This window comes from Manis pentadactyla, chromosome 4 (genome assembly GCF_030020395.1).
Source record: "Manis pentadactyla isolate mManPen7 chromosome 4, mManPen7.hap1, whole genome shotgun sequence".
Taxonomy (NCBI): Eukaryota; Metazoa; Chordata; class Mammalia; order Pholidota; family Manidae; genus Manis; species Manis pentadactyla.
Window position 1 is genome coordinate 13,567,248 of NC_080022.1, and position 243,793 is coordinate 13,811,040.

At 45.6% G+C, this 243,793-nt stretch overlaps 3 protein-coding genes across 12 annotated transcripts; 1 reads left to right on the forward strand and 2 right to left on the reverse strand.

The window, feature by feature from the left end:
* Positions 1–69,885: 69,885 nt before the first annotated feature.
* On the reverse strand, positions 69,886–197,281 carry UBR4 (ubiquitin protein ligase E3 component n-recognin 4). Of its 7 annotated transcripts, none has more exons than XM_036914457.2 (108): positions 197,050–197,281; positions 188,908–189,005; positions 187,597–187,700; positions 186,696–186,825; positions 186,460–186,581; positions 185,848–185,950; positions 185,589–185,730; positions 185,303–185,427; positions 182,644–182,768; positions 181,978–182,037; positions 181,681–181,871; positions 178,412–178,511; positions 178,140–178,277; positions 177,583–177,700; positions 176,592–176,779; positions 175,497–175,656; positions 175,293–175,378; positions 169,194–169,363; positions 167,685–167,967; positions 166,920–167,055; positions 165,867–165,946; positions 165,239–165,367; positions 164,343–164,525; positions 164,073–164,195; positions 163,754–163,983; positions 162,200–162,321; positions 161,115–161,212; positions 160,059–160,216; positions 159,096–159,305; positions 158,126–158,227; positions 157,679–157,779; positions 157,236–157,434; positions 156,674–156,862; positions 156,183–156,246; positions 154,497–154,688; positions 153,888–153,958; positions 153,650–153,797; positions 152,986–153,213; positions 152,154–152,324; positions 150,870–151,052; positions 149,840–149,998; positions 149,360–149,512; positions 148,688–148,915; positions 148,215–148,372; positions 147,095–147,266; positions 146,624–146,825; positions 145,617–145,780; positions 144,979–145,195; positions 143,906–144,122; positions 143,131–143,163; positions 141,909–141,972; positions 141,341–141,475; positions 140,172–140,346; positions 139,413–139,496; positions 139,186–139,326; positions 138,178–138,299; positions 137,413–137,524; positions 135,511–135,641; positions 135,213–135,390; positions 134,652–134,756; positions 132,962–133,099; positions 131,958–132,132; positions 123,169–123,265; positions 122,423–122,530; positions 121,860–121,976; positions 120,721–120,930; positions 116,747–116,896; positions 115,321–115,548; positions 114,483–114,561; positions 113,751–113,996; positions 112,726–112,894; positions 112,113–112,257; positions 111,457–111,542; positions 110,656–110,743; positions 110,205–110,398; positions 108,397–108,636; positions 107,880–108,018; positions 106,999–107,124; positions 106,767–106,895; positions 105,631–105,974; positions 103,978–104,068; positions 103,559–103,643; positions 103,269–103,396; positions 100,540–100,669; positions 100,254–100,411; positions 99,412–99,521; positions 98,595–98,736; positions 98,121–98,202; positions 97,617–97,790; positions 95,618–95,739; positions 94,163–94,360; positions 93,362–93,442; positions 91,323–91,410; positions 90,735–90,862; positions 89,738–89,845; positions 89,100–89,219; positions 88,193–88,383; positions 87,589–87,762; positions 87,114–87,213; positions 83,339–83,557; positions 82,285–82,398; positions 81,174–81,316; positions 80,629–80,754; positions 79,346–79,540; positions 76,391–76,615; positions 73,501–73,591; positions 72,654–72,816; positions 69,886–70,278 (listed from the first exon to the last, which is right to left on the reverse strand). In XM_036914457.2, exons 1-108 carry the CDS (start codon positions 197,223–197,225, stop codon positions 70,214–70,216), a joined length of 15,645 nt encoding a protein of 5,214 aa, XP_036770352.2. In that variant the 5' UTR covers positions 197,226–197,281; the 3' UTR covers positions 69,886–70,213. The 7 variants fall into 7 exon arrangements, with proteins under 7 accessions (XP_036770352.2, XP_036770351.2, XP_036770350.2 ...); XM_036914456.2 differs by having other exon boundaries at positions 132,962–133,093; positions 186,442–186,581; XM_036914455.2 differs by having other exon boundaries at positions 186,442–186,581.
* Positions 197,282–205,636: 8,355 nt separating this feature from the next.
* Positions 205,637–229,987, reverse strand: EMC1 (ER membrane protein complex subunit 1). Of its 4 annotated transcripts, none has more exons than XM_036914466.2 (23): positions 229,871–229,987; positions 226,926–227,050; positions 226,221–226,286; positions 225,908–226,001; positions 224,920–225,048; positions 223,905–224,031; positions 223,200–223,349; positions 222,732–222,899; positions 222,152–222,223; positions 221,723–221,782; positions 220,998–221,120; positions 220,153–220,249; positions 219,686–219,808; positions 217,886–218,085; positions 217,574–217,723; positions 216,773–216,934; positions 216,327–216,446; positions 212,550–212,687; positions 209,891–210,064; positions 209,092–209,302; positions 208,081–208,165; positions 206,864–206,993; positions 205,637–206,708 (listed from the first exon to the last, which is right to left on the reverse strand). In XM_036914466.2, the coding sequence occupies exons 1-23, from the start codon at positions 229,960–229,962 to the stop codon at positions 206,529–206,531; spliced, it is 2,976 nt and encodes a 991-aa protein (XP_036770361.2). In that variant the 5' UTR covers positions 229,963–229,987; the 3' UTR covers positions 205,637–206,528. The 4 variants fall into 4 exon arrangements, with proteins under 4 accessions (XP_036770361.2, XP_036770362.2, XP_036770360.2 ...); XM_036914467.2 differs by having other exon boundaries at positions 219,686–219,805; positions 221,723–221,785; XM_036914465.2 differs by having other exon boundaries at positions 221,723–221,785.
* Positions 229,988–230,059: 72 nt separating this feature from the next.
* On the forward strand, positions 230,060–235,597 carry MRTO4 (MRT4 homolog, ribosome maturation factor). The gene is made up of 8 exons (XM_036914470.2): positions 230,060–230,308; positions 232,100–232,158; positions 233,065–233,168; positions 233,898–233,979; positions 234,255–234,322; positions 234,568–234,719; positions 235,091–235,167; positions 235,272–235,597. Exons 1-8 carry the CDS (start codon positions 230,281–230,283, stop codon positions 235,419–235,421), a joined length of 720 nt encoding a protein of 239 aa, XP_036770365.2. The 5' UTR covers positions 230,060–230,280; the 3' UTR covers positions 235,422–235,597.
* The last annotated feature ends 8,196 nt before the right edge of the window (positions 235,598–243,793 follow it).

Sequence of the window (243,793 nt, forward strand, 5' to 3'; positions counted from 1 at the left end):
TGTGTGTGTGTGTGTGTGTGTGTGAGAGAGAGAGAGAGAGAGAGAGAGAGAGAGCGAAGTAGAAGGAAGGATGCATTCATGGTGCAGGTTCATCAATGAAGCAATGGTAACTAATGGCAAAGACACCATGGCCAACACCCATCCAACGGTCCTGAGCCAACCTGACACCTACAAGCCGAGACTTCACCCAACAATAGCCCCTCTCAGTTTCAAACGTCAACAACCAAGACAACCCCTCCTAGCCTTTGGGCTGTTACCCAAACACCCCCACGCCCATAGACCAAGGCCCAACACCCAGCAGCGCCAGGTGTGGGCTCCCTACAGATTTTCCCAAGGACCCAACCAGCCCTCGAGGCTGTTTGCTGGATTTTCATCCATGAGACACTTGATACTTGCGCCCACAAGCATTTGTCCCACACCATCCTGTGCACACCCTAAATGATGTGCTCACCACCCTGTCCACCCTAGGCCAGATGGTGAGCCTCTTGAGGGCAGGAGCCAGGCCAGCCTCATCTCCACGTTCCTGTGGCTGGGTGTGGGGCTTAAAACATGGTAGGTGCTCAATAAATGCATGCCAAGGTCATTTATGCCCTCGTTCCAAACACATTTATCATCCAGTGGTGGAGATGGCCACAGATGAGATTAACATGAAATAAAGGAACACTAAGAAGTTTACAGTCTAAGCAACAATTTGAGCCTCAGCAAGATTTGGACTCCCTAAAATATAATATTGTGTATCGACTACACTTCAACAAAAAATATATTTTTAAAAAATCACAACGTGGTACACCTGAAACCAGTATAATAACATCTATCAACTATACTCCAATTAAAAAAATAGTAAAAATAAAACAAGATTTGGACCCCCACCACCTTAGGCTTGTGGCCTCCCTGGTCAGTGGTCAACGACCTGCTCAGAATAGGGCAGGTGATGGGCAGAGTGGAAGGGACCTGACAGCCAGGAGAACGTGGCTCTTCTCCTGCCAGGCTCAATGTCCTTGGGTCCATTCCCTCTCTGGACCTCACTCCCCCTCATTCCCAGGAATATATTGGATTAGGGCTGTCCTCTGTGTTATGGTAACCACTTGCTGAAAATGTGGCTATGGAGGCTGAGGAAATGAATTTGGAATTTTATTTATTGTTAATTAATTTGAATTAAAGTACTGATACACAAGTTAGTCATTGGAGAATTTTTAAGTGCATTTGGAATAACTTGGGTATGGAAATCTAGTTTTACCCATTGTAGATTTGATAAAATGTAAATACAGATCAAGTACTTATGAGGAAAATTTAGATTTTGGACTAGATGTTCTGTAAGCATCTGTTTTTTGAAAATACAGATTTCAAAGACAATATAAAGAAAGGAATGTAAAATATCTCAATACTTTTTCTACTGATTACATATTGAAATGATAAGATTTTGAGCTTAACGGGTTAAAGAAAATACATTATTAAAATTGTTTTCCTTTTTCGTTTTCAATGTGGGTACTAGAAAATTTTCAAGTCACTTTTGCGGCTCACATTCAGCTTCTACTGGACAGCCCTGGACTAGGTAATCTCTTAAGGAATTCCCTAAGGAATCTCTTCCTTTTTAAAAAGTATTCCGGTATTCTACAAATCTATATCCTTCTAATGCTGGGTAATCATCGAATTCTGCGGGTTAGCCTGTCAGGCATTAAACCCTTCCTCATTTCATTCTTGGTGTGCACATTTTGATTTTTCCAAAGAAAAATTGCCTTAGATCCATTTTCACCTAGCTAGAGGGATGGGCATATGATCCGGGTCTGGCCAATCAGAGACGAGCAGCCTTCCCTTGACCTCAGGGATTGGGTCAGGAATGACACACAACCACAAAGCAGAGCCAATGAGACTCTCTGATTGAAAGATTGATGGGTGATGCGTCCAGCTCTCCTTCTGTGGTTGTTGAGGGAGCAGGGTGGAAGCCTGGACCTGCAGGCAGGCATCTTGCCCCTGTGAGAGAATATCCTGCCTGACAAGAAAGCCAACCCAGAGGAAAGGAGAACCAAGAGTGTGGACAGAGTCTAAGTCTTGTATCTGAAGCCAGGATCTATCCCGAGACTTTTCAGTTATGTGAGGGGGGAAAAATTTCTTTTCGCTGAAGCCACTTTGAATTGGAATTCTGTCCCCCGACTCTTGAATAACACACGGACACTCGGTTATTATTGCCTGAACCCCAACTCAGGGGATCATGTTCAAAAACTGCTGGGCTGCCCCCAACCCTTTCCTAATTTCGGTGGAACTGGCCCTTCCCCTCCCACTCCCGGCTGCCATACTCCCCAGCCTCTTCACCCGCGACCACTCTCTGAGCCTCCCATCCACTGGAATGATCTGCAGGGCCACGTACCAGCTCCACCTGCCTTCTGGCGTTGGCATAGGCCGTTCCCACTACTTGGAAAAATCCCCTTCCTCCCACCCCCACCCTGCCCCCCGACCTGGGAAACTCCTCATTTCAAGCCTCCACTACTATTGTCAAGGTCATCAATAACATTTATGTTGCCAAATCCAGTGGTCATTTTTCTATCCAGCTCCTGTGAAACTTGACAACATTGAACCCAACTGACCATTCTCACCTTCTTGAAACCTTCCTTTTCGCTTCCATGATAACTTACCCTCCAACCCCTACCTCACTGACCACTTCTCAGTGTCTTCATTCATTCATTTATTTTTCCATGTGTTCCTTCAACAAATATTTACTAAGAGCCTACTTCTCGCTGAGCCCTGTGCTAGGCACTAGGCCATCAACAGGACAAAGCCTTGCTTCATGGAGCTTACATTCTAAGGCAAGTCATCTTTATTGCTTCTCCAGCTCTGCTCAACCTCTAAATGTTGGTGCGTGCTGAGGCTCATCTGGGCACCCCTTGGTCTTTACCAGCTTATGTGTCTCATGGCTTTAAATTCCATCCATGTGCTGCTGACTCCAAAATGCCTACCCCAAGCCTCGGCTGTTTCCCCAGAGCTCCAGTCTCATAAATCCAACTACCTACTTGATTTAACTGCTTGAGTATCTACAAAGCCTTCTCAAGCTTAACATGTTGAAAACATAAATATTGATTCCCCCCACTCTCAGCCTCAACCTGTTTCTCTACCTGCCATTCTCCATCTCAGTTAATGGCACCACCCACATCCAGTCGCTCAGGCCAAAAATCTAGGAGTCATTCTGATTCCTATCTTTTCTTTTTGACCCACATCTAATCTATCAGCAAGTTCTGTCAGCTCTGCCTCCAAAATGTACTCTGGAACTGTCCACTTTTCTCCATTTCCTCTCCCAGCACCCTAATCCAGAGTGCCTGGACCACTATAATGACCTCCTAAGTGGTTTCCCCACTTCCACTCAGGGCCACCATCACCATCCAGGCTTCCCATCATAGAGTGATCTTTAAAAATGTAAATCAGATCCTGTCACTCCTCTCCTTAAAACCCTCCGGTAAACAGTGTGGGAGAAGATACTTGCAACATCTCTAAAAGACAATGGATTAGCAACTCAAATATATAATCAACTTCCAACAATCAATTAGAAAAAGACAGCTTGATAGAAAAATGGGCAAGGGATGTGAGCAAATAATTCACAAGAGAAGAAACTCCAAGAGCCAATAAATACAAAATTACATGTTGAATCTCACTAGTAATCGTGGAAACGCAAATTAAAGTGAGTTACTACCATTTTATACCCAAAACATTGTCAAAATTTTAAGAGGCTGACAATATCAACTGTTGGCAAGGATATAAAGAAACGGGAACTTTCAGACGCTGCTGGTGGGAATATAATTTAGTAGGCAAACTTCAAAAAGCCAACTGGCAGCTTTTTATGTTGAATAGTGCACACCCTTCAACCCTTTAATCCCCTATTTCAGAATCAGTTGTGAACGTAGAACAGGATGCAGCCTAAATGTCTATCAATATAAGAATGGATAAATTTGATATGATGCATATGTGCCGTACAATTCTACATAGCAGCTGAAAACAAATTAAGTTAATTCAACATCTATGAAGCACTGTTGGATGGAAAGTGGCAGCCGTGGGTACATGCTGCAAATTCTAAACTTAAAAATGAAAAATGGCTTGCCATTATCCTGAGGTAAAATCCTAATCCCCAACCTGGCCCTGAAGGCCTGTGTGATCTGGCCCTTGCCCAGCCCCCTAATTCCATCTCCTACCACTCATTGAACTCCAGCCACTCTGGCTTCTTGCAAATATTCCTCAAACACCACATTTTCATGCCCACCTTAGAGCCTTTCTCTTAACTGTTCCCTGTTCCCGGCCCTTTCCCTAGAGCAGGCTCTAGACATTTCCTGTGTTTGTTGACTTAATTACTTGTTTGTTTCTTTGTCTCTCCCCACTAATGACTATAAGCTCCCAGAGAGTAAGACCTCTGGCCTTTCTTGTTCAGTGGTATATCACCAGTGGGTAGCAGTTCACAAGTGCTCAGTAATTCCTTGTTGAATGGATGAATTTGACCTTCTCCAGGAAGTCTCCCCTGAATTCTTAGACTAAGAAGCATTCCTTAACTCTGTACTTCTACAACCTCCTGGCTTGGACTCTCTCAGCAATTTTTCCTCAGTGACCCAGGAACTCTTGACCTGGGGTTCTTGAATGGATGTCTGGGGAGTCCATAAACATCCTAAAATTGTAGGCAAAGTTTCACGTGCATGTGTTTATTGCATTTTCTGAGAAGTTTCTTCATTTCATCAAATTTTTAAGGAGGTCTATTCCATAAAGACATAAAAGAATTTTCCAAAAATTGCTGTTTCATTGGGATTATAATTTGATCAAGTCCTCCAGACTATAGGCTGCTTGACAGCAAGTTCACCCCAAATGCTAGTGCAGGGCCTGGCCCGTAACAGGTGAATCTGAATGAAATCTTGAATGCATGAATAAGTGAGTGAGTGCATGCTTTTGGAGCCTGGGTACTGGGCCCATATTCACTCTCAGACACCTTGGGAGCCTGAGACATTGGGGACTGGAACAGACTACAACAGACTGGAACAGACTGAAACGGACAGCTGGCCTCAGAGCCAGTAAGGCAAAGCGCCCACACAGGCGAGCCCTGGACGGACCTCTCCTCTTGCTCATCCCAGTCCAGCAATGCTGACCTGTTACAAGTTTTCCTCTTCAGCCCAGTGCCAGCTGCTCTGTCCTCTTCCCTTCTCCTTGCCCAGGAAGGTGAGCTGGCTCTGGTAGCAGGGGTGTTGCCGCTGAGGCCAATGCAACACCAAGCTCAGGCAGCCCCATGGAAACCCCACAACATGGCAACGCAACAGACCTAGCCCTTCCTGGGAAACTCAAGGGATGAAGAGGGGTGTCTCCTCCACCGGTAACTTAGGAATCTAGAAATTCTGGCAGGGCCAACTGGGTGACAGGTGCGGGACACTCGGCCTCATTCCATATAAAGAAATCCCAAGCTCCAGGATAAATCCTTGTTTCCCACGTGACCAGTGTCTGTCCTCAGGGCTATCCAGAGGCATGCACTTCCCTGAGAAGTTTGTGAATGAACTGCAAGCGGGCTGGGCCCTCGGGTATCATGGGGAATGTTTAATAATATTACTGGTTACCACTGGTTGAGGTCTACCATGTGCCAGGACTTGTGCTACATGATCTACCTTCTTAAAAAGTTAATCTTCACAATATGCCTATAAGCCCTCATTTGACAGAAGAGGAAACTGAGGCAGGAAAGGCCAAGTGTCTTGCCCACAAATGGCAAGCTGAGATTTCAGCTGGTCACTTGATTCCTGTGACCTTACCCTCCACCCTAAAGCCACCATTTGTGGGGCCAATGCTTGGTCATTCAGGGCTCACTTGGTATATTCAGGCCTCACAGCAACCCGGGCACGGGAATCACCGTTACTTTCCCCATTTCATTGATAAGAAACAGAGACCCCAAGGCTAAGTAATCTGCCCAAGATCACACAGCAAGGCAAGTAATGGCAGAGACCCACACATGCCTGACTCCAACATGCTCTCTTTTAACCCCTGCCTGGGACTGTCTCCCTGAGAGCTGGGCTGATGTGGTCGCTCCCGCTTCCCGCCCCCACCTCCACTCCCACCCCTCCGCAAGTCCAGAGGGTAGGGAGGTCATTCTCTAGGCTGAATTTCCAAGACACAGCCAGCAACAAAAACAATGGCTGGCAAAGGGTCTGAGCTTGATGAGCAAACGTATGAGTGAATAAAGGGATCAGTGGATTTCTCCTACCTTCTCTCCTCTCAGAAAGAGAGGGCCTGCGATCCCCGCTGCAAGAGGCAGCTCCAGGGCCCCCGCCACGCTCTCCCAGAGCTGGAGAAGTCCCCGGTGGGGTGCAGTAGGAGGAGGGCTTACACGTGCTCCTGAAGAGCAAACAAGAATGCCTAGCGTGCTCTTGGTCCCCAGAGCACGTCTGTGCACATGGTCTCGTGGATTTCTCTCCGCAGCCATCTGGCGTCCGGCTTCCCCAGTGATGATACTGCGTCCCACCAGGAGGGCTGAGCAGGAGGGCGGGTGGGGCCACTGCTGCTTCTGCTGTCCAGGTTCCTGGTGCTACCTCTGGGACACAGGTGCCACTGTCCCAGTTTACAGGTCGAAGAGCCTGCAGCACAGAGAGAGGATGTGAGCCGTCATGCAGGAGCAAATGGCAGAGTGGGGGTCACTTCAGGTCCCTTGTCCCTTCTCCTCTGGCCTGCCCCTGTGGGTTGGGATCTGACCTTAAGCAGCCATAGGTCAGGGACAGGATTATGGGATTTCCAGGGGTTTATCCCAAGTCTACAGGCCCACAGGTTAGGGAGCAGCATCTGGGTCCTCATTTAGAGGAAAATGAAATGGAAACAAAGACATTCCAGAGGTTTCAGTCAGACAGCACGACCAGGCCCGGCAGATTTCAGAGAACTACGTAGCGGGCCCCTAGGTAGGGTCAGTCCATAAACCAGGCAAAACAGGGGTGCTACCCCAGGGTTGGCAAAACAGACACAAGCCCAGCCAGAGGCAGCCCTAGGAGCCCAGAATCCACAGTGGGCACCACCTGCCTACCCTTCCTGGTGGGTGCGTCACCGTTTCATCATTCAGGAAATCAGATGCCAGGTAATGGGCTGGACCTCCCTCTAATATGGGCGCAGTGAAGTTTTGCCCAGCCCCCGCTGCCAGCCCAGCACAGCCCAGCCCAGCCCAGCCAGGCCCTCACAGACAGCCAAGCACAATGGCTCTCTCAGGCAGGCAGGTAATTCAGCCCTTTCAGGCCAAAGGCAGCTGGGCTGGCATTCTCTACACCTCTGTTTCTCTCTGGCTCCTATACGTGAATAACTCGAAATCAATGGCCCTGAGAACAGTGAATGAGGAGCAGGTTTGAGTTCTTCTTGGGCAGACAGACAGCTAGGTCCTAGGCACACCAGTGTCACTGCTGCTGATGGAGATCAATGCAGTGGCTACTTCAGGGTCACAGAGCCACGCAACAGAGTGTGTCACTGACTGAATTGTCAGTGACTGGAGCCATCAGAATCATAAAAGGTTAGGTTCACAGCATCAGATTGCTCTAATCACAGAGCCACAAGAAACCAATGTCCCAGAACCACCAATTATAAGCCTAGAATCACCAGCTCAGGCAACTACAGACTTCTAGGTATTCCAAAATACGTCAACCCATCCATTGCTAGAACCCAGCTCTTTAGAGATCATCCTTTCTGAGGTGTCATTTTGCCATTTTGTGGGGAAACTGAGTCAGCTGTTCAAAGTCACAGAGCTAAGGCTGGGACCCAAAGCTTGCCACTCCCATCCTCACTCCACTTCCAGGCAAGGTGGGCAAGAACAGCAACAACCTGAGCTCCTGGACACTCTGGGACCTGCCTGTTGGGTACTGGTCTGGCCTCACTCTGGGGGATCATCTGATACTATCAGGGCACCTGTGGTCAAGCCCTGCCCCGGTGTCAAGATCTGAGGCTTTGTGAGTTCTGAAGTCAGGATGATGTCTTTGGCAAGTCTGGACAGGCTTGGATTCTTTTAACCAATCCCTCAGTCTCCTGACTAATAAGGGAGAATTGTGCACCTTCGTGATTCTAGCTGGGAGGATGCCCACTGATGATCACACAGGGGAGAGAGCCGGTCCTCCTGGGTTTTAGCCTGGGATGCCCATTGTCTCACCAGGGTCACTTCAGTTCACTGTCACACAAGGAAACCCAGCCTCACTTCCCAAGGGCCTATCACATGCCAGGCTCAGAGAACTTACTTAGAAAGATTGTATGCCCACTTCGAGGCCCCTAACATCTGCTAAGAGAGTCACACATGTATGTGTTTATGAGTCAAGGCAAAGTGTGATGGCAGTGAGCACAAAAGAGGCAGAAATTAAGAAAGGCTTTGTGAGAGGAGTAGCATTTAAACTGATCCATTAGAGAGCTTTTCTTTATATCAGTTCTGACCGCCTCTGACTGTGACAGAGTAACAAGGACTAGACTTACCTTCCTACTCTAAGCAACTAGAAAACTGAACAAAATATATGAAACAACTATTTTCAAACAATGAAAATCAGGCATAAAGGATGTGATCCCGAAGAGAAGGGAAACACACGAGGGGGCCCCTGGCCATCCCGGTTTTCTGCCTGGCATCATATTGCAGAACATGGTTCAGGGAGAATGATCCAAACAGGAGAGAGTAATTTTGCTGAATGAAGGATTTGGGGTTGGAATTCAGGGATGTAACTAGAAGTTATAGGACAAAATTCCAGAAAGGAGGAAGTTGTGTAGAAAAAGAGCTCCAGAAATCTGCATATTACCTTCTGGAGCTGTTGATTGCTAGGGTGAAGTTCCATGAGACTGGGTGAAGAGCAATGGGAAAGTTGCAAGCTGAACAATTCCCAGAGCTCACCAAGGATACGAGACATTTGAGTGGTGACCAGCAGAGTGGGATGAAGTCATTGAAAACCTGGAATATTGAGTGGAGACTTTGTAGAAGTCATGTCTTAGCCCTAAGCTGAGCTATCCCTAGAGTGAGGGCAAGTCCAGATCAGTCATAGGAAAGCTTAGAAACAGGCTTCAAGGGGACCAAGCTGATTTGCAAGTGACCTAGCTGCCTGTTGCAACAGAGTCCAACGCTCCTTAAAGGAAAACAATTGAGACACTCAACTACATAATATCCATAATGTCCAGCATCCAGTCAGAAATTACTAGATATGCCAAGAAGCAGGAAAATGTGACTCATAATCAGAAGGAAAATCAATCAATAGAAATGGATTCAGAAATGACAAAGATGGTGGAACTAGCATACAAAGATGGTAAAATAGTTATAACTACATTGAAGTAGTTAAAGAAAAATATAAGCAAATATGAAGAGAAGTGGAAGATATAAAAAAAAGTCAAGTAGAATTTCCAGAGATGAAAACTATAATATCCAAAATGAAAAACTCATTGGATGAGATTCACAACAGATTAAACACTACAGAAGAAAAGATCATTGACCCTAAAGATATAGCAATATATTCTATTTAAACTGAAGCACAGGGAGAAAAAAAGACTAAAAAAATATGGACAGAACTTAGTGATCTGTGTTATGACATCAAGTGGTCTAAAATGTGTAATTGAAGTCCAAGAAGGAGATGAACAAGAGAGAAAGAAAGAAACAGAATATATATTTGAAGAAAGAGTGACTGGAAATTTTCTAAACTTGATAAAAACTATAAACCCACAGGTCCAAGAATCTCAATACAAAGCTGAATAAACATAAAACCACCACTCCAAAGTACATCCTAATCAAATTCAAATCAAATCAAAAGTCAGCTGAAAACCCAGTGATAACAAGAAAATCTTTAAAATAAACAGGAAAAAAATGTTACTTACAGAGGAACAATAATAAAAGCACTGAAGAAAAATCAGTCAACCTAAAATTCTAGGTTCCAGCAACAATGCCATTTAATCAATGAAGGGGGAATAAAACTTTAAGAAAAACAAAACCTGAGAGAATTTGTCACTAGCAGACCTGCACTACAAGAAATTGTAAAGGAAGTTCTTCAGATGAAAGGAAAATTATACTGACGGACACTTGAATCTACATAAAGGAACCAACATGAATAAATATAAAAGTCTTTTTTTCCCATTTGTCAGTTTATTTAAAAAATAAGCAAAAATAATAACAATCTATGCTGGGGTTTATAATTTATGTAAAAGCATAATATATGACAACACTAACACAAAAAGGACAGAATGGGGAATGGAAATACAGTGCTGTGATACATCTCTTACGTTACCTGTTGTAGGTTTGTACTGTCGACTCAGCTAAGCTGGAACTACATTTCCCAGGATTCCTCTCGCTGTATAGTGGATCGCAAGAGACATTTTGTGCAACATCTGGAAGGCAGAGTAAAGCAGTAGCCGCTTGCTTTTTTGGTCACTCAGAAAGTTGGCGCAGGGACACCAGGTGCAGCTCACACACACTGTCATTTAATTACTGGGTCACCTTGTTGTCATGATGTAATAGATTGGCCCACAGCTTCTCCAGTGCCTGCTGGATTGCCTTTCAATTTCTCTGATCCCTGGCCCAGGTGTGTGTTTGGCTCATGATGAAAATTCCCAGTTTCTCCTATAGATCATTCACATCATGGAAGCTGGCATCTTAGAGAAGGTGAGAGATGGCATACTGAGTGCCGGTTTGTTCTTGCTCTTCCCCACTACCTCCCTACTTTAAACCCATCTCTCCTTCCTAATTTCTTTCTCTTCACAGTCAGTAGCATACCATCACCAGACACAAGGAAAATAACTTTTATAGATAGTTTAGCCAGCTCCATATAATTATATAAGGTCAAATTCCTACAATAAATCCTTTGTTATATATCATTCCCAGTGTTTCTGTTTCTCTGATCAAACCCTGACTAATATATATTTAAAGTGGCATAATATTATGTAAATGTTATGTGTTAAAGATGCTTATAATTAACCCTAAAGCAACCATTAAAAAGTAAAACAAGTGAAAACAAAACGGAATCATAAAATATAATTAATCCAAAATAATCAAAGCAAAGGAAAATTAAGAAACAAAGAAGAGACTGGATAAATAGCAAACAGCAAGATAGTAGATTTAAACCCAACCATATCAATAATTATGTTAAATTGATGAACCTAATTAAATGTAGATGCCTAAACAGTTCAATTAAAGGCAGAGATTGTCAGACTGGATTTAAAAAGTGACACCCAATTATTATATGCTGCCTACAAGAAACCCATTTTAAAGAAACAGATAAACTAAAAATAAACAGATGATAAAATATATAGTAGGAAACCACTTATCGTAAGAAAGCTGGACTGGCCATATCAGACAAAAGAGACTTCAGAACAAAGGATATTACCAGAGATTAAGAAGGATATTTATTAATGAGAAAGGGATCAATTAATCAAGAGGCTATAACACTCATAAATATGTATGTACCTAATAACAGAGCTTCAAAATACATGAACCAAAAACTGACACACCTGAGAGGATAAATAAATAAGTCCACAACTAGAGCTAGAAATTTCAACACTACCATAAATGAAAGAACAAGAAAACAGAAAGTCAGCAAGGATATAGAAAATGAACAACATTGTCAACTAACTTGGCCTAATTGACGTTTATAGAACACTCCACCCAAAATAACTATTATTTTCAAGGACACACCAAATGCTGGGCAATAAAACAAGTCTCAATACAAATAAAAGGATTGAAATCACTACACTAATTCTGGAGGGAAAAAAATGATAAGGAGACACACACGTTGTTATTTTTAGCTAAAAGAAGATAAACTTTCTATATAATGAAAATGAGTCATCATTTGCTGCTTATAAGTGATAGCACTGGATTACTGCAGTGCATCTTAAAACTTAACTCCTTTCAAGCCAGGCCGTGAGTCAGAAGGGACTTCCAGGCCAGTAGAGCATATCACTGAAGGATGACTTTTCAAAGGGAGGGTGCTGACAATAGTGGCTTGAGTCCAGAAACAGACCTGTATATAGCTAGTTCCCTGAGCTCCTGTGATATTCCGCTCCTACACTTCCTCCTGGGTGTCCCACAGGCATGTCAATGTGTCCAAAGCTAATCCAACAGCATGTTCCCAGCTTCCCAGAGCTCCCACCTTTATCCCTCCTTTTCAAAACTGCTGTTTCTCCCCAATTATCCATCTTAGTTAACAGCACCGCTCAGAAACTTGCAGGTACGGTCTCCCCTTATCTGCAATTTCACTTTCCACAGTTTCAGTTACGCCCGGTCAACTGCAGTCCAGAAGCAGATGATCCTCTTTCCGGTGTATGGTCACAAGTTCAATAGTAGCCTTAACCATGCATTACAGGGCCTATGTCATTCATTTCACTTCATCTTGTCACATAGGCATTTATCCTCTCACATCATCGCAAGAAGTAGAAGGGCAAATACAGTACGATAAGATATTTTCAGAGGGAGACCACATTCATATAACTCATAAATATATGATTATAGTTGCTCTATTTTATTATTAATCATTGGTGTTGACCTCTTACTGTGCCTAATTTATAAATTAAATTATCACAGGTATGTGTGTATAGAAAAAACATAGTATAGAGAGGGTTTGGTACTACCTGTGTTTTTGGGATCCACTGGGCATCTTGGAATATATCTCCCATGGATAAAGTGGGGCTACAAGAGTCTCAACTCCTGTCTCTTCTTGAGACCCCACAGGTATCCAGTCGCCAAGTCCTACTAAGTCTTTCTCTCTCAATGATCTCTCATACCTATCTTTTCTCCCTATCCCCACCCCCACTGACAAGCCCAAGCCCCCTTCTCATTTCTCACCTTATTCTCCAACTATCTCTAACTTGCCCAAGACCTTCCGCATTATTCTGCCTCCCATTTGGGCTATGCCCTGCCTGCTAATGGAGTCTCAACTTTTTTCTTGCCACATTTTAAAAATCACACAATAATACATATTTCTCATGAGAAAATATTCAATACAGGCAAGTGAAACTCAAAATACATTACTTAATAAACAGAACTAAAAGCACCACCACTCCGTGATAACTACTGTTATTATTTTGGATAAACAGCCTTCCCAATCTTTTCTAAACATTCATTTATATTCTTTACAAAATAGGTTGTTCCAGACCTATTGCTGGGGTGACCCAGTTCACCCGGGACAATTGCAGTGTTAGCGCAGAAGGTCCTGCATTCTGGGAAAGCACCCAGTCCTGCTCAGTCCTGGGCAAAGTCACCCTACACCTCTTTTGCTTAATTTATTAGCACCTTTCAATGTTAATCATTTACAACTGTACCTTCATTTTAATGACTGCAGGGATACCAGTGGGTATAAATATCAAAACTGTCTTCTAAAGGCAAAAATCCACTCTCTTCCACTTGGCATCATTTGATGCACCCCAAAATCCTGAGTGGTGAGCTCCAAAGTATATGTGGAGGAGTGTTCCAGAGATGCAGGAGAAGAGCATGGGTGCCAAGGAGAAAAGGTTCCAGAATTTCTGCTTATATGTATTCTTTATCTCATGTTTTAATTTTGTGTTGTTGGGAATCCTGGAAGCCACATGCAAAAGAATGAAACTGTGTACCACTATCTGGCACCATACTCAAAGATGAACTCAAAGCAGATTAAACTCTTGCATGTCAGGCTTGACGCCACAAAACTCCTAAAAGAAAACATAGCTCTTGATATTGGTCTTGGTGATTTGACACCAAAAACAAAGGCAACAAAAGCAAAAATAAACAAGTGGGACTACATCAAATTAAAATGCTTTTGCAGAGCAAAAGGAACCATCAATGAAATGAAAAGGCAACCTATCAAATGGAAGAAATACTTGCAGGTGGTATATCTAATAAGGATATAATATCCAAAACATACTAAGAACTTACACAATTCAGTAGTCAGAAAAAGCAAGCAATCCAATGAAATGATTTGATTTTTGCCTGTCTTATAATATACATATTTGTGCAGTAGTACATGTGTATCATTTATTCATAAATAAATCTCCTTTTTTAATGGACAGTTTTTGGGTTGTTTCAAGCATGATCCTAAAAGTTGGAGATATTGGTCTAGCTGGTAAAATAATAACTCTTCAGCAGTCCTAGACTATCCAGCATAGTTAAGGTGTTGCTTCCCCGTCCGGCTTCACCTACCCCCAGCCCCACCCCCCAGCACGGCACGCCAAACCAGGCCTGTTCCCTGAACATCCACACGCTCCCATCCACGCCTTTCCACATTCCCTCTGCCCTAGGAAGACACCCCACCCGCTTCACTTCCTGACTAATATGAACCTGTGCCTTGAGACCCAGATCGAGTGACATCTCTGCCAGGAAGCCTTGCTGGACACACACCCCATCCTGAGCCCATCCCAGCCAGGCTGGGTGCCTCTCCTGTTTGTTCCCATAGCGCCCTGTGCTTACCTGCACAACACTGACCGCCCATCTTGCAACTGCCCGGTTATCCCTTTGTGACTTCCTCGAGGTTGGGGGTTGCCCTTCAGACCGGGATCCCTGTGGCTGCCCAGCCCAGTGCCTGCCACATGGTTGTCTCTTGGTAAACAGTGAAAGAAAAAACAAACAATAATAGCAAACACGTACATGGCACGTTGTAAATGCCTGGAACTAGTTTAAGAATTTACACACATTAGCATGTGAAACACAACAACCACCCCATGGGGCAGATGGTCTCCTCTGCTGTCTCCGTTTTGCAGATGAGCAAACAGAGGCACAGAGAAGTAATTTTAACTAATCACGTAACTAATAATTGGCAGAGCCGGGATTTGAACCCACGTGATTAGGCTTCAAAATCCATGCTTTCAATCACTACGTGAATCACTCAGTGAAAGACTGGATGAGCACATCAAGGGCGGGAGGGCAGGAGGAACACATGAATGGGCAGTTAGGCAAAGGAATGAGGAAATTGATGTCCAGCGGCCTGGCATCATGAGCTTGTACCCACACTGCCTTGCAGACATCCACCAACTCTCTATCTATAAGATGCCGTCTTCATTTTCCATCTTATGTCGTTTTCCAAATTTTAGTTGGGGCCTAAGCTGGTGCCCAAGGCTGGGCTCTTTCCTCCTCACCCTTTTCTTGGCCCCACTCAGTCCATCCCATCCTCAGTACTTCCTCCGTAGCAGCGTGCAGGGTATGAGCATCTGTACAGTAGGATCGCTGAGCACGGAGCTAGAAGGTGCACCTAGAGACCGAGTCCAGCTCTCCCTTTTGCAGATGGGAAAACTGAGGCCCAGAGAGGCACAGCCACTTGCCCAATGTCACCCTGCAAGTTAGTGGCGGAGTTGAGAGTGGGCCCAGCTCCTGGTTTCCAGCCTGTCTCTCTTTATGAACCCGCCTCTGTTCACTGCATTAGCCTTATCAATCGAAAGGCATCTTAGGCAAAAGCTAACAGGCAGGTTTAATGATTTCTCAAATGCTGACATTGAATCTGCTTCTGTGTCAATTTCAAAACGTCTGGGAAAGAGGGAGGTGAGACATTCAAGGTCAAAGACCTGGGATTTCCTCCTGGCAGAGAAGTAAATAACTGAACCCAGTGATGATTCACCAGGTGCTAGATGCCTCCTTGCATTATGCCACTTAATCCTCCCAACAGACAATAATCATCCCCACTTTGCAGATGAGCACATCGAGGCTCAGAGAGGTATACTGAGTGACCAATGTGTCCTAATTTTCCAGGCACAGTCTCTGTTTTACAGCTGAAAGTTCCCCATGGCAGGAACCCTCCAGTCCCAGGAAAATTGGGGTGGTTGGCCATTCCGGAGGTAACAACCTACCCAGAGGATTAGACCTCAGGTCCAGATCTGATGCCAATTCCCATGCCCTTTTCTACCACCTTCTGCTGCCCCTCTGGTAGATAGGTAACCTTGAGATGGAGAAATAAACATAAAGGAGCAAGTCGGTGGGGTGGGCAGGGGGCTGCAGGAGGACAGACACAAAGGGGCAGTTCTGAAGCCAGGTCAGCCCAGGCCACTGCAGCCCAGCCTACTGGGTGTCATGCCAAGGAGGACAAACAGAGGCTGTTCTAGTCTCTTTATCCCGGGAGGAGTCTGTTTACCGTGATAATGGCCCCCTTATCTCAGCCAGATCTCTGGTTTCTCACCCAGCAGTGAAGTTTTGAGGTCTGACCGAACCAGTCTCTCTGGGACCCTCGCAGTGCTCCCCATCCTCCTGAAAGCCTGGATGGGTTGGGGAAGGCATGTCGAGTGCTCCAAGGCAGAGGCCCTCCTGCCTGTAGGGGCCCCTGGGAGACCGGGACCCCATACTCAGATTTGCATGTTGCCAGGGGAAGGATGTCACAGTGGCTGACCAGCTGCTGGGAGCCAGACACTGCATGGTGCTGCTTTTACCTCCCCCTCCCTGAAGCACTGGAGATAGGAAGCATCACCTCCACCTCACAGAAGAGGAAGCTGAGGCCCAGAGAGGGGATATCCCTTGGTGAGGTCACACAGCATGTCAGTGATAGAGCTATGGCCTCAACTCTGCGCCCTGAGCCTGGGCGCTTCCCTCTGCACGAGGCTATAAAACAATGACACAGAGATGGACTCTGTCTTTGGTGCATGTCTGCCTGACTCTTAGTCCCACACCGCCCTGCCCGGACACTCCCCCGGCCGCCTCCTCCCGCTGATCCCTCCTCATCCTGGGACACCAGCTTGAGGGCCCTCACCTGCAGTCAGCCTGCCTGACCCTTAGGCTGGCCCAGGGCCTGTCCTGGAGCCCATGGAAGCCTGGGCTTGGGCAATCACGTTTCCTACAGTTTGGGTTGTAACAGGCACTTGTCGGTCTCCCCCTGCACTAGGGCTCCAAGGGACAGGATCTGATCCCCCAACCCCAGCACGGATGTTTGTTGATTGAATAAATAGCTTAATTACTTGCCAGATAATCTTTAGTTCTGGTCTCAGTCAGGTGGCATCCTGAAGGAAAAAGCCCACTTAAAAGCCTTCAGCAGGTGCCTCTGCTGCGTCCACTCCCCCTACAATCCCACTGACCTTCCTCTGTCACCTCACTACTCAAAGTGTGATGTCTGGATGAGCCGCATCGGTGTCACCTAGGGCTCGCTGGAGATGCAGGGACTCAGGTCCCACTCCAGACCCCAGGCACTTAGCTAAGAGCTTGATAACATCAGACATCATTACACATAATACAATATTTGAAACTTGCTGTGAACCCTACCGTGTAGCTGTCCTTCCCAGTACTGAAGATGAGGCTGGGGTTCAGGGAGGGGAAATCACCTTCTCCAGGCTGAACAACCAGGAAATGACACAGGTGAGATTCAAATCTAGGGTCTGTATACCTCCAAGCTGACGGTAATTAGCACTGATCTTCCATGTGGTGGAAGGAAGTGGAAAACCTACACTGACTGAGCGCCCACTGCAAGCAAAACCCTTCACCTGCTTTCTCTCATGCAGTCTTCCCAGGGGTTTTACATTCACATTTAACAGAGGAAACTACAGGGCTCAGGGAGGGGAGGGGATCTGCACACAGTCCACAGCTAGGAAATGGCAGAAATGGGGTGGAACCCAGCTCTGTTTGCCTGACATCCACATCACTGTGTGTCCCTGGCCCAGCTAAAGCACAGTGGCGACACTGGCTGGGGGCCTTCGCTGGCCCCCTGCTCTAGCCTGCCTAGGTTACTGCTCTGCACCACCTGAGAGAGCTTGTGGCCTTGGGTCATAAATCTACCCTCCTTCCCCTTCCTAACTCTCAGCCTTTGGCTTAATTATTATCCACTTTTACTGAACAGAAAGACCTGCCGATCGTGGCAGTGGGTCACCTATGCGTGTTGTCAACTCCCAAATAGTTCGATCAGTGACAGGTGCCAAGAATTTCTGAGATCATCTTCCTGCATTCCTGGGCCACAGGTCCCTCTCTGCCTGATCTCAGATGTGAACCTCCGCTTCAGCTGGGGTCAGTGGGAGTGTATTGTACCCTGTTGATGGACACAAGTGAGTGGGGCCAGAGGCCTGATCCCATGCCGTCCCTCCTAGCTCATATCTCGGCAGATTTCACACCTCTCTGAGCCTCCCTCACGTGGTTGTGAGAAGTATGAGGGGTGCATAGAAGCAGCTGAGGGTCTCCACAGTTTCAGGAATCAAAACAGCCTGGGGCTGGCTGACGGGTGGGCCGGTGAGGGTGGGCAGTGCCTGGGGACTGATTTCTATGACGGGCTCACAGGGGGAAGGAAGAAGGACAGCGAGGAGGGACGACGGGGCCGGGGCAGTGGCACAGGTTTGTGTGCCCAGGAGGAGGTGCCTAGGCAGGGGCGGGCAGTGCTGTCCACGGGGACCGAGGCATGAACGCGGTGAGAGCCAGCTTTGCCCTCCTTCTGCTGTGAACTCGGCTCCGTGGGCCCAGCGATGGGAAGCTGTGGAAAACAGCTCTTGGTGTGAATCCCCAGATTCCTACAGACAGACTGGCCACCGTGGCCAGGCCCTCTCGGTGATGGCAAGGTCAAAGGACAAAGAGGGAGAGAGTGGCAAAAAAGAAAGGCTGAATAGAGGGGGGCTGCTGGTGAGCGTAGCGGGTTTCGTGAGCACTTGGGACTCAGGAGGTACACTGAGTCCCGGACCCGACAGGGTAAGCCTTCACAGGGGCCAGACGTCCGGAGGAGCAGCTGGCAGCCAGCCCCACTGAAATTCGGTGGCTGCTATTAACACAAACGCGTTTATATGCAAGACTGGAGAGACAGGTTCCAGACAGAGGAAGAAGCGCATCTGAGGAGGGCAGGGACCCACAGGACACGCAGCTGGCAGAGCCGGGGCTTCCAGCTGTGAGCCCTACAACCCGCCTCACTTACCCCCTCCCAGGCCTGGACACAGGGCAAAAGGCACACCCAGGGGGGGGCCCCAATAAAGTCCTTATAAAGTGAAAACTTGCTCGTGAGTCAGTCCGAGCCTACCGGCCCAGCGCATTCATCGCAAAGGTATTTTCTTTTCAGCTCTTTTCTGCAAAGTCTTTCACTGTCACAGAGGTGAGGTCATCGCTGGTAAACACGCTGCCTTGCGGTAAATTCCCTCTGAACTTTTTGCTTCTGTTTAACTGGCCAAACCTCGAGGGCAGCTGGCAGCCTCGAGCAGTGCAAAGGGCACTGGGCTGAGTGGGAGGCTTGGATTCAAATCCCAGCTCTGCCCCTTTCTAGCTGTGGGACCTTGGCCAACGTAAGCCACATCTCCGGACCGCAGCTTCTCTGTTTGTAAAATGAGGTCACTGCTACTGAAAGGATTCTAAAGAAATGCACAGCACTACACAGTCATTCAGGCAACAGAGATCTGTCAAGGGCTTACTAGATGCCAAGCACTATGCTGGGCAAAGTGGAAATTAGGGTAAGGAAACACACACACATACATTGCACACCCTGCCCTTGAAAGACTTACATCCTGGTGGGGAAGACAGACGTGAATCAAACGATTCCATAAATGAATATTAACCAACAGCCGTGATTAGTGCTAAGCTCTGTGGTGCTAGGAGAGCCTGGGGTGGGAGGGGCAGGGCAGGACAGGGGAGACCTCCTGAGGAGCAACTGAGAGGGGGCGCGGCACGTGCCGAGCATCACCCGGGCAGAGAGGCTGTGAGCGGGGCCGAGGGGCGGAGCCACGGCCCGTCCCAGGCATGGGCGAAGGTCAGTGTGCCTGCAGGAGGAGGTGAGGGGGCGGCAGGTACAGGAAAGGCGGGAATTAGGATAGCACCTGCAGTGCCCAGGGGCAGCGTCCAGCTCTGATAGTCCAGGCTAGCAACTCCCCGATGTGTTCAAGTGGCTCTGCAGAGAACACGGTGAAATATCAATGGATCAAACTTAATATGGGGCTAAATTACTCAGTTTATACTATTTAGCATAATACCATCATATACTCATTTATGGTGTGGACAGAAGGTAGTAGGTGTGGAAAAACTTATAAAGGAAACCATTCTATTAGTTTTATTTTTCTGTGATTTGGAAAAACACTAAGACAATTGGATTTTAGTGACAGAAATCTTCAGCCCCGTGCGCAGAATGGGAGGCCAGTCTGAGCCCAGCTGACCTCAGCACCTGCCTTCCACGGGACACGGCATGCCCGGGGCCACCAGGCGGGAGATGAGGAAGGGCAGTGGGATTCTTGGGTGGCAGCCAAAAGTCAATCACGCAGCGGTGATGGTTCCCACCATTTCATTCTGAAAGCAGAAGAAAATTCAAGTCCGAGATCCCAGCAATGTATGTCTTATAAAGAGTATGTTGTCTAAAAGAAGACATAGGCATTGAGCTCTTTGACATGGGTCTTGACAGTGATTATTTTGGATTTGACACCAAAAGTAAAAGCAACGGCAGCAAAAATGAACAAGTGGGACTAAATCAAACTCAAAGGCTTCTGCACAGCAAAGGATGCCGACCGGATGAAAAGGCAACGTATGGAATGAGAGGAAATATTTGAAAATCATATATTTGATAAGGAGTTAATATCTAAAATAGAAAAAGGACTCACGCAGCTGACTAACAACAGCACAACAACAACAAAAACAATTAAAAAATGGCCAGAGGCACCAAATAGACATTTTTCCAAGGAGGACATACAGATGGCCAACAGGTACATTAAAAGGTGTGCAACATCACTAATGATCAGGGAAATGCCAATCAAAGCCACAATGACGTGTCACCTCACACCTGTTAGAATGTCTGTTATCAAAGAGACAAGAGATAATAAGTATTGGTCAGGATATGGAGAAAAGGGATCCTTGTGCACTGTTGGTAAGAATGTAAAATGGTGCAGCCACTATGGAAAATGGTGTAGAGGTTCCTCAAGACTCTAAAAATACCGCTGCCGTATGACCCAGCAATTCCACTACTGGTATATATCCAATGAGAACAGGATGTTGAAGAGATATCTGTACGGCCATGCTCACTGCAGTATTATTCACAGTAGCCAAGACATGGAAAAAACCCAAGGGTCCATCAACAGACGAATGGGTCAACAATGGAACATTTTTCAGCTATGAGAGAAAAGGAAACCCCACCATTTGCAACAGCATGGATGGATCTTGACAGTATTGTGTTAAGTGAAGTAAGCTGGACAGAGAAAGACACATACCGCATGGTATCACTTATATGTGGACTGTAAAAAAAAAAAAAAGAATTTCAGGCTCATAGAAACAGAGAGAGGAAATGTAGTTGTCAGGGGCTGGAGCAGGGGTAGAGGGTGAGGGAAATAGGAGGAGGGTGGTTGGTAAAAGGGTAAAAACTTTCAGCTCTAAGATGAATAAGGTCTGAGGATCTAATGTAAACATAGCGACTGCAGTTGATACCACTGTACTGAATAACTGAAATTTGTTAAGAGAATAGAGCTTGAATGTTCTCACTAATATCTATAGATATCTCACAGTGATGGGGGTGTTCATTAACTAGATGGGAGGAATCTTTTCACAATGTGTACATATATCAAATCAGCATGGAATATACTTTCAGTATCTTACAATTTCATTTGCCAATTATGCTTCAATAAAGCTGAGAAAAACCATATGCTGAAAACTGACCTCCTAAGGGGCAGTCCTTGGCTGTTAGCACCTGTCACCCTGACCCAGTGAGGATTGCCAAGGAAGTCCAGGCCACCTACGTCACCACTGTGTCCCCATACTTCTAAGGACTGGAGTATAGCACTTAGCACAGGGAGGCTGCCCAGTAAATATGAGAGGGGAGAGAAAAGAGGAGTCACACAGAATTCCTGGAGTATCCTGCTGGAGCTAGAACTTTCACGAATATTAGTTGTTGAACCATCTATAATTTGTATTGCTTTTTAAAGATTGGAGTGGGTTTAGGAGAAAGGTGATTTAGATAAGTCAGGTCTCTCTCTAAAAAAAAGTTGAGCTACAAGGGAAGAAGTGAGAACGGGCCCTGTCAATATATTTTCTTGAAACAAGTACAGCATGTGACACCATTCTCTCTGGGACAGAGGGACGGAGGAAGGAAGGAAAGGGAAAGAAAAGGAGTTCGCAAGCATCTCATTACCCAGAGAAGAGGGAGTCAGGCATCCGAGTTATGAGATAACAATAATAAAACAAGACAGACGCATGGACAAGGGCTCCGAATGTGATGTAAGCAATCAGCAGTGGGGAAAGACTCCAGGAGGCACATGGTCCACAGACAACCCTGGGGACTGACATGGGGCAGCCAGTCTGGCCTCTGGACACAGGTGACCTGACTTTCAACCCTGGTTCTCCTGCCTTCTCATTTGGGCATATTCTCGCTCTGTTCCAAGCTTCTCTCTTCCTCTTCTGGTGGCTGTGAAATGGGTCCCCAGTAGGTGTGAGTATCGAGAGAGATGAGGTGTGCAAAGAACTCAATCCCCGGTGCAGCCCTCAGGGTGGAGAGACAAACGTGGGCTGGGGTTTTGGGGGAGTTTTCTCCCGCGGGGTTGGCTCCAGTCCTTAGAAGTATGGGCAGGACTGAACAGGTGGCACCGAGTGCCCACAGCAGATGCTCTATACACGGGTAAGGCCGACTGTCGTTGGTGATGATGGTAGAGGTGGCTAGTCCCTTTGCAGAGTGATTCTTTTAAATGAGGGTGACCACAGACATAGCCATTTCCTGCTCTCAGTTTATTCAAACTTCAGCCAAGCCTTGGGTTAAGTAAAGGTACCAGGAAATGACTTCCCTCTCATCAGCTTCATACTTGCCTGAAAAATGCGTACGGCCATCACAGACCGTGAGGGATGGGTAATTGAAGCTGGCATCAGGCCCTCACAGCACTGCGCACACCGGCCCAGGACTGCCCTCTAACCAAGGAAGAAAGGGGTGGCCAGAGGCTGGGAGAATCCGGGCCACTGTGATCACTTAGTCACGGCATGAAGCAGAGGAGGACAAAGGTTGAGTGTGAACATATGCTGAATCTTTGCCAGACCCCTGGAGTCTCTGCCCAGTGCTTAGAATCATGGAAATCTGCTAAAAGGAGCACAGATGTTGTTATCTGGAAGCTTTTCCCAGCAACCCTTTTGTTTCAAGGTGGAAAGAAATTTGACAACAGCTATCAAAAGACTTGTAAAATTTCATGCCCTTTGACCCAATCATTTCCCCATTTTAGGCGTCTAGGAAGTCATCTGTGGTTCTGACATTTAGTGTAGATACAAAGATCTTCACAGAAGGGTTATTTATATTAGTAACAATTGGAAGAAATTAAGGGTCCAACAATAGCATGGTTAAACAGAAGCCAGCATAGTCGTGATCTGGTATTTCTAGTTTGGAAGATTTTTCTAATCATGACATGGTGAAATGTCCATAATAAAAATATTCAGTGGGAGAAAGTATGCAAAATCACACATTTATGATATGAACCTGAATTTGTGTTGTCAACTGCTGTGCAAGGAGCTTATTTCATTCTGTTGTGTGTGTCATAATTAACCGGTTTTCTATCTGCCTCCTAGACTATAAGCTCCCAGAGGATCACGAGAGTGAACTTGTCACTGCATTAGAAGAAAGTGATGTGCGGGTGGATTATTTGAGAAACTGAACAACTCATTTAAAAAAAGAACAGTAAAGGCTTACATTTATTGAGCACTTACTATATGCCAAATACCTAAGTTCTTCACACACTTGTCACTTAATCCTTACATTATGTGTAGATGACATGGTGAGGTCATTGCTGCCCAGGACATAAGCAGCATTAGTATCACCTAGGAGTTTGCTAGTAATGCAACTTCTAGGGTTCCCACCCAGACCCCCTGAAGCAGAAAACTTGGGAGGGCAGGGGCGGGCAATCTGTGCTTTACCAAGCTCTCCCAGTGATTCTGATGTGCACCGAAGTTCAAGAAGTCCTGATCCAGGGGTGACGTGGAGCCCAGGTTTCTCAAGGGCCACCTTGAATTTGAGGCTTAAAAATTGTGTCCCAGCCCAATCAAGCTGAGACCAAGAACAAGCCTTAGCCTGGCAAAGCCAGATTTACCAAACCATTGCAGTAAGGGACCAAAGGAACCAAATGAAAGAAAAGATTGAGTTACTCTAGAGCTTTAGAGAAAGGTGGACTTCAGGTGGAATTTAAATGAAGCTCAGAGCAAAGTGGGGTTGTGTTGAAAGGAATCATCATTGCGTCTGGACTGAACTGGCCCCAGAGTCCTGTTATTTGTAAACTGAAAAGTTAAGATAGATGCGGAATGTTGCATTCAAAAATCCCTTATCTGAAACCCTGTACTTGGGTTGGAAATGGAGGCTGCTTCTCTGTGTCAAAGTGCCTTAAACCCTCAGGGCAGGAGTGAGAGGTTTCATTCTTACATTCCCTCCTTCTCCAAAATTGCTCCTGTTAAGCTTTCAAAGCAGCAAAGTTCCAGGTAGCCTATGAATTTAGAGAGCAGTTTCTCAGTGAGTAAGAAAGCAGTTGTCACTTAAAGATGTGAGTTGTGTCATTTTACAGCAATAGTATGTCCCACTGCAGGAGAATATTGTTTCCTGGTTTCTTTGCAGCTTTCTTTACCCACGGCTGTCATTTCAGACTGACAAATAGCCGGTTAGATCTGTACTCTCTCAATTCAAGCTTGTTTTCATTTTCTCAGCAACAAGGAATTAATGAGTTAATGTTCTTAAAGTACTTAGAACGGTGCCTGGCAAATAATTAATCTAAAGTATAATTTTAGATTACATAAAATATAAATTAATATAAATAAAATATAATATATATAATTAATCCAGATATTAATTAGTTAATTAAGGTAATAAGGGTTGTGGTTAGATAGAGGAAGGGTTTTTCCCTTCCCTTCAAGCAAAACTGTGGAATTAGAAAATGTCTTAGGCTTTTGACTGCAGAAATAGAAAGACTAGGTTAAGCGAGGCCCTGGATTCTAATTCCAGGTATGCTAAGAAGGAAAGGGAGAAGTATTTATTTATGGAGTGCCTATTTTGTCCTGGACTCAGAGCTGCCTCATTTGTCCAAATAAGTTGAGTATTGTTATTCCCACGAAGGGAGGTTGAGGCAGTTGCTCAGACTCTGACTCATTAGTGGTGGAGATAGATTTCCAAACTAGCCACGGGTAGATGCACGACCATTCACAAATCACTTATGCGTCGGGAGCCTTTGGTTTTCCATTTGTAAAATGGAGGAGGTACAACAAAATTGTTCTTAAAGTTCTTTCTCATGCTCGTGTTCTCTATATAATTAAAATTCAGTAATGACTCCCCCACCAAAGAAAGGGCCAGATGTGAATGAACAATGGTACAGGGCTAGTCATCATGTATTTTTTGTAATATCAAAAATGGGAAATAACCAAAATACTAAACAATAGGGTATGATTAAAGAAATCATGCTATATCCATACAGTGGAATACTATGCAGCTATTACAAATGATAATATTGTATGTTATGAACATAAAAGATATTTATGGTTTATTGTTCATATATTCATAATATTTTGTGGAAAAGTAGCTTAGAAATAATGTATATCATTTACAGATTCAATGTAATCCCTATCATGATCTCAACATTCTTACGGAAATAGAGAAATCCATCCTATATATTGTATATTTGAAAGTTGCTAAGAGAGTAACTTAAAAGTCCTCATCACAAGAAAGAAATTTTATAACGATGTGTGGTGAAGGATGTCAGTAGACTTACTGTGGTGATCACTTTGCAGTGTATGCAAATATCAAATCATTATGTTATACAACTGAGACTAATGTTATATGTTAATTAGACCCCAATTTTTTAACAAAGGAAAAGAAAAATCCATCCTAAAATTCATATGACATTGTAAGGGGCCCTGAATAACCAAAACAATTTTGAAAAAGAAGTACAAAATTGGAGGGCTCACACTTCCTTATTTCAAATCTTACTACAAAGTTATGGTAATCAAATAGTATGATAGTGGCATAAAGACAGATGTAGACTAGTGGAACAGAATAGAGAGCCTAGAAATAAACCCTCACATATATGGTAAAATAATTTTCAACAAGACTGCCAAGACCATTCAATTGGGAAAATACAGTCTTTTCAGCAAATGGTACTGGGAAAATTGTATATTCACATGTAATAAATAAATAAGTAAATAAAGTTGGACCCTTACCTACCTAACACCATATATAAAAATTAACTGAAAAATGGATCAAAGACCTAAACATAAGAGTTAAAACTACAAGACTCTAGGGAGAAAACTTCATGACATTGGATTTGGCAATAATTTCTTGGCTATGACACTAAAAACACAAGCAACAACAACAAAAGAAATAGACAACATGGACTTCTCAAAATTAAAAACTTTTGTACATCAAAGATGCTGTCAACATAGCAAAAAGGCAGCCCATGGAATGGGAGAAAATATTTGCAAATCACATATTTGATAAGGGATTCATATCCATAAAATGCAAAGAACTCCTATAACTCAATAACAAAAAAAACCAAACAACCTAACTTTAAAATGGGCAAAAGACTTGAAAAGACATTTCCCCAAAGGAGATATAAAAATCTTCTATAAGCACTTAAAAAGGTGCTCAACAACCCTAATCATTAGGTAAATGCAAGTCAAAACCTTAATAAGATGTCATTGTGCACCATCAGGATTGCTATTATCAAAAAACAAAAAATAACATGTTAGGGAGGATGTAGAGAAATCAAAACCATTGTGCATTTCTGGTGCAACTGTTGTGGAAAACACTGTGTTGATTCTTTTAAAAATTCAGAATTACCATGTAAGCCAGCAATTCCACTTTGGAGTATATATGCTCAAAATAATTGAAACAGATAAATGTAGACCCATGTTCACAGCAGCATTATTCACAATAGCCAAAAGGTAGAAAAAATCCCAATGTGAAAATTCCTAGATGAATGGATAAGCAAATTATGATATAGACATACAATGGAATAGTATTCAGACCTAAACAGGAAGAAAATTCCCACACAAGGATAACAAGCATGAACCTCGCACACACTATACTAAGTGAAATCAGCCAGTCACAAAAGTAAAAAATTGTGTGATTCCACTTACATGAGATATCTAGAGTGGTCAAATTCATTGAGTCAATAAGTAGAATGGCAGAGGCTGGGAGAGAATAACATAGTTTAATGGGCACACAGTTTCAGCTGGAGAAGATGATTAAGTTCTGGAGATGGGGGTGGTGATCGTTGCATAGCAATTTGAATGTACTTAATGCCACAGAACTGTGTACTTAAAAACGGTTAAAATGGCAACTTCCATGTTATATATATTTTACCACAGTAAGTATATCAAATTGAGACAGGGACCGTGGGTATAGTCAGAGTAGGGTGAGGGCCTCTGGAAAAAACAAGGCAGGATATTTACAGTCAAAGCAACGTAACAATGTAAAGTCCCTATCAAAACTCTGTGTTCAGCATTATGCAAAGTCAAGGTCACACTAATCTCTAGGGTAAAGATACCAGACTAGGAATATAGACGTCTTCAGTGAGATCAGTTAAAGGTCAAACAGCCAGGAGCAACTTGGCCTGGAATGTTTGAGTGTTCCGCAGATAGAGAAGGGTATCTCAGCATAACCCGTGACTTCATTGTAAACAGCCCTAGCAAACAGACAACAACCCAGCCCACCTTAGGGCCAGGGCAGGTGGTCAAGTCCACACCATGAGCCCTCAGTTCCTAAAAATCCTCAACTGCCTATAAATCCCCTTGACAACATACCACCCCGGGCTCTCTTGTCCCCTTCTGGTGTGAGCCAGGAGCTCTGTCCTCTCACTTTATCTCTAAATAAAAGCCTCTCCCTGGCTTAAGTTCATTCTTCGACTCTGCAAACAAGAACCCCGGCATCAAAATTATCCTATTTTGAATGCATATACTTAAAAAGACATGAAAGGATATATCTACTACAATGTTAACAGTAATTATCTCTAGGTAATTGATTATGAGTGATCTGAGAAAGTGATCTTATTTTCTAAATGTTTATGATGAACTTGTGTTAGTTGTATAATAAAATCCTAAAAAATTACAAAGAGCAAGACTTTCAGTAATGTCAGCAGGAGGTTATTAATCAATCCTCCTCTACAGAAAGCAAGTATAAAACTGGACAAAATTATTTTGCTAAGACAGCGCTGGAAATGACCAAAGACAGGTAACAACGTGACAAGTCTTAACTCAGGAGGTAGGAAGAGTGACTCTGTGGCCTTTATGCCTGTGGTGTTCAGGTTTCTCCCAGCAAGGGCAGCAAAACCCCAGTTTCACTGACCAAAGGTGGTGGACGTGGTTCAAAGGTGGCCTGTTTAACAGGAGATACTGAAAATGAGGGAGCCATATGCAAGGGTTAATTTATGCGTTGACTTAATTCTCTAAGGAATGCCCAGATAGCTAGTAAAACATTATATCTGGGTGTGTCTACGAAGGTGTTTTCAAATGAGATTAGCATGGAATCTTCTTTACTGAGTAAAGAAGATCACCCTCAGCAACGCAGGGCGACACCATCTAATCAATTAAATAAAACAAAAAGGCAGAGGAAAGGTGAATTTGTTCTGTTTGCCTGACTTGGAAGAGCCATTTTCTCCTGCCCTCCGACATCAGCACTCCTAGTTCCTGGGCCTTTGGACTCAAACCAGAACTCACAGCAGCGGCCCCCTGATTCTCAGGCCTTTGGACTTAGACTTATACCATCAGCTCCCCTGGTTCGCAGGCCTTCACCTAAAACTAGAACCTTTGAATGAGTTCTTCAACCCATCCAGGGCTCAGATTACAAAGGGTTAAATCTTTATTGGCTTAAGATGTCTGAGTGTGACCTTTGCCCCAACATTGGTTCATCCAGAACTATTCAAACACAGGCAGGATCCCTACCAAAAATGCAAAAAATGAAAATAAGAAGAAACATCAGCAGCTTCTCCCTTTGGGAGAGACAGTCTGCAGTCCAAGTCCAGGCAAGTGAATTACCTAATAAAACCAAAAAATCAGTAACTTCAGAAAAGCAAAACAATCTAGAGTTACCACAGAGTATGATCTACAGTGTCCAGTTTTCAGCCAAAAATTACTACACATGCAAAGGACCTGGAAAGTGTAGCCCATATCAGGAAGAAAAAAAAAAGTCCATCAATAGGAACTGAGTGAATTCAGATGTTAAATATAGATGGGAAAAAACTCAGAAAAAAGCACCTTTATAAATATGTTCAAAGAATTAAAGGAATATATAGTCAAAGAGTTAAGGGAAAATATACTAGAAGGGAGCAAATAAATAGAAACTCTCAACAGAGAAATTAAAACTACTTAAAAATCAAATCAAAATTCTAGAGCTAGAAAGCACAGTCACTGAAAAAAAATTTTTTTAATCCACTAGATGGGCTCAATAGTAGATGTAAGATAACAGAAGTAAGAAACAGTTCATCTGAAGGTAAATCAGTAGAAATTCTCCAGACTGAAAGCCACAGAGAAAAAGATTGTGGACAAATCAATAGAGGCTCAGATCTCCAGGACAATACCAAGCGTTCCAACATGTGTTTAATTGTAGCCCCAGAAGAGAAAAGAGGGAATGGGGCAGAAACATATTTGAAATATAGTGGCCAAAATCTTCCCCAGTTTGGTGAAAAGCATTGGCTAACAGATCCGAGAGACTCAGTAAGAAAGCTGAACATAAAGAGAATCACACCTGCATACATGGCAGTCAAACTGCTGAAAGAGAAAGACAAAATCCTCAAAGCAGCAGTAGAAAAATGGCATGTCACGTATAGAGGAACAATGATGCGAGGAGCAGCTAAGCTCTCGCCAGAAATAATGGAGGCCAGATTCAAAGTTCTGAAAGGAAAAAAAAAAACCTTGTCAAAAAAAGAATTTTCTATACGGTAAAATTATCCTTCAAAGTAAGGGTGAAATAGACATTTACAGATAAATAAGAACTGAGCAAAACTGTTACTGGAAGGTCTGCATTATAATAAAAGCTAAAGGAAAGCTAAATAAAAACTTCCCTATGAAAGGGAAACGATACCTGATCCAGATCCACATGTTGGAATGAAGAGCATTGAAATTGATAATTATGTGGTATATTTTTTCTTTTGTGTTCTTAATTTATTTAAAAGATACATGACTGTTTAAAGCAAAGATTATAACAATGTAATACTGGGCTTATAACATATATAATTATAATATATATGACAACAGTAGCACAAAGGAAGGTGACTAATTGAACTATGCTGGTGTAAAGTTGGTGGAAGTTTATAATTCTTAATTTAAATTGGATTGTAATAAGTTACAGATGCATACTGCAATGTCTACATCACTGAAAACCCACAAAGATATCAAAAAAGAGAATCAGAATAATATATTTTTAAAGAGTTGTTTACACAAAAGAAGTAAATATAGAAGAAACAGAGGAACAACAAAAAGGTGAGACAAGTAGAAAACAAACAGCAAAACTGCAGACCAAGTCCATACTGCAGACCAGGTGAATAATACATTAAATATGAATGTATTAAACCTCCCAGCAAAAGGCAGAGACACTTTAGGAGGGATTAAAAAGCAAGATCCAACTACATGCTGAGTACAAGAAAGTAAAATGATGTCGCAGGGGGGCCATCAGGTGAGAAATTGGGGATCAACAGAGGTGAGGCTTAGAACCTCACCGCCCCCTGTTCTGAGAAAAATCTTCTGCATCCGTGGATGTTTTGTTGACCTTGTCTAGCTTGGATTAATACTTAGTCTATAGGCACAGACCTGATCATCTACATTTGCCCTCTTATAGCACTAAACTATGTTTTCTACCTTTATCTTGCATCTACCTACCACTTCAGCATTTTATTAAAATAATAATAATAATAATAATAACAAGGGAGAAATGTGGGATTCACATATAAATCAAGTATAAAACTCAAACGAATAATCATATCTGACTTGATTGTTTATAGTTCATGATGCGTGATCAAAACCGAAAGTTTCTGTGATGACTGCCCTTGCACTGTTCACCATGTAAGAACTTGTTCACCATGTAAGAACTTGTTTGTTATGCTTCAGAAGATTGGAGACTGTTGAGAATTAGGCTTGGGGTTGATTAATGATTGTGCATTGAGTCCCCTATACAGAATTTTATTGTTGTTAACAACCATTTGATCAATAAATATGAGAGATGCCCTCTCAAAAAAAAGAAAGTAAAATGATATAAAAGTATATGCCATACAAACAGAAGCATCAGAAAGCTGACTGGCCATATTAATAACAAACAAAATAGGCTTACGATAGGAATTGTTACTATAGACAAAGAGGAACATTTCAAAATGATGCAAAAATCAATATGGCATAAAGATATAAGTGTATATGCATGCATATGATAACAATGCCCCCAAAATACATGAAGATTTCAATACTCTTCTATTAGTAATTGATAGAAAAGGTATCAAATAGGAAGGATCGAGAAGATGTGAACAACACTATCAAGAAACTCTCTGATTGACATATATAAAACTCCATCCAACAAAAGCAGAATATATATTCTTAAAATGTCTATGGAACCTTCACCAGGATAAACCAAATAATGGGTCAAAAATAAGTCTCAGTGTATTTGAAAGGAACAGAATATGTTCCTTAAACACAAAAGAATTAAATTAGAAAGTAAGAACAGAAAGACATACAGAAAAACCTCCCAAATATGTGAACATTTAACAAAACAACATATTTCTTAATAACTCATGGTCAAAAGAAGAAATAACAAGGGAAATTAGAAAAATACCTTGACCTGAATGAAAATAAAAGCATAACATCCCCAAAGTTACAGGGTGTAGTTAAAGCAGCGCTTAGAGGGAACTTTATGTCTTTAAATGCTTATACTAGAAAATTTAAAAATTTAAAAATAATTACCCAAGTTTCCACCTTAAGAATCTAGGAAAAGGAGAGCAAATAAACCAGAAGTACAAGATAGGAAGTAATAAAGAGAAGAGTGGAAATGACTGCAACAGAAAACATAAGAAAAAATCAACAAAACTAAAAATTCATTCTTTGCAAAGATCAATGAAATCAATAAATCTCTGACTAGACTGATTGAAAAAGAAGTCAAAAATACCAATATCAGGAATGTAATGGTACATCACCACAGATCCTGTAACACTAAAAAGATAATCAGAGTGACTTCTACTTCTGGTCAAAATGAAGTAACAAGAGACCAGATTTATTGTCCTACTTGAAACAACTAAGAATCCAGACAAAAGATATGAAAAAGCAGTTTTCAAGACATTGGATATCAGGTAACAAAAGATCATGATTCCTGGAAGACAGGAAACAAGGCCAGTGATCTGCCTTGAATAAGTTTCCAGGCTGCAGCACAAGTAAGCAGAATCCAGGTGGAGCCCAGCAGATTCACTGCATTGAGGAAACAGAGCTGAGAGTCCAAGAAAACCAAGTGGGCTGGGGTTTCAGGGCAAAGTACTGCAAAGGAGAAGAGCTGCCAGAGAGAGAATCCCAGAGTTCTGCAGAGGATCAATACTGAGTATTGTCAGTGCATGAATGCGAGAAACTACCCAAGATCATGAAACAACCACCCTAATGAATTAGAGGGAACAGTAACCAGAAATCACCTAGGCCTGGAAAGAGCACTTGTTTCCATCAGCCAGACTGGAAAATTTCATAATTCATAGACATTGGGTGGAGTATTCATAAGGGCCTTGACTTGGTGGTGACACTGCTCTGGTCTCATCTTAACAAGCCTTAATAGTAAGACCCAAAATGATTTAATTGTTTCCAAGTAGCTTAATGGGTCCCAGAAAAAAGTTCAAGAATATTTGGAGGAATACAAAATATTTAGCATCCCACAGGGTAAAATTCACAAGTCAGTCATTCAATCAAAAATTACTAGGCATGCAAAGAAGCAGGGGGAAAAAATCATGCATAATGAGGAGGAAAATCAGTCAGTGGAAACTGACCTAGAATTGACACAGGTGCTAGAATTAGCAGATAATGACATTAAGACATATGTTATAACTGTATTCCATATGTTTCAAAATCTATAGGAAAGATTAAACTATTAAGTAGAAAGTAGAAATCTGAAAAGACCCAAACCAAATTTTAAGAGACGGAAACTGTAATGGAATATACAAAGGGACGCAGGGAAACCTTTGGGATAATGAATTTTTTTCATTGTTTTGTCGTGATGTTTTCACAGGTATATATATTCATAAACATATATGTCAAAATTTATAAAATTGTACCCCTTAATGTGTGTAGTTTATTGTCTGTTAATTATACCTTGATAAAGCTATTATGAAAGAAATATAAACAGGAGAAGAATAAGGACAACAGAATATTAAGAATAACTGTTTCTCAAAAGACAAAAAAATTACCAAAACTGACTCAAGAAGAAATAGAAGATCTAAATACATACTGTATCAGGTAAAGAAATTGAATTGGTAATTTAAAATCTCACAAAGAAAAGACCAGACCCCCGGGACTTCACTGGGGAATCCTATCAAATATTTAAGGAAGAGATACTACCAGTTTCTACAGATGCTTAGAAAATACAGGAGCAAGAAGCATTTTTCAGTTCATTTTATGAGCTCAGATTATCCTGATAGTAAAGCCAGAAAAATCACAAGATGAAGGAAAACTCTACAGATCAATATTCCTCATGAATGTGAATACAAAGATCTTTAACAAGTATTAACAAATCAAAGCCAGCAACACATCTAAAGGATAATACATCACAGCCAAGTGAAGTTCATCCCAGCAATACAAGGTTAGTATAAAAATCAATTACTGTATTATTACACCATATTATCAGATAAAGGGAATAAATCAAATTATCGTCTCTATAGGTGCAGGAAAAGCATTTGACAAAATTCAACATTTACTCACAATAAAATCTCTCAGCAAACCAGAAATAGAAGGGAATTTTCTCAACCTAATAAAGAGTATCTGGGAAAAAAAAACCACAGCTCGCATCGTATTTAATGGTGAAAGGTTGAATGCTTACTACCTAAAACACGAACAAGGCAGGGATGTCTGCTCTCACCGCGTCTATTCAACACGGTACTGCCACACACCCATTAAAAATTAAAACCACCACACAACTCCTGACTGTCTGTACCCAGGGGTGGTGAGGATGTGGAGAAGCTGGCGTCGCAGGCACTGCTGACGGGAATGCAAAACGGTACAGCCACTTTTAAGAAACAGCTTGACAGCTTTCCTAAAAAGCACGTTATGATCTAGGAATTCTAGTTCTAAATATCTAGCTGGGCCAACTGAAACCATCCATGTCCACACAAATACTTTTATGCCAGTGATCAGAGCAGCACTATTCGTGACATCCAAACAAATTCATCCAACCTGAAGGTCCTTCAACAGGAGAATGGTGAACAAAATCTCATGCATCCAGACAATGGAATACTATTCAGTCATAAAAAGGAACAAATGGCGGATACATGCTACCAGGTGTGTGAACCTCAAAAACATTACAGGAAGCACATCAAACATTACCTACTGTCTGATTGCATTTACATGAACTTCTAGGAGAGGCGAAGCCACAGTGACAGAAATCCCATCAGTGGCTATCGGACCCTGGAAGTAGAGTGCGAAGGGAGAGGAGGGGATGTGGGGGTGCTGGGAGGATGCACACCTCGACTGTGAGTGGGGATGTTACAACAGTGTATATTCAAAATTCATTGAGCCGTATGTTTAAGAAGAGTGAATTTTGTGGAATGTGAATTATACGTCAGGAAATCTGTAAAGAAATTTGTGGAACAAGCAAGTCGTAGAGGAGTAAAGCACTATGGGAACAAGGAACGATGCTCTGACATCTGTGTGCCACAAACTGCCAGATCGCCCCCGGGGGGCAGCGGGGGGTGGTTAGCTGCCATGCAGGCAGCATCCTGTCCAACGGAGCTGAAAGGCATGTGACCCAGTCCCTGGAAAGCAGAGTGCTGGGGCTTCTCCAGAGTTCCAAGTTCTGTGGGCGCCCCCCGAGGGAGAGGCCCCTTCCGGGACGGGCAAGCCTCCCTGCAGCCAAGGCGGTGGGACACCAGGCAGCTGGCTCCATTTCTGGACTCTCTCCCTCCTCTTTCCATCTACCTGAGCGTCAGGTGGCAGTTGTTTCTCTTTTAATTAAAGCGAATTAAATTTAATCTTGCCTAGAATTTCCTGATACCTCCTGGAATAATTAGTCTCTCCAGGGTGTTGCAAAACTGGGCTGGGCCTCTCTAGTCTAAGCTGAGGGTGGCTTTTGTGACCACCCTCCAGGACACCCATCTGATCTCAGCAGGGTGGGGGCAAGAAGGAGCGGTTGGGGGTGGTGAGAACCAGCCGTGCCAAGGCCCTGCAGTGGGGCCTGGTGCAGTCACAGGCCATCGAGATGTCCTGTGTGACCAGAGCACAGCCAGAAAGGGCCTAAGGGCGCCATGGAGGTTTGGGGTGTAAACTGCCATGCCAAGGGCAGGGCCGAGACTTGTGATGATATTCAGCTCCATTAGTGGGTCTAATTGTCTAAGGGCGTTGGTCTGGCCCAGCTGCAGGGGCAACCCTTCAAGGGCAGAGCCTGGGCTTCACACTGTTTCCTCATATGCCCTCAAAGAGGGAAGGCATGTTTGCTGCAAGCCTCCTGTGTCCTCTACGGGGATTCAGCCCTTATATGGTAGGTCATTCCATTGTTTCAGGATAAGGAAACTAAGGTCCAGAGAGGTGAAGGGACTTGCGCAAAGTCACACAGAGGCAGAGTTGGGATCTGATCCATGGTGTTTGGAAATCCCGGTGGAATGAGGGCATGGCTTGGCCTGGCCTGCTTGTTCGGCTCCTTCCCTAAATCCCAGTACCCAGGAGAGGGGGCAACAGGTAGGCAGCCTGAGGGCAGAGCCTCCCTGCGCGCCTGGCTTCCCGCCTGGGCTCCTGGGTGCTAAGGAAAGGCATAACCATTTTGGGCATGACTAAGGTTTGAAAGATGAACTGAAAGTCAGATCCCGGTGACTCAGAGGAAGGAAGGGGTGTCCTTCGGCCTACCCACCCCTGCCCCATACAGTCTTTCCCAATTCCTTCTACTGGTTTGACAGACTTGATGGGAGAGGGGTGGGAGGGAGGTGCGGGCCTGCAGGACTCACTGCAGGAAGCTGGCCAGGCAGGAGCGGGTCAGGACTGCAACAACCTCCCAGCCTCCCAGCCTCCCACCCTGCCCTACGCCGTCCGGCCCCGCGAGGATGCCCCAGCATCCACCATCGCACCTCGGACCCCCTGGGCCTCCCCATCACCCCAGGACAGGCCCGGCTCCCCGGCTTGGTATGTGCAGCATGCTCTCCAGGTTCACCCCCACAAATCCCCACTTCACCAATTCTGCTCCCCAGAAAGGCTTTTCCAGGCCCCAGTGCTTGCAGCCTTTGGCCATGCCAGACCCCTGCCACCTCAACATTCCACTCCTGTCTTCCATGTGTTGATGTTCAAATCTTTCTTTAATAGAGTTGCTATATAATATTATATTAGTTTCAGGTACAGAACAGGATTCATCAATTATATATGTTACTAAATGCTCACCATGGTAAGTGTAGTTACCCTCTATCACCATACAAAGATAACGCAGTATTACTGGCTGTATTCCCTATGCTAGGCTCCCATCCCCGTGTCTCATTTATTTTGATGTTCGCCTCTTAAAATCCTCAAGCAAACCCCTTCCTGGTGGCCAGCCATCCGGGTCTGAGTGACTTTGCTGGGGGCTTGTTCCAGCTCTGGGTGGCAGTGGTGGACCCCAAGCGAAGCCCCCCCCGGGGCACATTCACACTCCCAGGCAAAGCCAGTACTCCTGCCCCATGACCTCTTGTTTTAAAGGACCCACAGGTGCACTGGGCACTCAGGCCAAAGGGTCACATTGACTTGTTCTTGGGACTGCCTCCCCGTAGGACTGTGAGCCTCTGGCACATGGGAGCACTTGGGAAGGAGGTGGGGGCTGGGAGGGGAGGAAGCAGGGGAAGGAGGAAGGAAAGGAGGCCAGGAGGGATGACCTAGCAGAGCACCCGAGCACAAAGATATTCTAGATGCCTCTGTTTGCTAAGAGAACATTCACTACCCTCCGAAGAGAAAAACCTTTGCATTTTTAATTATTATTATAGCACTAATACATGCTAATTTTTTTCTAGACCAAAAGTTGGCAAACTCTGTCTATGAAAGGCCTAAATAATTAAGGTTTTGTGGATCACATATGCTCCCTACAGCACATCCTTCTGTTATTTGTTTTCACAATGCTTTAAAAATGTAGAAGTCACTCTCAGTTTATGGGCTGTACAAAAACATGGGCGGCACAGGATGCATGTGGCTGGCAGGCCAGTGTGCTGACCGTAGTCTAGACGATGCACAAAGATGTAGATAAGAAAACGAATATCACCTGTAAGCCCTTCATTCAGAAATAGCTACTGTCAACATTTTGGTGTGTTTCTCCCTGGACTCTGGGCACATATATTGCGTTTATTTTGCCAAAATAGGATTATATTCTTCCTACTATTTAGTATAGTAATTTCCTTTTTTTATTTAACAAAATAATACCGAACTAGCTCCATGCCTCTGAATAGGGATCTAGGGCATCATTTCTGTGGCTGTGTCATACTGTAGGGATAAGCCTGATTTGTTCTTTGGCATATTTATTGAGGTGGATAAGTTGCGGCCTCCAAGTCCTCACTCACCATATTAAGAGAGCCGAACAACTAAAGGGATGGAGCTTATTGGCAGGGGGTACCAGGCCCCCATCCTACAGTAGAAATGAAGAATATTTCTTGCTGATGGTTTTATTGTGTATTGCTTTTCACCCACTTCTTTCCAGCAAGGGCTGGGAGTAGTGGACGGTGCTGAAGGAGCAGAGAAACAGAAGCCCACGTGGGCAACCTACCTGCTTTGACAAGGCCGGGCCCCAGGGCAGACGCAGTGAGACTGCACAGGGAGCCATCTGACGGGAGCCTGGGGCAGGGCACCCAGCAGCTTTGAGCCAAAAGCACTTCGATGGGCCTTTCAGGCCAGGTGTCACTGATTCAGCCTGTCACCAGACATCTGTCCTGAAACGGGCGGCCATTATTCAGAAACTCCCTGAAACACAGTCCCTCCCTCGGCAGGTAGGCGTCAGCTGCCCTGGCAGACATGGCCTTGGATGGCAGAGACAGGAATTCCACACATCCCAGGTACTGTACTATTTGGAGGCAGGCAGGAGAATGTGCCACCTCATTTAAGGCTCACAGCTGCCCAAGGAAAAGATCCCCCTCTGCTGATGAAGGACCTAAAGCACAGAGCAGTCAAGTTACTTGCCCAAGGCCACACAGCTAGGGGCTGAGAAACCAGGACCTGCACCTGTATTTCCTGACTCAGAAGCCAGTGCAAACTGAAGGCAGCCATGGTTGGGTGCTGTGGTGAAGCGGGAGAGCCGGGGCTGGGGTGTGGGCGCCTGCCCTGGAGCCCAGCCGCCTTGTAGAAGCAGGAGAGCTTGGGGAGCCTTGCAGCCTCTGCTCGCCTGCTCCCCATCTGTCAGGGGGTGCCTCAGACTGCCCTCAAGCCACCAAGAGGCTGGTGGCAGACGCAGGAGGATGGACCTGAGCGCACTTCGGGTCCTGTGACACACGGTGACATGCTGGCTGGCCAGCCTGTGGGAGACATGGTGGAGAAGGGGCACTGAGGCCAGAAACAAGGACCGCGCGCCATCCGCTGAGAGGTCACCCGCCGCGCCTGGACTGGCTGATCTGTCCCTGCCTGTCTGCCCCTGCCCCCTGGTCCAGAACCTCTCCCTGCCTTCCCTGGACTATTGTAACAGCCTCCAGCTGGGCTTCCTGCCACCTGTCCCCACCCTCTGTCCATCTCCCAACTCTGCTGCCAGCGTCCCTGCACTAAAAACTGAACCCGGTCATGTCACTCCCCACCATCCTGGTCAGAGCTCCTCTGTGTAGACCTCTTCCCTGCCCAACCCCTGCCTCCTCCTCCCTCATCTCCTCCTGGGGTCATCATGAAAACCACTCTTGCTCCCCTAGATGCATCTCTAGGCCATTGCACATGCTGTTCCCTCTCATTAATGCCGTTCCCTCTTTTTCATATGCCCCCTCGCTCTTTCAAGACTCATTTCCAGCATCACCATCCCTGACCCCCGGGGCGGTCAGGTGCTCTCCTCTCAGTGCACAGACATGGCTTTGCTCAAGGAGTCCCATGTGTGGAGGTCTCTGTGGGCACATTTCCCCTGGCCCCACAGGCCCTGGGTCTCCCTCGTCTTCAGACCCCAACCAGAACCTGGCCCCGAGTCAACCTTCAGCCAAGAGTGGTTGAGTTAGAGACCCACTGAAAGTCAGGAGAAGCAGAAGGCCCAGGACTGCTCTGCTCACTGACCCCCTGCCCGGGGTCCCGGCCCACGCGACAGCCAGGGTGGAGCTGGGGTGCCAGTGGGAACTCGGCAGACCAGGCAAGAAGGCACTTGTGTGAGAACCGAGCCGAGGGCTGACCTCACTGCTGACTCAGCCTCGCAGACACGCAGGTGGGGGCCGCCCTCCTGGGCGGAGTGCTGCTGGGACAGTTTTAACAGGCAAGGTGCATGCTTGGGGGCCAGAAAGCGAGGCGGGTGAGTCAGGGCAGGGGAGACGCCTTGCCCTAAAAAGGGGAACAACTGCCCTCTCACAGGTCCCTACTGAGCACATCACACTCATTAAAAGAAAAAGAAAAGAAATAGGAGGGAAAAGGTCCAAATCCCATAGTTGGCACCTTTGCTCAGAGGTAATTAATGATCCTTTGGAAAGAATGGATGACACTATCCCTGGTTTGAGAGAAAAAAAACAAGAGCCCGAGGTGTGTGCCTGGAGGAGGGCCTGAACCCAACCCATACGTCCTGTGCCAAGGACACTGTCCCACCCTAAGGGTTCACCCCTGGCCCCCATCCGGCCATGCCCCAAACATATCTGTCCCCTCATCCCTAGGTGGGGGCAGGGGTCATTTGTGAGGCATCCGACGCCTCTAGGGTGGATTTGGGCTTTTCCACCCAGATACCTGAAAATAGGACCAGTTGCTGCCTCTTACCGAGTCCCTGCTGTGTTCTGGGCTCTGCTAGGTGTTTCTCAGATACATGATTTCTAGTGCTCACAGCAGAACCAAGAAGCAGGTCCTGGTGACCTGATTTCACAGGTGAAGAAACAGAGATGGGGGCAGAGGAGGGGGCTTCAGGTTAGTCTCCAATGAGTGGCTGCGAGGACACTGAGGCCATCTCTTTTGGCTGCAAAATACAGCCTGCTCGGTAACATCCTTTTAGAAAAGGGACCCCATCAGTTATTGTCCCGAGGCAACAGCTGTTCCCTGGTCCTCTTACAGGACCTGCAGGGGGATCATGGAGCCGGGCTGGGCACTGTAGCCATAGAGCTGCTGGCCATCATGTGACAGCTGGCTCATGACACAACTGGAGGCAGTCAGGGTCCGTGTCCCCAACGGAGTCACATGGGGCAACCAAGCCCTCTAAGGCAGGGCAGAGTGTTCAGGCCACAGGTCCTGAGAGCCACTCTGCCTCCTGCCCGAGGGCTCCATGGGGACAGGACGTTTCTGCAGGGCAGCTTCACCCACCCCTGGAGGGAGCCAGGTGCAGACGAGGAAGGGCCTGGTAGTGTCCACCAGCTGACCGGGGCCAAAGGGGTGCCCCTTCTCCACGATGTCTCCCACAGGCTGGCCAGCCAGCGTGTCACCGTGTATCACAGGACCCGAAGTGCACTCAGGTCCACCCTCCTGCGTCTGCCACCAGCCTCTTGGTGGCTTGAGGGCAGTCTGAGGAACCCCCTGACAGATAGGGAGCAGGCGAGCAGAGGCTGTGAGGCTCCCCAAGCTCTCCTGCTTCTACAAGGCGGCTGGGCTCCAGAGCAGTCCCCAGGGTCTGCAGGGTCAGGGGCTGAACTGGTTCCCCCAGAAGGTATGTTGGAGTCCAGGCCCCCGGGATCTCAGAATACGACCCTCTCTTTAGAGAGGTAATCAAGCAAAACGAGGTCATTAAGACAGGCCCCGATCCAACGTGACCGGTGTCCTTCGACACAGAGGAAATTCGGACACAGAGGCAGACATGCTCAGAGGAAAGACAGTGCGAGGACACAGGGAGAAGACGACCGTGTGCAGGCAGAGGGCAGGGGCCGCGGCCGGGCCATGGAGCGCCGAGGACTGCCAGCAGACCACCGGGACGTCCTCCCCGGCGCCTCAGAAGGAGCCGCGTGCAGACACCTCCAGCCTCCAGAACGGAGACAATCCATTTCTGTCACTTCCACCCTCCTGGATTGCTCCGGCAGCCCTGGCAGGCGGCACCAGCGGCCTCGCGGGCCTGGGGCTGGGCGTGGGTCCCGAGCGTGGGGTGACGTCCGCCTTCCCCATCCTGGAGTCCTTAAGTTTGGAACAAGAGTCCCTCATTTTCATTTCGTACTGGGCCCCGCTAAATATGTAGCTGGTCATGCTTTCAGACCTCCCTGAAGGCCCAGCCACAGGCCCAGATATCAACCTGGCAGCACAGCGCGAGGCTATGAGCTGAATGGGACTCGGGCCAGGCATGGTGGGGGTCCTGGGGTAGGGGCCTTCTGACCTCACTCCCCAAGCACCTGCTTGGGATGGAATACCCCTATATGGCCCTTAAATCAGGACTCCTGGATTCCCTTGCCACCCCAAATCCTCCCAAAAGCAAGCTAAACATTAGATTTTGCCAAGCAGGTGGTCACTAGGAGCCAAGAGACTTGGCCACGCATCCTAGCTCCCTCCCTGAAGCACTGGACCTCTCTCTGCTTTATGCTAACTCAGGTCACATGAGCCAGCGTTCCTGGACCCCTCCCCAGAGTTCAGCTCCACAGATCAGATTCGGCACAGAATATTTAATCCCTCCGGGAGCTCAGAGCTCGCTGGGGGGTTGTAAGAATCAGTTTCTATTTATTTCTTGTTTTAAAAACAAACAAACGCTCCTGGGAGGCTGGTCACCTCATGGTGGAGGAATTTTATCAGAGCCTCTGCAGAGAGCTGTGCCTTTGGTCCCTCACACCCAGGGTGGGGTGGGCTGGCCCCACCCCCTGAACCCGGTGGCCAGGGGAACCCCGAGCTGGCAGGACAGGGACATCGAGAAGGGAAAGGGGGGTGTTTCTCTGCAATGCTAAGGTCCTGCCCAGAGCAGTATCATGGAAATGATGTTAACTTCTGCAACAAAGCCAGGAAGAGACAGAGAGATAAAATAAGGCCGGGGTAATCGTGGCTCACAGATGATCCCCCAGATCTGACTGCAGCTCTGAGTCTCACAGTGTAGCGATCTTTCCCCCGCACTGGCCAGTGAGAATCCCCCTTCTCATCTTGCCCACTCCTGGTGACCTAGTACAGTGGTTCCAGGAGGTGAGGGGCAGGATGAAGGCGGAAGGGAGAATGACCCCAAGAACCAGCCCGGCAGCCCTGAAGCCCCTGGCCCACCCTCCCTCAGTCAACTCCTCCTGGGCACCCTTGAAGATTCAGGCAGCATTGCCTCCCGCCCTGACACGGCCACTGCCCACCGTGCCCTGTGTGCTCTCCTGTTTCATTCCTCCACTTAACACCTTTTCTCTGGGTTACCCCTTTAACCCATCTTCCTGACGAGATGACGCGTTACTCCAAAACCAGAGCCTCTTTGATTTGTTGTCTGGCCTCTGTGCCTTACACGGGACCGAGCCCAGAGGAGGGGATGTGCACGGAATCTTCCTGGGAGAGAACAGTCTAAGGAGGCAAGAGAGAAAACCAGGGAGGAGGGCCAGACAAGGAAGTGTGGTCAGACACTGAATGTATGAGTGAGCAAAGGCATGAAAGGGTCGAGGAAGTAGAGAAAGTTCTTGAGGCCCTGTAGGGACACAAGCCCCCACCCATTTTCATGGTGCTAAGAGAGTGTGCATGGGTGGAGAACAGGAAGGTGACGCTTGCTCTCTTCCTTGCACCGGGACCTCAGCACACTGGAAAGGAGGTAGCCCCCCTTGATGGCAGCAGTCACATTTATCGAGACAGTGACATTTATTGGGTAACTCCTGCGGCTCTTCTGGGCCAGTTCCTGGCATGGACCCTGTGCCAACAGCCAGGGAAGGGAACAGACCCCACCAAAGCCCTGGAAGAGCTCAGACCAATCAGGGAACAAGGCAGGTATTGGGCAGCTTGCTGGCAGTGCCTAGGTCTTCATCCGAGAGGATGAAGAGCCGTGTAGACAACCGGGGGAGACTTTGCACAGGAATATGAAATCGTGCAGGTTTGCCTAGTTAGCAAGGCTGTGCCTGGGAATTTTGGAAACTACAGAAAAATAGTTATGTATCTCCTACCCTTGCCCCTTCCAAGACAATTGCTGTTTTATTTGGGTGCATATCCTTCTGGCTCTTTCTAGATGTGCTTTTCTGCACAAGGGAGAAGAGAGGCAAGGGGCCTCCCCAGTGAAGGGCGAGGCCACCCCTGCATCCCTCCTCCTGCTCTTGGGCCCCACATGATTCTTGCTGAGAAGTACACGGCGTCCCTTTTGGCAGAGCTGTGTGACCCTTGCCCTATGAGCCTCAGGGCTCCACCAGGTCCCTGGCATGTTTTACAAGGCTGATGAACAGTCCACCTGCACAGGTATGTGCAATCCTCTTCCAGAACACAGGGACGGACTCCAAGGAAGGGAACAGGAGGGCTTCCAGGTTGTCCAGGGCACAGTTGCAGGGAGCACTGCCTCTGTGAGGGTCTGACTGCAATCCCCAGTTCCCCATTCATTCATTCATTCATTGGCTGGGTCCATCAGTCAATCAGCAAACCTTCTGGGGATCCAGAGAAAACTAATAAGAGTCCCTGCCCCTTAGGAGCTCTTGTCTTAGAGAAGGAAACAAACAACCAAAGTCATTATTACAGCTGGGCGTGCTACAGGTGCCACAGCGCTGCCGACTCCCACAGTAGCCTGGAGGGTTCCCAGGGAACAGGACTCGGCCTCCCTGTCCCCTGCCCAGACACCAGAGGGTGGGACCCTGGAAGACATCAGACCTAGGCCTCCCTAAGGACACTCAGTAACTGTGTCTCTTCCATCTAACCAGGAATACTGGGAAGAGGGGTTCTACAGCGTCCCAAGGGTGCAAGCACTGCCTGCTCCAGTTATTTCCCTGGGAGCCGGGACCGTGTCTTGTCCTCATTAGACCCATCACTTAAGGAGGATGGTGGACACAAACACTTCAAAAACTGGAAAACTCTGGAAGAAGCCAGAGCAGAGATGGTCATCCCCAGACCAGGAGCCTCCTGAGGGCAAGGGCTGGGCCTCTCCCATCAGACTGGAGGTTCCTGTTTTAATTCTGTAGTCCCAGAAGATTCTGCATCCAGAATGTGCTCAGTGACGCTTCTTGGCCCATTTGCGTTGCCGGCGGCCCGTTCACCTTCGGCATGAAGGCTGTAGCGAGCTCTTCTGAACACTTTCTGCTTCTTATACAGAAAAGCCAGCTGTATTCTGACAGCTGAGATCTACTTTTTTAGCCACTTATCAAACTGCTTACTAGACATATTATCATATAATGTTTGAGTTAACTTTGACTACATTATACTAAAGTGTGAGTGGTTTTATAACATGTACTTATAATCTTGGAGTTAGAAAGAAACTGCATTCCAGTTCTCGAACATGGCCACACTTCACACCAATCATGTCAAAATCCACGGGGCTGAGATCAGACATCCATACTTTTAAAATTCCCCAGGGATTCTGATGTGTAGCCAAATTTCAGCAGTGTTCTAGAACAACCTCCTTCCCAGTACCAGGAATCCCTATTGTTTATTTATTTACAGACATATATAAAGCATCTACTCAGTGCCTGGGTTGTCTCCATCTCTTCTACAACGACTCTGTTGCTTCTCCACCTTTCTATATATACATATACTTCTAGTAATGGAAACTCTGCTTCGTGAGGCAGATCTTTCCCAAGGGCTGGCTTTGGGTAGTATGCAGGCAGGGGAGATGGGCTGGAGGGGGAAACTATGATACATGGAGTCCTCCTGTGTGTCAGCAACATTGTGGGACACTTCACAGGAACATTTCTTGGAAACTTTGCAAGCCCACCCATTGAGGCAGCAAGTAGAACCACAGTATCACGGAGGAGGAAAGCAAAGCTCAGAGAAGTGAGGGGACTTATCCAAGTTCATTCAGCTTGCATGTGGTGAAGCCAGATCCACACCCCAGAGGGTCACTTCATTGGGAAGTTGGAGGGGGGAGCGGTCAGGGCGGTTTGGGGCCAAGGGATTATGTCCAGGTGTCCAGAACAAGCTTCCAGGTCTCCCATCAACTTCTTATCCCCACAATCCAGACATATTCTTCCCCCCCCGTTTCCTTCCCTCTTATCTCTCAAGGCTGGGAGCGTCTCACCAACTCATTTGTCCAGAGTACTGGGGACTCAAGTCACCCCTCCACTGAGGTACACACACACATAAAGGAACCCAGTGGGTAGGGCAACGCTCAGTCTGAAGGACTGGCTGCCTCATGGCGATCCTTGCGGACCTGTGAGGGGAGGAACCTGTGCATTCTGGACATGCATCCTTGGCATCCACGAATCAGCCCAGAAGTGATGGCCACACTTCCTACCCTCCCACATGGGTCCATCTGCACAGCAGCCAGTTATCTGTTCTTGTGCACCTACTGTGTGCCGGGTGCTATAGGCCTTCATTCCCAGCCTTCACACAGCCCTGCCCATTCAGGGCCTCTGATGTTCCCTTTACAAACAGAAACAAGGCACAGACAAAATCTGTTGTGATAAAACATGTATTTCTCACTGCGAGCTGTGATCAAGATGTTCAAAAGCCAGTGCCCTACAGGTTGTCTACGTGGTGTTACTAGGAAGTGGCTTCCTGTCTTCCCGGGAAGGGGATGGGTGGCAGTGTGTTTTGGGCAGCTAGGAGTGGGGGCTCAGGGACCACGGGTGAGGTCGCCCCTATTTGATAACTCCTCCAGGATGCTTAGAGTGACCAGTGGGCCCTAACAGCCGCAGGAGGGAGATGAGCTGGCAGGGGCTCCATACATGCCCCACCCCCAGCCAGTTCTTGAGAAAAACCCTCAGGGGCAGCCTACGGAGAAGGATGGCACTGCAGCATGCAGGATGCAGGTTAGACACCAGGAAGGCTGACGAGGCAGTGCTGGAGTCTGGAATGAGCAAGGAAGAAGGATGATAGAGCCTCCATTCAGGAGGTCTTTGAAAGCAGAAACAGGCTGTCTAGAACAATTCAGCCAGTGTTTCCCTTGTGCTGACGGGGTTGATCCAGGACCTCTCAGAAATCACTTGGTGAGATGCCTCCTGTCGTCGTGGTCTGCGCAGAGGGCTGTGGTAGGCTGGGACTGTGGAGGTGTGGGCAGGAAGGGCAGTTGGTGAGGGACAGCACAGAGCCACACGGGCATGGAGAAGAGAGCTTCATGGCAAAGGGCTCCTTATCGTGGGGTCCAGCCCACCTTGTACCTCCAAAGCAATGGCCTCCCTACTTAGGAAGGGTCATGGAGGGGACTTTGGAGGTCCAGCTCGGCTGACAAAACCCGAAACTAAAGCAACTTACACCTCTGAGCCTCATTTCCCTCCTCTGTAAAATGGAATAATGACCTAGATCAGCACTTGTCCAATTGAAATAATGTGAGTCATGAATGTTCTTTCTAGTAGCCACAAAAAAAAAGAAAAAATGAACAGGTGAAATTAATTTTAACAATATATGTTATTAAACTCAATATATCCAACATATTATCAGTTCAACATGTAGTTGATATACGAAATTATTAAGGAGATTTTACATCCTTTGTTTACACCAAGCCTTTGAAATCCTGTATGTATTTTACACTCATGGCACATCTCAATTGAGATGAGCTACATACCCCAGGGCTCAGCAGCCCCGTGGTTAGTGGCTACTGCACTGGACGGTGCAGATATATAATCTCTAGGGTCTCCTCTAAAGTTATGTAAGCACATTCAAGGCCAGCCTAGACTCCTTATGCATTTGTCTCCTGTGGAATCCCAGGGACCTGGCTGGTCCCAGCTGCTGAAAACTGTTCAGGTGATACATTGACGGAGTTACTTCAAGTGGTAATAAAATGGGTCATTGATTCTAGAATGACACAGGCCCGGCTTACTCAGCTGTGTGCTCTGGGCAAGTTACTCATCCTCTCTGAGCCTCAGCATTGCCATCTGTAAAATGGAGTCATGGTGATAGCTGACATTATATAGCACCTACCAGGAGCCTGGCATTGCTGTTCTAGCCCTTGACATGTATTAACTCCTCATTCAAGATTCTGTCAGGCAGCATTCCAATTTTATAAGAGATGAGTTGAGGCACAGAGAGGTTAAGTAACTAGCCCAAGGCCACACAGCTAGTATGTGGCATTGCTAGGATTCAAATCCAGGCCACCTAGCTCCAGAGTCCCCATGCTGAGCCCTGGGTCCACACTGCTGGCCTCCTGGGGAGGCAGCAAAGATCAAGCAGAGGACTACCCTGAAAGTGTTTGGCACAGCGCCTGGCACGCAGTAGGCATGTAATAAATTATTGTTAAGGCTGCCCTCAGCAGGGGCAGAAAGGGTGTGCGAAACAACACCAAACACCCGGAGCACAGCTGGGTCATGACTGGCTGAGAGGCAGCCCCTTGCAAGCTCTCCCCGTGCTGCCCCCGGCCAGAGGCCAAGAGGGGGATTCGGCTGAGCAGGGGTCTTCCTCACAGTATGGGTGAGGAGGCCCTGTGAAGTGCCTGGGGATCGCGTCTCTGGGGATGGTGGGCGGGCCCAGGAAGGCAGCCCCACCAGTTCTGACAGCCGGGCCAGGAGCCTGGAGCAGGCCCCTGTGTGGGACTCTCCACCAGCATCTTCAGAGGGTGAGGCTCAGAGGTTAAAGGGCCAGGAGCCTGGAGCAGGCCCCTGTGTGGGACTCTCCACCAGCATCTTCAGAGGGTGAGGCTCAGAGGTCAAAGGGCCAGGAGCCTGGACATGCCCAGTGACCATGGCAGCCTCCCCCGCCTGGGAAGGGACCCCTGCGTCCGCAGAAAGATGCTTTCATCTGTGTAGCTGCGCTACAGATCCACTCAAACTGGCCCAGCAACGAAGAGACCCAAGTCAGGCAGCAGGTGAGGCTAGACCCAGCTACTCTAAAACTCAGGGGCCGGCGTCCTCCCATCCCAGCTGCCCCTCCCAAGTCCCCAATTCTGCTCCTACTCCTGCAGAGTTGGCTCCACTCAGGGCTGGGTCAGGCGTGACCCTGGGGGGTTCCTCCCCATCACCCCACTCAAGCCTTAGGATTCATGCCAAATGGTCCCGCTTTGGTGACATGTCCTGAGCCAATCCCTGTGGCCAGAGAAATGGAACACGCCGATTGGCTTAGTTTAGTCACATGCTCCAGGCGCCCGACCTGGACCAGGGAAGGGGTGAAGGATGTTTGGGGAGGCACTGAGCAAATCTCTACTCTGTTGGTTTGCTTCCATTCCTGCCGCTGCCTGGCTGTGTGACCTGGGCGACCCGTTCCCCTCTCTAGGCTCAGCAGACTGGAGCAAATGTTTTAGAATCCTGGTTTAGTTTTAAAAAACCTTTTTTCAAAATGTTATGTGGAACCCCAATATGTAAATCGGATCCAAGAGAGATGCTGTTGGTGACGCAGGCAAGGAGCCAGGACCCTCGCTCCCGGCCCCTCCCCAACCCGAGGGCTCCAGGAGCCCCACCATTCCTCCCAACTCTGGCGGCCCACGCCACCCGAGTCAGCATGAGCCCAGCGGCCCTGGTTGGCTGAACTGCTCAGGAAATGTTCAGGGAAATGAGGACAAGGTGAGGTGGCAACCCCAGTACAAAGGGTGGGTGTCTGTGAACCCCACTCAACCATTGTTGCAGCCCCTCAGTCCCTTTCAGAAAGCCCCTGCCACTGGCCACGACCTCACACTGACAAGGAAACGGTGGGCGGGGGGATGGCACAGTCAGAGCCTTGGCTCCTGCGGGGCCAGGCTGGGGAGGGCATGACAGCCATGGGCAAAGCCGCCTTTGCTCCACAGGACAGTGTCCTGCCAGTGTCCCCTGAAGACACCCTGAAGCTCTTCCCCACTCAGCCACTGCCGCTTCCCCAGGAGCGGGTTAGGCCAATGCGAGATCCTTCAGAGTTACAATAGAGGAGAGGTGGCAGGGCCCAGCCGGCGATTCGGTTTGTAAAGCTCTTCCCGCCCTTTCATGGGTGTTCATTCACAACAGCCACGCGAGGCGGCAGGACCAGGCCCTGCCTGCACCAGCCCCACCGGAGGAGCTGACACCGACTGGGCTCCTGCGCAGGGCTAAGCACCTTCCCCACACTCACGCCTGTCACCCTCCCGCCAGCAGTAGGCGGTGGGCACCACTGTCACCCCATCCTCGAGGAGAACGCTGAGCCGGAGCAGTGAGTGCAAGTCCCTCTCTGGGCCGTGGCACAGCCCCAGCTTGAAACCACGAGCAACTCAAAACCACGTGGGAAGCGTTTGATGCAACCAGAGCAGCTGATTCTACAGAAGAGACTGTGGGGTCCCCATCACACCCCCTGGGAGGAGAGACTAGGAGAGAAGGACCTTGTGGGAATCCCGAAGACAGAACAAGGTGTCCCACAGGAATGCCGAAGGGAAGCCGACTTCCTCTCGGCCCGAGGAAGGATGTGTGACACTCAGAGCTGAGGGACAGAGGACAGGGCAGCCTGGTGAGGTACGTGAGTCCCACCCCATGCCTGAGTCCTCCAGCAGGCTGCCATCTGTGCCAGTTGCCAGTGTGGGTAGCAAACTGCCCACAACTTAGTACATAAAACCACCACCTCATTATGCTCCAAGTCTGAGTCCAGGCCTGATCAGGCGTATCGGGGTGGCTTGACTGCTCCACGATGTTTGGGCCTCCGTTGGGAAGGCTGGAAGGTGTGGGTGATCGGCAGGTGGGGCATCAGGAAGGCTTTGCTTACATGTCTGGCCGGTCCTCGGCAGGGCTGTGGGCCAGAACACCCACACGGGGTCCCTGCAGGCAGACTAGCGGGGGCTTCCCCACAGCATGATGGCCAGGCGCAGAGTGACCATCCCATGGGGGCTCGATGGAAAGGCATTGTGATGACCTAACCTTGGAAGTCACTGTGTCGCATACAAAAGGAAGGCAACACAGACGCGGTACTGAATGGGAGGGATGTCAAGGTCACGTTGGAAGAAGAGCAAGCACGATGGGAAATAGCGTGTCAGCCACCTTTGGAAAAACAGAATCTGCTACACGTCACTCTTCAGATGGGGTCCAGCCCTCGGCACAGCTGACGAGGCCCCGTCTACGGCTCCAGCCGCACTGGTCTTTGCCCAGAAGTTCCTCCTGACCAGAAAATGCATCCACCCAGTGCGCCACCACCCCCTTCTCCTGGCCCAGCTCACTTGCCCTTCAGGGCTCACTGGAGATGTCATCTCTTCCCAGGGAGCCTGCTGACCCCGTCCCACCCCAGCTGAACTGGGGCCCCTCTGCACCACATCTGCCTCTCCGAGTGCTGCGGTTACTTGGTCTCCAACAGACCCCGAGCCCCACGAAGGCGTGGATGGGGCCTACCCTGTTTCCCATCATGTCCCCAACACCAAGTCAAATTCTAGTCCCTTTCTCGGTCCTGCCACTGGACAGCCAGCAGCCACTTCCCCCAAGAAGCCTTCCCAGATTGTCCCTGACTGTTTGAGGTGCCTTTCCTGCTCTACCACAGCCCCCTTGAGCAGGTGCTTGGGATGAAAGGAGAGCTCTCCGCCGGCTGTTCCCAAGCCAGAGCTTGTTACTGCAGTGAAGAAGCAGCAAATTACCAGGCGGGCTGGGAGCTGTAATGATTAAAACAAGGTATTGTTCTTGGGGCTGCTAATTGCATACCTGAAGAGTGAGGCCCGCTCGGCCCACGGCGTGTTGACACAGACCTCTGCCACAGTGCCCGGCCCAGCCTGGCAGGGAGTCAGTCTCAGGGGGACAGGGCCAGAAGGGGGTGTCCCAGGAGCTGTATGTCTCCAAAGGGAGGGCTGCTTCCCCTTCACCTGGGAGCCTAATGGAAATACAGATTCCCAGACCCCGCCCTAGACCCACAAAGTCTATACTGGGGGGTGGGGAGGGGAGGGCTGAGGGCCCAGGAACATGTATTCTTGGCAAGCTCCCAAGGTGACTCTGAAGGCCAGTCTGAGCCTGGGGTTTCTAACCTGCCCCACCCCAAAGCCAGAAAAGCCCCACCCTTACCTGGCCCAGCTCACCTTGAGAATGAGGCAAGATTCAGAAAGTGACCTAGGGGACCAGGCAAGGTGAGGAGGTTTCCTGGGAACTCAGGTCAAATCTTCCTCATGAGCTGAGGGACCCAGGACATGTCAGCACACCTCTCTGAGCACAGGCAGATTTGCCATGAGGCCGAGGGTGCGTAAGCTTCAAGCTCCCCCACCAAGGGCCAGGAGGGGCCCCAGCAATGGGCTCGCTTGCTCATGTGTTTTGTACAATTTGCAAAAGACAAGACACTTTTGTTTTCTTTTCTTAGAGTCCTCTCCCAAATTGCATAATAATTGTGTGTATTTCAGGCCCCCTAAACAATGAAAATCATGACCCGGACCTCACACAGTTGCCGTGAGGATGAAAGGAGTGAATGTAAGTAAAGCTCGCGGCCTGACAACTCTCCTGCTCAGCCCCTCCGCACCTCTGTTTCCCCATCTGTAAAATGGACCTATAACCGTGGCTGCCGCATCCCGTTGTGCCAGCATGCACCCAGCTCAGCACCTGGCCCAGAGCAAGTGGTCCAAAAGTGCTGACCCAGGATGGCAGCTCCAGGCAATGAGGAACTGCGTGAACCAGTGAGTGGGCAAGCGAGGGAGCATGTGTCTGCCTTTGAAACCTTGCTCCCTGGAAATGTTGAGAGAAGATAAGGCTCCCTTTTGCCAACCAGTTTAAGAATGTCCCTGACAAGAGGCAGGGAAATGGACTCAATGCACCAGATTCGCTGACTCTGGGACAAGAGTGACAGGAACAGCCCTAACCTTGGAGCAGTGATTTCTGGGAAGATGCCTGCTCTGAGAAAAGGGACAGACACCCAATCAGAGGCTACTGGAAGGCTAGGCAGGAGGAGAGCGTGTGGACAGGTTTTCATTTATTCCAACCCCCACTCTATGTCTTGTGTTACCAGCAATCATGAATTAACACAAAGCTGGGCTGGGGCCCGGGAGAGACCAGGTGACCACAGTCACTGATACATTTTCATGGATGACTTTCTTGAGGCAACTTCTGAGCAGGGAGGGAAGTGACAGGGATGGGCAGAAAGAGCAGACAAGGAAGTCGACGGTCACAGGTGTGATGACAGACATTAGGTGAGCACATACCATGTCAGCATTTGCCTAAGTGCCTCAGACGTCTCTGAATTTTTGGAATTCTTTTGGTTGCTGTTGTCTATTTATTTGCTTGTATACTAATAGCTTTTAAAGCTGTGAGACATTTGCAAGCTTGGAGAAAATTTGTACATATAAACATTGTACATATAAGAACGTTTTTTTCTGGAACCACTGGAGGGTCATTTGCTGACCTGATGCCCCATCATCCCAAATTCTTTAACATTTACTTTCTACAAACGAACCACAGCAAAACCACCAGATTAGGAAGTCAGCATTGACACTTGACTACCTTCTGCTCCACAGGGCGGCCTCCTGCAAGTTTTGATGACTGTCTCAGCAATGCCTTTATAGCCAAAGCACCCCGTTCTGAGCCCTGAGTTGTGGGCCTTCCTACTCTGGACCAGTCACTGGTACTTCCTTTCATGGCCTTGACGCTTTTGAAGATTCAGGTCAGTTATTTTGTAGAATTTGGGTTTGGCTGATGTTTCTTCATGCTTCGATTCATTTGTGATGAGGCTATCCCAGGTGGCACCTACTTGGTTTTGAATTTGCTCCATTACTGGTGATGTCAAACTGGGTCACTTGATTAAGGTGGTGTCTGCCATGTATCTCCCCTGTCAACTTACTCTTCCTCCCTCTGTAATTATTAAGTATTTTGTGAGGAGATACTTTGAGACCATGTAAATATCCCATTCCTCATCAAACTTTCCATTTATTCACTTATTTATTTATAGCAGTATGGACGGAACAGCTTATAATACATTACCATGATTGCTTATGTTAGTACATAACAGTCCCTGGTGACAGTGGGGCAAATGAGGGCTAACCCACACAACACACAGACTACCCCTTAGTTTGCCGGTCCCAACGGTTGGCTAGTGGTTGCCCCTAAAGGTGGTTCCTGGGCATCTGGTCTGTCACCATCACCCCTTGAGCCTTTCCTTAGTTATTGGCACAAGAAGATGCCCCCGCTTCATTTTGTACTTCTCTACTTCAGCCTAGAATCAGCCATGTCTCCAAGGAACCCTAGTCCCTGTTGTGAAGAATGGTATATAGAAGCCAAAATCTGGGTGCTAAGTGTGCTCATTGCTGCTGGGGAGCTGCTGCCCCCAGGCCCTCTTAGTAGATAAACCAGGGAGTGGGGAGGAAATACACACACACACACACAGATACATATACATATACACAAATACATGCACATTATACATATGTGTGTCACTATGGGAAACACAGTACACACAATTACTTCTATATTTTTTTCTCTCTCTCTCTTATATCAAAAACCATGCATATACGCTGACACCTCAAATTCGAATCCTACACCACAGGATCTCATTCTCTCTCTTTCCATATCTGTAACAACTCCCTTCTCTGATGTGAAAATCTGGACTTCTTTTATCTTTAACACATTTAACAGTGTAGTCAGTCTCCTTATATGTAACCAATCTCCCACTGCTGCCACCCACCCATGCACAGGGATATCCTCCTCACGCATCTTGGGCAGAGACACCCTTCTACCTTCTCACCCTCCTGACACTCCCTGTAGACCACTACCCCCACGAAGACAAACTCCTTGTCAACTCTGGGCTCTGACACCCATGCCAGGCCACCCCTCCATGGGGTGGCCTTCTCCTCTTGCTTGGGCTCTCACTGTCCTCCTGGCCACTGTTACCCTCATGCACACTCTCCCTACCAGTGCTAGTAAGTGGCAAAGCCCAGATTCAAACCGAGGTCCGTCTGATGCAGCCCCTAAGCTCTTGGTCACAATCTCCTTGAGAAAGTCCTGGAAGGTGCTCCCTGCTAGAGCATCCAGGTAATCAAGGAAGTTTGCAGCCTCAGAAAGGACCCATTCCTCTAGCATCCCCACTCTAGCCCTTCTGCAGGGCTATACACCAACCCCCTGCTGCTGCTGACTTCAGCACGATCCCCAGGCCCCCAGGGGGTGGACTCAGGAATCAGGAGTGATCTGCCTGCTTATAGCAGACAATAAAAATGGCTCATCATATTTTCAGCACCTTACAGTTTACAAAGCCCTTAGTAAACTTGCCGAGTCTTCACCACAGCCCTACAAGGTAAGTCAGGATCAGTAAACCCATTTTATAGTCAATGACACTGGTTCAGACTAGGGAAGAAACTTGACCAAAGTCTGTATCAGACAGTCAACAGGTGTTAGAGCCAGGACTCACTCAGGACTGCTGATGCAAGCCCGACCCTTTGCACCTACCCCTCAGACACCCCCCACCACTCTACTTCCTTCTCTGGGGAATGGCTTGATTCAGCTCACATACCCTGGAGCCCCTCTTGAGGACTCCCCAAGTGTATGGCTCTGGCACACCTGGCGGGGCTGGGTGGTCCTGTCCCTGCCCTTCAGAGCTCACAGTCAGGGGCAGATAACACGCGCGGCTGAGGCCAATGACGGTGGCAGGTTGTACCCACACCTTCTCTTCCTAGAAGCCCAGCCACCACTCCCTTTAACTGGGACTGGCAAACCAAGGGGTAGTCTGTGTGTTGTGTGGGTTAGCCCTCATTTGCCCCACCGTTGCCAGTGAATCCCATGGGCACCGAGGACAGGCATTCCCCTCAAGGGAGGGCCCAGCCCTAGCACAGGCCCAAATCCCCAAGTCAGCAGGCCCACAGCCAAGGCCTGCCTGTGAGTGAAGGCGCCTTCCCAGCCCAGCACTCGTGGCTCTGCTCAGGCCTTGTTGCAGGTGGGGCAGCCAGGCAGACGAGAAGCACGTGTACAGAGCCCTGAGCCACCAGGCTGCCTCGTGGAGCCCCAGGGGGCCAGGCTCCTGCAGCCGGGGCGACTCCACCGGTCCTCTGAGAGACACACCTGTGTGAGTCAGCCCCAAGCTGAGCTCAGCACAGAACTTCTTACCAGGCCTGCCAGGGTCACCACTCCCCACAGTGGGAACAGCCTTTGTTCCCCTTAATTCCACAGAAGGGAAACTGAGTCTTGGCGTGGCCCTGGCTATGTGAAACCTGCTAAGATAATCAGGTAAATGCCCACCAGGGGGTATGGCCAAATGTTACCAAGGCCTCCACCCACTGCAAAAGCGGACACCCTTGCCCTCCCCAGTGCATTCTGGGGTTGGGTGGGAGAGGGGGTCATGGCCAGCCATGACCGTGTCCAGGCCTTCAGAGGCAGGAGCCTTGGCCCTGAGCATCCTCTATGCTCTGGTAAAGGCGGGGCCACACACTGATGCCTCCCACTAGTAGGCAGGGGCAGACACATTAGCCGAGGTATGGCCAGGCTACATGGACATGGAAAGGGCCTTAAGGAAATGTCCTTAGGTGGCATTGGCCAGCTTGGTCCCCAGCTCACAGTGCTGCCTTGGGCCCGCCCTCCCCTGTCAGGCCTCAGCTTCCCCATCTTTCTGATCAGTGGTCTCTGTTCAGTTCTCCACAGAGCCATGGCCCATGTGAGGGGAGGGGAAGACAACGTCCCCAAGAGCTGGACCTCCAGCTTCTCTTCACAAATGGCGTGGGGTGGTGGTGGCTGGGAGGGGCTTCTGATTAGGGCTTGGCTGGAAAATAATAAGGTGTGCAAACCACTGGCGCAGGGAGACCTGGCAGCCCTTTAGCACAGACACGCCCGGCTCCCTTCACTCTCCCTTCCTATTAAGCATACCCAGCACCAGGGCAGATAGACCCACTGGCCAGGCCCGGGGGTGCATTCAGGCACAACAAACACCTGAGCCCTGCCTGCAGGAGTCGGGAAGGTACCTGTGAGCAGGTAGGGGTAAGCCCAGGTCCAGCACATGGGGCTGGGGACAGAAATGAATTGAAAGCTGCTTCAGTTTCCCTAAGGTGCTTGTCCTCGGATGGGCAAATTAACCGTGAGGCGGTTGGTAAAAAAACCTCCAATTTCCCAAGTTCAATGCCAGGCATAGGGAGCACAGGATTGCATTCCTGCCCCTGTGGATCTCAGGGCACTGGGGTCTATTTGATGCTTAAAGAGATCATTACACCCAAGCCAGAGAGTGTTGTGACCAAGAGACAGTCAAGGGGCCAACTGTCAACACATGTCCATATAGCAACTCCAGGATGGGACAGGTGCCAGAAGACAGTGGGATGGAGTGATGGGGAATGATACTGGGTGGGTGCCCAGCAAAGTCTCCTTGGGGATGACTTGTGAACTGAGACCAAAGTGCTGTGAGAATCTGAGGAATGAGCCTTCCTCAAGAGCGAAGGTCCTGGGGTTGGAAAGGGTCTGGCCTATGGGAAAAACAGAAATGCCAGGATGGGTGCTGCTGCTTCCTCACAGGCAGCCCCATTGCCTTTTGGGGGCACTTGCCTAATCCCCCAGCCTCACCCTGGCATTTAGGAACATGTACACAGTGAACTCTCTGCTTCCTCCATCTCCTAAAGCTCACCTGCACTTAAGTCTAAACTTTGGATGTGGATGGGAATTCCAGAATTCCTGCCTCACGGAGATCAGGCCCTGGATCACCGGGGGAGGATCAAAGCCCACCCAGGGAAGGCTGGAAGGGGGCCCCAGAATCCTGCTTTGTGGCTGCCTCCCTGTCCCCCTGCCAGCCTGGGCTCAGGTGCCCAGACACGTGCCAGCCTCCCTGGTGGGGGCCCCACCCTGACAGACAGAACTTGCCCAAGAGATGATGTCACAGCCTTCTGGCCAGGGGACCAGCTCTGTCAAGAGTGATGGGGCAGCCAGTCCTGGAGGTGGGGCAGGGAAAGCAGGCTGCCCCGACTCATGGCACAGCTCCCAGCCCTCCTGCCCTTCCAGCCCTGCCTGTGGACTGAGGGGCCATTTCAGGGCCGAAGTCTGCGTCTGCTGGAAAGCCAGGAGCACAGAAACGCTCAGGTTTTGCCAGCAAGGTAGAGAAGGGGCTGAGCTGGCGGGGGCGAAGGAGGAGGCAGCTTTACGATGGCTGGGTTGGCAGGCGCCTGGATAGAGACGTCGAAGTGGAGACAGGCTGGAGGGTGGAGGGAGGCGGCCGGAGGTGCTATGCCTGGCTGCTCAGCTCAGCAAGCCTCACACCCGCCTTGGGCAGGGGTGGCTGGGTGTGTCCAGCAGACACCAAGGTCTTGGGGCACCTGGCCACTGGCTCTTGGCCACACTCCCATTCTGAGGGGCAAATCTGACACCCACTTTTACATCTGCAGTACCCCCATAATTCCCTGCTGCCTCTGACTCTCACACCTTCACCCCCACTGTCCTGCCAGACTGGAATGTCCTTCCCCTGCTGCCCCAGGCCCTTGGCCTAGTCCCACTGGTTGTTTAGAACTCAGCCCAGGTGTCCCCTCCCCAACCCCACCCTCTATCCCGTGGTTCAACTCCCTCTTCCACCGGCTCACGTCCCTCCGATGCACATACATAGCTCCTGCCCCATCCTCAGCTCGGGCTGACTGGGTTCCTTCAGGGCAGACAGCAAGAGGAACGTGCCGAATTCAAGGCCACATCCCCCGTGCCCAGCACCGAGAAGACACCAGGCAAACGAGGGAATGAAGCACTGGAGCCTTCGGGCAGTCTGGGGGTCTCCTCCTTAACCAAGTGCTCAAACAGCATCACCTGTAGTGGACCCTTGGCCATGGGCTGGCAGACAAAGTTCCCAGGCTCACCTGTGCTTACCCGGAAGTTTAATGAGGTCCTAATCAAACCATTAGAACTGACTTTCAGGTTACAGAACATATGCAGGTAGGGGACCCAGCTAAATGACACTTCAATAAAGCAATCAGACAAACCCAGACAGGGGGAACATTCTACAAGACTCCTAACCTCTACAAAGGCCATTGCTGTGGGGAAGGTGGGGGTGAAGATCTAGGAGAAAAGAGAATAAAAAGATGACTAAATGCTATGTGGGAAAAAGAGAAAAAGGCATCACTCTCTGGAAACCACTTGCTGGGCTTTGACCTGCAGGGTCCCTCTATCACCCCCAACCTGGGCCCCAGTTTGCCCATCTGTAAAATGGGGGAATAACACTACCCAAGGCCGTGGTGGAGCAGGTAGAGTGGGTGGAGAGACAGCAGGTTCTGGAAGGAGGGAGCTGGAGCTGGAGTGTGCAGGCGCAGGGTGGTTCAGGAGGGAGAAAGGGCAAGGGAGTGGCTGTGCCACAGTGGGGTCCAGAGGGCAGACTCCCGTAGAGCGGAATGTGCCCCTGCCCATGCCCTGAAGGCAGGTGACATGCTGGTTGGCCAGTGCCCTGCGGGGACGGAGTCCTGGTGGGCACCCAGGAAGGGCTTTGTGGCACATCAGGATGACAGCAGATCACCAAACTCATCCCCACAACAGGGCCCCCAGCAGAAGCACACGAGTCAGGACTTCACCCCAAGGCAGCTGTCAGTTTACGGCCCTCCCATCTCTGGCGACTCACAGCTCCCAGGGTGGACATGTGCCTGAGCCTGTCCCACCTCACATAAGGTGACTTGTGTGTACTTGTTTGAGCAGATTAGGATTTGGGGTTCAGGAGGTTTTAATATGAGGGCCCATCTCCCCCATCACATCAGGAGTTCCCCAGTGGGGCTCATTTGGAACATGATGGCCACTGAGCAAAGTCTGTTCATGTTTCTATGCCGCTGATATTTGTCAAAGCCTACACCCAGGCTCCAGGCCAACTCAGCTGTCAGCTGGGGACCTCCACGATCCGCAGGGTAGTGGCCCCCAAACACTGATCCCAGGGTGAGTTCTTGGCTTGATGAGCCCCACCCACTCCTGCCAGGTCCCAGGGATATGCCTATCCTGGGCAGAGCCCTCCAGGACAGGGTCTGATCTGCACGGACTCACTGCTGCACTGGGAGGCGTGGATGCCCCCGAGTCTCTGGGGGAATGACAGGGCCGGCAGAGAGGCGGGGGTCTCTGGGCCTCTGCAGGACAGGGGTCAGCAACTCAGAGCCAGGGCTCCTGGGCACTGCCCATGTTCTGGAATGAGGAGCAGGCCACTCAAACTAGGGCCTTTGCCATCATCATCAGGAAAGCAAGGCAGAGCCCCCTGGGGAGGAAACCCACTGGTTGCCTGGGCTGGTCCCACCCAGCAGCCATCAGGGGACTTGGCTCCCGTCCAGCCTTGTCTGGGCAGGGGTGGGGCCTTGTCCACCTTTGAATCCCCGTAAGTGCTCAGATGGATTGATTTAATCTGAAATATTAACAGAAAGGGGCCATCTTGCTAGTGCAATGGGACAGTACTCACACCCACATCCTGCACGTGCAGGGGCAGGGCAGGAAGACCCAGGAATCTGCATCCTCATCCAGCACCCCGGATGGTCTCTGCAGGAGGGGGAAGCCTCTGGGGGCTTCCAGGGACACTGGAGAAAGGCTGGTCTCATCCAAACCCCCTCAAGCTAGAGATGGACCAGCAGGGCCCTCCTCAGCCTCCATCATTCTGCTGCCCCTCCTCGCTGCCCTGCACCTCCCCCTGCCTCCCAGCCCCTGCAGACCTTTCCCGCTCCCGCCAGCCGCATACCCTGCAGCAGGCCTTCCCAGGGCAGTGCCTACACTGGCTGCAAGACGCCCGGGCCGCAGGGGCTGCCTCCTCCGGACACCTTCCCCTGCAGCTGTCCCTGGCCCGCCTCGAGATCCTCTGCTCCCTCCACCTAGGAACCCATCTCAAACATCACCTCCTCCAAAAAGTCCTCTCCTGATGCCTGCACACCACCCCCCAACCTGATGTGGTTTCTCCCTCCCGTAAGACCCTGGCTGTTTTTACCTCAGTCTCCCGGACTCAATCCTGTTCCCTTGTCCCTTAGGGGTTCCTGTGGCCTCCCCTGGATGACAGTCCTGAGTCCTGTGACCAGAGGACTCAGGGGATATCTGCTGACTCTGCCCTGTGCCTGTCACCAGGGTGCTCTGACAACAGTCATGGGGTGATCAGTGACGGCCTATGCTGGGTGCTTAATTCTGCTGTAGGGACTGTCATGTCCTTTCTATGGATGAGGAAACTGAGGCCCAGAGCAGTTTAGCAATTTGCCCAAAGTGGTGGTGGGTGGCAGAGCTGGGACAAGAACCCATGGTGACTGATGCCAAAGCTTCCCTGTAATACGCACTCTCCAGCCTTTGAGGTTGCAGCCTGGGGTAAGTCAGGTGTCTGTCTCATGTGGAGTTCTCATTTTCTGCCCTCCAACCAGCCAGCACCTGAACCATCTGGTGAGTCTTGGGGCCCTGCCTCACTGCCCCCAAAAGCTGTCCAGGCCCTTTTTCCCAGCCTCCGTGCAGCCAGTTGATGCACCTGCCCAGACTTTGAAGCCAAAGCTAGGGATGCAAAGAAGTAGGCTCAAGGGGAATCTAGCTGGAGTCCAGCGGGGGTGGCAGTGGCCATGGGGCACAGGCGTGCCCAGTGTCTGGGTGTGGTGGCCCATGTTGATCAAGCACGAAGGGAGTGAGGGAGTCTGGGAGCCTGGGACGGACTGGGTGGGCACTGTCCCTACCCACCCAGACAGCATCCTGCCTCCCCCTTGCTCAGAGAGCCCCACAGCATTCAGGGGCCTGGCCTGCTCAGGTTCGGAGAGGAGCCCATTTTTGTGATGCAAGCTGGGCCACACTGTGTCTTCTGAGGGACCCATGAGACATGAGGGGGAACGCTCTGGAAGAGGACACAGGAATCCACACACCTGTCTTCCTCTGGTCAGGCCAGACGTGATCCCGGGACCCCTGAGGGCAGCAGCCGTGTGGGACTTGGAGGACAGACCAGGCCAGCAGATGCCCTCAGTCAGAGACCCTGGTCCCTGACGGCCTGGCTGAGTCACTCCCGGGTCTTGGCTCTGGACGTGCTGATGGATGAGACAGTGAGTTCCCTTAACTGTCGGGCCAGCTTACCTTGGCCTTCTAAGCCCCTCAGCCGCTCTCTCCCGGTGACACCGACACCCCATCTCTGGCCACTGTGTCCGTTTCCCCTCGGCCCTGGGCCGGAACCTGGAACCTGTCTCAGTGAGTAGAACTGGACATGCTCGGGAGTCAGCCTGCGGGTGTTTCCCAGTAAAGCCACACTCTGTGTGTGTGAGCTCGGGCGCAGGATGGCTGGGAGGGCCTTAGGGACTTAGAGTGGCTGATGGGGGATGGCTCCCAGACTGTGTCGCTTCTGTAACCCACTGCGGACCCCTCACCTGAACCAGGGCTTGGCAAACACTTTCTGCAAAGAGCTGGATGGTAGTATTTTAGGCTTTGAGGCCACATACGGTCTCTGCTGCATATTCTTTGTTTTTCTCCCGACCGTTTGGAATGTACAAACCATTCTCCCTCACAGGCCACACTAGGCCGGCCGGATTCGCCTCAGGCCTGGAAACCCCCCTGAACTGAGTTGCTCTTTCAGCCAGTCCAGCCTCTGGGACAGTAAGAACTTCGTGTTAAGAACACCTCTCCCCGCCCCCAGTCCTGGCCACTCAAGTCCAGATGTTTCCAAGACAGCATCCAGCTGGGATGGGGTCAGAGAGGGCAGCTGGGGAACGTGGTCTTAGGTGAACGTGGGCTCAAATCCCCGCTCCACTAGTTCTGCCAGGGTGGCCTCAGTTCCCTCACTTGTAAATGGGGGTGATAATAGTGCCAGCCTCATTGGGTGGCCATGAGGATTAATGCCCCTTGAGCACTTACCATGGAGCAAGGCACCCGCTGGCGGGGTACTATGATGTGGGGAAGTGCCTGGCCGCCCCACCCTGGTCTGAACAGCACCTCTGCCAGCTTCTTGATGAGGCCACATGCCCCAGAATGCCTGGTACCCATGAGCCTGTGTAAGTCCCTGCCCCTCTCAGGCCTCAGTTTCTAAAACAGATTGCTAATTGACAGCTCTCTGGAGTTAACCCCCAGGAGTTAATACAATACCAATATCTGTGTGCATGTGTGTGCGTCCCGTCCTGACAGCTCTCCTGGCTGGCTGCAAGCAACCCAGGGAAGCACAATGCAGCACTTGGGGGGATGCAGCCCAGCCTCAGGCCACGGCCAACCTACCCGTGAGGTTCACAGCGGCCTCAGCATCCTTGGCAGGCAGGAAAACGTGGAGCCCGGCCTCTGGGCCCTGCAAACCACTGCTGGAGGTGTTGGGGGGGGGGGCTCTCTCCTCCATCTGCTGCCTGCCCCCAGCTTCCCTTCACGCTCTGATAAACCTGTTGGCCACCCTCACCATAGCCCAGCCCTACCTGCTGGGGGACGGCAGAGTAACCAGGGAGGGGATGGGCAGCTCCCAGCAGCTTCTCACATCAGGAAGATGCTTCTTAGAATCCACATATTTGTGGGGTCCCCAAATATCTAAACCCTTCTTTGGCGGCACCTCTGGGCCAGACTTGTTAAACATGGTCACATTTAACCTTGGTGGTGGCACTGCAAACTGCCTTCACGGGGGCATACCTGAGGGCTGCAGGGTGAGCAGCTTACTAAGGTCACATAGCAGAGAGGAGTCCAAATTAGAACACAGGATTATCTGACTCCAAAGCCCCTGGCCTTCCCACCTGCTGCCCATCCTTAGAGCTGGAAATGAGCCTCCACATCATCATCCCCCATGTGGCATGTCTGATGCATGGCTGGTAGACATGCCTCTGCCTGGATGCCTCCCATGATGGGAGACCCACCAACTACTGTCACTGCAGGAGCCCTGCTGCCAGCTGCATTTTCCTTGGATGGAATGCCAGCCGCGTCTGGGAAAGCCCTTCCAGGGGGTAAGTCACCCATAACCTCAAAAGCTCATGTTGCCAGAACCTCCTCTGTGCCAGGTGCCATGGGAGCACTCTCTTGGCTAACCCAATGAAGCATGTTCACCTTACACATGAAGAAACTGAGGCCCAGAGAGGTGAAAGGCTTGGTCCGAGGTGCACAGCCAGCTCTGAACCCAAATCTGACCCCAAAAACTTTGCAACCCAACCCTGGCTCTCAGGACCCCACCCAAAGCTGAACAACATTGGAGGGCCAGAGAGAGATTGTGCTGGAGGGGCCTGGGGGATGTCCACAGGGTCTAAGGCTTCTGGAACCTGCCTTCCCTGCTCACCACACTTCAGGCAACTCCTGGCCCTCAGGTCGAGCCTCTTCATCAGCTCCCAGACTCCCTCCCCTAACTCCAGGCCTCGGGGTTCCCCAAGCACAATGGGCTCTCCCCAGCTTCCAGGCCAGGGCACTTGCTGCTCCCACAGGCCCCTCTGTGGGGATGTGCATCTGGGTCTCGTTTCTCCCACAGAGTGGTGGGGGCTTCCTCAAAGCCAGGACCTAAGTTTGCTTCAATCTGTGTGCTCAACGACCACTTGGGTTAGGGTCACCAAACTGAGCAAATAAAAATGCAGGCTCTGCAGCTTAATTTGAATTTCAGATAAATGATGAGCACTCTTTTTAGTGTAAGTATGTCCAACTATTACATGGGATATACTTAGTCTAAAAAATTGTCCTAGCAATAGCTGGGAAACATTTATACTAAAAAGTTTTCTTTTCTCTGAAATTCAAACTTGGCTCAGTACCCAGAAATTCATCTGCCAACTTTACCTGGAGCACTTGCTCTGAGTGAAGCACTCCCATCCTTGAATGTCAGTTCATTTTAACACAACTAATAGTGAGTCCATTAATGAGTTGTGAGCATAAGAGAAGTGACTGTCAGGCACTGAAGAGAGGCTGCCCAGGCCGTGAAAGCAGGGAATGAAAAGGGAAGGCTCGTGGAACTACTACCTGCAGCCTGGGACCCCTGTGAATCCACGCCTGAGGTGGCCAGAGCCCTATTTGCCACCAGGAGCAGGAGAGGAGGGGACAGTTGGAATCCCATGCCATCCAAAGAACTCGCTCACGGGCCACCACTTCCAGAACCCGGAGAGGAAAGACAGAGGCATCGTAATGCCATGTACAGGCACACTCCCAGGGCTGTGATCTCATCCCACGAAGGAGCAGATTCCTGCACATGAGGAGGCCAGGGCTGAGGGCAGCCATGTGACCTGAGCAAGTGCCACCAGCTGCTCGCAGCCCCAGGCCCAGCACTCGGGCCCCACCCAAACAAAAGCCACCTCCTACTTGCCCTGTGTGCCCTGGCATTAGGGCCCATGGGGCCATGTATCTGCTCTGTCGTCCCAGCTGGTAGCTGGTTCCCAGGGCACAGCTGGCAAACCTTTGGCTGGGTCTGCCCCGCCTAGATCCCAAAGCTAAGCCCTCCTGCCAGGAGCTGGGCTAATTGAATCAAACCCATACCCGGGCTGGATGGGGAGCAGGACCAGGTTGAATGAGCAGGGCTTGGCTGGCTGGACGACAGCAGCATCTTGCAGACAGGCTGTGCAGGCTTGGATAAGTGAATTTGCCTTTCTGAGCCTCGGGTTTCTCATCTGTGAAACAGGAAGAACAGTAGTGACTGAGGATTGGAGATCATGCCTGGCAAGGTACTTGGCCCTGAACGGGTGCTCAGCAAATATGAATTCTGTGGGGTCCCCAAATATCTAAGTCATGAACAGCTTGACAGGGGTCCAGCAGGGACCCCTGTAGAGACTGAGCAGGGGGGTGGTCAGTTAGGACAGATGGGGTGACAGGTCATTTGGCAGAGACCTGTGGGACAGTCCAAAGAGCAACCAGTGAGACCCTACCGTTCTGCCCACACCCAGATTACTAGCCCCAAGGATGGCACTTCCCCTGGGGTAGTTCTCAGCCCACGTGCCAGTTTATGAACTCTCACCTGGGCTTAATTTTAGCCCCACCCAGCCCCCCACTGTGGTCACCTCCCCAACAGCTGTGTTCCTGCCCCAGGATGTCCCAGGAACTCCTCTCTCCTGCTCCCCAGAAGCCTGGCCTAGCCTGTATCAGGGGAAAGCACATGGCCTGCTGCAGACACTCAAGTTCATTGGCACGTGTGGGCAGGGCCCAGAGACCTGCACTGGGTATGAGAGCCAGCGTGGATGAGGCCAGCTGGGGGGACGCCTGGCATCTCTGTGCTCCACCCTCCACCTGCCACCTTCTCTCCCAGAGAGCGCCCCTCCTCCAAGCCCATCTCTCTACCCTCTTTCCTCTCATGGACATCAGCTGTGACATGGAAATCCTTCACACACTTGGAATGACAGGCCTGGAGTACTCTCAGGGCCTTGGTGCTCCAGATCCTGTTGGCCTGGGATGTGGGAAAGGGTAATGGCTGAAGGTGGGAGGCCTCAGGCAAATGCTCCCAACTCTCTGTGCCCCACCATCCAGGCCTAGAGCAAAGGAGTTGGAGAGCATCTTCAAAGCTCTGAAGTCAGCAAAGGGCACAGGAGGGAGGCAGGGGAATGCTGGCCCTGGCCCATGTTGGCCAGGCACAGCCCGGAGTCTTCGGGTTAGACCACAGTGGGCACTGCCCCTCCCAGGCAGAGCTGCAGTGCCCTAGAGAACGGGATCCCATGCAGCCCAGCTGCAGGGAGGGGGCTCTGCACTGGGACTCACTGTGCCCAGCCGCTCCAAGCTGCAGGGAGGCCAAAGCTCACCCCAGGCCCAGCCAGACTCTGAGATTGGGCAGCAGGCAAGGATAGGCAGGGAAGGAAGTAGCCCCAAGGTCAGGGACTGCAGAGCAGCAGAGATAGAAATAACCTGGGAAGCAAACAGGAATCATCACCAAAGCATGCACTCGTGTGTGGAAGGTGTGTGCATGTGCACACGTGTGTATGCACTTCAGGTGAACTTCTTGGAGGAGGTGGCATTTAAGACAGCAGTTCCTAGGTGGAGGGAGCAGAATATTAAAGGAGCCAGGGACAGCTGTGATGGCGGGAGGCGGTCCCTGAGAGCCTAGGCAAGCCTTGCAACCAGTGAAGACTGGTCCTCATCTCTTTTCTCCTCAGAGGTTGCCCTGCTCCCTCCTCTGCATCTGAGCCCAGTCCCAAGGCAGAGTTGAGGTGGTCTAGAGAAGCTGGAGGAGTCCCTCCTGTCCTTGCTCCAGGGTAACTGTCCCCTGCAGGCTCCAGGGGGCTCTGCTGGGTGACTTACTCTGTCCTGTCTGCTGAGTCCCCGGTGCTGCAGTGAACAGTTCAGCTCAAAAAGGCTTGCCGTGGCCTGGGAGACAGAGCTTGGTCCAGGCAGAGAAGCGGTCCTGCCCCTGGAGTTGTCGGTGACAGAAGGAAAGGGATGTGGCGCAGTGCAGAAGCCTCAGAGGGAAGCTCAGGTGCTCCCACCTGAATCTGAGCGTGGCCTGGCCTCCAGCAGGTTCTGGAATCTCCCCCGTCTGCCACAGGAACAGCACGGCAGGGGATGGTGAGGCAAGACCCTTACAGGCCTACCCACCAGATCAGATTCTATTTACCACCCATCACCCCAGAATTTCACATAGGGTTATAGGCACAGCTGATCCTGACTGTCCCCTAAGGAGGTCCTGGTACGAAGCTATGGTCCATTCCACAAATGTTTACTGAATGTAAATGTTCTGGAACTGGAGATACACACAAATTAGTGAAATCACCAACAGTATGGAGCTTGCAGAGGTAAATGATCACCAAGTATGTGCACGAGCTGCTAACTGCAGCCTATTAAATGGAGCAAGCAGGCCAAGAGGGACTCAGGTGGTGCCTCTCAGCTCAGCAGCCAGGGACCATCTCTGAGACGAGGCCCTTGGAAGAGAGGCCTGAATGGAGGGAGGGGATACAAAATCTGGGGTTAGAGGGGCAGCAAGTGTGATGCTCTGGGGAGTGAGGGGCCAGCAGGGAGGCGAGTGCATGCAGTAGGGGAGAGTGGGGAGATGAGGCCAAGGCTAGGTGAGGAGGACGTGTAGGGTCTGGAGGCCGTGAAAGGGAGTTTACACTCCATTCTAAAGGTCACTGTGTGAACTGAAAGCTTGGGCGAGGTAGCCATGGTCTGAATGGCATTTCTAAGTGACTGTGCAGGGTACTAGGAGAGTGGACTGCCGGGGGCCAGGGGAAGCAGGGAGAATGGGCACAGAGGTGGTGAGAAGTGGCCAGAGCCAGGCTATCCTTTGAAGCCAGACAGCAGAGTGAATCTCCCTTTCTGCCTGGCCCCCCACGTCCCCATAAAGGGCCCGCCTGGCCACAGCAGCAACTGACTCAGAGCCCAATACACTAGAGTTTGCTGACTGACCACCAGGATGCCCTTCATGAATGGGCTGAGAATATGGCATGGGCAGGTTAGAGGTGAAGGGGTGTGGATCCCATTGCTTGATTAGAAAACCATGTGGCAGCCACAGCCCCTATGGCCCATGTCCCCATGTCCTTCAATAGTCGACCACATTTCCTACAATGGTGCCACATGAACCAGAAACACCATTTTCACTCCTACCCCAGCTTCACTCCTTCACTGCCTCACAGGAATCTCAGTTGCACAGGGACAGGCTGTTGATGCACTGTTCTACCCTCAGCATCCAACACGGTGCCTGGAGCCACGTGGACATTAAAGACGCAAGTGAACAAGTGAGAGGTGATCAGAGTCCACATCTGGCAGCTCCTGACTCCTCAGCAAGCGCCATCACTCCCTCTGGGGGCTGCTTCCTCATCTCTAAGAGGGTAACACCACCTAACTTGTAGGAAAGACTCAAGGACTAAATGCAAGGAACCTAGCCCTTCAAAAGGCCGCTGGTCTCCCATTTAGCCCTTAACAGAGACCTGAGTTCAGAAAGCTGAGCCAGGAGACACAAACCAACTGAGAAACACCAGGGCTTCAGCAATTCTAGAAGGAGGGTGCTGACATCCCTTCTCTAGCTTTGTTGCTGAACGCAGACTTCAGGGGCTTAGAAATTGCAGCCATCATAGGTATAGCCAGTCTGGAAATCTCTGAACTCCCCAGCTGGGGTTGCCTGTTGAGAAAGACAGGGACCTAAGAAGCATTTAGCCCAGAAAAATGGCTCAGGATGGGAAGAGACTTTTTACCTGGTGCCCCTTTGATGCTACTGTCACAAGACGTGGGCTCAGGGAGAGAGTTCTCCTCCTACACCAGTTTCCACTCCTGCCCAAGTTCTGCCAAGGCACCGCTCTGGGACCGGCCACAGACCTGTCTGTCACCTGCCAGCAATCTGTCTGGACTGTAGCTGTTACTGAGAAACAAGCACCCTGAACAGCCAGGAAAAGCTGTGGCCGTGAAAGCAAGAGGCCTGATGCGTCTGGGATGGACCCCCATTCTCTGAGAACTTTTCAAGAAATACCAAAGTGAAGGGCAGAGGAAAGTAAGTGAACGGTTTGTAATGAGCTTTGACTCTGGCTCTTCGGGCAGTAGGAACTGAGCTATGGTTAAAACTGGCTTCCGAAGGTGCCAAGTCTTGTGCCAGAGGTATCACCATGAGCACAGCTCAGCCTACAGTGGCACCTCACGAAACGTAAGCCTGACACCTGGTCTCTGTTCCCACTGGCCCTTCCCCCAGTCTCCCTTCTGGCTTTGCTGTCCCAGATGAAGCTGTTCCTATTTATTCCCTGCTAGGCTGTCAGGTAACAGCAGTCCCACATGCTAACGGCTACCTGGAATGGTCCCTCGGAAGATACGAGAGAGCACAAGGTGACAGATGCGCAAGAGGGGATGGACTTGCTGTGTTCAGTGTAAGGAACTGTGTCCCCAAGACCAAGGTCCCTTCATCCTCTGTCACTAGACACACGTGGATCTCACCTAAAACTGGGGGCTTTGTTAAAGAAACAGCAAGATCTTGTAGACTAAAAATGAATCCATTAACAGGAAGAGCAGCCCTTTCCTTATTACATGGCAGGCAAATAATCTGAAGTAAACTCTCCGTCACAATACTCTCATGTAAACAACCGCCCCAGCCCACAGGTACCGACATTCCCATCTTACAGGTGAGGAGACACAGAGACACAAACAGCAGTGGAGCTGGGATCTGAAGGAAGGATTGGGATCTGGTGCAGCTTATGCCGCCTCCCCCTTCTGCAGTCAGAAACGCCCACTGACCCAACCCCAACAGTGATGGGCACTCGTGCGCATGGGCACACGAGCTCTCCTCTGCCAGGGCCTCCAGCTGGGCCCTTGCAACAAATCACCTTTGTCTCTCCGGCTAGGCCCCAAGCACATTCATGTGTGCCTGTGGCTGCCCAGTCAGGGACTCTGGGGAAGGGACACAACATCCTGGCCGTGGGAAGTCTTCTAAAGGGCCTCACAGGCACCTTCTGTCCCAAATGGTCTGGCCTGAGGAGCAAGCCACATGAACTGCACATCAAAAGAGGGGAGGCTGTCACTGGGAGCAGCAGTTGGCAGAGCGGCCCTCAGAGAACAAAAGAAGACAGTTACCAGCAAGCTCTTCCTCCCAAGGTCACATTGGGATCAGCCTTGCCCTTAAACCTGGGGAGAGGCTCTTAGGAGAGGGAAGCAGGCCTCAAGGCCCCCAGAGGCAGCGCCACAGTGGTTCAGGACTCAGCTTTGCAGGCAGAAACCTGCAGCTCTCACAGCCACTGGCTGGGTGGCCTTGGGCAATTGATGCTGGTTCTCAGGCCCCTTCTTGCAGGTCTGTCCGAAAGGCCAGAAACAACCGCACACAGCCCAGGGTGGGGCAGGGAGAAGGTGCTTGGTAAAGAGCAGCTACTCATCATTCTAAGTCTGCTCCAGGCCCACTCCCAACACAGCAGCCCTGGGGGTAAGTTGCCAAAGGGTTTCCAATTCACAGCTAGCAGGAGAATGCCAGAGGCCTTTGTTGTAGAAAGACCAGAACCCTACCGAGGGCTAGAGAATCACTGGATTCATGTGTCTTTGGGTTCCAACTCTTAAGGCCAAACACTTGAGAGATGCTGAGGGGTTTATTTTAGGATAGATCATATTCATCGAATGCGATGCCCCACCTTGATGGCTGAGAACAGATAAGTTCCATTTGGTACTGACAAGAGGCCCAAAGACAGTGATTCTGAGACATCAGTCTTCCTGTGCTCATGCCAGAAAGGGCTGTGCAGTCAAGGAACAGTATCTGGCCAGTGTCACTAAGGACAGGTTTAAGCAGCAGCCGGCACCTTCTTTTTCAATGAGTATTAAGTCATTCATTTATTTCTCAAGGTGTGCACACTCAAGTATTAGGTTGACCAGGACGACTCGTGACTCCTAGGTATGTACAGGTCCTTCAATGGCTGGGTTACAGACAACTTCATAGCTAGTGCACCACACACACAAGATAAAACAGGAAGCCTAAAACCCCCAAGCCACTCCAAGAACAAATGAGGGGGAGGAGGAGGAGCAATGCTGCAGCATCCCATTGCGGGGAATCAATGCACAGGAGGGAAGAACACAGGGATGGAAGGCAAGCTCGCGTCGATCTCTGTCAACTGCAGTTTCCGTGTAATAGTCAGGGGATTGAGTTCAACAGATCCTTCAGGAAGCTCTCTGGATCGGTGATTTCTGATAACAGACCTGGAAAACAGAGGCACATTGGTTAGGAGCAGGCACAGCTCCCAACCCTACTGAGTCATGGCTGCCGCATCCATGCAGGGAACACGGTGTGCTCCGACAAGCTCCAACACGGCTGCTCACGGGAAGACTGGCAATGACTTGGGAGGCAGTCACCGAGCAGACACCCGATCAGTAAGAGGAGCTGTGCTCCAGAGCCAGGCACGGCTGTCTGTTTAAAGGTGTTTTAAGAGGCTGACCCACGATCTCCCTACAGCAGACGTTCTAAAGCAGGTCCATGGGCCACTGCGAGGGGCCTGCCAGTCCACTAGAACTGATCACAAAATGGACGGGGGTCTTCTGGAGGGAGGGAGTCCACAGTCTTCAGCGTATTCTTAAAGGGATCTGGGGCCAAAGAAAGGTTAACACCAGGTCCCCAAGGGCTGGGAGGAAGAGTCAGGTAGCAGGGCCCTAGGCTCAGCCATGCATTGATCCAAATGCTAGCACCGCCTTGAGCTGCCAGAGCGTAAGGGCTCTGTCTTCTTGATTACCAAGCCCGGTGCTGTCACTGCTGGGATTGAATGAGGCCCTGCATGTGAAACTGAGCAGAAGGGACTCGATCAGCATCTAACTCTGTAGCCTCCTCACCAAGCAGGGTGCTCACATTTAACCAACATGGAGTTGTTAACCCCAAGGCCAGGCAACATTCAAGGGAAAGTCATCTCCCCGGCACACGTGCTAAGTTGCACCCATCATCACTTGTGGTTTCTGGAAGGTGTTTTTGTCCTTGGATTTGAATAGGATGTGTCGGATATTACGAAATTTTCTACTAGTTATAACAAAGTAATAAAGTCATGCTGTAAAAACCTACCTCAGGGGCGGCCACAGAGGCTTCCTGCCTGACTGTCTCCAGGCCAGAGGTGCTGCCACCAGCTCCAGGTAAACGCAAGCCCCTGAGCTGAGGTGCACACCTTCCTTCCCTGGCCCACCTCCTCCTCCTCTTACTTGGACTTTTACACTTACATGGACAGTCTCTGATCAGACATTCAGCAGACCCCAGGGTGCCCCCACGGAGGACACAGATACACAGGTTACCTGTTCTCAGTCAGGGACCCCTTCCTGGAAGACAGCAGGACGTGCGCTAAGGTAAAAGCTCTAGGCTGAAAGGACGCAGGTGGGAGCATCTAACAAAGTTAACAAAGAAACTGAGGTGAGCAGTGCTAACCCATGACCGCAGGTAACGGGAGGCACCGGGGGGGGGGGGGGGGGCAAAGGCCCATCAGAGTGCATGGCTTCCACTGAGGCAACCGCAGGGAGGGCCCAGCTGGAAACCCCATGGCTTCGGGAGAAAGGGGAATTCACACTGAGCACTGCTCCAGACCCTGGAAGGTTAGTTCCCAGGGGATAAAGACAGAAGAAATGCTAGTGGAGGCTTTCTCTGGATAATGGGACCTCAGAAGAATTTTTTCCTGGCTTCTTTACACTTCACAAGAGTCCCACAGTGAGCATCAGGGAAAAGTGAGACCAGCTAGCAAACGAGTAGGGCAGCTGTGGTTACCCCTGCTCCAGCGCTGGGAGGTGGACCGTAGAAAGAGTGGCAGCGACCGGGGCCATACCACACAGACCCGGCCGGGGGCACCGAGAGCTTCATCCCAGGTGGGCTTTTCCAAGCACTGGCGCCTCCCCCTGCCATCACCTGCTGCTTGGTTATGAGATGAAAACAATTTTTAATGTGTTCGCAATTAGGACAACAAATTTGTTGTAAAAAAACCTGTATACAAGGGAGAACAATGAACTTAATTTTTACGAGCTGTGGGATGAGGAACCACCTAGGATGTCTCACGTGACTGCACACTGTTGCCCTATTCTTACAGAGATGCTCTTTGCTCTGCTTTGGTATTTACCATTTACTTTATGAATCAGAGAAGAAGTCCTCCATGACTCCCCAGGGGCAGCTCTGACAGAAGAGGTCTCAGTACCCAAGAGGCAGGAGAAAGATGGGTAAGCTCCATGTTTATTTCTGAGCTGCCATAAAAAGCCAGGAACCAAAAAGGGACTCTACCAGTTTTCTAGCTGTGTCCCATTGGAAACATTTATTCTTCAAAGCCTCCAGTACCCATCTGTGAGATGGGGATACCCTAGCTCCCACCTCACAGGGCTGCTTTGGGGATTGGGGATGTGCATGCACAATGAGCAGCACGGTACCCAGCATGGCATAGCTGTTGTTCTTATGACACTGGCATGCTATTCACATCTCTCTCCCAGAACTTCCGGTGGTGGATGACAGGTGGGTTCCTGCCTGCACTGCTAGTGTGTGAAGATGAAAATTATGGCCAGCCCCACTCAGACACGGGTTTTGCTGCAGAACATCTCTGAAAGACAAAAACCTTGACACTAACCAGCCACATCGAGGAACTCCGAGAAGGTTTCCACTGGCATGAACTCCTCCTGGAAGGCCCTCAGGGCTTTGTCAGCAGCCTCGTAGATGGGCATGTCGTTGTGGCGGATGTGTTCCGCGAGAGAGCAGGACCAGCCTCCCTCCGTGTTGCTGGTAGGCACCTTCTACAAGAGCCAACAGAAGACAAGCCCGGAGGCCGGGTTACCTGATGCTTCAACTCAGTAAGGCCATTTCAACCCCGAGGGAAAGAGCGCCCTCCTGTACATGTCAGAGCTTCCCCTGGAGGGCATGCTGTGCGCCCAGGAACATCAGTGCCTCGCTTCATTCTGCTGACAGCCCCTTTAGTGAGCACTGTGTCACCAGAACCTACAAGCTACAACGAGGTGGTTGTGTTTGTCTGCACACTTCACATCTGCATCCCTCAAAGCAAAGGGAGTCGTCATACACTTTGGTTGAGCCACTTCATTCAGATTTTAAAAGGAACCATCCCCAAACCCTCTGATTCTCTCAAGGCAGAAAGGAGTGTCCCTATAATAAGCTGGGCTGGAATAAGTCACACTCATCCAGGCCAATGGAGTTTATCTAAACGGGACGAGAGCAAACAAAGGATAAGTCAGGAGGCCAGAGCTGCCAGTAGACGTGGCTCTGCAGAAGGCCTGTGAGCAGGCCACAGAAGTGTTCGTGGCTGCTGGCGTGTCACAAATGTAAGGCCCAAGCTAGAGTATACATCCCCTCCCTGGTTGGGGCAGTCTGCTTCTCAGGACCTGGCCGCTGAGGCAAGGCAGAGCCAGAGCACAGATGCTCGCCACCCTGGCGGAAGCCAGCCCAGCTTCTGATGACAGCCTTACCTTAAACATGTTGTAGATGAGGTCAACAAGGGCCCAAAAGAGAAGGGAAGAGCGATAAGCAGAGTAGTCCTTCACTGCCTTGTCTGTCAGCCTAGGAAGGAAAAGCAAATGCCATGTCTGTGCAGACCCTGGAAGGACAGTCACAGGATGGACCAGCGCATTCTGGGAGCAAGGGAAGGGGCACAGTGACATCTGCATCCCTCTGTTCCAGCCACCTGCCTATCTTGGAAAAGCTGCTCTGGGCAAGGACTTTGGAAGTCCTGGGACTCAAGTGTTTTATTTATGACAAGTTCCATGAAATATTCACCTTCAGAACTGACTCTTTTCCAAATCAGGGTAAATTGGAATGGGGGGAGATGTAAGTTGCAACATGGCAACCAACAACCAAAAGGCTGCTGCCTTGAAGAGATGCCCATGAGCCCCAGGTGTCCCTGCGATGAGCCCCTACACAGCTCTTGGACTCGACGGGACCTAGCAAGTAGGAAACAAGGTTCTACTTCAGTCCTTAGATTCCTGCTAGAACAATTTTATAGTCAGCAGAACTAAGTCAGCCAAACACAGTAATCTGTCAACTACGTGCTATGTTAAGAAATAGCAAGCTGGTGGAAAACCAGTGTTGAGCAATAGCAATGTCCAGGATGGAACATGCAACCATCCCAACACCTCCTAAATCCCAGGATAATCCCAGAGCTGCTCACCACACCCCTTAGTTTCTAACCAGTACCATCCCTACTTAATCCAATGACTCAGTTCAGGATTGAAGACCAGCAGCCCCTTGGAGTACTGGGGGCAGTCTGTGACAGCTGCCCTCTCAGCAGCCACTCTTCGTTTGAGGAATGATTACACCAAGCAGAGCCACTTCTGAAATACAGAAAGACCAGATACCCCTCTGCACAGACAGTGAAATATCGGTGCTAGGATTCAGTTTCTACTACCCAAGATCTACAAGGGATTTTGTTTGCAAACTGCCCTCACGTGTGTCATAAGGCTAGATGAACCCTTGTGATGGAGATTCCACACCTTGGAACAGAGGCCATAATAAAAGAAACCCGCCTCCGCATCCCTGCATCCCTGCATCTCTGCATGCTGGTGGATCAGGCTATGACAGGAGCCTAAGAAAGCCCCAGGCTTAAATACTTGCAAATTCTTGGCAGAGGACCCTTTCTTCCTGAATGTAAAACATGAAGAAGCAGTCTACTTCCCTTGTGCAAATTCCTAGATTTTTGTCTGCTACTGCCTTCCATTCCATCACGGACTCCAGGCAAAACCTACTGCCAGGGACACTGCTCCATCCACCAGGATGACATCCTTCGAATGGCGCCCAGCCGTGCTCTCTCCTGGGAGGGCACCCCGATGCCAGGCTAGCGCCTGGGCCTCCTGAGACCTGTGCGGGAGCACCTGCTCATGCCCCCACACCTCACCAGGTCTGGTTCTCCTCGTGGCTGTCTGCTGTGCTAAGCTTCAATCCTTAGTGACCCTGCCCGACTTAATTATTTAAGGCTAATTAGCAGAGGTGACTAAACTGCTACAGAGAGGATGGCAACTCAGGAGTGCAGCTCACAGTGGATTTCCTAATTAAGCTGTGACCAAATCTTTTCCTTAACTGCCTGGGACAGTAATAAAGTCTAGTCTCCTACCTGAAAGCAGAAGAGCTCCCGTGGGTTCAGATTTCATACCCGCCACTGAGAGCCTGTGCCAAGTAAAGAGCCATTACGTGCTATGGATACCACTGAGCCTGGCTTTAGACAACTTGGTACCACTCTGATTTAACTTGTGATTCTAGCAGCTAGCTAAGGATGAATGCTTTGGACTCTAGGGAAACATGGGAAAGTGAGATGTCTGGAGTGGAGGCAGGGGTGAGGACGACTCCTACAGGACTCGGCACCCCCGCCTACTGCACACAAAGGAGCTGGTAGTTGGCCGAATCCACAGCAGAACTCCAACCTGGTCTCTGAGGCCATGAGGTGCCCCTGACTAGCAACACCTGATAAACCAGAGCTGAAAGACAGCACGTGTGCCAACTTGGGCACAGCGCTGTTTCCACTTGCTCTGTCACATCAAGGGCCTGAAAGCTCATCCCCTGCTCCCTCGTTGGCCCTTGAATGTGGGAATGTTCCCTCAGATCCTGGTGAAAGCAGACACGCAAGGCCAGGTCATCCAGAAATGAAGCAGATTTCCACTGAATGGCAGGAACAAGCTGACAGGCCCTGCCCTACTCCAGAGCCCACCCAGGGCATGGTGACCATGCGGCCATCTCAAAGGGCTTCTTGCTGCTGTTTGCAGTTGTTTCTCTCAAGACACCTCCCATGTGACCCGAATCGCAGCACCAGGCCCTGAAAACAAAGACCACTTCCTTCCTGAAATGGCATTCCTTCTTTGGGAGGCATCCACATACAGCAGAGGAAGAAGAAATGTTCATGGAACATGGAACAGGTGGGGTAGGATGTGACCAAGAAGGGAGATGACAAGCTTTTAATGACCAGAAAAGAAATTCCTAACTGCAGCCATGCAGAAACTTCCCTAGTTTTTGCCCAGGTCAGCAAGACAGGCAAACCTACCTTCACCTTGCCAACCCCATTCTTCTACTCTGCAGTAATCTCACCCTGTGCCTGGCTGCCTTCCTCTCTGAATTCACAGAAGTAAGCCTGGCTCCACCTTTCTAGGGACTGAACACCAGACCCAGAGGTGGCCGGATACCTGCCAGCAATGAGGCCTAGACTCTTGTCAGAACAGACTGAGGTCAGGGTCAGTTACAGACTCAGACGAGCATGCCTTCCCTGAGAACACCCCATTGCCAGGCAGGCTTTACACACACTGGGAACATATAATCCAGGCAGCAAGCGGCCAGGAGATGGCTTCTGACTGGGAACTTCCCAAAGCAGGTACTGACCTGGTAGCTCCCCCTGGAGCCACTGCCCGGGCCTGAGAGGTCACCAGCAGCCTCTGCAGGATTTCCACACGTGTGGCCCTCCACTTCTCGGGGGACAGAATGTGAAGGGCCAGGACTGTGAAATAGTGGGGCCCGTCCACTTCAAAGGCGCTCTCCGCCCACTTCTCCTTGGGCTGCTCCAGAAAGCCCTGGAGGCTCTTCTCCTCTCGGGAAGTCGCTCGGGTCCTGGAACACAGGGGCAGATGGGACCAGGTAGAGCAGGGCACCAGCAGCAAGAGGGGAGGCGGCCTGGCTCCCCTCCCAAGCTCCCTGGATGCTTCAACCATGGAACACTTCCACCCGCCCTTGACTACGCTCCCAGTCTCCTCTCCAAGCACTGCATCTTGCCTTCCAAGCCCTTCTTGGCGGCATCTTTGTTGCTGCGCCTTCCACTCTCAGCTCAGCTCTAACAATTCTAAACAACTCCTGGCTCTCATGCACATTGTGGATGTCAGGTATATTCACAAAACTCCACCATCAAAGTGTCCTAACAACCTGGAAGATGGCGGCTAGCACCTTTTTAGAGCAGTATCTGAAGCCCAGGGAAATAAAGTGACTTGCCCAATTCACCGAGCTGGTAAGTGTCCCTGACTCTGAGTCCACAGCCTGCAGTGTCCTTGCTGCATTCCAGCTAAGCTGTTGGCACTACACGCTGTATGTGGCCTCTCCTAGGCCCTCCAGGGTGGTTGGTTTGCTTCTGAAGCATGTCCGCTCTCCTTCATTAGAAGGTTCTTCTGGGCTTCTGCTGCTTGTTCTCGCTCCTGCCTAAATTGCAGGGATGACCCTCAACTTTAACAGCAGGCACCGTTCTAAGAGCTTCGTAAGGATTAGCTCATCTACTCCTCACAAAAACCCTATGACACAGGTACTAGCACTGCCCTGATTTTACATTAGAGGACGTTTACCGAGAAGGTCAGTATTTTACCACAGTCACACGGTAGGGAGTGAAAGAAGTAGGCTCTGCTCCCAGGCAGTCTGGCTCCAGAGGCCACCCGTCCTTAATGCTCTGCCTCTTCTCCATGACAAATCTTTGACAAGTGGTCACAGAATCGGCACTGAGAGATCAGTAGAGTCCTTCCTGATCATGTATTTCTGGCTACACACTCTTCTTCTAATCTGGGTGGTACTCTCAGGCCAAAAGTGCTCAATGCCCTACCCTAATTCTGTCGGAGGAAATAAAGCTCAACCCTAGGAGCCACTAGAATCAAAGGTCCAGAACTGAAGATGGCACTCCCAGGCCCTGGACTGTGGGAAACCAGGAGGGGCCAGTGCAAGGACACCCTGCCTCCTCCTTCTCTCTGAAGAATGGGCATGGATAGAACAGGTAGGTATATGCCACTTGGTTTTCCAGAATTGGGAATCAGAAGCTTTTTGCCATTGCAAGACCTACTCAACTGTGTGTGGCTAGGGTGTGACACATTTGCCTTTACACACCAATGTTCCACCCCAGGCAGTTATCCCCTCCTCACCCAGGCCCCTATGACCAAGCTCACACTTGGAAATGTGAAATGACCAGCGCAGGAAGCAGTCAGTGGCTGGGGAACAGTGCCTCTAGCTGAGACAACCACAACACAGCCAGCACCCTTTCCAATTAAGGGACTTGAGCAGAAGTTACAAATGTCTGGCAGTTGAGAAACTCAGTGGGACCTGAAGTCACTGGCTCTATTCTGGTGGACAAATCATGCTTTTCTCCCTAGAGAATGTGGCAGTCCAGTCTACCTCACAGCTGCCGAGAGACATGTCTCTGCAAAGCCAAGGGCTCTATCAAGGCCACAGGAACACTGGTCATTAGCACTGCTTCAGGCCTAAAAGCAGTCTGGACAGGGGGAGCACCTGCGCCATCAGTGGTGCAGGTGTTCCTCCTGACAGTCCAAACAGCTGAGCAGATGATCTACTGCGCTCACGGAGACCAGCCCATGCACCTTGTTAGCAGTGAAGCCTGAGGTCTCACGGTCAGCCTTCTGGCTCACAAGGAAATGACAGGGGAGGAGAAAATGACACTGTTCAAGAGGGAAGACTAGAAAGGACAAGGGACAGATTGTCCTGTTGCCTAAACTGACTGTGCTGCCTCTGGTGGACTGTTCACGGCCTAACAACAGCTTTGTCAGTCCTCTACCCATAGATTTGTAGGACTCTTGCTAGAGGATAGGGCCTCAAAGTCAAGAAACCATTTAAATCAAATCTAAGAGTTAAGTATATTAAATCTCTTAACTTACTTTTAAAATCTGGGATGCAATGGAAGAATGCTGTTCTCAACCTCGCTAAGTATTTCTTCAGAATTATACTTTTAGGTGTCAACTTAAGTATTCCATAATGTACAGATGGATAAAAATATAAATCTTTTTTTTTCCCTGGCTCTCTTCCTTCTCAGTTAACTTTCCCAGGGTATCTTCAACCCTCCCTTTCCCCTCACACTTGCCAGAAGCATTACTCACTGGAGAGAAAACAGGGATGGCAAGTCCAGCTTTCTATTTAGGAAATGGGTCCTGGCCCTGCGGCATCCCCTAACCATGAAAGCTTCACGCCCGTGTAACACTAGTGTGCCCGCCAGTGACTGCAGCTCTGACCCAGGGCTGCCCTGCCTGAGAAGAGAGTCCTGAAGGCAGAAGTGGAAGCTACACTGGAGTAGAAGCCTGATGGTCAGCGTCTCCCAGTTCCTGCTCCCTTCGGGCCCTTGGCTGTCCGTAGAGGAGATGGAAAAGTTCTGGAAAGGAAGCCACCCTTACTGTTTTATTCTGTGTGATGCCACAAAAGCCTCAGATGAGCATTCCTACTCCAGAAAAGACTCCCTTAGGTCAGCCATTTGCTTGGTAACTAACTCTGGTGGATATGGAATAAAAGCTGGGAGAGCCTGTTGGGCAGAGGCACACGGGGCGGGTCAGCTAGATTCTGCCCGCCAGGACGCAAGATACTGACGTGTTCAGGACGTAAAGCACAGTGTGAATCATGTACGGGATCAGGTGGATGTTGCTCTCCCGGCCACCCCCACCGGTGTCCGCACTGAACGACTGCTCCATGGCGAAGCGCAGGAAGAGCAGTTTGATGTCATGGATGTTGAGCTGGTACGTGGGCTCCCGCTGGCCTGTACATTCCTGGAGGTAAGTGTTGTGCCTGAGGAGGAGAACAAACATTGAAACAGAAGCAAGTTCCCTGGTGAAAGCCCAGTCCGGAAGGCAGAGCCTTCTAGAGCGCCTCCCTGCCTAATGGCTGCCAAGAGTACGTAGGGGGAACAGGGGAATAAAGGGATAGTTGAGGACAAGGCCTGGGACTAGTAGGAAGATGGGAGCAGAGGACATTTTCCTTTCTGCTGTGACTGAGTGGGATGCTCTCCAAGCTTTAATAAGAACCCTCTGGTTTTGGTGGGGGGAGCCCATTTCTTGATGGACAAATGCCATAGAACAGATCATGGCCACACCTGGAAGCACATTTTGGAAGAAGAAATGTAGAACTTCTCCATTCAGACTGACAAGGTGACCCATAAGAATCATCTCTTCAACCTCCAAATAGGTTTTTCCCCATCAATGTACATTACCATCTACCTGGGCTCTGCCTCTGGTTAACGTGTGACCTCAAGTAAGTTACTCAACCTCTCTGTGCCTCAATGTCTTTATCTGTAGAATGTGTAATAACACAGGGTAAGCATCTCACTGCACCACCCTTTCTTACTTTCAGCATTATTACTGCCAGGTGCCTGGCTTATGGCAAGTACCTTTCTCTCCCTGATCCTGAAAGTAGGACTTGGGGTGAGGCACCCCTCCATAAGGCAGGGACCCCATAGAGGCTGGAGCTATTCTACTCTAGATTTCAGGATGAGGGAGGCCTTGAAAGGAGTCAGACATTCTCCATTCCACTGAGCTCTTTTCACTATTTAAACCTTAGAGGCACACATTATGGACATGAACTCTGGGAGATTCTGGCCTTGAGAACCAAGTCAGGTTTGGTTCTGCTTTGTCTTATGTCCTAAGCAGAGGAGGAGAGGGAGCAAATAACTAGAACTTCTACATGGTACACCAGATGCTGAGCATGCTGGTTCCTCTCGACAGAGCTCCCCTCTGCTCCTGACAGCTCCCCTAGAAGCAGATAAGGCAGGAGACATGGGTTCCCAAAGAAGGTGTTCCCACAGACTAGGCTGATAACTGATCTTCTCCTATTTCCTGGGAATGTTCTCTTCTCTACCACACAAAATGCTCAACACTTACCTTGCCAAGCAGGTGGCAAAAGCCGATTCAGGGACATGGGGCCCCCAGACCGGAAGGAGCCCATTGCACTTAGTGTTGGCATTTTGAAGGGCAGCACTTTCCCACTCTTCCCGGCCTCGAGCCAGCCTGGATTGGGAGGAGAGCAGGGACAAGTGACTGCTGGAATTAATTTGGCAAGCAGGTACCTGGGCAAGTGGGGGTGAAATCTGCTAACACTAAGGAAGCAAGCTAGCCTACACTCCTGACCACAAAATTAACCATTTGTAACCATAATACAGTAAAAGCTTCATTCAGTGATTCAGATAAGCAAGATTGCTTTCACCAGCCTTGGGCCAAAAGCCAAGTGTACTTTCCTAGTTGTATGGCAGGAATGGCTCTTGGGCCTATATGGTCCCCAGACTAAGGAACAGCATTAAAACCTCATGGTTGGCAATCCTACCCCCGCCCCCACCCAATCCAGGGCCTTGGGCATGCTGCCTACTCCTCTTAAGTCACACGAGGGAGAGACCTACTGAAGGAGCCCCTCTGCAGGAGCCAGGACCTACCTGACGGCAGCCAGGTGGCAATCATAGTGCACAATGTTGAAGTGGGACACGGTGCTGTAGCCCTGCTGCTTCCGGGGTTTATTCTCCATCTCCTCCAAGGCTACCCGCTTGGTGAAGGTATAAATGCCCAGGACTTTTGTGGGCTGCAAAGACAACATAGAAAGGAGCGGTCAGGAGAAACTCCAAGGCAGGCTTTGGAAGGAGCCGAAGCAGAGCAGAGGGAACATGAGTGTCTGCCTTCCTAGAGCGTTGCTCAGTTGCGGGGGTGATGGTTAGCACCTCGGTCTCTCGGTTAAGCACTTGGCTGGACACAGCCCTGGTGAAATGAAGAATGTAGGGAGTAGCTGAAATAAAGTGGATGCCATGCAGACAGAGAGGCAGAATTGTGAGCCGAAACTGTCATTCTTTTCACTTTGCTTCACTTATCTGAAAATGAAGAATAAAGTGCCTTCTTGATAAGTCACCTGCTTTTTAAAATTTATCAGGCAGCTGCTCCAAGGAGCCTGTGCTACAGTAGGACTTACAAGGTTGCAGCCCTTGTAATAGCTTGGGTTCTAAGTAGTAAATCTAAGCTGAAGGGGATGGCTTTTAGGCCTGAAGGGGACCAGACAGGTCACTTGCTGTCCTATTCCTCTCAGTTACAAATCTAGTTTGGTAGGACCTAGTGAACTAAAGTCCTGATCTTCTCCCTGGATATCCTGTGGATGGAAGCAGTATGGTGTGCCTTTAAAAGCCCGACACCTGCAGTCAAAGAGGCCTGGGCTAGAATTCTGGCTCTGTCACCTGACCTTTGCATCTCATCCATAAATTGGGGCTTTTTATGGGTTTAAAGATAAAATTATGCAGTTTACATAAAGCTCTAAGCATTGGGTCCAGCATACAGAAGCAATCCCATGAGTAGTAGCTGATGATGACAAAAATGACAGTGAAGATTAATGTTTGGTTTGCCTTCACCATCACCATCCTTTAAGTGGACAGCTGGCCCCAAAACACAAGCCTTAACCTATCTAAGAGCAAAAGCCAACAGGAAACAGACACCCCCAGAGCCAGGGGCCTGGCTATGCCACCAAGCACAGGCCCTCATGACCCACTACAGGCCCAGCAGCTGTACCTGGAACTTGTACCCCTCCCTGCAGATGCAGCATGTGAGGCCCGGCTCCTCAATGAGCTCTTCCATCTGCTTCAGGAGCGCTGTCTTTGTCACCACCTGGCCCTTTTCATTTGTCTGCAGGGGGAACCCCAAGTGGCATGTCAGAAGGGGATCACCACCCCTTCCCACCCTAGCTGGGGGACACTCAGGAACAGGGCTGGCCTTTCACGTACACTAAAGTGACTGTTGCATTGAAAGGAAATCTCTTTAGTTGGTGTCTAATGAGGGTAAAGACCCAGATTCTTCTGCTAGTCTCTTCCTACGGGAACCACTGAAGCAGAGGAAACCATCCAGCTGGAACCCTGGCAAGTTGCCCCTTGCCACCAAAAAGCCCCCTTTCTCTGTGCCAGCAGTACCAGGTCTCAGCTGCCAAGGGCTGCTGCATCATGATTCACTTACTGTTCCCATGGGAGTTTTAAAACTGCTGACACTCAAGTCTGCTGGTCTGGAGAAGGCTCTTGTGGGACTACTGCTCCGTCAACATGGGACAGTGAGAAGAGCACAGAGCCTTTCATGTCACCAGACCTGGGTTCCAAATCCTGTCAGGCACTTACTAGTTATGAGCCTTGGCCTATTTACTTCACCTCTCAGCTTCTGTTACTTCATCTGGAAAATGGTACAATAACATCGCTCTCACAGAACCACATGAGGGCTTAAATAAAATCTTACAAGGTGCCCGAGCCTAAGTGCCTGGTGTAGTAAAGCCTAGATAAGCAGGCGCTATTATCACCATTCTCGCTGCTTTTATGAACTGGTTAAATCTTTTCATCTCTGAGTCTCTTCTGTACAGTGGAACCACAGTGGCAACGCCTCTGAGGGTTGGTGGGAAGATGAGAAGTTGAGGCACCTAGGAGACAGCCTGGCACACCTGGTTCCCTCCCTCTCCTCTGTCCAGCCTTCAGCTCCACTAGTCCCAGCCCAGCCCTAGTTCTGCCCTGAAGCACACAAGACCATGCCCGGCCATCTCCTCCTCAACAGCACAGACAAGAACATGGGGGTTGGGGGATGGCGTTACCGTCATGCCCAGGGTCCCCAGAGCCTTCTGCCTCATCGCCATGGCCATGCGCTTCTTCTCAGCCCGGGTCTCCCTGCGGGCTGCATCAATCTTTTTGTTTACATCAGGATGCTCCCGTAATGCCTCCAGCAGGTTCTCTGCCAGGGTCCCAATGCCTTCATCACTGGACACCTGCTCCAGTTTATGGAGGTTTGTGATTGAGTCAGTTCCAATCAGAACCTACCAAGAATAGAGCAGAGAGACGTATACCTCCAATGATGTGGATAAGCATTCTTTCCAGGAGCTTGAAGGTTTAGAAAAGTCAACAGAATGTGCACAATCTCATGCTCTCTGCTTCATTTCAATTAGACCCTTTTATTATATGCTCCAAGCGATTCGGAAAAATGTGGGTCAGTTCTGCTCTGCCACTGACCTTTGACCAGTCACTGTGCTCTTTAGCTGCAGTGTCACTATCTAAAGAAGCACCCAGCACAGTGAAAGTGCAAAGAGCTCGGACTGGATTCCTGAGAAGGTGCCCTAATGCAACCTGAGTGGTGAGCTCAGTGACTGGCCCAAGCAGAGCTGGCCCTTGGTGTGCACAGGGGCTGTGCTAAGCTCTTCATCCGGGAGCCCTCTGGGTCTGCCAAAGCCTGGGACACAGAAGTCTTCTCTACCAAGGGATATGAGAGGTACAGCTACAGGTGAGAGCAGAAATAAAACACTTGAAACAAAGCAATAGATATAAACAAGGAATGCCTATTTTCAAGGCTGCCATCATTGCACCAGAGCACCCAGCTATCAACAGGGGCAGGAGGATATCAGGACACTGAAGCCGTGTATCGTTGAAAAAGCTCTCCAGGCGAGCTGAGAAATAGCACCATCTCACTGAAATCCCTGCCACCCCCAACACAAGTGAATGAAATGACAATCACTACATATTTGACAATAAAGTGAAAACAGCAGACAGCAATGTGAAAGCTCAGCACTCGGCTCAGATCACTCACTAGGCTCATAAAACTATTCTCATAATAGCAGGTACGCTTCAAATTTGTACCTCAGCAAAACTACAGGTTATCTCATGTCTTATGCTCCTAAATGCTGAACCCATCATTCAACTGCCTATTGAACTATTCCACAGGTATCCCAATCTCAACACTCTGGGTATTAACTGTGTGTGTGTATGCATGTATCTGTGTGAAGCAGGGTTTCAGGAGCTGGGGAAACAAAGACCCTACCCTCCTGAAGTTGAAATTTGAATTAGGAGAATGCACAATACACTAACAGTCTAATACAATGAACTCTCCTCCACCTCACTTCAAACATCCTAGGTTCTCCATTTCCTTCAATGGCACCACCACTCATTCACCTGTTACCCAATGCAGAAGCTGAGCAGAGTTCTTGACTCATCTGGCTTTTCTGCCCATGTGCAGTCTCCAAATCCCACTCATTCTACCTCCTAGACCTCTGCTGAATCCATTCATGGCCCACCTCACTAAACAGTTCAGGCTGCCCTCATCTCTTACCCAGATTATGCTAGAAGTCTAACAACTGTTTTCCTACCCTCTGATCTCACCTCCCTCCAATCTTTTCTATGACCAGGGCACTTGCTGCAGGAGAAACTGCATGCTCCTCTCCTTGGAGAATGTGACCTGGACCCAAGCACCATTGCCAGCTCTGGCCACCTCACCTCCCTTATGCAACTGCTTTTAATTCCTGGAACACTTCAAGCTCTCTTTTGCCTCTGAGCCTTCGCAGGTGCCATCCTTTCTTCTAAAAGGTCCTCTTTCCTTGATCCCTTCCACATTTACCACACTGTTCACTACGTATTTGGCTCTATCTTCCACAAGACTGGTGGCTCCCAGAGGGGCACAGGTATACAATAGGCGCTAAATATGTGTTTGATAGAAAAGTGGATGGTGAAGAATGTGAATGCCAAGTTTCTAACTAGGTAAAGCTTTATTGTGAATAAAGTAATTCAGTTTAGTATCTAAAAGGAAGCCTGGCAATCAGCTGACCTGAGTTCTCAGCTCACCGTGTTGCTGTTGGCCAAATCGCAACTGTTTCTTGATTGATCCACACACCAAATAACGATATTATAAGGATTCAGAAAATAATGTGAAGACTCTTATGTAGGAAAAGTTATCTCCATAAAAATGTACTAGTCATAACTAGTTCTACTAAATCGAATTAAGTTTAGAATAATACAGATTTGGGCAAGACATGGAAGAATCACTGCTGAAACCAAGTTATCACAGTTTTGGGTTGAGTTATCAGAACAGATAACCAAATGAAGATGTGGAACTATATTCGATTTAGAACATTTTAAACGGAAAAAAATCCAGCCCTGAGAACTCTTAGAACTCATTAAAAAAATAAAATAAAATCCAGTAAGAAAATGGGCAAGAGAGAGGAACACACGTTTTCCTAAAGAAGAGAAACACATGAAAAGATGTACAGCATCGTTAACAACTAGGGAAATACAAATGAAAGCCACAGTGAGATATTACCATACACCTATCAGAGCAGCTAAAATAAAACACAGCAACACCACCAAATGCTGGTGAGATGCAGAGAAGATGGATCACTCCTGCACTGCTGGTGGGAATGTAAAATGGTATAGTCAGTCTAAAGAAGAGTTTGGCAGTTTCTTGTAAAACCAAATACACAACTACTGAACAACCCAGTAACTGCACTCCTGGGCATTCGCCCCAGAGAAATGAACACTTAACATTCACACATAAAAAAGTGTACATGAATGATTATAGCAGTTTCATTTGTAACATACCCAAACTGGAAACAATCCAGATATCCTTTAATGGGTGGATGGTTAAGCAGGCTGTGGGAATACTGCACCATGGAACACTACTGAGCAATGAAAAGGAACAAACCACTGATCCATGTAATAACTTGGATGAATTCCCAGAACACGATGCCAAGTGAAGAAAGCCAGTCTCTAAAAATTACATGTCTGATTCCACTTATACACACAGCACTGCTGAAGTGAACACAGAAATGGAGAATAGATCAGTGGTTACCAGGGGTTAGTAGTAATGTGGATGTGGCTTTAAGAGGGACCCTTGTGGAGATGGAACTGTCCTGAATCTTAACCACCACATCAAGGTCAATATGCCGGTATGCTGTACTATAGTTTTGCAAGGTGTTGGCACTGGGAGAAACCAGGTAATGCGTACATATGACTTCCCTGTATTATTTCTTAACATGTGTACGTGAATCTACAATTATCTCAAAAAATTTTTTAATTAAAAAAAAAATCCAGCCTGGCCACCTGTCTGAGCCAGTTAGGATTTATGAGGGCTAACAGATACCTCAGCCCAGTGGAGAGAGACCAGGAAGGAACAGTAGAATGGAAGGAGTGGGTCTCTCTGAGAACAAAATTTTCAGCTGCTGAGGCAGAACAGAAGACAGTAGTGATGGTATTTCAAATGTCCCAGTGGCTGTAGCTAGAAATCAAAACTGTTTTACACTCTGGTCAGCCACTCTCTACCTTAATAGTTCAACTGCTGCTCAGCTGACTCAAGAGATAATGAAGTCGCACTTAACAATGTGCTGAATTAGGAAGCCACAAATATAACTTAATCCTCTCGGCATTCAGAGATGAGCCAGGTGATCTCACAGAGGGCCTTCTACTCTAGGGGTCTTATGTATCAAGGTAAGTCATGTCTTGAGGCTAATCGTGCTCATCTTAAATCAGGGAAGATGAGAAGAGAGTGAGTGGCTCCCTCACAACACACGACCTGGCTCCAGAGTAAGGTCCATATGCATGCAGGCTACTCACCTGGGTGGCAGGGTGCTGGATGGCCAGCCCCCGGAGGAGCCGCAAGATAAATGGCAGGGCTGGGCGAGACAAAAACTTCTTCCAGATGTCAGCATCCAAACTGCAGAGTAAAGGAGAGCTTACTAGCAGCCCAGAGAAACAAAGGCTACCTAGAAACTAGTTGTTGATTCTAGTGTGTTTAAACATAACCCTTCCAGAGTGTCATGAAGAATCACAAAGGACCCCCCGCAAACACAGCAGAGACACCAGACAGAAATGAGGACTCTAAATAGAAACCAAAAAGCTGCCATCCTTCCCCACAGCCCCAAAGGGCTCTGCCATGGCTGGGTGGTCAGTCATCCTGAGTTTCCAGAAGGGAAGGGAGACCCTAAGGAGGGCAAGGCGGACACGTGACATTTCATGCCAAGATGACCAAGGAGAAAAGGAACCAGAAGAGGGGAAGGAAAGCCGCTGCCTTGACAAAGGCACTTCTTACTTCTTGGCACTGGGAATGTGCTTTTTCATGTAGTCAAGTGCATTTTGGGTGATTCCCTTCTGGAGAATCAGGTCCTTTAGCTGATGCCCATTGCTGTTGTTCTTAATGCCGGCTGCTATTTTACAGAAGCAGTCCAGGAAGACTTTATCATCACCACTGTGATCTTCATCATACCTAGGAGGGAAGAGCAGAGTCTGAGGGTGGGAAAGGAATAACAAAAGCCGATCATGTCATTCCCCTGGTTAACAATCTTCAAGAGCCTACAGGATCAAGTCTAATCTCCTCTGCATGGCAAGGAGGAGACTCAGTTGATCTGGTCCCTACCGCTCTCCCTCTTGCCTGTTCCACCCCCGCACCCCCCCGACCCCCATCGTGTTCTCCTGCATGCTCATGCTTTTGCACACATGCCTCCCTCCGTCTTGTCACACCCCCTTCCCATCTCACCAACTACTCTGCCATCTCTGCCTAGCCAATTTAATGCAATATGTAGACACCAGCACACACAAATCTAATAGAAATGCAGGTGGTTCTTCCTTAGCCTCACAGAACTAGCTCAGGAGTTTGTGGCGCTTCGCCCTCAGCTATGTGAAACAAAGCAACGTACTTATCAAAGCTGCAGTACGGTTTGAAGCGCTCCACCAAGATCTGCATTTTCTCCACCTCTCCAAAGGAAAGGTATGGGATTATGCGAAGCAGGCCCTGGAGCACACTAGGGCTGGAGCGAACAAAGGTGCTGTTAATCTGGTCCAAGAGCATCACCAGTTGATCTTTATCACCTGTCAGGAGGAGGTTGCCCTGCAACAGGAACAGGATGAATATGGTCATTTAATGGTGTCAAGACTTTGGCTGCAGGCAACATCTGACCCTGAAAGGTCATCCATCTCCTTCAGAGCTATCAGAAGTATCCTTAGAAAAACTATCTCAGCACTTCCTGGGGAGTAATGAACAGTGTGAGCTCTTCCACTTGGTAAATTAGTTTATAAGTTTCTGTGATGGTTCAATTAAGTCTCAGGTGGTCAAAATATACTAATATAATCTCTCCTCCCCCAAGAGAATGAAGGCTACCTGATATAAGTTTGGTCATATCTCTAGCCAAAACATTAGCACCAATAAGGATGGAGGAATGGGTGTAGTTAAGTGGAGAGAAAGTGGACTAGCAGCTGGAGACCTGGGTTCTAGGCCTCACTCTGCCAGCAGCCAACACAGCTCACTTCATTTCTCGGCTGAGTGTCCTCAACTGTGAAAAGGAGGGGCAGGGCTAAGGCCGTCTCTCTATCAGCTGGAACATGCCAGAATTCCATTAATTAGCAGCTTTTGAGTGAAAGCAGCTTTATTTCCTCCAGATCCAGATTTTAGGCTTCAATGCAATGATGTCACCATTAGCTGAGCTCTTGCCATTCCTATGACCTGAGCAGGTTCAGTCACTTTTGGATGACACAGCTAGACACAAACAAGTCCAATGCCGGCATGACACAGTGCAGATGCCCAGTGTCTATGGATGGCCCACTTACCTTGTCCTCACTCAGGGGCTCAGCATTGGATTCATCCAGAATGATCTCCATGATGCTAAGCACCTGCTCAGCCACAGCTGCACCCCCACTGTCCTTGCTTTCTTGCTCAGCTACCAAGGCCTATAGGATAAGGAGACCCAATCACTCTGGGGATAAGACCACAACCATTCATTGCTGATGGGATCTGCTCCTCAACAATGTCCTTTGTGACCTTACTTCCCAGACACTGGTAAGTGGGGAGTGGGGTGTGGGGTGTGTGTGTGTATGTGCGTGTGCATGTGTATGCATGCATGTACAGTGAAACCGTGATGTTCCAGATGTCCTTCTTGGTTGCCCTGAGGACAGTGGCAGCCTTATGCATTGGTGTAAGATTTTGAGGACTAACTTCCTCTTCTCTCTGATATGAATTCAGGAACGGACAAGGAAGCTCTTGGGTGTCATGGCAGCAGCATGGGGGTGAACCAGCAGGAGGAGAAGGGACAGCCTGAATGACCCAAACCTTGGTGCCAGTCAGCCAAACAGATAAAGGATAGAAAAAGCTACAAATCCATTTCATCTGATCCCAGAATTGAGAGGTCCTCCCCCGCCCCCAACTTGAGAGGCTCCCTCTTGGCTCTTCTACAGCCCACACTCTTTACCAGGTTTAGAGTTCCCAGCATGACATTCAAAGTGTTCATTTCCAGCTTGACCAGCTGCTGCCGGTTGACTTTCACTTTTACGCAGTAACTGAACAATTTCAGCAGCACCTAACAAGGAAAACCAGTCAAAACCCATGAGGGTCATCTGAATGTATAAAATGTAGGGCCAAGCAAGAAAGTAAGAAAGAAATGTCGAAGAGGGGTCATATACAATCAGCAGGAACTCTTCCTGAAATGCAGAGGACAGCAGGGAGAAGTGGTTCTTAAGGGGATGTGGTACGGTGGCTGGGATTTCACAGCAGGTTGGCATTTTTAATAGCAATGCTCTCCAGTGATAGCTCGGATGGGCTGGGTATATCTCTACCATCTCTAAAACTATGGCAGTGATACTAATTCCAAATGCCCTGTTGTCCTGGGGAAATTCCAGAATTAAATCAACTCAGATTCTGAACTAACAGTAAACAGCAGGTCCCAAAGCTCATGGCCTATGGGAGCTCAGAACCACAGAGGCCACTTAGAACACGGATACAATACATGTTCCCTGGAAGTAAAAATAATAATATAATCTTTGTGGTGCCTTTGGAATCCTCTACTCCCTACTAATGAGATGGTTGAATGAACATCCAAACAAAATCCTACAAGAAATTAAAGGATTACTTACAAAATCCATTTCAAAACCGGTAACAACAGTAATAATCAACACAAGTGTAATTTTTAAGGAAAAGACAATTAGACATTGGGTTCCACAGGCGACCAGACAGACATAGCTAGTCTGCCATGACACTGATTTTCTGTGGGGGAGCAAGCCAAGAAAAGGGAAAGGGGAGAGAAGTCTATAGCAGAGAGGGCTCAGGGGAGCTGCCAGGCCCTTCGGTGGCTTGCACTGGCCCATGGCACCGTGCTGGCCTCTAAGGCCCAAGGGCACGCTGCCAGCTTCTTTCCAGATGGGTCTCTCTCAAAGCCAAGGGATGGTCCCAACTTGCTGTCTCCAACTCACTGTGAGAAGGTGGCGGCCCTGCTTGAAATCTTTGATCCCTGCCAGCCTGTTGAGCATGCATTCTAGACCCCCACACTGGGCCATCACACCAGCCATCTTGTACACTTCTTCTTCATCTTCTTCTTCATCTGTGGGAGAAGGGGAGCCACATGCAAATGGAGGGGAAGGTGAACATGGAAATAAAACAGATGGCCCTCTTCCAGGCTGATAGCTAGTTTCCTTTTCCGTATCTCCAATACAGACGTGGGCATTAACAGGGATCAGTACTGGATATTAACCTATATGATTTTACTCTTAGTAAAGGAGGAAAAACTACACTAAAAATTAATCTGAACTCAAGTTTATTTGCTAACTGCACTTTTCCCCAGGTTTTTGTTTTTGTTTTGTTTTAAACTCTAGAGGAATCTGAATCTGGACAGAGATACCTGTGTTTTTCTTAAGGTGGAGAAGTAATCTCCCCTCAATTCTGTCAGAGGTACAAAAGAGCATTTGGCAAGAATACCCCTATGTCCCAGGAAGTGAACTGCTCCTTAGTCCCAAACTGCAAATTCAACATGCAGCACCGTCTGTGAAAACGGCCATCCATACCTGTGGTGGAGTCCAGGGACTCGATGAATTCCTCAGTGGCATCACCCAACAGCCCTCGCATTCGATAAACAATCCTCATGGGTTCTCCCTGAGCAAAGACAGTAGGGGAAAGGAGCTTGTAAATAGGTCCAGAAAATGCAAAGGACTCAACACATGGTCTTGCTTAATTAATGTCTCAGCAATGTGAAGAACTTCTATTTCTCTACAAGGTCTTAACCACAAGACCTAGAATCCAAATGCACTGAAATTCCCTTGGGGAACAGGAAGCTAATTTTATTTAGTGTCTACTACAGGACTTGTGTGAAGCATTTTATAGATACTATCTCACTTAATTTCATTAAAGCTCTATGTAATAACTAAAACTATTATTTATTAAGTGTTTTACTCTGTGCTAAGTTCTTTGCTAATCAAGTACTTTAAGCATCCTTTTACACAAGGTTAAGCAGCTTTTTCAGTTATCCAGTGATAAGCCAGGTTGAATTCCAAGCCTATGTTGCCTTCAGGAGTAGAAACTCTCTACTGGGGAGCCACCACTCTAACAATGGGGACCACTACTCAAAGAACTAGGTCAGCAAGATGAATTAGATCAATAAGTTTTAATTCGACTCACAAATCAAAAGCAGGGAAAGATAACATACCAAGAAATTATACTGTTTCCCTACGGAAATCCTGAGGCTTCATGTAACTATGTAGCAAGGAGAGGGTTCACCCAAATTTCCTCAAGCTAAAACCTTTAACCTGATGGAATGATTGGAAATAAGTCTTTTGTAAATTAGAAGATTACCGTAACTTTACTAAACTGGAGGATCAGGAGAGTTCACTATATGCCAGGTACTGAGTTAGGCACTGGGAATATATTGTTCTCATTTTTGAGATAAAAATGGGGGTTTGAAGTCACACCATGTGGAATTTAGTCGGAAAGAAGGTATCACACTAATTCAGGCTTCCTGCCTCTAAGCCTGTGCTCAGCTACAGGAGTGGAAATCCTGAAGGGAGAGAACTTGTCAGAATGGCCAGTTCCAGAAGCATTTCCAGCTATGGAAGGTCAACAGAAACTGAGAGAGAGGACAGCCACAGACCACGGACAGAAAGAGAGACCCAGAAAACAGAGCAGACCCTAGTCCACAGCTAAGGAGACAGGCTGTTTATCAGGGAAATCGAGGATAAATAAAGAAGTTGATGAAGGCCCAGATAAAAAGCTGCTACAAACTCTGGACTTTGCCAGAAGTCCACCTCGGTGAATTAAGTGCACTAATATGAGGGACAAATGGTCCTCAACTTCTACCTTGCCTCATGGATCAAAAATACACCCATGTGTATTCTACAAGCATGCCCACAGAGGTTGGTTTTAATTTTTTATGTGCATCAGGGATTAAATCTGTATCATTCTGTTTTGATGCTAAAATGTCAGTGCCAAGATGTCCTGGATGGGGCAGTACTCTACACATCCTTCTGCCAACAGCACTGTTATCTACTCAGCTGGCAGCAGACCGACCCTGAACACTGACCCAGATTCCCAGGAGAGTGGGAGAACAGAAAGGAAAGAAGAAAAACTATGTAACAAATTTAAGGCCAGAAGAACCAGAGCGCCATGCTTCATTCATTTCCCTTTCCCCCATCAACTGCTGTCTGTTTGAGTCTCCATTTCCCAACTAGTAAAATAGAAACTATGCTCCTTGACACAACCCCTGGAAAAATGTTCTAAGTGAACAGGCCCATGAAAGCTGAGAATCCATCTCAGTCAAAAGGTGCATTTATAAAGGTACTGAGACAGCAAGCATCGCAGCCCAGTGCTTCCTCTGACGTTGCCCAGCCTGACTGTGCACAGCCAAAATGCTCATTTCTGTGCAGAAATTCCTATCCTGAAGGTCCTTTACCCTCACTAGTCAGAGGCCTCAAAAGGAGGACAAGATGACTGGCCTCCACACAACCACCAACAGGGGAAGTGCAGCTATAAGCTGGGCAAGTGATGATTAACAACGGCTCCTCTTGGCTCAAGTCTGTGTAAGTCAGAAAAGGAAGCAAGAACACACACATACCTCATTTGTGGTACACCAGACCTTCTTGTAAACCTCAGCCACAGGGAGGTCCAAACTAATGATCTTATTATTCACTAGAAGCTGAATAGAAAAGTAGACCAAGCTGTTATTCTAAACAAGTGTAAGGCAAGTCAATTTCAAGATCAAAGGACACTTTATGGCAGTGATTCTAACTCATGTTTATATGTTGTGGCCCTATCAACTCCCCCTCTAAAAAAGGCACATGTGTGCAAAACACAGAATTTTGTGTACAATTTCAAGGGTTTATAAACACATTTAACCCGTACCTTGGACTACAGGTTAAAAACCCTACTAAGGACCTTTTCCTAATCTTAGTCCTTTTCAGGCTCAGCCAGAAAAGGCAAATTTCTCCATTTTACCCAACATGCTTTTCATCACTAGATGATTAACATCAGACCCTAGAGGTTGTCAGCCAGAAGGTACAGGGACGTATGTATATATACAGAGTGAATAATCTGCACAGAGGCTAAAGTGCCAGTATTTAGGGAGCTTAATTAACTTGGAATCACAGGGAAGCCTCTGCCAGAGCAGCAAGAATAATAAAAGCCTGCATTATGACAAACAATAGCCACTAACCATTTGCTTACTCCGTGCCAGGAAGGGCAGAGCCCTTTACAGGTAATGATCCTTAACACCAGGTGAGAATCATTAGCCCCATTTAAAGATGAGGAAGCTGAAGCAAGCTACCTGCCCAAGGTTACCCAGCTACTAAGGCAAGGAACCTGAATGGGACCCTAGACCATGCTCTTAACTACGGCAGCAGTGTCCTATGCTTATTACCTCCATCCCACTGTCATCCTCCAGGAGAGCCACCAAGTCACAGTCCTGGCAAATCTTGTTCTTTATGTCCCTCATAAGCGGCCCAATGCCTGGCTCATTACTGCTATATGGGTTCCCAGGCATCCTGCCCTGTAAGAAGTCTTCTTGCTGGGGATCCTTCTCCAGGGTCACGAAGAACTCAGTGACTTCATTCTCTTCCTAAAGGACAGAGAAGGATGCATCAGAAGGGATGGCATAAGAATGTGTGTGGACAAAAAATAAATAAATAAATAAATAAATAAATAAATAAATAAAAATAAAAAAGGACAGACTTCCAATGGTAAAATAAATAAGTAACCGGGATATAATGTATAGCATAAGGAATATAGTCAAGATATTGTAACAGCTTGGTAGGGTGATAGCTGGAACCTAGAATTATGTATATAAATGTTTTATCACTGTGTTGTACACTTGAAACTAATGTAATGTAATACTGTGCGTCAACTACCCTTCAATAAAGAATAATTATTTAAAAAAAAAAAAAAAAAAAAGAATGTGTGTGGAGGGATAGCAGAGGCCTTTTAGATTGATGCCATGCTGCCTAGCTCCACGGACACTCTGACGGAAACACCAAACTCATCTAGCTCCTTACACATCTGAGGTTATAAAGGACAGGAAGCTCACAGGTGATTCAAAAACTCCGAATATAATTCAAACAGCCTTAACTATCAGGCATTGCCTCTGAAACTCAAGGCTGAATTAGGCGAGAAAGCCTAATAAAATACACAGATGAGAAACTATGAAAGCTGTATTACTAAAATGGGAGAACAGGGGTTTTCCTCTTCCTGCTTGTCCCATGTGATACTAAGCAATCTGGAACCAGACGACTCTGTCACTAATGAGCCTCAAGTCAAGAAGAGGGTCTTCTCTGCATTACGTAATTCTCAGGTATGCCCAACCCCAAAGAACTCTCATCATTAACTGATGGTACTGGTGTTTCTCATCTTTTCTCAAAAACAGAAGGGGTCTTTGGATCAGATCATGATTCCCTACAGCTCAGGCCAGGGAAACATACACAGGCATGCATGTATCTGCAAAATATAGGCAGGGAAGGGAAGAGAGTGAAGTATCTTTATACTTTAGCTCAATATTACTTCTTTCATAGCATAATGGATTGATAAGCAACAGGATTTTGGCAATGGAAGGTCGACCTAGTTTAAAAAAACACAAAAACTGACCTTGACCTTGAATCTAGGAAATAAGACAAAAAAAGGTCATTAGATTTGCCATCATCAAGAAAAGGAACAGGAAAATATGAGGTTGTGTCTGTCTTATGTCAGTGGAGCTTTCTAAAATATTGACTAGATGGCCTACAGCTGGTTAAGATGGCCTGTGACTACAGTGAGTCGCCAAGAGGCTTCACAGCAAACTGGCTCATGCCGACACCCCAAGAGTCATGAGAGCACCACTGCTTACAGGATAAATGATGCTGCAGAGCCTCTCAAAGATGAAGACAGGAGTCCGGTAGTCATCCAGATTATAGCGCTTGGCTGTCTCAATGCACACAGCCATGAAGGCCTTGGTTTCTGATTCTGTACCTGCCAGAAATCAAAGTGGCCAAGTCAGTTGCAAACACTTCACACACAGAAACCAAGACGAGACTTGAAATGAAGTACCATCACTGACAGGTTCTTCCTTCCTGGTAAATTTTTAAGTGCCCTACATGGCACTACCAATATTTCAACTGGAAACTTGAAGCTGATTTTTTATGCTCAGAGCACATTCCACGTGAAAGAATTAATGCCCAAGGCAATACACTGCATCATGGTTAGTTGTGTACATGTCTTGGTATCTCAGAATTATAACCTCCTTAAGGGGAGCAACTATATGCTTCATTCAACTTAGCATTCTTGTGCAAAACAAGTACTCAGAAATGTCAAGTAATAATCCTATCTAGACTCCAGTCAAATCAAAGGGAAGTTACAGTTTGGCTTCATTCTGAAAGATTATTAGGTAGATGGCCTTTGATAAGCCAAGAAACAACTTTAAGTCACACGAGAAGAAGAAATAATGCTCCCTAAAAGGGCCCAACTCACAGTCACAAACCAGCTCAGGGTGGTATGGTGAAAATTCCATCAGAAGGCCCTCCAAGTCTGACAATATGACACACCACGTTCCCTGACCTACTCCCCCTCTCCTTACCACTTAAAAATTATTTAAAATAGTGAATGAAAGTTATTGGGGTACTGCCAAGTAGCAAGGAAGAGTCAAAACCCAAAAACTAAGAGAAATCAGGAACCTGGAGCAGTTAGCAAAACTGTGAAGCTAGTTATTGCTTTGAGCTTTGGTTTCCATAACCTACCAGGATTTGAGAGCTGGAGACAAAGCCCAAATCTATCAAGGTGGAGAGTCTAGCAGGAAAGGAACCCTTCCCCCTACACACATAAGTCTGCAACCCCAAAAGAGCTATACCCTTGGTATAAGGGTCAATAAGAAATAACCGTCCCTCTGCCCCAAGCAAACAGCCAGAAGGAAATTATCTTCCCTTATAATTTGGCATTGAGGAAAAGGGGGAAAATCTCCCCAAAGAACTCGTAACAAGCTGCCCCACACAGGGGTTTGTGGCTCAAAATTCATACTACCTTGGAGGTCTGAAAAACTTGAAGCTCAGAACTTTGCTATAGGCAGCCCTGGGAGGGCAGCGCCCTGAGATGCGTCACAGAAGCAGTTACCGATCCTCACTGGACAACCGCTATCTGACTTGGGTCCTAAACAATTTCCCCAGACAAGCCCTATGAGCTCACAGCCCAAATCACAAAATACAAAAAGATATAAGGAGTAACAAACAACAGAATCAGGTCTGTAAGTATTCCAAACTTTAGTATTACCAGACACAGAAATGTTTGGTATGCTTACAGATTTTTACAAAAGAGTGGAAAATGTGAGTAAAAAAAGAGACTTTAGAATCTACATAGAACTATGGAAACTTAATGGGTAGATTAAACAGACTATATGTAATGAAGAAAAATTAAAGTGATCTGAATGACAGAATTGAAGACATTATCCAAAAATCAGCATAAAGACACAATGAGAAGAGCACTATGAAAAAGAGGTAAAGAGTTACAGATGAAAGAGTGAACAGAGTTCCATAAGAACAAGGGAGAGAATGAAAACAAAAGCAACTGAAGAAATAATGGCAAAGAATTTTCCAGAACCAACAAAAGACACCAATCTGAGAACACATGACTTCTTTCTCCTCTATGAACTAAATACAAAAAGTCCAAACTGAGCCCAGCTCTGGAATTTTACAACCCAAGAACCAATACTCTCTTGAAAGAAAAGTTCCTTCTCTGTCTTTCCTTGACTGTGGAGAGATGTTTGCCACCCCCGTCTGGCAGAATGGGTGCAGACCAGTGCAGCCAGGCAGATACAGAAAGGCCACGGCTTCTGGGCCCAGGCAGCTGGGCAGCGCTACCTGTGGTCATGTCCTCCAGCATCTCCAGCAGCATATCCTGGGTCTCATCAATCAGCTTGGTCCTCTGCACCACCAGCTTTCGCAAGCACAGATATCCATTCAGCACAGTGCCCACCAAGCGACTTTTAAAGTGCCTTTTGATGGATTCCACCTCAACAAAGGAGGAAAGAAGGCCTGTGGGAACAGGAAAAAGTTGCTGCAAGATCTCTGAAGGGGAATATAAGCAAGGAAGGGTCTGTGTCTTCAGAAGATTACAAGCAACCCAACAGCAGGGAAAAGCTCTCTTTGTGCTTGGCACAGAGCAGATGCTCAATGAAGGGAACTGGTCAACAGTGAATTGGAGCTCAAAAATGTAAACGCATTGAGGAGAAAAATGCACAGCTTAAATATGCATTATGGTCAACATGACAGGGAAGAGTCAAGCTCAGCACCCAAGGAACTGAGGGTCAGACCCCAAATTATACTCAGGGCACCCCAAAGGAAGGACCAGGCGACTCTCTCTACCTGTGAGACTTTTGAGGGCATAGCCCTGCTGCAGATCAGTGCTCAGGGTGGCTTCCTCCAGTGCCAGCAAGCGGGCTATTTCCTGAAGAGGATGACAAGCAGAGTTAGCGGGACAGCACTGCTGACGATGCTGGTCACCTCCAGTGTGGGCCCAGGAGCTTGCGGCACCCCCCAGAGACAGCCCACAACCCACCAGCATTCAGTGTAACGATTCCTCAAGCTGACCCTTTGCCACGCTCCTTCCTAAATAGCCAAGGGCAGTTACAAAGAGGTTAAGGGGTTGCTTAAAAGTTGGGAATAGCCTGAGTACCCCAAGAGACTGCTACACCCTTATGATAAATAAAGTCATAAAAACACTATTCTCAACAGTGTTTCTTCTCAGCAAAAAAGAATACCACTAACTTTATATCAGAGAAGAGTGTAATGACAAGAGAACTAGGAAAGGGGGCTCTCCTGGGCTGTGGGGAGGGATACCTTGGTGATGAGGTTGCCCACGTAGGGCAGGACTCCCCGAGCTGCCAGGTAGACTTTCCAGTGAGCCGAGGTGATGAGCTTCTGGTACAGAGCCAGGTACTCGGCGGCACACTCGCCAGCCACGCTCAGCTCATCCAGGTAACTGCCATTGGGAGAGATGGGGCACTGTGAGGACTCCAACGGCTCCAGCAGTTCTAACCCTCCTCTCTGCTCCTCCTCCTGTCATGTCTGCTGCTGCCCTTCATGCCCCTTTCCTTCTAGAGGGCTGGGGGAGGACCCCTGAGAAAACCCCAAACTTTCCACTTGGGAATTCCCCATGCTCAAGGAGGAGTGGAAAACACATGATAGGACAGGCCATGGGTTAACTCCGTATTTTGGTGCTTATTGTTTCAAATGCATAAAGAGTGGTTATCTGGGCAGCGAGACTGTGCTTTTGATCCCATCACTCAGAAGGCAAGTGTACCATAGAGTTTGGCCAAAGGTGGCTTTGGAATACACTGCCTGGCTTCAAATCATGCCTTCCACTGGACAAGTTAATTAAACTCTTAGGCCAGGCTGCTGTGAGGACTAAATGAGATAATGTGTGCCAAGCATTTATGTGCTCTGAAGAGCTCAACCACAGTAGCTGTTGCTGCTGCTCTAGGACTACTACTAAAACTTAGCTTTTAATACCTTTTCCTTTCTGTGGTCTACTTGAAGTGAGATGGGTATAGAGCACAGGTGTGCCACCATCTCCCTGATCTGTGGATTCCCCAGGAAAACAAGAAAGGCTCTACATAAGTCTGATCACTCTCTCCATCCCACCCTTAAATAGTACCTGGTGAGGAGGTCGAGGACCTGCTGTTTGCGGCTGGGAATGGTGGCGAGGGCTTCCACAATGGTACAGGCTGCCTGTCGTGCAGCCTGTGTCGCTGGAGTGAAGAGCACCTGCAGGACACGGGAGAGAAGCCCCTAGCTCAGATGATGGTCACTCTCACCAGGCCCCCAGCAGGACCGTCAACTGAGCATCTCGTCAGGAAGAGGTTAAAGATAAAAACCACCAGATAACACAAGATTCAACCATTGCAGATTGGGAAAGAGGCTACTCAGGAGCCACCTTCTTCATGGAGCTGTTCTCCAAGTAATTTGGAGAATATGCCCAAGATGACTGAACTAAGAAAAAAGACAAGCATTTTCCTCAGCAAAGACTTCTATAATTCTATCTTGGGGACACCTGTATGCTGAATACTTATATTTAATGTAAACCAATTATTTCTTTGTATGTCAGTGGAAACAGACTTCCTCAAATACAATCACTGCAATCCTTATAACATGAGCTAGAAAGAGAGGGGAGGACAGCAGAGAAGGAGAAAAGGGGAGTGGAGGCCCTGAGGCCCTGTCTGTTAGGTGGCCAGGGAGGAAGCAGTGAGCACAACAAGCTTAATGAGAGAGGAGCAGAGAAAAAGCCTGTCTTGACCACCACATGCTGGTTGCAACCAGGAACCTCTACCTACTTCCTAATTGTAAACACCACTGCACTCAGACCAGCCAACCTACTTCCTAACTGAAAGAAATCAAGAAAGCAAAGAGAAAGAAGAGACACGTGGGGAGGAGCAGACACACATACTGGGTGTCAGAGCCGGGGCGGCAGGGTGAGCAGCCCCCGAGGAGGTCACTCACTTGCCGCAGCCAGTTGTTATGGCCCAGTTTGAGATCCAAGGGGGAGGTCCTCTTCCCCCGACGACTCAGGAACTGCTTCCACCGCCACACGTACTTCTCGGTCAAATAGAGATGGCGGAGCTCTGATTTGCTGGGGGACTTCCCATTGCCATCTACCCCTAGTAGGCAAAGAGGTGCCGGGAGAGGTAAGGAAAAGAAAGTGGGAGAAAAGGAGGGAGAGTAAGTAGGGTTGTCAGGGCAAGGATAGGAGGGACTGATTTCCCAAGTCTTAAGGAGGCAGACACACCTCTGATAGGAAGACACTTCTTCCAGGCCTCATAGGATGCTTTGGGGTCTCTCTTGAGCCACAGCTGAGCCTGGGCGTGGATTTCGTTGCAGTATGGCTTGACTGTGGTGAGGGCCTCAACAGGAACATCCTGCAGGAGAAAGCCGAGCAAGGTGAGAGCTTGAGCACACCTGGGTGCGGCGCCAGTGGCACTGACAGCCCAAGGGGACATATGAAAAGACAAGAGCAGAAGGATCAACATTCCTATCTTTTAAGCGTGAATAGATGTTCCTATTAAAGCATTTTGATCTAATTTAGCAAAAGCATCCACATACTTAAGGTCACTGATTTTGACTGCAGAATAAGACGGAGCTGGCTTCCTACGGAGAATCCTGCAGCCACATACACTAATTCCTATCCCAAGGCTGATCTGCAGTTTCCCAAACATCAGTCTTTATGGGGTCACCGAGCAGTGTCCAGAATTTAAAGAGCCACTCCTAACCAGGGCTAGCTCACATAGCAAACAACTCCAGGCAGCACTCTAAGCCAGTGGGTCTCTAGCTTTTTTGGGCCTCAGAACTCCATTACACTCTTAAAAAAATTACGGAGGACTCTGAAGAGCTTTTTATATGTGTAGTTCTATCAATATGTACCATATTAAAAGTTAAAACTGAGACATTCTTAAAATAGTTAATTAATTTAAAAATAAGAACAAATCCATTACCTATTTAACCTAAATGACATTTCTTGTATTTTCTAAGACAGAACAATCTAAAGCAGTGGCATTACTTCCTATTTTTTAAAATGGCTTAATGACTGCCTTAGTAGGACAGCTGGATTCTCACATCTGCTTCTCTTTTCAAACTGTTGTGATAGGTTATTGTGGTTAAAGTATATGAAAAACGTCCAGCCTCATACACATAGTTGGAAAAGAGAAAAACATTCAAGTTTTTTGTTACTTGCAATTTATTTCTCTGATACTACACTTTAATTCAACAAATTATAGGTTCTTGAAGATTGGCTATTATTTGGAACCTGAAACCAATCAGTAAGCCTTTCATATTCCATGACACTAAAATATCTTTTACCCATGATTCTGTAATACGTGTTAGTCACTTGGAAAATACTGGTTCACTGAGTTATGACAATTCCTCCTGACACGACAGGCTCACATCATATTCATTTTTCCAAAAAATGTCTGCCAAATACCCACTCAGAACAGCTAATGTCACTTGTCAGGTGCTCCTTCAAGCACACAGGTGGCTCCATGGAAAAAGCAGCCATAGCTGGTGCCAAGGCCTTCTCCTGCTAAGGCCCCAGCAATCTGAACAATCACTGATCTTGCACCACTGGCATAAATGCCAAGAGACTGCAAAGGGCACAATGTCTTAGGATAACTGTGAAAACAGTGCTGGTGTGACTGATTCCCTGATGGCCTTGGGGACACCCAAGGATCTTTGAGGCAAACTGTGAGAACTGCTGCTCTCTTTAGGCTACAATTAAGCAGAATGCAAACATTGGCACTGGATGCTCAGAGGGTAAGCAACTCTAGAAATGTCCTTTTGCCTCACACTGCAGAAAAAATGCCAAGTTATGTGGGAATGAGGCTGTTCTTCAAGCAAAGACAATTCTATTTGCTGGGAATCAGCTGTGATGAGAAATAAACTTTCATCAAAGAGAAGGAAGGAGAGGACCTCAGTCCTGCCTTTTGTGAGGACTGTCTGGGCAAACCAGAACAAGGGAAATACAGTAAATTGTTCCACATCCAGGTCCTTCCCTAGTGCCTACCACTCAGAAAGCAATCTTCCTACAATGAAGACTGTTTTCCATCAAGGGACACCGCCAGGACAGAGCAGGAATTGGAATGGCCCAAGACCACAAAGAGAAGTAGGGGCAAATATCTTCAGGGATAGCCAAGAGAAAAATTGTGGTTTGTATTCTACAAGCTGCTACAAGCAGTCTATCTGTGGCTCAGCTACAGCTATTTTAGGATAAAAACTTGACTTTATTCATTCATTTAACAATGACTTCCTGAGTAGCTATTACATGCTAGATACTATACTATGCACTAGATATAAAAAAATATTACCAAGCTGACAATCCCTCGATTCAAGGAGTTTATAGCTGGCCTAGTAGAGAACTGAATCTTCTAAGGAGCAGCTGACAGAGAAAAGTATTCTAGGCAGAGAAGACAGCATATAGCCACAGCCAACATTTATTAAGGACTAACTTGGGCCAGACTCTGCTCTGAGCATGTGATCTGCATTAACTCATTCTTCACAACATTTCAAGGTATATACTCCCATTTCATAGATTCCCATTTTATAGGTGGTGAAACTGAGGAGCCTAAGTTAAATAACTTCCCAACATCACAATGCTAGTAAACAGAGGAGCTGGGATTTTAAATCAGAAAGTGGGCCCCAGAGCCTAGGATCCCCACCACTGCGCAGTACTGATGGGCAGAGGCACAGGGACGAGAAGCACTGTGCTTTCTGGGAGTCACAAGTCATCTGATGTGGCTGGAGAAAGGCAGTCCTCCAGTCAGCTACTATCTTCTATGCTTTCGTTTTTTCTATTTATTTTACTCTTGACTTTCTTGTGAGATGTCTTCCTTCTCAAAAATCCCAATTAACATCTGCTGAACTATGGCCAAGAAAGCATTCAGAGGCCAAGGCCTTGAGGAGGCATGGCATGGTGGTCAGGGCGGGCGGGGGCTACTGCCCTGCCCTCTTAGGCTCACTGCCCAGTACCTTGTTCTTTTTGCTGGTTGGAGCAGGTGGTTTAATCAGCTTCTGCAAGATCCGCAGGCACATGAGGGTAATGTTCTCAACAACCACAGGAGTCTTAATGTTCACCGCCATGAGGAAAAGACTGAGAGCTACGGGCAGGAAAAGCAGTCACAATCTTAAAACCTCTCACAGCTGCTCCAGCAGGCTGTCCAAGTGCAGTGTCCCCTGCCGCTTCCCCTTGTGATGAGGACTGCACCTTGAATCCTTCCCTCTCTCTGAACCGGTCCTAACCGGATGCTCCCCAAACTCACCGCAGCGTAACCGGAGCTCCCAGCAGCTATCCTCCTTCGAGATAGAATCTGTCAGCAACAGCATTTCATACTGAAGGCTACTTGCCTAGAAGGCCAACAGGAAGAGACATGAGCAGAGGAGGGTCTGAAGGGTCAGTCCCAGTCCAAGCTCTGAGGTGGATGCAGAACCAAAATGTCTGGTCGCAGGTGGCACCAACAGAGGAAGGAGAGCTGGAGACCCCCTGCACCCCACACAGCTGACCACTCATTGTCCCTGTCCCTCTGAGGTTGGCTCTGACCTGGGACAACCATCCTGGGAAGGGAGCTCTGCAAATGTGCTGCTCTGCCCCTCCTAGTCATCACAATGGGACAGGCAAGGCGGACACAGAGGGAATGGAGAGAAAATGAAAGGGGACAAAGGGGACAGCTGTCCTGCTCACCAGATCAGGATTGGCCCAGTGGCCCTTCAGGGCTGTGGAGACTTTGCCAATAATCAGGTCGTTCATTTGCTGGGTGGCTTCTGGATTGTCTCTGGAGAAACAAAGAAAGGGGGTCCTGTTATATTCCCCATCATGCCCCTCCTTGCCACCTGAAGGAGCCCAGAGAAGAGGAAATCAGCATCTAGGGCTACCTTCCCAGGGGCAAGACTATATAGCATTAGCCACACAAAACCCTGGTCCGCAGTAAAAAGCACACATCACAGCCACCTTCCCTAGAGCAGTCACTGACTGAGAGAGGAGGAGCATAAGACTTTTCTCCCCAGCCACGTATCCCAGTCTCCAAAATCCAAGTGTGCACTGTCAGCCATGGTCACAGGTATTTCCTCATCGCCTCCAGCTCCCTCTACTTATTTCCCGCAGGCATCCATGTTTCCCATCTATGCCCTGTTGTAATGTGTGTTGGTAGTAACAAAAAACATAAACTATACCATATCACTTTCTTGCTTCACATTTTGAATAAAATTCAAAGTTCTTATGATGATGGCTTAAGACGGCATGGGTCTGGCCCTTAGTGGCCTCTCCCTTGTCTCCCCTATGGCGTCCTGCTCTCCAGCTACATGGGCCTCCTTGTTGCTCCCTCACCATTCCTGGCACACCCTGCCTCTTGGCCTTCCACTTGCTGTTTCTATGCATACAGCCCACATCTCAGGAATCTGCATGGCTTGTTCCCTTACTGTGTACTCATCACACCCCCAGAAGTCCTCCTTGACCACTGTACCCTACACAGCATTCCTCCAACAAGCAGGGTGGTCGCCATCCCAGCTTTACTTCTCTTCACAACCTAACTCCTAATGCTGTACTGTGTAATCATGTTTACTGAAGTTCTCCCCATCTAGAATGTAGGCTACATGAGAGCAAGGACATTGTTTCATTTATCACTGTATCATCAGAGCCTAAATCTAGACCAGAGCTCTGGCATTCAGATGCTCGGTAAGTACTTGCTAAATGAGTGAACAAATAATACAGCAAGTGTACTTATCCACCACCTAACACAGTCCAGATTTGATGCCACATACTCAGTAAATAATTCACAGCCCGTCTGGGTACTGTACTGGCACATATGAAGTACTCAACAAATGAGTTATTTCCTACATGAATTATTTCCTTCCATCCTCATCACAAGCCGTTAGGGTCTTTGCTATTATCAGTATTTTTCCGATGAGGAAAACTTAGACTCAGCAAAGTTTAAGTAATTTGTCAAAGGCACATAGTACAAAGCAGTTACTGAGCATGGTCTTTCTGATCCATAGTCCAAGCTCTTAATTACCAGGCTCCACAGATCCACCATCTCCTTCTGTGTGAGCCTTGAGTCCAAGTGCCCAGTCAGTCACTCCCTTCTCCTCCCTCACCAGGACAGAACTCAGAGACTTGTTTTCTCAGGAAACCTCACTGGAACCAAAGTACAAGACAAATATACTATTTACAAGGAAACCTGGGTTTTAAATGCCCCCTAAGTGTGTTCATTTCCACCCTGGACACCTCCCCACTTTTCCTTTCCCCTAAGCTAACTGTCTGGCGGTGAGAAGCACCAATGCCACCAACCCCAGCGTTAGCAGGAATTACTAGCCCTGAAATCACACCACAGGCTCTGACCGAGTTAGGAGGCACATGAGCTGGCGGACCTCCTCCCGCATGGCCGCGGAGCCTCGGCGAAGATTGTAATCAAAGAGCTCCCGGATAAGGCCCTGTGAGACAAGGATGTGCCTCAGGGCAGGGTTGGTGGCCAGGGCCCGGAGCAGTGTGATACAATGTTCCGTGACCGCGGAGGCACAGCCGTAGCACTTGGTGGAGGAGGTGTGGCCACAGCCCAGAACAGATAAGGCACGGTACTGGCTGGCAGTGAAGGTGGGCTGCACGGAGGTCCGAGATGATTTGGTAGCCGCTTCCCTCTGCTGCAGGTCATATTCCAACAACTCTTTGCGTGAAGCAAAGACTTTCTAAGAAATAAAAAGACAAAGAAGAAAGAAATTAGCATTTAAAGTAAGGAGGAAGTGGAAGTTAACTAGAAATAAGCCTTGATTTAAAGAAACATTTTATACACATTACCTAATTTAACCTTCTCAAAAACCCTTATCAATTAGATATTTCACGCCCATTTCACAAAGAAACTGAGGCTTAGAGGGTCTGGCTTGCCCAAAGTAGCGGCAAAGCCAGACTCAGACTGTGATTGCAGGCACATGCCCTTAACTCCCATGTAATACTGTCTCATAAAGAACAAAGACAAAGGTCAGAAACACAGGCACATGTAGCAAAGATGGCACAATGGCAATTTTGGAGGCAAAGACACTGGCTGCTCTTCTGTCTGCAGCCAGCCTGCATCATGGACACTAGGTCTGTAGCAGTCCATCCGCTCCAAGGCCCAACCTGGCTGACTGCAGTTGCCGTGCCCTGTCCTCCCACCTTATGGCACACCTCAAAAAGAGGTAACAGAATTTTGGCCCCTAATGTTTTAAAACCAGTAGCCCCTGTACTAAAAGATGGGTTGTGGATGGCCAAGAAAAACAGATCTATAATCCCCATTATTCTCAGTTTTCTGGAATGAAATCAGCTCTCTGCCAAGCACCTGAACTGCAGTGGGAGAGAAACTCTGTGGTGTGGGCAGTGGGACAGCTGGGCTGGGCAAGGGCAGCCCCAAGAGCTGTGCCACTGGGTGACAGCGACAGGACTGCTTCCACATCAATCCTGCTAGCACTTAACAGAACACCGTAAAGTCGCTCCCACTCCTCTACCTGGATGATTTTGGAGAGTTCGTCAAAAGAGTTCTTGCAATCACCACAGTATTCCTGAGCCAACTGCAGGATGTAACGGTTCACACTCGCTGAAGTGGAGCTGATACCCCCAGCTGCTCCCGAGTCATCCTGCAAACCCAAAAGGTAAACTGTCAGCCTTTCATTGTGAGATGGTCTCATCTAGGGGGCAGTCTTCTGGTTATGATTCACAACCTTCTCTAGCTTGGATTACCTGCGGCTTTTCGGGAGCTGCCTCATTCACTTTGCAGAGCAGGTTCTCCAGCTGTGGCCGATGTCCCATCAGCTGATGATACACTCGATCAGCTTTGTCCAGAAGTGTATTGATGTTGGAAACAGCCTAGACAGGAAAAGACGGGATGTGCATGAAAGCTTTTCAGCATGACAATTTTCCCCGAGTAATCAAACTGCTAACCATTCACTGAAACATTTCCTGTATGTCAGGTACTGTTATTCATAATACCTATCCTTCCCAATAATACTGTGGGGTAGATATATTAGTTTTAATAATATACAATGTACACATATAATGCAACATACATATAAATATACAACACTGACACAGGTCATCTATGCCAGGTCACTATTAAAAAGCACAGCTGGAATTGGAATTTTCGTCCTTCTGACTCCAAAGTTCAATGTTCTCTGCTCTCCCATGCTGCCTCTAGTAGCTAGTTCAATAGTTCCATCCTTTTGACTGTCCTCTAATACCTAGTCACCTCATGCTGGCTGAGAACTAGCTCCTGGACAAGCTAAACCTGAGGGAAAACCAACAGCTACAATACGAAGTGGTCTGGGGAACAGAGGCAGGACCAGGAAGCCAGCCAACTCCCTTCTGCCTTCCTAATCTGCAGTTACTTACCTCTTGAGAGACTCTAGTTTCATTACCAACCAACACTTCTCTGAAATCCCATACAAGCCATGTGTTCCAATATATCTTACGTTATTTGTTCCCACCCAAAAGCCAGACCCTGAACATAGGTGCTGAGCCAAGGGAGACTTGGGCTAGAAGGAAAAGCATACTGCCCTACAGTAGTTCTGTCCGAAGCTCAGATCAAAGCCTCTGCCCTGAGTCTAGGACAGATCTGGCCTCACCTTCTTCCTGTCTTCTTCATTCTCAATGGGATCCACTGCACAGCAAGGCTTGGCATAGAGCATGAAGTCAAAGCGCGCATATTTACAGAAGCCACAGGCATTGCAGAGGAAGGGATCCTTTTCATCATAGTTGATGGATCTGAAGAACCAAAGTGTTTGGGTGAGGGGGCAGAAGAGGTTTGGTGGGGTGGGGTGACCCTATGAGATGGACTGTGCCACACCTATACTCTGGAACTATTGCAGAGACAATAACAAACAGATGGGAATGACTTAAGCACTAGGTAACAAGAAAACACGACCCAGAACTAACTGTAGGGACACCCCCTGGCTGCCCTCCACACGATGGGGAAACATACACACACACTGTCCCTGCCCCCAGCCTCCCTCTATCCTTGGACTACACACTCTATATACCCATAATCTTCTAATTACGAGGGAACCAGATACTGAAATTTATGGAAAAATACAAAGTGTGTAACATGGCCCAGGCCTGGGCGACAAGTCCTCACTCACATACCTGCATTTATGACACTGGTAGACATTCTCTCCACAGTTGCCACACACCCCTGGGTTGGCAGGGACGGAGGCACTACAGCGTGGGCACTGCAGGGTCTCTGTGGAGGCCTGGTAGTTTTCATAGAAGTCTGCAAACTCAATCATCAGGTTGGAGGCCACAATGGGCAAGGGTAGGTCGATCTTCACCTCTGTCTGCCCAGGAGTCAGTTGAACCTTCTTGGCTTTGTGCCAGCGAGCCGGCCTAGGAGAGACAGTGTCAGATAGAGGTGCAGGGGGCCTGACAGCCTCTCAATTCACCCCCAGTGATGGCAGTCAGATGAGACAAAGAAAAAGACTGTCCCTATATACTCTTCTAATGAGGTGGTTACTCTAAGGAAATCCGGCAAGTAACAGTAACCCAATTTAAAAAATATTTTTCCACTACCTTTTCTCTACAAAAAAGGATGAAACACACAAGTGCTTTAAGATGTTATATATAGTAATACTTGAGACTCCAGAAAACAATAGAGTGCATAAACAGGAGACATTACTCCAAAAGTATGCCACACTGAAGCCAGTAATCCCCAGAGGTACCATGAGGGTGACTGCTCTAAGTTCCCATCATGACAACTGCCTTGGAAGGATAAAGCTCAGGTGGCTTAAAAGAAGCAGAGGGACATACCCGGAACTGGACCAAGTGCCAAGTAGAATCAGAAAGTGAAAAGGCATGTAATTATTTAGGAATAATTACATTAATACAATTAGAGCTAATATTTATTGAACACTCACTATGTGCTAGACTCTGTTCTCAGCACTTTATATAAACCAACTCTTTAATGCCTTACAAGTGGATTTAACTCCACTCTGTGGTTAAGGAAACAGGCTACATAACTTTTCCAAGATCAGAGAGCTGGGTAGTAGAGCTGGGATATGAACCCAGTCTTATTCCAGAGTCTGAGTGCTTTACAAGCAGCTAGGCTGACTCTATACACAGAAATCCCCCTCCTCCAGGGGGGAATGGGTTATCCCAATGAGCAGCTTCTATTTGCAGGTCACCAATGTCAAGTCTGCTTTTCAAAGCAAGAAAACTTCCTTTAGGCAGAGCTCCTGGTGGCCATTGTTGATGTGGTACACTCTAGCTTTATTCCCCCTCTTCCATTCTATGTGTAGACCTGCAATGTACATCTTAATATTCAAGTAGTATCTGCCTCTGTTCTCCACCCAACAGCAATGACTGACACTTCAACAACAATAGCTCCATCTCTGTAAACGTCATCTATAACCCATGCTAGTGCCTTTTCTGGCCCATAAACATCATGCCCCAATTCAGACAATGGGATACATGAGCTACAAAGAGCCAACATCAGCAGGTACAGAGGGAAGGCACCATGCAGAAATGGAAGGACTCTGTGCTCCAGAAGCTTCTTTGAAATAATGCCTACTTTATGAGCAAAAGAACAGCATCTTCATCCAGAAAATGATCACTACTTCCCAACATAGAAGGTTTTATATAAAAACAGAACTGCTCTAGTTAACATGGATATGAGAAGCCTGGTGTCCCCCTTACTTAGCTTCCCCTCCCCAGGTAGGATGTTGAAAAGCTTCCAAAGAACCTGAGGGCTCCATTGGACATGATTTTAAAGTAACCTTTGTCAACACACTTAGAAACTGGTGTTTCATTTTTGCCCCTCAATCATGACTAGAGAGGATTAAGAGGACATACTGGGCCTCTAGAGATGTGCTGCTTTACCCGATTCCAGCAATCAAAGCCAACAATTGATGTGGAGCCTCACAGGCCTGCTGCCCCTCCCCAAATTTGAAGGCCCATACTTGTTCTTCAACTCCACGATGGCCTGTACAGTTCGGTTGTTGTAATAGAGGTTGATAGTCCGCACCATCTTGGTCCGTTTCAGGTCTCCAATTTTCACGGTCACTTTACTGACAGTGTGGCTGCCAATGAGCTTCACAACCTGCTGGGTGGTGGTATACCGCGTGTCCACTTTAATGGAAGACAGCTTGATATACTAAATACAAGAGTACACACAAACAATGGATTAGTTCAATCCTAGTGGCTCATCCTGTCATCTACAATTCATCAATGTAACCCACCATCCATGGATAGTTTCTATGTGAGGCAACGAGCATGGCAAGTAAAGATTCACACTACTGGTGACGAGCCATTAGCAGAGAACACCTAGATGGGAACAATCCATCTCTGGAAACAAGAAACCCACCAGCTCTGTACCTCAGGATTACAAATCACTTTGTAGATGTCACTTACACAAAATGGCACTTCTGGATTATTGCACACCAGGCAGGGATCACTCTCCAGGTAATAGCCATCAAACTCCACTAAGCCAGACAAGGTGCTAAGGAAGAGAACAGTCTCAGTATAAGGACATTTTCACTTTGGAAAGCACTGTGCTTCATAAAGAAACCATGAAAAAGCCATGGCTCAATATTCCCCAATGCCAGCCCCATCCTAGTGAAACAGAAGGCAATGTGAGAAAACCCAACAGAGTTCAGAAATCACAGGAAGGAAATTTCAATGCTTAGATCTTACATGTTTCCTATTTCTGAGCTGTCCTGAGGTCAGGGGAATCCTAAAGTTACACTAAAATCTGACTCAAAAAGTCACAATTCGGTTTACTAAAAATCATTGAATTATGTACTTATAACAAGTTAATTTTCTGGTATGTAAAGTACACCTCAATAAAGTTTGGAGAAAAAAACCAGTCATTATTAAATCAGGGAAGTAATACATTGTCAGTTTAACCAATGCTCTCTTTCAAAAGTTTGGTTTTTTAAAAAAACATAGTCATTTTCTATATACTTTACTAATTTAGACTTATATTCTTGAAAATAGAGACCTTCTTAAGTAACTGCTTACTAAACCCTAATTCCACAATTACATTTTGAGTACCTTCTATGTACAAGTACCTCGTACCAGCTACGAGGAAGGATTTCAAAGATCAACTAGACAGGGGCATAGCAATTCCTATGTGAGAGACAATCAATGTGGAAATAGCAACTCAGACTGCTGACTGAATTTCAAATAGGGAGAACACAGAATAAAGCTTACTTGTAAATGTTTGAGTTGGGGTGGTTGGTGAGAATATGGTTTTGAGTCCGCAGAATCTCCACAGCTTTCTGTGAATATTCCTTCAACTGAAACAGAAATCAATAAAGGACCACAGTTAAAGCCCAGGGACAGTCTTCCTGAGAAAGACTTCTGCCTTTTGCTCACTAGCTGACCCTGTCCAAGCAGTACCAGACTTCTCAGACCCCAGTCAGAGACATACAAAGCTGGGCCTAATGCCTAGTTGTTTAAAGGATTCTCTCTTCTTCACAAGTCTCTACAATGTTAGTGATAGTCCATCTTTTTAGACCCTGTGAAGGACGATTATTTTCATTTCTACGGAGAAGTCACACAATGGTTTACTAACTATAGAAACACTTTTGGGTAATCAGGGCTGCCAGGAAACCCAGAGGAGCACTTTCTTTCCCAAGCAATTTCAATGAATTGCATTTTCTCCCCTACTTTACGCTACTTCTATTGCCAAATTTGGACTGTACCTTTTTGTTAGTGTGTATTATCTATGTGGTATACATACTGGGAAACATATACCTAAAAGAGATTTCATCTTTGCACCCCCATGTGAGTTGGTCACAATGTTCTTGAGAGAAAAAAGGTTAAATATGGCAAGTTAGCCCCTCTGGATGTAAATCAGCTGTTACCTTCTTCTCTGTCTGTGGGGTTTTCAAGGAGAAATATCCTAGTAGATCCACAAACTGGGCAGCCTTACGACCATAGGCTGGGAGTTCTGGCCATATGGACCACATCAGATCTAGCAGGAGCTCCTGTTGAGATTTACTAGAGTTTCTGCAGATAAATGACAGTTCATATTACCAAGCAGCAAAAAACCCTGAGGTACCTTTTATTTATCAACAAGGTCTACGTACAGTTTTTGTGGATGCATCTATTTTCCCACAACTATAAAGGTGACCTGTCTCACTACTCTTTTGACAATCCATCCTAACACATGTAGCATGGTTTGTCTGTGTCCTCAGGAGGTGGTCTATTTCCATCACCCAACATCACTAAACAGCAAAACTGTAAATAGTCAAGCCTGCTCATTTTACAAGCTTCTAAATATAGCCTTCTTAGTGGAAAACAGATCATCTCTTGCTTATAACATCAGTTTAACAGCTAAAAACGTAAGAGGATTCAGGCTGCTGTAAATATTGACACTGTGACCATGAGTATGTAACGTAAAACCAAGACAGAACTACATCATCCACTCTGGTCCCAGACCCATGCTGACAACCAACACAAAGCCCCAGCCCCTACCTGTAGATATGCAGTGTGAGGCAGTGGGCCTGCCAGCGCACGGAGGAAGAATTGGACTCTAACAAGAAGCAGCGCAGAAACTGGACCAACGTCTCCTTATCTGCAAATTTGTTCAGCTGGTTCACCAGAGCTGTGCACAGCTGGTCCTCCTGGCTGCCTGAGCTCTCACCTGTAAGATGAGCACATAGCTGAGGGCTGAAGAATACAAAGAAGTGGTCTAGGGTCCTACAGCCAGTGTTAATAGATGGGAGAGGGAGGGGAGTCTATCCAGGTCTAAAAGCTTCAACTAAATGGTTGTAATCTAAAAACAATTTTCAGTTGTTTACTAGGGTACAAAAGGTCAGCCCCAAATGAAACATCTAATGATGTAGAAAAAAAAAAAAAAAGGCACAGGATAAAGGATTATAAAACTGGCACTGAATAAACATAGTTACTCTGGAGAAGGAATTCCCTTTCCAAAGTTTGTTATCTAAAATAGCCAACATTACTACAGACCTGCACAGAGATATCTGAATAATTAACTGGGATAATATGAACCACTTCCATCGCTCTCCACCTCAGCTCACCAGTTCAGGCCTCCATGGACCATGAAAAGCAATGAAGCAGAAGGGATTTCTTGCCTTTCTGATGGTAACAAGTCAGCAAAAATAGCTACAATAAGGATCAGCTAAAATAATCTGTAGAGCATTTAACAGTTTGCCAGGTACATTTATAAGCATCATTTAATGCCAACAACCTCTCCACAGAGCAAGTATTATTATTTCACAGAAAAAGGGACTTGGCTTACTAAAAGGTTCAGTGCACTTTGACCTTTCCTATTATTGACACTTGGTATGGGAAGTCACATTATTTAATGTGTTACTTTCAACTTAACGTTAAATGAGACCAAAAGCAGACACTGGAAGACACTGAGGTTTTAGGTCCCCGAAATCAGGATAAAAGCCCTTTCAGAAGAAAATATACCATGTGTTCCAAGGGAGAGGAAAACACATCACCTGGGTCACCAAGACAAAAGGGTGACTCACCTTCCTTCTCCTTTTCCTTTTCTTCCTTCTTGCTCTTCTTAGTGGATGCCTTTGCCTGTGCCACGGCTTGCCCAGAACCAGCGGCCACAGGGGCTGAGGAAGAGGAAGCACTGGAGGATGCCACAGAGGCCGCCAGCACAGCAAGCACTTTGCTGCCGCACAGAGCGCAGGAGAGCAGCTGCAGCAGCACGGGGGACACACCCTCGTCCACCAGGAAGCTGACTTGGAGCAGGAAGTACAGGACAGCTGTAGGTAGAGCAGACAGCAGCTCAGCTTTTAGACAGCTCTAGACTTAAACATGAGAACAGGAGCAACTCCACACGGCCAGGACTGCTCTGTTCCCAGCAGCTTCCTTGTCCAAGTTCTCTCTGCTGGATTTACACCCTCTGTGGAAATACCTGACCAGCATCCCACCTACTGCACAGGGACTGCCCACTGGTCCCCACTTTGAGTAAGACGGTTTTCCGGGCTCCATAAGCTCTTTAGCGTTATACTTCCACAATCGGGAAGTCAGATACTCCTGCTTTCCATCCTCACAGCCTCCCAAATCATCCACCAATCCTTACCACCCTTTTCAGTTTGTACTTATTCCTTTGCTAGGCAGAGTTCTGTCTATACATCTTGCTCTTGGCTACATCTAGCATTCAGTGTAGTGCTTGACATACAGGCCTCGAGAACTAGTTCTTGAAGGAAGGAAGAAGTAACAGAAACCAAAAGGCATGCACTGCTCACAGTCATCTTTGATGCAGAATTTCTGCCAGTTGATGGTTCGCTGGGCAGCAATCTCTGCACAGGCTTTCAGGTGCTCCATCTGAAATGGAAACCAAGCAGTAGATTGAGGGACCCCACCAAGCAGCCCACACCGTACCACACCTGCTGCCTTGAGGGATCATCATTCCAGCCTTGGATTGCAAGGACACGGCCCTCTATGCAAGTGGATCGAGAGACCTGGTGAACCTGGGACCAGTCCACATACTGAGGTTCTTACTGAGCCACCTACATAAGACTCCCCACCGTACAAAGGCCCTTTGTTGTCAGGGGCCCTTCAGATCACTCAACAATGTACCAGGAAAGACAGGACACAACCTGGGAAACTACAACCCAGTTTATTTCTCTCTTGCTAAAAGCACAGTAGTTAAGGACAGTGGATTAGGAGTCCTTAGTACTGAAGATGTTCTTTCTAGATGCTCCTAAGCAATATATTCAGTTTACTCCCCAAAGTCTAAACAATTTAGCTTCAGGCACTAATACACCATTTCTTTCATCTTCAAGGACAAAATGAGAGGTGCACAAATTTCAGGCTGACCCTACCCACGGTAGGAGCAAGCAACACTGGTAAGAAGCCCGGCCACCCTCCTCATAATGGAGGAACCACTGCCAGGTGGGGGAGGAATGGTGAGGGAAACCTCTGGCCCTGAAGCCAACACCACATGGTAGAGCACCCAGGCAGGTATTATGGATTTATCCTGGCCACGATGCTCTCTACATATTTAAAAGCCCCCCACCGCTCCATCCTACTTAGCTGAGCCTCATTACATGCCCTCTCCCTCCCATTTCCCCCTCGTCATACCAGGCTGATGAGGGTGTCATATTGCAAGGCAGAGCCTGAGCTCGCTGTAACCACACTCGCCCGGAGGAATATGCCCTGCTCCTCCAGCAGCTTCTTGATTCCACGCACGTGGGAGTCCAGGGTGTGCAAATCCCGGAGCTGGCGGTATTTCTCCTTGGATCCGCAGATGAAGAGTAGCAGCTTGCGGACTTGACGGCGCACAAATGGAGTTTGCTGGATCATCAGATACTTGAGCAGAGAACAACAGAGTCAACAACTCTGTAACCACATCTGTACCAGTCACGGCCCCCTGGGCTTCCTTGAACTGTTAGGAACAACTATGCAAAACACAAACCAAGCTGTTTCCTTGGGGCCAAGCTAGCCTCTGATGAACTTCAGGGACCAGGAGAAAGAAAGAAATCCAAGGTGGGAAAAGAACAATATTCCTACTGCCCTTCCTGGAGTACTTAGGAGTCTGTAGGGAAGCTGGCCTCTATTCCAGCCCACCCAGAGTGAAACCCTAAGAAAAAAACATTCCCAATCTCTCTTTCAATTAAAAGAGGTGGAAAAAAGTTGGGGCTGTGACATGGTAACCTGAAATGGTCGCTTGGGTTCTGCTAACAGATTACCCTCCCCAGACTTAACCTTATGGTTGCTGTGGCGGTTATTAAGCTATCATCTCTTGGCTGGCTCCAAACCCACCCAGCTCTACCCTGCTCTGTGGCCTTGGGGCTGGAGTCACGCTAAATGCAATGCTTCTTTGCCAGCCAGCCCCTCTTGGGCTCTCAACAGGTGGCAGCACTAGTGGGATACCGGAGGCAGGAGGAATGGGGCCAGCTCCTTCCTGTCTGCCTGCTGTCCTAGCCATGGTGCCCCACCCTGGCTGCCTCCCTCATTCCTTTAGCATTCAAGGACAAAGCAAGTACAACTGGTCTTACTCATCTGCTTCCTTCAGAGCTTCCAAAATTACCTGCATCTCGTGCCCTCCAAGCACCTAAGGACCCAGCATCCAGGTAGTACCCGCTGCTCACACACAGGGCTCTGGGGGCTGCTGCTCACAGTTCTCTCTCTCTGCTACCTCAATAATCCCTTTTTATCTATTGCTTCTTTAAGTCTGTTTAAGCAATTGCCTGTATTAAAATCTCTCCATTAATTTAACTAGTCTACTTCTGTTTTCTAGACAGCGTCTAAATTATTAAACTTGTCCGTTATCACCATCTGTGGGGGGACTTAAGTGTTCAGAATCAGAAACTAAAGTGGATGGCTTTCTCAGATACACATCTTCAAGTTTCCCCTTCTAGCATACTCCAGAGCACCAAGACTTAACTGGTGGGAGGGAGCAGCTACAGTATATGCACCATGGGGGTCAGGATGAAAAGGGGCCCACAAAGGCAATCACAGCTCGTGTCCTCTCCTCAACTGGCACATGCTTGGGACTGTCACTTACCTCTGAGAGAAAGTAAAACCATGAATGATCAAAGACAGGAGGTGGGATTCGAGAATTGGTGTCTGCAATCTTCTTGATTTGGTATGGAAGCCGCAGTACCATCTCCGTTAGAAGCTGAGTATAGGCCTCAAACACATCAGCAGCATGACCCTGGGAAAAGAACATTCATGTAAGAAGCCGTGACTGACAATTGCCCGTGACCACAACTAGGTAAAAGGTTGGTTTATTGCTCACTAGGCATACCACAGACTGAAGCTGGTAAACGGTACCTTTTAAAGCCAGAGCTACCACCGACCAATAAGTCTACTGAGCTTTCAGCGAATCACAATCTTTTTGCTGGTGGAGGGTCTTGCCTCTATGCTGACAGGTGCTGACTGATCAGGGTGACGGTGGCTGAAGTTTGATGTGGCTGTGGCAGTTTCTTAAAATAAGACAGTAGTGAAGTCTGCCGCATCAATGTATTCTTCTTTTCACAGGTGATTTCTCTGCAGCAGTGGTGCTGTCTGCTTAAAAACTGGAGTCAATTATCTCAAACCTTGCCACTGCTTTACCAACTAAGTTCCTGTAATATTCTAAATCCACTGTTGTCATTTCAACAGTCTTCACAGCATCTACCAGGAGTAGATTCCATCTCATGAAACCACATTCTTTGCTCAGCCAAAGGAGCAACTTCCCATCTGTTCAAGTTTTATCATGAGATGCAGCAGTTCAGTCACATCCTCAGGCTCCACTTATGATTCGAGTTATCTTGCTGTTTCCACATCTGCAGTGACTTCCTCCACTGAAGTCTTGAACCCCTCAAAGCCATCCAGAAGAGTTGGAATTAACTTATTCCAAACTCCTATTAATGTTGATATTTTGTAATCAATTACATTGTTTGTAATCACAAATGTTCTTCATGGCATCTAGAATGGTGAATCCTTTCCAGAAGGTTTTCAGTTTACTGTGCCCAGATCCATCAGAGAAATCACTATCTATGGCGGCTATAGCCTCACAAAATCTATTTTTTAAATAGTAAGACTTGGAAGTTGAAATGACTCCTTGGTCCATGGGCTGCAGAATAGGTTTGTCCATCTCCATCAGAGCTCTAGGGTGACCAGGTGCACTGTCAGTGGCCGTGATATTTTGGAAGGAAACTTTTTTCTTAGCTGTGGGTCTCAACAGTGGGCTTAAAACATTCAGTAAACCGTGTTGTAAACAGATGTGCTGTCATCCACGCTTTGCTGTTCCATTTACAGAGCACAGGCAGAGTAGATTTAGCATAGTTCAGAAAGGCCCTAGGATTTCCAGAATGGTAAATGACACTGGCTTCAATTTAAAGTCACCAGCTGCATTAGGCCTTAACAAGAAAGTCAAGCCTGTCCTTTGAAGCCAGGCATTGACTTCTCCCTAGTTAAGGTCCTAGATGGCATCTTTTTCCAATAGAAAGCTGTTGCATCTACACTGAAAATCTGCTGTGTGGTGTAACCACCTGCATTAATGATCTCAGCTGGATCTAGATAACCTGCTGCAGCTTCTCCGTAAGCACTTGCGGCTTCACCTTGCACTTGTATTTATGGACGTGGCTTCTTTCCTTAAATGTCACGAACCAACCTCTGCTGGCTTCCATCTTTTCTACTGCAGCTTCCTCACCTTTTCTCAGCCTTCACAGAATTGAAGAGTTGAGGCCTTGCTCTGGAGTAGGCTTTGGCTTAAGGGAATGTTGAGGCTGGTTTGCTCTTCTACACAGACCATAAAACTTTCTCCATATCAGCAATAAGGCTGCTTTGCTTTCTTATCATTCATGAGTTCACTGGAATAGAACTTTTCATTTCCTTCAAGAACTTTTCCTTTGCATTCACAACTTAGCTACATGTTTCTAGCTTTCTGCCTATCTCAGCTTTCAACATGACTTCCTCACTAAGCTTAACCATCTCTAGCTTTTGTTTTAAAGTGGGAGACACAAGACTCTTCCTTGAATATTTAGAGGCCATTGCACTGTTATTAATTGGCCTAATTTCAACATCAGTGTGTCTCAGGGAATGGGGAAGCCCAAGGAGAGGAAGAGAGATGAGGAACAGCTGGTCGGTGGAGCAGTCAGAACACATGCAACATTTACTCAGTCTGCTGTCTTATATGGGCAGGGTTGGTAGTGCCCCAAATCGATTACAACAGTAACTGATTATCAAAGATCGGTGATCACAGATCACCATAACAAATATAATAATAATGAAAAGCTGTGAACTATTGCTAGAATTACCAAAATATGATACAAAGCTGTGAAATTAGCAAAAATGCTGTTAGAAAAATGGTGCCAGTAGACTTGCCAGACACAGGGTTGTCACAAACCTTCAATTTGTAAAAAAACACTTTATCTGCTAAGCACTATAAGTGAAGTACAATAAAATGAGGTATGCCTATACTCTGCTTAAACAAAAATGAGTTTGAATGAGAAAAAACTGAAAAAACAATAGTGGGGAAGGATCTTTAACTTTCTATGAGAGATGTATTCCATTTCCTAGACCCATAACTTTCTGTAACAAGAAATATTTAAATAAACTAAGGGGGCCAGGACCACTAAACTTGGTAGAGATTCTGGGTTCACATCACAGAGAGGCAGGGGTGCTGAGAGATTTGAGGACAGTGGAAGCAACAGCTATCTTGCAAGCTGTGTGGTCCCCCAGAAAGAGTCTGTGAGTGTTTTGTGGTACAACATGTCTTATATAATCAAGTTATTTGTCAATTCCATACCAAGCACTGGGGGTGTTAAAGAGGTATAGAAAGAATTCTGCTGATAGTTTGGTGGGGGAGACTCCCAACTTGTGTGCATGGGGCACTTTGGGAACCCTGGGAAAGGCTACCTTAATCCAACTTCATAGCAGGAAATAGTGTGTTGGGCAAGTTTTTCACAAAGATTCAGTGCTTGAACTGGGTCTTGAAGGACTGGGAACTAGCTAGATGGGCAAAGAAAGGGGTGCAGAAGGAAAGGAAGTAATTTCAGAAGGGCTACACGTACAAAGGCAACAAGCTACATCTGGGGAAATGCACAGATTAATGCATGCAGGAATACTGTAGGTGGTAAAGCTACAGATGCAGGAAGACAACTGGATCCTCAAAGAACTTTGGGCCTAGAAGTTACGGAAAACCACTGAAGGGTTATTTGAAGAAAGGATAGTCAGATTCATATTTTATGCCTGTTTTATTCCTATGCTACTCAAAGCGGTTCTTAACTTGCAGGAAGAAGCACAGCTAGTCTGCCCCATCCACCCCCGCATGCAGATTCAAGGGAACAGAAATGGCAAAAATCCTTTCCTTCAAGAACTTTTCCTTTGCATTCACAACTTAGCTACACTTTTCTAACTTTCTGCCTATCTCAGCTTTCGACATGCCTTCCTCACTAAGCTTAATCATTTCTAGCTTTTGATTTAAAGTGAGAGACACAAGACCCTTTTCTTGAACATTTAGAGGCCATTGTACTGTTAACTGGCCTAATTTCAACATCGTTGTGTCTCAGAATAGAGATAACATTTGTCGAGCAATGTAGAGCGAGGCACTGTGCTCTGTAAGCACGACCTCATTCAATGCTCACAATAACCCTAAAAAGCAGATACTATGTGTATCCTCATTTTCCCACTTGTACCTGAGGCTTACTAAGGTTAGCATTTCTCCAAGCTTCATATCTGTAAGTGGGAATGCTTGTTCCCAGGGACTTATTCCCAGACTCAGTTGATCAGAACTAGGACATGACCTACAACTGACAATGTTACCTCATACCTTCTCTTCTCCTCTTTCTAAGGAGCTTAGTGTGAAAGGACATGACTGTCTAGTTTCACTCAATTCCTCAGGTTTACAAAATGGCAGGAATCAGAATCCCACAGAAGGCTAGGAGAGTGGTTATTCAATACAACTGTACAACCTACCAAGGAAGTGTGATGAGCAGAAGGCTCGGCTCTGGATGAGGGACAAGAGTGGTTCTCACCACAGGAAAACCTCACCTTCACATACTGGCGGAGGAAGAAGGGGCTCATGTCAGGTGGGGATGAAGTAGTATGTGGTTTCAGCAACTGGCTGGTAGCCACGGGATCCTCGTCATTCTGTTGGCTCTTCCAATACTCCAGCAGGGACTTGAGCACATGCAGGCAGTAGTCCACAGCCCCAGAGCTGAGCAGGGCTGCTGCTGTGGCACTGGAGATGAGGGAAGACGACTGGGGAAAGAACAGGGAGGGCTTGTAAATCAGTGTGAGATCCAGCTGGGTGCTGAGGTAGAAACACACTCACAACAGTCTTAGAATTAGCTGTCCTTGAAGTGAGTTAGTCTCTTAAATTAAAAGTTTCTCGACTAGCTCAAACATTTCCCCACTCTTCTGAACAACTGTATGGTAAGAGAAAACAAACACCAGTTCTCAACTCAAATCTCCCTATACACACGCGCCAGAGGCCAAGGAGGCTAGGATTAAACAGCCTTTCCACCTGGACACACTGGAGGGTTTTCTCTTTTTCCCCTGGACAACTAGCAAAGTCCATTTCAAGGAGAGAAAGCTTTCCACTATAGGCACTTCTTAGCAACCCACCCTCCCAGTAGAGGCTCTTCCCATAGCACCAGCTTCCAAAGGAGATGGGGTGAGTGATCACATGAATAAAAAGTAGGAGAAAAGCTACTGTAAATAAAACCATTAGAAGAGCCTTGCAAATCCCAGCAAACCCCACAGCTCCTAAGCTCATTAAGATTGGATGCAGTTCAGCTTCCACAGTTCTACCTTCTCTGCGTTGTGTTAATCTCCTTTCCACCATGCACTTGCTGCTTTCTCTCTGCTTTATTACCATACCTTATAGCAACATGCAACATGGCTAAGGGGAATCCTCTTAGCCACTCTGTGCCTTGTAGAACAGTCCCCTACTTGGAACTTCCAACCCTTTTTAACCCCTCCAATGGAGGGATTATTGGCAAAGATCAGGGCTTGGAAGGGATTCTGAAAAAGGTGGAGGCTCTGTTCTTGAAGAGGTGACAGCTCAGAATCTTACTCCAATTGAACAATAGTGGCTTTGTTCTAACATAGGACTAACACCCTGCCCCTGGCCCTAGCACCAAACAATCCTACCTTGTCCCATACCTACAAGCTCAAAGCCAAAATACCTCACATATGGAAGACTTGGATCCGGATTTGGTCCGGGACATGAAGACACTCAGAAGTCTCATTACCACCAGATGGACTTCATTCAGGGCACTGCGCTCATTCTTCTTGGAGACATCCTGCAGGCAGAAGCAGAGCCCAGAAACCCACTTTAAGCCTGAGCATCCTCTGAACAAGATTTCCTCAAGCCTATCAGCACTAGATGTTTTTCGGATGGAATCAGAGACAAAACAAGTTCTAAAGTATCCTTGGTGGTACCTGGATTACCTAAAGCCTGATTCCCTTAGGAAGCCATATGCAGAGACAAACAACAAACTTACTACTTTCACCTTGTGAGCTACAAAAGGTCCATAAGGAGGTCTCGGTCTTGTTCCTCATTTACGTCCAATCCCAAATGTATGCCTGGGCCAAAGCAGGCACTGAAAACATATTTGTTCAATCAACAGAACCAGAGCCCTTGGTAGACGTTATCCCCTAAAACCAGGTGAAGTTCCTCTAAAAGAGGAATGAAAAACAACGATCAGCCAATCTCTGTTTTTCACACAGTATGACTCTCCAGTGTTACCTTTTTATCCATGCCCAGTTCAGCAATCAGCTGGGACAGCAGGTTGTCCAGAGCACCCTTGTCTTTCTCATCTTCTCCATCCAGATCTGTAGTGAGCATCAGAATGACCTGGAAGTCAAGAGAGAGATAAAACATGACACCAATTCCCTAAAGAACAACTCTAAACACAGGTGTTTCAGAAGAGACCTGTCAATCATAACTACAATCCAGCAAGAGGTTCTAAATCCCAAGGTATCCAAGTTTAAGTGCCCAGAGTCAGAAGAGTCAAATTCTGTTATATGCCACACCTGGCATCACAAAAAATGTTTTGCAAAAAGTTGTAAAACTAATTGACTAACCTATATTATATCCAACTGAAAGTGGCTTGAGATGGGGCAGTGTTCTGGGCTAAAGGAATTAAAAATCAGTTTTGCTTCAGAGGAAGGTCTGAAGTGGAGAGCAGCTATTAGGCCACACTCTAATACTAATCTTAATGAAGAGTCACTATAGCCTAGGACTCTCTAGAGCAGACTTTGCCCCTGGCTCTGTCAATAACTAGGCTGGATGACTGTGGACTTCTTTAAGTTCTCTGACCTTTGTCTTCTCATCAATGAAATGAAGGGCTATGACTTACAGTTCAAAATTGCATTCCATTTTTCTATGACCCAATGCCAAACAATGCCTTACGGAGCCTCTGGAAGAGAGGTGTGAGCATGCTTAAGAATGGTCCAACTATAATACGACAGACCCAGGTGAACTGCCAATACCTGCATGTATGGGATGGCCCGAACACCTCCGACATTTCGTAACTGGGGCAAGGTTTGCAGGAGTCTCTCCAATAGCATCAGACGGACCATGTGCAGCCTAGAAGGCCAAGGAAACACATGAAACATGAGCTAGTACACAACCACTAATCAGCTGAATATAGCTCTTTCCTTCTGCTACCAAGATAAACAAGGAGCCTACTACTTAGGAATAATCCTAACAATAACAAAATGTTAAAAAAAAAAAAAAAGGCCTATTTGGTATACCACCAACACAGAAGAAATTTCATTCTATTAAAAGGGAGCAAAACTACTCTAAAATACAACTGATGGTACTGAAAACCTACTCCAGGAAAGTTAAAGCATTTCTCAAGCAATCAAATCCTAGTTCTCAGTATCAAAACCAAACCTTCAATAGTAAGTTTTACATATGCCCTATTCAGCATCCAGGCATTCATCTCCTGGGATCTGGCTATCTGCAAACTCTGTCATCTAGTTGCAGTGACCCAACCCTTCCTTTTTCTTGCTTCCCAAGTCCTTAGGAAGGCCAGTCACTGCTTTACCCTCACACCTGTCCCTCTTCTTAGGGTAAAATTTCAAAACCACCCTTTCCATACTGGACCCATGAGTCCCCCATATATTCAGCCGGCCACTGCCTTGCCTTATTCATCTGCAGATACACAGCTGGGCTTCCATGCTAAAGGTGTGCTCTAGATCTCTAGTGAACACAATTCAGGAGTGCCCAGATGAAAATTAATTAAGCTACTGAGCAGCTTAATTTAATCTCTTAATTTAATCTTACAGAGATTAAAGAGCATATTTGCTGAATCAATTAATGGATTCACTCACAGTAAACTGTTTTTGCTTCATTTTTCTTTATAGTCTGTGTATAAAAAATGATATGCCTACATGTGTATATTAAAAAACATGATTTTCATATATTATATAGCCTAGCAGATACCCAGAATATTTTCAAAATAGAAGTTGTATCACAGTACAAGGTCTTGAATAATAAATTATCATTCCAAAAAGAAATGAAGGAATGAGTTAAATGTCCTTCTGAATATGGTAACACATAAAAGCCCACACATGCCTCCATGGATAATTAAGCAAGCTATGTGGGGACTACGAATGATTAAGAACAGCTCAGTAATGGATGAGGCACATGTGAAGAAAGGTGACATGACAGCAGCAGGACAATAAACTTTAGGATAAAATATAACAAGCTTTGTGATGGACTAGAATCTTCAGATTTAGAGAATGTACATGTGAGTTCACACTCATGAAGGAAAAATTCAACAAAATGAGCAGGGTCTGGATCCACACTAAGATCATGCCAGAAAATAAAATAATTAGAAAATTCCCAAATGTTTGGAAATTTAGCAACATATGTCTAAATATCCTATGGACCAAATATTAAATTACAACACAATTTAGAAAACCATTTTGAACTGAACAGCAATGATAACACAACATATCACAATATGTGACTCCAGCCAAAGCAGGGTTTATTTTAAAGGGAACTTTAAGAGAAAAATACATAATTTCAAACATGTATCTAAAATGAAAGGCTTAAAAATCAATAATTTAAGCTTCCATTTTAAGAAGCTTTAGAAAAGGAACAGATTATTAAACCCAAAAAAGGTTTTAAAAAATAAGTTAGTTAGCAGAGGAAAGAGTAAAGTGGAAATAGAATAGAAAGCAGACACACAACAGGGAAAAATCAAAGACAAAAGTTGGTTCTTTGTAAATAAAGTTGATTAACTCCTGGGCAAGACTGACTTTTGAAAAAACAACAAAAACATAGGTTACCCAATATTAAAAATGAAAAAAGGTACATCATTACAGAGCCTAAAGACATTAAAAGAATGATAAAGAAAATATTATGAACTTTATGCTAATAAAGTTGACAACTTAAATAAAATGAACAAATTCCTTGAAAAGTACAACATACCAAAACTGACACATGATGCAACAGAAATAATTCTGTATCATTTAAAAAATGAATCTATAATTTAAAATCTTCCTTTAAAGAAAGTCCAGGGCCAGATGACTTTACTGCTAAATTTTCTCAAGAATTTATAGACCAACAATACCAGTAATACCAGTACCAATCTTACACAAACTCTTCTAAAAAAGAGAAAGGGGGAACATGTCCTCATGTATTTCATGAGGACAGAATAACATGAATACCAATACCTGACAAAGACATTTCAAAGATGAAAAATTACAGACCTAAATATTAACCAATCAAATCTAGCAATACAGAGGATAAGACATGACAATTGAAACAGAAAATCTGAAGAGACCAATTACCATCAATGAAACTGAATTGGTAATCAAAAAATTTCCAAAAAACAAAATCCCAGGATCTGATGGCTTCATAGATTAATTCTACCAAACATTTAAAGAAGAGCTAATACCCATCCTTCTTAAAGTTTTCCAAAAAGTAGAAGAGAAGGGAATACTTCCAAACTCATTCTACAAGGCCAGTATCACTCTAACACCAAAACCAGGCAGACACTCAAAGAAAATTACAAACCAATATCCCTGATGAACACAGATGCAAAAATCATCAACAAAATACTAGCAAACCAAATTCATCAAAAGGATCATCCATCATGACCAAGTGAAATTTATTCCAGGGATGCAAGGACATACAATATCTGTAAATCAATTAATATCTACACATTAACAAAAAGGATAAAAACCACACAATCATCTCAATAGATGCTAAAAGAGCATTTGACAAAATTCAACATCCATTCATGATAAAAACTCTCAACAAAATAGGCATAGCCAGTACATACCTCAACATAATAAAGGCCATATATGATAAGCCCACAGCTAACATCACACTGAATGGTGAAAAGCTGAAAGCTTTTCCTCTAAGATCAGGAACAAGACAAGGATGTCCACTCTCACCACTTTTATTCAACACAGTACTGGAGGTCCTAGCCATAGCAATAAGACAACACAAAGAGATAAAAGGCATCCAAACTGGTAAGGAAGAAGGTAAACTGTCCCTGTTTGCAGATGACATGATATTGTACATAAAAAACCCGAAAGAATCCACTCCAAAACTACTAGATGTAATATCTGAATTCAGCAAAGTTGCAGGATACAAAACTAATACACAGAAATCTGCTGCTTTCCTATACACTAACGATGAACTAGCAGAAAGAGAAATCAGGAAAACATTTACAATTGAAGCAAAATAATAAAATACCTAGGAATAAACTTGACCAAGGAAGTGAAAAAACTCTATTGTGAAAACTATAAGACATTCATGAAAGAAATAAAGACACAAAAAAGTGGAAATCTATTCCATGCTCATGGAAAGAATTAAAATTGTCAAAATGTCCATCCTGCCCAAAGCAATTTACAGATTCAATCCAATTCCTATCAAAATTCCAACAACATTTTTCAATTAACTAGAACAAATCACTCTAAAATTCTTGTAGAACCACAAAAGACCCCAAACAGCAAAAGCAAACCTGAGAAAGAAGAATAAAGCTGGGGGGATTACACTCCCTGACTTCAAGTTATACTACAAAGCTACAGTAATCAAAGCAGTATGATACTGACACAAGAACAGACATAGAGATAAATGAATAGAGAGCCCACATATAAACACCCATATATGATCAATTAATATATGATAAAGGAGCCATGAATATACAATGAGGAAAAAACAGCCTCTTCAATAACCGGTTTTGGGAAACTGGACAGCTACATGCAAGAAAATGAAGCTAGATTACTGCCTAACTCCATATACAAAAGTAGATTCAAAATGGATCAAAGATTTGAATGTAAGTCATGAAACCGTCAAGACTCTCAGAAACACCAGCAAAAATCCCTTGAACATAAATATGAGCAATATTTTCCTGGACACATCTCCTCAGGCAAAGGAAACAAAATAAAAAATGAACAAGTGGGATTACATCAAACTAAAAATCTTCTGTACAGCAAAGGACACCAACAACAGAACAAAAAGGCAACCTACAGGATGGGAGAATATATTTATAAATGATTTATTTGATACGAGGTTAGCACCCAAAATATATAAAGAGTTCATATGCCTCAACACCAAAAAAAAACCCAATTTAAAAATGGATAGAGGACCTGAACAGACATTTCTCCAAAGAAGAAATACAGATGACCAACAGGCACACAAAAAGATGCTCCACACTGCTAATCAGCGAAATGAAAATCAAAACCACAATGATATATCACCTCACACCAGTCAGAATGGCCACTATCCAAAAGACAAGAAATAACAAGTGTTTGCGAGGATGTGGAGAAAAGGGAACCCTCCTGTACTGTTGTTGGGAATGTTGATTGGTGCAGACACTGTGGAAAGAAGTATGGAGGTTCCTCAAAAAAACTAAAAATAGAAATGCCATTTGACCTAGTAATTCCACTTCCAGGAATTTACCTGAAGAAAACAAAACCCCTGATCTGAAAAGACACATGCACCCCTGCTGCATTTATTTACAATAGCCAAGATATGGAAGCAAACCAAGTGTCCATCAAGAGATGAATGGATAAAGAAGTTGCAGTGTGTATATATATATATATATATATATACACACACACACACACACACACACACACACACAAACACAATGGAATATTATTCAGCCATGAAAAGGAAAGAAATCCTGCCCTTTGCTACACATGAATGGATCTAGAGAGTATTAGCTTTGTGAAATAAGCCCAGGGGAGAAACAAACACCATATGATTTCATTTATTTGTGGAATATAAAAACAAAGCAAACAGAAGTAACAAAATAGCAGTAGATTCGTAAATACTGAGAAGGGACTAGTGGTTACCATGGGGGAGGGGAAGAGGAAGGGATACAGGGGCACAAAAATTCTTAATCATAATGTAGGTTGGCAATGGGTATAGTAGTACAGCATGGAGACAGTAGCTGTACTAATGGGGTGAGGCTTTAATAATATGGGTAACTGCTGAACCACTGTACTGTATACGTGAAACTAAAAGAAGACTAGAAATCACTTTAAATATATATATATATGACATCACAATCAAGAGTCCCTACAAGGTTAATAACAGAAAAATCAATCAATGTAACTTACAATCTTAAATAATGGACAAAGACATATAATTAACTCAGTAGGTGCAACAAAAGTAACTGGAAAGCTTTAAAACTCATTCAAGATAAAAATATCCCAGAAAACTAGGTACAGAACTTCATTAATCTGATAAAGAATATCCATAAAAAACCCTCCAGCTATCATACTTGATGGTAAAAATACTGAGAACCTTTTCCCTGTGTTTGGGAATGATATAAGGATGGCCACCATCATCACTTCTTTAAACACTGTACTAGAGATCCCAGCCAATGCAATAAGGCAAGAAGAGGAAAGTAAAAGGCATAAAGACTGGAGAGAAAAGTTAAACTGTCATTATTTGCAGATGACAAGATTTTGATGCTGAATCTACAGAATTAATCCAATTACAATTATCAATATTTAGAATAAGCAAATTGAGAAAGATTAATGCACACACGGTCAAAATAAAAATAATGGGCTCACCAGCAATTAAGAAATTATTAGGCCAGAGGTTGAATGAAGACACAGATTCAGAGGGAAATAAGCACAGCCCTGAGACTGATTTCCAGGGCATTTGAAAACTTAAGGTCAGGATGCTCTGAAAGCACCTTGAGCATCTGGATGCTAGCACCTCACAGGGCATCTGGAACAGGAAGCATAAAAAGCTTAGAATCTGCCTCAAGTGGAGAGGGTTTTCTATGAGAACTTCATGAAGAACCACAGAAGACTACACCCTCAGCTTAAAAGTGACTAGAAATATACAACAGACCCCTAACCACTCTTTCCCCACTCAGGAGCCTATAAGAACAATTAGCTGATTCAAATCTTGACACTGAGAAAAGAAAAAACAGGAAGAGTTGTTGAGAATATAGTTATATTTTACACATTTGTTTCCTTTGCCTAAGGTATCTTTTATGTCCTAAGATATATTTGCCAACATCAAGTTATAAAGATGTTTTGTCTTCTAAAATCTATGAGGTGTTATCTTTTACACTTAAATCTAGAGTTCAATTGATTTTAGTGATTATGATCATGTGAAGATTCATTTTATTCTATATGAGCTTCCAAGTAACCCGTTGCCATTTACTGAACAGACCATCCTTTCCTCTACTTTGATAGGAGAGTCACCTTTGTCACTAAACAGGTGATCATACATGTATGGATCAACTCTAGTCAACTCTAGTATGTTATATTAATCTATTTGTCTATCCTTGCATCACTATCCCACTGGATTACATATCAAAGCTTTATAATACCCTACAGTTGTACAAAGTCCTTGAACTTTGTAGGTTTTCTTCAGTCACTTGGCTAATCTCAGTCATTTACTCTTCCAAATAAATTTTAGTATCAGTCTGTCAATTTCAACACATACAGAAAACCAGCTGGGATTTCTGCCTGGGAATATATTGAATCTATTTAAATTTGAAGACAATAGTTATCTTTACAATAATGAGTCTTTCGATCCATAAACATGGTACATCCCTTCATTTAATTTAGATCCTCTTTAATTTTTGTCAGGTTTTATAGTTTTCAGTGTAGAACTTTTACCTATGTGTTTGGTGGTTTTTTGATGTTACACAAATACATCTCAAGGAACTAAATAAGTACAGGGAAATATTTTTACAAAGAAAGAAAACAGATATTAAAAGACACAGAGAAGAAACTGTTCAGGTTTAATAACATCTGAGTGCAGCCCCGAAAAGAAAATTAACAAAAAATGATGCAAAAGCAACATCCAATGGGATTAATGAATGAGAATTTTCTAAAACTAATAAAAAGACACTAACCCATACATTCAATATTCCCAAAAACCACAAATCAGTACAAATGTAAAGAAATCCACACTAGACATAGTCTAGTAAAACTACAAAAAACAGTAAAATAAGGATCTTAAAAGCAGCAGTATGGACATTATTTTCAAAGGAGCAACAGTTATAAAAGCCAGTGATGTCTTAATGGTACTAACAATGCATATCATTTTCAATTCTGGAAGGGAAAAACTGCCAACACAAAATTGTATCCCCATCAAAAACACATCCACAAATATAAGCTAAATAAAGACATTTTCTTACTAACAAAATCTGAGATTTTTTAACCAGTGGAACTTCCTAAAGGAAAACAGAAATGATGTACTTCAAGAAGAAAATGATCCTAGGTAGAAGGTCTGAGTTGCACAAAGAAATCTGGATGCAAAAAGTGGTAAACATGAGTAAATCTAAACGAACACTGACAATATAAACTATATAAAACAATGGTATCTTGAAAGCTTGATTTTAAAAGAGAATTAAAACAAAAAAATAATAGCTTAAGTTGACAAGAAGGGGCAAAGTCTTCTAACATTCTCCTATTACTCAGAAAGAGGATACAGCTATTATTTAACTTTAGTTCTGGGTAAGTATGCATGTTGAAATGTCTAGTATAACCACTTAAAAGATTAGAAACAGAGTGAATGAACTCCCAACTTATAGAGTTGGGGGGAGAAGATGAAGAAAAGAAAAAGGAATGAAAAAATAGCAAATCAACCCAAAACAGGGCTGCAAAAAAGGCAAAAAAAACACATAAACTGGAAGAATAAACACAAAGAAAACAGTAGGCAAAAATTCAGATCAGTAATTAACATTAATTATAAATGAACTTAAGTGTTTCGATTAAAAAGCAAAGGTAGACTAGATTTAAAGTATCTTTAAATTCCAAAGAACCAGAATTCACAAAGACCACATTATCTGCAAACATGGAATTAATCTAGAAATCACATGAGAGAAAAAAAGATTAAGCAGAACACACCTTTATATTAAGAAGTTAAAAAAACAATCCCCCACAAAACAGTATGAGTTAACTGAGCCCAAGATCATCTTCATCAGAGATATGTTGCAAGAGTTTAAGTTTTGAAGCAGCAGGATACAGGGAGAATAGGACACTCTTTGATGTCCTTTGAAAACATCTCGGGTGCCTGCCTGACTGCTCCAGTGACCTTGTTTCCTGATAGAAATCATTCAGTTCAAAATGCATGTCTATGCTAATGTGATAACTGGGCCTCAACAAATTTAACAAACATTGTATTGCAAGTATTTTCTTAGATTTTTCTTTCTCCTCCTCTATTTCTCTAGTCACCTCTTAGTAGAGAATATATTCACCCCCAACAATCCAGTACCAAACACCACCAGAATTTTTTTGAGGGGGATAGATTAGGATTTTAGAGATTACTTTCAATTTGCCAAATGCCCCACACCTCTGGTATTTCTAAACATAAACAGTATTTGCTCTTATTTCTCTGTTCTTATAAACATGCTGAACAAGGAGTTATATATACTTAATAACTATCACTGTTGAGCCTAGAAAGTCGTTTATAAGAGAATGCTACAAAATGAGTTTATAGGTAATGATGAAAATGAAAGATGTGAGCGGAAGGTACGTATTTTTACGACAACCAAAAACCACCTTAAAATTACTAAGAGATATAAGAGGGCCTTAATAAAAAAGCAAAAAAGAAACAAACTATCCTATCTACAACTGATTTAATGTCATTTTAATTAGGACAAATAAGACAGATCTAGAAGACTTCATAAGATTTTTAACTGTTTCCTGAGTTTATTACTTTCATATTTCAAAAGAAATACACTGTTACCACCACTCCACCTTCTGCAACTGTTCCGTTATCCTATTCCTGAAATATTCTCCCATAGTCTCTTGCCTGCAAGTGACCAAGTCCTAACCTGTTGCTAGTGTGAACATCTCCTTCCCCTTCGCCTTCTCCTTCTCCCTCGGAGCCATCTCCCTCCTGGTGTCCGGCGGTGGTGCTGATGGCACCAGTGCTTGAGCTGATGCTTCCTGGTCCAGCCGGATGGCCCTCCACAGTGGCATCCCCATAAGCACTGCTCCGGCCAGATACTAGAGGGAAACATGAAGCCCAAATCAACTCCCAAAGCACAATGGAATCCAGTGCATTCTAAAGTCAGCATAGGTAAAAGATGACTGGTAGCTTTAGAAATTTTGTTTTTCTGTGTGAAGCTAAATAAGGACTAAAATCTCAACTCTGCCCCATAGCACTATGCTATATGACTACCAGGGCAGGCATTTATCCTTCTACAGCATTTAAGATCCATCTGCAAGGACAATCTCAATTGCTGCTGATAAACTTCCATTGCATACTCCAGAGAAAAAGTGCACTGATTTGCAAAACTGGTGATTATCAGCTACTCAATTTCTTCCACATAAAATTTTCATATCCAACTTTTGACCACAAACTGTTTTACAAGATTAAATCAAAATGACTTTGCCAATGCTTCCTCATTCTAGAGCTCCACCATACCAGCTGGTATACTCGGAAAATGGCTTGCTATGTTAACACATCAGATCAGTAACAACAGAATTGCCCAAAATAGCTTCCCCCAAAAGACGGAGCAAAACTACAGTATGATGGATTTCAAAGCCATACCATAATTTTTTTAGATTAATCATGATTTGGAATTATACATGTCATTACTTTCTACCACTAATAGATAATTAAAGCCACCTGTAAAATATTTCACTATTAACCTCATTAAACTTAAGCTATTACCACTGAACATCTGAAACTCCAGGGTTAAGGTCGAATGAGTTTCACAAGGCTTTCAATGAGTCCCCAAAACATCCCTTTGCTGAAACCAATCCCAGGACCCAGGAAGGCATTCCTACTTTGCCCCACCCTCTAAGGAGAATCAGGACCCCATCACATTACCACTGTGCTCGCCAGCCACAGAGTCCACTGCACTTCCCCCGCTCTCCGAGCCCACGCTCCCACCGTGGTCAGCAGGGGAGGTCCGAAGGGTGGAGCCATCAGTTGCTGCGGTACTGCCCTCGTCATCTGAGGCTGGAGCTGAGAGAGTAAGGAGAGCTGTTACAGGTAAAAACCCCTCCTTGGGGCGAAAGCATCAAACCACATACTGCAGAGGACGCAATGTAGTTTATATATCCTGTGATCAAAGAAAAAAGGGAAAGACTGGCTTTGTTGGTTAATCACTAACAGCAGCAAACACTACAAACAGTACTTAGAAGTGAAAACCCAGTTCACTGGGCATTTCCTTCACTGTTATGTGTCAAATAGAACAGTGCAGATTCCACAGAATCTGTGACAAGGACAGTTTGTTTTCTAGCTAAAATACTTTATGGTCACCATTGTCTAGGTGGTACTGACACTTGCTGAGATCAGAAACTAGCCATCACCATTCAAGGCATGGCACGCTGAATTTTAGAGAGATTTGTTTTGTAATCAATTTGTGCTTATGTTTGGAAATCTCGTATCATGAGCTCCTGAATCAACCCTGTTTGCTTGTTTTTGTAATCAGGTGGTCCAGTGGTAAGCTCACTGGGAAATTTCACACCTCCTAATCATCCTCATCAGATGCTAATAATGAAGCAAGGAAATTCCCCAGAGACAGCCACAGCATCCAGGATCAGGGCTGAGCTGAGACAGGAGGAAAATGCTGGATGAGATACATGGGGAGGACAGCCAAGACAGCCAGTGAGCACAGTGGGGAAACACCTGGCACAGCACGACAGCAGCCCCCAAGCCTGCAATGAAGGCAACGAAAGGGACTGAGAAAAGCAACAAGCCATGGAAGCAGGTAAGAGGGGACAGCCAATTTCTCCCTTTCTTATCTATCCAGGGTAACACTCCCAAGGATGGGGGTGGAGGGGCGGGGAGAGGCAGGTAGTGAAGAACAACAAACTTAAGGAAGAGAAGGAAAAAATACAGGGAAGCATCAGTCTGAGAAATAATAAATCAACCCTTAAGCTACCCAGGGTTAATTTTCCAATGAATTAATTATTCAGGTTTTCCATCCTCCTCTATTTGGTTCAACTCCATACTTAGGAAATTTTTTTTTATCAGATTAGGAAAGAGGCTGAAAGTAAGAACAAAACGAGGTCTGAAGAGCTCTCATACACTTTCATTGTCCACAAAATCCCTACCTCCCAAGCTCACAGATCCCTGATGTTTGCCACACTGACCTGAAGCAGAAATCAGCTTCTTGCAGCTTCACTTTTATTTGCAAATGAAGAGAAAAAAGTTACAGGGTATGAGTTCTATTTCTCGTCTCCCTTTTAATATTGTCTAAAACTGAAAATGCTGGTGAAGAACCCTAAAAACTGTAACTTAAGCCCTAAAGCTGTTCAACCTGCAAACTGTTCTCTCAGCCTTCCTGGGGGAATCAGCTGAAGCCAGGCAGCATGCAAACTGAAAGGAAGCGGAGCCATGAGCACCTTTGCCCAGCGCATCACTGCCTTCCAACCCGGTGTTCCTCAAGCAAAGGCAGAAGCAGGAAGTCCGGAATGGCCTGTCAAAGCAGCTGCCCATGACACTCCCACAGCACTGAGAACGAGGCTGCGGGTCCTGGCCCCGTGCCGAGCTCCCTGCTGTGGACAGTTACCTGATGCTGTGGTGTCAGAGAGGGTCCCTGCGTCCAGAGAGGAAGAGCTGGGCGCCTGGCCGGACAGCCCCAGGCTCTGCAGGCCCAGTGCACTGCTGCTGCTGCCTGGGAAACAAGTGGAGAGTGAGCCCCACGCCCGCCACACCCGCCCGCAGCGCGCTGCCACCTGCTGCCCAAGACTCTGAGCTCACCAGCACGTGACCTCCTCTGGCCTAGAAGCTAATCAACAGCCACTGCTGTCCACCCACCAAGTCTGGTCACATGGAAGACAAGACATGGTGGAAGGCTTCCTGCAGCTCAGGCACGACACCGGCTGGAGGAATCTAACAGATTCAAGAGGAAATAATCCAGGAGACCAAACTAACTGAACCTATGAGATAGGCTCCCAGGCTGAAATCCCACACTCTCTCACTCTCCACCTGTATCTCTGAACAGCACTCACCCAGATCAACCTCTCCCCAAATCTGGGGATAAGCTTGATCAGTTGGATATCAGTAACTGCCAAACCCTCTTTCTTTTGCAAGGCTAATGGGCTGCTTTGCTCCTGGCACTGCCTTCTACCTTGTTGGTCTTGCTGCAGGCTCAGGGCAATGGCTAGTTCAACCATGGTCTCGTCATCTGCATCAGGCGGGATGTCCAGCATGGGGGGAAAGCCCTCTGCACCTGCCAGCAGGGCTTCCAGGGGAGAGGGGTTGCCATTGTTGACATTTTCAGCTGTCTCCAGGACCATCGACTCAGACTGCAGAGAGAAAGCTCTGTCAGTATCCCGTGGCAAGTGGTATCTTATGAAGTCCACTGAATAAGACCTAGAGGAGAGTTCTGGGGCTCCTCTTCCCCTCTCCTGCTGCCAGAGACTCACCACCATCTCAAAATCTCCATGGTCCACCTCACTCTGTTCCTGGCTTTCCTGACGGATATGACCACCATTCGGGATCCCTGACGACTGCATTTTCTCATCTGCATCATCATCATCATCATCATCCTTGTCTCCTAAGTGAAAGAAACCCCAGTCACGTGAAGGTGCTTCTTTCCTCCATTGGCATGTGGTGTGGTAAGTCATGAAGCAATACAAACCCAAGGTGAGCTACAGCTAGCATCCTGTGCTTTAGTGGTAAACTGTAGGTACTACTATGCCTGGCCTGTTCCCTTGCTTCCTGGACCTAGCAGGATCTGGGAAGATGGAGCTGGCAGTGACAGCTTGCCCCCCTTAGGAAAAGAGTTCTCCAGCTGATGAAGGGAAAAAAACAACATTGGATTCCACAGGAATTCCTACACAGCAGAGAAATCTAAGACCAGTAGGCCCCACAAGCTCCCACCAACTCTCAGGAGACCTTGAGCAAAAGGGGGGAAAATAATACAACTGAAATGTTTATCTGTTATCTGTCACGGCAGCTTAGAGTGTCAGCTCACTACTTTTCCAAAACAACTCAATGAGATTTTTCACACTACATAATCATTATGAGAAGAAATTAAATCGTAAAACCATCAAATGGAAGCTGAAGACACCACTACAGCTTCTGTGAGAAGCAGGCAGGAGAGACCTTCTAATAAGGGTCAAGTCCACATTAGACTCCTAATTCTCAGAAGAAGATGGAGACATGGGCTTCCACTCAATGGGTTATGGAAGCATGTGAATATGGCCTTGATTGACTCAACTATCTGCACTCTATCTTCTCACTAGAGAAGAGGCACAAACTGCTGCTTACCTCATCAAAAGCTTACATATCACAAATCATATTCAAGGAAGACTGTCTGAAGATCGTGAAATTGCATACATTCCTCTAGACCTGCACTGTACCATAGAATAGCCACTAGCCACATGTGGCTACTGAGCACTTAAAATGTGGGTCGTCCAAATTGACATGTGACATTAGTGTAGACAACACACTAGATTTTGAAGACAGTACAAAAAATTTTTTTGAGAATACAAAATATTTCATTAATTTTTTACACTGACTACATGTTGAAATAGTATTTTTATATAGTGGACTAAATTATTTACTAGTAAATTACTTTCAGATTTTTTTTTTGTTTTTTATTATATGTGGCTAATAGAAAATTTTAATTTAAAATTTAAAATCTTAATTAAAATTTTTATTTAGTATGTGACTTTCATTGGAAATTTACTTTTGAGCCACGTAACCAGAGTTACGCAATACAATGCTAATATTTAGACACTTTGTAGAACAGCTTTTACTAAAATGTTACATGTTATGCCCTTCACTTGCATCTAAGTGTATCATGAGGGAAATCTCTAGCGAAATTTGCTATCAAATGCATTCCAGGTTAAGTCTACTATGGTGATTATCCCTTAGGTGATAAAATGGACCCTTAATGCAGAGCTTTTTTGCCAGGAAAAGGGTATTTTTCCTGAAAAATGGCTGTTTTTTGGTTTTTAGTCATTGTGATTTTTATAGCTATTCTTATTTTTGCTATGGCTCTTAGGAAGCCTACAGCCAAAGATCTCCACTGAACAGCCATGCAAGACCTCCTGATACAGATTTTCCGCATCCTTGGCTTGATTTTACTACTGAACCTCTTTACCTTTCCATGACCTTGATTATCTTTGTTTTTATTCTACTTTCTATTTGCATTTTTATACATCACCTTAAATCTTTATGGAGAAGGTTGGGTAAAAAAATGGATATATAAACAAAAGTCTCCAGGACTTCAGTTAACATGAATAGCACATCCTTAAGCTGTACCTCCCTTCCCACCTCACCCCCATGCCCCTCAATGCCTAACCCAGACCTCACATTACCCATTGGAGTGTTGCTTCGAGGGGAGGAGGGCAATGTCACGTGTCTCCTCTTGTTCCTGGGCCTTAGGACTCTAATCAGAGCTTGTTTACAAGAGAAGCTCACAGCAGGATCCTGAGGTTGAAAAGGAAAAGTGTCACACTTAGGTTTTATAGTATTCATGAAACCGTCTATAATAAACACTTGCCTTTCTTAGTCAATCACTTGCGTGCATGGGGAGGACCTACCTATTCTCCCCTGCAACCCTGCTGACCAAGTTCAGCAGTTAATCCCATTTCCTGACCTTGCATATGTAAGACCCATTCACTACATTCTTATAGCTCAGTTCCCGGTGATAGGCAGGTCATTTGCTCCTGAAGTCACTTTGGCTCTCTACAAATGGGTTTTGGCTTTTCATCAGATGATCAGGCTCATCTAAGATCTGTGTTGAAATCAGTACTTCTAACACTTAGCTTCTGTAACAGAGTCATTGGAAATACATCTTGGTGATGTTCATTCACGTACTCATTTAATTAATACTTAGCACTATGTAGCAACCACTAGTATATTCCCTGGGGATTCAGCACTGAACAAGTCCACTTTCTTCTCAAGTCTTTCTTTCCTTGGAATGATTAAAATCTTAAAACTTTTACTGATATTCAAAACTTACTTCCTACTATACCTTTCTTTAAATCTATTTTATTTCATTAGTTTAGCAAACTTACAAAAAAAACTTTGCAGACATTCCCAGGCTAAAAAGGGTTACCTGGGGTTGTAATAATACGTACAGGACACAAGAGCATCTGCATGTAGATTCTGGCTGCTGTATTAATACAGTCCAGTTCACATGTACAGTAGCCATGGATAATGTCTACCAGAGCATTGACAGTAGCTTCAATATGAGTTAGGCCTAAAGAGAAGAAAAATATGGAGGAAAGACTTCGGACTCCTTGAGAATCTAAGACAAAAAGTGCAAATCCTTTTTTACCACATAAAGATCAAGCTAACAAACAATGACAAGCACACATACAGCAAAACAAATAAAACACATACACAAAATGTAAACTGCCAGCATTAATTGTAATTTGTTTTATTAATAGTGTTCTGATCTCCCAAGCTGTCCTCAAAAGCCTTTCCAGATATCCTATATCACAGAAGTTAGTTGTCTACTCCTTATGGATAAAAAGACAGGGCAGAGAAGAGATGAACAGATTACAGACATTCCCAACTATCCTCAAACCTTAGGTGATAATAACCATGACACATGACCCTGACATGCCTCTGAACCCTACTGTCCAAGCAACCCCCAAACACAAATGAGCACCAGGAGTCATTCTTCTTTGCCTGACTGCTATTCAGATCCTTACTTTCCCACTTAAACTTTGGATAGTGTGAGAAGTTGGAGGCCAAAGACATCAACAGCTTGGAAATAAAGCAATTCTCAAGGCTGGTGTTTTTTTACCTTTTCAACTGGCTTTGATCAAGCTCAAAGATGTTTTAAAAATAATTATAAACACCACTAAGGAAATGTGCGCCAACAAGCACGTACACGTGTGCACACACCCACAAAAGTGCCTGTTTATGTGAAATACTCAACCCCATATGAAGAGATATAGTACAAAAAAATCTACTTCTCTCCACACTGATAAATTCCTGTATCGGGAACAATGCATTGACCTCAAAGACTTCTATTTCCTACCTATTAATTCTGGAAGAAATTGATAATGAAGAATGAAAGCTAAGGGTTCAAAGACAGAACTTAAATCAGGCTTCTAGTATCCCTTTTAATATGATACCTGGCAGGCAGGCAGGTGCCAAAAAGGCATTCTTGGGTTTGGACGCATGGAGTTTCCAGAAGTGGCTCACCAGCTGGGTGATGAAACTACAGCAATCTCCTTCCAGCTGCTTCTGGGGTTCTCTCCCCTCATCCACTCCTTCTGAGGACAGAGAAAAGTATTAACAACAGCAAATCTGAGATGGAATTTAATTTGTTTTAAGGTTAACTCAGGTCAAGGAAGCTTGCCTGGGGAGGGAGTTTCAAGTGGGGCCCCAATCAATATGCCAACTATCCCTAGACTCCAGCAGGCACATCTAGGAAAAAAACAGTCTGGGAAAGGAACATCACAGAAAACATTGTATGTTAGAATTAAGTAGAAGGGGCAGCATTCAGGATCTTTACAGAAGATTCAGAGATCTCAGGTCCAAATGTGCAACTTCTAAGAATTAGAGGAACATCTGAGATTTTCTGGAACAATTCCTGGATTACAGTATTAGAAGGAAGAACAGGATGATGACAGGATATGGGAACATGTAAATAACAGAGAATTAAAAGCCATCAAATAAACTGTATTTGACAAGGCACAAAGTTTGGTACCCAGCCAACATGAAAAACAGAATAGAGCAGAGAAAGGCTACTACATATATTAATAAAATGCTGGCAAAAGAATAGCACAAAAGCAAAAGATATGGCCCTATTACTTTAAAGCAACCAGGGCCACGCTTAACTCTTCCCTGAATATCCTAAGAGGCAGTAACTTCAGAGACAGATTGTATGACATCCAGAGCACTAAACAAATTCAAGAATAATCCAAGGGGTTAAGCATCAGAAAGGGTATCAGTTACTTAAAATGGTACAATCCTAAGGGCAAAAGCCCTACAAAGTATAAAGACTAGAGAGTAAAAATCTCTGTCTAGTCAGTGAGAGGCCAGAACAAGAAGAGAATGAGAGGGTATAGAAGGTTTAATGAGATTTCAGGACCACCGCCATATAGGCCAAGTTCACCTGTTTCCATCTGGGGCAGCTTTGACTCCGTAAAGTGGACCAGGTTGTTAGGACGCATGATGGCAATGGAGCGAGCTGTGATCACCAGCCTCTGGAAGACCTCAGGGTCCAAATCCTTGCCTTCCTTGCTGGATGTGTTGAGACACTGCACAGCTTTGCTCAGCAGGGCCTGATCCTGTACCAAAAGGATCACAGAAGATGAACCAAAAGCAAAGAGCTGGGTATTAAAGCAAAGTGGGGAGAAGAGCTGGCAGACTGTCAGGATGGCCACCTTCTCTCAAGAGAGCAGGCTAATTTCCCCCAACTACCTGGAACAAATCTTTAAAGCAGACCAGTACAGGTAAACTTCTTAAAACACAAAATATTCAAGGCACCAAAAAAACCCCACCAAACAAAAAATTACCCCAAAAGCCAAAAAACCAGTATCAGAAACCACCCAATTCTCCAGAACTACAACATCCCAGATCTCTTTCCTACAGTAGGAAATATTGTATTTCCAATTATTATATTTTTCAATATATATATTCTATTTCCAAATATTATATTTCCAATTGCCTTTCCTTGAGAATCTCAGCAGGTTAAACTCACAATTCTCAGTTTCTACTCTCTGGGTTGGAGGCACAAAAGCTAACCAAGGCTGGCTTCTTTCTCAGGGATCTCAACTTTTTCCTTGATGGAAACTGGCCTTACTGCCTTCGGCAGGTACTCACATTTATAGGTAAGACCCTCCCCCAGGCTTCCCCACTCAGTCTCTGACAACCACAAGCAAGTACACCGAATTCAGGGTTGTGCCGCAGCTGCGGGAATGGAAACACCAAGTGGTCCCCATCTCCTCAGTGACATTTCTCATCTTCCTGCCCTCTTTATAGAGAAGCCACTCACACTCAAATGTCTCTCCTTCTCTTTCTTAAATCTTGCTGATCCTGAGTGACAGAAAAAATAAATGCAAACAAGTGACCCATTGATCAAACTTGTTTTCAGTTCTGAGGGATATTCATTAATTTCTCAGGAGGAAATTTCACCTGTGTGTGGGCATAATCTCCACGTTACCCTTTCCGTACCTTCCTTCACTACGCCCTTGTTTCATGTACAAAAAGCCAACTCCCTTAATTCCCTGTCAGCACCACACCTACCCTTCTACGGAAGGCATTCCAGAGAGGAACGATTACCTTGTGGCTGTGGTAGGCCGAGCGGCTGGTGTGCAGGCTGGCCAGAAGGCTCTTGGACTGCTGCTGGACACTGGTGGGCGCTGGCAGGGACAGCAGCAGAGTGGCCAGCTCCTGTGCAGCGTTCTTGTTTCTCTCCTGAGGCAGAAGACAGCAGGATCATCACTGACTCCGCCAAGTCCATGCAGAATGAACCGTCTACACTCTGCCCTCCTCTTCCTCCCAACTAGGCCATCAGGGCTAGGTTAAGCTCCAGGGACCGCAAAAAGTGACACAAAAAATTTCAGTAATTATGATCCTCCCACAATACAAGTACAAAAACTGAATGCAAGTTCATGACTCCCCCAGCAGGGTATTTTTAATTGGCACTCATCCCATTCTATGGAACACTCTCATGATGGGTTCCCCAAAAGTAGGACATAGGCCTTAGGCCGAAGATGCCTCTGCAGCCTCTTTGCCAATTAAGATTATGCTGTAAATGTTCTTTAGCTGCAACCTCAGGGTCTCTGACAGCTCCACTGACTTTCTGCCTCTTCAGAAATCTCCCATGTGCTTTGAAAAAGTAACTTGCCTTCTCGATGATTGGGCCAACAGCAAAGCAGCTTTCCAAGGCTTCTAAAGAACTCACGACCAGCCTAGGGAGACAGGAAAGCTGGCCTGAGCACAGCGACAACCCTTCTCTCCACCTTGGGCTTTAGCCTGTGCAAACTATAGTCATGAGGACCTTGGGGACAGCTATTGAATGCCAAATACAAAATCAAAGCCAATAAGACCTGCCACAGGCACCATGCATATCGCTTCCTTGTGTTACAGGCCAGAAGAAACCTGGCTCCTACTTGGAGATCAACCTGAGGCCATGTTCATAATCCATAATTCAAAGACAGGGCTTTTCTTCCTCAAAGAGGATAAGTGCGCTTCCTTCTGTTGCCTGTGGCAGGGATCACTGAGATGGGCTTAATAGTCTTGATGCAATGGGACCCGAAGCGCAGGTGCCCACAGATCAGCAGGCAAGGGGAGGCACAAAGGGAAAGGTTAAAGCTATCTTCTTATACTGGGATGTTAAGGTTGTATTTTACTTACACCTCCAAGAAAATGCACAAAGGCACTTCCTGTGAGACCCTAAATATGGGAAAGAGAACAAACTGTATTTTCAGGAGTATGCCAATTGCCAACATTCTAAGGGTACTTGCAAAGCATCTTTGGGAAACAGCAGTTTCCTCTTAGGAAAGGAACAGGGGACCCAACTATTGAAGGGCACCAAGTAAAATGCACCCCAGGACCTACTCCTGTGAGTTTAATGTGGCATAGTAAAAAGATTACATCCTGGTAGTTCAAGCTCTGGACAGAGGGGGGAAAGTACAGAGAAGGTAGCTGTGGAGAAAAAGGTCAAATGGTAGAGAAGGGCAATCAAGAGCTAGGGAGGAGGGACCTGAGGCTTCTAACAAAGTTGGACAGAACAAGCTCTTCAGTGGCTTTTCAGATGGTAAGACCCTTCCACTGTCCCCCCACCCCCACCCACCCCTTTCTCATCCACTGTGGAGAGGGAGTCAAAAGGAATGGGGTAAGGAGGAGCAAGCCAAGAGAATCAGAAGCGGCCAACAGCAAGCGAGCACACACCACCCCTGCTTACTACACTTGTACGTGGGATAGCTCTGCAGCCATGCAGTGACCAGAGCAGAAAGAGGCAGGGGACTCTTCCACAGAAGCAGAATCAATGAGAAGCCACACCACTGGTTACACTGCTCTCTGACACACACTCACTCGTGCAGAGAAAAGAAAGAGGGCATACTAACCGGTCCAGCTTGGTTAGGGACTCAGTTTCAGAACTTGGGGAAGAAGCAAAGAAAAAAAAGGAAAAAAATGTGAAGCTCAGAGAACCTGGAAACACATCTTAAGCAAACAATTTAAGAATAGGGTAGGGGGAATAAAGAAAGAGGAAGAGAGAAAAGGGAGAGGTCCAGGGGAGGCTGCTGGTGGAAGGCAGTGGTTCCAAGCCAGGCTATTCTTACAACTACAATGTAAGAAACTCAAAATCTTCCATCATGAGTTACTTCATCTACCACGGCAAACCAGCAGCTACCTACCTAGCACAGAGAAGCCAAGCGCAATGCTTAAGAAGGCCACTGGAGGGAGGCTTGGGAGGCTCTGGATTCTGCTACAAGCTGTAGCAGACAGCCTCTTGCCCACAGTGTAATTACCACATAAGGAGCCGCTACAGAGAAAGATGAGCCGATAAAATCAGAATGAAAGGGAAGACTTTTCCCTATAATTTCAGCAAGACTGGTTCCTAATCTATAACACTGGCTGAAGCATGTAGTCAGCAGCCCCTGAACACCAAGAGAAGGCACAGAAGGCACCAGGCAGACAGGAGTCAGACGCCTCTTGAGTACACTTTCAGGCTTCATCTGCACTCTAAGGAGACCCCGAGTGTCAAGGAGTTGTGTTAAAACTTGAAAATCACAGGGTAGACTTGGGGCAGTTATTAGAGGCTGACTCTCCCAAGACAGGGGTTCTGCAGGGAGAATGACAAATCTTGCAAGTGAAGCCAAGGCCTGCCAGTGCCGGTACCTCTCCAGGACAGTTCCACTGGTGGTAGCAGGGACAGCTGAGTCGCTGTCTCCAGTGCCATTGCTCTGGTTCAGGTTTGAAGGACAGATGTTGCTGATGGAGGCAGAGGGGAATTCTTCTGGGGGCTCATCTGGCCAGCCAAACTGCTCCTTAGTCTTGCCATAAATCTTCACAGCATCAATCATGGTGACACCTGCTGGATCCACTGAGGCACCAACTGCAGTAAGAGAAGCCCTTAGGAAACGCATTCTCTAACGGGCTACCACCACTGTCTCCAAAGCAAAGGCCAAACTAGTCTGGGCAAAATGACAAGACACATCAATTTTATAGTCACTGAGGAACTTTACCTGTGAGACTTCAGCAGCACTTCATCTTACAGAGATGACGGATGTGTACAGAAAGTTCCAATGACCAAAAGTATGAAGTCTACTACTCAAAAGAACAGTCCCTGCACATCACTGCAGGGATCCTCTGGTATTGGCAGGGCACTGTACCCCCATGCCTGCCCCCAGGGATCACTAAGCACTCCCTTTGTTCACAGCAGAAGACATCATAACTTTTACAAACAGCAAGTATTTCCAGGGAAAAGAGCAAGACAGGTGGCTAGAAAGTGGCAGAGAAAAAGGCCAGCCTGTCAGGCTTGGGGGTTTGTACTCTGAGGGTTTAAAATTGTCAATAGTATGGCAATGCAAGGCATTGCTAAACACCTCTCAGTGACATGTGACCTGAGGCCCTCATCCGTGCTTTAGGAAATCCTTGTGATTTCACATGCTAATCCTGCCTTCTCTCCGCCTGAACTAGCAGGCAGCCCCATCAGCAAGGCTGACCCGACCCTGCAGAAGAGAACACTGATGCAGAGTTTCACCCTATCTTTACTCCTCCATTCTCAAGTACATCTCCTTCCTGCCACCTTGCCACCTTTATATCTCAAATGAGGCTCAGAGTTGCATGATGGCAGGGATGACAGAGACAGCGAGAGCAGAGGGTCCCCAGAATACTGGAGAGCGACAGAGATGTGGCCCCCAAGTAAGCAGTCATGAGGATACAGTCTCTGCCAGGGGCTGGTGACTCACTGAAGAGGTTCAGTTTCTTATCAGCCTGCAGGGCTTCTTCTCTGGTGAAGGGGAAGTCAAACCAGCGTGAGCGACTCAGGTTAAGCTGCATAGTTCTGCCAAAGATCTCAATGTACGATGGAGCCCGTTCAATCGCCTGAGTCCCAATCTGGATCCGCATGCCTGTCATCACCATCGTGCTGTTGTTGTTACTGATCTCAATGGTGAAGCCACCAGGCTGGGGAGAAAGGCACTCATCAGAGAACCCTCCAAGTTCTTAGTGCAAATCTGTAATCCTCCCTCTGATAGCATCTTCATGTGTAAGCCTAGACAAGACCTTTTACCTCCCCAGTAATGACTTCCTTACTTCCAAGGATGGAAATGGAGGCAGGGTGCAGACTCTCCTTCAGCTCCCTTCTCCCCAGCGCTCCCCCTCCTGCAGCCCTCTGCACAGTACACCCTGCCAGGAACCCTGGGATAAGAGCCCTCCTGCATGGGTGCCACAATATTCACTTATTCCAGGGATCATTTCACTGGAGTCAAGGATTAGTGACGGTGAGTACTTCGTACTTGCATTCTAAGAGGAGATGTGTCCTCAAGCCACACTGATTCTGAGTCCTCCTACCCAGGTACTGAACCCAGCCTGACGCAGTCCTCACCTTGGTGTTGGCCACATACATGCCAGTGGAATTCAGCCGGTGCTTTATCTGTTGTGCATTGTAGACCTGCAAGAGGTCATTACCACCAAACTCCACATCTGTCAGCTGCTGGTTGTGTTCAAAGAAGTCAATGGGGAAGGTCACCTGGCTAGACGTGCGGGTTGCTGTGGAGAGCAGCACCAGATTGCCAGAGCGCATCAGTAGGGCGGTCTCTGCCACCCTTGGTCCACAGGTGAACGCCCCCAGACTAAGCCCACGCTCACTCACTATAACCTTTCTAGGCAAACTCTGGGTAGCAGGGTTTGCATTGGTATGACACCTACACATGGTTAGCTGTCCAAGAGTCATTATCCTAACCACAACATGGCCTAGCAGGACAAAGAAATCTGGTGTCAGTGTTGGGTAGTTACTAACTAAAGGCTCTCAGTGGGTCGATTTAAAATAAACACTAGAAACTAATTCACAGAAGAATGAACTGCATCATTATCTCAAACACAGATCCTAGAACAAATTTCAGGTAATGGGATGACCCCTGCAATGGTCTTTGCTTAGCCAGAGTCACTCACTCTTAAACTCATGCTTGCACTCTGCTGGGCATCCTGTCGGGAGTAAGACTGCCTATCGGAGATCTACAATGGGGGCTTTACTACTCAGTGGGAAATTAACCAACTGAAGGGCTCTACTCCTCCATCAGTTCTGTCCTGCCCTTCGCATCAGGCAAGCCATTCTCCCTAAGTGCAGAGGAAAATCTCTTAAACAAGGATGAGATTATTCTTTACTGGGCCCCCAACAACTGGTAGCCCAAAGTGGAGAGCCAGTGAGTGCTTGCCAACTATATGTGTCTCAGAAAGCCATACTGAACATGGGTGGCCTCAGGGAACCTGGCAGTGCTCTGGCCATTCTCTACCTTTACCAAACATGCCAGCGGCAGTCACCACTTCCTCACATGTACAAGTCTGCTTGGAGTCACTGCCTAGAGGACTGCTGCTCCTGCCCCCAGCCCTTACTGATAGCAGCAGTTTTGCGCCTCCGGACAGGTTTCATTATGCTGATGACACTGCTGGGCTGCAGGGATGGTTGAAGCCAGTAGGACGTATTTTCCACGTTGGCCATGTAAATGCGCAGGCTGCCATCCTCACACAGCAAGATCATTGTTGTCCGCTGCTGCTCATTGCAAGCTGTGTGCCTAATGGCAACCATGTCTTGGATCTAGGACAAAGGAATGGTATTAGTTCCCATACCTGTAGACCAGAACGTACAGAACGAGGCAGAAAAGTAACAGGTTTCATGGTCAGCTGGTGGTTGGGGGCAGGGAGGGGAAGATGTTGCAGAAGGGTGACAAAGAAAAGGCATCTAGGAGAAAACAAATCAAAACCCTTTTATAGGCCTCCATTAAAAGACTTGGGAAAGTGATATAATACACACATATAAAAACAGACCAGGGTCACAGCCAAGTGACAGGAGAACTGGGTACTGACCTTTGCTTTAGCAGGAAGAGTCTTAATCTCTTGGATAAGAAAAGTGTCTGGTTTCACCATAACTACCAGAGGCACACCTGTAGTTTGCTGGACACAACACACCAAGCCAGGGTGGTTCATCACCTCAGACCACTGGCAAAGGGCAGGCGATGACTTACTGCCACCATTGGAACTGCAAACCACAAACAGGGTGTCAGTCACCACCTAACAGTTCTTTTCTTGGACCAAAGGCTATCCTCACTAAATGCCTGAGTCCCAGAGCAATGTATGGGCTAGGGACACAAATTATCTGAGTCTGTTTTGTTCTGAGCCATGTATTTACTCTTGAATACCCCAATGTGTGCCCCAGCAGGAGTCCTGGTTTAGAATCTCCCCTGCTAGGTCCACTGTCTGAGGGACTAGGTGGCCCTCTGTGCTTACAGGTTGTCAACTGCATAAAGCCATGGAGCGGTCCAAGGCTGATGACCTACTGGGACTATTAAGAATCTGCAAGCACATCAAGTTATTATGAACAGCATACAATTTAGTTCATCCCAAACCAGATAATTCACAAAACAGAGGCCAAAGAGAAAGTGCTATATGGGCTCTTCAATGACAGACAAGAAACCCTAAATCTCTTCTTCCTCCTCCTTATATAAAAGACTCACTACTTCACCCACAACTCTATTACCTGATCATACCTGAAAACCTAATGAAGTGCCTACCTTGCCCAACCCAACCATGCCCCCACTACTGACACCATGTTCTGTACACTGAAACCCCACCCCCACCCCAAGGGAAACTTAATGGGCATTTTGGCAGCATGACTGTCCAGGAAAAACTTATGTTCCTGTCTCAAAACTCAGTAATCATATTAAAATCAGGTTTGCTGCCTTGACTATAGCTTTTCCTTCTGAGTGACAGTGGCCCGAACCTCTTATGGCTTGGTGTGTCCATGGTAAGGGACAAACCATGCAGATGGCCCAACCTGCCAACCCCAGGTGCCGAAGAAAGGGGGAGGATTGCTGGAGAAAAGTAAGTTTCACCAGATTAAAAACTGACACCAGTACTGAGGCACAGGTGGAGATCTGCTGTTGAGGGTGGGCATCGTGGGAGTCCAACAGCAAGTGTTCGTTCCCACCTTTTGATGTTTATGGAGAAGAGCTGCAACACCTCCAGAGTTGTCCTGCTGATGGTAGCTGCGAATGATTTGCCTTGACAATAGCTGAAGAACAACATCTGCAACACGTGGGAGTAGTAGACGGATACACCACCACCTGCCACTTGGCTGTTACTGTCCTGTCAGGACAAAGACGGTAACATCTGCATTAACTTCTCGTGTTGCCTTGGGTACCAGCTTCCAGTTTTACTGGTTCTTAGTTTTAAATCATGACTGTGAGCTCTCACGCTGTAAGCATGAGATCCCAATAGGTAAGTCTTAAAAAGATAATGAGAGCACAAGAATTTCGAGTTGAATCAGTTTAGTCCTAAAGGACAAGACTTTTTGCTGTTAGTTAAAAAGTCAGAAGAGAAAGAAAAACGAACAAGAACAACAGAAGAGTTGCTAAGCTAACAAAATCTGGGACGGAGGGAAATAGCAACATGTGCTCTGACCTTCAAGTCCTCATGGTTGATTTCTAGCACGTTAGTGACGTAGAAGGGTCCCTGCTGGGCACTGCTGGCCTCTTCCATGAGCTGAGTATAGATGTACCCAGCCGACGACATTATAACAATGATGTTCTTTCCCTCTTCATTGAAGAGGAAGGTAACATCTCTTATCTTTGAGCTTGGCAATAGAAAGTAGAAGGTTGGACTCAAGGCATCAGTAGACAGGTCATAAATCTGCAGGAAGGAAGGAAGATGAAAGGGAGATCTATTTCAGTCCCATCACCAAATTATCCAGGTGAATCCAAAAAGGTGCAGTTGGTGAGAAATGGGCATTCATTCTCCACTCAACAAGCACCTGTAAGTGTCTCTGGCAAGGAAAATATAAAAATAAGTATCTTTTTATTATCCCTCAAGGAATAAAGAGGGGAGAAATAAACATTGACAAATTGTGTAACAAATACCATAGGAGCTATGCCCTTGGTAGAGTGGGGAGAGAACCAGTCATTTCATACTACCTACACACAGAAAGTTCCTGCTCGACAACCTAACAAAAGGTAAAAAAGGTTAGGATTTTTTATTTCTAATTTCTGAAAGATGCTAGCCATAATGGAGATTAGACATTCTGGGTTTAAATGCAAAACCATTCAAGGACCACATCATCAAAGAGACGGAATGTACCTTGACAAAGTCTGCAGTGACAATCGCTAACTCGGTCTGGGAGCCAGGTAACCACACGGCTTTGATGATGAAGTTCCCTGTTGCCAGCTGGGGGTGCAAGACCAAGTGATCCGAAACGGAGCCTGAGCTACTGAAGGTCAGCACATGGCAGTCCTGCACATGGTTTAAAGAAGAGCAGTGTTAAAAGATGATTTGGAAAGTAGGCTAACTCACTTCACAGTTCCTCTCAAATATTTCCTGCCTTCAGAGAGCATTCAGACTCTCTAGTCACATATTCAGGTTTCAAAAACACACAAAAATTATTTCTAATACAACAGAAATCTGCAAGATCTGTAAGAAATTCAAAGAAAGAGTTCTCTTGCATTCCAGTGGCTTTGAGTAAGAGAAAGTGAGGCTGCAAACAGGGGAGAGAAGGTGACTTGGACTTGGATCCATTGTTTAAGGAACTCATTGTAATAATCCTGGAATCAGGATAATCACCTTCAGCCCACACACCGCTAGGTAGTCCTCCTTGCAAGGGTTCCCAGTGAGGCTCAACACAGTGAAGGGGACTGGGGCAGAGGCCAGGCGGGTCAGAGTCAACTTCCTTTTGCTGGAATCTGCTTGCTTCAAGAGTGCAGAGAGCTGTAGAACAGTGATCTGTAAAGGTACAATAACGAACACTCTTAACCCCAGCTGTCTGAGACACACAGCAGTAACAAAAGCTCTTTCATTAGGGATACTGGCTCACTGCTTTTTTTGTGATAAGGCTCTTAGAAAATCCTAGACCACTACCAGCCTCTATGCTGGCTGAGAGATAATGGAATGCTTTCTATCTCCTCCTTCCAGTGGTGACAAAAGAGATGAATAATGAAACCAACTTCCCTTCATATAATCAGTTCATAAAAATAATTAAACAATTCCTATGTCCTTCCTACTCTTCTGTGGAAATGTTTCTGAAAGCATTTTAGAGCTGTTTTAAGGGTAATTCATATAATTGGTTTGTTTTCCACTTGAGATTTCAACAGCATTACTGGTGATAAGTCAGAATACAGAAAACCGTGTTAGGATACCCTCCACCCTTCCAACTTCTACTGGTTCTACAAAACGACAGAAGCTTCCCTGGGTTCTCAGAGGGCTGGGAGGCCATGAAGGAACTAAATAAGGAGCACTGAGTCTTTCAGGGCAGACTTTTCTCTCTTGGCTTGTGCCCTCCAGTGACCAAACCAAGCGAACACTAGGGGTCACACTGTCCTAGGCTAATTGCTAGTCATCACCTTCCTTCGGGGCTGAAGGTATGTTTTGAGTGGGAATTAATTAGAAACAGTCTTTGTTCTAACCATGCTGGTTCTAAGCCTAATCATGTAACCCGTGGAATAGAAAAGCTCATCGAGCTCGGTCCCTAAAGCATTCTTGGAACCCAACAGACTTGTTCCCAGTGGGCTAATCTGAACACAGTCACCTATCTGTTTTGCTTAACACTTAAGATAAATTTGACCTAAAATAAGTAGGAAGCAAGTGACAGACTCACCTTGCCTTTCTCGTGGCTGACAGCTAAATGCTGGCGGCGCCCATGTGGGGAGGAAAGCACACACATGGCCACCCGCCTGAGCACATGGGCACTGATTAACTGTCGGATAGTCTGGCCCTGGTCTCCACTGTAATTCATCCGAACGTTCTCAAAGGCACCTTCCTGGGAGCCTAAGGTGGGAACCTGGCAGAAAGGGAAGCAGAGAGAGTAGGCAGTAGTAAAGCAAAAAAGACCAAGTGGATTCATATACTATTCATGTGACTGAGATGCTATAGATCAGTCAGAAGCAATGGATTTCAATCTCTAATCTACAGACAGGTAAATTTGTCAAAGTTACTGTTAGTACAGTAAAAACAATGTAGACAATGTTTCATGAAGCTAAATTTAATTAACACAAAATATTGGCTTTTAAAAAATGTCAAAATGCCCTTTTAAGAATTAAATGATCTTGATAACAAATGGCAGGTTTTTTTTAATTCATCTAACCCAGCAAAATTAAAAGCCAGCAATTCTGTGGATCACTAACCACCACCACAGTATTTTTCAGCTTCACGTTTGATATCTAAAAGTCTAAAAACAACGAACTCTAAAACTATAACTGATTTTTAATGAAATACAAGAATATACGTGCATATGTATGTGTGTTTCCCAGTGAATATTTTACCCTTAAAAACAGTCACCTTGTAAAACCTGTTCATGTATCTCATTCATTTTTATACTTCCCTTTCAGAAGCACCAACACTTTCCACTATATTACACGACTGCTAGAAGCCAGGAAGATCACACCAGAAGTCCTAAAATTAGTGCTGGGCAGATTTTAAAGTGGATAATGATTTATAACTTATAAGCCATGTCCTATGAAGAACTAAAGGAAAGTTGCCTACAAGGCTATATATTATATAGGCAAAAGAGGAAAAACACTATTTCTGCAAGTCAGATGGACCTCAAAGGAGAAGACAAAGTAATGAGGTTTCCTTACAGAAAAATTACTATTATAATTGCCCCCAAAGTTTGTTCCTCACATCCTAGGGGTTCATATATTTTTATAAACTGAAAAGGAGGTTTATTCACTGGTATGGCCCAAATGGCTGGATTCCCTCCTTTTGAAGACACACCTCACAGGCTGATTTTCACACTTGGTGTCATGATACCATAGGTTCTAAGTTCTGAAGAGCCAGGGCATGACAGTTCTAAGGATATTCCTCAGAGCACCTGGCACTTTGGCATCTAGGTAAATCTGCTAGTTCCTACACTTGCCTAACATCATGACCCTGACATGCTCACCATCAGCTGGTCTGTCATCTCAACCACCTTGTCCACTGTATGCAGCTCACGAAGGGCTTGCTGAGCCCGGCTGCTACTCCCCACAGCTGAAGCCTGCTGAAAGTTGGTCTGAATGGCATCCATGAGGAAACTGAGCATGTCTAACACAAGAGGAGCGAAGGAGAAATTGGCCTGAGAAAAATCCAAACACACAAGTGAAAAAAAGAAGAGAAAGAATGGGTCATACTCATCATCATAGTCTTGCCAGTAAATAACTTCCTGTAGAATCCAGAATCTAGTTTCCCCACTTCCAATTTGATATTCTAGCCATCATCTCATTCCCTCCATAACATTTGATTTGACCTCAGTCAACAGGTTATTGTGCTACTAACTCTCAAGCAATCTTTCTAAACCAGGAGTCCCACAGATAACCATATGCTCAAATGTATCCATCAGGTACAGTAAGTTAATTTCTCTCCTATGCAGCTAGAACATTCTAGTTATTTACCATCATTAGGAAAACTGAGAAAATAATCACTCAAATCATTTTCTATTTTCTGTGGTTCAGATAAGGAACCTGGCCAAGGGGTGCTCTGGAGTATTACATAACTAAAATTTACCCTCCCACAAACCCCCATAATACTCCTTAGTCATAAACCCTTCCCCACGAGGTAGTGACTGACAACACATACAGTTCATATTCCCATTGTGAAAATGAGTTACAGAGTCAAGAAAACAACCCCAAGTCCCCAGGAGTGGATCTGCAAGGAGAGCCTTGTACGATGCTTGTTCGAGAACCAACCTGCCAAGCTCTGCCCTGTGCCCACTGAACCAGGCGCCGCCAGAGCCCCACCTGGTTCTGCAGCTCCTCCCGGCAGCCCTCTACTGTGCGGCACAGGCTGCTCTTCTTGGGCTTCTCCTCATCAGCCGCCTTTCCATCACTGATGGTAACCTTGGCTTTGTCTGCTGGGGAGGCACTGGTGTGGCGCACCAGACTCTCTGAAACTCTGGGTTCACTCTGAAACGCTGACTCCTTCATGGAGGAGCCCAGGCCACTGCTAGGAGTTCGCTTCACCAGCGCCTAGGGATGGAAAATGTCTGAGGCCCTGAACTCTTACAAGCACAGATGAAATACTGCCTAAGATCTTGGAGGAATATCTGACCCAAAGGAGAAATTGCCTAACCATTTTTATGATATCCAAAAGCCTAAATTCTGATCTTCATGATATTTATCTAATTTCTAATCTGTACCCTATGCACACCAAAAGGTTTTAACTGTAACATCTGAAATTGTGGGGAGGTCTTAGAAAGAACTACAAGATCTCTAAGGATCCTCTAGTTGTAATACTGTAAGTGAAGTGCTTAGGCCATGATCAGCAATAGAACCAGAACTTACTCCTAGATGCAGGCTACCATGAAAGGATGTGGGCATTTCTCCCTTTGACATAAGCATTCCCATGTCACTTAAGCATTCCCAAGTCACCCTTTATAGTCCAGTGAATATTCCAGGCTCTCACCAAACAGCTGCCATCTTCCTTGGCACCACAGTCACAGAAAAAGGATCCATACTTGGCATAGGAAATCTCGTGGTCTTTGTGGCACACCTTGGCACATACCGTGCATACACCCACCCCATCGACCATTTTGCAGGTGTGACAGTGGTACCTGTGAAGAGCAAGACTCAGCAGATGAGCCCAGGAGTGCCGATCATTAAGACCCAGTGAACCCTCTCCGAAAAGGAAGCGCTACTCTTACCAATGCTGGTTCATGAATTCTTTCTGAGTGATGGTAAAAGTACAGAGTTTATTACAAAGAGAATCTTCATCCTTCAAAAATAATGAATATTTTTAATCAGAAATATGTCCTTCCATATAGGTATCCACAAAAACATACCTCATAGAGAGTAAACAGTAGACTCATAAATGACTAGTAGAAACCTGCTCGAGCTGGAAACAGCCTGCAGGCTCTAAATGTGCTGCAATTTCAGGTGAGACCTTAAGGTTTTGTGGTTAAGAAAAACATAAATCTTGTTTTCTGTACAAGGGAGTTCTCGAAGAACTCATCCCTGCAACTCCATTTGGGATGCAAAAACTGAGCAACTGCAGAGCCAGTGACGCTGGATGGAAGAAAGCATGTGTTCATTAAATAATCCTTTCCCCCTGAGATCAGATCTCTTCAGTCTGCTCTGAAGGCCCAGAAAATCAGTCTGGCATTGATCATGCAAGCTGGGAGAAAGCAAGAAGGACTGGGAGAGTTTTGAAGCTCACAGGAGTGAGAAAAGTGGGCCAAGGGTACATTAGCATGAGCTCTGCCTGTGCCAGTCAGCCATTATCTTGCACAGTCCCTCAGTTACTTGGTACTTACTGAATCCTCAGCCTGGGAGTCTTCCTCTTCCACTGCCAACTCCTCCACCCAGTCTGAGTCCACCTCAATGGCTCGCTCTTCCCCATCCACCGAGAGGTGACTTGGGCCTTGACCATTACTCTGGCTTAGGGCATTGGTGACATCAGCCAAGTAAGACATAATATGGCATGTGCACTCCAGGACTATCACATGCTGCAAGAGAAGATCACCACACCATAGAAACTTCAGTTCTCCATATTTATTATGTGAATCATGTTTTCTCAAGCTTTTCCCAATAAGATCAAGATGAGAGGAATGATAAAAAGCAGAGAAGAAAAACATGTTTTTATTATCTATTTCCTCAGCTCTTTGCACTAGGACCTCATATAGCTGGTCAATAAACTGCTGATTTACTGTGATTCACTCATTCTTAAACACAAAAGTAACTATTTGTAAAAACATATAAAAAGAAGTAAAATTGAAGTCAGGAAAACAGAGTAAAAATGGAGACAAAATCATTCAAGAGAAGACTAAAATTGCTACAGAGAACAAATTGGTGGTTGAATTGGAGGTGGTGAAATCAGTGAAGAGGGTCACAAAAGGAACAAACTTCCAGTTATAAAATAAGTAAGTCCTAGTGCTATAATGTACAGCAGTGACCATAATTAATAATACTGTCTTGCCTATTTTAAAGTTGCTAAGAGAGTAATCTTAATAGTCCTCATCTTACGAAAAAAAACTTGTTACTATGTATGGTGATGGCTATTAACTACTTATTGTAGTAATGATTTCCCGATATACACAAATATCAAATCATTACACTATACACCTGAAACAAATATGTCAAAATCATAACTCAGTTTTAAAAAAGTCTTGATTAAAAATACGAATAGGCTCTCTAAGGCATTTTTTCTACCATTTGCATTTTTTTAACCATTTGCGAAAAACATTAAATTACTAGGTTTTAAGTTAATGCAATAGGGGAGGAATAGCTTCAGGGATCAAGTGAAAACTTTCCCAGCAAAACACTCCAGGTAGGTAGTGTTTGCCTAAAAAACTCAATGGTCTGGCATCAAAGCCTCAGATTTCTAAGTTCCTTCACCCTGTACTATAAGAGTTCAGTGCTAAAAGGATAGTGATAAAAAAGAAGGAAGAGAAATGAATGGTGCTATGGCTGGTCTCAGGGGTCAGTTAACCTGCTCTTAAGACACCTATATCAGAGTCATGAGCTGGTTAAGGGGGAAAATGCCTGAATGCAAGACTTTAGTCAGTTTCAAACCCTTTTTCTCAGCAAAGTGATTTGAACCATCAGGCAAAGTAAACAAATCTAGCATCTGGACTGGTGCTGAGGAGGTAGTCTGTAACCCCACATAACACCAACTCAAAGCACAGTTCCAATGCAGGAGACAGGGGACAGTTTCCTATAGCATACCCATATCTAAAAACAGCAGAACTCACTACATTTTAAGAAGGGGATTCGGTGGATGTGTGTTTACCAGAGTATTTCTCTCCTATGACTTCTTACCACTCTGAAGAGGCCTGAAGGCATGCAGTTAGTAATTACACACTTCTAGGTCTCTTAAGCTATAGGCCTTATCTTCCAAAAGCTGGCCAGGGACAGAGGCCAGGGGGAAGGGGAGACTTCCACCTGAACACAAAGGTAAGACCCATCACTCCCTCACTGCTGTCACTCCGCCCTTTTCTTACCTTTCCATGCATGACATTGGCATTCAGTTTTTCGACCACATTCTTCTGTGACAGGTATTTCTTACTGTCCCAAAGAAAAAAAAGGGGGCAGGGGGAGGACACAAAATCATCTAAGGAACCAAAGAAAGGAAGCACTTTCATGAATCTTGCATCAATCTCTGAACACTGTGAAGCAAAGGCATCCTTAGAAAACTATGTAGATAATCAGAGGCTTGGGGTGCTCTGGTCTTAACACTAACATCTGGTTCACTTTCCATAAGGCTTCTCCTAGGAATAATGAACAGTAAACCCTACTAAGAAAATGAGATTATATCTAAAGTGAACAGTTTTAAGCTACTCCCTCAATCTCTGGTAAAATGGTACAGATTATTTCTTTTATATTCACTCTGCACTACTAAGAAAATAGCCTGCAGTTAATTATTACCCTTTCCTCGACGAGCAAAGGGTGCTTCATCAGTGTAAGATGGGTTCCTCCAATTTCATCATCTTACCATCTACTCAGCCAGTCCACAGCAGCATTGTGAAGCTGAAGATGACCAGCACCTTGACCTGCACTGGCCAGGGTGGCCATCACAACCATGAGTTCAGGGAAACCAGTCCCATCACCGTTGGCCAGCATCTCTGTTGCCATAGGGATCAGGGTGCCCAGAAGCACAGCACACACACCTTCCCCAACTTGGCTGGTAGAAAAGAAATAGCAAATTAATAATTAATCAACAGGAAGCTGACTCTGTGTACTTCTAAATTTCTAAGAGTACTTAAGTTTATAAAATTAAACATTAAATACATAACTATATATACTATGCCGAGTTTTGGATTTGGGCTACTACAGCACAAAACATTCACCCACGTTACAACTGACAGGCCAAATCATTGCATAAGATTTTTCAAGGGAAAAATCAGGCAGCTCAACTAGATCCCTTGAATCTAGGGAAAGGAGCTTACAGAATCGTTGAAAATAACGCCAACCAGTGCTTGAAGGAAAGAGTTGCCAATGCTCTCAACATATTCCTGGGGTTCTTGGGGACACAGATCACCATGTAGCTGTTCTACCTGTTTTCCCGAACAATGTATGTGGTCAATAACTGCAAGAGCTGCCGGTTCTCCTGAATCATATCCAGCTGATCAGAATCTTTGGGAGGTGATGTAGTCATGCGGGTGAGCCAGGCCTGGAGACGCACAGGTTCCACACAAGCCAGCTGTGCCAGGGAGCCACACAGATGCAGAAGGCTCGGGTTAGGGCTCTTCTCAGCTAGGGACAGACCAAGAGGCTGAGGTCAGTGGAGGAGGGCCAGGGGAAAAGCAGGAAGGTGCAAACTGAGCCAGAAAAGGGGCATAGGCTTTGGCAAGTTTCAACTTCCTTCCAGACTTTCTCTGAGGGATTCGCTCCACTTGTTAGAATTTTAATACTGTAGTTATACTCAGGCAGAAGATATGCACAGTATTAGCCAGACATCAAAGTTCCCATAAGAAGATTACTAAAAGCTGTCACTCACTCAGCTGGAAGAGTTTGGTGAAGAATTTCAAAACTCGGTTACAGAATTTAGCAGAAAGGTTCTCATTGGCTGTTGCCATCATGATCTGTACGAGTTCTCCACTGGGAGGAAGGAGGGGGGAGAAATGGAAGAATCACATTAAGCTTCACACAAAAGGCAGCTATTTCTATTTCTTCACAACCTTATCTCCTCTAGGGAATCAGTCATTTGTGAGTTAACAAACACCTAGAACACCTAAAATACTAGGTGTTCATGAAATCAATCCCCTCATCAATAACCTTAAGGGGTCAGCAATTAACCCAAGTCCTCCCCAAGGGGTACAAACACCAAAGCCAGCCTTACGTATTCCCTTGGAGAAAGAATATCTAAGTCAATATACATGTATAGCTCCTTGCTTTCAGGGGGCATTCCAAAAATGTTCACTGAATATAACAAAATACAGCTCACCTGTCAGAGAAAAATTCCTCCATAGCTTTACGAGCCTGGCCGCTTTCCAGCTGCTTTTCTAAATATTGGAGACATTCCTCCAAGATGGATTCATCCAGTCCACTAAAGATCAAAAAGAAAAATTAACCACCAGAAATAAGGTTTCAATGTCCTAATACTGGCTTTCAAAAATCCAGTTTGTTTATGACTAAACCTTGAGGGCAATATTCAATGCTGTTCTCTCCAAGCTCAGCATAAAGCCTGACACACAGAAGGTGCTCAATAAATGTTTCATGAACTGTTCATGAACTGTAATAAAAAAAATCCTAAAATCTGAGATAACTGAGGTAATCAATGGCAGAGTCCATAGGATCACTGCTGTTATTTCAAACTAGAAGGAAGGAAGGAAGAGAGGAAAGGAAGGAGGGACTGGAGGAGGGTGTGGAAGGAGGAAAAGAAAAAAGGGGCCTTTGATGAAAACCTGGACTCCCCAATAACAAAAACAAGACACCACAATAGTTGGACCTTTATTTGTACAGCTCTCAATAGGTAAAACTGCAACTTACTCAGCCGTTCTTTTATGGCTCACCTGCATCAAGACCTAAATTATCAAGGTCAAGCAATGCTATGAGACTGCCTAATTCAACAGGCCACCCATCTCAGAAGCAGGATTACAGAAATATTAGCAATGTTATCAAACTCTTTTGTACACTTCCCATCTAGTATAGCACTTCATAGCCACCTGTTAAATTATTTACTTTCTAAACCCGACATTTTTTTTAAATTCCCAGGAATTAATCACAAAAGAGGATTCCAAGTAAATTTCCATGCATGTCCACAAGAACATGAAATGCACGTAAGTACAGAACTTTCTATTAAAAAATATAACAGTAAGTTATTAATTAATGACATAAAGAAGCCAGTGTAAGTACATTTCATAGTAGTAGCAGTAGGTCACAGGAATCTGAATGTTCTCCTCAATCAGGCTCACCTGTTGGGATCTGCATGATTGGCCAGAATGTTATAACAACCAGTAATCAGCTTCTCATAAACGCGAGCCAAGAACTCATCAGACTCTGCAGGGCCCAGGATGCGCTCCAGGGAGTTGCTACTGATCTCAGCGACACTCTCAGTGCTTGACTCCAAAAGTAGGGGGAGCAGGGTTCGAATTACCTGTGGCGGGTTCATCTCATCAGACCAACTTCAACAAAGAAAATGGAAGCAAATTAGTGAATATACTCCTCCAAAAAGCTGCATGGGGAGGACAGGGCAACTCACTATTTATTGAGGAGAAGGGCTTTTATTCCAGTCTTTTTTCCCTTGGCAATTATTTTTTACATAGGTGTGATCATACATAGGCAATTATTTTTTACACTGTCAGTTTCATATTCTTTTTTTATTATTTTTTCATAGGCAAAATCATTTCCATATGAAAAATCCATTTGTTAAAATGTTAAATTAGTAAGATGTATTTTATAATATTAATAAAATTAACTGAAACCTAAGCTAATAACCCCTCCCAGACAACTTTTCTAGAATCGCCAGGATTCTGAACCACTTTTAAGGCAAGTCAATATAGGAGTTTACCCATGACCTATGTTTAAGGAAAAGTTCCTCCACCAGCCTGCCCTCATCCCCACAATGTCACAGTTTAACTCCTGCAATGATCCTGGAAAGCATGATTTGAAATACATCACTATTACCTTAAAATATGACTTAAAGCCTGCATGCCTTTTCTCAAAGAAGGAAGGAGGTACTCTGCTGCTCTGGAGCTCTAAGTTAAACACCATTCTAGGTAAACACTCATTCTCCATTGTAAAACAACAGACTCTCTTTGCTATAGAAGCAGGCAAGAAAAGCATTACCAAATAGTTATCCAAACCCCCATTGTCTTCCTTTAGCCATAGCAGCACACAGGTGTGCAGCACACTTAGGAATTACAGAAGGCACTCACACAATAAGATCTCCAGTCAACCTGACCAGGGAGAGGAGGGTGTGCTTCAGGGAAGCAGCCAGGGGCAGACTTTGGCCACACAGAGTCCCCAGGTGAGCAGCCTGCACAGCACTGATGTAACTCTCTGAAGGGATGGTGTCATTGGCAAAGGCATTGCGCTGAAAGGAAGCAAAACAGATGTAACTGAGCAGTCTGTCCATCCCCCTTGGGGAGAATTCCCACATGGGGGAAATTCAAACTGACAAAAACTAAGACCCTACTGAGGTTACAGGCAATGGCTCTACGCAGTATACACTATAACTCATCCTAGGAAGGCAAAGTGGTGTGGAGTGAAGGAAGCAGTTAACTTTAGTTAGTTCAAGGTTAAAATTTTAAAAGTTACAGTTAAAATATTAGTTAGTAAAAAGTTAAAATACCCAATATCAGTTTTCAAATAATTAGAATATATTTATTTAACATTAAAACTATTTTTTATCTTTAATAATTGAGAAGGATCTGTATTTTGCAAAGCATCTGGGTTTCCATTACAAACATCTTAATTATCCTTATACTATAGCTCCAAATAATGTAAACAGAGGTATCATGATTACACAGCAGAGATAACAAGACTGCTAATACTTGGCTTTTCCAAAGAACTGTAATAATGGAATAATCTGTTAACAGAGATAATCCGAGTAGCACATATGACAAAAGGAGCAGTTTCCTGATGTATAACCTAAAAAAAGGAAAGGAAATCATTAACATTTCCTGAGAATTCATGTGCCAGATAACGAGCTAGGCACTTTACATTTAATATACTTCATCTTCACATCCCAGTATTTAAGAGATACAAAGGCTCATAGTAATAAAATGGTTGTCCTATTACAGGAATGGACTTTTTAGCAAAAGGACCAGATGGGTGTCATTTGGGCATTTCAAGGCTTTGATTACTGATTCAGCCACAGTAAATACTACTGCAGCATACCAACATCTCTTGTTCACTAGTTTAAGCCTAAAGAATAAGAGAACACAGAATGACTAATGCTCTGCATTTCTACTCCTCGAACAGACACTCACCCAGGATCCAATGTTGGGAAACTCATTGGTGTTGATGTTGTTCCAGGATTCACACACAGTTTGCACTGAAGATGGTAAATTCTGAACCAGTGTTGGACCTAGAGGGGTCAGAAAGGACAAGGAATCACCACAAGAGACAAAGGATGACACAGGGCATTTTAGAAGACAAGCTCAAATGCACAAAGAAACCCCACAGCCCAGGCTGTCAAAATAATTACTAACATAGTTTCTATGGATATTTCAATGGCAGTACTACATCAAAGAACTAGCTAATTGCTTAACAGCTAACAATCTCAATTACAAACTTTTCATTTCCCATCATACTGGCTTTCTAATCTTGCAAGTAAAGGAGACAACTGAAAACAAGATACAAAGTGAGGTCAAGTTATCACCAGTCAGGCTAAGATCACCATTAAACATCTGCCACCCTTTCTATGACTAGGTACTGCTTTGATCTCTCTTTTCCCCTAAGACAAATTTTAAGGATATGGATCATTAATGCACATTAAGAACTGCATTCAATGAAGCAGCTGAATTTAAATTCCTTAAGTGAGAACACCTAAATGTTAAAAGGGTATTTAAAGGTTCTAATTCAGGAAAATACAAATAGCTATTCATTTTAAAGGGAAACAATTACATTGAACTCCCAATACTGCTCAAGTCCTTTGAATTTCCCATCCTAAATTTCTAAACGATGATTGCTAATAGCAGAAAGAGGTTTCCCCAAGCACAAAGCAGTAGCTTTCTCATCTTTCTAAGCTCTATAAAAGTAGAAGGAAGATGTGCTAAGGCAAAAGGAGTCTAGTGTTGGAAACAAATCATCTTGGCTTGGATCCCAACTCCACCACTTGCAAGATGTGGGATTTGGGGCATATTAGTTCTCTTAAGCCTTGGTTTCCTAATCAGTAGAAGGGGATAATAACACTTACATCACAGGGTTACTGTGAAGATCAAAACAGATAAGCCTGTCAATGTCTGACACACAGAAAGGTTCCAGAAATAGGCAAACGCCAGTGGACAGATGGAAAGGGAGGGAAGTAGTCATACTAGTTCTAAGAGTAATACTCAAAAGCACATTCACTTACCCAGACTGTTTGCTTTGCACCTACTAGAGCCAATAGCCAAAACAGCTGCAAAGCCATGTAATTTCTCCTGGGAAGGCTTTTCAGTGGATCCCTCTTCATTAAAGTTCTGTAGCAAATAGGCTCTGAAGAAAAAATAAGGGGTATGTGAAAGCTGAAGGAATCTGCTCCTGTCACGGTCAGGAGAAACCACTCTGGACAAACTGAAAAACTGTACCTCGGTTTTCTAATCTCTTAAATGTAGTTGATAGTTCCTGCCCCTTCCTACCAATTCCGACAGATAATTGTTTCCCAAAGAATATTCCATCCTCTGAAATGCTCCCAAAACACAATTCCAGGACAAATGAGTTTGGGAAACAGGAAATATTGTATTCCCCCCACCCCTACCCCATCTTCAGAAGATTGGCAATGTATATACTAAAGGCTCTGAGAAGTATCATACTTTTTTGAAACTTCAGTTTTATTTACCCGACTCTTCCGAAATTTACTTGCCTAAGAACATCTATTAAGAGCCCAGTTTAGACTCTACTGGCCTAATGGGCCCATAAGCTCTCAGAGGGCAATGACTTGACCACCTTTGCTACTGTTATACCACCAGCACTTAGAAAAGTACTTGGCACACAGCAGACACTCATATTTGTTACTCATGTTTATTGTTCATATTTGTTCGAAAATTTTGCCTCAAGCAATAATCCTCTCTCTGTGGCAAGGCATTCACACTAAGAGACATTCATTAAGTTTTACAGTGATCCAAGTCCCTTTCAGCATAAAAGCCCCAGGTAGAACAAGAGCCAAACAGTGAAATACTACAGGGTCCAGATAAAGTAAATGAGCTTAAAGGAGCCCAGGGAGAATGACTACAGGGGGCAGCTGCTCCTCAACTCCCGCTTGTTACTGTCACATGGGAAGTGGGGCCAGCTCTGCCAGTTCTCCCAACGTAAGAAAAGCCAGGAATTTTACTTTTAAATAAACTCCCAATTTATATACACTGAAAATTTTAAATATTTAAACTATGCAAAACAAACAAAACAAGTCTACAGGGCATGCAATCTGCAGTGTTTATTACAGAAAGAACTAGATTTCAAAACACTAACTCATTAAGAAATCATTCTATAATTATATGCCATGAAATTTAAAGGGCATTTAAAGAGCTTCATCTTAGTGAATAACAGAAATGACAGTGTCTGTGAAATTACATCACCTTTCTTTGTATCCTACAAGTAAAAGGCTAGAAAATATGTATAGATTTATAGAAATTAGACTTCCTCTTGACTCTTCCTAAACTATTTGAAAATTCTATCATCAAGTACCTTTTCATATTAAAGAAGAAATCATATACCAAGAAAAAAGAAAAAACAAAGAAAGAAAAAGCCTAAGCTGATAAAAAGGAAAAAAGGTAAAATTCGGACTCACTGGGGATCTGCAGAGTAAAAAGTACTTAGAACAAAAAAGTTCAATTTGAGAAAGCTGAAGGCTCCTAAAGAAAGTAAACAGCCCAAGGGTCTGAACTCCCCACCCCACCCCCTGCACCCAGCATCTCTCAGTGGCTTGCCCTACCTCGTGAATGATGCGTAGGTGTCAATGAGCTGCAGCGTGGCTGGAAGAAGGTTCTTGGTGATCTCAGACGACTTGTGAGGCTCTGTCTCAGCAGCCATCTTAGAAAAATGCTCATCCAAAGAGACCTGGACCTTGGAGACAGCAGCATCCAGTGTGTAGATGGACTGCAGACTAGGGATTTCATGGAGTTGCAAGATGGTAGTACAGTCGATGCTACAGAACGACGAGATCTTTAAAAATATCCAAGAGATGAATTAGTTGTAACAAAAGGCTGTGTCAGAAGCCAAGTTCTATCGTTATGGAGCCATAGCTAACATACCTGGCGAGCAAAGTATTCCTCTACAATTTCAACGTCATACTTCACTGAGCTGCACTTGGTGACTGCCAATTCTAGGAGAGAACCTGCATGTTCAGCCTTCATTCCCTGCTTGATAAGGTGATCCTATTCGGACAGCAAGAAAAAGGTGTTCAGGAGACCAATATACACAGAGGATAAAGCATTTATTAGCCTTAAATCAAGAAGTTCCGAGTATAACACATTGGATTTGACTACCCCCTTAGCAGCAAGCTCTGTGTTACACTGCAGTACCTTTATCCAGTTGACATAGGAGCTAATCCGGAGGCGGGAAGACCACCGCAGGGTGTGCAGGATGTCACATTCACTCATCTCTGGAGAGTTCATGGCCAGCTGGTTCATATAAGTCTTTGATGGTGGCAAAATTCCTAGGATCCTCCACAGTATCAAGAAGTAATATTGAAGGGCACAGGCCTCCTGAAGAAGCAAAAAGAACAATCACAGAGGTAGTGGCATTTGCTATTCCTTTAAGAACATCATAATAGTAAGAACTGTTCCAAACACAACTTCTAAAGCAAAATTGTGTGGAGTCCCAATTTTCAAATGAAATTTGGCTCTCAAGTCTACTCTCCAGAACTTTCTGGAGAATATACCTAATAATAAAGCAGAAAACAGTAAAACACACCTATAAATAACTTACTCCATATTCTGCACATTTCACAGGCCAAAAAAGCTGTTCTAAGACAACTCTGACTCCCCAATAATTTACCAAGCCACTGACAGAGAGCAAGTCATCCTCGTCAGCACTCTTTCCATGCTCTCGATTAGTCCTATGGCTCCAAGAGGTGGGGAAGCTTTCATGGGACCACAGGACAAGCTCATGTGTGAGGCTTTCGATATCACCCCTCAGCCAGTGGTCACAGGAGATAAAGTACTTAGGTGACTATTAGCTCTCAAAGTCATATTTTTCTCAACATGAACAAAAAGAGATATGCAAAGATGATTAAATTATCTCTAAAATGAGTATGTCTATCCAAACTACACAGAAATACTGAAGTTCCAGTCAGTTTTGCAAACAGATATTTAATAAACTCATCAGATCCCAGAAGAAAATTTCTGGCAGAGCTGCCACCCCGTTACCAAACACATCCCAAACTCTTTCTAATTATCCCCGGCTCCCATGGTCTTACCAGGACTGTTACGTTCTTATTTTCCTTTCTCCTGACTGTATCAAGCTGGGATCCAGCTGCAAGCAGGCATGTCAGTGCAGTGTAAAGCCCATCATACTTGATCAGCTTGGAGAAAAGGACATCACATGCCTAATACCAAGAAAGACAAGACGATCAATTTTCCTTATTTTTTGAAATGTATTTGCCTACTACCCATACACTATCACTTGACCTCATGATTCAAAAAACAGCTCGTTCATGTTATAGTTATTAATTTCTCATTGCAACAAGAGTCCCACTCAGGGACCTCACCCAGTTTGTGGGCTATGATCACGCAAGTACAGGCTTTAGAATGAGGCAACTACTTTGTCCATTGCAATAGCTACATGCAAAAATGCTAAAGAGATAGTCTTCAGAAATAACGTGTGGAGATGTCAACCACCAGGAAAGACGCCTCCTACCCTGCAAAAGTGGAGCCTAGCAAATAAATTTCAAATTAACATTTCCCTTTTTGAATAAACTCAGACCCTAATACAGACCAAATTCCCTCATTACAAGAAGCAAGTCATTCCCTTTTCCCCTGACAGACTGAATTTGTTGAAAACCACCTAATTTCACATGTAAAATGGGGTTTTAAAATTCCTGGTACCACAGAATCAAGTCGGTTTAAGTCATCCTCTGAGGCTTCTGGGGACAGGACACAGTAGAATCTGGGTTGTGGAACTGCATCTGAAAAACAATGTGCTTATTAAAAGGATGGTTTCATTCTCAATTCTCTTTAACAAGTATAAAGTTTAACAAGTATAAAACTAAGAAGATACCTTGGAACAGGGTTTCCCAACCTTGGCACTACTGACACTTGGGGCCAGATAATTCTTTGCATGGGTGGCTGTCCTGGGCACTACAGGAGGTTCAGCACCACCCTGGCTTCTACCCGCTGAATGCCAGTAGCACCCTCCCAAGTTGTGACAACCAAATAGGTCTCCAGATATTGCCAATGCCCCTCTAGGGGTGGGAGGCACCACTGTCCTTAGTCAAGAACCACTACTCAACGAGTTAACGAAGATGCTCTACCATCAAGTTAATCCTCAAAATCTTATCTTTAGACTGACTGCTTTAAACTTACATGCAGTTTCCCCAGTATCAAAGGGACTCACTAGTAAGAGACCCCAGTAATAGTAAATTCATATTAAGGCTTGAAGGAAGTTTTCAGAAAATACACTGAATGCCTAACAATCCTCAGGATGAGAGCAAACACACACTAAAAATGAACACAAGAGGTACCTCTTCAAAAGAATGGACAACTGCTATGTGAGGAACACTGGGAGCATGCCAGCACTCCCATTACTGTCAGAGCAGTATGCCACCATGACCCAAAAGGCAAGGTAGCCTAGGGATCAGAGCCACATTCCTACAGAAAAGTGAAATGTAATCATTCTATGTGGCGGGATCCACATACCACAGTGTGTCTAGCCAGACACAAGGACTCCTAATTCCTGTGCCTCAAAGTTGCTTGTTTTTAAATAAATTTGGGAGATGTGAGAGTCTATTTCTGACAATGTTTAAAATCTTTAGGTTATTTGTCACTGACAGGGAATAAACTAAACCAAATGACCAAAGAGATCCTCGTCTCCAAACTCTAAATTTATCCCACCAATGAGAATCAGTGAATCCGTTTCCTATTGACAACCTTCTTTCTGACCTGACGAAAAATGCTTAGACCAGTTTTCTTCTACTTCTTTGAAGCCATGATAAAGTGGGGTGGTTGCCCGGCGACTGCTGCTGTCCTGAGATCCATTTGACCACCCAAAAGGAGGACTCAGCAGGTTATGCTGCACCTTTTAAAATACAAATATGCAAATTAAGAAAGATACACAATCACCATTCCCCATCTCACTCTCAGCATAACAGAATGGCATATCAAAGTCTGAGAAAATAAACCAAAATAAAATGTTAGATTTCTCTTTGACTTCTTTTGAGAAGCATCTTTTTGCTGGAATATAAAGGGAATAGTGCTCAATGAAACAATTTAAGAAATCTTGAATATAATAATCCTTAACTGGCCCCATCCTCTTTTTGGATCCCTACAACAAAGGAATTTACTGATTCATAAAATTTACTGCTCGACCATCATTCGACTATTAACAAACACTCACTAAGGGCCGATGCTCAGGGCACTGTGCTAGACACAGGTAAGGCAGGGTAATTCAAGGGACACCTGCAAACAGCCTGTATTCCAATTTTAACAACTACATCAAATCAAGTGATACACATGTATCACTTTTGGCTTAAAGTGTGAGTGCACATACACAAATCTCAGTGGTCTTACTAAGGTTATTCATAAGCCAACCACAAGGAACACTCAAAACCTAAAATGGGCAGGTCATTTTGACTGGGCTCATGGTACTCAAGAACAGCACCACTTCCAATGACAGCACTAAAGCCAACTGAATGGGTTCATCTGTACCTGTTCAAACAGATACACAGGGGCTTTGGAGTACTGATGAAGCAGATAATCAAAGATCAAAAGGAGGCGAGCCAGGATGAGCGGCACAGAGCGCATCTGGACATCCATGTTGGCACTCAACTCCTGGATGATCTGCACAAAATGGGTCAGTATGGCCCGCCGGCCTTTCTCAGTGAAGTTGTGGAAAATGAGAAGGAGCAGCTGCAAGTGTTCTACATTCAAATCTTCCGTCTCATTGGGCGCCACCCCTTGAAGAGCATTCTGCTTCACTGTTGACAAAAACCTGCCACAGAGAAAAGGAGAATATGGCTGGTGAGAAAAAGAACATACTCCAAGAGTTTACAATGTCAAGTGCTAGAAGAGTTAAAACTTCTTGAACCCAGGCATTAAGATAATAAATTAAGGAAGACGAAAAACTACAAGAGAAGATAAAGACTAAACCTTGGCTACAAAAAAGCCAGATTCAGTCATAACATTTCCAAGAATCCTTCAGTAATGTCAACCATGGCCATGGTAGTGTTGCCACCTGCCCTGCCATTTCTGACAATGGAAAGAAAGTGGCTTTAAAAAAAATTAATAAACCTGGGCAGGTAAACAATTCAATTACTTTTCCCTATATTTTGATTCTAGAATTTAATCTTGTTTTAAGAGTTGGCACTACAGGTTAAATGCATTAGGTATGAGTAAAAAATAACTCAATGTACTAAAAAGCCATAAAAAAAAATTATACTATTCAGGGAAGAGAAGAGCTCTTATGCAAAAAAGAGCTTTTATGCAGCCAACTGTTTCCACTGCCTCTGGCTATTAGAAGAGATTTGTGTTTTAATAAGGTTTCCCTCACTACAGCCCCCCCACACACATGCTGGCCTTTCTTTCAAAACTCCACCAGGAAAAATGTAGTGGATCTTTGGCATTAAAGGGGGCTTATGATTTCTCAAATCCAGCATTAGAGCTTCTTGATCACAGAATGGAGAAGAGAAAAGCAAAGGCTTTTAAGAAAACAAACCACTTTGAAGACTCCTAACCATGTAAACAAAAATGGCAAATATAGGTCCATCAAAAAAGGATTTAGATGATTAATCTGAGCTTCCCCCAAGTAAAAAAATTCTTTAGAAGTTGTCCAAAAAAGGCTGAAAGTCATTCTAAGTGGTTTCATGCTGAAGCAAAATAACCTAAGACAGAGCTGGCTTCCCTGCTCCTCTCTTTCAAAAAACCAGATCAGGGTAAAACTGTAAAACTGGTTACGTTCAACATTCAGGTCCCATCTCATAACTGCTACCAAATCCCCCATGTGCTGAAGGTAGACTCTATTCCCAGATCAGAGTTTACGCACTTCTATTTTCAAACAGCACATCTCCCAACTCCCCCGCCCAGAAGCATTCCCCCCCAGCCCCTCTAAATGCTACCATCAGAATTCTGTCTCAGAGCCACGGATTAACTACAAAGAAGTCCAAAAAATGCACAAAGTAAATAACCTTCCCCACAGGGCTTCTCTTGGAGTTATCTTACCTGTCCCAAACTTTAAGGCATTCAGGGACATCGGGGTCATCTTGAGCGCTGGCTTTATGTTGCCAAATGAGCAAGAGGCGTGAAAGTACAGACAGGCTTTGAGGGTGAATGTACAAGGGCCAAGGGCCCTCAGAAAAAGGAGCAACTCCCAGCTGTTGCAACAGTGTGTTCTGGACATGAAAGACATACAAGAGACCATTAGGAAAAAGATAGGGAATGAGGCCAAAGGTTACTAATGCTTTCTAATGTTACTCTGAATACTGGAAAGAATACTTAAAGGAGGATACAGACATTAAGATTTAGAAGTAGTGTGGAGAAAGATCATTTTGGTCAGCAAATGGGAAAGATTAGTAATCTAGCCCCATTAACAACTAAAGTTAATCAGTATCAGGAATGGGGTCCTGAAAAAGGAGAATGTTTTGCGACAGCACAATCAGGGTAATTTCCCAAAAGGGTAGAACATGAAGTCTGTGCCTTCAAAAGAAAACTTCAACAACTATGATAGCAGACAGTTCTCTTTCATTACCAGTACATACTACAAGTAACACTCAAAAGGGGGAGGTCCAACAACCTGTACTGTAATACAAGATCCAACAACTTGTATTTACTAGCAGACAAATTTTGCCTATATATAAGATGTCAAGGCATTAGAATTAATCAGGGCTGTCTCTGCCTGTAGTTGTAGTATCTTTCAAATGAGCTTTACTTTCAGCTCAGTTATCTAAGCTCCAACTTACCTTCTCAAACACACACACAACCGAGCAGGATGCCAATGGAAAACCAGACAAAAGCCTTTCTCATTTGGCCTCAGAAAACACAAATCATAGTCACCTCAGGATATAGGATCAATTTCTAAGTCTGCCAAATGCAATTATATTCTTGTAAGACATCCTAGAGGACCCATTCCTTGGAAATAACTATTTAAAGACACAGATAGCAAAAGTAGTTCATATGTATTGGGGCAGTTACCATAGGCTAAGCACTGTACACATACTGTCACACTAAATGCTCACAACTATAATGTTAGGTGAGTATGTGCTCCATTTTACTAATGGCAGAAATAGAGCTCAGAGTGGCTTAAGAACATGACCAAAGCCACAAATGTCAAAGACAGGTTTACCTCTAAAACTTAAATTCTTAATCACTATGCTCAACACAGCCATAAATTATTTCTCAATTTCTGACTCAAGGAAACAATAAAAAAAAATAAATATGCCTGAGCTGTATCAAAATTATTAACTATAGCACAAATTTAAGCATTTAAATCAATGGGCATGTAGCCATAATGGCAGCAACTATAAAGACCAAGGTTAACATAAAAAAGTAACAGTAAAATGCAAAAATGCAGAAACCAAGAGATATATCAATGTTCTACCTATAACTGTAAAAACTATGAAACTACCTGGATAGGGACTAGAAGGAAACATGAAAAATTCCAATCATGAATTTGGTGAAAGGATTATGTTTAACATATATTTCTTATAATGTGACTTATACAATAATTTTAAAGCAAGGTTTTTGTTTTATGTCAGTTCTTGTGTTCTTGGTGTCAGTTTTTTAGGCCTCAGAGCCATAAACACAAGCTGCAACATTTCTCAGGAACCTGTTTTCTCTATTGCTCCAACTTTTATTAGTTTTAAATACGTGGAACTGACTTTCTAAGAAGTAAGCCACAAAGCTCTGGCCTGAACTGCTCCGAGTGCCTTCTGTCCAGCCCTCCTTGGCTCTAGCATTCCTGGGGTTTCAGCCTCAGCCTTTGCCTCTCTTGCTGTTCTCCATCATAGCACTGTTTCTACTTCAACAGATTTCTCTTAGCAGTAATTCCCAAAGCTCTAGTATCAATTTTAGTTTTTAACTCCTGAATTTCAGATTCACATTTCCAACTATTTTCTAGACATCATCCCACTAACACTTTAAAATTTCATATTTAAAATGATTTTTTAACAGTAGCAATAGTGATAAAACTAAAAGCATTAACATACAACATACCATTCTTGTATACATTTCACGTATACAATTCTTTCATACATTTCTTGTATATAATGTACAGATTGTTCTCATTTGATTGAAAGGGCTATAAAATTCAGCTTACTGACAAAGGAAGCAATACAATCACATTGATAAGGCCTATGCTCATGGCCCTTTAGCTCACTCCTTCCTTAAAGGAAAGCCTCATACTCTGCTCTGTAATTTTCTAGACTGCAAGACAGCTTCACGGCCGGCCCACCATAAGAGACTGAAAGAAAGTAGAGCTGGTAGCTGACACTGACTCATTTGTTTTTAAAAACAGGGAGGAAATGGCAAATTGTGTGCTGCATGTACCTATAGAACCCAAAGATCACTGAGGGAATGTGAAATAAGTGACCCATGAGTAAATACAACCTCTGGGCTGATTTAAATTACAGAGTGAGCCCACCAAGTGCTCAGTATTGCTCCTTCTCCCCCACAGCTCTCCTCTCCAACTTCCTTATTTCTCCAAAACAGCATCCTTCTGGTCTCTTTTGGATTTTAAACCCAGGCAATATCTTGGCCTCCTTCCTCTCCATGTGCTTTACCCCATTCAAACAATTCTCCGTGATCTCTACAACTGGCCCTTTATCACCCATATCTTCCCCTGTTCTCATGACCCCATCCCACACTAATTCAAGTCATCTTGACTTTGTCAGTGCACACTGCAGTACCTGGCACACAGTAAGTGCTCAATGAATGCTTACCAAATGAACCTAGATCAGTATAATAATATTAAATTATTATAATGTTATAAGTAATATTAAATATAATAATGTTCAACAATAGTAATAGTAACAAAATAATAAAGATATTAGCTAATATTTAGTAGGTACTAGTAGCATATGCCAGGCATTTCTTTTTTACTTTGTGATGAAACAACATAAAACTTACCATTTTTAAGTGTACAGTTCTGTCGTAGTAAGCACATACACAGTGTACAATCGTCACCACCATCCATCTCCAGAACTTATTTTGCCCAATTGAAACACTGTACCCATTGAACACTGACTCCAGGTGTTACCATAATTTTTGGAATAATGTGTTTGGTCTTTGTCCTATTCCTGGCACAGAGCTCCTAAAACTCTTGTAAATTTCTGGAGTATGGGATAAGATAAGCATCTTCTGTTATTCATAGTAAGCCCCTTTCAACCACACCTGAGTTCATGCTAGTGAGGTGACTCCTCTTGGGCCCTCAGATAGCTTCAGGATGGGAGCTGGTTGCCAGAGGAACCAACCACGTGATTAGAAGGCTGGACCCTTCAGCTCCATCCCAGAATTCCAGGGAGGGGAGCAGGGCTAGAAATTTAATCACCAATGACCAATGGGGCACAATGCCAGTTGAAAACAGACAAGAGCCTATTTATAATTTGACTTCAGAAGACACAAATCACCTTAACAGACTGCCTTAAACAAATTTGAAAGAAAGAACATAAGGGCCAAGCCAACAAAGCACACAGCCTTATAGCAGAAAGTCCTCTTCCCAAGATGTTCAAAAGTCATCAAAAAGTATGTTTCAATTTCTTCTATAAGAAGGGTATAGACCTCCTGGTCTTACTAAGTCAGAGCTATAGTTCTTTATAACCCTGACAGTTCAAGACAGTTTTTAAGATGTAACTTAGATTTGTTAACTTACATAGACTGAGGTACACTTTATTAACCTCCCTTAGAGGATACTTTGTGAGTCTTGCAATGTAAGGGGGTGACCTTGGTAAAGCAGTTTTCCACAGGACCCAAAGAAACAGTATCCAGGTAAGGGGACTCAACAGCAGATAGTGAGCTTACACTGACCATCTTTCACCTTCTTCCATCATAGCAATGAAATCGGGGAAGAATTTCAAGTCTTATGTTTGGAGATGGAATGAAAAGAGAGGTTGAGGATTTCCTCTGCATGACATCAGTAGTTATGGGCAGCCAGGTTGCATGTCCACACAAGGTCTATAATTATTTTTTAAATGCTAAGAAGGCAACATTATTATGAGTCTTAACTCCTATTATCTAGAGAAAAATATTTCTTCCCCATTATTTGGACAAGTTTAGGTGGAAAAAGGCTGAAACTGGGAATTTTGAAACTTCCCTAAATAGACTTAGATCTGGGCAAGGAGCTGATAACTTTGGCAAGACACCATGACCATATACAGTCTGAGAAGGTACTGTCGGCAATAAACTAACTGAAGCATTTCCTTCTCTTCACCTCAGATGGGTCAACAACTTTAATCTCAATGTATATTCCTTTTCCTACAAAAAACATGTAATGGTAGTTAAGTATAACTAGGTCTTATAATTATCTCTTTAAACAACATGGGAAATTTTTAAGAATTTCTCAAATAACTTGGGATTATGAGAATCAATTTTAACCTCATGAAATAGCTACCTGGATTTCGTCCCTTTGGAGGTAAGTGCAAGCCCTTGAATAGTGTCTTGATTCTAGGAATCCACTGAAATAATCTTAAGAGTAACAAAGTTTTTCAAAACATTCTTGGTATAAATAATTAGAGATATACCAAGTTAAATTCTACTGGCAGGGGAAGGAAGTGGGATTACAGTAACTAGAAATCTGCAGTTTTATCATATTCCTCAGGGACCCTTATGTACACTAAACACTGAGAAGCACTAACTTTGACCATGTTAAGAAAGTTATTAGTTCCAACTTCAGCATTTTATTAAAAATAATAATAATAATAATAATAATAAGGGAGAAATGTGGGATTCACATATAAATCAAGTATAAAAATCAAATGAATATTTATATTTGACTGGATTGTTTATAGTTCATAATGCGTGATCAAAACTGAAAGTTTCTGTGATGACTGCCCTTGTACTGTTCACCATGTAAGAACTTATTCACTATGTAAGAATTTGTTCATCATGTAAGAACTTGTTCGTTATGCTTCAGAAGATTGGAGACTGACAAGAACTAGGCTTGGGGTGGATTAATGATTGTGCATTGAGTACTGAGTCCCCTGTACAGAATTTTATTGTTGTTAACAACCATCTGATCAATAAATATGAGAGATGCCCTCTCAAAAAAAAAAGAAAGCTATTAGCAAAATGTGACATTGCCAAATGTTCTGAGAAGGTGAATCCACATATATCTGACACGTTGCTGGTGGGAGCACGACTTGCTGCAGCTACCTCACAGAGCAGTTTGGCATGACCTGTCTCGGGTCACGTACTCTGTAACCTGTCAATTTCGCTCCTAGTTATATTCCCAAGAAAATCAGTTATATACAACAGGACACGTACAAGAGAGATCACAGCAAGACCTGGAAAAGCAGTAAGACCTGACACAACCATGAGCAGGAGCAGAGAGCGACGAATAAATTGGTATCGACACAAATGCAAGGGAACATACAAGAGTCGAAACAAAGAAACAAATATATGCAACACTGTATATGAATATAGCACTGTATCACTGTAGTGATATAGCACTAAATATTAAGTGAAAAAGAAAGCCTAAGATTACACAGAACACAATGTCACTTGCTATAAAGCTAAAACAATCAAATAATTTTACAGTTTAAGGAATATCATATATATGAAACTAATGAAATAAAGGACATGAGGTTTAGGATTCAGAATACCAGCTACCTCAGTGGGGAGAGAAGTCCTTAAGATTTTTAAGTCTATAATCTAGATCGTAGACTTTATTTTGGTGGTGGGTTTGCAACCAGGAGTGCATATGACAGCATCTATCTCCTAAAATTTGATTGACTCTCTTAAAACACACATTTTAACCTGTATTTCTTGGCTTACTAATGACACTGAACATTTCCTATGTTTGTTGGCCATTTACATTTAGTTTTGTGTAAACTGCCTTCTGGTCTATTTTGTCCACTTTAATACTAGAATAATCATCAGAAATTGTTTATTTTTATGGTGTTACCTTTTCTTTAAGCTTACTGAGTGACACATACTCTTTTTCTTGAAATGATCCTAATTAAGGCAGAGGGACATACTAGAATAATCCCTAAGCATTCCTTCCAGTAAGGGATCCCATGACAAACTGTTCCTTAGCAACAGGAACCACCACAACCTGTTGAGAGCTGTTGCAGAGAGCTCTTGACCTGAACTGTCACAGTGCACACACACCTGCAAGTGAGGTGACTGCAGGTCAGAAGTCACCAGGGAGTGGTTGAAGTGATACAGAGCGGCAGCAAACTCTTCATCTGATGAGCCTTGAAAACAAACGGGGAAAACCAATTACACAGGCAGCTACCTGATGCGTCACACCACCCGGCCAACAGCCAAACTCCATTAGCAAAAATCCACCAGGCATGTATCCTGTCTACTAACCCTTGAGTCCATCTTTGTCCACCTCCTTAATGATACTAGCCAGGGTGGCCATATGGTGTTCTGAAAGAGATATACTCAGATAGTTTCGGATAAAATTGTTCCGGGAGTTCAGCATGGAAGAGGTAATGAAGTTCAGAATGTTGGAAGCCAGACCTAAGAACTAAAAAGAACACAAAAATGCTCTTATCAGGTTCAAATCCTAGAGCTCCTCCAAATCCTCAACACAAATAGGAAATAAAATATGCCTATAGACCTCATGCAATAAACACAATGAATTAAAGAATCAGATTTTAAATCACCTACCCTGGGATTACATTTAATTACAATAGTCCTTCCCATTTAATTCTACCAGTTACACAAAATGGTAAGCTACTACAAGACACTTCACAAAATATTGTATGAAGACAGAGAATTTCCAAATAGACTGACTCATTTCTCTCACTCCTCTAAGGTCTTTTATTTGTCCAGCTCTAGGACATGATCAGTATATTCAATTCTGAAGTCTATATTACCATTATACACATAGAATTCTCAGATCTTAACTTTTCTATTAAAATTATATTGTATTATTATATAAATGTTTTATATCTCCACCCTAACTGACTAAGCTGTATGAAAACAAGGACTGTATCTGACTTGTTTACTGATTTAGCTTCAGAACAGGGACTGACACCCAATACATCATCAATAAATATCGGTTGAGCGAATAGTTAGCAAGCACTTATGATGTGCCAGACCTATGCTAAGATCTCTTTAATTCTTCACAACACCCTTAGAGGCAAATACAATCATTCCCATATGATAGGAGACAAAACTGAGGCTTGCAGAAGTTCTGATTTTTAGCCAAAATCACAAAGCCAGTAGTAAGTGGTAAGAGGATTCAAACTCAACTGTCTAACTCTAAAAGCTATTACTAGCCCTCAGAGAAACAAGCCAAGAGTACAAGTTATTTAATTAAATACAATACACTTGAGTCCTAAGAAAAAATATATTCAAAACATTACAGTATCCATTATCCAACCTACAAAATGTTTTAGTTCAAATGATCTGCTTTTTATACCCCTCTTTCCCTAAACCTCAGAAATCCACTCTTACCAACTCAGGATCTTTTCGACTAGCCAAAATGTTGCCCTTCTCACCAGGAGCCTGCTTACTGGGGCTTTTAACTCGAGGCGAGCTCTCCAGAGGAGGGGGCGGGGGAGGAGGTGGAGGTGCCACTTTCTCTTTACTGGGAGAGATGGTTTCCTCAAACCACTGTCCCAAAATAGGCTCACTGTCGTCATCTGAACAGAGAAAAATAACAAAAATGACACATTTTAAAAACATTTTTTAGTACACCTGCTTTATAAAAGTGCCTAAATCAATACAGGTGAATAAATCTGTCAAAATGTATTTAATGTATACATAAAATAGGAACATTTTGTTATATATAAGTTGTATGTCAGTAAAACTGACATTTTTTTAAGGAGCCAACAACCTCACTTTATTTTACTGGCAGCAAACCAAATATCTTCAAGAGCAAATGTTTACTTGTCTATCAACTATAAATCTCAAGAACCATCCTTTTCACAACACTGTACACTGCTTCCACAAACCTGATTATAAAGAAGCTAAGATATTTATCTGATTCATTCTCTTTCCAAACTAAGGCAGGAGGGAATGTGAGTTCCGCCCTGCTATTCACTTCCATAGTCCCGAGTCCTTGGGCTTCCCCAAGCCACAAATCTATTACAACAGCCAAACCGAGCTCCTCACATGTGACCTTTTGAGTGTCACTAGAAAAGCTCAGAGCAGAGTTCACAAAATGGCTTAACACAAAAAGAAATATGAACAACTGCGATGTATTTTGATTTTGAAGGGAGAGGAATGAAAAGCAATCTGGGCTTTGCTGATAGTAGTTCCTATCATTCAGTCTTCAACAACTCAACTCACTCTTAAAGAGCATGTCACCTTTGAGTGCACACAAAATCAGTATCCTAGCTTGGCCCGAGAAAGAAAATGGTGAATAGGAAACCAAAGGAAGCTGGGAAGGGTACTGTTGACTCTGTAGCTGATCTCCTGGGAGAGAGGAAAGAAAGGGCCCCACCTTGGCTGCTGTCCTCCTCTGTGCTGCTGAAATCATCCTCGTAGTAGGTGTTTGAGTCAGTAGAGGCACTGGCATCGCTGCTCATGGAACCCTTCCTCTGACGCTGCAGGACACATGCCTAGGAAAACAGTGAGGTTTTTACAACTGGTCATCACAAAAGTGATCTCATTCACATCAAGTTTTTTCCACGTCTTACTCTGGTTTTCTAAATTCAAGTACTTCTCCTAATAGTTCCCTTCAGGGCTCTCATTGCTTTATACTACAAAAGCATTCCAAAACCAGAGATATGGGCAAAAATTGAAAAGGAAGTGTTTCCATTGTGACCTCTGTTTTTGCTTCAGCATGCCAATTGTCACAAATCACCAAGTAGCCATATGTCTCACAACACTGATAACTGATTCAAATGTTTACAATTACTTAAGAATGCCTCTCACTTTCAAAACCATTACCACAAGTCTTGAGTTTATAAAGGTCACAATGTAGAGTTAGTCTTACTCATTTTGAGAGGTTGTATCGTATACGCTTTTCCAAATTATGGATAGCATGACCCCACCGACCTTTCTGTAGGCAGTTGAGAGTAATGTCAGTAGCAAGTTCGTCAGAGGGACAGAGTCAATCAGCCGCTGAATCCTCTGTATGGAGGTGCTCTGGGCCATAATGCTCAGGACTGCAGGGGGACCATCTGTCTCCCAACCCTAAGGGTAACCACATCAAAAGAGAATTAGTGTTCCACCTCAGCAGGAAATAACCTGATCTGACAGCTCAAGTTAGCTTACCTAGAAGTGAACCCTGCAGCCAATATGCTGACTCCCCAAGCACAATCCCTCACCTTGTGCAGAGCCTCCACTTGCAGATCTTGGAAGAGAGATGTTAACAGCTTGACAGCATGGTTTGCCAATATTACAGAGAGCACTCCAAATCCTTGATGCCTACACAGAGAAGGAAACACAAATCTTAAGACAACTCACAACAAATTACTACCTCGGAAACAGCAAACCTTGCAAATTTGGGGGCCCTAGAGTCCTTTCAGAATTTGTGGATCTTTCCCCAGGAGGGAAAAAACTGCACAAACACCCAAAATCTGCATAAAATTTCAGAAGCTCAGCTTCCCTGAAGCACATTCACTAACTGCCTAAGGATCCACAGGCTTTAGGTTAAGAAGTCCTGGGCTACAAGAAACTCTTTCAAATCCATGGAGTTTTGGAATTTAAACTTATCAATCCAAAGCTATTGGATCATGTGAAAATGCTGACATTTTAAATGTTAGCTGTTGTACATCAACTATATTCCAATGAAAAATAAATAAATGTTGGTTGAACTTTTAAAAGTCATTCTTTCAAGAAGAAAAAAGGTAAAAATTACCAACTTCTATAAAACATCTTGACACAAACTGAAGAGAACAGAAACAATGTTTTACATTAAATCTGAGTAAAACTTTATCTTTCTGTCCAAATGACCACGTGTCAAAGGGTCAGTGTATCTCATATCTGATGAGCTCATAGATCAAAAAGAAAAAAAGGACAACCAACAAGAGAAAACTGGGGCAACGGACACAGGCAGTTCACTAAAGAATCATAAATGACCAATGAAAATGTGAAGAGGACCACAGCCACACTAGCAGTCAGGGAAATACAGTAAGAGCAATATAGTAACATCTTTCTCCTCTAAGATCAGCAAGCACAAGGACTACTGATACTGGCTATCAAAAGAGGACCTAGAGAAATGAGTATATGCACACACAGCCAGTGGGAATGCAAATGACAGCAATTTGGCAAAACATTTCAAATTTTTAAGTCAGTGTGCCCTTTATCCTAACAATCATACTTCTAGGAATTTACCCCAAGGGGATAATTAAACAAATTCACAAAGATTTAAGTTTTAGAAGGTTTATCAAAGCATGGTTTCTCATAATAAGAAATGTGGAACAACCTGTATGAGTGTTCAGTAAGGTAATCAGTTCACTGTGGTGTATTTATACAGTGGAACACCATCAGCCATTACAAACTTACACAGAATTGGTAACAGTGTCACTGAAAAGATGTCTACAATATTTTGTAACAGTGATCCTATATTTGTAAACATGTATTTTACATATGTGCACAGAAAAATGGTTGGAGGAATGTCTACCAATTTCGGTGGGAGAATTTGGGATTTTTTTTTCTTTTGTAATGGTTTATAACCTATACAACATACATGCATTCTTTTTAAATGCAAAGAAACAATAACCATTTTTAAAATGTAACTGCTACTTCTAAGAATGTCTTTTGGCACTCTCCCCTTCCCTTTTACAATGCCAAGAGTGGTGACAGACACTCACAAAATCACACACACTGTTCTCTCTGGAACACACTTACCTCCCTTCTTTGCCTGCTATCTGTGGCCTTACCTTCCCAGTGTCAATTTCGGATTTCAGCTCAATTAACACTTCTTCAGGGAAGTCGGCCTTGACTTCTCTGACAAGGTCAAATGCCCTTATTATAATACTCCCTAAAAACAACTTGACAAACAACTTCATATCTCTTGGGAATGTGTCTATTCTTTTTGTTCAACACAGCATTCCAGAACTAACACAGAGCCTGAGACAGAGAAGATACTTCAGTGAATAATTTGTTGCGTAACGCCTAGAATTTGACTAGTTCCTTGAAATCCAGACTCACATACCCAGCTGCCTACCCAACACACCTCACATCTCAGATGACTGTCAGAGGTCTGGTGGCAGTCATCTGAAACTGACCACAGCCAAGGTTAAATTCTTTCCTTCCCTTCCTCCCACCCAGTCTTAAGCTTGTGTTCCCTATCTCAGTGAATTACATAGCCTGGTTGCTCATGCCAAAAAATTCTGATGTCATTATCTTTCGTACTCAATATCCAAGCCACTAGCAAATCCTGTCAGCTGTACCTTCAAAACACACCCTGATTTGACCTCTTCTCTCTGCCTTCACCATCACCACCCTATTCCATGTCCCCTTCAATGCTCATTTAGACTAACGCATTAGCTTCCTTTCTCCCTCCTTCTCGTCTTAGGACCCTACAGTCCATTCTCCACACAGCAGCTGTGTTCTCAGATCACTAACAAAAAATGAGATCGTATCATTCCCCTGTCAAAAGCCCTGTAACAGCTACAGATTACACTTGGCCCTAGGTGATCTGGTCCTTGACTACCTCTCTGACCTAATTTTCTACTACTCTCAGGCCTCAATTTCTCCACTTGAGCCACACTGACCTTGCTGATACTTAAAAATGCCAATCATACTTCCACCTCCAAACCTGACCAATTCTACCCCAAATATCTGCATGGCTCACTCTGCCACCTCATATATGTCGTCTACATCTTGTCTTCAGAGCCCTTTCTTCACCATCTTAACTAAAATAACAGCCCCCACTCTCTAGCCTCTTGCTCTGCTTGGTTTTCTTCACAACACTGATATACAATAACCTATTAGGAACTTTTTAGTATCTTTGTTCATTGTTGCTCCAGTTAGGAAATAAGCCCCATAAAGGCAAAGGCATTGCTCTGGTAAGTGCTATATCCCCAACACCCAGAGACAGCCTAGTAGATGGCAGGGACTGAAGGAATAAATAAAATCCAGAAATGCCTGGCCTTAGAAAATAAAACCATGAACAGCCCCAAAGTCCTATCTCTAACTTCTTTCCCAGCAAGCAGGACTTACTGTCCAGACTTCATCAAAACAGCAGCAACTGTGTTAAGGAAGCAAACCAGGAGAACATGACAGAATCCTCACTTTACAGGTTCAACATGGAGTAATCAATCCAAAGTCAAACAAGCCCATTTTACAAAACGGAAGCACTTCTTTTTTCTGAATTTGACCTCATAAAAATCCTAAAATACTTACTACACATGTATCTTCTCCCTCTTACATATGAGGAAAAAAAAATCAGAGAAAATAAGTGATTTATCCAAAATCATACAGCTATGATGTAGAGATTAATAGACTATGATTATCATATTAGCTGTTGAATTCAAACAGGTATGCAGGTAAATTTTTCTGTTGATGTAGGACTTACACTAGCTCCCCATCAATATAAAACAGTAGGAAAACAAAACAGAACACGAGCAGCAACCAAGTAGCTACATACCCTTTTCCAGGCCCCAGTTTAGGAGAGCCCACTCCCTCTTTTGTGCGAGAAAGGATGTCTCTGACTCGGAGTGCAGCCAGTGGATCTTTCTCTTTCCCCTTATCAGCCAAGGCCGTAGGACTGAGGTTCAATATGAGGAAAAGGCTGTTTAACAAACACCAAGCACCCAGCAATTGGAAGTTCTGATAGTGCTGTTGAAAAAGGCACAGAACAAAAATATGGACACAGAGACCTTATAGGTTGAGACAGGAACACATCTTAGAGACAAGACAGGAACTTAACAGACATGCTTCTTACCTCACCACCAGCCCGGCGGGAACTGCTGATAGCCTGTCCAATCATATCATAGATTTCAAGCTGTCCAATATCAAACATACACAAAAATCTGAGCAAGCCAACATATTTCATTATAAATGCTAAATCCTACCCAAATTAACTTAGCTTGAAGAGCTTAATATTCTCAAGTCACTTTCTAATGATTCAATTCCATCACTTTCCTTGATCTTCACATGACATTAACTCCCCCTTTTCATTCAGCTCATGTCACCTTCTCAGAGGTGTTCCCTCTACCCAGTCTAAAGCAACACACCCAAGTCCTCATCAGACTGCTTTCTATCATATTTACTTGTCCTACATACACTTCCCACTATCTAAAATTATCTGGTGTCTTGCGTATCTCTACTACAAGTGCCCTGACACACAGGAAGCCCAAAGTGTATTTGCTGACTGAATGACTCATCGTGCCCAAGGCCTACTGTCTTCACAAAGCTGAAAAGGTTTTCACGGAGTCAACCAATCTGCCAAATAAGCAAGCGGAAGGCCTAGCTCTCAGACCTACTGCCCACGGGGAAGAGGCATGGAGAGTCCTCCACATCCTTTCCTCTATCACAGAACAAACTGAAACTGGCCACATTCCCTCATTTGAACGATCCAGGCTCCCATACCCTTGGAGGCTTGGCTTACACATTTCTGGACAATTGTAGCTGCATCACTCTCATAGTCTTCTTCTTTGGAGCTTGTGGACCCTGTCCGCACTTGCTGGGCACTACCCACATGAAGGATGGCCATGCAAGTTGCCACACTCACACCTGAAAAAAAAAGATGCACAGATTCCAATCGTGGCACCGAAATCCCAAGAATCCACCAAAACGAAAACAGAAAAACGCAACCCACCCACAAGCAAGTCCATGACCTGATTCCTGAAAGTAAATCCCATAAGGGCAAGACTAAACATGGTGCTACCATACAATCCAGCAATCACACTCCTAGGGACTTACCCAAATGACCTGAAAACTTCACATGAATATTTATTGTAGCTTTAGCCATAATTGCTAACAAATGGATGCAATCAATACAGCCTTCAATGAGCGGATAAGCTGTGGTTCATCTATACAAGGAATATCATTCAGCAATAAAGAGATGAACTATCCAGCCACAGAAAGACACAGAGGAACCTTAAAGGCATAGTCTAAGCAGGGGGAGCGAGCCTGAAAAGGCTTCATACTATATCACTGATTGTAGCCAGGTGACATTCCGGAGAAGTTAAAACTATAGAGACAGTAAAAAGCGGTAGTCCTAGGGATGTGGGAAGGGGGTGGTGATTACAAAGTGGAACACAGGATTTTTAGGGCAGTGAAACTATTCTCTATGATATGGTAATGACAGACACATGACACTATGCATTTGTCAGAACCCCTATTACTATGTGACACAAAGCTGGAACCCTACTTAAACTATGGACTTCAGTTAATAATAATGTATCAACATCAGTTCATTAATTATAACAACATTAGTTCAATAATTATAACAAATGTAGCATATTAATTCTAATAATAAGGGAAATCGTATACAGAAGAGAGTAAATGGGAATTCTCTACAATCTGCTCAATTTTTCTATAAACCTAAAACTACTTTAAAAATAAAATCTATTAATTTTAAAACATTAAAAACTTGTTTTAATTTTTTTAAGATTATGGGAGAACAAAGTCTCACACTTAGTATTTCTCAAAGACATCAAGACCAAATATCTTTCTTTAAATCAAATCCCAAGTGATTAAATTTCAACAACAAATGACATCTGGGATCTTTGATCCAACTAAAATGTTTTAAGGAATCTTTAATCCTTATTGACTAAGTATACTGGTATCCATGTGATACTCAACAAATTCCCAGAGAAGTGAAATTAATAAATCCCAAATTTAAAAACACGAAGATCAGAGGCAGAGGACTACGAAATAAACACTGCAAATGGGTTTGGAGCCAGCACATTCTCACATGTCTCCTTAGCTTTCTATTTCTTCTGCAGGTGCTCTAGCTCAGGCCCTTAATGTGTCTTGACTGAATGACTGCAAATTCCTCCTAACCGATTTCCCTGCCTCCAGTATTTCCCCACACCAAAATATCCTGCATACTACTGCCTAAATGTGCTTCCTAAATATAGGTCAGTTCATACCACATTTCAAAATCTTTAATGGTCTCTACTGTCTATAGGATATGGACCCAAATATGACCTAAGACTACATTTCTCAACCCTCAGTGATTGATTGGGTCCTACTTTCCTTCCAGCTGTACAAAAAACCCACCCACTAATCTCAATCTCTCTCTCTCTCTCTCTCTCTCTCTCTCTCTCACACACACACACACTCTTACACAGTACGTTCCTCTCAATTCTGGGATAATTTTGGTCCTGCTTTTACCTCTGCCTAGGAATAGCCACGCTGAAATGCTACCTGCCCTACAAGATACATCAACAAAACTCTTTCATGAACACTGACTTTCCCAAATGAAGGCCCCTTATCTTTACATTATTATTTACACAGATGTTCAAAAATAAAGCTGTTTAAAGAATGCTGGGAGATAATCAGCAATTTCTTGGTGCTCCCAAGGCCAGATTTCCAAGACCGTTCTAATCTTTGCTTACAGAACCATGTAAACATCAGAAATTGTTATGCCTTCCAAGACGTACCAGAACTATGGTGTTTAAAACCAAAGATCAGTGAATTTGGTTAAAAAGTCACTGTAACAATAACTTAAGAGCAAGTAAACACCAGCTGTCAGGCCCCACTTCCAAGGCAGCATGATCAACAGGGAGAGGGGATTTTGTGGGAGCATAAAGAATAACATTCATTACATTAATCAGTATAAACGTATACTACCCTGTTCCACGAAGCCTTTCTCACACTTGCTCCCTCAGCAAGACTCAATCTCTCCCTTATTTGTGTGCCAATCATTTTCTGTACTTCTCTCATTGACGGTATCATCTCCCATCTTATATTATACTATGTGGTCCTATTGTTCTCCATTGTTATGATGTTGGCTCCTTGAGGGCAGGGATTACGTATTGTTCATCTCAATAACCCAACAGCACTTGGCATTTCCTTTTTTACACAACAAACACTACCTGCACATACTATGAAATGAAATGTGCACATAGCTTGATGCCAGCAGTTGCAGAATAGATGATTTATGAGATTTTTACTGAGACCCCATTTCACCTAGTGAGATACTAGGTGATCCTTGGGGGAAGGGACTGAGTACAAGGGGAGAAAGTAGGATCTCCTGGTTTTCAAAAAGTTACCTGTGCTTGACCAAGAAAATGAGATCAGACATAGTAAGTTCTCACCTGCATATAGACAACTTAGGCTGAGGACTGTCACATCTTGCAGGCGAGAAGGACTGAGAGGTTCCAACACAGGCAGAGAAAGGGTATCCAATGCCATGGTTACATCAATCACCAATGAATGAAAACTGGAACATGACACAGGAGATTAATGACAGTGTCTCTCTGAGTCACTTGTTTCTGTGATCTGAGAGTTAAAGAAAGTCAGCATGCCTTAAAAACTAACCAGGTTCTCTCCTTTTGAGAGCAGTGTCAGAACATAAAGCATATGCACCCTGGAGCATCTTACCCATTCCGAACAGCAGTGGCATCTGCTACTGTTGCAGGCATAATGAAGAAGGAATTGGCCAACACTGCATCCTGAAACCGATTGATATAGCGCAGGAAATATGGCAGGTTCAAACACACACGCAGTAGCTTCTCTGAGCCACCTGAAGTAATGAAAAGACTTGACTTTACAAACAGGCCTCTGCCTGCTTGATTCTTTTCCACTAAGGCACCTGTGAAAGCAGAGAAAACAGCTTTCTGATGACAATTACGAGTCTTACCAAGTTCTTGTAGGCTAGCCACATTCTGAGCTATGAACACATTCTTGGTTTTGATTGCAGAGGCTTGATCTGTGGATGACTGCTCTTCATTTTCTCCTTCCACCTGAAGAGAAACAAAAGATGTGAAAGGCCTAGCAAGATACTACCACCTGTAAACTGCTGCCCTGGAGTTCAGAATCCAACCAACTGTCCAAACTAAGCAGTGGCCCCATGGACACTCTTCAGACTTCCCAGTTAATGAGAGGGAACGTCCTCTCTAATGCTGGAGAAAATACAAGTTATTTTCCCTAGCAGAGGGAGAAAAAATATATAGTCTATAACTAACACAGAGTGATGCCATTTACAAAAAAAGAAGTGTTCATTTTCTTTATGTTTGATTTTTGCATTGAGAAATGTCAAAAGAATGGTCATCAACTATGAACAGAAAGAGCTGGGGTGAGTTTTATTTTTGTTCGGTTTGTATTCTTCCACTTTTTTCTCTCCACAGGCATGTAGATCATCTTATATCACAAATATAAAATATGTTTGTTACTTATTTTTTCTATTATCATCTTAAACCCCAGAGGATAAGGACATTTGGCTGAAGTAACTCACTGGAGTCTGTGGACCTACTGGTGGTGATGCAACAGTTCTGGGGTTGAAAACTGACGTCAGCTGGTTCAAAAAATTCATCTGTACCTCCTTCTGCCTTAGTTCTGGGCTTACTGGTGAAGCCAGATCTTTTTGATCTTCCACTGCAAATTACAAAAGCAAAAAACGGGATGAAGTGGGTGGCCCTAGACAGCAAAACAGGAAGAAGCCAGCCAGGGACGCAGCCAAGGAACCAGGTCTGGCGAAGGGACACTCACCATCTGAGAGTGTCTTCACTGTCTGCGGCAGCTTGGCTGATTTCATCATTGCTGTAAACGTGATGATTTCAGTTCTGTCTAGTCGGCTACAGCCAGTGCACAGGCCCTTGATGAGGAGAATCAAGTGTTTCTGAAAAGAAAACAAATCAAATGTGTCTTTTAGAGGACTCTACTTTTTTGGGACTTCTAACTGGCCTAGGTCCAAATTCAGGTTCATATCAAGAACCGCAAATTATTGAAAAAGACATTAAAACAGAGGTCACGAGATGATGGTCCTCAGACCACATCTGGCTTGAAGATTTACCTTACTGATCTCAGCGCTGTTGTTTAATTTGTGCCTAACTTTTTAAAACATGGAAAGCTTAACATACAAATCCAGATTTCTTAACTCTCTCAATAATTCACAAGATATGGCAACTTTGAGCCTCCATTCCTACACAGCAACAATCAGCTGAAGCTCAGCAATGATTAGCCCCTTAGAGCTGGGTCACATGCCTTTCTCCACTAGCACACTTCACTTGTTTTAGGTTACTTGTCCAGCCCATGTAGACATGTAACTTTGCGATCCTTGGAAAAGCCTCTCCACGTCCTCTATACCAAACGCTGGCAAACCACAGCCAATTCAGCCCACTGCCTGCTTTTGTAAATAAAGCTTATTGGACCACAGCTATACTCATTCATTTACATATTGTCCATGGCTGCTCTCATTCTACAAAAGCAGAGTTTAAAAGGCAGAGATTAGCTGCAACAGGGACTGGATAGTCAGAAAATTATTTACTATCTGGCCTATTACAGAAAGTTTGCCAGCCCCTGCTCTCTGCCATCTCTTCTCCATCATTCCCCCAGTCCGTCACAATCCTGCCTCAAAATAAGGACCGAACATGAGCCCAGCACCTCTCACCTGGGACACAGCACAAGCCTCATCTGGATTCTCCAGACGTAGAAGAGAAAACTCAATCAAGACTTTACAGGCTGCTGCCACCGACTGAAGTTGGTTCCGGGGAACTGAGAAAGTAATAAGCTTCATTTAACCTCATACTGTTATAACTCACTTCAGCCTCACAGTCAATAAAGCAAACAAAACAAGTACTGAGCTCCATATGTCCAACATACCCAGTATCATTCAACGATAATAATTATTCAGATCCAAGAACCCAAGGGGCAATCAAAGGCATCTTGGCATTGATAACCATCATTGCTTCTAAACCAATTTATCTTTTATCTACTAGAAAATTAAGATAATTATATAGGAAATAAATCACAGTATGTACCAAGCACTTCAAATATATTAACCTACTTATTCCTTAAACCAATTTTATGAGGTCAGTATTAGTTATTCCTTCCCCCTCCTTTTCTTTGGTTTTTAAATAGACAAGGAAATTAAACCATGGAGATATTAAATGACTTACCCAAAGTCACATACTAGAATAAAAATCTAGAATTTATGCTCTTAACTACACTACCTCTCTTTTCCCGTTGGTTCTAAATGCCCTTTGCAAGGGGCTTCCTCCACAACATTTCTTCAAGCTAAATGTGGTTCTGCCACTACCAATGCCTATAACAAATGGCACTGGACACTAAAAGAGTATTCAGCAACCTTACAGCTTCCTTTCATTTTACTTGCTTAGCAAACTATTTAAGTAAACAAATAACTAGAATTCTTCAGAACTCTCTGAGTTAGGACAAAAATTTTGAAAATGCAAAAATTCAGAAATAGTGGAAAATAAGGACTTGGCTACTTTTTGCATAGAAAGTTTAAACATGGGGAACTAAAGATAAAATCCATTTACATACCAGTAAACACAAAAGGAAAATTTACTTTCTCACCAAAACCAAACAAGGAACAGAGCCTTGATTAGTGGTTGCTAACCCCACATCAGTATCTCTCACCCCACCCTGCAATTAACAAACTAGAAATTACATGTATGAAATCAATAAAATGCTTTTGATTAAGAAGACAAGGAAGGTTAACTTAATGGGTTATAAAGCAGGTGTCCAAACCAAGAAATTTTAAATGCCTCTTGGTTGGCCGAGGTAAAGGAACTTCCAGAGCCTTATCAGACTCAGAGCAAACTCCACTCTCAGGAGAAAGATTAGGAGTGCTAAACTACAAGCTTCATTAACAACTGGATCAGACACCCTAACAACAGGAGACACAATCCCCTATTCTCAAGCCCTCAGAAGGGAGTGAGTGACAGGGTGGAATACTTACTGAGGCTGCAAACTGTTGTAATATAGTGCGTGGAAAGTGCAACAAAAGATGAGTAGAATGGCTCATACTGCTTCTCATGGTGCAGGATTTCAGATTCACTGCAAAGAAAAGAATTCAGCCAACAGTTACTTAGTGCTTACCATATGCCAGATATAGGCATCACCTTCCTTAATTCTTGTAGCAATCCTACTTGGTAGGCACTGTTATCATTCCTGTATGCAAGATTGAGAAAGTGAAGCTTAGAAAATAAAAACTGAGTACTTTGTTCAAGTCATCAGGCTTAGTAAGTGGCAACGGTTAATAAACAAGAGATTTATTACTATTTTCAAACTCAAAGTGAATTGAAGACATATAAGTAAAAATAGAACAGGAAACTATTTTGTCCTCTATTACTGATTGGCAAAGACCAAAAGCTAATAAAGCCCAGCCATATGCTGGCCCAAAGGGGGTAGACGAGAGTACTCAGAATACTATTAATGGGAATACAGATTACAGTAACCCATTGTGAACATCAAACAAGGCCAGTCCAGAATCTAATAACTTCAAAAGAATCAAGAGAAGAAATCATCCCATCGGTGCTAACATACAAAATCCACTAGGTACCACTTCTCCCCACTACTCCCCATACAGCCAGATCACCACAAATTCTGTCATTTTTAACCACATCCCTTATCTCTAGCTGAGACCATGCCCTCTGTTGTGAAAATCAGGAGCCCTGCTAACCTAGATCCATTTACGTTATTCTATCAAATCATATGCAAATCCACAATCTATGAAACAAGAAGGCAAAGAAAAGATTAAAATGTTTCTTATTAAATGGAAAGAGCAAAGCAATGCAGCTAAGTAATTTCCTTAGTGAGTTAATCCTCCAACAAACAGCAGCAGCCTAGGAAAGAAAAGGTAACAGTCAGGACTCTATCTACTTGGCCAAATCAACCTGGAAGCCCAAAAGCTCAAGGAGTTCAAAAGGTACCAATGTGAATGATGAATCACCTCCAACAGCACTTAAGAGGCTGGCATTGCAAACACTTTGTTATTTGGGGGTTTATCAAGGATAAATGGGGATTTATCAAAGATCAGTTCTTTTTCTTGAAATAACTGCTTCACCAAGAAAAAAAATTTATGAATCACCTATGATGTGCAAGGATCTTCCTGACTACCAAGAATCATTTGTCTCTGTTTGTCAGATGGACAAAGAGGAGGAAAGAAAAACCTTTAAACACCAAGTAGCAAAGTTTATGGTGGCCATCAAATCAGTAAGGATCACATCACAGTTGGCAGGTAACTCCCTAGAGTAAATCTCCTTGCTTCTACCTCATATACTTAGTTGTTCTTTCACTTTCATCATTATATATTCTTATTCACTATCTAAGGTATTCTCACCCTGTAATTTGATGTATTTTACTGGGTTATTTACCTTCTCTGCTTTATTTCAAAAGTTCAGAGCTGCTTACCCCATGTTTTTCAGCTGAACAAGAAAAATTGTCCACCCAAAGAATGAACTTACTCTGTTGCTTTCATTCCCACTCAGATAATATATCCAAAAAAAGGAATAAACTAATTTAAATGCCTGATTCCATGTTGCCCCATTTTGATTTAACCAACACTACTTTCTGCCCTAGAAATACACAACTGTCTTATTCCAATGAAGAAACAAGAAGAATGCACTTTGGGGAAAGATGAACAATGGCATAGAAAAAAATAGAGCAGTCTTGTGCCCTACTTACAATTTTCTTAGGGCAACTAAGGTTAAACCTAGGGAAATTCATTTTAAAAAGACTCACAGGAGAGAATGGACAGGTGGACATGTAGCCCAAAAGACAATGTCATATCTCTTAAAGAAACAAGTGTGTGTGAGTCACCTAATAAAGGTGTGCTGTCACACTTCCTTACCCCACCTCAGTCCCCAAGAATCTGACAGACGCCAAGACACCAGAGGATGCAATGAAATGGTAAGATGGAACAAGGGGCAAGAAGTTAGGGAAGAATGGGGAAGAATGAAGAAACTGAAAGCAAATATAACACCAACGAAGAAAAATAAGGAGACACAGATGTAAAAGTTTATCTCTCCTCTGGGTGGTCAAACTATCTTCCTCAAACATCTGCTCTTCTAACAAACTTTGCAAGCACAGTTCGCTGAGCCTGAAACACTGCTGAGAGACATGGAATCTGAGGCACTTATATTCCACACAAAATAAACGTGATACAGAGTACAAAGGGAAACAGCAGCCAAGCAGCCAGGCCACAGAAATCCAATTTGACATAAGTAAAAAGAACTGGCTAGGGTCTGAAAATATCTAGCTTTTTTAGGGAAGACACAGTGAAAATCTGAGAGGGTGAAATAAAAGACTGAGGATTCACCTCTCCTTTCCCTCTTAGATAACAAACTAGTCATAGCTTTTTCGTAAACTGTGGTAACTCCTCAACCTCCTTCTCGCTCATCAGAAACATAAACTCCCAAGTATAGAACCCATCATTCTTGGTTCATGGTACTTACAATCAAGAAATAAGCACAATGAATACATTAATGAATATAATGAATAACATTCATTCAAAAACATATGCTGGAGAATAAGTCAACATTGTAATATCTTGGTATGATGACAGGCGGTAACTACAGTTACTGTGGTATTTTATAATGCATATAAATGTCAAATCAGAATGCTGCACACCTGAAACCATTATATTAACTACATTTCAATTTTAAAAAATATTTTAAGAATATTTAATGAGATGGGAACATTCTCATATCACATTGAGAAATGAGACCCACAAAGATACAGAATTATTCCATTACAAAACACATAAATAAAAAAGAAAAGTAAGACCATAAAAGACTGGCAGAAATAAAACACCAAAATACTAATCTGATTATGAACACATCAATTAAAACCTGAACAGATAACCAAACATATGTACTGAATACACACACACACACACACACACAAATTATTGAACATCTGTTGTGTGTCAGGCTATCTAACAAATGTTAACCAAAGAACTGAAAGCTTTCAGATATGTCCCTCATGTCCTTGACAAACCTGAGGTCAATGTGACACTAAGGCATGGCAACATTAACTGGTCATGAGGACTAACCTTACAGTTATACTCTATCATTTGGTAATACGCCCTTTTTTTTCTTCTGTAGGTTCATCTTGACCTTATGTCCTACAGCATATAAACTCAAAAGATCATAGCATTAGTGCATCCCTTTCTCCTTTTCATGATTTTTAGTAAATGACTGTGCATTATCTAGTGGGGACGTTGTTAAACCTTTCTCTGTCTCAAATAGGTCTCTCTGGACTAAACTGTATCACACAGCTGGGAGGCAGAGACTCAAAGAGACTTATCTATCACTAAGGAGGCCAGGACAGCCTAGGAAGGACTGGTTCAGGGAAAAGGCACATTGTTGGGGTTTTTTTGGAGGGGGGCCAGTTGGTGGGGGGGGGGGTACGTGGTGATGGCATTCTACAAAGAGTCAATTAAATTGTTCAGTGACAACCATGCTCACCATGGATAAGCAGACTGCCAGATAAGAAGTAAGAGCTGGCATGATGGAGCCAGGATATCAGAAAGGGAAGCAGAGAGTAGTAGATTGCAACAGAAAAAAAATAGAAGGTCCTTCAACACAAAGAAATAAAAGGCATTCAGATTGGCAAGGAAGAAGTTAAACTGTCCCTGTTTGCAGATGACATGATATTGTACATAAAAAAACCCTAAAGAATCCACTCCATAACTACTAGATCTAATATCTGAATTCAGCAAAGTTGCAAGATACAAAACTAATACACAGAAATCTGTTGTATTCCTAGACACTAAAGATGAACTAGCAGAAAGAGAAACCAGGAAAACAATTCCATTCACAATTGCATCAAAAAGAATAAAATACCTAGGAATAAACCTAACCAAAGAAGTGAAAGACCTATCCTCTGAAAACTACAAGACACTCATGAGAGAAATTAATGAAGATACCAATAAATGGAAACACATCTGTGCTTATGGATAGGAAGAATTAATATTGTCAAAATGGCCATCCTGCCTAAAGCAATCTACAGATTCAATGCAATCCCTATCAAATTACCAACAGCATTCTTCAACAAACTGGAACAAATAGTTCTAAAATTCATATGGAACCACAAAAGACCCTAAATAGCCAAAGCAATCCTGAGAAAGAAGAATAAAGCACGGGGGATTATGCTCCCCAACTTCAAGCTCTACAACAAAGCCACAGTAATCAAGACAATTTGGTACTGGCACAAGAACAGACCCAGAGACCAATGGAACACACTAGAGAGCCCAGATATAAACCCAAGCATATATGGTCAATTAATATACGATAAGGAGCCATGGATATACAGTGGGGAAATGACAGCTTCTTCAACAACTGGTGTTGGCAAAACTGGACAGCTACATGCAAGAGAATGAAACTGTATTACTGTCTAACCCCATACACAAAAGTAAATTCAAAATGGATCAAAGACCTGAATGTAAGTCATGAAACCATAAAACTCTTAGAAGAAAACATAGGCAAAAATCTCTTGAATATAAACATGAGCAACTTTTTCCTGAATGCATCTCCTCGGGCAAGGGAAACAAAATAAAAAATGAACAAATGGGACTATATCAAGCTAAAAAGCTTCTGTACAGCACAGGACACCATCAGCAAAACAAAAAGGCATCCTACAGTATGGGAGAATATATTTGTAAATGACATATCTGACATGGGGTTAACATCCAAATATGTAAAGAACTCACACGTCTCAACACCCAAAAAGCAAATAACCCTATTAAAAAATGGGCAGAGGATCTGAACAGACACTTCTCCAAAGAAGAAATTCAAATGGCAACAGCACATGAAAAGATGCTCCACATTGCTAATTATCAGGGAAACGCAAATTAAAACCACAATGAGGTATCACCTCACACCAGTTAGGATGGCCAACATAGAAAAGACTAGGAACAACAAATGCTGGCCAGGATGCAGAGAAAGGGGAACCCTCCTACACTGCTGGTGGGAATGTAAACTAATTCAATCATTGTGGAAAGCAATATGGAGGTTCCTCAAAATACTAAAAATAGAATTATCATTTGACCCAGGAATTCCACTCCTAGGAATTTACCCAAAGAAAACAACTTCTCAGATTCAAAAAGACACATGCACCCCTATGTTTATCGCAGCACTATATACAATAGCCAAGATATGGAACCAACCTAAGTGTCCATCAGTAGATGAACAGATAAAGAAGATGTGGTACATATACCATATACACAATGGAATACTATTCAGCCATAAGAAACAAATCCTACCATTTACAGCAACATGGATGGAGCTAGAGGGTATTATGCTCAGTGAAATAAGTCAGGCAGAGAAAGACAAATACCAAATGATTTCCCTCATTTGTGCAGTATAACAATGAAGCAAAACTGAAGGAACAAAATAGCAGTAGACTCAGACTCCAAGAAGGGACTAGTGATTACCAAAGGGGAGGGGAGGGGAGGTGTGGGGGAGGGCAGGTGGGGAGGGAGGGAGAAGGAGATTGTGGGGTATCAAGATTGGTGCACATGGTGTGTGGGGGGGGTTACAGGGAAGACAGCATAGCTCAGAGAAGACAAGTAGTGAGTCTGTGGCATCTTACTACACTGATGGACAGTGACTGCAATGGGGTATGGGAGGGACTCGATGATAAGGGTGAATGTAATAACCGCATTGTTTTTCTTGTGAAACCTTAATAAGAGTGTATATCAATGATACCTTAATAAAAAACAAAAAACAGGTGGTCCTTGGAGACAAAGAAGAAAAACATAGCATGCATAAAACAGTAAAGAACCATGGGAACTACAGAAAATGAGAGTGGCAACCAAAGTAAAGTAGCAGCCTAGGTCCCTACCTTTGATTAGCTACAAAAGGAAGCCCACCACAGCACCTGTACAGTGCTGGCTCTGACCTGGTCCTACACTTGGTGGCCATAGCTTGATACTCAACAAATACTTCCACAATTCTGACAACCTTATTATTTTTTTTGAAAGGCAAGTAAAACTTCTGAGAAACAATACTGATAGCAGGATACTAATTTTTGGGCTCTAAACCAGGAATTGGCAAACTATGGCCTGTAAGCCAAATCCATACAGTCACCTGTTTTTGTACAGCCCAATGGTTTTCAAAACCTTTATGGAAGAAAAAAAATCAAAAGAAGTTTATTTTGTGACATGTAAATATCATATGAAATTCACATGTCAGTGTCCACAAGATTCTGGAGCACAGCCATGCCCATTCATTTATGTATTGTGCGTAGTTTTCACCACACAATGGCCAAGCTAACTAGTCCATACAGAAAACAGATGGCCCACAAATATTTACTCTCTGACCATTCACAGAAAAAGTGTGCCAACCTCTGCTCTACACCAAACTGAACGCTTAACAGATTTAGTTGTCTTAATTGTAAAGAACTTGTAAGTGAGATATTTCTGCTGGAAATTTTTCTTAAAGATCATATTTCTCTCATACAGCCTGAAAAGGACACATAGTATGTTTTCAAAGTTAACTGAGCCACATAAACCAGAAGAGAGACTTCAAGGACCTTGTCTTCCAATAAAAATTTGTATTATTAAACAGCAATCAGTTTGGACTTCTTTTCTGAACCATGAAGAGAGGTCATACTAGTCTACAAACACAAGGCCACTCTTGATTATCTTACGGTGCTCAAGGGCCTTTATCATTAATTTGGCAAAATTCAAACCTAGTTTGATGTATTTGGTTTTGGTTCCTTCTACAAGTTGGACAGAGTTGTTTAACTATTATAATTTAAAAGGCATGGGCCCAGAATGCCAGATGTATGGGAGGGTGTCAACAAATGACTTTATAACCTACTCTGCTCATGTCCATTAAAACACAAAAGCAAATATTCTACAAAGAGTGAAACATTGTCCATTGTAAGTAAGATGATGAGTATAACTCAGGAAAAATACCCAAATGTTTAAAACAGTTAAAAAGAGGCTACATAATTCGAGAGCAGTATCTGATACTTGTTTACACTTTCAGAACATTCTCAGCTTAATAATTAGCTAGGAAAATCCTTCTGTAAAGTTAAATGTGAAGTTACCAAACCCAGCCACTATTTTATTATAGTTAAAAAAAATTACATACAAAGCATCATAAACCTAACAGTAGGCACTATAATAAACAAACATGCCAAACCATGGGCCTCCTTTGAGTAATATTAAACAACAGTTTCTAACCTTGTGGCTAACACTTAGATATACCATTGTTGGCATGAAGCTAAAATGACCTAGTTAGCAACTGCAGAGTTGCTTAAATAAGGTTTGCCTAGAAAAATGAAAAAGGAGACTGGCTTTAAACCATGTTTCTGGTTTAAACTCAATGAAAGACTGCTCTGAACAGGGTGAAGGCATGCACTCTGATACGACGACCTTCTATGAACACAACGCTCACAACCTCTGTACACAACGACAAAGCCATGTAACAGCAAACCAGTACACAGTCAAGAGAGTTTGGAGATACTGAGCGCGCGCGCACCCGAGCCAGCGCCCTGTTTCTATGGGAAAATGACCTCTCAGACTAACACACTGAAATGTTTTAAATCAAAGACCGTTACAGTAGCAATATACAGTAAGTGCAACCCGAAAAGGAAGTTAGTTATCCATGGTCACTACTAGCTTCAGTCACTGAAACAGCACGTGCCCCCGGTGATTACAGCACCACGGAGGGACCGTTATTAAATTATGTGGTAGGTCTCCAACTTAAACCCCGGGCTCTGCTCGGGCCCAATCTATGAAGACGAGTGCGGGCGAGAAATGCGAACTCATCAGTGCTTTGACCTTAACGTAGGAGGCAGCCCGGGGGACATTCTCGTTAGAGCGCTAAGCATCTCAAAGTCACTCCCAAATGGGTCCGGCCCTCAAAAGTTTTCCTCTGGAGGGAAACTGAGGCACAGAGAGTTTACCTCAGCTTGCGGGAGGAACCCCGGACTAGTTCTTGTCTCCCAGGGGCCGCGAGGCCCGAAGCCGCGGCTGGGGATGGGGTCCCCAAGCGGCAGGGGGGGGCCAGGAAGTAGGTCCAGGCGATTAGGCACGACCTCCCCTCCCCCTCCCTGCGCCCGCCGCGCCGGGGCCGCCGCCCGGTACCTCTCGATGACTGAGGCCACCAGCTGCGGCAACTCCTTCATCTCGAAGGCGGAATAGGACGCGGACAGGAGGGGCCGCACCGCCACCTCCCAGCCCGGGGTCGTGTCCGCCCCCGGCACCGGGGCCCCGGGCGCTGGCGCCGCTGCCACCGTCTCTTCGCCGCCGCTCGTCGCCATCTTCCGTCGTACTACTGCGGCTCCCTTCAGGGGCTTGCCACCGGCTCAGCGCCGCCTCCCGGGAGGGGGCGGAAGTGACGCGTCGTCGCGTCAGATGGCGCGACGCAGTCGCCGGTCAAAACACGCGACGCGCGGAGACGACTTGCCCCTGCTCTCACAGGGGAAGTAAAGAGGGGCGTGGGGAAGGCCCGAAGTGCTGCGTCTGCGCAGGACGCGCTCTTCGGAGGAGAGCGGAGCTGCGCTCACCTGCGCGCCTGCGCGCTGGGAGTTCGTGAAGGAGGTAGTGTGGCTTCGCGGCACTTGGAAAAGGTGAGTTGGGGCTTGTACAGTCCCCGAGACCAGAGCAGCAGAGTTGACTGTGCATCAGCAAATATAATGGCCCCGGCCCGATACAGCTAAGGACGAGAAGAGGAGGCCGAAGCCTAATCACTCACCTTGCCCCCTCCATAGTGGCTGGCCCCCTTAATAGACTACCACAGCGCTTCAGTTTACAAAGCTTTCCTACCCCCTCTCACTCTTACTGTAACCACTAATCCCTTCTTCGCCCTCAAATCCCGTTTGTTTTGATTGCCCACACTACCAGATGGCATTTGCACAGCTCTCTGCAATTTGCCATGTTTCCCCCTTTTTTTTTCTACTAGCAAAAAAAGAAAAAGTAACCTTTAATGAACAGGAGTTAATGTTAATTTTTGCCGATAAGATGTTCTGGGTTCCAGATCTAAGAGGGAAAAGCAGTTTGACTTGACAGTGTGACTCAAGGAAATGTATGCATGTATTGAGAACATATGTGTGTATGTGAGATCTTAGTGGACGTTGTCAAGCTCGCAGTCCGCCGAAATAAATCTTCACAAGAGCTGTGGAGTCGGCTTGAAAATACTGAAGCCCTGAAATTCTACCCCAAGTTTTCGGAAGAGCTTTTGTTACCAGTGTAATGCTGATAAAATGAATTGATACCTGGTGATCAGTCTTCACTTTTAGTAAAGACAGACGTATTTTACGTTAGAAATTAAAGTCAAGTCAAGGCCAGTCTTGGAGGAAAAAACGTGGCTTCAATGATAACAATAGGAATTTTCCTTTAGTGTCTTACTTACATCAGAGGATGATAAGAACAGCAAGTTTCTCAAACATAAAAATATGAAAAATGGAAGATGGGGGGAAAAAACTTTCCATAATACAGTAAATGTCACACTATTTCAAGATACTGAACCAGAGCCCTAAGGGGAAGGGTAAAGACCAAAAGTTTTATAATGGCTCTTGGGACATGGATTTTTTTTTACCCAAAGGATCAAATAAATCTGCAAAGGTTCTCTTGGAGAGGTTCCGGGAAATAGTAAGATATTAAATGTTCCTGCTTCCCTCCTTCCCCCTTCATCTGCTGCAGCTGGAGAAAGAGAGTGAAAAGGCAAATACATCACAGGGAGATTTGCACCTGGTGTGTACACTCTTGTGGTTATAAATTATACCACAATCTAAAAACAGGTAGAGGTCAATGCCACTTCAGAAACATCAAAAGCAAAAGACATTGGCATTTTTGTTTCAAAAAAATCCATCTGATACAGAGTTGCTTGAAACAAATCCCAGTAGATACTGTGTTCAGAAACAATTAAATGAATAGAGCACAGATATTAGTTCCCAGGGGCCATTTAGTGGTCAATGTCTTCTCAAGCCTTTACCAAGTTACAAGAACCAATAACTGCATATTTGTGGGAACTCCTAATGCTCCTACTGAATACTGTACTCCTAATGAGCGCTACAAATCGAGAGCAGCTCCTTTATGGCAGTTCACAACAGATTTTTCTCTTGAATACTGAGAATATGAGGCAATAGATGAGAAGCCTAATTCCATTTAGTACTCTGATACAGCCATTTGTAATCCACAAATAGGGATTTTCCCCCCATTACTGCATTTTATATGGTATGAATTTAAAACAGAAGAAAATGTCCCTTGCAGCCCTCCTGCTTTAAGAGGGAATTGTGACAATCATGCAGTGACTAGAATAGAATGTTAGTTTTACAGAGTAACAGGGAGCAAGATTTAGAGGAAATTAATTTCAAAATTTCATTGAAATTATTAAAATAGTAATAGGGTGAACATCCAAATTGTAAGAGTGTTCAGTAATAGCCAATATGAATTAATAAGAGCTTGACTAACAAACTTTTACAAAATGAAGTCTAGATATACTAATTCAGCCTGAACCAAAGAATTTAAATAAGATCACAAACGTATCAGAAAATTTTGTTTTGTAAAATGATTTTCATACTCCTCAGATCTGCTAGTGCCATTTTAAGATTTACCCTCGACAAAGTTCTAGACCATCAGATTGAGAGATGGGAGGGAGAAGAACAAAGCAAATTGTGGTAAACTGTTAACATTCGGGGAGTCTGAGTGAAGGCTATATGAGAATTCTTTGTACTATTCTTGTGACTTAGCCTGAAATTTTGTTAAATGAAGGAAAAAAGGTTTGTGAATACAATTAAGAAAACATGATTAGTGTATAATGATGTATGTGGCAGGCACTTTCCACAGAAGGAAACTGGTACACATAAAGTCTAGAATAAGTAGGGTCAAAAGATTATACTGTGTCCTTTAGCAGTGGGGAGAAGCTGTCCTGGGCAGAAGCGAATATTCTGGTCTCTTTTGCAGATGTGTGCCTAGAGCAAAAACCATGCATAGGATATCACATTCCCTATTCTAACTCCATAATAACCAAGCAAGCTTATACTAGCACTTTAACTTATTATATAGGCCTTACAGAACATTCCAACTAGCAGACATAGTATTCTAGTTTTTGTATTAAAAGTCTTCATTGTCACCAGTAAACTGGCATTCTGATTTGTCAGCCTTCTAGTCAGCTTAATTTGTCACAGCACATTTGATGTTCATTATCACCGAAAGTGTAAAGTAGAAAGGAGCTGATATGAGTAAATGTGCCTTTGAAATGCATTTTTAGTTTGCGCTTTTTATTTTCATTCAGATTGCATGTAAGGTGATAGTAGACAAGAGTGTGCTCCAGTATAAATCTGTGGCTATTTTATAAAGACAACTTCCTAAATGTCCTCAGTCTCTGTACTGGAAAAGACATCCTCTCACTATGGGTCAGAAATACACATAAGCCTTGATGCTAGTGGAAAAATGGCTCTTTGGTTGGAGGTCAGTCTCAACTGACATCACACTCTAATGCCTCAAAAAATGAGGAAGGTGTGCACACATCCTGTTATTATAAATCCTTAGTGGAAAGATGGTCTAACTAATACAAGACAGAATTCCCTGAAAGAGTTTTGATTGATCTCAGAAAAATCTCTGATGGAATAACTGTTAAGAATTTCAACCTGTGACTATAAAGAAGGGTATGGGAGATCCATATTGCTAATACAGAAAGCTCTCCATGATACATTAAGTGATAAAATCAAGTTGCAGAACATTATAGGGTCTGGAGAGATAGATATACAGCAAATCGTTCAGTGGTTACCTCTGGGAAATAGACAACGGTCGAAGGTTTTGAAGAAGATACCCACCTTAATTTTTTGGCATTTTAAAATAATTTTTTTAACTTGGTCTTTTAAAGTAAAGAACTTGGTGACAAAAATTGAAGCAGGTTTGATGGTACCTCTCATTTAACATTTTACAAAAAATATGTGCACAGAATGCTGTCTACCTTATTTTGATTACAGAATAATAACTGTCAATGTTTGAATATTAAGGTACTTGTTATAGAGAATAATGTTTTCTAAAGCGAATTTGGACTTTGAGTCTAAATAATCAAAGTTCTTTCCATTTTGTTTATATTAATGTATGGATAAATATAATGCCAAATTAATGTCAAACAGAAATTAAGGTACCACAAATCTCATTTCCCGCATTGATCTTTTAGGCATTTGTTTTTAGTAAAATAGTTTGTCAGAGCTCATTTTCCAGGGCATAACAGAAACTCTACCTCTTGCCATTTCAATAAACATAAGAATTCCTTATTAAGTCACCAAAGACCCTATCAAAATTTAAGAAACCTAGGACAAACGTCTTAGGACTTCCACGAAGAAGGTATAACCATTGGGAAGCTGTTTATCAGGTAGCAGCTTCATGCTGAAAATAGTGGGGAGTTTGGGAAGTGGTTTAACCATCCCTGGGAGACCCAGAATGACTGAAATGATAAAAAAATATTAGGTTGCATCTACTCAGGAAATTGTGCAGTAAGCCCCTCCAGGAAACTTGGAGGACCTGAGCAGCCAAAATCAACAGGGAAGGCTTTGTGAGAGTTCAGATTTGAGACAAGCCAGATCTGAGAAGGAAAGAAAGCATTCCAAGTAAAGAATATACAGAAAGAATAGATTCATGGCTTAGAAACAAAATTTTAAATGTGCAGAAATCAGTACATAGGATGATTCTAATTGTAGCTTTACAGGGCTCTGACAAAGAACAGCAATGTATAAGGGCAGTGAAATTACAAATCTGAGATTTTCAAGCTAAAAGACACAGACCACGTAACCTGTGCCCACCCACAAATAATGCAACACACTCAGGTTGGGTGACTTGCATTAAAGTCTCAAAAACATACTTTAGGAATTGAGTGTTTTTCTGTCATACTTTGTTGCAGAAAGGCTTTAGGGCACCTTTATGAATACATGATCCATTAGTTTAGCAGAATTAAGTCTCATGATCCCCTTAAGAATTTGTATACAAGAACACTAAACTCAGGCTATGAATGCCCATATGAGTAATTAACATTCACAGTAGTTCACATTTTTATAATTTAACTTTTTTGTTTGTTAATGTTTTCTACAATATGCATGTTCTATTTACAATTAAGGAAAAAAGTTTTAAAGTGACTTAGGAGAGACATGACTACTGATACTGAAACCAGAGAAATTTCTTATTGGTCTTCTGGGTAATGTGATAAACAATGTTGTGATAACATCTCTAGACTAAGTACAGCACCAATTTCTAAAATCCATTCCTGAGAATAGGCTATCACAAAATACTGCCCCTCAAATTCAATCAAGATGCACAGCTAGTTCTCTTCTGGTCTGGCTTAATTTAGGGATCGATTTTAGAGTAGCTTGAAGAAAGATGGATTGTATGATTGTGGAGGTTTCCACGACAAATATGTCTCAACCATCTCCTTCTGAGTTAGGTCTGTTAGTCTCTTGTTGCTGTCTCTTCACCCAGTTGTGTTTTCTTTTATCATGTATCATTTACATTTGTGTAAGCTGTTCCAAGTGCATTTTTTAACCATGTGAGATACTGACCAGGGAGATGTACATTAAACTTCCTGGAGCATAGCTGTTCTATGGTGCTAGATAAGCCTGGAGCTACACAGTGTAGCAATCTGAAAGCTGAGGAGAGGTGCAGCACCCTCATCAAAATGAGGGAGCCTGACAAGGACTTATGGCAAAACAGAGTCAAAGGAATGTCTTCAGGAAATTTTACATCTGCTCCAGTGCAGACAAAAGGGTGGTCAAGGCCTGGAACCCTACTTCATAGGAAATGGCAAAATGAGTTAATTTACAACTTAGAATTGTGGACAAAATAAATATTAGAGGACTGCTAAGAAAAATTATTTATTGTTTCAGAAAAGTTTAACCCTGTAACTTATTTTGGTAGTTATTAATATTGCAGGTTCAGTTGTTTGTTAGAGCCACCCTAATTTATGACAATAAAACCATATTACCTGCACATTAGCCTGCTCGTCTTTCTTTCCTAGGGATAAGAGAAGGGGAGCAGGCATCAACCTCTTCCAAAAGTGGTATTAAATCAGTAAGTTACTGTTTTAAGAAGAGGGTAGGTGAGGCATAATACATTCCTATTTAACCCCCTCCCCCAAAAAACTACCAAAGTAAAAAAAGATTCCTACTGACCCTGAATGTTCTAACTGCAATTCTGTACTTAATTCATGCACACTCCCCAATAACTGATAACTGTCCATTTTACATTATTCCCAACAGAGCCTGAGAATCACTAAATACTACTTAGCTGAATATTTTACACCAAAAGACCTTGGATGTTGACCAAACTAATTTTTTTAAGTGACATAAAAAATACTGAAGAATCCATTTTTTTAAGTGAAATATTGCAGACAGCTCCAAAATTTACTTAATCACAGGGAAACAGATGGCTCAAAGGTGTATGCACAAAAAAATAGGAAGATAAGAAAACAGAATTGAGAAGAAACAGTTTCAAAAGCTATAGAGCTGAGTGTAGCTGCTCAGAATCAATTGCCACTTTTAAGATTAAGAAAGGGCAAAGACAAGTACCAAATGATTTCACTCATATGTGGAGTATAAGAACAAAGGAAAACTGAAGGAACAAAAACAGCAGCAGAATCACAGAACCCAAGAATGGACTAATAGTTACCAAAGGGAAAGGGACTGGGGAGGATGGGTGAGAAAGGAGGGACAAGGGCAGGGAAAAAGAAAGGGGGCATTACAATTAGCATGTATAGTGTGTGTGGGGCACGGGGAGGGCTGTGCAACACAAAGACAAGTAGTGATTTTATAGCATCTTACTACACTGATGGACAGTGACTGTGAAGGGGTATGTGGGGGGGACTTGGTGAAGGGGGGAGCCTAGTAAACATAATGTTCTTCATGTAATTGTAGATTAATGAAACCAAAATAAAATAAAATAAAATAAATAAAATAATAAAATAAAATAAATACAATACAATAAATTAATTAATTAATAAAATAAAATAAAATAAAATGAAAAATGAAATGAAATAAAATAAAATAAATTAAATAAAAAATTAAATTAAATAAAAAATATGACACAATACGATCGATACGATACAATACGATATGATACGATACGATACGGCAGGAATTGTGCAGACTAGGTTTGACCATGCCTTAGCATTAGCTATCTGAAGCACCTGCTTTATGGTAACTCTCAGCAAATACAGTTGACCCTTGAATGTGGGGGTTAAGGGTGCCAACCCACCTCATAACTTTTGACTCTCCCAAAACTTAGTAGCCTCGTACTAACTGGAAGCCTTACCAATATACAGTCAAAAATTACATACAAACATATAGCCTCCTGCTGACTATTAGCTATCTGAAGCACCTGCTTTATGGTAACTCTCAGCAAATACAGTTGACCCTTGAATGTGGGGGTTAAGGGTGCCAACCCACCTCATAACTTTTGACTCTCCCAAAACTTAGTAGCCTCGTACTAACTGGAAGCCTTACCAATATACAGTCAAAAATTACATACAAACATATAGCCTCCTGCTGACTAGAAGCCTTACCAATAAACAGTAAAAAATTACATAAAAACATACAAAAATAAACATACATACAATAAACATACAAAAATTAACATATTTTGTATGTTACATATATCATATAACTATTCTTACAATAATGTAAGCTAGAGGAGAAAAAAATGCTTTCCCAAATTGTCATAAATCCCCTTATGGGAAAAAAATCTGTGTGTGGAAGTTGACCTGTGCAGTTCAAACCTGTGTTGTCCAAGGGTCAACTATAGTAATGATTAAATCTGAAAGGCATAGAACTTTACAAAAGGGCAGGTAACTTCCCTCCCATTAGCTTGTTCCTTTCAGAGTCTGGCACGTACACAGGTAAATGAAAACTAGGAGCCGACAGGCTCACCAGGCCATGCGAGCTGACCGGGCAGCAGGGCAACAGCACATGTTTAGGTAGGACAGTCAAGCTTCCAGCCAGGCTTTCTCAAAACTAGGGCACAATTTTTTTAACTCCTATTTATTCCCTTCTCCCAGCTCACTTTAAACAAAGTATGCCTTGAGTCAGGATGAATAGATGCCTGTGTTTTCTGGAGATACTGAGATATTCACTCATTCATTAATATCAATTTCACCTCTAAAATAAAATTAGTCTCATTTTTCTTACTTCTCTGCCATAGTCTACCATCACCATATGACCACAGATGTAAATTCTTTTTAAATAACAGAACTCTTAATATGATTAAATTGGCATATTTTCCAACTAAAAATACACTCCATTCCACACAGCGTTTTGTCCCCTCTAATGCAAAAGTGGCCTCAAAGTTATCTTCCCAAGCCACAAAAGAGGGCTGACATCAGTGTCATTGGTCACCTGTTTTATTCAGACTTGAGTGTATCTCTCCCCCAACAGGGCAAGAGAAGGTCTACTCTATACATTTCATTCTTCACAGTAAAGAAAAAAGCTGTCATTCCCCAAATGCATGAACAAGGGAGAACTTCTATGATTTTTTAACTTGTGCAGAGACAACAGCCTAGCCAACCAGCAAGGCTACACCCACAACACACCAGTTTCCTACACCACCCCTTCCTCCCCTCTTTTTTAAAGCTGCAAAAGTTAGATCAGTAACATTTAAAAATCTGCTCATTTTAAGAGAAATACAGTGATCCACACTTTAGTTTACCTAAAACTAAAAATAAATAATGAGGTTCTTAAAACAAGGATGAGTTTATTTAATTAGGTTAAAAGATGACTAGACCAGCATGTGGATGAACTAAGAGATTACGAGGTACAATGAAAGGGCCAGACTCTCTCTCCTCCCTTGAATTCCTCTTCAAGCTTCAGACAATTCAGTAGTATTAAAAAGGCCTCGGCTAGAACACATCTTAGGTGAAAAGCATGGACAATAACCAGCAAACCAAGACATTGTTATTACATACTTGACTTTTGATAAACTGAAGCAATGACTGGTGGCCCAACCGGATGAATGAGAGCCTCTAAATTAAAGGCCTAGTTAAAATAAGTGTTGACACCACAGAGAGTCCTCAACTCTTAAGTTTGTTTGGAGAAAAGCCGTGAGAGGCTGGATCATGGCTCAGACCTCAGCTAAGCATGGACCTTTGTCCCAATGTTAGCCAGCAAATACACCTATAAGGTGTTATTTTACAATAAGAGTTCCCTTCTGACTTTGAAGCATAAGGCTAGGAAACAGAAGGATTTCTAGATAAACCTGGGAAACACAGAAGGCAAACCAAAATCAACTTAAACAGGCCTCACAAAGGAGAAAAATCCACTGGCGGCCTTATAAGAAAAACAACATTCATAGATGAGCAAAAAAAGGAAACGACAATGGACTTTGGACTTCAGGGGAAGTCCATCAAGACGCCTTGAGATTCTCGGCTCAGAAAGTGGTTCAGCCTCCATCCACTGCCGACTCTGCGTCAGACACATTCCAAAGGAGTCTCCCTGAGAGTCCATCTTCCCCACATCCCTTAACTGGGGTGAGTGCCCAACACACATCCCACCAAACTGGCAAACTGCAGCTCGACCTTCTTACCGACCCTCACTCCCCTCAGCTCTCTGCTCTGGGCAGTGGGTCTTGGGCCTCTACCGCCAGGCACGATTCAGGAGTTTCACCTGTGCCAGTCTCTTGGTGATCATGGTGGCAAAAACCAGGCCAAAGAGGACACTGCTGATTAACACATAGTCATAGTCATCCTTCAGGACATCGAACTGTTTGGATGGGTAGACTCGAGTTTGGTAAATGTCCAAACCATAGGCCACAACCTAGAAAGCAGAGGGAATGAGAAATACATCAGGAAGGCAGCCAAGTGATCGGCCACTAGCTCCACGCTGGTAAGAAAGCAAATGGGACCCTCAGCTGTTTCCCCAAGGGTGAAACAGAGCAGCTATCACACAGGGTGGCTGTGGGCTTTACTCACCAAACAAGTGGACTCCAGGCCTGACGGAGCTGTGTAGATACCTCGCATTCGAGAAACTGTCTGGTTATAGTTGATGAAACGCTCTGCATGTATCTGTACATCTGGTGAATACGGAATGAGGTTCTCCTCTCTGCAAAACAGCAGCCAGGACTGGCATTCAGAGCTGCTGCAAGGGGATCTCTTGGCTGCCCTTTCTGAGTCCTGGGAGGTTTCCAGGCCACAAAACTAAGTCTCAAATCTTCCTTCAAGGTCTACTTGGAATTACATAGTTAAAAATTTAGGAAGGGCTGTAGGAAAGAAAGCTGTGTGGATAGCAAGGCAGATCTGGATTGCTATCTGCTCTTAATCTAAAAAAGATAACAGACCACCAGTATTTCACACGAGGAGGGAAGTCAGGGCCACTTCAAAACCAAAACACTGAGCCTCTAGGCCAATTCCTGCTCTTCCCTTCAAAGTGCCTCCATCCTCACCCTTCTGAAAATGCTATTATCACCGCATGTGCTTCCCCAGCTTTAACCTCCCATGTCTCCAAGCCATACTCCTCCTTTCCTCATGTGCAAAGACAGATCTACTGTTCCTCATGCTGCCTCAACCCAAAGGGAAGAGAATTCAGGATGGAGGCAGGTAAATATGCAGAGATGATGGCTGGAAATACAAAGATTAATACTAATAGTGACAAGCTATTGGTTTTCCCACACAACCCAGCTCCCCATTTCCCCCAGTCTCATTTCCTAGCATCCCCACTGCTGGCTGCTCCAGGCACAGTGGCCTCTGCCTTGCCCCTAACTTTCCAGACATGATCTCAGGGCCTTTGCACTGGGTGTTCCTGTGCCTGGGAAGTTCTCCCTCAGATATCCACAAGGCTAGCTAGCTTCTTACCTCCTTCAAGTCTTTACTCAAAAATCACCCTTTCAGAGAATCTTTCCTAAGCCACTCTCTCAAATTTCACCCCCAAAGACCCTCCGACCCTGAATTTTTTCTCCTTAGCATTTACAAATCCCTAAAAAAGTAGTGCTTCACTTGTTTATCTCATTTATTATCCATCTCATCTTTCCCAGCAGAACGTGTGTATCATGAAGGCAGTTTGTCAGACTGTCACCGCTATGCCCCTGCTCTCAGCACAGCAGGACAGTGCACAGCACCCCGAGGACCAGACTTAACCAGTGAGGTCAGGTCCTCGGGGTCACAGTCATCAGCACTGCCCACAAGGGTCTCACCTGCTTTGTTCTGTTGGGATCTCGGGGCGGCGGGGATCCAGCAAGGCCTTAGGAAGGGAAAGAATTGCTCCGGAAGGTAGCCCAACTACACAGAAACAAGTGGACACAAGTCAGTGTTCAGGGATCCCACCCCAGGTCAGGGCTCGTTACAAAAATGTCATTACCACAGGAATTTAAAATAGAGTTTGAAACCAAAAAACGCATCACTGAGGCTCCCTTAAATGGCCAAATACAGTAATCCAAGAGCACACATGGGTCTGAATGAAGATTCCCCCGAAGATACTGGTTTCTTCACATACCATCCATGACATAAGAAAATAAAGTTCTAGAATCAAGAAATGGGTAACAGAGAGAAGAGCGTGGAAAGCCGCTTGGTCTCTCCATCCCTGTCCTCCCCTCCGTTAACACCTGCCCCAACCAAGTAAGCCTCCTGGCTACGAGCCTAACACAGCTGGGCGCACTGATGCAGTACTGAGGCCAAGCCAGGGCCAGAGGATGGGAAACATCAGAGCCCAGTGGCTTCAGGAATGGTGGGGGTTCAACTTGGGAAACTGCCGGCAGGGCTGCCTTCCCCATATCTGGACTAAAACACTAATACCAAGTGCCTGCAAAGCTGAGTCCCAAAAATCTTTGATAAAATCAACAAGACAGCAGCCTGTTAAATCTTCACTCCCTAAACCTACACATACAGCTGAGACCCTAAACCTAGCCAGTTTCTGCAGCATCAGCACAGAGACTATCTTAGGAATGATATCAGGGCTCTTTTTTCTAAGCAAGGTGAAAACACAGAACAGAGAAGTGACGTTGTTCATCAGAAATGAGGACTAAGAGCAATGTGCCATCTTTTATGGGTGGCAAAGGCAAATGAAGGAACTTCTGCTCAAATAAAGCCTCCATGCTAATCCTCCCTTACGGGGTCAGACAGGGCTGTGCTGACAGCACGGCTCTGTCCTTCAGTATGGCTGCCTATGGGAACTTGGTCAGCCCAGAGACCCTCCCCTGGTCACTCACCAAGCAGGTGCCGGCTGGTGATGCCCCGCTCAGTGATGGTGGCTTCCATGGCACTGATGGAGGAGGGGAAGATGTAGGACTGCTGGAGGACCTGGGGCAGCTGGGGTCGGTCCAGGGAGCTGAAGGCGGTGGCATTGTACTGCTCGGTGCCCTCGTACAGCTCCAGGGCAGTGAACTCGTTACGCCGGGCCTTGGTGTTCCAGTACTGGTACTGCAGAGAGAAGAGGTAGCAGCTCGGGGCCTGGCTGCTGGTTCAGCTGGCAAGGGGAGATTACCTGGGAAGGCACCTTTCCAATGAGCTGCACATCCAGGAAGGAAAGAAGCCACCCAACCCCAGCGTTCTTCCTTGCTACCAAGTTTACTAACTCTCAGGGTAGTTTTTTCCAGGTTGTCCAAAGTTCACCATAAGACAAAGGGCTTTTTAAGATACTCAGAAGTCAGAATAGTAACAGCCAACATTTGGGTGCTTATTGGGTGCCAGGCATTGCTCTAAGCGACACTAGACACCATTATTATCACTAATTCACAAATGATGCAACCCAAAGAGTTTTAATAACTAGTTCATGGTTGTACAGTCAGGAAAAAGAAGAGCTGAGATGAAAACTAGGCTCCTGACTCCTGAGCTTAGGCCCCTAACCAGCGCCCTCTGCTGCCATCCAGGATTCTGGATCCTATGAAAACACAAAGCAGCAACTGGTTTCTGGAATAAGAGGCAATGAATGGATTTAAGACTTGGGGAGGCAAGCCATACGTTGTGCCATGTCCTCTGTAGTGACATGAGCTCCTCTGCATTCCTTACCACCACCCAGTTCTCTGAGTGCACGATGTGGACGGGGCCCTTGGCTTTCCTCTGCACGGAGGAGTGGATGATGCGCCCGGTGACGCCATCAACGAGGAAGATGCCAATGAAGGTGCGCTCATGGTGTACATCGGTGCTCTCCGTCACCACGGCTAGCAGGTTAGGGTTCAGACTCTGGGAAGGACAGAAATGCTCCCTCACAACCACGATGGCTCCACTGCACTGGGAGCCCTGGGCTGTGAGGCAGACCTGGAGTTGATGGCCTGGCAGAGGCATCAGAATTTCTGGGCAGAAGAGCTCCCTATGGAGGAGAGTCCATCTTGACTGCACTTGTTTTGTGTCCACTGGGTGCCGCGTGCCATGCCAGGTGCTTTGCCTCTATCACTTCATTGAATCCCATGAACAAAGCAACTATTATTCATTACCTACATTTCACAGACGAGGTAAGTCTTACAGTAGGTAAGCAACTTGCCCAAGTCACAGACACAATGAACGGTGACTCAAGACACAATCCAGGTCTGCCTGCCCACTGACCCGAGGATACTGCTCCAGCAATGCTCTTTCCACCAGCACCCTCCCTGTACCAAATCGATGCTCTTACTTGACCCACTAGTACAAAGTGACACAGGCCATCACTGTCTCCTTGAAACACTTCCACAACTTAGCATCTCGGACACCCGCTCCCTGGTTTCCCTTCTGCCTGCCTGGCCACTCCCTTCTTAGTATCTTCTGTAGCTTCCTCTCATCTCCCAGTCTCTCGGGCACTTCCATCTGCACTCATTCTCCTAGTGATCTCAGCCAATCTCGTGGCTTTCACACCATCTCCAGGCACTGGCAACACCCGAGTTTACATATCTAAGCCAGCCTTCCCCCCGCACTCCAGACTTGACTTCCGGACTGCAATCCCAGTACCTCCTCAGACGTCTCACTTTAAACCTGACATGCCCCAAATTCAACTTCTGTTCTACCCCTACCTAAAACCTGCTCCCCCAGGCCTCCCCAGGTGTCAGGATCTTACAACCTCTGAGTCATCCCTAACTCCTTTCTCTCTCTAACAGACACAAACACCTTATCTGTCAACATTTTCTACTGGCCCTACCTTCCAAAGGATCCAGCATCTGATGCCTTCTCCACACCTCAGCCAACCCCCTCGAGCCACCATGGCCTCCCCTGGATGCCCTACAACAGCCTGATGGGCCTACCCGCGCTCCTTAGCCCCCTACAGTCTAGTCTCAACACGGCAGGTGGGGGAGCCTGTTCAGCCTCAGTCATTTATGTCATGTCCCTGCTCAAACTTCCCAGTGGCTCTTCTCAAAATAAAGGCCACAGTGGTAGCCTGTGATTGGGCCCCATCACCTCTCTGATCTCAGTAGCCCGGACTCACCTTACTCAACCCTGTCCAGGCACATTGTCCTCCTTGTTATTTCTGGAACACTCCAGGTATGCTCTGGCTTTTCCATCTGGGAGCTCTTCCCCCACATCTCGTGTGGTATTATTTCCACTCTCCTTCAAGTTTCGGCCAAGGGCCACTCTCACAGTGAGACTCTCCTTAACCACCCTCAGTCAGTGTACCCCTTCCACTCCCAGCACCACTTTCCCTCTGCTTGGTTTTGCGTTTTTCTATAGAACTGGTCACCCTCTGGTATTCTACAGAATTTACCTATTAATTTTCTTCATTATCCTCTCCCGTTATACGATGAAAGCCTTCTAAGGACAGGAAGTTCTGTCTGTTTTGATCATTGATGTAGCCCAGTGTCTAAACAAGTACCTGGCACCCAACAGGCACTCAGAAACAATTATTTTTTTTGCTGCTTCACCTTTGGTGTTCTTTCCAAAATCCCATAACCAGAGTCTAACCATGAGAAAAACATCAGACAAACCAAAACTGAGACATTCTGAACAAGCAGAAATGCAGCCACACACATGCATCCATCAAGAAAGATTTCAAGTCCCTGGCACTAATAACGATGTCACCTACGCAGCAGGCATTGTTCTAATCACTTATGTAATCACTAATCTTCTAAACGATCCTATGATGTGGGTACCATTATCCCCGTTATTCTGGGGAACACAGAACCTCAGGAAGCCTAAGCCAATTACCCACAACGAACAGCTAGTCTGCGGCACAGCCACGTCTGCACTGGACATTCCGACGGGCTTGTGCTCTGTAGCTCTGCCTAAGACTTGGGGAAGCGGTGTCCCTGTCAAGGTCCTCCGTGGTGGTACCATGTCCTCCTCCGACTCGGCTCTGCTCCACCAGAGGGTGTAACTAATGCCACTCGCTGTAACACTCTCTCATAGGACAGTTGCAGCCCACTAGCCACCTCTCAGTCTTCCTCCTTGGACCACTAACTAGAGGGCTGGATCACAGACATGCGGTTCCTGATGGATCAACTAAGATTTAACCCCAGAAAGTTCTACTGGTACTGCCACTAATGCTAAGTGCTTAACCTCAACTGTGTGGTGGCCACTGGGCTAAGCATGAGTATCTCATGTGATCATCACAACAACCGCAGGAGGAGGGCATATTATGCCCATTTCACAGTAATTTAAAGCTCAAAGGGATTAAATGACTCCCTCAAGATCATGTATCTCCCAAATCCTAGAGCCCAAATTCAAACCTTTGCTTTTGTGCTCTCCACAAGACTACTGTTCGTACCTTGTAGAGCACGCTGCGGTCCCCCATCACACGGCCCTGAGAATGAACATGCTCACTGCTGCGCTTCCCCTTCACCTTGACAATGCGCTGCACTTCTGGGGGAATAGTCAGCTCCCAGCTCAGCTCAGTGGTGAGGTCCTAGGGCAAGGGCAAAAGAGCCAGCACTTAGAATCAGGAGGATACACTCAGACCACAACAGCTATAGCTAGACCCATCCCACAGTTCATTATTTTGGGACTTTGTGCTGGAAGAATCAGAGACCAGAGCTCCTAGAAAAACAGCAATAAGGATCTAGTTTGTGAAAATGTTTTTGAACTCTCATGGCCATCCAGCCCAAAGCATTTTACAGATTCAGTGCAATCCCTATCAAAATGCCAACAGCATTTCTTAATTGAGTATAGAGCAAATAATCCTAAAATTCATATGGAACCACAAACGACCCTGAAAAGCCAAAGCAATCCTGAGAAAGATGAACAAAGCTGGGGGGACTACACTCCCTGACTTCAAAATATACTATAAAGCTACAGTTAATCAAAACAGTATGGTACTGGCACAAGAACAGACCTACAGATCAATGGAACAGAATAGAGAGACCAGATATAAACCCATGCATATATAGCCAATTAATATATGATAAAGGAGCCATGAATGTACAGTAGGGAAAAGACAGCCTCTTCAATAACTGGGGTTGGGAAAACTGGACAGCTACATGCAAGAGAATGAAACTGGATTAATGTCTAACTCCATACACAAAAGTAAATTTGAATGGTTTAAAGACCTAAATGTAAGACATGAAACCATAAAACTCTCACAAAAAAATAGGCAAAAATTTCTTGAACATAAGCATTAGCAATTTCTTTCTCGACATAGCTTCCCAGGCAAGGGAAACAAAATAAAAAATGTATATGTGAACAAGTGGGAGTACATCAATCTAAAAAGCTTCTGTAAAGCAAAGGATACCATCAACAAAACAAAAAGGAAACCTACAGTACGGGAGAATAGATTCACAAACAATTTACCCTATAAGGTGTTAACATCCAAGAGCTCATACAACTCAACACCAAAAAGACAAATAACCCAATTAAAAAATGGGTGGAGGACCTGAACAGGCATTTCTCCAAAGAAATACATATGGCCAACAGGTGCATGAAAAGATGCTCCACATTGCTAATCCTCAAGGAAATGCAAATCAAAACCACAAGAAGATATCACCTCACACCAGTAAGAATGGCCACTATCCAAAAGACAAGAAATAACAAATGTTGGTGATGACGTGGAGAAATGGGACCCCTCCTACACTGTTGATAGGATTGTCAATTGGTACAGCAACTGTGGAAAGCAGCATGGAGGTTCCTCAAAAAACTGAAAATAGAAATACACATGACCCAGTAATTCCACTTCTAGGAATTTATCCAAAGAAAACAAAATCCCTATTCAGAAAGATGTATGCACCCCTATGTTTATTGCCACATTATTTACAATAGCCAAGATGTGGAAGCAACCAAAGTGTCCATCAATAGATGACTGGTACATATACACGATGGAATATTATTTGGCCATTAAAAAAAAGAAATCCTGCCATTTGCAACATGGATAGACCTAGAGGGTATCATGCTAAGTGAAATAAGCCAGGCAGAGGAAGACAAGCACCATATGACTTCACTTATTTGTGGGATCTAAAAACAAAACAAAACAAAATGAACAAAATCACAGACACTGAGAAGTGACTGGTGGTTACCATGGGAGAGGGACTGTGGTAGGTAGGGAGGAGGAGGGGCATATACAGGGGCATAAAGATTCTCAATCATAATATAAGTTGGTCACAGGGATGGTGGGAGTACAGCATGGAGAATATAGCCAATGATTCTGTAACATCTTCCTATGCTGACAGATAGTAACTGCACTAGTTGGAGGTAAGGATTTAATAATGTGGGTAACTGTTGAACCACCGTGCTGTATACTTGAAACAAGCATAAGATTGTATATCCACTATGCTTCGAGAAAAAAAAAATTTTGGAACTCTCAATTTGATGGAGAAAGACTAAAGCCAATAAGAAAGGAGAGGAGTATTCAATAGCACCCTACAGTGTATCTGAGTAGCCCTGGGGGAGGGGGAGTTACTGGCAAGGGGCACAAGGGCCTCTGGGGGTGCTGGTGCCTTTCTGCTTCCTGATCGGACTGCCAGGTACACAGTGTGTTCCTTTTGTGAAGGGTCACTGAGCCATAACTTCATGATTTTGCACTTTTATCAATATTATACTTTAATAAAAAGCGGGCTTCACAAAATAAGGTAGAAAACACATTAAGTAAAAAAAGCAAATTTCACATTAATAAAGATAGGTCACTCCCATTTCAGTAGGAAAAAATAAATACAAATCACATATATATGTGGTCAATATAGCTGGTTCTCCAGGCCTGTAAATACACAGAAAGGAGAACGTGAGGATGCACAAATTACTGCCAGGTGTTCCCTCTGCAGAAGGCAGCTAAGCATGGGGTTCAACAGGTCCATTTACATTTTGCTTGTGTACTTCTGTATCAGTTCATCTTTTACAAAAGAAAATGTATGCATGTATTCCTTGTGTAAACTTTTTTGAAATAATAACTGTTTCTAATTGAGAACAAGTAAGGTTTCATTGCCACAGGCTCATGTGAAAACATGAGAATTCACAGAAACATCCCCAGGGTAAGGTCACCAGTAGATCACTGGAGGGCAGACTTAAGACTGCACTTGGGTTATTTCCCATGTGATAAGCATTGCCTCCTTTGTCTTCCCTTGGCCATGACATCCTCAGGACTCCAGTGATTCGTGGCACCCACACTCCAGTTCGCTCCCGTCTACCCACAAAGAACTGTCTCTTTCCAGGTCCCCTTTTCGTCAAGTTGGAGGGACAGTTTTGTTTCACCCAAAAGGGTAAAGGACGAGTTTCCTAGGTAGACCATTTTCAACTGTTTATTCTAAAGGTTAGCTGTTAGGAAATGTCAGAAAAGAGAAATACGGTTGTAAAACAGCAGCTAAAACTCAGGTATTGCTTCATGTGACCCTGTGAAGTAGGTACTACCACCACTTTACAGATAAGAAGGGCCAGAGAACCAGAGAAATCATGTAGCCAAGGGCACAAAGTTAGTAAGTGATAAAGCCAGGCTTCCCTCTCAGGCAGCTGGGCCCAAGCTCTTAGCCACTGTGCTATACTGCCTCTCTGAAGCCCGGTGGGACAGGCTGGGAGGGTCCTCTGGTGAGTGTACACCACAAATTACTCCTCTGTGCAGCCCTGCTAATGAGGCAAAAGCCAGCCCCTGGTGGACCCCAGAGCTAGTGTGTATCACTATTTGCAAGGACTCAAAATATGTCGGGATCAGAGCAAATTGATCTTATTTCTAGAAATTAAGTTCAAAGCACACATTCTATCAAGAATGAGTCAGTAAGATCCTCTTTGCATACAAAGTATGACTCATTACTCAACCCCCACTTGATCTTCACGCTCCCAAGAATGGAGAAAAACATCCCTTCTCTCTGCTACAGAAAAGGCATGCGGAATGCAGGCTCCACGGGGGCTGAGACTTCGTCTCTCATGCACTGCTCTTTCCACAACACCCAGAGCCGTGTCTCTCATGGAAAAGCTGCTCAGTGAGCAGGAAAATGACTGACTCTGCATCAGACATCAGGATTATGCTGCTCTAAGTTTACAACAGAATTAGTATAACTCATTTCTCAGCCAAACGACCAGGAACCCCTGCCACCCTCCCACAGGACAGCCCAGGGGACCCCTTCCCTACCTTTCGCAGTCGATAGCCACACAGCCGTCCCTGTTCTGCACCCACTAAGTAGAAGAAGATGGAAGGGGCGAGCTCATGCAGCTGTCGCAAGACGTTCCGAGTGGCTGGGAATGCCGTCACCTTGAAAACCCCAGACAGCACAGGAAAAGAGTTAAAGGAAAGGAATCTCTAAGCAGAGTTTCTCAAGACTCATTACTGTTTGCCATCACAGAGCGCCTTCTGAAGAATGAAATAGCAAATCTTAAAACAGTTACTGAATGCAGGGCTTAACCCCAGTTCTGCTAAGGGCTTAACCTGCGTTCTCACAAGTGCAGCAAGAGCAACCCTCTTGCCCCCAGATGTCCCGAGGCAGACAGCTCCCTCGCCTCTCCTCTCACTGCTGCTGACCACCCCTCCCCCCCCCACACCCACCTGCATGTTCTCCAGCCACCCTGAAGATGTCATACCTTGTACTCATCATCTAGCAACAGCAGCACCTTGGCATAGTCTTGATCCATGATGGGGAGAAGCAAAGACTGCAAGATGGGGCGTTTCAGCACTGGGGGAGCCACCTGACTCCACTTCCCAAAAATGGGATTGAAGACGTAGAGAGAACTCAATCCCGTCTCCTGAAATGGGCAGACTGTCAGACTCCACCAACAGGAGATGAATGCAAATCCTAAGGGTAAATCTGGAAAGCTGGGACTTCAGCTCAACAGGGTCAGACTGCCTGGTTTCTGCCACCTTTGTGGAAGACAGTGTTGCCTGAAAGTGGATGGTCCCCAAGGCTAATGTGTCAGAAGGAAAGCAGTCGGACTGCCTCAGGCTCCAAAGCTAACCCAGAACTGGACATGCTGAGGAAGAAATAAAACGATAGAGTTCAGCAACCAACTCAGCAGGTCTAGGTTAGCCATTCCAGCTAAATGTCTACCAAGCCCCCTTTCTAATAAGGCTAGAATGTATTGATACAAAAAAAAAATCCATCTAATTTTGGGAGAGAGATATAAATAGTTCTGTGTCCTATGCCCCCTCATCTAGAGAAAACAGCTGTTTAGCTACTGACAGCTGCCTCTGTTTATGAAGGAGAGTTGCTTTACTACAGATCTGGCGAAGTCACACCCATCAGTCCTGGAGGACTCCTCTACTCAGGCCAAAAAAATAGAACACAAAGAGCTCTTACAGAATTCCCAAGGCCCAGGAGAAATTTACATCGCAAAACACTCAACGGCCACACCCACTTTGGCTCAAATCAGAGGTGGCCACCTCACCTTGTCCTTGACCAGGAGGGTGCACTGCGGCGGGTGGGGGAAATGGGCAGTGGTCCTCTGGACCATCAATTTAAAGGAGGAGTCTGGCTTGACACTGGGGAGATATTGTTTCCACAAGATGGTGCCAGAGCTGCTCTCAATGCCAAAAAGCTGCAAGATAAACAAATAATTGGCTTACTACAAGAAAGACCCACCAAAGAACTGGTTCTATCCTTGAAAGTTAGACCCAGCACTGTTCCCTACCAAAGGCTTTTTGTTTCCCGCTCCAGGAGCCTCAGAAGGCATGGTACCTGGGGCTTAACACCTTCTCACCTTGCCTGAGGCTGTCACCATCACCATCATCTTCTGGAGGTTAAATTCATCTCTGGCAAGGGTGTCAATGTTGATCTCATTCTTAATCTGACTTCGGGGCTTCCGAGCATCATAAAACATTTTCCAGAGGTGGGAAGTCCACGCTTGCAGCAGGATGAGCTGGGATGAGAGGCGTTTCAGGAACATCCCCAGCAAGCCATCTGGTGTCAAGGAAAAGGTGATGCGGCTGAGCCTCGCCCCTCCGCAGACAAGGAGTTCCCAGCAAGGGCTATTTGCTTTTGCTACTGAGGGCTCTCTCCCTCTCCTGTGTGGCAGTCAAGCCCAAGGGCCAGTCCCGTGTCTGAAGCCAACAGTCTCATACTCGGGTACAGCCGTGCAGAACCTTCCCAACCCTACTTACCTGGTTCTTAGTACTTCGCCTGCCTGGAATCTTGGAATAAGAGACTAAGAGGTCAGGGATCAGCCATGCAGGACACAGCCATGTTGTGAATGTCTCCACCACAGTGCCACCACATCCAGAATGGCCAGAGGAAGGCTCTGGGTGCCATGACAAACCAGAAGAGGAAGGGGTGTGGAGGGGCAGGGGTGCAGATGTATGTGTATCATGAACAGGCACTTCCATTTCCCACTGCTTCATTCCTACTCTGTCACCGGCTTACCCTGCACCTAACAGACCTCCTTGCAACCAGCTCCCAGGGTCAGCACTCACTCTTCCTCTGACCCCATCACGTGGCTCCCACCCTCAAATCTCCTCCATGAAGCAAGGGAGCACAAGGAAGGAGCCCGGCCTCTGGAGCCCGGCAGACCTAGATCAAGATCCCAGCTCTGCTGCTACTTCCTGGCTGGGGACCTTAGCAAATGTACTTAATCTTCTGGCCTCTGCTTCCTCTCTATGAAATGGCATGTAACCTGCTGGGCTGTTACAAAGACCAGACCACATGATGAACATACAGGATTTTTGCACAATGTGGGGTACGTGGCAAGTGCTCACTGGAAAGGAAGAGTGCCTTTGTTTATCCCATTTTCCATCAGCCTCAGCTCAGGGAAGAGAGAGAGGTGAGAGGGAAACAGGACAAGTCACAGGCACAGCAGTCCACGCACACACAGTAGGTGCCTTGTTGATGCAAAGCAGGAAAAACAAAGCGTTAACCAAATGCTAGCCATGTGGGCATGCAACGAGCAACAAGGCAGCAGAGAGCAGATTTTACCTTGAATTGCTGGATCCAGGCAGCAGAAATAAATAGTAAAATCAAATTAATCCTCAGCTTAAGAAAACCTGCAATGCCTAGTGGGGTGCCTGGCCCAGAGTAGGCCCTCAATAAATACCTACTGGACAATGAGATGAATGGACAGAAGGGAGAGGGGGGGAGACAGGACTGAATCAGAGCAGAGTGAACCAAGTTCCTCCCGGGCCTGGGCTGTGGCAGGCCTGTGAGGGCACTGGCCGGTTGCCACCAGAGCAATCCAGTCCTCGTCTCTAGAAAGGTGTGGCTATTTCTTTGGAAACAACGTGCAGCGGCAGACCCGGTGCCTGAGAGATCTGATACTCAGCAATGCTGGTTATTCCTACACTAAGTTAAGACTCTTCTTCCTCAGGATCTTTCCCTGGAGGGATTCAGAGTCCACTCCTTTCAGAAAAAAGAATGGCTACATAAACCACAGGGCCATGAACAAGCTGGAGAACAGACTGGCACAAGCTGCGCCCGGGGAGCCAGGGATGCCGCAAGACGACACCGCTTATGGGCCAACTAACGAGCCCACTCCCCGGGCAACCTCCGCCGGCAACTCTGCAGTTCATACCTGCCTTCTTGCCAAATTCTCCTTCCAGCTCGGCCTGCGCCCCAGTCAAGGGGAGATCCACCATCTCTAGGCACACCACCTCGGCCAGTGACTCCTCACGGCCCCACAGCACCACCTTCCCTGCTGGAGAAACCAGGGTTACAAAAGCTAAGCCCATCTCCTCCGTCTTCTGCAGAAACCCTGCCAGGTGGCTCAGGAATCCCTGCAGCTCTTGTGTAAAAAAGAGAAATGGTAGAAGCAGAGGCCTAGATTCACCAGGTTAAGTGAGGAAAGTTCTGTAACCCACCCTAGAAGGTTGAAGAATTACTGGAAAGCAGAGGACATATGGCTCTAAAAAAAATCCTCAGGGTATATAGTCTGCTTGCATCCTTCTCAGAAACATGTTCATAGCCCCCAAAATATAGTCTGATTGGAACTCACAGAAAGGCCTGAAAAAAGAAAAAATGGGTTGGATGAGGCCCACTCACCCAGCTGCTGCAGGAAAAGTAGCAGATGGTCCTCCGTCTGTACCAAGGCCCGGTAGCCCACGGAGTCATCCTTCTTCAAGAATACCTGGATGTACATCTGTAAGCCCAAGAGTTGAGACCCAGTCAGCAAGAATCCTAATGCCTCTCAGCGCACCAGACCCCAAGATTCAAAGCACTGGGAGTTGTCGGGGTCCAGGTCATGGCGTTATTTGATGTCTAAACAATACACCTATTACCTAGACTCCGGTAAGATAACATGTTATTCTCAGGAACCAAGACAACCCGCGGCGCTAGGCTCTAGCTCAGACCCCTCCAGGGGAATGTAAGTACTTCCCCAGCACCGTGTCATTCACTCCACTCCAGCTGTCCCCACAAAGTGAGCAGGCCAGGAGGAGGCTTTCTACTTTGGAGATGAAGCCATAGCCCAGAGAGACTGAGGCACACCACTAAAGCATAGAGGCCATGCTGACAGTGATTAAGAGCACAGGCTGTGGGTCAGCGACCTCCTACTAGCTCTGTGGCTCTTAAGAGGGTTCCGAATCTCACCAGGCGCAGCTCCCTCATTTGTAAAATGCGGCAGCGATAACCACTCCATAGGACCGTTGGGAGAGCTGGTTAGTGCGTGATCGAAGAACCTCATATGTGCCTGGCCCAGCACCTGGCATAAATGGCGCTTGCTTCTACTGCTATTCATGGGATTTGTGGGAAGTGGTGGCTCAGGAAGAACTTACAGCCATGTCCAGAGAGCCATCACCAGGCCCCATGGCTGGGACCAGGCCCTAAGGAAAGGAGGCCCGTGCTAGAAGCCCACAGGATGGGACCCGAAGGCAAAGGCTCTGACTCACCCGATCGGGCCGAGAGCCACTCTGCTCCAGGCTGAAGGTGATGGTGGTGTCCAGCAGCCGCCGACCTGTCTCCACTAGGTAGAGGTTAATGGTGTAGGTCTGGTTGAAGCAAGCCAGTGAGTCCTATGGGTACAGACAGACGGGTCAACTAGGGAGCCCCCCACAAAGCAAAGTCCCACAAAGGAAGTCCAAGATTCAGGGCAAATACCCTAGAGAAGAACCCAGGCAAAGACAGGAAATACATGCAAAGGAGAATAAAAAAGAAAGCAAAGTCTTAAGGCAGAAATAAAGTAACTGAGTAAATAAATAAAACTACACTTGTTTCAGAAGGAAGCCAGTACAGTGAGGAGACTTCCCAAAGAGAGCTAAGACTGGAAGCGAGGACTCCACAGCCCTTTGGAATCACTTAGGAGACGGAAGCCACAGCAGAAACCTGTGCCAGGGCTCCAGAAAATGCTTCCATGCAACGGCCCAGATCACCACAGCACCAGCCAGGATCCCAAAGGAAATGGGGAAATGGAGGCCCAGAGGAAAAAGTAGCGGAAACCGATTCTAGGGATCCTGCCTCCTAGTCTCCCAACCAAAAGTGACCAAGAGAAACATGACTTAATTTACAGACCCTAGAAAACCCTATCTGAGGCTGGGAACTCTTGGAAACGTGCTCGCAGCCTTAGCTACTTCCCTGGCTGGCCCCCCATGGCTCCCTGCCTGATGCCATGCCCTACCTGTGGACTGGACTTCTCCATAAAGCTCCCCATTGACCCATCTTCCAAATTGCTAGGTTTCTGCTAGAGAAAAGAGTAAGACAGAAGGAGAAAATTCAGCCAAAGGGTCACTTTCCCATCACCAAAATGGAGCTTTCACTTCTGTCTTATCAGCACTTGGGGGGGGCCAACTTCATTTCTCATTCCTGCCCACGAAGCCTCTGCAATGCTTACAAGCACCAGAAGAAAGTGACATCATTATATTAGGGTCCCATTCCTGGGGACCAAAGAGGAGGACAGAAAGCTCTAGAGATAAGTGAGAACCTACTTCCCAACAGCCTCCTGTCCCGGGTTCAAAGTCACCAGGCCAATATGCCCAGACTTTTGGTTCTCAGGGCTCCTGGCAGAAGGAAGGAAAACCCCAAGTGCCGAGTTACTGTCAGTGCTCACCGCTTCATTCCGACACGTCATGACTGCAGCCACCGTCTTGTCCCCCGTGGTGGCAAAGCTCACCAGGGCAGTCTGCAGGATAGAGTACAGTGCCAGCTCTTCAATGGGGCCTGTGCTAGCCAGCAAGCCCCAGAGAAGGTCACCTCTACAGGGAAATCCCTTGGCCATGGAGTTGAAAGTGCTCGCAACTGTGGAGCATAACAGACAGGGAATTTGAGGCCAGAGAGAGGCCCCAGTTCCACCCACAGCTGAAAACAGGCCTCTTCCCTACGTTCAACCAGACCCAGGTCAATCCCAAGCCCCAGACTGCTCTTAGTATATACAGGGAAGCTCTAATTAATGTCCCCACTTTCCTGTGAACTCAGAGGAAGGAGCCGGTCTTACTCTAAAGATCCTTTGTAACAAACTCTCAGAAGAAAAGGTATTTCACTTCCGCTATGGCTACCCCTCAAATCACCTATGGAAAGATGTCTTCTATCTTCAGCAAATGCCTCCAATTCAAAGGCAGGGCTTGCTTGCTAGCACCCATGTCTTAGCTAGAAACTCCTCAAACCTAGCAAACCACACTGCCTGCAGTTACCTGTGGGAAGTTTTTTAGCAGACTCAGGACCCCGTGACGGTACTGCAGCAGAGCATAGTGGCTTGGGGACAACTGTAGGAAGAACTGGGCCCGAGAGGGATCCGCTGGACTGGGCTGTGTGGGCAGGACCCGGGGTTGGAATCCACTTGCAAATTCTAAGTCCAGAGACTGGAAGGCAAAGAGAAGGATTAGGGCTGGAAGTAGTTGAGTCCCTGACCCATCCTGGGTTTGCATCCTCCGCCCCACTTTGCAGCAGAAGTACGTAGGCCATGGTATGTGGCTGCAGAAGCTCCCATTCAGGTTCTCCAAAGAGGAGAGTGGCCCACTTCCCCATACACCAGTTCAGCTAGAGGCCTGACCTTCTCCCAGTGGCTGCCACAGTCCAGGAAGCAAACAGTGACACTGGGTGACTTTTCTAAGCAGCAAAGGTGATGCCTCGGGCTGGGGTGGGAGGCACTGGTCTCTCACCTGCAATGAGATCTGCTGCAACTCCCACTCTGTCTCCAAGGCCAAGGTTTGGATGGACTGTGAGCCCAGGTCAGGGCATACCAGGACAGCCTCATCCACAACAGCACAGGATCCAGTGAGACTTTGCAGCCAGGGAGTCGAAACCCTGACCTGAGGGAGAAACATCATTACAGAAGGCTTATAGGGCTTTTGCGTCTCCCTCTCAGTTCATCAGCAAGGTCACCGCCAAACCCCACTGGGAGGCCTACACTCAAAAGCTCCTCACAGTTGGTTCCAAAGGAGCTCTTCCCATCCCTCCCAACCTCCAAAGAACTCCAAAGCTGGAGAAAATCAGGATTTTCTTTCTGGTCCCTGGAAATATATACCAGGTCATTTTTAATGCTTGACACTTCCAATAAGCATTTCTCTACTCTACTTGTCATATAAGGTTTCCTGTAATTATTTCATAATATTATCTTGTAAGTTACTTGCAGACAATGATGAATAAAATAGATCTATGCAGTTTGTAAGCCATCCCAGGAGAGCCCCACGTGCAAATGTGAGGGCTTTAGATAAATGCCTGATGAGGAGAAAGCAGCCTCCAAGTGACCAGAATCAGGCTTTTGCCTCTGACCCACCAAGTTCCCCGGTCCCCACTGCAAAAAAGGCTCTATCTATTCCCCTCCGCAATACACAAGGCTTCTAGCGCCAGATGCCGGACCTTACCTGCTGAACAATCTCTCCATCCTCCACATTAAACTTGACAATGTTCACATGGCTGAAGGGCACAACTCCGAGGGCCCACACCACCCCAGAGCCATAAGAATACACCATCTGGTAATGGATGCTGTCACTAAGAGAGGGAAGAAAAAGGGAGGAATTAAAGATGTAGCCACAGGATGGGACCATCCTCAGGGGTCCTCCAGAAACACGCACCAGGTCCTTAGCCAGATGTCACAAACTAAGTCCTCCAACAGGTTTTGTTTGGCTCAAAGTTTTATCTGTCTCAATATGAATCAGAACATTCCAAACTGAGATTTTGCATGGAAAAATCAGACTTCTTTCTTTTCTTAAAAAGGAAGGTGTGGCAACACTAGGCCACACCTGTCCCCTCCTACCGGGCACCAATCAGAGGAGTAAGGCTGCCCCCTGGAGGTAGGCCAGTCACACTGCAGATTCTGACAATCCTCATTGGACCTGCTTCACATGGCTGCTATGCATTTGGCCCCACAAGAATTTGTATTTCTGGTCCCTGCTTAAACTTTGAAAAGGGCCACAGGGGATCTAGGCAGGTCCTTCCTTTCTCCTCTCCTCCCTGTTCCTCCCAGCTCTGATGCTTTCCACCACCAGGCCCTCTGGAAAGACTCTCAAACCTCACTCAGCTCCTACTCTGGGCTCTTGAGTTGTTCTAATTCTTAGTATCAATGAAAAGCTCAGTTTGACTTCAACTAGAAGCCAAAAAGCCCAAAGTACTATGACCTTCAGCGAGTGAGTCACTCCCCCTGCTTGACTGGCTCTAGTGCCCAGTTCGGGTTTTCGCCTCACTGTGAAGGAAGCTCCCACAGTAGCACAGCCTCTGAGCTCATCAGGCACAGATCTAATGAGTCCAGCACACTCCCCACGATGCCAGCGCCGACATCGGGTCAGCCTGGGCAGAGCAAATGCTTCGGCCCTCGGGGAGGAAGAGGGCTTTCAGCGGGCAGGACGCGGCGACTGTCTCCTGGTGGCAAGGCAGCCTTACCTCTCCGGGAGATGTTCCACCCACTTCAGGTGCCCACTGGAGAGGTGATGGAGGGCGAGGGTGGTCTTCTTCAGGACTGCGAGGTACCTCACTGACTCCTGCAGGCCTACCAGTCCAAGTGCCTGGAAACTGAGCAGGGCCAGGGGTGAGCATTGCCTGGCACCTCCAGAGCCCCAGGCAAGAGGAGACCATCCGAGCGCTACCACTATAGCTTGGTGGGTAAGAAGACAGGCTTGGGGTCAAAGGCATCAGGATCCTAATCCCGGCTCTGCCTCTGGGTAGCTGACCTGACGGTCTGCACTCTCACCCACTCCACCATACTGCTTCCCTGAAACCTCCTGAACCTCTGAAGGGCCATTCCCTCCTTCCCCTGGGACTTCAGCGCAACCAGGCCAACCCCCTACCGTGGCCCCACCAGACGTACTACCCAGAACTATTCTGGGTTTCACGCCTGCCTCCCCCAGCTGACAAGACAGAATGATGACAGAAACTGTCCTACATTCATATGTGTGTTCCCACTGCCTGGGAGCTCACCAAGTGTTTACCAAATGAGTTACTATCAGAAGATGCGTAAGCCAACACAAATGACCCTGTAATTTAAACAACCCAAGCCACGATATAAGTAGCTCAAGATGTTCTCTAAACATAGAATTAAAACACTGAAAGTTGTATGTTATGTTCTCATATCTAGAATAATGAAAAGCTCTCAAGTCATGAGGAATTAGGAGCAATCAGGAGAAGCACCCAAGTACAGTAGTAAGCAGTGCACCTAGCACAGAGTTCTGCACCTAACAGGTGCTCAACAAATGCTGCCTGAGGAAACACATGCTCTACAACCTCAAGAACATCAAGCCCTGGGTGTCTGATGCTCTTTGGCTCCTTAGTGGCCTCTGGGAAAAAAGCCGTAAGGCCCCAAATTGCTGTCGATGCAGTCCTGTGCTCCAGCAAAGCCCTGAACCAAGATAACATACAGCTTCCTCCCTTCTACCTGCCACTGTCCAGGGTGATCTCCCAGTTCAGGCCCCCGATGTTAGTCTCCCAGGAACGCATGATTCGGCCTCCATTGGACACAGTGATTGCATCTGGAAGAGAAAAGATCATAGGGACATTATCCCCCAACCCGGTGCTCTGTAGCCTCCTACTGTCTGTGAGCAGTGGCTGCACTGCTGATAGATGGGTGCAAATGGAATTTATTTGCGTATCTGTCCTCTCCTCTCCTGCCAGACCCCATACAAAGGAAGAAACCAAGCAGGGGAGACAGAACCGACACCATGACAGAGACAAAGCAGGACTCTGCTTACCCTGTCCATGGAGCAGCATGGAATCCACAGCCCCCTCTGCCGTGCCCTTGTCAACATGGCGCCACACTGAGGGACACAAGAGCCAGACAATACTGTGAATTAGGGACAGGCATCCAAGAAGAGGGCAGGACAGAACCGAAGAGGGCTTTGCTTGCAGAGCAGTATCCAATTTTATTTCAAGGGAGAGGACCGCAGCCTACTGGCGATGATCCACTCCCGCTCAAAGGGTAACGAGGGGTGGAGGGGTTGAGAGGAGCCACTACCGTCCCAGGGCACCCCATCCCCCCACCCCCACCCCATCAGGCATACACACAACGGCAAAACTAACGAAATCCATACGATTCCCAAGAAAAAGAGTAATTGTAAATTGTATTTCCACAATTTTAGTGCCTAAAATCATCCATAAAAGGAGCTAACTTAAGGGAGGTATCCAAATAGAATGTGTTTTTCGCAACAATATCTTATTTAAGAATACTCAGTACTCAGGCTGAGGGAATAAACTACAAAGGCCAATTATAGGAATATATTAAATATTCAAAGATGACATGACCTAAAAAAAGGAGAATCCTGTAAGATGTGCATCTTTCGGCCGACTTGTCCCTAACTCGGGCATCAGCTGAGCAGACTTCTCAAGCCACAGGCCATCCTGGATTCACGGTGGTCAGCCATTCCAGCCAAGCTAACCAGGCTACAGAGCTCACTCACAGATCTCCCCAGTCCGAGAATTTAATGCTGCAATCACGTTCTTCTCTGTGGCCACAACCAGCTTCTTGGATCCAGGGGAAAATTCTAAGGAGGCAAACTTGAGCTTCCCAACATACTGCTGTCTCCTGAGGAAAGAGGACAGGGAAATGCTTCGGAAAAACAGCTCCACAAATACATGAGGTTATGACCGTCCAATCTACCCCAGGATGCAGGAGGACTGTTTGCTACTGAGGAGATCTGACCAAAAGCAAGATTTCTATGCACTGTGGTCAGAAGCAAACTGAACAAGAAGACAAAGTGCACCCCAATAGATGAGAAATACAACCTTCCCTCTAAAGGCAAGCACATATTTATCTCAAGTGACAACCCAAAGAGCACCTGGCCTAAATCCCACTAGAACAAACATTACAGTCCACTCTGCATTCCCTACCAGTAGGAAGAGTCATCATTGCACACGAGGGAAGAGACAGAAGCCCTGCTGTCCATGAGCAGATGATACAGCTTCCCCTTCTATTTCCACTGGCCTCTGGAGTAAAATTATGCAAAACTTCCAACAAACCTCCATAAATGGGGTCAGGCCCTTGTTCTTCACAGCCCTTTCCAGCCCACACCACGTTCAGGATCCATTTTACTCATTACTCATACTTTCCTTGGACTACATGGGAATCCCCATCTTTTGAAAGTTCACATTCTGCCTCTTCATTTTTACACAAGACCTACGTTAGTTCTTGTTTTCACGAGCTGAAAGAAATCTGAAGAGGTTTTCCACTTTTACAAAAAACAGGCAAAAAGGGAAAACAGCATTCGGCATCTGTTTTGCAGTGAGTCCACTGTTACAGAGGCAGCGTCCACCAAGAAGAGGGCAGCGCCACCAAGCTCCTTCCCCAGGAACCACCCAACATCGCAGCATCAAGCCACCATATATTCTGAAGTGTGTCTGTGAGCATTTGTGCTTTATCTCCATTTACCTTGTTCAAAATTAATTGTTAGAAATATGTGGCCTAAGATAGCAGAAAAACCTATGAGAGGTTATTTTTTTGGACATGAGAATGCTCAAAAATTTCCCATATAAATTAATGGTAATTACTTCTTCACTTTATGCTATTTCAGCTTATAGAAGGTTTCAGAAGAACACTCTACTTGTAGAGAGTAGGGGAAACCTATATCCCATCATGTCTGGCCCTCTTACCTAAGTATACTGGAAATTTTCTACAGGAATATCCTAAGGAAACTATAAGATGACATACTACCAAGTAGATAGGAAGTGTTTGTACATTGCTGTTAATGAAGTCGTGCAATCTCTAACAAATTATACAGGACACTTACATTAATTTCTCTTGTAATATTGTTTGGTCTAATTTTTTAAAATAAAGAAGAAGCTAACCTGTTAGTAGAAAGACAGAGTTCTTTGACATTTGACAGCTTCTACCTGTAATTTCACATACTTTATTCTCACTGTATCTACAGAACACTCTATGTATACAGGCTAAATATTATTACTCTCATTACAGGTAAACAAACCAAACTCCACTGAGATCAACTAATTACTGTCAGAACTAGAATGCACAACTTAGGCCTTCTGATTCAAAATCCCATGCTCTCTTTTAAAATGCCATCATCTCTTATCTGGGTTATAAAAGTAATGCCTTCTCATTGTAGAAAATGCAAAAAATGCATGAAAGCATAAAAAATAAAATTAAAAAATGCCTAAAATACCACCACCATAAATTTAACGTGTAATATAAAACATGTTTTAAATATTTTTTAATGTGTAAATGTAAAAATAAATCTTCCATTTATTTTCTAATTTGTAAGTTATATATAACTAGTATTCTGCTAAGTTGTAATCACCACATACACCATATATGCGTAATACATACACTACCTTGCAAGCAATTGCCCACATCATTAAAAATGTGACTTGGGTTGCATTTGTCACACTGTCTTGTATCACACACTTATGTACCTGCCCCACTAGACTGAGCTCCTTCCCATCTCTGTATCCAACCACTGCAGCTGGAATAACTCTTGGCCCACAACAGGCACTCAACAAATATGTGAATCAATTTACCCCACGTGGATTAGACTTCACAGAGTAGCTATCTGAGCTGAGATCTGAACATGGATAAACTGTTCTCTGAAGTAATGATAATGGGTGATATATACTGATGGCACTCAGTGAGCCAAAATTGCTCTATTTAAAAGAATTATCTCATTTATCCTTACAACTACTATTAAGAGAAAATGGACTATTAATAAGCCCATTTTACAGAGTAAGAAACCCTAGCACAGAGCAGTTAAGTCACTTTCCCAAGATCACACAACCCTTAAGTGGCAAAATTGATATCCCAAGAAAAGCAAGCCCACTCCAGGGCCTTAAGGAAAGGGGTAGGGGTAGGAGGTGAGTGAACGGGACCTCCTGGATGATACGAGATTTGAGAGACCAAGTTCTGAGCCCAGGGCCGGGATGGGCTAGAATCGAGATTTAAGAGGACTCAGTTCAGGACTTACTGAGACCCAAGCCCCTGATCACATGCCCAAAAGATAGCAATTCGAAAAGGAATGCTAATTCAATAAGGGCTGTCGACCTCTGACAACAGTAGAACAGAAACCTGACAGTAACAGGAATGGGGCCTGATAGGAGGAGGAAGTGACCTCTGACCAGAACCCCAAGCATGCTTGAGTGTCAGGGCCGGCTTCACGGGCTTGCATACCGTCACACAGGGACCGGCTTAGAAGCGCCCCCAACACCTGGTTTAAAGCTCTGTTATCGCCATCTTAAAACTTAACTTTTGAACAAGGGATCCCCCGTTTTCATTTTGCACTGGGCCCCGCAAGTTATGCAGCGGGTCCTGCTGCACGGTGCACTCCTCCCTTTAGCAAGCACAAGGCAGGTACTCGAAAAATAGCCATATATTTCCCGAACAGGCGCCACACGTACGTACCAATCAAACTTGCCCACTTGGTCTTCATAAACTGCAGCCACAGGGATACACAGGGCAGCCCAGAGCCAAAACCTAAAATCCCCCGCCGCCATGACTGCAGCCTGGGCCCGCCCGCCGGCGGCCCGGCATGCCCCGCGCTACAGGCCCCGCCTTCACGAAACCATAGAGGTGGAACCGCACGCGTAGACCTCGGTGGGGCAACCAGGATTCGGAGGTCCCCGGACGCTGGTAAAGTCGCTCTAGAGACGCCAGGGAGATTGCGGAAGGTGTCGCGGCGGGGAGAAAAGGGCCTCAGCACAGATTGGGTCAGGCACGCGCGAGGACAGCCCCCTAGGGCCGTCCCAGAGGTCCCCGCGCCGCCGGGGTCCTAATAGGCAGCACCTCCTTCCGCCGCACGTGGCTGCACCGCGATGCCCAAATCCAAACGCGACAAGAAAGGTGGGCAAAGGGGACTTTGGAACCTGGCAGGGAGCTAGGGTGGGGGCTTCAGGGCCACGGAACGGGACGCCGGAACCTCCGTGAGAGGCTCCACAGGCTCTCTGCGAGCTGAGATGGGGGCTTCCGGACGGCAGGTGCACGGGTGAGGGCTGGAGCCTCGTCGGGTCAAGGGAGCGGAGACTATTTTGTCAGGCCTCCAGTATACCTCCAAGGGCGACTGGGCCGGGAAACAGCTTCTCAGCACCCAAGCTAAGCCCGATCTCGCCTTGGCCACCTTTCCCGCCTTGGTCCACGTTTTCCACCTTAGCCATCTCCCTTAGCTGTCTGCGCTCCCGCTGCCCTTTTTCTTGAGCACAGTATATTTACGACTCTGCCTAGTTTGCTTAGATACTTCATATGGCAGGCTCTTCCTCAGCAGTCAATTTGTAAGGCATCTCCTAAGAGACCATTCCTGACTACCTTTACTATGGTGGGGTCTCGCTCACCCCGGCTGTTTAGCACGTTCACTCAAGAAGTATTTAGGGGCCCGGCACTCTGTAGGTGTTCGAGGGTTGAGCAATTACAAGGAAGGCCTAGAGCCCTCATCAGGCTTAGCATTTTATGCATGGGAAATATTTTCCTCCCAAATACTGAAAATCGACTAAGTCAAGTCAGGTACTGATGAGTCCATGGAGTAAAAGTGAGACAAAGAGGTTATGTTATTTTGTGTAACGTGACTAGAGAAAGTCTCTCTGATGAGGTGACAAAGAGCAGAAACCTGAAGAAAGGAAGTGAGCAACCCATGGAGTTATCTGGGAGAATGGTGTTCCAGGAAGAGGAGACACAAAGTGCAAAGGGGCTGAAGTGGGAGCATCTTGAATGTTCTGGGACAAGGGGCTGGTGTGGCTAGAGCAGAGTGAGCCAAAAGTCGGGAGGGGTATTGGACAGAGTGGGCAGGACTTTATAAGCCTTTTAAAAGATCACTCTGGTTGCCTTGTTGAGAATAGACTGGGGAAGGCAGAGGCGGGGGCAGGGTGCAAACAGCGGGACCAGCAGTAATCTACGGATAATGCTGGCCTGGTCCATAGTGGTAGCAGTGAAAATGATGGGAAGTGGACAACTGTATTTTGTTTGCCATCCTGTACTGCATTTGCCCCTGACTGGTGTGATTGTCTTTCTGTATATATACTTTGTAAAGAGGGACTGAGTGCCAGGCAGGATGACTAAGAGGTGTCACCTTCCTGGAGGCACCCAGGACTTTGCATTTGGTGCTCTGTTAAGCCTTCGTGGAATGAATGGATTCTGTAGTGGGAGGCCTGATGACATCTGGCGAATGCCAGACCCTTCTGGGTAAGGAGCAGATTGGGCCCCAGCTGTTGTTAGGGAGAGGTGCTTGCCCTTCTCAAAGAGGCATTGCTGCATCCTTGGGTCCAAACTGCAAAACAAGGGGTAGCAGAGGAGATAGTGTCAGACTCATCACTCCACAGTATATATAGACCATCCATAAGTGGTTTCTCTGCACCATGGCCAAGAGCAGGAACAAGCCCCATTCTCATACTTTAGTGTGGGTTTTTAGGTTAGCCTGAGAGGCTCTAAGGAACACCCAGTTTGTCTAAGTAACAGGAAATTTATCAAGGGATTTCCAGGCCCAGGAACACTAGAGAAAGGCACTGAGCACCCTGGGAATAGCCTTGCTGCCTTTTCTCAGACATGCTTGATCCAGCTGTGCTACCAGAGGGGAGAAGAAAATGAGTCTGCAGGGCATCTGGATGTGTCTGTTACCATCTCTTTTGTTTTTCTTCTTTGTATTAGTTTCCTTAACCAAAACTGCCAAGAAAGGCTTGGAACTGAAACAGAACCTAATAGAAGAGGTAAGAGCTGCTGCTTTCTATTTTTGTAGACTTTAGGTTTGGCTTATAAAGGTGGGTGTTTGTCAGGGAAACATCACTAAAAATAAACAAACAAGCTGCTGATCCAGCCCATCTTCCTCCAGTAGCAGCAGCAAGCACCTGCCCCCACTGTAGTGACTTCCAGCTCGATTGAACTACCCGGGCTCTGTACCCCGCTAAGTGTTCATGAGCATGATTCCACTCCACCCTCGTGACATTCCGTGAGGTAGATACAAGGTGACCTTGTCACTGTTTTGCAGTTGTGTAACTGAAGTTTACAGAGGTTTGTTAGCCTGCCCAGTGTCGGAAAGCCAGGGGGTTACCAGATGTGGGCAAGCGCACCAACCACCCGTCTGCACTGCATCGGGGCTGCAGGCTGGGTGAGAGCAGTCTCCTCCTGCACCAAGATTCCGTGTCCTTGAGACTCATTTCATCACAACCACGGCCAGCAACATAGGCAGAGCAGGGCTGATGAACCACCTCCCCTCCTGAGTAAATAATGAGGCTTGTGTTTCCATTTGCTGGATGGCCTCCTTCACATAGCTGAACATGTCTGGGCTGCCAACAACGAGCACAGCAAAGAGAAGTGGTCTTTCCCACTGTTAGCCAGAAAGAAGTCAAGAACGTGGGAAAACCGTGGGATTTTGACCCATTGCTCAGTCTTCCCTGCTCTTTGAGGTCATACCCGCTTTGCTTCAAGGGAGCCCCTAGAGTTAGTGGTCCTGGCTTCAGTAATAGAAATAAGAAAGAATGAACCTGATTAGAAGTTTCTAGCTGTAAACGTGCACAATCGTAAGGGACCTAGAACAGATTCTTTTCCATCTGAGGCCAGAGTATTGCTGAACCCATGCAGCCCCTTGACCTCCAGAGCCCTGAATTGTCCCACAGCTTCGGAAATGTGTGGACACATACAAGTACCTTTTCATCTTCTCCGTGGCCAACATGAGGAACAGCAAGCTGAAGGACATCCGGAATGCCTGGAAGCACAGCCGGTGAGGGGGCCGCGGGAAGAGGGCCCTTGTGAGTGGGGAAGGGGTCAGGATGCTCTCAGTGCAAAGGGGCAGTTATTGACCCTTGGCTACCTGGGTCACCCAGATACCATCTAAATAAGGACAAGTGCTGAAGGCACTGTTTAACTGGTAAAGCCAGTCTTACACCGAGCTCCCTGGGGAGCAGTTGCTCAGGGAATGTTTGAGCAGTGATCCCTCCAGCAGAAGAGGCTCCATACATCTGGAGTCTGGTTCTTTCAGGAACACGCCATCAGTTTCAGGTGTCAGCGTGTGCTCCAGGATGGTCACAGTGACCCAAGAGCAGGGTACACGAGCCAAGTGGCAAGCACCTGTCATTAGGCTGGATTTACGACAGTGTGAGTGGTGACTCTGCTCATCTCTTGCTGCGCCTGCTCTGGTTCAAACCATTAAATGTGCCTTTTCCACGCATCCAGATGGGGATGTAGTGGGATCGTATTTACAGTGGGCTGGTGGACAAAATATTGTGAATGTCAGAGTCTGTGGGAAGGAAAATAATGAAAGGGCCTCTGAGCTATGGACGCAGAGCAGGCAGGGCTGCGTGGAAGAAGTGGGAGCCTCTGGCCGCCCCACCTGCTGCCGAAGGCCCTGGGCCTTTGCCAGGCCCCCAAGGACTGAGGCCTGGAGCTGGTTTACACTTAACTGAGGGGAGGGCTGGGCGAAGCACTTCACAGACCCCTCTCTTCTCTCTAGGATGTTCTTTGGCAAAAACAAAGTGATGATGGTGGCCTTGGGCCGAAGCCCAGCTGACGAGTACAAAGACAACCTGCATCAGGTGGGTCTCTGGGCCTCCCCAGGAGGGCCTGGGGTTAGGGCCTCTGCGTTCCTGCCGCTCTCACGTGACACGCATTGCGGCCATCCAGCCGCCCTGAGAAAAGCAGGGCCTGGCCTAAAGCTTTGCTCTCCCTTAACTCCCAGACCAGGACAGGAGTCCCCACCTCCCCCCGAGCTGTGACAACCAAAAACACAGCCAGCTGCAGGGCTTGGCAGGGGTCTCCAGTTGAGAACCACCACTCTAATGCAACCGAGCTGATGCCACTTGTTTTGTAGGTCAGCAAGAAATTGAGGGGTGAAGTTGGTCTCCTTTTCACCAATCGCACTAAAGAGGAAGTGAATGAGTAAGTGTTCCCATGGAGTGGTGAGGACTCCGGGAGGAGTGACCCGGACACTTTGTACAGTGTGGGGGGAGCAAGTAAGACCTGGGCCCTGGGATCTGTTCTGAGTTTTCTTCTCTCCCGCCCGGTGCGCCCAGCTGAGCAGCAGCTGCAGTGGACAGGGAGGGGAGGAGAGGCCCAGGGAGCCTGACTTCAGGGCTGCTGGGCGGGCAGGGACTTGCCCTCCCACCACTTCTCTTTCCCTTAAGGTGGTTCGTGAAATACACAGAAATGGACTATGCTCGAGCTGGGAACAAAGCAACTTTGACCGTGAGCCTGGACCCAGGACCCCTGGAGCAGTTCCCCCACTCCATGGAGCCACAGCTGAGGCAGCTGGGCCTGCCCACTGCTCTCAAGAGAGGTACAGGGAAGTCCTTGCAGCTGAAGGGTCATAGCTTAGTGGCCATAGGCTTCTCCAAGACACACTGCCTCTGGCAGAGGTTCTGTCTATAGCCTCCACTTTACCATGTGAAAATGGGGCTCAGAGTATCTGCCACATAGTTGGGTGAAAGTGGACAGTACCTTACAGCCGGAGTATAGCAGCTGAGGGACAAGGAAGCAGCCACTGCCCAAATCTCTCCCCACCCGGAACCCTTCAAGCAGCTGAACCCTGGGCTGCCAGCCTGCCCGAGGGTGTCCTGGACTCTGGGAGGCAGCAGCCTACTGGATTTCTCCAAGAGCTCCATGTAGGTCTGTGTGCCAGAAGTGACTGTTCGGGGTCCCCTTCTCTAGGTGTGGTGACCCTGCTGTCTGACTACGAGGTGTGCAAGGAAGGAGATGTGCTGACCCCAGAGCAGGCCCGCATCCTGGTGAGTGCTGCCCCTCCAGCAGCCTGTGGGCTCTGGCAGGAGGGACTGCAGACCCTCCTGACCACACTGCGCCTCCTGGCCTTCGTTTCCATGGTCTCTTGCAGAAGCTGTTTGGGTATGAGATGGCTGAATTCAAAGTGACCATCAAGTACATGTGGGATGCACAGTCTGGAAGGTTCCAACAGATGGGAGATGACTTGCCAGAGAGTGCGCCCGAGTCATCAGAAGACTCAGAGGAAGAAGAAGATGACTGATGGGTACGGGGGACAGAGGCCTCCCAGCCCATTCCGGGCCTAACCAGACACGTGGCACTGCACTGCACTCTTGGGGAGCAGCTCTTTATTGTGCGATGGATGAAGACAAGGGAGGGTGACAGGGACAGACTTTTTTTCTATAAAAAATAAAACTTTGTCAGCAGGGTGTCTCCCTAGAGACAGCCAAAGGAAATTTCCTTAGAAGGCCTTTGGATTTGGGCTTTTTTGATTCCCGAATTCCTTTCGCATCTTCTAAGCAGCTTTCAGCACTGGCTTCCACGTGACCACTGTGGTGGCTCCCATTTGACCACCATGGCCGTGTGGCTCCAGGGCCGTGGGAGCAGCCACGAGAGCCAGGGCCGCTCCTTTTCTCTGGCCCTCGGTGCCCGTTGCTTGAAGATGGGATTTGCTGAGGAATCCGGGAACCCAGGCTGCCCCCTCTACCCCTGCGCAGGTACACACTCGTGCTCGTTTGCGTTCCCTCTGAACTAAGGCCAGGAACCCTGTGGGTGGCCAGTAGACAGGAAGCTTTTGCCAAGCAAAGGTAAAGCCCCGTGAAACAGCAGATGCTAAAAATGTTCCATAGCATCCCGGGGGGTTATTCTTGGTGGTGGTGACCCTGATGGCAGGTTTTTGCCCCAGCTGTGTTTGTAAATGCTTTTTTGGGAGGTGATACTGAGTGAGAGGATCTACTCCAGGGCATATGGCCCTCTTTTTCTGTTATATGCAGTATAATGAGGGTCACCTCCAGCCCCACTATTGAAAGATGAGGCTGGACTCAGGACAGGAGGCTGGGGACAACCTCACACTGCCTCTGCCCTTGAAAAACTAATCCATACTCCTGCCCCCTTCTCACCAAGCGCTTGGAAAGGATTGGAAACAGGCCACAGGCAGCAGAGGAAACATTGGCCAGGTGTGCTGTGGGCCTGGGCTACAGCCGGGTCTCGTACCTGCTTTATTCGGATGAGAGTTGCCTGAGAAGATTGCAGCCCCAGCCTTTACATATCATGAAGGTGACGGAGCACTGCAAGAACACAGGAAATAGTTTGTGCCCAAGGATAATGAGGAAAGATGAGGCTAAAGCAGTGTAAGGCCGAAATTGGCCAGGGCAAGAGAGTGAAAGATGGGACATTCATAGGCAGCTGGTGCCCGGCTTGGTCAAAGTCCTGCATGACAGCCGATTCCAGGGGCCCTTCCTTGGTTGCCAAGTTCTACACCAGCTGCACCAGGCTGGACATGGCCAGGATGACCACATGCACGAGGAGACAGATGTTAGCACAATAATACACTATAGTGACTCCGGTCGCACACGCCCCCTCCAGCCCCACTGATGCTCAGATGTGATGTCTACTCTCCTAAAATGTTCTGAGAAGAATTTATATTGAGCGAGTCCCACACCTCCACCCGTGCTGGAAGCAGAGGGAATATGTCAGCAAGAATCCTTGCATTTAACAAGCTCACCGGATGTGAGCAGTACGATCCCCTGAGTGGGGACCCACCTATACACCCCTCTCACACGATCCACAAGTCCTGGCTCCCATACTGGCTCTGGTCCTAGCTGAACCTCCCACCTTCACTTCTCACCTGCTCAGTGAGAAAGGGGAACACTACCAGCCCCATACAGTGCATGCCGAGTGTAAAGGGGAGGAGCCTGATCATGCCTTGAAAGCTCCAAAGCACAGACAAGGTGAAAATCAACCCTGATTTTCCAGGGGTGCAGCCCAGGCCCTAGTGTGAAAGCTCCTTGAGAAACTGCTTAGGGCAGCAGTTCCCGAACCTGACTAGGACTGTCAAGCCGAGGGGGCAGAGCTGGTGTAGGGCTGAAACAGCAGTGCACGCACGGTCATCCCAAATGCCAGGTGCTCCTCTCCTGTAGGAGTCCTTGGCCATTTCAGCAAAAGCACTGGGGTCATGGCACAAATCTTGGCTCGTTGCCCTCCTCCACGGGAGTAAAACAAAAAAAGCAAGTAAATTAGACCAAGAAATTAATCTTGGAGATTCTGCCTCTACAAATCTAGGATTAGGAGCTTTGCAGCCGTCCACAGATGATGTCTGAGGGAGAGAATGCCGGAAGAGTTGGACATCACCGCTGAGGAATGTGACTTGCAAAGGACTGCTTTTAGGCATGGGCATGTTGTATTAACTGATTAAGCTTTAAAAAGTGAAAAAGGTAAGAGGGCTGGTCCCAATAGTTGTTCATAGACACGAAAATTTTATTGCCGAAAGTTGAAAAACTTAGACTCCTTTGCCCAAAGTGACAGCTGACCAGTATACTGTGGGGGCAGCAAGCCCATTTCCCCAAGTGCCAGTCCAAGGTTCCTCTAACTGCTCAGCGTCCTTAGGTCTCAGCTCTGAAGTTAATTCACAGCAAGCCAGAGGCAAGGGCAGGGGCTGAGAGGGAGATTCCGGAGGGTAGTCCGCCCAGCTCTCAAGTCTCGGGGTCGGGTGACTGCCCTCCTGTGTGCTTGGTCGACTTGCTTAGTGTAAGAGGTGCAGAGGGCCCTCCCCTCGTCCATCAGTCCAGGCCACCTGGGACTCTCAACGGGGCATGCAAAGAAGTCAGTCACTCCTGACTTAGAGACGGCAGAGCACAGGCCTCTTCTCAGTGAGGTGTTTCTCTGATGGATCCCTGCCCTTCCTTCCCCTTGCATCTCCTAAATTCCTGCTGTAGTCTCCAGGGGCAGGGGAGGTGTCTCCCCATTTCCAGACCTGCCCCCTAGATTCTTCATCCACACTTTGTTCAGTCATCTTCCTGGTGGCTGCCCAGGACCTGGAAAGCAGGGAGGGGTTAGACAAGAGGCTGGACTGTGCCCTCCATCTTCTTGCCCCGAAGAAATGCCCCCAGTCCAGAGAAACCTCTCAGGGCAGTGTGGGCCAGCGGGTCTGATGGCAGCCTTTGTGCAGAAGGCCTGTGGGCCACCGCCACTTTGGGAAGAGCTGGCCTGAGACCTACGGGAATTGGTGAGCCAGGGAGTCTCAACCTGCGTCAGGGCAGGATGTGGTGTGGGTCCACTTAGTCTGAAATAGGGAGTCCCTGGGGCTGCTTTCCCAGGGCAGGACCTCTCCCTGGTGCTCAGACCTAGGCCCCTGCATTTCCATGGGCTTTACCAAGCACCACCTCCATTGCTTGAATATCCTGAGTCTCTGGGGAAGGATTGGGGCCTGGATTGAGAATGTGGATCTGAACCCTGGGCCTCTTCCAGCTCCCCAGCTCTGTAAGACTGTCTCTCTTTTCTGGGACACTGGCCCAGCTAGTCCCAGCCTAAAGGGGGTAAAAGGAGGAGGGGAAGAAAAACCAATTAGAAGTAAGATCAATGTATATAAATGTTGAATCATTTCAGGTGTTGTACACCTGAAACTAATGTAATGCAATACTGTTGTCAACTACCCTTCAATTAAAAAAATAATAATAATAATAATAATAAGGGAGAAATGTGGGATTCACATATAAATCAAGTATAAAAATCAAACGAATAATCATATTTGACCTGATTCTTTATAGTTCATGATATGTGATCAAAACCGAAAGTTTCTGTGATGACTGCCCTTGTACTGTTCACCATGTAACTTATTCACTATGTAAGAATTTGTTCTCCATGTAAGAACTTGTTCGTTATGCTTCAGAAGATTGGAGACTGTTGAGAATTAGGCTTGGGGTTGATTAATGATTGTGCATTGAGTCCCCTATACAGAATTTTATTGTTGTTAACAACCATTTGATCAATAAATATGGGAGATGCCCTCTCAAAAACAAAAAAAGATAAACATTTTGGGACCACTTAAAAAAAAATTTTACATGTCAAAAAAATAAAAGTCATGTCTCCTGATCTTTTTAATAAAGCAAAAATGAAATTCCTTTTCATAAAGGCTATCCATTCCTGTTGAAAGAAATAATGTTTTCTTAATTTGTCAGAAGATATGATTTTGCTTATTTGCCAAGGTTCTTTTTCTTTTTTTGCAATAAAATCATATTCGTTTCAAAAAAAAAAAAAAAAAAAGATCAGAGTTTTCCTGAGAAGCAGCCAGGGGATCTAGAAAGAGGGCAGCACTGAGACGCGTGCATATTGTTTTGTTCCAGATCAACTGTGGTGTGGATCCCAGGAGAAACCCAGAGAAGAAAAAGCCCCAGAGGGAAAGACAGGGCTGTGTGCTAATAGCAGCACTAACGCTGCCGCTAACATCGGCGAGCCCTCACTGTGCCTGCCAGGCATCGGCCCAAGCACTTCAGATGGCAGCCGACTGACGAGGGCCCTTGACTGGGCCCGTACGCCAACCTCCACCGAGCTCCATCTACCCACTCAACACCCTGGGCGCTGCCCAGTCTCCCTGGCTTTGCACACCACTGCCCGGGCCCACAGCAGGAAGGCCCTTTCTCCTCTACTGCTGGCAAACTCCTGTCAGTTATCAAGGTCTGATGTTCCCTTCTCTGAGCTTTCCTCAGTGGCCCTCCCAGGACATTCCCTCTCCTGGGCTCCCCAGCCATCTCTAAAATCTGAGCTGCCTGGAGTGGGGTGGTGTCAGTTTCCCTTCTGTGGCCTCAGACAGAAGCTGGCACAGAGGAACTTAAACCGCCATCCCATCCCTGCCCACCGAGCTACTGTGCCTGCCAGGCCCTGCCGCCTGGCGAAGCACTGCCAACTGAACAGAGCACCAGGAGCTCCCCCGAGCAAGGTCCAGGGCCCAGAGCAGGGAGGAAGCAGATTCCCTGCCCATTGCAAAGTTTGATCTGGACTGTGCCAGGGAAGGCCGGGGCGGCAAGCGCAGGTGTCCTGCCGATCAAGCCTGCCCAGAGCCCTGCGACAGACCAGAAGGCAGGGGCTACCCAGCATCATAAAGGAGTCCGGACAAAGCTCTCTGGCTGTCTAGGGCTAGATGTACCTGGAGCGTGAGGAGCTGGGTGTCCACAGAGCTGAGACGTGGCCAGGTCGGCCCCTGGGAGGTGCTGACCACGGATGGTGTTCAGCTGGGGCTGAGTGGATGCCTCGTGGTGCAAGGTGGGGTCGGGGTGGGGGTGGGTGACCAGGGCATAGGTGCCAGGCATCACCTCTGCAGTGCACTGGGGGCGTCCACTGGCATTTGGGGTGACAATTCCAGGCCATATGGGGCAGAAGCTAGTTGGGAGAGTTGCAAGCAAATCCAAGATCTGAGGGCTGGGACTCTGGAACACCCCTGCCACATCTTCCCACCTCCCTTGGCCTTGTGCCTGAACTTTCCCAGAGTCCCTGTGACCATCAGGAGGAGGGTTCCCTAAGTGCAGAAGGTCCTAAATGAGGCTTGTCTCAGGGCCACCAGTCCCTAGGCTGCCCCACCCCATGTGGTCCCAGAGGTGAGCCGTGTGACTCTCTCCTGGGAGACTCATCAAGGCTCCAGCCAGTGTCCCTGTGGAGTGACAAAGTACTGAAAGGAAATGACTGTCCACCTCGTATTCCACACCCAAACATGCAGGCACCACGAAGACTGTTCAAAGGTGGAAAATATTTAGCAAACTTTCACTATAGGAAATATTTGCAAAATCCCTTTAGACAGAAGGAATTTTAGATTTATGCACAAAAAAAGTATGGGGATGGTAAACATGGGTGAATAAAAAGGCTTTTTCTCATTTTTAACCTAAAAAGCTCACTGAGTTTTTATAAAGTTAACTAAACATTTGCTTTCTGTATGATTCAGCAAAAACCTGTGTTCATACAAAAAGAGGCTCTATTTGTAATAGCCCAAAACTGGAAACCGCTCATATGTCCCACAACTGTGGAATGGGTGAATAAACGGAATCCATACAGTAGGATAAACTCCTGAGAAACACAAAAATGTGAATGAATCTCATGAGGCTTTATTCTTTAATTTTTAGAAGTTTGTGATGTGTCTTAGTGTGAATTTTTGCACGTTTGTTGTATTTGAAGTTCATTTACTCCTTGAATGTGTAGTGTACCTTCTATCAAATTTGGGAAGTTTTCAGCCTTTTTTGAGTACGTTTTCTGTCTGCCCTGTTTCCGCCTTCCAGGACCCTGATGGTTTAAATGTTAGATAATTTGTTCTGGTCCCACAGGGCCAATGCCTTTTTATTTATTTATTTGTTTTTTTCTCTCCTTTGTTCAGACTGTGTAATTTCTATCATTCTTCCTTTAAATTCATTGATTCTTTTTAATGCCCCCTTCATTCTGCTATCAAGTCCATCCGAGTATTTTATTGTATTTTTCGGTTTAAAATGTCCATTTGGTTCTTTATCTTTTATTTCTTTGCTGAGACTTCTGTTTGTTCATTTGTTTCAGGTGTGTGTGTAATCGCTCACTGAGGCATTTTTATGATGGCAGCTTTAATAATCTCTGGTGGATAATTCTAGTATTTCTGTCCTGTTCGTATTGGCATCATCTTTTTCATTCAGGAAACCTTCCTGATTCCTGGTATGATGAATGATTTTGTAATGAAACCTGGACATTTTAGTTATTTTAAGACTTCCATTTTAGTGGGTCTCTTCTGACACTGCCCTGGGCATTACCTTGGCGGGTGGGATTAGTAATTCAGCCTTCCGGCAGGCTTGCCAATGCCTCCCTGGCCAGGACAGGAAGAAGTGCCTCCTCGCTGCTCCCCACGTGGCCTCCACTGCCACCACTAAGGAGGGGTGAGCCTCATTAGCACTGGATAGAGGTGAAGGTCCTGGCTGTCCCTGAGGCTGCTCTGATGCCACCCCAGGGGGAAGGGGAAGGGCTTATTGCTGCAAGGTGGGGATGGGAGTCCGGGCTCCATGTGGTCTCCACTACACTGCAGCAGGCGGGGTGCCGGGAGGCCTCTTACTGCCTGGTGGGGATGAACATCCCAACCCCCTGTCGGCTTTTCCCCATCCAATCCCAGGGGTTGGGATGCTTCCTTACAGCCTGGTAAGGGCAGAAGACTACATTCCCTACTCAGTTGTCGCTGGTGTGGGTGATGGTGGTGGTGGAGGGGGATGGAGGTCACAGTTTTTATTTTATGGCGGTGGGAGTAAAACAGCTATCCCCCAAAACCTTGTCTTGCCAGGCTGCCTCTTCCTGGTTGTGTGCCTCTTTGCTGGGGCTGCAGAAAGCAGGCTTTTTCTGTCTGCGCCACCTGGCATTTCCAGGTTGCTGCCTTCACCTCTTAAGTCTGGCATACGTGAGGGAAAAAGAAACCAGGAAACTCACTTCTGTGTCATTCCTTGGGTCCTGAGGCCCCTAGCTGGTCTGGCTGCTTCTCTCCATCTTTCAGAGTCTTCTTATATTTGTATTAAACATAATGTCCAGGGTTTTTATTTGTACTTGGCAGGAGGAATAAGGAAAATATGGTCTACTCCATCTTCCTGAGAGCAGCAAGTCATTTCGGTGTACAAATATACTTTGCAAATGATTTAGCAATCCCACATCTAGATATGTACCAAAGAGAAATAAAAACACATAAAGAAAAATTCATGACATACACAAATGTCCATAGCGGTTCATTCATTATAGCCCCAAAGTGGAAACAATCAACTTGCGAATGGAGAAACCAAGTGTGGTCTATCCATACAATGGAACCCAGTATCACCAGCAAGAAAAAGGAATGAACCATTGACACACAACATGGACAAATCTCAGCACTATTATACTAAGTGAAAGAAAACACAAAAGTCTACATAGGATGTGATTCCCTTGGCATAAAATTCTAGAAAGGCAAGTTTATAGTGACAGAAAACAGCAGTGGTGGCCAAAAACAGTTTTGGGGGGTGTAACTGGCTATAAAGGAGCATAAGGGACCAACTATATACTTAAAATTGGTGAATATTTTTTACTGTGTGTAAATTACAACCCCAATTGCTGGAGTCCAGCTCCCGCTAGGGGTGGGATGTCTGAAGGATGAGACGGCGGCAGCAAATGAGGAGACAAGACAGAGTCAGGCTGGAGGCATCTCCTAGCTAGCCTGCTAGCAGTGTTTTATTTACATATGATTATTTCCAGACATTTGTCCTTTGATCAGTAAGGTTACTACCTTCATTTGTCGTTTCATTAATGATGATACGATCATTTTTCCTTTCTGTTTCTTTCTTATTCCAGGTGACTACCTTTAATTATAGACAGATGGCCTTTCTATTTACTTGTACATGCTTTTCTTAGTAGGATGATTTTTTTTAAAGATATTTTGCATGTATCATAATTCTTTTTTTTTTTGGTATCATTAATCTACAGTTACATGAAGGACATTATGTTTACTAAGCTCCCCCCTTCACCAAGTCCCCCCAACATACCCCTTCACAGTCACTGTCCATCAGCGTAGTAAGATGCTGTAAAATCACTACTTGCTTCTCTGTGTTGCACGGACCTCCCCATGCCCCCCCCCACTATACATGCTAATCGTAAGGCCCCCTTTCTTTTTTCCCACCCTTATCC

Bases quoted from the DNA above. Each gene is read 5' to 3' on its own strand.
- MRTO4 (XM_036914470.2), top strand. From the start codon at position 230,281: ATGCCCAAATCCAAACGCGACAAGAAAG. The intron at 233,980-234,254 runs GTGGGTCTCTGG...CTTGTTTTGTAG, and splicing joins ACAAAGACAACCTGCATCAG to GTCAGCAAGAAATTGAGGGG. The intron at 234,323-234,567 runs GTAAGTGTTCCC...CTTTCCCTTAAG, and splicing joins ACTAAAGAGGAAGTGAATGA to GTGGTTCGTGAAATACACAG.
- UBR4 (XM_036914455.2), bottom strand. From the start codon at position 197,225: ATGGCGACGAGCGGCGGCGAAGAGACGGTGGCAGCGGCGCCAGCGCCC. The intron at 97,791-98,120 runs GTAGAGAGAGTC...CTGTTCCCACAG, and splicing joins TGCCCTCAAAAGTCTCACAG to GCCTTCTTTCCTCCTTTGTT. The intron at 89,220-89,737 runs GTAAAGAGTGTG...CTTATCCTATAG, and splicing joins TGCTGGGAACTCTAAACCTG to GCCTTGGTAGCTGAGCAAGA.
- EMC1 (XM_036914465.2), bottom strand. From the start codon at position 229,962: ATGGCGGCGGGGGATTTTAGGTTTTGGCTCTGGGCTGCCCTGTGTATC. The intron at 220,250-220,997 runs GTGAGTCAGAGC...TTGGGCTTACAG, and splicing joins GTGGCTCTCGGCCCGATCGG to ATGTACATCCAGGTATTCTT. The intron at 210,065-212,549 runs GTACGAACAGTA...TGTCCTTCCCAG, and splicing joins ACCGCAGCGTGCTCTACAAG to AGTCTGAACCCTAACCTGCT.